General features: G+C 40.1%; 9 protein-coding genes and 2 long non-coding RNA genes across 35 annotated transcripts; 6 read left to right on the forward strand and 5 right to left on the reverse strand.

Annotated features, from left to right (window-relative positions):
• Positions 1-11230: 11230 nt before the first annotated feature.
• Positions 11231-19782, reverse strand: LOC136778839 (RNA-binding protein 25). 2 transcript variants are annotated; one of them, XM_066735978.1, is made up of 11 exons: positions 19558-19782; positions 19197-19335; positions 17331-17655; positions 17054-17248; positions 16858-16973; positions 13601-13815; positions 12425-13488; positions 12123-12338; positions 11880-12052; positions 11658-11804; positions 11231-11588 (listed from the first exon to the last, which is right to left on the reverse strand). In XM_066735978.1, exons 2-11 carry the CDS (start codon positions 19299-19301, stop codon positions 11496-11498), a joined length of 2649 nt encoding a protein of 882 aa, XP_066592075.1. In that variant the 5' UTR covers positions 19302-19335; positions 19558-19782; the 3' UTR covers positions 11231-11495. The 2 variants fall into 2 exon arrangements, with proteins under 2 accessions (XP_066592075.1, XP_066592067.1); XM_066735970.1 differs by having other exon boundaries at positions 11232-11588; positions 17331-17685; positions 19558-19781.
• A 466-nt stretch (positions 19783-20248) lies between these two features.
• LOC136782210 (serine/threonine-protein kinase VRK1-like) lies at positions 20249-25866 on the forward strand. Of its 3 annotated transcripts, none has more exons than XM_066741484.1 (11): positions 20249-20388; positions 21172-21372; positions 21454-21579; positions 21669-21865; positions 21934-22177; positions 22248-22448; positions 22523-22746; positions 22826-23094; positions 23174-23304; positions 23375-23459; positions 24729-25866. In XM_066741484.1, exons 2-11 carry the CDS (start codon positions 21207-21209, stop codon positions 24796-24798), a joined length of 1713 nt encoding a protein of 570 aa, XP_066597581.1. In that variant the 5' UTR covers positions 20249-20388; positions 21172-21206; the 3' UTR covers positions 24799-25866. The 3 variants fall into 3 exon arrangements, with proteins under 3 accessions (XP_066597581.1, XP_066597573.1, XP_066597590.1); XM_066741476.1 differs by having other exon boundaries at positions 23171-23304; positions 24729-25864; XM_066741493.1 differs by having other exon boundaries at positions 23171-23304; positions 25347-25863.
• Positions 25867-26010: 144 nt separating this feature from the next.
• Positions 26011-54152, forward strand: GEFmeso (Guanine nucleotide exchange factor in mesoderm). Of its 4 annotated transcripts, XM_066741347.1 has the most exons (14): positions 38331-38385; positions 46934-48540; positions 48632-48777; positions 48850-49213; positions 49291-49454; positions 49535-49755; positions 49839-49936; positions 50010-50277; positions 50361-50708; positions 50781-50876; positions 50958-51087; positions 51156-51322; positions 51395-51493; positions 51601-54152. In XM_066741347.1, the coding sequence occupies exons 3-14, from the start codon at positions 48759-48761 to the stop codon at positions 53728-53730; spliced, it is 4104 nt and encodes a 1367-aa protein (XP_066597444.1). In that variant the 5' UTR covers positions 38331-38385; positions 46934-48540; positions 48632-48758; the 3' UTR covers positions 53731-54152. The 4 variants fall into 4 exon arrangements, with proteins under 4 accessions (XP_066597436.1, XP_066597444.1, XP_066597452.1 ...); XM_066741339.1 differs by lacking the exons at positions 38331-38385; positions 46934-48540; positions 48632-48777 and adding an exon at positions 26011-26490; XM_066741355.1 differs by lacking the exons at positions 38331-38385; positions 46934-48540; positions 48632-48777 and adding an exon at positions 43880-44230.
• On the reverse strand, positions 26511-33877 carry LOC136782225 (uncharacterized). The gene is made up of 3 exons (XR_010824090.1): positions 33355-33877; positions 28831-29012; positions 26511-28763 (listed from the first exon to the last, which is right to left on the reverse strand). It is a non-coding gene; the product is annotated as an uncharacterized lncRNA (long non-coding RNA).
• A 127-nt stretch (positions 54153-54279) lies between the features above and the next one.
• Positions 54280-64864, reverse strand: hppy (MAP4K3-like protein hppy). Of its 11 annotated transcripts, none has more exons than XM_066741379.1 (19): positions 64637-64864; positions 64515-64572; positions 64286-64441; positions 63981-64213; positions 63656-63919; positions 63297-63587; positions 63153-63220; positions 62664-62747; positions 62078-62116; positions 61403-61456; positions 60985-61055; positions 60556-60702; positions 60132-60307; positions 59664-60052; positions 59315-59592; positions 59148-59231; positions 58981-59073; positions 58783-58909; positions 54280-58708 (listed from the first exon to the last, which is right to left on the reverse strand). In XM_066741379.1, exons 1-19 carry the CDS (start codon positions 64745-64747, stop codon positions 58609-58611), a joined length of 2823 nt encoding a protein of 940 aa, XP_066597476.1. In that variant the 5' UTR covers positions 64748-64864; the 3' UTR covers positions 54280-58608. The 11 variants fall into 11 exon arrangements, with proteins under 11 accessions (XP_066597476.1, XP_066597499.1, XP_066597484.1 ...); XM_066741402.1 differs by having other exon boundaries at positions 64515-64564; positions 64637-64786; XM_066741387.1 differs by lacking the exon at positions 62664-62747.
• LOC136782230 (uncharacterized) lies at positions 59925-60955 on the forward strand. The gene is made up of 3 exons (XR_010824095.1): positions 59925-60054; positions 60145-60249; positions 60495-60955. It is a non-coding gene; the product is annotated as an uncharacterized lncRNA (long non-coding RNA).
• Positions 64865-66101: 1237 nt separating the features above from the next.
• Positions 66102-73359, forward strand: LOC136777587 (irregular chiasm C-roughest protein-like). The gene is made up of 6 exons (XM_066734004.1): positions 66102-67178; positions 67735-67864; positions 69867-70066; positions 70926-71252; positions 71593-72123; positions 72234-73359. Exons 1-6 carry the CDS (start codon positions 66821-66823, stop codon positions 72797-72799), a joined length of 2112 nt encoding a protein of 703 aa, XP_066590101.1. The 5' UTR covers positions 66102-66820; the 3' UTR covers positions 72800-73359.
• A 1012-nt stretch (positions 73360-74371) lies between these two features.
• On the forward strand, positions 74372-76796 carry sau (Golgi phosphoprotein 3 homolog sauron). The gene is made up of 4 exons (XM_066736822.1): positions 74372-75097; positions 75170-75416; positions 75485-75660; positions 75951-76796. The coding sequence occupies exons 1-4, from the start codon at positions 74849-74851 to the stop codon at positions 76197-76199; spliced, it is 921 nt and encodes a 306-aa protein (XP_066592919.1). The 5' UTR covers positions 74372-74848; the 3' UTR covers positions 76200-76796.
• A 1228-nt stretch (positions 76797-78024) lies between these two features.
• On the reverse strand, positions 78025-80468 carry LOC136779270 (damage-control phosphatase ARMT1-like). Of its 3 annotated transcripts, none has more exons than XM_066736808.1 (7): positions 80282-80468; positions 79943-80095; positions 79785-79890; positions 79457-79704; positions 79208-79390; positions 78732-79134; positions 78025-78656 (listed from the first exon to the last, which is right to left on the reverse strand). In XM_066736808.1, exons 2-7 carry the CDS (start codon positions 80044-80046, stop codon positions 78312-78314), a joined length of 1389 nt encoding a protein of 462 aa, XP_066592905.1. In that variant the 5' UTR covers positions 80047-80095; positions 80282-80468; the 3' UTR covers positions 78025-78311. The 3 variants fall into 3 exon arrangements, with proteins under 3 accessions (XP_066592905.1, XP_066592897.1, XP_066592886.1); XM_066736800.1 differs by having other exon boundaries at positions 80171-80326; XM_066736789.1 differs by lacking the exon at positions 80282-80468 and having other exon boundaries at positions 79943-80161.
• A 1912-nt stretch (positions 80469-82380) lies between these two features.
• Positions 82381-86870, forward strand: LOC136777546 (uncharacterized). 6 transcript variants are annotated; one of them, XM_066733959.1, is made up of 8 exons: positions 82381-82868; positions 82937-83871; positions 83984-84178; positions 84228-84437; positions 84506-84657; positions 85497-85571; positions 85926-86748; positions 86809-86870. In XM_066733959.1, the coding sequence occupies exons 3-6, from the start codon at positions 84114-84116 to the stop codon at positions 85505-85507; spliced, it is 438 nt and encodes a 145-aa protein (XP_066590056.1). In that variant the 5' UTR covers positions 82381-82868; positions 82937-83871; positions 83984-84113; the 3' UTR covers positions 85508-85571; positions 85926-86748; positions 86809-86870. The 6 variants fall into 6 exon arrangements, 5 of the variants coding, with proteins under 5 accessions (XP_066590056.1, XP_066590030.1, XP_066590064.1 ...); XM_066733933.1 differs by having other exon boundaries at positions 82381-82696; positions 82792-82868; positions 85497-86748; XM_066733967.1 differs by having other exon boundaries at positions 84240-84437; positions 85497-86748.
• A 3531-nt stretch (positions 86871-90401) lies between these two features.
• On the reverse strand, positions 90402-230704 carry LOC136779337 (lachesin-like). 2 transcript variants are annotated; one of them, XM_066736871.1, is made up of 12 exons: positions 230360-230704; positions 230019-230287; positions 194779-194888; positions 161569-161776; positions 150317-150475; positions 149445-149573; positions 119315-119532; positions 118693-118768; positions 102250-102306; positions 101781-101867; positions 96418-96519; positions 90402-94641 (listed from the first exon to the last, which is right to left on the reverse strand). In XM_066736871.1, the coding sequence occupies exons 1-12, from the start codon at positions 230389-230391 to the stop codon at positions 94568-94570; spliced, it is 1521 nt and encodes a 506-aa protein (XP_066592968.1). In that variant the 5' UTR covers positions 230392-230704; the 3' UTR covers positions 90402-94567. The 2 variants fall into 2 exon arrangements, with proteins under 2 accessions (XP_066592968.1, XP_066592973.1); XM_066736876.1 differs by lacking the exons at positions 90402-94641; positions 96418-96519; positions 101781-101867; positions 102250-102306 and adding an exon at positions 112816-112924.
• Positions 230705-238822: the final 8118 nt, after the last annotated feature.

The raw sequence follows: 238822 nt of genomic DNA on the forward strand, positions 1-238822 counted from the left end.
ACTGACACTATAAAAAAAGTTTAAAGGTCGATTCACACTATGAATCCAATCTTAATACGTTCTCATATTTGTACTCCGATACCAACAAACAATTTAAATTATTACTGTTTTACATGCAACAATATTGTATCGGAGTAAAACCATATCGAGGTTAGATTAATAATGTGAATCGGCCTTAAACCTGATAGGTATACCGCTGCGTGCTTGCAGTGTACGAGTATCAGGGAAACTGTAGGCTATGATTATTAGTTTATAGTATTGTAAATTCGCAAATCAAATTGGGAAGTCATGATTATTCAAAATTGTCGATATACTAAAACTATAAGAGAAATTCAAACCGAATGGGAATAGCTGTTTGCAGTTCACGAGTAATAGGGAAGTATACCTTGCAAGTTATAATATTACCAACTTATAATATAAATTCGCAAATAAAATTGACAATTCGCTATTTTTCAAAAACGTTTAAATTCTGAAACTATAATATCAAAGAAGTTTAAACCGAACGAGTATATACTTGCAGAGCACGGATATCGAGGAAGCTATAGGTCCTATACGAATGCATTTCAATTTCCGCAGATACATCCGCGTCCGTAATTACGCGCATCTGCATAGCCAGCTCGGAGTGCGTGGGCTTTTCGAACGCTGCATCTGCCACGTTCGATCAGACGCTTCTTCAAAGATCAAATCATTTTATGTATGAAAGATTCTTTCATAAAAAAGAAAAAAACATTGTAGGTGTAAATAATTAAAACTTTATTTATTTAATTAACAAATTCCAATGAAATACAGTTAATTAAAATGTCTTTTTTATGAAATGAAAATTGTTGCAATTTTTGAAAATCTCTCCTAGAAAATTCATATTTCTGTAAATTTATCCAACGAAATAACTGAGTATTGCAAAGTCTCTTGCTGATGGGATGCGAGTAATAAGCGTGGGTCAAGAATTGAAGTTGCAGAAAGTGGTACGAGCATAAACGGGCGTGCGCGGTGGATGGTTATATATATAATACAGTTGAAGTCAGTCGGCTAGCTGGCTTTGGGAATAGTGCTGGTAGCAATGGGGTGGATATGGGTACCTATAGGGTTTACGTGCGTACCTTGCACCCTCGTCCAATCTCCTTTATGTCCTCGGAGCTTTCCTTCAACTCTATCGACTTGTCAATCGATATCCATACGATCCCCAATACGTCTGCACCCTCTTATTCAAGACCCCTGACCTTACCCCCCCCCCCCCCCCTCCCCTCATTTTTCGCTTATTCCGAGTCCTCGCGAAACTGCCAGGCCAGGATCCTCGTGAAACCTTTACCATTCTCGCAACAACGTCACGTATCTCCTTCAGGATTTGCAGAGTAAAATTGGCGAATTATTCTTGCAATTTTTGCAACACCTATATGTATATTAAATATGTCTGTCAGAAGTTAAAAGTCAATTTGCAAAATGATAGTAAATGTATTGGATGGTGCATTTTGCAAGTGGAACGTTTCTATTTGTGCTGCTACTATGGAGTGAGAACTGAGAAGGGTACCAGGTCAGGTTAGAATTAGACCATGTAAGGAATGGTTGATGGGCGTCTACGCCAGTCGGAGAACTAGCCGTTTTATGGGACGATGGTTTTACGAGCCCATCTGGCTCGTCCACCGTCCTCTTTCATCCCCTTCCACTGCTCAACCCCTTGAGGAAGGCGTGCACTTGCTTGCGAGGTCCTCAAGAACGAGCTAGTCGAGGCCAAAACCTCCAGCTCCCTCAATTCTTCCTCCCTTTGCCTAAAATGTCCGCAAACTCTAGCAAGAGAGATGTTACGTTTAAATAAACTATTTTCAAATTGGTAGAAAAGGTCAATCGTCTGTTAGAATTGACACGGATTTCACATAAATTATTGTAGCATTTCGATGGAAAAAATAGAAACACTAAAATCAGGTTATAATTTGGTCAAAAATGTACCAAGAATTTTCGTTACAAATTTTAGTGGATCGAATAGGTTATCGTGTGCAATGTGCATAAAATTATTTATGAACGAAAGGAGAATTTAAAAAAAAAACGTTAATTTAGTTAAAAGATTGTAAAACAGTTTATTTGATTGACAGGATATTCTACGACATAGCAATTCACCAGAGAAATCATTGAGTAACCTCGAATGCAGAGCTCCTTCCTCTTTCTTCCTCCTTTATCTTCAAGGACGATTCATTCCACTATTGGAAGTAGTAACAGCCTTCAATCTCTCATAGCTACTCCTAGGTATATCCCAATAGAGCAATTCAATCTTAACTGCTTTTTCTTTTTTTTTCTTTTTTATTATTCAAAAGAAAGAAGAAGGAAGTAAGAGAGTGGCCATCAATGTTCTTGTGACCAAAATGAATTAAATCTCTCTTCCTTACCTGGACACTAGATCTTGATCGATCAACAAGAGGAGGGAATACCTTATCCAAGTAGGATCCTTGTAACATTATAGCATATACTTCAAGGGGACGAAATTGGACAGTAGTAAAACAACACGTGAACTGAATAACAAATTATTAGAGTCAATTGCGATAATAGCAAAACATTATTGGATCTACGTATAGTACCTCGGAAGGGCTTTTTTGAGGCATTTTCCTTTTATAGGAGGAAATTATATTTCTTCCTCTTGGCCAGTAGACTCGATCCCACTGGATCTACAAAAGCAGGAAATATCTTTAAGTAAGATCACTGTAAGATTATATTATACTCTTTAGCTGGACAAAATTGGAGAGTAATAATAAATTATGAATACCAATTGCGATAAAAGTGAAATATTGTTAAATCTAGCTGAATAGGAAAGAATTTTTGCAAAAAGTTAAATTTTTTAAAAGAAATTAGAGTTTAACGTGATTTGACAGGAAAATCCTTTGTTAAGGACGTGTTACCACGTCTGCTACATTTTCACTGCACTTCACTCCTGCAGTTTGCTATTAGCATGTCTTCGTATAGTGCACGTACATACTTCACTTTAATTGGTGGTTCGTTATGGTAGGTACACCATAGTGGCAGCTTCTGCCCAGTTAACATTTCTGCATTGAATGAAGGCGTCGAGCTCTGCCTGGCCACTGTACAGACTCACGGAGCTAATGACCAATATCCGATAATGAAGTATCAATGATGTCCTTGAATGTCAAGGACCATCTTATATACACAATTTCCCAAAGATATTAATTTGTCACAAAACATAAATATTAAATTGATTTTGAACTGATTTAGCAAGGAGTCCACTGACTTTTTAAAACTTTTCAACAGAATTATTGATTAAATTCTATTAGAGTAATGAAGAGGAGGAGGTAGATATCAGTGATATCCTTGAACACCAAAGACCACCTTACACAGTTTCCATAGGTACTAATCTGTCACAAATACAAACATTGAACCAATTTTGAGCTGAGTTAGCAGGAACGTTCATTGACTTTTTGAACTTTTCAACGTGATTGTCGATTAAATTCCTGTAGAGTAGTGAACAGAAAGAGAGAGAGAGAGAGAGAGAGGGGGGGAGACCAAATGAACAGAGAGGTACGACGTATAACACGAAAAGGGCGGCCAGCCACCCCCGCGAGTCTACAGCGTAGACAGTAACGCTACTAATATGCAAATCTTATGATTCGATTTATTCGTCAAGGCCTGATTACCATCCCTGAACTAAGCCAGTTGGTATGAATTTCAGTGAAACGAGTCAACCATATCGAGTCCATTGTATTTTTCTGGAAAACAAAGCAACGTGTGACGTAACTTAATTGTAGCTTGGGAAGGAATTAATTAGCAGATGTAAGATTAAGCGAAGAGAGATGATTGGTGAAAATTGTACGTGATATTAAGGTGCGATGGATAAAGTACGTTGATTAATAGCTGTCTGCTCGTCATTATCTACCGAAGAGCAATGTTATTCGGGCGTTAAAGGACTAAGGGTTTACACAGCTTATTAAACTGAATAAATGTCAAAACTATGAGGAATCATTTATCACGTTGAGTTGTTTGCTTATGCGATGTCCCAATTCTCACTGAATTCGAGCATTTCGTATCGCATTTTCTATAGATATATATATATATATATATATAATATTAATCTGAGATTTGTCTCGTCCGTTTATGAAGGAAACAACCACTGCACTTACCAATAAGGAATATTGTGTACACCGTCTCTCTCAAGACGTCCGCTCACGTTTCGGATAAATTAGATGACCCGAACTTCGTCTTTCACCGTTCCACTTTTATCCGTTGCGTCGCGTCGAGCAAAACGCATTTGCATGACAAACGTTTCCCCTGTTTCTCCGCTCCAATTTCCCGCTGTTCCTCCAAGGGAATTTTCGAAGCCGATAGCTTTATTCGTTATGCATCTTGTGGTAGAAATTATATAATACCTAGACCTACTCTGCCATGGATCGAAAATATACAGCTTTAAATATTTTAAAGAGTATACGAAACAGAAAATTGTTGGGATAACAAGTTGCACTCGTTATTTTTTTGTAGCATAATTATAATAATATTTTTACCTACCCTAACATGAATTTAAAATATATATGTAATGCTTTTAAAAGTTTAAATAATAAAAAATGTTTGGGATAATGAGGTGTATTCGCTATTCTTCTTTTAGCAGAAATTATAACAATACTTATACTATATACCATATACGGACATATCCTAAATATATAGACTTTCAAAAAGTTTAAAACAATATAAAAAATAGAAAATCATTGAGATAACGAGAGTTACTACACGTACAGCTTCGAGGAATGTTTCGCAGCTCGATTAATTCATATTCTTAGCGAATATCTCGTAGGAAACTTGTATCTATAGCATGGCCTCTTGGAATTCAGTAAGCTCCTTCGCGAGATTAATATTGACGGCTTCGATAGGGTAGGAAGGGTAGTCGATGGTATACAAGGAGGAGCAAATTTAATTTTCGTATCCCGAGGGGGTTCAGCCACTGGACCGCCTTTCTTATCTGCATTGGTTACGGACCAATGCGTATCTTCGGTCGGGAATATAATTAAAACTTTACTGCGGTATCTACACAACACCGATATAAATCAACATGGCCGACAAATAATTTAATTCACTGAAAATTATCGGCGTCTCTTCGAGGCTGAAAAATTGAAAGGGAAAGAGGTCAGTTATAACCAATCACAGCAGTTTCCATCCATATTTCATTTGCCCACACTCAAATTCCACCCTATGATTCTCTATAATTACATCTGGTTGGTCTCCAGTTACGAGATGCAATTTGCAGCTTTGCATTATTCGAGTATCCTTGTGTATCTCTTTTCACCACTATATTTAATTCAGCTGTATCTAATCGAGATTGTTTCTATGTGCTAGGTATACCAATACTAGAATTAACCAGATGATCGAGTATCCTTGTACATCCCTTTTCGCAATTACAATTAATGCAGAAATATATAATTATATTCTTTCGATGTGTTGGATATACTAATAAATTAACTAGATGATCGAGGATACTCTATACGATATAAAATTAGAGAAACTTTTTTCGATGTGGGAAGGGTCAATTTATTGATATTTCGAGTAGGTCTGGTGGTGTGTTGACCGATAGTCTGTGAAAAAGTTGGAAGATTTCTCTTTGGCCTGAAGTGACTCGTAAAGAGAAAGTCAATCGCCTAACTCTTTATGTAAAATTGGAAAGGACGAGAAAAGTCTCCAGCCACTCGATATTTGTATATTGCACGATTTGCTAGACGTATTGACATTCGAATGCCAAATTACCTATATATATATATATATATATATCGAACTATAGGAGTGGCCATTTAATTAAGTCAACGTAGATGGCCAGACTAGATTCTCTAATCGCCCCCAAGTACTCTTCCAAGTTTCCCTCGATACCGCACATCATTTCAGATACGGACCAACTATTAAACTACAGTCAAACCAGATGTTTCTCCAATCAATTCTGTTCAGTTTCAATATCTATCAGTTTCTAAGTATATAAACTAGAATTTTATGGAATAAGGATTTAACTGTAATTTTATGTAGTGTATTTATTATATTGCTCTGGGATTTAAAATTTATTTATTTATTTATCTATTTTTTATATTCTAGAACAATCCAGAAATCCGTACCAAGCATTTCTAAAGCACATAATTTCAGATATGGATGAACTATTAAACTAATACAGTCAAATTAGGTATTTCTCCAATCAGGCCTGTTTAATTTCCATATAAATCAATTAGTAAGTATGTAAACTAGAATTTTATGGAGTAAGGATTTAATTGTAATTGTACAAAGAGTATTAATTCTATTGCCAAGGATTTTTATTTGTTTACCTTTTATATTCCAGAATAATCCAGTGGACCGTATCGTCGTACATCGACGTAGCAACGCGAAGGGTTCTGTGAAATGAAGGAAATAGATGAACACTGTATATAGCCACTACCTGTTGCTAGCTTGGACAATACGTAGCGAAAGTTAGATGCCAAATTTAAAGCAACAGTTCACTACCTTTCTCTGTGATTCTAAGGGAAATAGGAGCTTTCATTTCAGGTGCACATGAAACCTCCTGTAAAACTCTTAATTTATTACAATGCTAAAGATAATTAAGTGTCCTTTGAGTATTACTTAAAAGTGAAATTAAATTTTTTTGCTCAGCTTTCCTTCTTCGTGCTATGATAATGATTTGTCAAAGAGTAAGAATGGCCAATGGGAAAGAAGTAGAGGAATAGTCAAAGTGTGATGGGGTAAGCCCCCAGTGTGCCTACGAAGAGAAAGAAACTTTCGAATTCCCCTGAGAGTTACGACTAACGAAACAGCCTTAGTTGTGGCCAGTTGCCATGCAAAAAGTTGTACGAAAAAGTTCCAGCCTTGCAAAAAACGCTGGACAAACTTGAAAATGTGGTCACAATCCTTTGGCGAGCTTTGTGATACGAGTTAAGGGATAGAGAATAGTTCTAACGAAACAACTGATTTTCCAGCAAATTTAATAATCTTTAAATTCTACTAATTATAATAAACATTTATATATAAAATATGGATTAATTTTCATAGAGATAAACAATTATTGGGGAATCTGTAGTATTTCGAGAGAAAATGTTAGGTTTGTGGAACCGCACGATTCTTGGTTGTTTCCACAAAGCGATCATTAGTCTAATGGTCCTTAATGATGCAGTGTGCAGGAAACTTTATAGGCTGGTCGAATATCAAATGTGATTAGTACACTGGGACCTTCTAACTAGGAGCAGATCGAACATTTTACATATCAGGTTCACCTTGAAACGGAGATTAAATAAAGCTGGTAGTGGGGAGAAGGTTGGAGAACCTTGATTATATCGACGAAATTACACAGTGTAATTTTTCCATCCCACCTGAATTCAAGAAAAATATCGACAGACCACTGGGAAAAGTTTATTGTAAAAATTGAATGTCTCCAAAGTTTGTAAATAAAATATTTCAACTAGTTGACACGTGTCGATTGAATTCGTTTTGTTCTCGAGGGCAATTAATAGTTACTACTCTTCGAAAGCAAGCAAATAGGATTTCCATTAAAATTCTATTCCACTAAAAAAGCCCATTAAAATTCCACGCTCCGCCAGGAGTGGAAAGTTTGCTTCTGGGTGATGCGATGCCACGTAAGAAGGTAAGTTACTTGATTTTCCGCTAGTTTTTCTCATTTATAAATTTTCCTCTAAATCTCTGCTCGTCCCTCTCAAAATTTGAAAAATATCCACAGCTATAATAGTTTCCATAACACGATTTTATTAATACTATAAATATCAAGTTTGCTGTATACAAATTTTATAAATTTGGAAGGACGATTAGTCTGGACTCATAGACTGTGCTATGCACCTGAAATGAAAAGCTTGAAAGCATCGTTTTGAATTGGATGTCGAGGACCGATTTTCTCTCCCTCTCTTTCCGTCTTTCTCTTTTTAGATCTAAATTTCTCTCTGCAGCACCGTATCGTTCTCTTCTCTTTCTCTATATAGACTTTACTAATATCGCTAAGTGCATCGTCAGCCGCTTGGAGTTTCAACTCAACTCTGATACGATGTACCTTGGGACTGACTGTTTCCAGCTCCCTCCTTTTTTCACTTTGATCCTCAATCCTTCTCTTCCTTTTAATCCTCCCTATCAACTCACCTATCGCACTTCTTTCACCCCCCCCCCCCCCCATTATTTCTTCAGTACCATGCAATTCACACTTTCCACTGTATTAAAAAAATTTCTAATTACTTCCTCATTCTTGTTATTCAGTTTTCCTAGAAATTATAATAATTTTTTCTGTACCTGTTCACTACCCCCCTCCCTAGAAAACATACACCCTTAAACCATCCTTTAAGTTCTGCCTTTCGCAGGCCTTAACGCACGTACTTTCCATGATTACTCTCGATTTTAGCCTAACATTGAAAAATCGCAGTAGCATAGGCGTGCCTCTCGCAAAGAATGGCAATATAAAATAGTGCATCTGTGGTTTTCGCAGGCAAGGGAAGAAATTTTGCCTGGAGGGAGAAAGGGAAGGTATAAAGGCAAAGTGAGAAGAGAAAAACAGGGGAATTCTCCCTAAATGCTGCAGAGAAGAGAGAAGGGTGAAAACGTGCACTAATGTGTACTCTTGTTTCTCGACCTACGGCCAAATGTGATGGAGGAGGGGGGGACTCGCCCCATTCATGTCCATGTCTTCCGGCGAAAGTCTGCAGGGTGAAAATTCCTGTCGCTCGCGACTTAGCGAACGTTAATAGTCCACTCCTTTCGCGACAAAGCTCGAATCGATCAAGCAAAGAGCTACTCGGCTCGCTGACTCTCGTGAAGGATTCCACTTTTTCCTTTTAAAAATTCGCTGAAGAAATCCTTGATGAAGTATCGATAATGCTCGTTGAAATTGACTGCGGATAATGAGAGAGATCTGGTATTCGTAAGACATCCGAAGGATATCTATATGTTGGTTTTTGCTGTCTGTAGCATTTAAGGATTAGCAGAGTTTACTATGATATTAGCGTATATATAGGGACACGAGAACAAGTTGGAATTGACCAAGTAAAGTGCTACTTAGCTCGCTAATTCTCGTGAAAGATTTTAATCTTTCCTTTTAAAAAATCTTGGAAGAAATTCTTAATTAATTATCGACGATGTTTATTGCAAAAACTGCAATTTGAAAGAAATAGCATTTTAATATATTCGAAATATGTCCACTGTTATCAGCAACTACGAGGATACGAGAATGGACTTGAATCAACTAAACAAAGGGCTACTTAGCTCGCTAATTCTCGTAAAGAACTCCATCGTTTCTTTTAAAAAAATCTCTGAAGAAATCCTTAATAAAGTATGGCCGAATCTCCTTGCAATAAACTGCAAATATGAAAGAGATAGCTTTCGCAAGAGGCTCAAACGGTGTCCATGCTGGTTGCTGCTGTCTGTGGCATTTAAGGATTAGCGAAGTTTAGCATAATATTAGCGAGTACAGGGACAAGAGAACAGCGTTGTTGGATGCGGGATACGAATGGCTCATGGTACGCGAGAGGGTTGCCTGGGTATTATTCATGGATTACCTCACTTGTCTCGGCCACAATCCTACCAAAGCCTCCATTAGAATAATTGCTTCTTCATCTTCGCGCTTACGCCCCCGCCTCACACCTGCAAGAAGCTTCCCCTGCTCCATGCTAAAGTCCAAACAAACTGTAAGCACTCGTGTGGTGCCTTGGTCGCGTCGCCCCAATCATACGCTTAAACCCCTAGAACTGCGTCTTAAGAGAAATTAAACAATAATAAACATTGTATTTTTCTTAGTTTTCTTCCTTTTCCTCGCTTATAGCTTTTGCCTTGGAAAATACGTTCTACCATTTTCCTAATACTCATACATCAAACGAGTTTTCTCGGCCTGGCGTTCATCAGTCTCTGGCACGTAATACGCGTGTGAGGATCTTTCTTCCTTCCCCAAACATCCCCTGTCACTGTAACTTCACGTCAGGCATAAAACCCGGCAACATTAGTTTACATTAGTCTAGCTTCGAATCGTTATTAATTGTTCCAGGAGAGTGACAAATGGTAGGGAGAGGCCATTGTTTCCGTTGCCAAGTAATTTGCTCCATTATACTATTCCGCTTCTGCCCGACTACTAATTATACATATTAATTTCATTTTTCAATAAATTCCAAACGAGCAACGTGGCGTTATTCGTCTCTCAACAGTGTTTCTATAAAACATGATTCAATGGAACATAGTTGAATAGAAGCATCGTGCAATCTTTATGTGTTTAAACGCAGTGTTAGAGTAATGATGCTGAAGGTTTTGTTGTGGGTATGCTTTCCGAGTTTCGTTATCTCTTGATGGAATGGTGAAATACGATAAATTCTCCTTGGAGCTCGTCAGTCCTGTAGGCGGGTTGTATGGAAATACAATCGAGCGTGAAATGCGATTCCAGTTGGCGGCTGCTTTTCATTCGATGATTCTCGTTAAACTCGTTATCCGCGCAGTGGTAAATTGTGCGCGAGCCCATGAGAATAAATTGTCTGAGTTGGATCGACGACGACCAACAAGTGGAGCGAGGCGAAAAAATAAGAGGATGGAGGAGCCAAGCTCCTTTTTCCAACGTGGCGCACGCGTCTTGGATATTTAGTTACCATTGCACTCATTACCGTTTCATCTCCTCGTACCGGAAACGTGCGAAGACTTCTCGAGTGCTTCTCTCGCCAGCCAGTTTTCGATCGTTTATCCTTTTAGCACGTGCCATGTGTAAAATGCAAATACTTTTTCTCTCGCCTTTTAATATATATCCACCAATCAATAATCACGAGAAGACACTTGTATGCTGGATAAAGCTACTGAAAATAAATTCAATCGTTAAAATTATATTTAAGAAATTGGATTATATATTGTTACTCTCATGGTGGAACAAAGCTGGGATCCCATGGATTTTTTTGATAATGTAAGTTTCCTGCTGTGTGTGTGTGTTAAGTGCATAAAAGCTTTCTCAAGCACATGACGCGTAGGCTCAAATTGCAGCAGGAACTTATTGTCAAGTGGATGAATATAAATGCTTCGCCCACTAGACGAAAATCAGACGCACCCTCTTTTCTAACCCTTTTACGGGCTCTTTGTAGCGACTGTATAGCATACTCTTGAGCCCTTGCCGCTTTGGTATTCTTCATAGTGCGTCGGTTCAACGATATTCAAACGATATTACATGAATAATTGATTGAATACGCGAACTTCTATTGAATGTCGCAGGAATCATCGGTGATTGATGCGTTTTAAAGAATCTTCACAGTAATAACTAAACCAAATATTTACTAATACTAATTAATTTACTAATGAAGAAAACTGAATAATTATAAATCGTATTTCCAATTTATATTTAACACTTTATCAGCTAGACATTCATATCACTTATTGATCAAGTCAACATCGTGCATTCACCTAGAGGGGATTCCTATAAATAATACATAAGTAAATCTGAATTGAGATATATAATCTACTCATTAAAATGTAATCACGGATTTTTTATATAAAGTTCAAAATGATCAGTGATTAAATCGACAGTTTATTTATTTAACTAATCCCATCTTTTTTGCTTCCACTTCGTAAATCAGTAACCTCCACATTTTAACAACAAAAACTTCGGCTTCTTCGTCCAATACCTAGAAATAATATTCATTAAGCATATATAGTAATATAATGCGAGTTACAAATTTGTATGATTCTCTTACCATTTGTACATCGTCTAGAATACCCTGAGGAGAGCTGCCAGCCATTACTTTACTACAGATAAAATCGACGAGAGTTGGCTCAGGTTCCCCAATATATTCGATAATTTTTTTATTAATCCATGGTCGTATTCGTTTTTCCATTAATGTCTATCAATAAATTAAATATCAACGGTATATCGTGTATATACTATATCATATAAATTTGAGTAGAACATAACTTACGTTATCTATTACAGCCCAATCGAGCTGGTATCCGAACAAAGCATTTTTGTCTGTAGGTATTTTATCAATAAGAGACTTAATATGCTTCCGTTTTTCTTCTTGACTTTTCGTGCTTTCTTCTTTTCCAGGTTTGGCTGCTTCCTCGGCTTTTTTCTTTTTATCATCTCCATAGTCTATAACAATAAGAATAAAAAAGTTGCAACTCTAGTTTTATCTGGACTAATTATGAGCTATTATACATACCAAGAGGAACCAACTTGCGCTTCTTAGAAAGATTAGTACCATCGTCATCGTCATCATTATTAAATACGTCTTTAACGTCTATACGATTTTTCTTCCTAGACTGATTGGCTTGCTGGTTAGAATTTACCGCACCTGGACTGGCAGGCGTCTTGTTACCAGCTCCGTGATCTGCACCACGAGAGCCTCCTCCGCCCATTGCGAAAGGAACAAAATTACCTAAATTGCAACCATTTTATGAATTGAGTGACGCGAATAAATGGCGCACTTAAAAATATTAACAAATGGTTCTTTCAGCTACTTACTGCCGCTAGTTTTTTCAGGTTCACTAACAAGAGACATTCGTGAATCTTCGTCCAAATTTGATGAAATGGGTTGGCCAGGTGTCATGGACGACTGGTGAGTGGGAGACGAGCGCGAATCCTTTAAACTATCCCTATCTCGTTCATTTTCAGGAGCTTGTTCGTTCTCCTCTACGTCCCGATGATGGTTTTGATGATGTCGATGATGCCTACGATGATGATGATGATGTCTAGGTGGCGTTCTCGACGGGACCTCGTGCTGAGAGGCATCGTCAAATTGCACCTCGTCGTCACTGTCGCTCTCTATTGGCTCGGTTTCTATAGGCGGCATAATTGCATTATCTTTTTTAACTACCTTCTCGTCCTCCTCGTCAATGATCGTTATCACTGGCTTGGGCTTGTACTGCTCCTCCCTCTCGGCTTTGAGCCTTTCAAACTCCGCAGCGGGGTCGGGATGCGAGGAATCTGCATAAAGCTTATCTCGGAGACGTTGAAGTTCCTGGCGCTCGGCGCAACGATCACGCAAATCAGCTTCAGCCTCCACGGCACGCTCTTTGAGTCTACGAAAGACCTCTTTGCCCTTGTAATACTTGGTGTCGTCACGATCATCGTCGTAATCCTCGAGGAACTCTTTGAGACGTTTTGCTTCCCTCTCTCTTGCTTCCCAATTGCCTCTTTTCTTCTCATTATCCTTCTCATACTCCTTCTGCTTCCTACGCTCCCTCGTCTCCCAAGCTCTTAAGCGTTCCTGATAAGCAGCCTCTTTCTCTCTCGCTCTCCTCTCGTTTTTCTTTCTCTCTTTCGCCTCCTCCTCCTCCTCCCTCTCCCGAAGAATTTCCCGTTCAGTTTTCCTCGCTTCCTCCCTCTCTCGCTCTCTTTCTCTCTCCCTATCTCGTTCCCTCTCTCTGTCCCTCTCACGCTCTCGTTCTCTCTCCCTCTCACGATCACGATCTCTCTCGCGATCGCGCTCTCTCTCCCTCTCATGATCCCTGTCCCTGTTGTCCCTGTCCCTCTCGCGATCTCTCTCGTTTCTCGAACGATCGCGCTCGCGCTCTCGCTCCTTGGACCTAAAAAGGAAAAATATTGATTAGCATAAATTTTGTTCTTCCAATTTTAGCAAACTCAGTCCCAGTCTCTCTCTCTCTCTCTCCCTCTCTTTGATATATAATACAATTATACCTTGACTTGGAGCGGCGCTTGTCCCTTCTACTGCTTCCCGTACTGCTACTCCTGGCTTTGTTAGAGATTGGACTATGAGGATCACCATCCTGATCATCCTTACCCGTCGAGTCGTCGTCTCTCCTATCCCTACGCTCTTTTTCACGTTTCTCCCGCTCTTCTTTCTCCACGGCTTCTTTTTTTCGTTTAACTTGGGCTTTCTCCTCTTCCTGCTTCTACAAAACACAAAAAGGAAGAGCCAAGTGAGACACGATTGGCGTAGCATATTTATCAGGCTGTGATAATAGAGAAACTGAAAAACTAGCAATCGTATCTTTCCCCGTCAAAGTAGGATTCGATTAACGTGTGAGGAGGGCGTCTCATAGCTTTTAATCGAAAGTGTTAAAAGAAATGGCAAGGTCGGTGAGAGCCTTGCAAAAATGAAGAGCGTACTGCTGAAGTGTGTTATTGAAAACTATACTGATATCTCATTGAGATCGAGTTGGAAGGAGCGCAATTAAAGCTTTGGTGATAAATGATCGATTACTAGTTGCACAATAATTGAATATTAGACATAAGTATAGATGTTCTTTTCAACGTTGTATACTCACTCCACTGGAACATGCTCGACACAGCAGCATCTTACACGTAATCTCGTAAACATATCAAGTACCTAAGTGCAGGTACAAATTTTGGAAACAAGTGTAAAAATGATTCTTATACCACTACTTAAAACTATTGTACCTTAACGCTAAAAGTCGCTTCGTAGAGGCCACCCAATGTACTTACAACATTGCAAATGTGCCTGTCAAATGAATTGTGGCTAAGACTAGTCTATCTATTTAATAAATCTTAAAAGAGTTATATGTATTATGATTATTTGAAATAAAAGGGGTATAAACATATAGAATTCTTGTCAGTTATGCAATAATTGATAGAAAATATTCATATACCAATCAGAAGCGGAGAGACCTCAGAAGAAGAAGGAAATCCAACGACAACATCTTTCATTTGTATTGCCAAGAAACTGTCACACGTCTGTCAACATTGTTTTCCTCTCTGGTAATACGCGGCAGCTGATGCAGCAAACTGTTGGATATCAAATGCACAATAGTTTGCCCACCCTTATCGTCTGATATTACTCACACGTCTTATAAATAAATTAGTATGATTCATCCTTATTGAATATAAATCAAGCTTGGGCTACCGCTTGGAGATTTAAGAATCTTCACCAATTTCCAGCATTTTCTTTTTCTATTGCAATCTCGGTATGAAGTTTGGACAATTCCTGAAATGCATCATTTTCAATCGATGTCCATGCAGTAGCCCAAAGCTTCAAGCTAATTAGGATAGAGTAATTGAGTGCATGTAAATGTAAATGCACATGTGAGGAGAAAAATAGACTGTTGCAACATGAAGTATCAGTGGTCAAGGGATTCAGGTGGGCAGATGTCTAGCAAAACTACAAGAACCGAATGGTTTTTGTTTGGCTCATGGTTGTGGAATTTACTCACGGTGTGAAGTTGACTTGGTCAGTCAGTGTGGTGGTACCAGAGAATGGAGGAGCGCGCACCTAGGTACTACGTACATGTCTGAGAGACGCTGACAGAAGCTGTTTACACAAAATAAAGACAACAACTGAACAGTCGCCATTGTGATGATATAATTTTTCGTTGTGTATAGCGAAAGTCTCGAACCTACTTAATCACTTTGCCTAAATCAAATGTCCATAGCTAATCTTATTTACACAAGCCAGCATCAAACGTTTCCTGCTCTAATCTCAATTACTTGCCCTTATACGTGCTACTCTCAACATTAATAATTACGATAATCACTGCACTTTATCCCGTAAATACTGCTAATTATAAGCCGTATATGAACATTAAAGGAAACGAGAAAAATAATGATAAACGTAAGATTCATCGATTTTTCTCTCACAAGCTCTATTCATTACCTCTCTGGCTCTAAACGAAGACTACCAGTTTTTTATTTCTTCTCTCAACACTTTTATTCATTTTCTTACTCTAATCTCGAGCAAATGCTACTAAGTAACGAGCAAATAACTATTGTCTGAACGAGACAAGAAAAATTTAGCCATAGAAAGAATAAACTAGTTGTGCCTTGAGATTTTTTTTTTCATTTTTGCAAGCTAAATGTTGAGCAAGAATTCGGATATAGATATACATGTAACTTTTTCTTAATTTGTTTTTTTTTTCATTTGATGTTTTTGTTGGTTGCATATACTCTGACTTACCATCGAGGCTGCAGCTGCCTGCGAAAATACGAGGGATGTGCTGTGATTGACTCCCTTCAGAGCCAATGAGTGAAAGGGTGGTCCCCACACACAGTATTCCTAGGCGTGTGCGTTTGCTGTGTGCGACGCACGTTGCCTGTTATTATAATTATAGCAACGAGTCACGGCTCCCATTGTTTACATCTAACATACCATACACGCACTCCACCAAAAAATTCTCTTAATAACTATCAATCTTTCACTACTACCAATTACCCTCTCTCGTATAATATTATGCATTCACCAGATTGTTAAGATTGTGTTCAAACGTTGAGATTTCCTTAGAACATGGTCCCAATGAAGTTTGACTTGTTCGGAGCTTCTTTACAGTTTGCTCCTGTTTTGATTTTAGCCACTCTTTCAATTTGACTTTTTATTAGGCATTTCTTTTGGTCCATGCTCCACGCAAGCTCAATCTTTGAACTATCCAGTCTTTCAAAACTTTAATTAATACTTTGACTTATTTGCTTTAGCTTCATCATAATCCTCAGCTGAATGTTTCAGAATATTTAAAGTTATAAACTTACTCCAAATCAAAGGATATTCTCTCAACATTTTAAAATGCATTCTGAGAAGTATATAATAATGCAATGAGAAATTTTAAATACTACATTTTTTTTACATCCTGAAAATTTCAGTGAACAAAATGTTTACGAACATGAAATACTTTTTGTGGGTTTAATCAAAAGAATGTCAAGAAATAAAAGTTAGAGGCAGTTATAAATGAATGAATTATAAAAAGCTATTTCGATCATGAATCCGACCGAATCAGATTCAACTTAAAAAATAGTATAAAATGAGTAGAAAAAACTGAAAGAGTACAAAAAACGAGAAAATAATTTGGTTGATTTGATTTCTCTAAAATTCGATCTGTTGCGGTTTTGAACTTATCTTAGAGTGAGTTTTACGATATCAGATTACAGACAGCAGAAAATTGAAAATAAAATAAATAAAAACAGAAGAAAATATTTATAGAAACAATTACCTTCATGACCTCTCTGAATTTGCCAATCTCTCGGGTAATCAAGTCTCGCTTACTCTCTTCGATTTCGGCATCATCCAAGTTTAAAGATTTCGCCACCATTTTCGTTTGATGCTCTTCTGCAAATTGATAAGAAAATTCATTAATTAAAACCACTGGCTTTTTTAAATAAATTATAAAGATATTTAATGAAATTTACCAGGAGGTGCTTGTGCCATTTCTAAATCAGCTGCATGCTCAGTAATAATTTGTTGAATACGAGTAAGGGCATCTGCATCTACAACCCTCATTCCTTCGTCCATATAATCTTCTCCATCATCTCCCTCCACATTTTCACTTGGTGCTTCATCCTGCAAAGGCGACTGGCCACCTTTCAGTTTTTTTCTTCTCTCCGCTTTATTACAAAAAATATATAATAAGTTTATTATAAAATATTGCATATCTAACATTCAATCAATAAATTATAAGTAGTTCACCTTTAAACTGATCCAAAACTACTTTTGCTTTTGCATCCACTTTAACCACCAGCTTTTTTGTACCAATTTCCATATCATGAAGCAATCGAACAGCTCTGAGACCTGCATCTGGACCAGCGTACTCACAGAAACCAAATGCTTGCACTCGTTTCCAGGAGAGAACGTGACCGCAGGCACCCAAAATATGACGTATCATAACATCGGGAGCTCTATCCATGATGTTACCAATAAAAACAGTAACAGAAGGACCAGTTTCTCGTTCTCTTCGACGATTATTGTCATTCCGAGCCTGATTTCTGGCATAGCGTACTGCTGGCGCTGAAGTCTGCATCGCAGATACGGGTGTTGGAATCATCTAAGTTTTATAAATGGTAGGATTCTTAATAATGTTCATGTCTACTCATGCATGCCATAAACTTCCCCTCCCCTTAATTAGGCTCTGATATGCACTCTGTGTTGCTGTATACTGTGAAGCAACAAAGTCACTTAAAGTCTTAACAGTGTGTATAAAGGGTGAGAGAACAAAAATGAATCACCTAAATATCTTAAAACTACAAATTTTAGAAATTAAATTAGTAAACATGTATTTTTAGAGCTTTTAAAAATCAGTGCAACAGCAATGTTGGTTCAACCACAGATAGTATGCTGAAAGGCAAATAAAGGTCACATTTATATCTTCAAATATAGGATACCTTATTTTTTAATAATGTACTCTTGAATGCATTATTTCAATAACTTTCTAAAATACTCTATAAATATACAATTTAATTCAGACATTTACAAGATACTTTCAATTTGATATCACAGATAAAGTAGGGCAAAATACTTTGGTGTATACATATTAATTTTACATATCATTTCAGATAAATTCAAACCTATGTATATTTCAAATTCAAATATCTTATAAATGTTGGTATTGAAGTATGCTTTTATATCATTTTTATGAAATCTTGTGACATAAGCTGAAAGAATACGTTAATAGAAAATTAAGCATCCTATTGAAAAAACTCTAAGTGACCTTGATATTTTTTTAGTCCTCCATCCAAGGTTTTAATAAAGTGAAATATATAAATAAATTAAAGAGCTTTGGAGTAAAACTTGTTAAACTGACCATAAATAAATTTTAGAAATATCAATGATCTTTTTATATATAGCATAGGAAATATAACTGTTTGAATTCTCTTGTCATAAAATATTCTTAAAAACACCACAATATCACTCTTCTTATGATATGAATTTGCAAAAATAATATTTATGAAATACACATTGGATTTATTTAAGTTTGCTCTAAAACTCATTAATTATTAGGGTTATTACTTGATTCAACCCTTTCAGACGTAGTATCCATTCAAGCAGACAAGAAGTTTAATAAATCTTACAAAATTATCTGGTTATCAAAGCATCTGATACCTGATTTAAGGTATTGATATATGTATAAGCTAATAATAAACAAATCAAGCATATTAAAATTGTTTTAAATAGTTTTCATTGCATAAAAAATAAATAAACAAAAATTTTCTGGATTAGAAAATTAAGTAGTTTAAATATTTGAAATAATAGCAATAAGAATCCTCCGAGAAGGATTGCTTACCATCGCCTATTTCAATTCTGGTCTGAAAGAGTTAACTGAAGATTAGAAGAAAATACAATGAATATTTGGAATAATAAACATGAAAACATTCATGCTATTCTTATAACATTTTAATATTTATTATTTACTCCAAATATGTTAAAACCTTTTTGGCTGGATCAAAATAACGAGTTGATAATTATAACTTAAAAGTGAATTTGAAATTTATCAATGTCTTAGAATTTTAAAGATAAACAATCATGCCTCATACAATAAAATGATTTTAATATACTTACATGTGCCATAGGCATTACTCCACCTATAATAGGTGGTGGAGCACCAACCATGTATGGCATGGGTATACCGGGTATCCCCATGGGTGGTTGCCCAGGATATGACATTTCTTATTGTATTGACTAAAATGGCAGTGGCAAACTGAAAATGAAAAAACCAAGTTTCTTAGCAAATAGTAAAATAAACATCTGCTAAACAGAATTAACAATAGTACATGTTATCCTTAATTATAATCTACATTCAAAAACCCAATAGTCCTATTACAATAACATACTTTAGTGTATGTTGTGAAAGATAATCAAGCTGCAAAATGAGACACAAAAATCTTAGTCATATTATTAAAAGTCTGCACTCTTTGCTTACACTGATAACAAAATAGTTTATAATCTTCCACAATGTTTCAATATTTCATGTTATCACTTATTAAAAGTATCTATAAGTAACACGAATTTAGCAAAAATCGTAAGATGGGTAAGATAGCATTAATCCAACGCGTATGAAACAGGGTTACAATCGGTTACTTATATTACAGGGAAGTCAGGGAACAGCCAACAGGAGCTATAAACTTCGTTGTTGTTTGCTGTCCCAGCGTTTGCAGCGTCCTCACGGCAATCCATGAGGTATATCAGAACTAAATTGTGTACGTGTACACAAGTATTAGTATGAAAGTAAAAACTAATAATCACGTCATTTTATGCATTATATTGAATTTTTTATTGCTTCCACTTTGATATATTAAATCGATTAAATGTCACTTTTGATTACTCATTCCCAATGTTTTCATCAGCTGTCACCTATACTCATGTTTGCATGGTCGAGATCGTCGAGATACCCGCCATTGCCCATAGTCCATTGTGCTGTCTATAGGGATTTTAAGTTTTATCCAAACCATAAATCCCCAGGACCAGGATTGTCTGATTGTGTCTGATTGGCTCCATAGATATTTCCGATAGACTAGAACCTGATTGGTCGGATTTATCGTTGTAACTGTCGAAATCGAATCTTCTCTGATGTTTTCTTACGTTTTTAGGAACGCAAAATTCAGCTGTTCGGCGTTTTACTTCATAAAATGGAAGTGTAGAGTTTAAAAGAGTAGGGTATGTTGAAATGCTTATAAAGCCGTTAAAAATACAAAAGGAAATTTGCAGTTTATCTGTACAAGCATTATTTTAAGTCTGTCTTGTGGAGAACAAGGTACATTAATTATAACAAAATTATATTCTTCAATCTTCAATATTATCTGCATTGCATGTCAACGCAAATATTTTAATTCAATTTTATTGCTTTTCTTGTTTTCCTATTTCAATGTCAGTAGCGATAATTAAACGTTCTTGTCTTAATAAATTTTTACAGCAATTCGCCTGTGTAATATACGAGAGCGATTTGTATAAAATTATTTGTTTAAAATAAATGAATTTGTATATTCATTAGGTAACCTTATGAAAATCTATTCAGATATCATAATATTATTTTTATTGACATCTTTCAACTAATGATTCAAGATATGGGATTTTAAAAAAATTTCAACTGTAACAAATATTTTTAGCAATGGTGAACAAATGTTATCAATAACTATAATGTTGCCTAAGTTTTTTTTGTTTTAACATATAAAATATATGCAATGGAGAAAAATAAATATTATGTATTCTATATAACACTAAAAAAATTTTATATTTCAAATGCTTATATATAATATTTAAGCATATATTTATCTACATATATATGTATACATACACAAATGCACATATTTTATGGATAAATAAATATTTTAAACAATTGTTAATTAATAAATATGTAGTGGGTGATAAAATACTGTATAAAAATGTGTAGTTTATATGAAAATAAAAGGCATTTCCAGATATAGTTACTAGATTCTATATTTTTTTAAGTGTGACATATGCAATTCTATATTTCATTGTTTTGCTATAGCTTGTTAGTCAATACTTTAAACAGATTTTATTTTTCATTAATAAATAGGATATTTGGATCCTCATGGATAGTTGAACAAGAAGATGGCACCAAGACGGGCAGAGGAAGTTCCTGTTAAAAGGGTAGCTGCATTAGGATGTAAATTGCCACAGCAGTTACCAGCAGGAGAGATATTGACTGACATTACACAAAAAAAATGGAAACTTGGAGGTGCGATTGGATATGGTGGTTTTGGTGACATATATTTAGGTATGAAATATTTATTGTAATAATAATTATAAATTTTACCTCGTTTGTAAAAACAATTAAATATAAATTAATTGCTTACAGCGTCAGATAATTTGAATACATCTGTTGGTCAAGATGCGAAATATGTGATAAAAATTGAGCCTCATAATAACGGACCATTATTCGTTGAAATGAATTTCTATATAAGGGCAGCTAGGAGAGATATGAGTAAGTTGTATTTATCAATCGATTGAATTTAAGATTTGTATATACATATATATATATATATTGTAATATATTGTTTCCATGTTATTCAGTTGACTCGTGGTGTAAATCACAAGATAAAAGAAGGGTGGGAGTACCCTCGTATGAAGGCTCTGGCTCTCATGTTTACCGAGACCAACGATTTAGGTTCTTGGTCATACCAAGATATGGTATAGACATTGGCAAATTTTTTTTATCGCAAAATAGAAAACTATCAACAAAGCTAGTTAACAATCTAGCCATTCAAATGGTATATTTTTTGTTCATAATTATTGTATTTGTAATAACGACAACAATTCTATTATTGATTTTCTACAGTTGGATGCATTGGAATATATACACAGTCGTGGATATGCTCATGCAGATGTTAAAGGATCAAATATTTTGTTGGCTCTCCAAGGACAGAATGGAGGTAAAGAAAATACAAAAGCTTATTTAGTTGATTACGGATTGGCTTATCGTTTTCGTACTGCATCTGGTATGCACAAGCCATTTGTTCATGATGAAAGAAGAGCCCATGAAGGGACATTAGAGTTTACCTCGCGCGACGCTCATCATGGAAGTAAGGGACTATTTGATTGTATAATTCTAACCCAAGAAATTTGTTATTCTGATTATTGAATTTTTTATAGCACATTCGCGAAGGGGAGATCTGGAAACCTTAGGATACAATATTTTACAATGGTTATGTGGGAGATTGCCATGGGAGAATGAAAATGGTGGAATGTCGTTGACTGCAAATCCCGATGATGTTCATTCACAAAAGGATTTACTGTTTTCAGATGTAACAGCCTTCATTAAAAGCTGTTTCCCTCATAAAAAAAATCCACCAAGTGAGTATAAATATAATTATTTAATTCTTCTCTTTAATAAATTATTAATTTTTTTCTTTTTCATATATTTGTAGCATCACTTGTAGATTACATGAAATACATCGCAGATTTAGGATTTGAGACAAAACCTAATTATTCCTATTTGCGAGGTCTTTTTCAAAATGTCTCTTATCAAGAGACTAATGTTCCTACATTTTTATTCAATATGGATGAATCCAATGAAAATATTTCATGTGCCAAGTCTTACAAACGACCGAATTTGAGAGAAAGAAGACCATGTAGGCCCGTAAACGGCGAAGTAGCTACCATAAAATTTTCAGATAAATTAACTGGGTGAAATTGAACTTTTAGAATAAAATTATTATGATTGCTTTTAGATACGAATTACAAGGAACACGCATCCTATAGTTCCGAAGAAAGAAAAATATTTTAGTTGGGAAGCAGTGCTAGCAAGGCATCCGGATAAACTTGCAAAAGTTAGCATACAGGCCCCACCTTCGCCACTTACACCACCACCTTCACCTCCACCACAATTTTTAGTTCCATCTCCACCATCTCAGCCTACTTATGCAATGCTACACGTACTTCGAAGAATAAAAGAAAAGCAGTCTGGAATGATTAAGCATAGATCAAGTAAATCTTCTGAGTAAGCATACAATTTCTGATTACCTTAAAAGCACTTTTATGAAAATTTAAAATGATTGTATAATTTTTTATGTAAGCAGTGAACTGAAGCCTAAGTGGATGACTCCTGCAATGGAGGAAATAGCTCAACTGAAGAAAAAAGCTCAAGAAGCTAACACAACTAATTCAAATACTACTAGACTTACTCGTTCTAGAGTAGCCTTCTTAAAACGTAAGCATTAGACAAAATTACATTAAGAATAATAATAATAACAAGCAATGAAAAATTTTCACATTTTTAGGAAAAGCTAATGAAAAATCCTTTCCGGAAGAAGAGACTAATTCGGCTTATAGCAGAAGTATTAAAAAAAGGAAATTGTTACCCTCGTAAGTGACATACTATCAATCTCAATCGATAATGTTATTCAAAAACAGTGAACCTGTTAATAGCTTAACAATTATCATTAAGTATTATCTTCCTTAATTTAGCTAGACTTAAAAGCTAATAAATCTTCGATATTCCTAATGAAAGGACAAAAATTTGTTTAAATAATGGTAATACGTAAACATTCATCTCTCGCCAATTTTTGTAAGACTGCTTAAATCATTATAATGTTTCCTTGAAACATTTACTGGAAAAGATATCCGACGAATTATCGTAATATTGGTAGGCTTTTATCTTGCTTTTTATGTAATTAATTTTATTTTTTGAAAGTAATTGATCTATTTTCATCATTAAATTCAGTTTGAAGATCTGAAGTATTATTGTTTTGTATATAGCGATTCGTCGCGCGTAAATATTACTCTCATTTCGTTCATTCAGTTTTTCCGTTAATTTTATAAGTATATCGCTGTAAATATATATAAGAATCTTCATCTTTAGTAGTAAACGTCATCATCAGTGGCACGTTTATTTTAATTTATTCTGCTTTTATTTGATAATTCGTTTAAGTACCTGTATAAGAGCAGTGTTGTTAACGAATTCAAAGATTGCCGTTTAGGTAATAATGATATCGCGTGATCTATAAACTAGAAATAATCCTAAAGGTATATTCACGCGATTCAGCTTGTAGTTAAAAATGTTCTTCACCATCTAACACAGATAGTTTCCAATAAGTAACGTAGGTAAAAGCTATAAGACTTCCATATATTATTATTGCTCCATCGTGTTTTTGTACTTTATCACGCTCGCTCCGCGTCAGACTTTTTTTAATAAACAATTTGTACAAGTGGGGGTCGTTCTAAACCGTCTTGACGTTGAAGAAGGAAGAGAGAGGGAAGTCCGACTAGTTACGTCTACTTTGTAATATCATTCAAAAATCAGCCGCAACGTAAGACTTGTATTTTACTAATATTTGCCAGTTTTTAATTTTTTAATTAAACAGTACAACACTGCACAAGACTTTAAAATAATGAAGTATTGTCAAGTTAGATATATCTTATAGCTAATTTTCAATATGTGATAAACTTACGTTATACGGCTTTTGTAAATACGAACAAAAGAAATGTAGCGAGTAAGATGTGCAATAGGTTTAGAGCATAATCTTGCGTTGGTATGTTACAGTAACTTTGTATATTATTGTTCATTATACAATGCATTATTCATAAAAACTGTAAAGTGAATATATACAATAAATTATTGACACTTTATTCCAGAATTGCTGCCAATCTCAATGTTTACATTAAACAAAAAAAATTATTGAGCCGTTTGAAGAATGCGGTTTAGATATCTACCTGTAAAATATATATATCGTGAAGAAAAGGGTTTCGGGAATAAACGTTGAGGGGTCTTGGACTTAATATTCCGAAATCGCTTTCCATTCATCTGGTGTTGGATGCAACGGGGAAGGCAGTGCCCTTCTAAGAATAGAACTCGGCGATTCCGTCGACGTATTATACGAGCGTATGGCCCCTAATATATGTATAAACTCGTGGATGTATAGGCGCGGTGCGTGTATAGTATACTTACCACGCTCACGAGAAAAAAATAAACTTCACGCGTGGGGTTTGAAGAAGAATGCAAAGTCGCTTATTCGTACTGCCCGCGCTCTCTTCGCGTTATAAGCCAGAAAAGTAAAGGTCAATTATTACCTTACATCGCTTTACCTTATTGTCATTTGCGTTTATATGTATATCCAGAAATGCAATTTGTATGTAACGCTAAACGTAAAAGCGTAATTTGTAAATTTTCCGATTAAACGAGTACTCTTAAAACAATTACAATTTCCTAATACGAACTACATAGTATTGAATAACTGAACAATATTTTCTTAGGTCGTTCGGTGAAAAGAAAAGAACCGAAGTTTAAATGTTGCAATTGGCTGTGCGTTATACGTTTTTCGGTGGACATAAACGAATATAGAGCTCTCGTAGAATCGGTCCAATGTAATTCACAGGCTGTCCGGTGTATGAAAGAGGGAGAAAGAGAAAGAGAGAAGGAGAGAGAAGTCGAAGACAGTCGGTGCATTCAGCCGACTAATACAAAGTGAGCCTGCAACTTAGTTCCCTCTGCGATCTCGTACTGTAATGTTAAATTACTTAGCGCTTCGAAGTAAAAGGAAAATACACTTCAATGCGAGAGAACGAGAATACAAGCTAATTTTATTACGCGGCGCAATTCCTGTACACACGTGCACTCCAACAAAGAAAGTTGTTGATTATTTGTACAAAATTGCGAGTGGAAATAGATGTAATAAAGACAAATTTTATTCTCACATATATTGAAAAGCTTTGTGTTATTGAAGGGCGAAGAAATGTTTAACGTTACGTATGATTAGACCAAACGGTTTGATTCAGCCGTGGGAGAGGAGGGGGGGGGGGGGGTGGGGGTGAGAAGCGTAGCAGGTCAATTCGGCTGGTGTTTCATCGGAAACTCGAACTTGGAGGAGGAGAATTCTTGTTGTATGGGCTAGTGAGAATCGGTGGAGCGTAGAGCCATGGAGCGGCAAACGGTGCACTGCGCGCTCAGTCCGCGTTGCGACCTCGTGCAGAGGGTACGTCGACGTCGCGCGCGTCGCTCTCCTGCCATACTGCTCTACCCCCACCCCCGACTCCACCATTCTAACGCGAACCAACCGCGTGTGATATGTGACGTTGCGTACTAGCTGCCAGCAACGTGCCAATTCTTACTCTCTGTTATCCCGTGTCAAGCTATACTCTACATCCAACTCAATGCAAACAGCGTAGCGTTCGACGTTAGCGTTTGGCGCGAATCATTGCAATAAGATCAACGCCCCAAAGGAGTATCTCAGAATCCGTCGATGGTCCCTCGCAGAAATATTTTGAATGCTGATATGAGGACCGGATCGTTGACTGCCAGTGACAAGGGGATCCTGAACCAATAAATAAACTATGGCTGGCGAAACTGAAACCGCCAATATCGACTCGGACGGATCCGTCAGCTGGGAAGAATTTTTTGGTGAGTTCTCTTTGAGATTTCTGCTGCTCGCGAGGCGTCACTGGTGGTGATATTGTAAAATAGAGCGAGCTGTCAGATGTGTTTAATAGTAATTATTACAAATCGTCTTGTCATTACTGCTGCATGCGGTGTAGTATTGCTAGTGTAATGTATGTAACGTAACCGTTTAAGCTTTATCGTTTTGAAAGAGAATTGCGTCACAAAAGCAAATCGCGTGGAGTATTAACCCTTTGAACTCGGTTGCCTGCCTGTGGGGCCGCATCGTCCTGCGTCCTTGGAGCAACCAAGTGCAAAGCTCGACAAAAAAGTCGATAATGGATTTTAATCTTGCACGAAATCTAGAATAGTAATTGCATGGGTGGAACAATGGCGTGTAGCGTGAATTGTTTGGATTTATTTTTAAATTTCTATTGTTATTCTCCTTTTCACTTTTTTTAAATTAAAGGTATAGAGATTGTAATTGTTGTTATTATTTTTTTTTACTATTTCATCTTTTTAACATCAAGCGTATCGATGATTTTTCTATATACGTTTTTCTTCATTTAAAAAAGGTCATTTGGCGCTAAATGGTAGCTTTAGTGTTAAATCCAGCACTTGGACTGTTACTCATTGTACGTCCTGGATCGTTTGTTAATGAAGTATAAAAATAAGTCTCTATTCAAGAATTCTTTGTATTTGTTTCCACATAATCCATGGTTTTCCTTTGCCAAGAAATACACTTTCAGTTCTCTAAAACTGGCATTCGTCAAGTTTTATTCGTTCAAATGTAAAAAAGCTCGCTAAGATTCTTGAAGTATTTACGTATGGAATGGTATCAAGTGGTAGTAAGGCAAAGAATATAGAAAGCGTTTTTAAGAGTGAATGAATGGTGAATATGTCCACACACTTGTGAAAGTGATGTTGTATCTCGAAACAGACTAGGATTGCAAGATTTTTTTGAGACTGCCATCATATATTATCCGAGGAATCTCGTCTTCTCGGAAAAGTTTGTTTAAAAAAAGAAAAATATATCCCATATCTATATCAGGTTGTTTTTTCCACTCTATCGAGATGAACCGCATTGCAAATGAAATCGTCAAAGCCGTCCCTGACGCACGTTCCAATAAAATTTACAGGCCATGCGGTGCAACGTGTGGCATCGGCCGCAACAAGTGGCCAGCTCGCTGAGACGACGCGGTACACATAACCTAACAAAAAACTGTGCCGGATATGCAGTCATATCGAAACTTGGAGAATATCGATCGCAGCGACAAATCAACGCACCGCAACATATTCGAATCGGTCGAGATCGAACTGTGAGAAAGCACATAAAATTAGCACTTTTTAGACTAGAAATAAAAGAGAGGACGAGAGGAGAGAAAAAATACTGGCTCTACCGGATGCAGCTTAGGTTAAGGAACGGAGTGAGAATACATGTGTGTGATAAATGTGATATGTATGTGTATTGGTGGAATTGGTCGTGTTGTACGAGTGTGTCACGTGCACTGCTCTTTTGTACACGCCCAAAAATCAGGCAGCCAACGCATTTAACTCGGCTCACGACTTTCGGGAACTGGATTTTTATACAACGGGGAGCATTCTTCGACCGTGGCCTCTAGAAAGTAGATTTCCACATATACAACAAATTATTCCACTTTCCAGGAAGCCTTAGAATCTTGTGAATACACACGTGGTTCCTTAATTAGCACACAATTCAATTTAGAATTATTGTATGTATGTATACGTAGCCTCTGAAGGTTTTAAATGAATTTAGGGGATAAGGAAGAGGTTCAGCGTGAGCGACAGCTGGATTTATCTTGATATTTTACTTTGAAATGGACATCTTTCCCGTTCAGCATTCCAACCGGCGAGTGGCACGACGGCTTTTACTATAGTATGCATATAACGTGGGCGTATTATTGGTCCTCCTTACTTATTTCTAATGTTTGACCAGATTTGTCAATATCGAACCTTGGTCGAAAAATCTTCCTCGCGTATTTAAAAAGTTCTCTTTGTGTACTCATTCTTACATACGTTTGTAATTGTACGACTGCATGAAGCTGTTGCTACAGATGCAAAAATTAAAATCATTTCTAACATTTGACCAGATTTACCAACATTGGACCTTAATCGAACATTTCCTTGATATTTACACCGACTTCCAGCTGCACTCGTTTTCACTTGCCTTATAATTTTATTGCGTGAAGCTGTCCCCAATAGTACAAATATCCTCAGGACATCCATAGAACGTTATAAAGATATCATCGTGTTTGGTGGATATGCTATGATGTCTCCTGAAGTTAGCAATTGCAAGAGATTAACATTATCTGTAACATTTGACCATATTTACCAATATCGGACCTTGATCGAACAATTTCTTCGCTATTTAAAACGACTTCCATCTGCATTCTCGTTCTCACTTGCGTTTATAATTTTATTGCGTGAGTGATCGAAATTGCCACCAATAGCACAAATATCCTCGGGACATCCTTAGAACGGTCTGAAGATATCTACGCGTCCAGTAGATATGCCAAAGATGTCTTCTGAAATTAATAGTTGCAAAACATTAATATTATTTCTAACATTTGACCAATTTGCCAATATTGGTCCATGATGGAAAATTCTTCCTCGCGTATTTCAAACAACCTCCCGATGCACTCATTCTTACTTACATTTATTATTGCGTGGGTGTATAGAGTTAACACTTGCAAAAAAAAGAAAATGTTCGAGATAAATTCTACTAAATAGCTATTATAAATCCTAATAAATTGCGCAACCAGCGATAAAACTGAAAATTTATCGATCGGCTTTCGCTAATTCTACAAAGTATGATTAATAACGGACATTTTGCACGAGGATCGAGATTTTGCGGAGATGCAAAGAAAATGGATTTATGTTAATAACTCGTTTGAAAGGTCTAGATAAGCTGGATGATTCTGTAACAATAAAAACCCTTTACATCTTAGAGAGAGCCTATTTGTCTTGGAAAGAAAGTTGTCTCTATATAAATACGTAAGTGCCTTACGTAAGATCTCTCTAACAGCAGATTAAACGATAGTAAAAAATCTAGTTCCAAGGCCTTGGAAGATCAATGAGACACGAGTGGAATGGAAAATGCAGTTTCGTCGGTTTAACTAATGATAAAGTTGAAAAAAGATTAATAAAGATTGGCGATAAAATTATCGTGTTATCGCGCGACGATACTTGTCATCGACATATATATATACATATAAAACGTGCAAAAAAACAGTTTACAGGCGACTATGAATTTTAAAAAACTACGAGCGTATTGTTGGCCGATTTTGAGAAAATATAAAAAGCACGCGCGAGCAATGTTTTGCTTGAAATCTCGCGTATTATCAGCGCGCGAGAGGGGGAAAGCGCGCAAACGTTGTTGAAATACGAAACGTTTGCATTTGCAGGTTAAAATCACGTTGCAGGCTGCAGCACGAAATCCCAATTGCGCAGTTTACATTTGAATGAAAATCAGCGCAGCAGTGAAAAATCAAATACCTCCTTGTATTATTTGTTACTGGCCGACGATTCGTTGACGGAAATTTGTTTTGATTATTGCTGAAATTTGCGCGGCGACGACAGTTTCAGGGAGGTACTCGCCCACGGTTAGGTTAGCATCCTGCTCTAGCGGTGCGTTATCTGGTGGATGAAAATTGTAACAAAGACGGAGTTTTGGGTAGGGGGGAGATACTCCAGCGACTTCTCTCGACACTCGACAGCACAATATTGACTCGACTCTGGTCTCTGGTCGCGTCGCGTGCAGCCAATATGGCCGATAAAACCGGATCCCCGGAGCGAGCTTAGAGTCCCGGGCTGCTGCCATCCCATGTATGCGATACCGATGCCTAATGTCGTTATACTCGTTACCTTACGCGATTCCCTTATAAGTTAGGTTATGGACGGAAACGTGTGTCTCTGGTCCAGGCCAGTCCAGGCTAGTGCCGGTGGCTCCCTCCTCCCTCCTTCGGCCACACTGCAAACCACATAGTGCAGGGCTCACGCAGATCGAGATTAAACTTCGTTTACACACTTTTCTTATTCTAGAAAAACTCAATATGAAATCTCCCGCAAAGGAAACTCGTCACTCTCGACGCGAGTATCACCCTGTACGTTATACGTTGACTTTAGTTTTACTACGCCTTTTTTCCCACTGCTCCATATCCGTCTCTTGTTCGCGAGTACCGGGATCCTCGAGATTCTTTGACGTCACGATCGTGTAAGATTCAGCTGGGGTTGAGTTATAATAGCTATAATTATATTCCTACTGGAAAGTCCACTAAAATAATCGGATGTATAATTGCTGAAAAATTCAGTGAATTAATCAGCGTAAATTACTTTTCTTTTATATAAGAATAATTGGTGTCGAAGGATTCGATATCATCAGAGTGTCGCGCCAAGTAGTAAAACTAATTACACACGAGCAAGACGTTGAATATATTTAACTCGAGATACTCCATTTTTAAATCCGTCTAAAGAACTTAGACGCTTTTTAATATCATAGCTTACATAGAAAATAATCGGTGATTATCGTGACTCGTAAAAGTGTTCAGATTTACATTTATATATATAATCTCTCAAGTACGTGCACAATAATGGAGCGAAGCATATTTAATTGTGAAACGGAGTCGGCTCGCCTGTAATTATAATCCTGGAGACAATGATCGGGGAAGGATTCGTTTGAAAAATGTATGAAGCGTGAATAATTTTTCGTTAAACGAGAGATTTGAGGCAGACTATAGGCAAATAAGACGGGATGCGAGCCGTGAATCACTCGGTCGAGACGAGACTCACAAAGGCCCTGCACGCGTAACGCACGCACAGGCTGTGTGCGGTGTGTGGTGGAGTGTGGAGATCGAAAGACGCACGGATAGGCACGCGTTTAGTTTGGGGTTGGCTCGGGAGGGGGCAGCAAAGAGAAATAAGAAAGGAGCGCCGGGGTATGGCATGGCATGCGCTTCTCCACAGTCCCGGTGTGAACGGACTCGCAAATCACTCGGCGTACTCCCCGCAGCGGTTTCTGCATCAACGAACCCTGGCCCTGCCTGAACTGCGTCGTCGCTACCTCCGTCGTAAATAAACAAACCTAACCAAAAATTTCCTCGAATCGTCCAGAATCGATACAAACTTTTTCAACACTCTCGGAAAGTCCCCACCGTTAAGTGTATTTTCCTGTAGCGTTTTGCAATCAACCAACACAATGTAGTTTACAATTAATTTCGCCGTGGGAGCAATAATTATTTGATCTAGCGATTCCTGCGATAGGAAAATAACGGTACAGTTGTTCAGGCTCGATTGGGAGATCATCGATCAAGCTAATACACGAGTGAGCTAATTTCTCTCCTTCTTTGCTTCCGTTGGATTTAATTCATGCGCGCGGATAAATTATTGGTTCGAACGCGGTTTAACTGTTATGTGCCCGGCCAAAATTTCAGCTTTCTCAGCCCTTTTAAATAGGCTCGCTGCTGCCTTCGACTCCTTTCTCTGTCCGTAGCGCATTGGCGCGCCTTTCCATTGGGCTAGTCGAGTCGGGCTCGGATGCAGCCGAGATCAGCTCAGTTCAGTCGAGTTCAGCTCGGCTCGCAGTTCTTCCCCGCGGCGACCAACGACAGGATCGTGACTCGTGTCGCGATAACTTGGCCATTTTACCGTCTCGACTCGACTCGACTCGACGAGTAGCTAGAAGCGCATTTTTCTCCTTCCGGCGAGTTAGAAGCACCACGCTGGAGTCATCGTGAATTCATCGATCTGTCATCGAGACTCCCGTGGAACTTGAACGACCGAGATTTACGATTCGCTTCGGGTGAGTTGGATAGAATTCAATTACCCAGTATGATCATGGTAATTTATTTAGTATAGCGTATTTATTATGCTCGAGAGTCTGAAATATCATGAAAAATTGTCAATCTTACGCCAGTGCAGGGCGGTATCCTATACGTTATAGCGTATTATACTGCTACCCACGCTTATACACCGAAGCTCAAAGCGATATAAATATAAGTCTCGTGCGTGTTCCTTATTTTCTAAGACACTGTTAACCGCGGTAATAAATTGTCAAATTGACTATATAGTACACAGCCAATCGAGTTTTCTTATATCGTATATTTAATATAGCGGGGTGAGATATAATTATCATGGCGCGTGTTGAGATCGCCATTTCCAAGCGGGGAATGCAGATGGATGAAAATGAGAGCGGCCTGTCGGGCGATATTCTTGGAGCGCGTGAACTTTATGCGATATGCGGCAGGAAAATGTGCGTAGGAGTGCAGGCCGCACGCGCCAGCAAGAGACAGAGTCTCTCCGACGCCTCGCTCGCGGCTAGTCTCGCGCGCGCGAGATCCGCTCAACGCGATAAGATAACACCCACCAATTATATGCACTACGATCAGACTCTTCTTTAATTATTTTTCAATCGTCTCTCTTTCGTGTGAATAAATAAATATTTTCTATTTCAAGCATGTGCAACTATTATATTACATTATTATTATATATATATATATATATATATATATATATATCAAAAAATAAACTAATTTGTAGAATATATAATTGCAAAAGCAATTATCTCAAAAAAATAATATTTTCTGCTATATTTTCACTATTTTGTATACGCAGCACGTCTCATTTTATAGTCCCATTAAAAAAACTATACTGCGTATATTCTGATTAAACATAATTTTCTACGGTAGATATTGAATGTTACAAGAAAACGCCATAAAAATAGTTTTGGAAAAAGTGAAGATGGACACTTTTCTTTCTAGTGCTTTATTCTCAACTTTGTTTCTTGGTGTATTACACTCGACATTTTGTGAACCACGCATATTGATCCATTATAAATATATAAATTGTATATAGTTATGAAATTTTACTTACTTTTCACTTTTGTCTTTTGGTCCATTGCACACTCTCGCTCGGAGGGTTATAAGCAGCCCACCTACTTTTCATGCAATTAGCGAATGCTGTTTATGGGAGGATTTCATGCTGGCCGACTGATCCACTTTTTGCAGCGGGATAAACGCGGGAGCGACGGGAGGACGCCTGGTCGGCCACTCAAACGAGACTCGATTTATCAGTGTCCATATCGCATCGCATCCTCAAAATTCCTGCCCTCCGAAGCCTTATCGTTGGAATTAAAATGTCAGACCTCACCTCGAGGCGAGAAGAAAATTTACGAATTTCTCAAACGCGCGCGTCAAAATAATATTTTAAGGTCCTCTTTATGGCCACGCCGCGGATTCTGCAATTACGATGTTTCGTTATCTCACCCGCACCGTGCGTTTCGTTTCGCTTATAAGGCGTGAAAGCGCAAATGAAACGAAGTTTACTATTTATTCTTATCGCTACAATCGAAATTAAATTATTATCGAGACAGAGATTAAATAATAGAAACGCACAAGTGCCGCCGAACCGTTAATAATACCGTTACGAATGAAAGTCAGAATTATTGAGAAAAAAACGTGTTTACCTCGATCGTTTTATCGTCTTCTTCAAATACACACATAAAGAGTTTCTTTTTAATCAACATTTAACGCGCGTTTTCGTATCAATTACACAATTGGCCGTTGCAAACGTGGGTGAAGCTCCAAGGTAGTCCTTGGTCAATACTTATGCAGCATCCAGATCAATATTAGGTTTATAAAGCGCAATAATCGCGTAATTGAGTTGTACCGGGCACCGATTTCGTATATACATAAATATGTTAATTAGTACTCGGGACTTTTACGAAGCAACGAGGCTTCGATTGCATCGAAGCAAAAGTTTGTCGAGCGAATCACCCTTCTTATCGTGATCGACCAATAGCAGCTTTGGCTTTATTGATCACGCGATAAGATTTTATCTCTCCAAGTTATTTTTAAATCCCATATCTTTCCAGATTCCTCCTAGATTATCTAGACACACGTTATACCGTTTCTCCAGTTTTATATCGATCCACTCAGGTAAGGCTTCCGTTGGGAACGGACAAGCGGGTCAGGAATATCAATGCACGCTAGGTACGCAAGGCCACGCGTGCGAACATTGAAAACTCGCTTGCTTGGCTTTGCGAGCGGTGCGATTATTAATAATTTACAGGAGGTAAGAAGGCTTATTTTTGGAAGGGAAATTAATTAAAGACCATGTCGGGTGCACTGCGTACATATATGGAGGTGAAACAGCTCGTTCACAAAGGACATTCCATTCCGTCTTACGCCGTTCGTTGTGGCTGGCTCGCCGCCACCACTCGCGTACACCACCACCACCGCAACTGGACGCTGGTGCCTGCCTGGTAGCTCCGAGAAACACAGAAGGGCGCTACTCCAAGACTTAAAATGTGACGCGGTCCGTTGCAGCGGTCTATGAGATCCAAGATTGCAGGGCCGTATTTTCGCGCTTAGTCACCCAAGACAGCGCACGGCTGCTTTCTGCATTTGTCACTTGAACCGCATTCACTCGAGCTGCGTGAAATATTCAGCTGTGCGATTTTCTTTTGCTAAAACCAATACGCGAACCTGTACGAGTGCTTGAAGATAAAATGGAGAAAGTAACTTGCGTTGGGAATTTATTTTTATATTTTTTGTGCTCATCGATACTTTATTTTATATTAAAAAAAATATCATTATACTAGGGTTCATTGAACTTGGTTAAAATTTAGATACGTCGAGGGTTTGTAGATTCTACTAAAAATGTTAAATCGAACGGAAGAGGGAAAGCTGTATTATTGTGCAGCGGCTGTGGGTGGCTTTGCAGAGTCAGGAAATACGCGTTTAATTCGCAAAGTATTGTTTATAACAGCGGTGAATTGAGCGAAGGCCGCTTCGTCAGCTTTATTTGTATAGTTTTCTTAAAAAGATTAAGACGCTATTACCGACTGCCACCATAACATTGTCATCGCCGCTGCGTTCAATGTCGAGACAATTACGTAAATTATATGCTTATACTCCATTTATTATTCACCGATCGCGCGCGGATCAGCGTTGGCGCAGCGCGGCATTCAAGTCTCCCGTTGAAATCACCTGCATAGGAAGGATCAAGAATAACATTTCTCGAAACGCTGCAGTGCAATAGTGTGTGTATGCTTAAAAATTATGCTGCTAATATTAAAAAGCGTTTAGCATTTCTTTGAATGAATTTAAATATCGGTTATCTCGTAGGATAAATATACCGGGTGTCTCGTTTATACATAGATTGATTCGAACTGCTTGATGCGAGACTCTACCGAGTTTTTTATATACCAGCATAATTCTCATGCACGTTTTTTCTTTCAAAGCGAATCGTTAGATATCGACACGGACCAATAATAGTTTTCGCGTCATATAGAAGCTATCTTAAGCGGAAAAAATTAAGTCTAGCAGCACTCGCCTGTCAAGATAAGAAGATGCCAGCTGAAGCCCAACTCGACATTTGACCCCGATCCCGAACTCAATCTCTTTTATTTATAAACCTGATCCGATCGTTAAAATCTCGAAGTTAAAAACTGTACTCTAAATATTATTTCTTATATAACACTATATATATATATATATATATATATATATATAATTGAAGCAGTATGTATTCTTTAATTCCAATTGAGTCGATCCGCAAAGGAGAACGGCAGCCAATTGGAGCAATTAGCGTCCGAAAGACAGTTCCACTACTCAAGTTTACTCTCATCATCAATTTGTCCTAGCGGAAGTATTCTGAATGAACGAATGGAATAATTAACGAAGCAGAAGAGAGATATAAAAATTGAGGAACGTCGAGTGCGAGATGACTCGGGCCATCTTCTTCGGGTTTAGATATACGAAATTGTCATGCGCTGTATTATTATAGATGCGTATACACCAGTGGATGACTCGTGTAAATAGACGAATGAGCATATAATTACCGGAACACTCGAAAGTAATTATATATATATAGACGAAGACAGATATTATCTTCACCGAAACGGGCACGACGGTTTAGGCTTCCCGAAGCGCTTCTGGGATCGGCGCAGCTCGCTTAATGAAACAAATTTCATTATCCGTATATATTTTCCTCTGGATTAGGATTGCAAATCCAACGCCGAAGCTAATTAAGGACTCGGTGCAGGGTTCACGCTAATGTCGGATTTTGCATACTTCGGCAGGATCTGTGCATGGGAAAAGATTGATCGAAATGCGACGTGCAGCTCATACCTAATTAACAGCCAGCCAACGATAGAGATATCACAACATACCTTTTCAAACGTCTAATTAAAGCACGAATAATCGTATATTGGGACATTGAAATTTTTAGGGGAATGCAGGGAGCATTCATAGGGTATATATGAGTAATCAGCAATCGCACGGTTCTACGTTAACTCGATAATGCATGTAACACTGCTATCTCGGATCTTGCACGACTGTCTTTCACGGTTTATTGTCTTGATTAAAACCGCTTAGTAGCCGGAGGTGGCTGGACACGCGAAGTAATAATAATTTAGACGATTGATTCATTCCACTGTAGGAAGTAAAATGTGTATATATATATATATTGAAGTTAATCTTATATGTTATATTATATATATATATATATATAGAGAGAGAGAGAGAAAGATTGATATATATAAATTGGTTCTAACTTTCGTAATAGTATTTAAAAATTGCCACTCGATCGTCTTTTTTTCAGACTTGTTTCACTTTCAATAATGCATCAATTAAATTTCACTAATCAGTTTGCGAGACTGCGTTCGTGCGAGGAACGATATGGTACACAGATATGGATTAAAACCAAAATGCGTTTCTATCGTTATTCCGTGAAACCCGTATGGACTCGAACGTGTTTAATTTATTAGCATAGCAGCAGCGATAAATTACGTAAATATCAATTTGTGTGGGTCGCCCTGCGTAATTCCAGCTTGTCAAAGCTTCGAGAAGGAAATTTGAGATTGCAGGTTAGAGCCAAACGTTTCTGTAGGATCCTGCGATTCTCTTCTTCTTCCGTGTGTTAAGATATGATAAGGGACTTATCGCAGAATTGCACTCCTCGATTGGTAAAGTCATTTCGACTGCTATGAAGCATGATTCTGCAAAGCTGAGCATGAAATATGATTTCGAATGGATAGAAAGCCGAATGAAAAATGAGTAATGATCCGCGCGGTGGGTTGATGCTGGCCGCATGGCAAAGCGAACGATGATAAATTTTCATTAACGAAACACGAAAGCTCGATCGATATGGCCATCCCGCGATTTGACTTCTTTTTAAATTTAATATTCAAGTTTCAAGTCATGGAACTATATATCTGTGCCAAACGCACGGCGTGGAAAATTAAATGGGAAATTGAGTCGTTATTTTCTTGGTAGAGAGTAGTATATATAAATATTGTTTGGAAAATAAAGAGTGGATTTAGTTAGAATTTAAAGGAATTTATTTCTTGCGCTGTATTCTAGTAGCACGGTCGATTTTTTAAGGTTTTTTGTAGCAATCCGGCGCGGTCAGATGTTGTTGTCAGTTCAAGTGAGTCGATGACTGCAACGGAAAAGATGAGAGGGGGGGGGGAGGCGTGGAGTAGTGGCGCCATCCATCGTATTTCATGTTCGTCCACTCTCGTGACTCGCCGTCAACGGCAACCGTAACCACGAGCCACTTTCTGCCCGCAGCACGTGCACTCTCACGCTCACTCCCGCGACACATCTCGATAAGCCAATTGAAAAAACCATGCAGGACCCTCGAATCACCATAAATGCGTAAATCGATTCGTTAAATTTGATGTGCAATTGATTTCATCGATAATATAGTGTAACCTTGAATTAATTGAATAATAGTCGGACGTGGTTCAGTGAACCCTGCACGAAATAAGTTTAAAGTTTTTCTCATAGAACTCTCAGATTATCGTTATTGTTAAGAAAACCAGCGTCGCATATTTCAATGTGGAATGGACTGTCTAAAACACTTAGCCAGAAAATTACCGAGAAGTCTTCTGGAACCGTGTGAGACCATTATGAGTGAAAAAAGCACTCGAGAGAAAATATAGTGTATACACAAGTTTCGTGAGTTTTTTCGAGCAAATACGGGTGAATCGAACCAATCCTAACCTGACTGGCCTAGATTCACGGGAAATCTTCCGTGTGTGCACGTATACTTGATGGTTAAAGGCGCCACAACGGATATTTAAAAATAGTCAAGATCAATTCCATGGGGTTTGTGATATAGGCGACCGACTAAAAATATATTACGTCGAGTAAATTTTAATCGCCAGGCCGCGTTCTTTTGGCTCGGTCTGAAAAAGAATTATAGCTTATGGACCCACTCGCGCTTAATCGCATCTAAACACGGAACGTTCCTTATTTACTCTCGAGTATCATATTTCTTCTTGTTTCCTACTGTTTTTCTAATATAGTCTAGATTGATTAAATACAGTAAACGTGCGACAGGGAGCAGTTGTAAATTTGTCTGTCTAGACGTAGGAATGACGGATTAGTTTAATTATACCAAATTGCAAGGAAACTTTATGAATGTTTAATAAGAGTGGTAGGAAGAGGTTCTATTAGTGCAATGTTTGAAATTCGTTTGTAGTGTACATACAAGTCGCGATGCCTGTCGAGAAATGTCTTATGTAGACAAGTGCAGTCTCATTCTGCCACTTGAGAAAGTTCTCGACACTTGACTCGCCTCATGCGTGAAAACCCCACGCCCTTTTTCGACTTTAAAGGCCAGCCAACGATCTTTCGACTACAGCCATCAGGAAAAGTGAAATCTTGCCCGCGCAGACCTTATTATAATAATCGACTGCTGAATTTTGTAGTAATGATTTAACGAAGCTGTAGGGTAGAGTCTTGTATATATATTGATAAATACACGGGGTCCCTATAAGAAAAAGAATAATAACAACTGTGTACCCTTCTTCTTCGAAACAGATTGAGAAGGAGAAAAAAAACCACAACAAAAATAATCTCCAGTATTTGAGAGCTGCCAATTCAATTCTTAGTATTTATATTGAAATTGAAGAGGGCTTAGGAGAATAACATCTGTGTATTCAATTCATCGCAGGATAAGAAGAAACGAAAAAAGAAGACTTCCAGAATTCGGGGACTACTAATTCCAAACTTATCGCATATATACATTGACATTGAAAAGGGCTAGGAGATTATTACAAACGCAAATGCTGCCTCTTTACCGTTGGTCGGATCGACTTTCTCGTTGCGGAATGAAAATGGCGTGTACAACGCGTCCACTTCCAGTCTATATATAGTAGCGAGACGCGCAATGCACAGGTATAATCCTCGACGGGTTCCAGGCAGCCTCCTTCGAAGAATAATGATGTGCATAAACCGGCCAGACAGTTTCCGACGTTTACTTGCACAACAGTGCCTGATGTGTATATGTGTTGCGTTGTGACGTGTTGCAGTGTCATCCAATGAAAACTCGCGAGGAGCCAAACATCGAAAAATTCATTTTCAGGCGAAATTCGTGAGCTTCGAAGGATTCGTGGCACGTAGCAGGAACGATTAAAAATTTGAGTGGTTAGTCGCGTTTTTATGGCAGTCGGGCCTTTGGTGAAAGGAATGCGTCGTCGCCGGCTCGCGCGTTGATCAGCTGCACTTCCGCGCGCGAGAAATAATCGCGCGGTGTGGCATGCAAACCCGGCCGAGGGCGTTGATCGATCTGCCAAGAGAATAGAAAACGGATAGACACCCGATGTCTATATTTATATATATGAAATCTTGTGTACAGCGAATTTAATTGTATATATATATATATTAACGATTGAATTCTTTGGAAACGGTGTGATTAATCGTTGTCCCGAGCAATTATAATATATAGCGATACGATCGAGATAATAAACGACAATTGGTTTGTCTTCGTTTCTTCTTCGGCCTCTGCAAAAGCGCTGTGGCTGCGGCTGCGGTTGCGGTAGTGCGTTTCTCCGATTATCGAATGACGAGCGAACGAAGCGAAGCGTTCACCGAGCCAGTCTATCCGCGAACTTTCACTGTCAAGCAGGTAGGAAGAAACGTCTTCCGATTATTACGCGCAAAGTTTCATCTAAAATTCGTCTAAAAACTGTCTAAACGCATATATAATAATAACACGGTCGTTATACGGGCAGGTCTGTCGAGTATAGAGTCGAATAATAATAAACACAGCTAGGTTATGACAGAGAAAGTGAGCAAAGCAGAGCAGAATTGAACCGAGAGGCCTGCACCATTACTGCGAAATTCTTTTCTCAGGCCGGATAAAACCGTTATTCGCATTACGAATGTTAGCTAGCCTACGAGTTGATTCATTGCGCGAGTATATAAAGAGCGGAATAGCCACGCCGAGCTTGCACTACGTCCAGTCTCTCAGCCAGGATGGAGTTGATCGATCCTTTCAGGTTTTATAGAAATGCGGGAGTCTAAAAGGATCCGCTTAAACGGTACTATCAATTTTCGTCCAATTCACTCGATGAAATTTATTACAAAAATGATTTTGAGTTTAGAGCGGTCAAACTTGCTGTATATGACAGAAGATGGCGCCTCGAGAGTTTTTTATGTGTGTGTGTATGAACTCGTTGAGACTACGGTGTAAATTGATCAGTGTGGAATTTTCAGAATTATTCTACATTGTGGTTTGTTGACACTTTAGGGCTGAATATTCGTTGAATTTTCGGAGAACCTGAAGAACGTCCGAAGGATCTATAAAACAATCTCCAATAGCACAAATATCCTCAGGACATCCTTAGAACGCTTCAAGGATATCTATACATCACACTTACACATACCAAGAACGTCCCTCGAACATCCTGTGCTATCAAGAATACCACTACTTTTAATCCAATTTACACACTGAAATTTATCATAAAAATTATTTCAAAATTAAACTTGCTTCATAAGAGAATGTAATTAGTGTCATACATATATATATATATATATATATATATATACACATACCATCGAGACTACAGGGTGTACCTCTCGATGGAGCTACGTGAATTTCCCACGCATATTTCAAAATAGTTTGTAGAGGCTCCAGGACTATACATCCCATGAACTTTTGGAGAAACGCGAGGTCGTGTCACTAAAACTTATATTACTGATCAGCTGTGTGGAATTTCCAGGCCTGTTTCAACGCGCTTTGCTGAGACTGTAGGACTATTGTGAGATCATATGCCATTCGCGTGGCGCCGTATAGTCGCGACGAGGATCGTGATGCACGCGAATTATGAATAGCCGGGAAAGGTTAAAATCACCAAAGATCCATTTGCTCACGGGAGTATAACGCGCGCGAGTAACGGTTTGCCTTGTATGAAAAAACACGCAGGAATATCTCTCTCTCTCTTGCTCTCGCCAAGCAAGCCACGGATTTAGTGGCACGCTTAATTTATTATGCGCTGATCAATTAGCGTTGCTCGTTTCTACAATCCGAGTGGGAGGTATAATGATACGTGATTATGAATTAATTTATGGCACGCCTGGCATTCGCCAGTCGATCTTTGCGTGGATTTAATCAAAAGCAGTATAAGTTCAAGTTCATCGTAGTGTGATGATTATGAACTTGTACATTATAAGTTATGATGATTACCAGCGCCAATCCTCGAACCTTATCGATATAATAATTGCACTTGGCTGGATTCTTATAGTCAGTTGATTAATTCTTTTTATTCGCTTCGTTATAGTTTCGATTCGATGTGTATAAATGCTGGAAGTTCGTCAGTCGTTCTTGTTTGATCGAAAATAAGTTCAAGTTCTTCGTAATGTGATGATTATATACCAATGCTGATGCTAGGAATTAATTTATATATAATAAAATCTGACTAGATCCTTGTAGTTGGTTAATTAAATCCTTTTAGTCACTTTATTATAATTTCGATTGGATTTGTGAATACTAGAAATTCGTCAGACAATTTTACTTGATTAAAAGCAGAATAAGCTTAGGCTCGTTTTAGTGTGATGATTGTAGAGCTGGTGTACGATAAGTTACGATGATTGCTCGTACCAATCCTTAAAATTAATCAATATAATTAAAATCGATCAGATCCTTGCAGCGAGTTAATTGAGTCTTTTTAGTCCATTTTTTATCATTTCAAATTAATATAAAAATACTACAAATTCGTCAGTGAATTTTACTTGATCATAATCAGTACAAGTTCAAGTTCATCTTAATGCGATGATTATGCAGACAGTATATTATAACTTACTACGATTATAAATACCAATCCTCAAAATCAATCAGTATAATTAAACCCAACCATATCCTTACAACGAGCTAATTAACTCCTTTTAGTCCTTTTTTATGTTTTTGAATCTAAATAAAAATACTAGAAATTCGTGAGTCAATTTTGCTTGATCATAATCAGTACAAGTTCAAGTTCATCTTAATGCGATGATTATGCATGCAGCTAGTATATTATAACTTATTATGATTATCAATACCAATGCTCAAAATTAATCAATATAATTAAAGCGAAGCTGATCCTTACAGCGAGCTAATCAACTCCTTTTAGTCCCTTCTTCATATTTTCGAATCGATATAAGAATAAGAATACTTGGAAATTCTATGAATAAACTGCTGCAGCTCTCGTCTCATGTCCAGTTTCCCGGAGGCTGGCCGAGGAATTCCTGTCTTACCGGTGTGTGGCTTTGCTCGGCTGTTATATAGGCTGGTCGAGCGAGTGACGTGCGGGATATCGCACTATCCAGCCAGGGAGCAACGTGAGTCACCGAGACGAGAGCCGAGAGTGACTGGGCTCAGGGCTGGCTGCCTTGTTGTAATTCATTGCGATGATTTAACCCCCACCGTGCCGCGCGTACCAGCCTTAAGGCTCGCTCACACCGAACCTGAAAAATGCACCTTTTCAAGGTAGAAAGCGAGCGAGCCTTCGAACATTATCTCGTGGAGATAAAACGAAAGAAAATTACTTTCCCTGCTATACAATCATCGCAGATCGCTGATTGGCGATTGTCAGTGCCTGTAAACGTCTCTTTAACAAACAAATCTCCAGCCTAGCATCGATAATTTATTACACTGCTGTAAATAGCGAATTATTAAAACCGATTTTCTCTTTCCGTCCGGAAACCACCTGGGGAACCATGCACGAGTATGGTCAAAGTCGCCGGAACAATGACTGAGAATTCGAGGAACGGAAGAATTTCGCCGAGTTTTTAATTGAATTTAACAAAAGAAGCCTCCCAAGTGTATCCCATTTTTGGTCAGTGAAAAACGTGGGAGGGTTCGAGGTAATAAAGAAGTGAGAGGAACAATGGGTGGCATTAAATTAGACTTTAATTTCGTGTAAATGAAAGCACACCACGTAGAGATCGAGAGAGAGAGAGAGAGAGAGAGAGAGAGAGAGAGAGACTGGAGCGTAGCTCGCACTAGCAGATACGGTGTGAACGAGGCAGGCGAGCAATTCCACTCCATCCCGTTCGGTTCCTGCCTGCCTCACTGGCTGACTGCCTCGCCTCGCCGCTGCATTCAGCGAGTGAGTCCGACTAGCCCGAGCGAGCTCAGTCAGTTTCAACGCAACTCGCGCCTCACTACTCTCATAGCTCTCCACTCTCGGTTCTGTTCTACCTGTTCCTCCGACGGACCAACCGTCAACTACCTGACACGCTCCTCGACAAATACCACGTGCCTGCTATTATATATATATATATATATATATATATATATACGCAAATTGGCCAACATTTCTTCAATCGTGGCCGACTCCACCTGCACCGGCCACGAAAATATCGAGAAAGAGTGTTAAAGTGATCGGATGGAAAATTTGAGTGATAAAAAGAGAGATTCAACTTTTCTACTTCTTGTCCTGGAATCGACGAGCCTTTGATCCAGTTTCAGTCTTCAGGTACAACCAATATTTTCATATATTTTCGTTTACAATCCTCGACTCGATCCAGATACCGATCAATCGAGATTTTTCCAAAGCCAAGGATGGCCGGTGTAGCCGAAGAGCAATTCGCGTGGCTGAATTCTTCGCGAGAATAATAATGGCGAAAGTTTAGCAACTGTGAGGAAAATGGTGCGGAAAGACTTTCTGATTTCACCTGGTAGGTTAATACGCGAATCGCTAATAGCGCAATTAATAAAGTGCAATTAAGAGTCGAGCGCGGACTGAAATGGCTTCACATTAGCCGAGAAGAAAAAACTTAGGAAGTGGGACACGGCGAGTCTCCTTGTTAGATTTACTAGTTACATTGTTTAAGATGACTCACTGCGCTTGCAATTTCTAATATCTCCGCATTCCCTTTTTCTGTATCCTCTCTCTCTCTCTCTCTCTCTCTCTCTCTCTCTTTCTGCACTGCTATATATATACAAAGCAATTTATATACAAAGCAATTACCGATTTCGTTGGAATTCTTTTGGAATTCGCGTCAAAGTTTCGGAGAAACGAGTAATTGGAGGTTTTTTCTCTTATTCATTGAGGATTTTCGAAGCGAGCGTTGCGCAACTTTATTGACGATCCGAGGTTATCGAACAGCGTAAATAACGAACGTACAGTCGCGAGCGCATTATGCGACTCGAGTGGAACGTTGCGCCTGGCATTGGTATGCGCGCCATATTTTTTGAGTGACGTGTTCCCGAGATCGAAGCCTATATAGATGCTAGCTTCCTAGAGCTAAATAATAGGCCACGATGTACACTGTGTTTCCGTGCGGAGAATCGTAAATCATTGTGTGACATTGAACCAGTTAAGAAACTGCGAAAAAAACAATAACGCTATAAAAGCTTCCGCTTACGAAAGGATCGGATCGGCGATTATACCGATCGAGCGATAATCGCGTTTCTTCGCCGGCAAGAATTTAATCAGTCGAATCGAAAGTGCACTGTAAATGCGGATTATTCACTTGTCCACAGTGTTTTTGCCTTTTTTCCAACTGGGGATAATATTATCAAGATAAGAATTCTACTTTTCTGCCATCTCTGCAATTCGTGGAACGAAAACACCAATAAAGCTTCTCCTCGATCGCATAACGCTAAGTTTTATCTGTTTGTCCATATAATCGTTACGTAAGTTCTTTAAGTGGAAAAAGTCAGGTTGATTACGGCACGTACCTACATAGTATTGTTGCTGGAGAGAATTGGTCCTCGATGGGGATAGTCCGCACCTGATGTTATTACCGTAGCAGCGATTCGATAAATTATTGCTGATTATTATCGCAAAGATCGTTACAGCTTTATTAACGAGGGGTTATTTGGAGCATGCGAGATAATTAGCGGTTCGGCCTCAAGCCAATTTGTCCGTGCTTGGACGAAAATATTTTCTTTCGTCTGCTTTCAGTCCGCGCCGTTCCACAGCCGTGTAATCGTTGGAATGCTGTCGGGTGCCAACGCATTTCCGGGTGCATCTCTGCGAGAGCAGATAAGAGATACAAAAGGCCAACTGGAATTTCGTGTACAATATACTGTTTCTTGTTCGAAGGGCATTTGTCCAAAGACTGGATATAAATATTTGGTGTAAAATAAATAATCTCTAAAAGAAAGGTTTTTCTTGGGTAAATAGTCCCAGTTGTATATATACATGAGGTATAATTAATTATATAATTTAGTTTAGATCATTGTCCAAGGTTTTAAATTAGCAAATTTCACTCGCGGAGTTGGGTGGGGGAGTCCCGCGTATCGTGAGTGCATTTCCGGATGCATCTTCGCGAGAATAGATAAGAGATAAAAGGGCGAACTGGAATTTCGTGTACAATGTACTGTTTCATGTTCAAAGGGGGTATTTTTCCAAAGAGCGGATGTAGATATGTGGTATAAAGTAATCTCAAAATGAGAGCTGTTTTCTTGCGTAAATATTCGCAGTTATATATATACATGAAGTATATCTAATTATATAAATTAGTTTAGATCATTGTCCAAAAATAAGCTAATTTGACTCGGGGAGTCGGGTGGGGAAGTCCTGTGAATCGTGAGTGCATTTCTGGATGCATCTTCGCGATAACAGACAAGAGATACAAATAGTGAACTGAAATTTTGTTTGCAAAATATTGTTTCACGTTCGAAGGACATTTTTTCAAATATTGTAGGGTATGAAAATAAGGTTTATAAAATAAATCTTAGAAAGAGAGTTGCTTTTCTCGCGCAGGTAGTCACTTATACACATGGTACAGGTAATTATAAATTCGTTTAGATCGTTGTCCAAGGTTATAAATAAGCAGATTTGACTTGCGGAGTCGGTCGAGAGACTCCCCCGTACCGCGAGTGCATTTCCGGGTGCATCGGGACGGTAGATAAGAAAAGGGAAGTCAGCGAAAGTCTCGTTGGACAGATCGCGTTCCCTTCTGCTCTCGCTGGCCGCCCTCGCGCGAGTTGAAACGAAATAATATCGAGGTCCGTTCGTGGCAGTTCCAGATGCGAACGCGCTGATAACGCGGATAGTTTATGCTCCACTGCGGCCACCGTCGCCATTGGCGCTGTAGTCACGTCTGCACGAGTATGCTGCGTTAGAATTCCTATACGAGGACTTTCGTGCACGATGGAACTGGGTTAATCGCGATTTCGGCGCCAACATCGCTCGATGGATCTTTTTCAGGTATTACTTGATTTATAGGTTAGGTGCGCGGATTTCTATGTTTCTACACGCTACCGGCTACCCCAGCGCCACTTCGTGTCTCACAGCGCCATCTTGTTGCATCGATACGGCATCATACGTCTCTCTTTATGGTGTAACCTCATCTGACCCGTAATCAGCGCAATCTCGTTATCTGTCAAAGCTACCATAAAAACGCGAGGCACTGCTTCCTTAAGTAGTAAAAAGAATTGTTTATAAACGGTTGTAGAACTTTGCTTATGAAAGAAAAGAAGTATACTCTCTCGAACGCTTTGTGAACTCTTGCAGAATTTTAATTACATCTTTTGATAGCATTGAGAATCCAAAACGAACTCATTTTTTGTCTCATTAAGTGGAACTCCAAAAAGATTTTTCTTGATATCTGGGCCTGCATCCTAATAGCGCAAATACCCATACGTCCATTGGACATGCTGAAAGTGTTCTTTGGATATCGTGTGCCATGAAACGAGGACCTAGGATAAAAGTATGCGAACGTATTTGGATACAGGAGTTTCGATTAAATCATTTCCCTTTTCTATTGACTTTTTTCTGAATTATTATGAAAATTTTGTACTTGTCAGTCTTTCGATATCAAGTGGATAACAGTGATAATTAAAAATATCACGTATATTAATAAACAGGGCCAAAGAAAATTGTGCTGTAGAGAAAACTAGTGAGAGTCAAGTGAGTGTGGACCGGCTCCAGAAGTGACTCGTTGAATTTTTACCAAAATTTGACCATAAATCTTTAGAGGTTCGGTAATGCGTGACGCAACAATCCCGGGTCAAAGCTTAACCCGTTTCAAGAAGCTCATCCGGAGCCGGTTTTTCCATTGCTCCTCCCACCCATCGCAATATCTACTCTCGCATCTTAAATATACACTCCGACTCTATTTCATTTCATGTGGAACATTTCTTTCTATACGATTTCATACAAGGTTTCGCATTAATTCATTGTCAAGCCACTTTCTAAATTACGTGACAATTATTTTGTAAACACGAAGACTGGAAACTGTTGATCAGCGATTGTAGTTTACGTCGCAATCGATTTGGGTCATCGGGGATGAGTAGTGCGTGCACTTGAAAGAAATTTTAGATATTCAATCCCGGCCTGAGTGACGATGATAAAAAGTAGTATAAATATATGTATATGTATATCAGTAAAGTGCTGTGTCGACAGAGTTCAGTGTACTTGAGCTACTCAAGCGCGCTGCATGTGTTCGACCTATCGAAACGATAATTTCGTCTCGATCGCAAGTGCAGTGGTATAAAATATCACAATAATAAAATCCAGTCTACCTTGACGAGTGATAATAGTGGATTATAACCTTTGAATTATTGATAGAGAGAAAATAAACAAAGAAGCCCCTTCTTTTCAACCACAGATTTTGAGGTTATGATACATGTTCGAAGCCCAAGTGAGTTAGTCGAGTGTTAAATCATTCGTCAGTATCAGTGACCGTAACTGTGGAATGTCCAGAATATATGTATATCCCCGGTGGAGATGGCACCGAGCCATTTTCCTCGGTCAGAGATTAAAATCGGCATATCTGGAACAGAATAATATTACCTTCGGTTATAGTCTGCCGGAACAATGGACAAAGCGGGGTATAATGTGCTGTGCATGACTGACTGCTCGTTGAGAAATCAGGCAAGTTTTATTAGGGGAATAAAGAAAAATGCTTACGTTCCCTATTAGGTCGATTGCAGTCAAGTGCAGAATGATGAAGAAAGGCTTAGCGCAGATGAAAGCGGTGCTTGATTGGCATCCGGTCGTTCCAATCCGGACGGGCCAAAATAGTTGCATGCAGTTATAATTATAGCTCATGCCTGCCCCATTCGAACGTAATATGCGTGCGCTAGAATAATTTCTCCAAGGCATATTAATCAAAGACTAACGCATTTTGCTTTGATCAGGTACAAGTACGGACCTGGTGCCTCAGCTGTTGGGGATGTTCGACGAGCTGGCACGCCGCAGCAACGTTTATGGGGAGCATGTAGTTCTGCCGAGTACCTGCAGCATACCAGCGGCCCTCCAGAAGCGGTTGAGCCTGGTCCCACTCCCGCATTCCCACAGGAGCTCCATATTCGGTCAGCAGCAGGTCTGCACCGAGGCAACTCGCCACCAACGCAAACACAACATCGACGAATCGACAAACTCGCAAATGCCCAAGGTCAAGGGGGATGGTGAGGAGCTGCACGAGAACCACGAGAAACTCCCGTACAGGAGGAACGACGACGAGGATGATGCTGATAATAACAACAGTCTTTCTCCGCTCAGGTTTGTATACGAAGATTGCTTATCACGACTGATTTCTTTTGGAATTATTGATTACATTTGTCGACCCACTCGTGCAGGTACAACAGGAGATGCAACAGAGCGAATAGCAGACCCCTCTCCGGAAGTTCTATCGCTTCCAGTACGTCATCCAGCGGTTGCAGTAATCAGGGGAATGCTACCACTGCCAATCCCTATTTGGCATCCGTCGAATCGCTGGCCGATACGTGCGCCAGTTCCCAAGGTACGTCACACGAGAGCTCCAGCTAGATGATAAAAACGCAATACATGCTCGAGAGATTTATATATACGATTATTTTTAAGGATCGGGAGACAGCGGAGTGGTAACGGTGAGCGAATCAAGCTGTAGGATCATAACCAATGGACCTAATGGACTGCTGCAAAGAAGGGATAGTATGGATGGGAATTTTTTGTGTCATAGACCACGTTACTGCGATCCCCATAGGAACCCTGTGGAAAGGGTCCTTCTGGAAATTGTCGATACAGAAGCCATCTACGTTGAGCACTTGCGTCAGGTTATTCAGGTAATCCTCGTGTGCTGAATTTGTTTCTCTCAATTTATTTTATCTGGTATAACTATATACAGTAATGTCTATTATAATCTCAGGGCTATCTGATCTTCTGGAGAGGTGACTCGAGTTTTATGCACCAATTGCAACTCGGAGATCTTTTTAGTAATATAGAAGATATTTTCCAATTCAATAGGTAACTTTTCATGTCAATGTAAAAATATCCTATTTGCTAAAAGTAGATTAATTGTGTGTTTATATGGTTTTAGAGAGTTCTTGAGCGAGCTTGATAATTGTGGCCTGGATCCTGTTTCCGTGGCAGACACTTTCATCAAGCATAATTCAGGATTTAAAGTGTACACCGAATATTGCACGAATTATCCAAAGACCGTATCTGTATTGACCGATTTAATGGGTCAAGAAAAAGCTGCCAGTGCTTTCAAGGAGCGACAAGCTGCCCTTGGACATACACTACCCCTTGGTTCTTTTCTCCTGAAACCCGTTCAAAGGATTCTCAAGTACCATTTGCTTCTCGAGGTATAAGAATCAATACCCCCCCCCCCTCCGTCTTTCTCTCTTATTTTTATACCATTACTTATTATTACTATTGTTTTGTTTAGAATTTATCGAAGGAGTATGTGGAAGCGGATTGCTGTTCTCGTGACAACCAATCGAAATCAGAGGGCAGGAGCGCTATCGAAGCTGCCCTGGCAGCGATGACAGGCATTGCACAACATATAAACGCGATGAAAAGGCGACACGAGCACGCGGTCAGAGTTCAGGAAATTCAATCGTTACTGTATGGTTGGCCAGGTCCGGATCTAACCACCAGTGGGGAGCTCGTAGCCGAAGGCAGATTTAGGCTGCGTGGAGCAAAAGCTCCTAGACACGCCTTCTTATTCGACAAGATGCTCCTCCTTACCAAGAAGAAAGAGGATGGACTGCTTGTCTACAAAGCTCACATTATGGTCAGTTATATATTTTCATAATTATAGTCTGGAAAGGGACGTTCGTTCTCATGAATCTCTTCATTCCCTTAGTGCTCTAACTTGATGCTGATAGAAAGTATACCAGGAGACCCTCAGAGCTTCCACGTCATACCTTTTGATAATCCACGCTGCCAGTATACCTTGCAGGTAAATAGCATCCAGCATAATTAATCATTTATTCCCCATCATCTTCTGTTCACCTTTGCTCATCATTGTCTCGCGTTACAGGCTCGTAATCTGGAACAGAAAAGAGAATGGACTTTGCAAATTAAGAGGGTCATGCTGGAAAATTATAACGCGGATATACCTTTGCACGCCAGACAATTAGTCTTGCAGATTGGACAAAGCCAACAAGAAGGTAAGAATAATTAAGGGAGGAAAAGAAAGTGTTTTTACCTAAAATTTTCTATTATTATAAATTTTCAGACGATCTTTCGATCGATCGGAGCTCGATAAAGAAACAACACTCATCCCCACCTGAATATCTGGAAAAACGTAAGCAGGAGAGAGAGAGGAGGAGGTCGGAAACTGGTCTCAGACAAAAATTGAGGAAGGGAGCTCGGAAATCCGACACCAGCACGGCCACCACCGAGGTATGGTAAAGAGAGTCACTGCAAACATTCTATAGCTCAACCCTATTATTATAAAAATTCTCACGCCTTTAGAACTCACCGGCTTCGTCCCGCAAAAGCCAAACCGAGGAATCCGACTGCAAGGAGCAGAATCTCAATAGGAGTTCCGATGGGCGTACTTTAAAAGTCAAGGTAACGTAGTGTACATTACTCGTTGATATAATAAAGATAAAGAAAAATAGAAAAAAACAATAATGGAGAACAGCGATTATTAGAATGATGGAAAATTTATTTGGCAGGATCGCTTTACGAGTTGGAGACGAAAATCTGAGCCAGGTTTTCAGTCTTACGTGTCCTTGAATCAATCGGACGAGGAGCGGGAGGAGGAAGAAGAGGAAGAGGAGGAGGAGGAGGATGAAGAGGAGAGGTTGAAGCCGCCTATGATCGAAGTGGAGAAGGAGAGCCCAACGGGTGGAGAGCTACAGGAAAACAAAGAAACCAATGAGAACGAGCTGGCTCCAACTCGTACCGTCGAGGAGATAGTGGGCCATATTCTGATGCAGAATCAAGAGTTCCAAAAATTGCTGGAGAAACAAAGGAACAATAGCAACTTGAACATCAGACAACAACAGCGTTTCAAGAAAAATAGAATTTCAGCAGACACTTCGGACGACAGCGATTCTGGATTCGTGGCAAACAATCGTTACGGCAGAACTCGAATAACCTGCAGTCGTGAGCAGAGATTGAACAAAGCGAACAATGCCTGGAACTCTTTAACGTCACCTGTTACGAGAGAAAATCACCAGCAAGAGTCATTGCGCTTGCTTTACGATAATTTAAAGAGTTCTTCAGGGAATAAACAGGTTGAGGATTCGAAAAAGGTGAATAGTAGTAGCAACAATAGGGTACACGAGAAACGAGCAATTTTTGAAGCGTTCAAAAGGCAGAGCATAGTAACCGACAGTAAAATAATTAAAACAGCTCTGAGAATCAGGGAGAACTCGAGTTCTGGTAACGAGGAAGCAGTTGAGATAACGTCGGTGGAGAATAATGAGAAGAATGAGGTGACAACAGCTGCGGTTGATGAATCTAAAGGGGACTTCGGTAATTATGATAATCTTCAGCATGTTTGGGATGGACTGCAGCATGGAAAGGAGGACGATGCTGATAGCCCAACTAGACCAGCTGTTTGGTTAACGAAACTTTGCGAGGGTCTGCCAACTCAGCCGCAAAAATGTGGCTCGTTACCCAGAAGCTTTCAGATCAATCCTGATTCTCAGCCTGGTAGCAATGCTCTGACTAAATCGAGATTTCTGCAAAGGGATGGAAAGCCAATGACCGAAAGACCTTTTACGATAGCATCCGACAAACCTGCCGAGATCAACTTGGAGGATATGGAAAGGTACGCCTCGAACTGTCAGCCGGAAGGGAGAATCGCCAAGTTTCCCACTTCCGGATCATCTTCGAGCTCTAATTTCCTCTATCCCCTGGACGACACTATCACGGATGCTCTGGCTGAGATCAGAATTACACCAACTACCACCAATATCCATCCAGATCACAAAATTTACAGCAGAGCTAATCTCTCTGCAGGTAACGCCATTTTTAAGAGCGTCCTTTCGAAAGCTGGTAGCAAACTGAACGGTTTGAGGAATACCATTAGTACGGAAACCCTGGAATGCTCCGAGGAACTTGAAAGAACCAAATATTTTCGGTCGTTGAGTAACGGAAAATTGAAACGAAGAAGCAAATTGAAACATTCCAGGGAATCCTCGGTTTCCGATATGGAAGAACTTTCTAATTGTGCCAATGGTGATCCGAGGAACTCCACTGTTTATTACAAGCAGGGAAGTTCTGGGCTGGGTGCTAGAATCGCTCAATCGGATTACGCTGATCCTTCTGTATTGTTCGGGGAAGCTACCAAGCGTTTGAGGAATCAAGCGAGTAACAAAAAGAGCGTGGAGGACGAGGATCCTTCGGATGCAGAGAGACGTGAGAGCGAAACTGACAGTTTCTATGAGAGGTCTTTCGAGACCATTGAAAATTATGCGGATGCGGACGTCGATGATGCATTCAGGGATTCAGCAATTTTTAGCGACGCGGATGACGTTTTGGTCATTCGAGCGCCGAATCCGAAGGATAGTCAGGTGAGGACAGCTCCTCCCGTAGCCAGAAAACCGGAACTATCAGCACGAATAACGCGAAATGGCAAATGCAAGCCGAGCGTTGCTCAAAAACCCAACCATCTCAAACTGAAATCCTTACGGGTCAATGACTTGCAGGGAAACTTTAAGGGAGAGACTTATCAATGCTCAAGTAATTTAATTCAGGCCGATCGGGAAGAGGAGAGGGACTTCTCGGCTGGCCAGAGTCAACCTGGTTGGGTTAGAAAAATTGTAGGCCAATTGCAGGGTAAAATTGAGTCGTAAGAGTAAAAACTCACCGCCATCTGCGCAGGTGATATTTTATCAGTCCTTCGTGAGAATTTTCCTCCTACTTACCATAATGGCTTTTTATCAATTGTACAAATATATTTTTAAGAGAACTTTTGTTCAACTGTTTTTTTTATAGTTCATACTTGATAAAATTATTTATACGAATAATACATTTTAAAATTTAAACTTTTAATCATCAAATGTATGTATCTTTGTAGCATAAATTGTATGGCTTAGTTCAGCTGGAGTTTAATACTTGTTTCTTGGTATTAAACCAGTCAATGTAATACTTAAAATCAATTTTTTTTTGTACATTCAACGTGTTTTTTTTGACAAAAGTGTATTCTATTTCATGTGTATCATACGATTAATTTTAATGATTTTATAAATTTGCCAATAAATCTCTTCTCAAATTATCTAAATAATTTCTCCTCCACTCATTTACACATTGGATTGAAAGAATGTTGTTTTATATTATATTTGACGTATGTTTTATTATGAGAATTTATATTTACATAAAGTTTGGCTAGTCGTGTTTACAGATACAAGTAAATTATACGTGAACATAAATTAATCTCCGCAATACTGTATTTATAAAAATACTTGAAATGAAGGATATCTTAAACTGATTAACGCATTAGTTATACACATTATATACAATTGCAATAATTCGTTCCATTATTATAACTGATATAATCGCTAGATCTACCAAAAATTTCCGTTATATTTCTTCTTTAGCTTTCAATGTATAATATATAAAGAATAAAATGATCATCTATTCAATCGATAAAGAGTTTCTGTGAGTGATGATGTACTGAATTATTGTAACACTATAGCTTCCCTCTGACTATGTGAGAAACGTACATAAACTTTATACCTGCGTTAAGCGTTAAAAAGAGGGTTTATGTAATATATAATATATCTATACATATATATGTACAGGGTATTTCAGTGATCCTAGATCCAAAGTTATGGATAAACATAAAGTTGAAAACATCAAATTAAAATGAAAAAGAAATTCTATTCAGGGCTAGAAGATTTTCCAATATTTAAATTTCTCTATTGATTTTAAAACGACACTTCCTACCACATGACTATTCCACCTATTATTTTTTAAAGCCTGATCATGAATCACTGAAGCACCATGTATGTATATATTACACAATATGCGTTTATACATTAAGAGATCATTGAATGAATCAGTGCTTTTTTCGTACAACATCTTCTACAGAAGCTCTTTAGGTCTTATTTGCTATTTATGCAACAACAAAGTTAGTCGATCTCTACTTCTCCATGTAAGAATAATATTCTTATCTAAAAATGTTTCTTCACTAAAGCTTTGGTTATTTAACGCGTTATTGACGTATTAAATAAATAGGTTCTTGAGTAACAGCCCAGCCTTTCATCCCTTTTTGTTTCGTCGCTAGAACCTAATAGAATCCTGAATTATCTTATTGACATGTTCAGCTCTCGAGAAGTAATAGTAAATATTTATAATATAATATATATTTATCTCTATATATCTTTCTGTTTTGTCAATGTCGCGCCTTTGCCTCGTTATAAATTTATACCCTTCGTTTTGTCCTAATATATTCTTTTTTCACTTGCAAAATTGAGAATCTCGTTTTACATCACCCCTCTGTTTCGTTAAACATTATATCTGCTGTTCCTGAATACTAACTACTCATCGCTTGTAATTTCTTTCTCACTCGATACAATATGAAGATTTCCATCGAATAGCTAGTATATGTTTAAAATCTAAGTTTGTTAATTTGAACTTTCTACTATTTTTTAGGTAGAGGCAAAGCCAACAATCTGGTCAATGTGGACAGGTACAATTTATCGGTGTACACTAATTGCCCTATTTCTATGAAAATCTAGGATTCTTTCTAACAACTACTGCTTTACCTAGCTTTTAAGTGAAAATTGCAGTAAATTTCGGAAATTTTGACATTTATGATCGTGAACGAAATACAGTAATGTGCCTAGAAGGAAAACATTTTAAATTACTCATAACTCTTTAAATTAATATCGTTTCTTTTCTGTTTTTTACAAGTATGGAATTTTACTTCGTCTAATGTATTTTTCTCTTATGCCTGCACAACTTAATTCTTTTGTTATTATTATATTTGTAATTATGTGAATACATACGTCCGTATTCTAATTAAAATTTGAATAACGCAAAGGAAATTATTTTCCTTACGGAACAAAAAAAAAGTCGTCAGGTAACAGAGTAATGGTTACTATTTATTATTTGAATAATTTATAATCGAATGTTTGTTAAAATCGTATCCAAAGAGAATCTTTACCTATTATAAATAAAGCTAATCGCGTGTCTTTTATCGATTTATCAATTTAATTTTTCTTCTAATCAAATCGATTAATTAATTAAAATTAAAATGTCTTTTTCTTTGAGATAAATTTTCAAAAGTTCAATTTCAATAAAATTTGTATAATTATTTCGTGTTCATTAAAATTTCATTAAAATAGACACCTACTTATATGTATATACATATATTTTTTAAAAATATACTAATAAAATGAATTCTTCGCGAAATTCTGATCTATTTTGAGTTAATCTTGGCTGCTATATTTTCCTACTGATATCATATGAATATTCTCTACCCGTAAATCGTAAATAATAATTATCCCAGGGCCAAACAGAATGTCACAAATGACGATGAAATCGCTAATTCAGCTAATTCTATTCAGTGAAATTTGAACAATTATTATTATTATAAAATCTGTTAACATTATATTAGTATAATGCTAGCATTTAAAACATCTATTGTTTTACGCTTAATAAAAGTACAGGGAAGACATGGCCTTTCTAAATATTTTAAATCTTTTTCTTGCTACGTCTATTTCATTTAAAGTAATTTAATATCAGCTTTTTATACAAGAAAAAACGTCAGTGGAATTTAAGATTAAATCACGACGAGATATTTGATTGAATGTTCCATTTGGTGTTTGATTGTGAGATTAACGATTGTTATTTGCAAACGCTTTCTCAGATTTTTATAAAATATACTTAAGAGTTTAATCTCATATGTGAGTCATTAGCAATTATTTATCTCGCTACAGTCTATTTTTCTAACAACTCGTGACAAAGCGAATTTATGCGAGTGCGCAGAAAATATTGCATAAGTTGGTAAATATTACTTTCTCTTTATAAGTCAGTAAAATGTATTGAAGTAATTTACGAGTATTTCGTTGCTAGTTATAAACTATTGAAGATAAATTATATGCTGAAAACTTTATAGTGTAAAATACATTTACATTACAAGGGAAAAAGCGTTATGCGATTTTCATCCATACCAAATATGTTTGGATTTAGCGTTTCAGTTTTAATTTAACAAAAGAAATTTCTATCGGTTCAATTTTATAACTGAATAATGGAATAAATGTTCATAATAATATAATACTTTCTTCAATTACCTATTCCATTAAAAGAAAAAGTCAATATACTGTAACAGAATCTTTCCAAACTTACGATATTCAATTTATTCTAACGATTATTATCGCTTCTTCTCAATTTGTATTAAAAATTATTATATTAGCTTTGGTTTAAAAGTTTTCAATTTTCCTAATGAAAGCAGGAAAGAGCCTGATTCTTATAGTTTTCTTAAATTAAATAAATATTATTGTTTCTGTGTATTTGTGTATATGAGCGCGCGTATGTGTGCGTGTGTTATTATGTGAGCATGATGAATATATCATGTACTAAAGATTACGATTATTCATAATAAAATACTTATAATGACGCATTAATCCATCGCCCTTTCCCTGTACAGAGTTTAATAAGAAAGTCTATTGCAAATGAGAAATTATTTCTCCCAGTCTTCAAAAACTGATCACATAATACACCCATAATCATTCTTATTCCCCTCGTTAGCTTACAATATTTTTTCACTCCTCGAGCTAATAAACTTATAGAATGTAATAATTTCTAAAAATAAAAATACGCGTTGTGTTGACAAATTCCGTTATTCATATAATGGAATAAACGTCAATTGTCTCATCACTCGCTTGATTAAAAGCAATATTCAAATAATTGATTATTATTTATATAAGAAAAGATTTGCATGACTCGGAAATAATTAAATTTCCCACAAACTTTGTCAAAAGCGAGTGTTTGATGCAAATTGGCTACATTAGGCACTAAAGTACCCTTCATCAAATATAGTGGCAATATTCACAATATAGTCTTTATACTACAATCTTCTATTTTACACATTCGAACAAAGTATTAAATTGCCGGATAAAATTTCTCTCATGAAAATAGCTGAAGTCTCGGTCCAACAACATCATTTCTCGTTTGCTGTTGAACTCTCCACGAATAAAAATACCCAGCTGGCCGACGAAGCAGTCTTGTATCAAATAACTGCTCGCGTGATATTCAACATATCACTAATCAATGAAAAATACATAAGAATTCCAAAGATGCTCAAACCGAATATTGAGAATCTGAATATTAATTTACAAGCAACTAATTTACAATAACTACACTGTATATACACATGTATTTTACTTTTCTCGACCAAATGGGGACGCATCAAGCACGGCTTCCTTTAATACTCCGTTTTATCCCTCCAATTTTCGTGGGAAAACTTGTTTATTTCAAAAATAATTTCGATTCCTCTTTAACAAATAAACAGTCCATTTAACATTGACTGTATTTATAACAATGATCAACATAGTATGAAAATGTGTTATGCGAATATTTACGAGGAAAATTAAATATTCTTTCTCTTTACAAACCTCGACCACTGCGTCCAATACTGCCATTTCTTTTTAGATACGATCGTAAGTCAATCGCATCTTTTGTGCAATACATGTTTTGTATTTACAAGCTAAAATGGGTCATGATATTTAATAGCTGGCTTCGTGACCAGCGAGTATATATAAATCTGCCCCCTCAGATTTTGTCAGTGTGCCAGTATGGACCAGATGACTTTCCAGCATCACAACTCTGATAAATCAAAAATATCATTAACAATAATTTCTGTAAAAATTTAGTATAACATGTACAATATAGATACATACTTATCTGAACCTAGCAGCCTGTAAGTTCTACTTGGATCACTAATTTCTTGCGTGACTTCGCCATTCTTCAAACTCCTACCCTGCATACCGTGTTTATGGAATGCAAGTACGCTATCCGGCAAGCAAACTATCAAAAGAAACGCAATTAATAACATGTAACCATTATATGTTTTTCTGTTTTTTTATAATAAAGCTTACTAATGGATTCAATTTGAAAATTGAACTGTAACTCGGATATTTGTTTTTTGCTTGTCCTTGGCTTCCCTTGTAATGTAACTACTTTTACTACATCTATAATGGGATAAAAAAGAGATGGATAATTAAAAATGGTTGAATACTTTAAAAAAAATAAAAAATAAGCTTACTTTCATAACACACGAGAAATGCATCCTTTTCAAGTTGAGTTACATTTATAACGTTAAGATTTTCTCGCCTTGGTATCACAGTAGCTACACAAAAAAGAAAACAGTTATATAATAAAAATACAAAGCCTTAATTATCAAGAATTGTAAATATTCCACTTTAAAATTACCTGAGCCGTCTATGTCCTCCAATTCGTCGCTGTGAAACCAGCTAGCCCCTGAATTCATATTGATTAGATCCAATTTCAATCTATTTTGCTGATATGGTTGTTTGACTGACACGCAGACTATTGGATATTCCATTTCCGGTGTGATAACCATCTCGAAAACATTCAAAGGCGACGGTAGAGCACATTCGAAATGCTTCAGTAACATAAATTTATTCAAAGGGTCGTACCACTGCATTAAAAATATTCCTGTTGGCATAGCACCACACAGGTATTTATACCTGCGAAAATAAGATTAAATAGATTAGCTATTAAATAATCTTTCACTGTATATTTTATTCTATTTGCTCACCCATTGTACGGATTTCTCCCGACACAGCATTTGGTACAGCCTTTAGTATCTGGTACTTTCGTAGTGAGCGCAAATTTTCTAGGTACCAATCGCTCCGGAATTTTATTCATGTGTAACGAAAATCGATGCGTTTGCTTACTTTGCATCGCCAATAAATCATGCCTATATAATTGAGGTGTTTTTCCCGAAAGAGACATCAGAACATCCTTTATAACATACATCCATATTGTACGTCTCGGGTATAATTGGTCTATCGCGGTTTCGTGAAGTTCATTCAAGTTCAAATTGTAAATGCCTTCTTCAGCAGCAATCAATAAATGCTGATCCCTTGTGTCAGGATGTATCCAACTTGCTGTACAATGTATTCTGAGTGGACAGCCATTGAAAACCTGTAAGAAAAACAAAATTATTACCTTTAACTTTAGAATCCTATAAATCGTAACTGAGCATAGACAAAATGTAACATACTTTGGAAAAACAGGCTCCCATGTGAACTTTTGGTGTGGGTGGTAAGCCGTTACTGATTGGTCTAGGGGGAGTGTGTCGTTTCCTGTCCCTTCTTCGTGGAGGTACTGGCGGTGTGTCCGTAAGTAAATCGGGACTAATATCTTCTCCATCTACGTCCCCTGAAACCTCATTGTCTCCTATAACGATGGCACATTAATTAAAATCACAATAGAAAATATGTCAGTCCATTATAAGTAAATATAGAATTGATTTAAATTAGATAAAACGGTGATGGGCTTCGAAAGAGATTTTTTCATTAATATTCAATATTCCATTCATTCTAACAGGAAGTGAATTATTCATCCATTCGTGTATTTGTTGCAGGATTTTCTTGCAGGTGCGAGGATATTTGAGCATGCTCTAAATTCAAGATGCGTGCTCCTACCATTAGCTTGAGAGGATTCATCTCTACGGCCACTATCTGAGTGCGAACGTTGACGCTGTCCATTGATAGCTGGCAATGACTGGGTACCGCTCACCAGACTGTACAACTCATCCACAGAGCTATGACGCCTGGGACTTGCTTGCGATCCTATATATATACACCCAATTCTACCTTTTACACTATGACCTCATCCTAATTATATAGATTACTTGCACGGTTTAAAAACCCCTATACGTTTTCCCTTACAGCAAATATCGTTAACCGTGAATAAATCTAATTCACTATCAGTGTACTTTACCAATATTAATTGCAAAATGTTTAAATAAACATTCCTACTTCAATTCTTAAGCTTCAATACATATCTTACATGCGAAAATTGTTGTTTTTTATATACACATTTCGAATGTACAATATAGAAAGTATGCATACCAGATAAATTGTTGAAGTATCCATGGTGAATCTCACAGTCGTTTGACGATTCTCCCAAAGGCAATGTAGATCTGTAAAATAAATCATTCGGAGTAATTAATTTAACTGAAAAGAGGCTTTCTGCTTCTAATAACATTGTGATTTACAATTATGAAAAAAAATTAAAAGTAAATAAACTCATTATTAGATTATTAAGCTCTTTTAAGCAATCGTTAATAGAAAAGGTATGCAATTTTCTTCTGACGCAAGAAAAAAGCACAATGCATAAATGCAATAAAGCTCATTTTGAAAGATTGAAATGAATGTTCTTGGGAATTATACCTTTCTGACATAATTAAAATTAAATTTATGTCAAAATAAAAATTAAGGTGTCTACAATATAAAGAAATCAATTTACATCAATTTTATATTTACTTACTGCAGGGAGTATAGCTGGTCGCAATGCCCATCAACCAACGACATTGCATTTCCCCTGCACACATGAAACTACAGTCATATACTGTCTATAAAAATGCTAATATAATCTGTGATAATTACAAATGATTTTTCGTTTTTATTAATGATGTTATTTTTGCTTTACACATTATTAATCTCTTAGTGACTTCGAGTTTTTAAACAACATATATGTGTATATTTTTCCAGAGGGTTAACATGGTTTTTCTTTACTGGAAATTGTAAGATTATAGGACAAGAATTGTATAATACATGGATTCTATGTAATAATATTCAATTTGACTATATGAATAATTCCACCACCAACACGTAATGCAACGCGATTAGCACATTCAATGACATTTCCATGCAAAAATTTGTTTTAATAAAGAAAAATTAATTAGATGCTCAAGGCTCATGTAAGCTAAACTAAACTCAGGCTTTATGTAGGAATTAAAACTATTGTTTTTTCCATAAAAGCAAGATGCAGCTTATGAGTGAAATTAATCATTTTATAAAAACTTGTGTAACTACAAAAAGGTTTTACTATAAATTGTTTAAAAAACAAAATTAACCGTTGTACACTATTAATTAGAACGTTTTATTAGGAATCGTTAAGGCAAGGTGCAAGGTGCAAGGGAAAAGGGTTACCTGCCAATACCTTAGCAACAACTCCTCATCAATGTACTGCAATAGACTCCTGTTGGGAGAAATTGTTACAATTACAAAATGATCGGAAAAAATTATGGTTACAAACAAAAAGTATGGTTACTAATAAATTAAGTTCTGGTTAAAATTATGAGGAGAATTGTTATAATGGCTATTTAATATTAAACTCTCCAAAAATACATTTCTTAGATAATTACTCGTTACTGAAATGAAAATAAAATTATACTTACTATGTTTAAAAAACAAAATTAATGTTTTAAAAACCTTTCCATATTTATTTGTAGTTCCTAACATGCAATTTTAACATATGTATACGAAAACGTAAATCCACCATGCATGTCATTTCTCTAGTTGTACCAAAGCTTTTCAGCATTGACTTTTACATTATTGTTATAATATATTTTTATAGGACAAAACACAACCAACCGACTATTATAACAGTGTGATAATATGAAAATAAGGTGCAAGAATTTCTAACACATATTACCATTTTTGTTAAGTGTTAAACAGAATTGCTTTAATTATTTTCTTATTTCGAAGTGACAATCTCACACGAAATGCTAGATGTTAGTTATTACCTTAAACTCATATGAAATATTTCTGTGCCTGTTTTGCTTCGACGTTTCTCTTTACTATTTGTAGTAAGCTTTGGTCCAAGAGTACTGACAGAAAAAAAAGTGATTCATGGCTGGGAAAAGCAATGTTTCTTTAAGAAATTCCTAAACATCATTACCACAATGTCTTATTTCAAAAAACCTAATTTTTATATTTATATGAGCGTGTAAACGATTTAAATATTCTGTGCAACTTTGGAGTGCAGATCCAAAGTCATGCCATTTGCTGGAATTTCGACATAATGCAAAGCAGAAGCGACATGCTATGTGCAATTTTGATATTATCATTAGTAACAGCTGAGACAATTCTTGTACTATATACCACGTCAGATTACTCCCATTAAGCTTTTTGAAAAACAACATATTTTCCTTGTAAAATAATAATCTTGTTCCCTTTCTTACGCTCTTTTGGTTAATTAAAGAAAAAAAGGAAAAAAAAAACAAACAACTTACTTTTCTTGAACATCTTCAAACGCAGTACCAATCCCACAGTCTGGATGTACGTCACAATTATGAACCACCTATTAACATTAAGAATGGTAATCAATGTATTCAATAGGTTGAACAACACATCTACACAAGAACCATTGAAAGTACCTTAACATTGTTCATAATATCCATGATATCCCAAGCTGGATTACTATCCACTGCAGGTGTTCCTCTCTGCAGTGTTCCTTCATCCAAATTGATTTGATCATCACTGTCTAGCTGCGATATTGAACTTGGTCTGGATCTTGCAGTATGACGCGATGCAATCCTCTGCGGAACGTTTGGTACTGCGCCATCCTCGTCTGGTTCTAAATCAGTAAACATATGACTAGGATTTGATACTTTTTGCAATAGCTCCAAGGCTAATCTCTTGCTCAAATCCCCTTGAAAAAATGCGTGCTGTAACAATGCATAAATTTATTATTATTTATCATATTACAAGAATTTGAGAATTATAAATGTAATACTTGTAGTAGTTTTTCTGCTGTAGGCCTCAGTTTTGGTTTCTTGGTAAGAGCTACTTTAACAAAATTATGAAATGTGGAGCTCCACTTGTCACGCTCCTTTAATGTAGGAGGCTTAAATCCAGGCTTGGTCATTAAGAATAAAGCTCTCATTGGATGCAAATCAAACATAGGAGGTTGTAATTCTGCTAATTCTATTGCTGTTATTCCACATGCCCAAATATCACATAATTGATTATAACCTCCCTTCTTTTCTACTGCTGCCACCTAAAATTTTGAAATACATTCATTTACACAATCAGATTATTATATAGTAAATCAATTATACCTCTGGAGCCATCCAATAAGGAGTACCAATAAAACTTTTTCTTTTATTAATAGTTGCAGTAATTTGCGCAGAAACTCCAAAATCAGCTAATTTAACATCTCCAGCTTCTGTTAATAATATATTGGCACCCTTGATATCTCTGTGCATTTTTCCCATACCATGTAAGTATGCTAGTCCAAGAAGCGTCTCCTTACACATATAAGCAATTTGTGGCTCCGACAATGGTCCAGTTACTAAAAATGAAATATTATGCAATGAGTATTCTCTCTCTGTCTATCAAAAGATATAAGAATAGCTCTGCTCACTATGATATATATCTTGTAAGGAGCCACCCCCGCAGTACTCCATGCAAATCCACAATTTGTCTCGCCTTAAATAGCTGCCATAGTAAGCTATGATATTAGGGTGCCTGCAGTCCTTCATCATTAAAATTTCCTGTTGAATGATGGCAAAATCGTCACCTAAAAGCAAGAGATATATAGTAAAAAGCAAGCAATTAACATTTATAAAAATACCCATGAAAGTGAGACTCACCAGGATCCAATTTGATAACCTTAATAGCAGCAAGGTCATTCATAGAAAGTCTTTTCGCCTGTGAAGATGATGGATTACATGAAAATTGAGGGATGGCAAATAATTAAATTTAAATTACATACTTTATAAACATCTCCATAGGTTCCACTGCCTATCCTTTGAATTAGCTCATACTCGTCCTGTGGATTTCTCCTGCTAATATCACTGGACAGAGCATTCGCGTTCACTGCCATACCGAGCTGCAGGTTATTTAACACTAAAACCTAAAAATATTAATTAATATCTATAAAATAACGGTAATGTCAAAGTGTTGGAACACATTTATCCATTATAATGTCAGTTTTGTGGAAACGTCGCCATTGTTCACAACACAATACTCCTGAAGTTGCAGCGAACAGTGGAAACGAGATATATCGATTCGAGGAATCGAGAGCTAACTGGGTTAATTCGATTTTTTAAGCGCTAATAAATATCTGTAATTGATTGATAGGCAGAAAGAAAGATTCTTTTATCAGCAACTACTTTGAACACTGCAGAGCTTTTTATATTAGGCTTGAGAAAGCGATGTTATTCGAGTCGAGGGGAATAATAAAATATACGATACACATTGTATCATAACAATTTTAATATATAGAACGAGTTGTGCGTATCTATCGTCATATGTATATGTATACTAAACGTACGAGCAACGAACTAAACGCTCTTAAAATAAAGGATGATCGAATAACGCATGAGTCATTCTATCTTTAAAGTTAAGAGCGAATGATGGCATACGCGGTCTGGTCTGATGCACATAGCTGCGAGAGGAGAGCGCCACACTACACAGTAAACACGAGCCTCCATTCATTATTTACAAAGAGATCAACAGACTCGTTGAGAGAGCCTCACATATCTTACTTCGAGTACTGTACGTATACGAATAAATAAACACGCAGCACGGAGATTGAATGACCCTAGCTCTTATTTACTTACTATTAGCATTCTTTTGGAACACGACTTGGAGAGTAATTGCGAGGGAAAAAAATAGATTTTCCTGCGTACTATCCCACACTCGCTCCCCTCGAATTTCGCATAAGCGCAGGGGAGTGAATTTTTTCTTGAGAAAAACTGTTGTCTCGTTGTGCGTAGGAAAGGAAAACTGCTATAAAATTGCATAGTGGCCTATAGAGAGGGGCTGGCCGGAGAAATGGATGAGAAAATATTAAAGGAGAAGGAGTCGTCCCTTCGGGTGGTGGAAAAGGGGAAATAATATACATATAGTGTAAAGAGCGTATATCGGAGAGCAAGAGCAGATGGGCGGGCAAAGCGGGCAAAGCTTGGCGTAGCGTGGCATAATGATAACACGCTCGAATAATAAGGAATAGCAGGCATAGCAGCGGAGGAGACAGGGTTGGATACGCACGCGTGGGTCCGGCCGCGTTTGGTTTGGTTTCGTTTGGGGCTCGTCTTCCGCTTACAGTCCTACGGTGGTCGGTGACTACGGTGAGCCGTGAGGCCGGTGACGGTGAGCGCCCACCGCGCAGCCAGCTCTGTGCTCAGTTGCCTACTTGCCTCGGTTCCACCGTGTGCCTCCAGTGGCCTCCACCATTCTGCTGCGGCTGCTACTCGACTATGTGCTATTAGTCGGTGAGCTAGCTTAGCTCGATAGTCCGCTGCTTCGAAAGGATAACTCTTTTGGAATTCTTATCGTTTTAAGAGGCATCGTAAAATATATAGTGGTGCCACTAATTTACCTGTATATATATATATATATATATATTCTTTACCAACGGTGGCGCCTCACGTGGGGGTGGACTTTACAACCTTTTCAAATCCACTACTTTTTGCTATATATATACACAGTTTTGCTCACAACAGTCACTTCCAGTGTTGTTTCATCCTAGAGAGTGCGTTTCGCTTGATTATATTACAACTACGAGCTATCAAAGTGAAAGTTTTCGTCGAACGAACGAACATTCCATTGAACCTCGCGATGACAGTGCGCGGAATTTAACGACTGCAGACGCGCGCGCGCGCGATATTACGTACGGAACACAAAAGAATTGTTGTCAGTGAGATATCGCGTGAAAGTCAGCTCCACTGTTTTTCTTTATGCTTTATTATTCCAGAATCTCGTCGAGGATATATAAACAGGAGAGAATAGGCAAAAACCACGTGTTTTGAGTTGAGTTTCAGGTTGAGTGTTTGTTGTGTGCGGGCACATGAGTGGCGTTGAAATCACCTGCAATGTCATGTCCTCTGCAGTAATAATTCGTGCAGGAATTTTTCAAAGGAAGGCGCAGCCTGTCTATCGATTATAATCGATCATGTTTGGAATAGTTTTGTGTATAATTTTGCTGGTGGTTGGAGGTGGGAGGGGGGAGCAGAGATTTTCGGAGACTCCTCCTGAGCACCAGGAGGTGTCTTCCGGGGACGACTTGCAGCTGCGTTGCAGGGTCCAAGATAAGAGAGGCCACTGTATTTGGCAGAAGGACCGGAAACCGGTGGGCATGCATCCGGATAAATATGAATGGGCGGCCAGTCATCGCGAGAATGACTGTACCTTGCTGATCAGGCGGGCCTCTCTAGATTTCGATGACGGTTTCTGGGAATGCCAGGTGACCCCTGGTGATTTCACCAGGCAGGACGCTCTTACTTCTCTTCCTTCACGATTACTGGTCAGGGGTAAGCGTATATACGTATTGCGAAAGAAAAATTAGCGTTAACGATCCTACTCGTGTCGCTTGCTTATCTCGAGTCATTACCAAATGCATTCTTAATTATGCTAATTCGTTTAAAAGGAATTCTTTCCTTTCTTACCACGTCTCTATCCACTATATATTTCGTAAATTCTATTCTGTACTATAAATCGCGGCTCGCGCGCGTTCTTGCCACAAAACAAACGTTCCGTTCTACTTTCTTCTGTGTAGCTATTATAGCTTCGCAATCGCAACACCTTCCTACTTGCCTTGGAATTTTTTCCTTCTGCTCCTCCCTTCCTTGGCCGTGTACTCAAACTTCCTAAGAGGTTTACTCCGTGGTTTCTAATCTACCTTTAATTTGTCCTAGATGATAATAATAATAATAATAATAAAGAGGAAACAGAGTATTTCTCTTTAATTCGAAAATTTGGTCTCTCTTTGCACGCCTGGGCAGCTTTGCATGTACGACACAGTCGCTTGGCTTAAGATTTTAGAAAGCATAGCGTATACACGTTTTGCTGGAAAAAATTGATTTTCAGTGAAGCCCAGGAAGCCACGCTTGGAGTTCGGGGGGACCATTTTAAATAGCGCCCTAACACTTAGGGAGGGACAGGAAGTGACCATTTCCTGCGTTTCGAGATATGGAAACCCACCCGCCGTCATAAAGTGGTAGGTGAATGATATAGGTGTATGTACACAACACACACATGTATGTATAACAAGTATTAGAAGAATTTAGAATTAGATTGAGATTCAGCGAACCGTGAAGCTAAAAAGACGATACTGCGCATTGGCAGGCAGGGCCCTTTGCTGCATAAACGCTCGTTACGGCCTCTTGACTCCCGCTCAGCTATACGATTTTCATGTTTTTAAATCACGTGCTGCAACTGCTTTTCCGCGAAACAAAAAGCAAAGCGAAGCAATTGGAATACGGGACGAAACAAAGGAATTTTATCCATTGGAGCAACAATGTTTATATTTTTAATCTTTTTTTTTGCTTATGAAGCGAGTAAACGTTTTTTCTTATTACAAGCCTGTTTGGTCTCCTTGTTTTTGAGCTGCAACTGTTTTCCTAGAAATTAACTAGAATGTAGAAGAAAATAAGAGATTTTTAATTTATCGGAGCAACAATACCAACATTTTTTATATTCTTGTGTAGCTAATATTTGTTTTTGGCCAAAGAGCTTTAATAGTTTTCATATATTTAACCTGCAATTATCTCTCTAGATAACAAATCTAATAAAAAACCAAATAAAGGTATTTATTTTATCGGAGCAACGATATCAACATTTTTAAATTTTCTTACATATAATTATTACCCATTTTTGGCCAAATAGCCTATATATAGTTATCATATTTTCAAACTACAACCGCTCTCTAAAAATCAACCAAACAATGGAGAAGAAAATAAATGAATTTAATCCATCGAAGAGCAGGGATATCGACCTTTTTTAATTTTCTTCCTTTCGCAACTGTAATAAGAAAAAGCAAAAGAGGAGAAAAGAAAGGAATTTGCTGTAGTGGAGCAAGGATACCCTGCACATTTTAAACGTTCTCCCCCACCCAGCTATATAAACGTCTATTTTTGCCAGCTAGCCAATGGCCGCTTTCTTATAGCAACGTTGCAGTAAACGCGATATAATGGAACTTGTCCGAGGAACGCAGAGATCTTATTAGTAGAAAACGTGGTCAAGATTCAAGCCTCGCTGTTTCTTTCTTATTATTATGCAGAACGTGCGCGCGCGCGCGCGCGCGCTGCTGAGAAGCACAAGATGTATATCTCTCGCGGGGGGTGCCGCAGCGCGCAGGCTCGTTGGAGCCTTTCGGTTTAGCCAGATATTTCGTACAGCCGGAAACGCCGTTCTCCAGGAATATCAATGAGGCGAGGCGAGGCGAGGCGAGCAAAGAATCAGCATTTCCAAGAAGCGGACTGCGATTGTTATGGAAGCTCGTAAAAAGGCAAATTTACTCTTACGAAAAAGAGTAATTTTTCGTGAAGTAGCTGCAGCGTCCTTGAACGGAATAATTCAGTGGAGGAGTGGAGTTTTCTATGGCTGGAAAAATTCATGGGGTTTAGCCCCCCGCGGTCAGTTGGCGCGCGATCCTCGACCAATGGGAAGGAATGAGAGAAAGAATGAGAAAAAGAGAATGCTGGCCATTCTTTTACGAGCAATAATGGGCGTGCGCGCTCCGATGATTCTTCGTTTCTCTCCTTCCGAAGCGCGTATACCCGTTCGCTCTCACCATGTAATTATGCAGATTATAGCTATGGAAGCGAAGAAACTAGCCGCGAGCATAATGGTCTCCTGCATGTGAATCACTCGAAGCGAGAGGAATTAGCGAATTCTAATCGATCTCTTGCGGAAAGTTATATATATATATGTACTATATATAGCTGTGCTGCTTTTATTTCATTTTATTCCAGTGGGAAAATGTGTAAAGCGGCGGCTAGTCGCTGCCGCATGCAATGGATTAGAAAGTCCTGCAGCTTTATACGTATATATATATATATATATATATATATATAGGTACCTAAATGAGCAATCGAATCCACGCCCCGTGCGACTGAATTTTTTCCCACGCGAGATACAATACGTAGTAATATGCCGACTATACAAACTATTATTGCAGCTTATTTACGCAATGTGCTTCAAGCAGAGTGCTTTTTCAGGTTTATCGGCGACAGGGAAACCGAGGCCATGAGAGAGCAAACCAACGCAACGGAAGTGGACAGTCCGAAAACCTGGGCGGCCTACAGTTTATTGCGGGTTCGTGGTCAGCGAGAGGACCATGGCAAACCAATACGGTGTTTAGCTTTGCATCCGTCTAATTCCGAACCTTCGACGGCCCAATCTCTTCTGGATATTCAGTGTAAGTGTATTTGTACACTGAGGAAATGGATTTTGGATTTTAAATGTATTTTGTGGTTAATGGTGTCGTTGAGATAGGTATTTGTAGTTTTTGTGAGGAATTGATGGAGTGGAAATTAATTATTTGAAATTAATCCAAGTTAATTAGTTTACTCATGCATAAACTCGTTAATAACGAGTCGACAGTTGTGATATTAATTAGGTTTTGTCGTGAATAGCGCTATTGAGATACTTGCTAAGTTTTAATTAGTGACTGCATGATTAATTAAGAAAAATTATTTTAATCTAATCATATTTCATTCATTAAATTTAAACTCATTAACCCTTTCGGTCCCGATGGGACAATACGTCCGAAACTAAGTTCAAAGGTCTCCACTGGGAAATGAGTACACGCAAGACAGCTTGCATTGTGATCCACAATGGGACGTTATATTTCAAACTCCTAAAATGATGTCAGTTGGTCAAAGTTTTCCAAAAGAGGAATGTTTCAAATACACTTGTGACAAATGTGTTAAAAATACTAATAATAACATTTTTAAAAATATAAAATAAATCAGATCCAAATTGGTTAATATTTAATATGAAATAACTGTTCATATCAAATAAATATCCATTACTATCTAGTATCTGGTAAATACTATATATAGTAATATTTATTTGAATAAAAAATTTTCTTTTTTACGCATCCACTTTAAAGTATTTACCTATATATAATTATTATATGTAACGTATATTATAATGATAAAAAATATGGTGAGAGAATTTCTCATTTTCTATGGCATCCAAAAAATGTATATATATAATTAGTACTGCGAGGTATATATACTATAATAACTGTAGCATTGGTGAAAACTTTTCAGATTCGCCGGAGGTGAGGATCGAAACGAGTCCTCGTCTGGACGCAAAGGGAACGCCAGCATTGGAGGACTCGTCGAGTTTCGTCAGCCTTAGGTGCCTCTCCGACGCGAATCCTCCGGCTACGATCAAGTGGTTCAAGGATTCCGTTCCCATAACGGCCAGCAGCAACGTCGCTCCTCTGGAGAACCGCGCTCAGCCGAATAACACTTTATCGGGATCGGAGCTCCGTTTCGAACCCGTGAAAAGGGAACACGTTGGACTTTACTCCTGCAAGGCGATCAACGTCATTGGCGAGAGTCCACCGGCAAACTACATCCTTGACGTACAATGTAAGTTATTTGAGTTTAGCCCCTGAAAGAATTTCAACTTGAGGTCAAAACAGTATCGGAATATTAAAAATCTTTGGCACTATAAAATTAATTAGAATAATATATTATATTACTAGTTAGATCGACACTAATTAAGTTAATAAAATTTGAATTTCATCTCGCAAAAGAAGCAATATATATTCTATTTCTCCATTGCAATTTTATTTTTACAAGGTAAGAATTCAGGAAATAGTGCATAAAATATGACCTTTGACCCCTATCAGTGCAAGAGTTAATTTTAGACTTTCACGCGAGAATTAGTATAACCACGTGTTTGTATCGATAATCGATTATGTTAAAGATGGTCCAGTGCAGCTCGTGCCGAGCAACAAGCGGGACCAGGAGAACGGAAGTGCGGTGCAGACGCAGCAGGTAGAGGAGACCGCGTTGCTGGGGACGGAGTTGGAGGCGTTCGTGTGCGAGGATTTCGAGGGTAACCCGGAGCCACAGTACCGATGGGTCCACATCCGTCCAGGCGGGGTGACGGAAATGATCGAGAACCGCGCGGTCAGGAGGAAAGAGGGGCGGGAGGGGGAGGGGGGACGGAGGCTCAGATTGGAGAACGTAATGTGGTCGGACGAGGGGGAATATCGATGCGTGGCATACAACGTGATCAATGGAGTGAGGAGGGAGCACCCGAGCGAGGCTCGCTACGTCCTTCACGTAACTGGACCACCGGAGATCCAGCTGAGACCATCCGCTGGAGAAAAAGGCTTCTACGAGTCGATCGGTTGGTCCGGCGAAGCTGTGCACCGGCTGAAATCTCGCTTCTGCTCGCGACCACCTCCGAGACTGGTCGCGTGGCAGTGGGGCAACACACATATAAGTGCCGGTGAGTTTATTGTGGTGTTTATAGCTATATATATATATATATATATATAATAGTATACGGTAGTTATATATATAAATATATAATACTCTGTTTACACTGGTGTAATTCAGGTGAAAGTATCGACTCGAAGTACGAGGCCCTACCGCTGGAACCCATAATCGAGAATAAGATGCTAACAAATTGCTACTGGGCGAAACTCGAGATCAAGGATCTCCTGAGGGAAGACGGCAGGATGTACACGTTGGTGGTGGAGAGCGAGAAGGGCAGGGATTCGACGAATATCAAATTGACCGTGCGAGATCCGACCGAGATGAGAGTGATCGCGGCCGCGGCGGCGGTTGGCATGCTTTTTCTACTGCTGCTCATCTCCATAGGCGTCTATTCTTTACTGAGGGTCAAGCACCGTAGGTACTTGACGGGGAGAGGGGGGGAGGAGGAGGAAGAGGAGGGCAGCATCGCCGCGGACGCTTTCTACAACAATCCGGCGATGGACCGTCAAAAATCGGCCAATCCCCCAGTCCACAAAAGTTTCGCGAGGAAATCGAATCCCGAGGGGGGCCTCGCTGCGGTAATGTACGATTACGACCGCATCACGAAACAGTCGAGGGCCATGAGCCCAGAAGCCTTGAAAGTCAGAAGAGCTCCAGCCGTGCTCCAGCCACCCACGATCGTCTGAGTCATCTCACGGATAATCGCTCGCTCGCTGCGCGGCGCGGCCACCCTAGCTGAGCTGCCTTCTTAACACACATAACGAGTCTGGATTCCTCAGATAGGCCAGCCGCAGCACCAACGAAAGACTGCCTTCATCGAAATCGACCTTAGTATATTTCAATGTCTAATTCTTTTCTCTATATTTATCTCCCTCACTCAAACTCACTTAAGGCGATTCCTCTGCTACTCCGTCGATAAGATTTTTTTTCTTCCATTAAAATAATAAGGGACCAGCACGATTCACCCTCCCACACACACACACACACACGGACGGGAGTCCCTCGACTGAACTGCTCCGTAATCACTTTAAAGTTTTCATTACCATCGATTTATTAATTCATGCCGTTGCGACAATTTATTTATTACTGTTTCCATTTGTTATGTATTGTGAATCATCACACTGCAAAAGACATTATCTCTTATTATAGTTTATAAGCAAATGCGCGAATTCTTCGCGCTAACGTCATCCAAAAATTATTTCTACCACTTATTGTTAGTCGATATATGTTATGTAATTTAATACAATTTATTAGCTTAATTATATGCGTTTTTTTTCGTATATATATATATATATATATATATATATAGTTAATAAAATTTTAACGAGTGTTTTTAATTTAAGTGTAAGTACTTTGCTATTTTAGGAAAATTTTTAATGAATTTAAGTTGTATAGTATGTAGTATATATTTTAATTATTGTACGTCGGGTTAAATACATTCTCATGATTAATTGTTGTATTTTGCTGTTCCTTTTTTTCTATTCGCTCTGATGGTATGTGACCAACGGTTACTAGGGCAGAAGCGCGAAATTTGAATTTTATGCCTGCCGCTTGTCTTCTGCTGCAGAGAGAATTTTCTTATTTGCGGAGCTGGTATATCTGTAGTCGATAAATATTACTTAAGCCAGTAACAGCATCATTTTATTAAATGTAATAGTGTTTGTTTTTTGACCATATGCAAAGTTTTTATTCAGTTGTAATCATAATTATTACACCTAGATAATATTTTATCCGCACACCAATAGTAGATTTTAAAATTTATCTACATCATAAATATTATACTATTTATTGCATACAAATTTCCTTTATTATATACATATTTTTACTTTTTCTTAATAATTGTGCATTGTTTGCACTCAAACGTAATGATAATAGAGTGAGAGAACGTGTGGCTGTTATACGAAAAATATAACTTCATAACTTACAAAAATCAAAGTTAGGCAGCGTTGATAATGAGCGATGATTGTAAATTGTAATGCAGTCGATACACGTTTATAGTTTACACATTCTTATTTCGTTATTAATTATTGCATTGGAGTGGTGTGCATGACGATTTTGATAATATGCTGTTTCTTTTCTTACACGACGTTTAAACAAATAGGCGGGAAAATGGGAAAATGGTGGGACCAATGAAATATAGGTGCACTTTCACCACGTGATTCTGCTCTAGCTTTTTCTCTTTTTCACGTACGCTCTTCCGAATTAAAGTTAGCTCTCTACATTAGAATATACAATTCACGGAAATAAGCGGTAAAACGAGTGACGTCCTACAGTCCACTGTACTGACTCCTACTCCGACCCGACTGCCGAAGAGAAAATTTGGCGATTGTAGCGACTGCGGTCTGCGACTGGCAAATGGCAATCGGCGAGAAAACAGTCGAATAAAAACGGGAGCCCTAGGGAAGAGCCATCGGGAAAAGTGACAGACGGAAGTGGAGTAACGAAAGTTTCAGGGAAGAAGGCATATCTCTTTTCTCTTGAAATTCACGAGAGAGTGCCACGAGCGCAACCAACGGGGAGATAAAAAAGCAAAGCACTGCGAGTGTGCGTGTGAGAGAGAGGGGACTGGTCAGGCCATCTTGAAAAAGATATGTCGTGTCTGGAGAAACGTCAACAAAATTCTGTTTATTATTTCACCCATGCCGTCTCTGTATTTTGAGCCTGTCTGATTCGTGTTTTTGTGAGAGAGATTGACAAATTATAAGAAAATAGGAGAACGTCAGTGAGCTGTCAGGATGAATCGCAGTGATGGGCTGGTACAGAGGCGCCGAGTGGTTAACAGCAGCAGCAGTGGTAGTGGATTTGGCCAGGACTCGACAGAGCTTAGCAGTCACGGTGACAAGGCTTCGGCACATGGACTAGACAGTGATGGTTCTTCACAGAAAGATCTTAATTGTAATCCCACCGTTGACGATGACTCCGACAAAGAAACTCGTCTTACACTTATGGAAGAAGTCCTTCTGCTTGGTTTAAAGGATAAAGAGGTTCGTGTTTTAACTTTTAATATCACCCGTATACATATCATAACTCACTGTATAAAATGTACCCATTGTCAGGGTTATACTTCCTTCTGGAATGACTGTATAAGCTCAGGTTTGCGTGGCTGTATATTAGCAGAGTTAGGATTCCGTGGAAGAGTAGAATTGGAGAAAGCAGGGATGCGTAAGAAAGGTCTTCTTTCAAGAAAGCTACTATTGAAGAACGATGCTCCTACTGGAGATGTGCTTTTAGATGAAGCTTTAAAACATTTAAAGGACACGGATCCTCCAGAAACTGTTCCAAGTTGGATTGAATATTTGAGTGGTATGTTTTTGTATAGGTGGACTGCTATTTCTCATTAATCTAATCTTATTTGCTTTTATAAATCTTAGGTGAAACATGGAACCCATTAAAAATACGTTATCAACTTAAAAATGTTAGAGAAAGATTAGCCAAAAATCTTGTCGAGAAGGGAGTTTTAACAACAGAAAAACAAAATTTTTTGTTGTTCGATATGACTACTCATCCTCTTACTGATAATGTGGCTAAAAGTCGTCTTGTTAAAAAGGTGATTTGTTTTTAATTACACATACAGAAGCTCATTTAAATGATTTCCCCTCATCCAATTTTTGAATAACACATGTCCTACAACGGTTTAATTTATACAAGTAATATCTTATCTCCACCCACATATATATATATGTATGTATGTATATCTTACATAGTCTATATAGATAAGATATATTTAGTAGTACTGAACATATATTTATTATGTGCCTAGTTGTACAAGTCCACAAGTGTTTGGCTAAAGACTGATAAAAAAAATTAATTTTTTCCACTCCAAATTTTTTTTTATAGATACAAGAAGCTGTATTAGGCCGCTGGGTTAATGACGCAGGCCGTATGGATAGGCGGATCCTTGCGCTAGTAATTTTAGCTCATGCAGCGGATGTACTGGAAAATGCATTTGCACCATTATCCGACGATGATTATGAAATAGCGATGAGACGAGTACGGACCCTTTTAGATCTTGACTTTGAAGCGGAAGCTGCCAAACCAAATGCAAACCCGGTACTTTGGGCAGTTTTTGCAGCATTCACCAAGTAACACTGTATCTATACATTATGAACTTTAAGAGAAACTATTAAGGGAGCATTACTGCAAGAGACAGGATGAGATATTCTATCAGTTTGCTGTAATCTCTAAAAACTAGTATTGTAACTACAATCATTGCATAATTGTTCAGATTAAATCTGTGAACAATCCAACATGTTTCAGAGAAGACATTAGACACTACCATTAATATGACTTTATTAAGCCATTTGAGTTATGAAAGGAAAGAAAAATGAAAAAGGTCTTGTGATACAGTGCCATGCTTGAGAAAGCTTTATGCATTATTACTCAACAGTGACAAACAATTTCAATTTCTGGCGACTATATTATGCATAGGTACCATGAAAAATCCTTAAAGTATCATTGTTTGATGCCAGTAAAGTACACTAAAACTTTACAAGAATACTGAATAGCGTAATATGTACTTTTCCTCTACCCTTTATACAGTATTTTAAATTTTTAAGAATTTTTCTTATAATCTTCAGCTGTATTAAATATACAACAGCGTTAGATTTTTTTACAACCACTATTCACTTTTACATCCCGTTAACAAATTTCGATGATTTTTGCGTGTCCTCTTTCAATTTAAATTCGAATTCTGAGCACTTACCGTTCGTTTAAAAAGGGATCAACTTACGATACTTTTGTAACTAAGAATGTGGACATCTCTGAGCTGGTTAGTATGTATATGAAAGTATCATTGGTAAAACATTACGACCGTTTTAATTATTGAATGATATTGTGTTATATTGTATATACATACATAATATATTAAATATTTTAGTTTTCAATTTTACTTTATTTTTTTGCATTATACAGCTAAAAGTGCAATTCTCTTCAGGAAAATTCTATGTTCCCTAATTTTTTATCTTATAACGAGATTATACGATTCTCTTGTAAAAAGAAAATCAATGTTTCTTTGCAAAAAGACTTGGTTTGAAATATTTTTATTTCTGTTGTACAATAAGTTTCCATTTGTAATAAGCGATATAGTCAATAAAAATTATAATTTTCTACTTAATCATTAATCTAAATGATCATTACGGTATATTAAAACTTGCTGGTCAAGTGTAATACGCATGTGTGGGCATTTATTATCGTAAATTTTAATTATACATAGGTACAAAAGGCAGAAGATTATTTCTTACATCTGAGGAATTGGCACAATTCGATCGGTATATTTAATGACTAAACATTGTATGCTGTACTGCCACTTTTTCTGTGATTGGTTTATTAAATTATACTACTTTTTCATGTTTTGAATAGGTCGAGAATCTTAAAGGAGACATAATTAAATTTTAATGGTTCTTATCTAGAATGTGAACACATAAATAATGTAGACTTTTTTATTGTAACGAACATTACAAAATGTAGAAATTTACTCCATACTTTTAAAATATAACTTGAGCTCCTGTTAGAATTTTCAGTTCTCACTTTTATAAAAAAAAATTGCATTACAATTTATGAATGGATAGTTGTGCACAAAACGGTTTTTCGTAGGACTGATGAAATTGTGTGCTAAAGTAAATAAAAGGAGAATGTGGAATAGTGTATAAAAATTAATAATGTAAACTTTATAAATGCTATCGGCAAGCTGTAAGTATTAGAAAATAGGAAATATAACTGACAAGTGATAAGTGGGTGAGAAATGAGGTTTCAATAAATTATCGTTTCGTATCGCTTAATATAGATTGTAGCCAATACTTGTACAAACATTTCTAGAGAAACAGAATATTACTCGGTATGTAATAATAATTAATGGTTAAAACTATAAGCTGATCTGTATTATTAAGTGTATAAAAATAAAAATTCAAGTTAGTACAATTTAAGGATCCTAAAGAATTCTTATTTATTTTTCACAAGAGAAGCTTACAGTAATATTCTTGTATAAAACTAAGATTTGTGCATACTGTGAATTTTACTGTAACATAGATGTTACAAAAAGATGCACACTGATATGTTGCAGAAATGGTTCATCTTATAAGACTTATTAATAAAGTTATAAGTCATATACTAAATCAATATGGCACAATGAAGATATGTACAATGACTCTTTTAAAAGTTTAATTTTTTATACATTAAATTTTATCTGACATTTATCGTTCTTTAGCATTGACAAGATTCATTAGTATTAAACTCAATTAGTCCGTACTGACCAGTAACCAGCCAATTTTCATCTTTGGCGCTTATTTCTTCAGCTAATCTCGGTCTTAATCCGGCAACAACATCAGACTTTATTGTTCTAAGACTTAAGATGTTTGTAGGATTGAAGTCCCTAAGTGCTTGGATAAAAGGCGTAGTGTATTCCCAGTTTATATCGCTTAATAATTTTCTATAATTTAAATCGCCTTTAAAAATAACTAGTTTTGCATCTGAGAGTTTAGCATATAACACCTTATCTTTTTCTTTCATTTCTGAAAAGTCATAAGGCTCTGTCCAATAAAGTTCCTCCTAAAATTATGAAACAACATTCAACAGAAATCGTATAAATTCGTTAAACAGTATTTAATACAAGTAAAATATTACCTCAATGGTCCATTTATTATCCCTCACATAATCTTTTATTAAATTACCAAACGATTGTAATTCGGGTACATCCGATGTGCATAAAGCGTCAATCGTCCAATGAATGTCACTTTTAGTGGCATCACTGACGTACCAAGGATACTTTTTCACGTAAAATCGGACTTTATCTGCCAAGTTATGTTTAATAATAAATGCTGCTAAAGAAAAATCAGTGAATAGTTCATAGCCTGCATTATCCAAAACTATATCAATAAAGTTATTATCAGCTGTAACTTCTTTGGTTAAGCATTTCCAGCCATAAACCGTATTATCTACTAATATATCTTTATCTAAAGATTTTAATAGATCTACTGGATCACCAGTTTGGTTGCTTGCAGCTCCTGCACTCAATGATAAGTCACACCTAAAGTAAAATGTATAATAATTTAAACAACATCCAAAAAGTATTACAAAATTTATTACATGTTAAAACATACTTGTTTCCCCATAAATTTAATTTCACTAATTTAATAAACGTATCCTTCATATTTGCTTCAGAGAGCTCATCAGAGTTTAATGTATTCATCACATATTTAGTAAGAGAAGTAATACTATCTAAAGAATTTGTAAATCCATCTTTCTTCTGCTCTTCAAATGGATCATATTGCTTTAGTGTTTTTCTGCCAAATCAAAACAAATCATAGCGTCTTTCAAGCTCGTATCACATTACTTTATTAAACACTTACGTTAAAAGAAAGAGTTGTGCCAATCTTCTGTACATATAACACTCACAATACAGCCAGATTGTATTAAACCAAGTTGGCGACCCACCCTCAATTTTGACCCTTTCCAGTAAATAAGAATTCCATACTTCAACATCATCATTAGGAACATCTACCGAGACTTGCAAAGGTTCTATGTTCTTATTAGTAGCAATTTCATTTTTTAATTTACTTATGGCTCCTATCACATCTTTAATTTCATTTGCAGCATCCTAAAATAAATTCTTTTGTAATACTTACTCTACTTGCAAAAATTAAATTACTAAGAAAGTATGTGAATTCTGAAGCATACCAATCCATAGGTAGCAACTATAGATTCCTTATTCCTACTCAAAGTATCAATAACTTTTGTCAAAATTATGGGTAGTCTGTCTTTAATGGTGACATAGGCGAAACTCCTGCAAACAGAATGTTAAATAACAGCAATCCTCATGGTTTTAGGTTACAAACTTTTTATAAATCCCGGAAAGTCGTTCTCCTACGGGAGTTGGGATATCCTGAAGATCCCGGATATCAACCGAAGAGGACTTTTGCTTCATTATTTGTCTTGTCATTAAAGCAATTGATACTCCTGATAGGATTCCAAAGCAAATGCTGGGACATCTGTAAGAAGCAAGAAAATCAGTGATCGCCATGATGATACTTTTCTATAATTATGCAATGCTTTGACGCAATTACTCAATATACTACTCGATTTCTTCATCTACTGATAGGCATATTATTGTGATATCCTGCAATGTTTTACTGCTCTTTGCTACTTCCAATCAAACACGAACTAACGTCACTCACCAATAATATCAACAGAAAAAGGTTAACAGCAGGCAAGCCAACACGGACAACATAACACTCAAGTCTCAACAGCTGATTATTGCCAGGGCACGTTCAGAATTACGCTATTTTGCACTGTATGTAATGTATGTCGCGGTCGCGTGGAGATCGGAGGTGTGCTGACTGCTGGTGTGAGCGCCGAGCGGTCTGGGACGATGACATTTTACTTTACCCACCCATTACCGCAATTTTTTGTCTACAGAGTTCACAGCACTGAGAGCACAAAGAGTGTTATTCAAGATAGGATCCATTCTATTGTATTTTAAAAGATTATTCAATTATAAATTAAGAAATGTTCAAATTCACAATATAAACACACCGCGCGCACTACGCACTGGCGTTTTTCACGAATTTTTCACTTATTTCGCTGTATTTTGATTGATCGTTGAATTAAAAACTATAAGAAAAGCACGAATATAGATCAGAAACACACTGCACGCACTGGGCACTGACGATATTCACGTTTTTTTTACTTATTACACTGTAATTTAAGACATTATTTGATGATAAATTGATAAAAGTTCGAATGTGGATCACAAACACACCGTGCGCACCACGCACTGACGTTTTTCACGAATTTTTCACTTACTTCGCTGTATTTTGGGAGATTCTTGGATTTAGAATGGAGAGGAGCACGAATTTCGCTGAATTTGTCGAAGAATAGCGTGGAGGGTGCAGCGGGGCGCGCGAGAAGTGAGAAAAGTGAAAAATGCCCGGTCGGCCCCGGTCGCCGTTGGAAAATTCGAAAGGCCGTCAAACGGCCGCCGCCGACGGCCTTTCGAATTTTCCAACGGCGACCGGGGCCGACCGGGCATTTTTCACTTTTCTCACTTCTCGCGCGCCCCGCTGCACCCTCCACGCTATTCTTCGACAAATTCAGCGAAATTCGTGCTCCTCTCCATTCTAAATCCAAGAATCTCCCAAAATACAGCGAAGTAAGTGAAAAATTCGTGAAAAACGTCAGTGCGTGGTGCGCACGGTGTGTTTATATTGTGAATTTGAACATTTCTTAATTTATAATTGAATAATCTTTTAAAATACAATAGAATGGATCCTATCTTGAATAATACTCTTTGTGCTCTCAGTGCTGTGAACTCTGTAGACAAAAAATTGCGGTAATGGGTGGGTAAAGTGTCGCCGTCCCGTATTCTCGAGCCGCCTCGCTTTAGCGCGCTTTCCGTAGTCTCGTGTTCCACATTTCTCACTTTGGCACAACGCCACCAGATGGCCGCCTTGCGGAGCGTTCTCGCTGGTGAAAAGTTGCCCGCATGGTATTTAAGTGCGCGAGCCGCGCGAAGTCAATGAATTCACTTGGAAAAAAATGAATATTCCCATGAAACCTTTATTTACCAGACCGTAAATTAGCCAGAGGCTATGTATAGAGAGAAAACAAAAAGCTAATAGCCGCTAAATCAAATATTTTGTTAGGAAAAGGGTTTGCATCAAGAAGTGGATTTTTTCGAATGACAGTGATTTGAAATTGCTGTACAGTTCTCGCGTCCATTTATCGCACACCGAAGACTTCCGAATTCATTCAAAGTACTTTACGTGCTATTGTAACAGCGTGTGTGAATCGTTCAGGATGGTCCACAATGCACACACGTTACATGGTCGAGGAATCTATCTGCGTAACTGTGCTATTTGCTCCTGTGCTCCAAGAGACATGCTGAAGATCTAAAATACCCACGAGTTCGCATCACTCCCTGACATGACTGTGCGCGCACACAACGGATATCACACCGACCAGGCGACCACCCTTTCGCCTTCAAGGTTCCAGCAATTCTCCAAAGATAGCGCACAATTGTCGCTCACAATTCACGTCCCAAGAAAAGCTGCAGATTTATTTGATAAATTGAATAAGAGATTTTTGTTCTACATCTGTATCAAGATTCATATCCTTTTTAAATTATACCGAATCTCTCAGTTATTCCAGCGGTCAGCAAAGACAGTAATTTCCTTGAGCCCTTGAATTTATTCGTACCATATCAGCTGAAATAAAGTAATAGAAAATTATAGCTCAAATTATCTCCCATCCTCGATCGACGCGATTAAATAAAATCACATTTTAACAGAAAAAGAAAACATTGCGAGCCCTGGTGGCATAAATACGAATTAATCGCTACCGAATTAAACCGAACATAACACACGCAAGTATCATATACATTACAAACTCATTCTGTCCAGTTACAAACAGTGGTCATTCGATAAAAAAAAATAGCACAATTCGCATAAAACACGAAGAAAACTGTTTTCGCATCCGCAATTAGAACGAGTTCGGTGCTTCTAAGTTGGGTTTAATTCGCTGGAATTGGAAGTGCGAAGAGGCGGCTTTTCTGGTTGGTGAAAGTCGTGGAAATTTTACGAGGGAGAAAAAGGGTAAGAGAGAAGTTGGAAAGACAAACGTTGAAGTTTGGAAGAATCGCCGGTACGACTCGGTCGTACCGAGAATATCTAGTTAGAACGACTTATAGGTTAGAGTATATCGTAGCGGCTACTTTGGGAGGAACGATGAGATTCCCGTAATCTCAGCTAGGCTGCAGCACTCTTGGTTCGTATTAATAAACAGAGTATCCTTGTATTTTCTTTCACCACGGGGGAATTAATTAAATTGTATAGGAACAGAGGCCTCGACTAACAAATTAATTATTGTGGCAGCAAGGGCGCCGGCGCCGGCGCGCCGAAGGGCAGGCTTTAATTAAAACAACAGCGTAAGGTGATGTAGCGGAATAATGTTGTTCCAGTAACGCACTGACAGCCCTAGAGTAATAGAGTAACACTGATTTGTTCGAGCATTATGCTGTATGTAGCTGGTACTCGCTGTGAATCGTTCCATCCATCCATCTCTCTCTCTCTCTCTCTCTCTCTCTCTCTCTCTCTCTTGCGTATATTCATTACAATTCCACCATGGTAGCTGAAAACTTTCGGCGTCCTATATATATATTTCGAACGGATCCTTGCGAAATCAAGTCAATGCAGGCAGACAATATGATATTAATTATAATTTACTGCTATTCAGAAAGTTTCCCTCTCGCTTTATTGAGCTCTTTCACAGTATAATCCTATATCATTTACATTCTTTGTATCTAGCGCGATAACACTGCGCCCGGCCATTCTTTTTCTTCGTATAATCTAATTTATCAACGTCAGCTGAGAATGTAATATTAGCCGAGCCGAAAGATTCTCGTTCAATGAAGATTTTACGGCGAGGCGGCGGGCATTAAATTATTTTTTAGCGGAATCGATCGAGCATGGTTCTTGATAGATTAATCTTTGCGTTCAGCGATATAGAGGTTATATAGGGGGCTATATGTGTGTGCGATGGAATTAACCGTAAGCGGTTTTAATAAATCGTAAAAAGGAGGGAAAACTGGATAACGGAGAGTCACCTGGCCGCACCTGCCCTGCTTACCGTCTCCTTCTTCATTTGGAAAATTGCTGCACCAGCCATGTGGTTCGCGTATTTACGACAGTGCTCCTCGCGTGTATCCTGCTCGTAAAGCAGTTGCACCATCGACCAAATGCTACATTTTCCCTCTACACGTATCTGCTGTGTACGTATGCTCTACTCGTCTATTATATATATATATATATGTACATGCACGAGAGAAGAAAATAAAGGGATTTGATAATCAGTTGGCACTTAATTGAATTGTTTTGTTGCAGGGTTTAATAAGTTCTGGCGAGGAAAAACCTTGAAAGTTGTGCCGCGCGGCGAGTCTTCAGCAGCGCAAAGTTTATTAAAGTCCCAGGCACCTGTAGCTGAATTATCGCCGTAGTTTGCTATTTTACACCAATGGGAAAAAGTGTCGTCGAGCGCCCGCAACGTATTATAAACTTACCGAGAGAAGTAATTCAGAGGTATACATATTATAAGGGGGTATGGCACTTTTTATCTTTTCCCCATAAGCCTAAATTGCAGGGCGCTCTGCCTGGGATTAGGAAAGTTAAGTTCGTTAAGTATGCCCTGGGCCGTGTCTTATCGGAGACGAGCGGCTCTGATCCTCCTCCATTTAGCGTGCCATGGCATAACAATTACCCTATTATTTCTGAGCCTACGCGTTGCGTCCTACCCGTCCACCGCAACCGTAAAACTCTACCTTTACGAATTTTATCCCAGGTAGAGATTTGCATTTTTCTTTCAAACTTTGCGATAGCTACGTTGTATTAATGTTTGATTTTCTGTAGGGAAGGAACTCGTCGACGTTTAACCTTTGTTTTAGGCAATTTGTTGCCAGCTGCTGCAATGGAGAAAAACTTGATGCTTTATTTAAAAAACGCAAGGATCTTGATTTTTGACAGCAAGTGTAAAGTCTATCTTTATACGAATTTTTTCCCAGGTAGAGATTTGCATTTTTTTTTAATTTTGCGATACTTACGTTGCACTATTAATGTTTGATTTTGTGTAGGGAAGGAATTCGTTAACTATTAACCTTTGCTATAGTGAACTTATTGCATAGAAAAAAAGTTGAATACTTCGTTATTTAAAAAAAGCAAGGGTCTTTGTACAATGGACAGTTTGATGTTGATTGAAATTCCAAACGTAATTTTTAACACCTGTGCCAATGGTTTTGATTCACGAACAATATTTCTGAGTATAAGCGATGTATCTTGATTTTTTTTTACCATGAGTGTAAACTCTACCTGTACGAGTATTATCTTAGATAGAGATTTGCATTTTTCTTAAAAATTTTACAGTAGATATCTTATATTAATCTGTGATTTCATGTAGTGGAAGATATCTTTGACGATTACCCTTTATTATAGCAACCTTATTGCAAGTTGCTAAAAATAGAGAAAAAGAATAAAATAATTTTTTATTTAAAATTCACAAGAGTCTCGTTACATGGGCAGGTTAAAGTGGCTACATTGATGTTAATTGAAATTCCAAACGTAATTTTCAACACCTGCACCAATGGTTTCGATTCACTAAAAAACATTTCCAAATCTGAGCGATGTATCTTAATTTTCAATCACGAATGTAAACCTTGCATTTCCCCTTTAAATTATACAAAAAATACATCATAATTCTTGATTTCCTAAAATGGAGAAATTTATCGACTGTATTAAGCTCGATCATAACTACCCTACTACAAACTTGAGCAAAAATACAAAAACTACTATATCTCTCTTTAATTATTCATACTGGAACACACTAAACGCAAGTTTCTTTTTTCAGGGACAGGTTAAATTGGCTGTTTGGTGCTAATTGGAATTCCAACCGTAATTTGTAACACCTGCAGCAGTGGTTTAGGTCGGTGAAAAATAATTCACAATCTCAACATGATTTCTAGTTGAGGTTATAATCACAAACAGTTTATATGCAAGACGGATTCCTCCCTGGTCGACCTGCATTAGCCTCGCGCAGCAGCCAGCACGCAACGGATGGACGTTTCAGCTTGGAGATACGTGAGATTCCAGCGCAGTTATAGACAATGCGTTTGGCTGGCCAGTGGCCATATCCGCCTGCAATAAGGCTAACTCATTATTGCGCCCCTCGCGAGCTTAACATAATTCCAGCCTAGAAATACGTCACAGCTGGGATTTATTATTCCGCCATATTGTATGCGATATTACAGCCTTTCTAACTTTGACATTTTATTTCTAGGACGAAGTTTTTGCTGGCGGCTACAAACTGGAGGACTGGACTCTCGTAATATTTTACGAGTTCGCGTAAGGACTGGCAGAGGACACTCTTTCGCTTCGTCAAACTTTCGATGTAATTTGACAAAGTAGTTGACCCCAATTGGCGATTATAACCTGCACATTAACGCACAATTACGTAACCGGATACACCGAATCCCTGATCGATTGGTTCGTTCGGGAGTCCAGCGCCAGCTTGAACCACCGAGGCCATCACCTGGGGATTCCGGACGCCCACGAGTGGATAACTTTTCCCCAGCTAACTGCATCGTGCCTCGCTAACTTTTGCCCTCGTCAAATCCCACGCTAAACGGAACTTTCGGCCATCTTGAAGATTTTTCCGCCTCTCGCCACACAATCAAGAGATAACGAATCTCTCTGAAGGGACTGTGAGATTATATCGGTATCGTTTCATTGCCACGTACCTCGTATATGATATACGAGGCTTCTGTTCCCTGTATAATCCTCTTTAGCTCTTATCTTATTGTACAGAGAGGAAGGTTTCTTTGCATCAATGCGAGGATTATTTTAAATAAATATATATATAGATTCCAATACAGAGATATAAACCTAATATTGTAATGAGAATAAGGTATTTTATTGAGGCAAATAATACCCTGATGGACAATTCATTTATTTTATTCAAATTATAGATCAATTATTTGATTTAATTGGTTTATATTATACTTTCCATTAGTTAATTACTTTTTATTAATTATGTAACAAGTTATGTTAATCTTGAAGAAAGAAGACTGATCAACGTAGGATTTGGTAATACCTATAATCATGTAAGGGAGCCTATAATAAAATTTGCCAATGGTTTGTCCAAACTGGAGGTTTTCTTTCAGATGGAAAAGGAAAAATGAGAAAGCCTGGTGCTCGGAGAAGCTTTATGTTACGAGGGAGTTTGGGGCTGAGCTTTGTCTATCCGCCTTTCCATTAAGCACCCTTAGCACAGGATCCTTCCGAGTTTAATACCGAGAAGCATCCACGTACCATGGCCCACGGTGCAGAGCTTGAAAGGGATGCTTGAATTAATAACGCCGTCGAACTCGCGAGAACTTCTCGCTGCAGTCGGTCGGTATGCTTATTCGTTTAAAGGAACGCGACTGGTAAGGGGACTGGTAACTGGCAGCTGGAAAACTTTATTCGCGTCGATGCGGTTAGGTATAGGATTGTATGTATGTGCTATATCTGTACTATTGCTTTTTTCAAAGATTTTGCGAAAATGTCGTTACAGGCTGAGAGGTGGCAACACTGTATTTTTTTTATTGTACAACGTAAATTTATATGTAATATATCATGGATGTAATGTAACATAGTATATAGTAAATATATACAGGATGTTTCAATTTAAACGCTTTAGGTTATTATCTGGGAAAGTATAGAAAATACGGAAATATATTTCGGATAAAAATTGTTTGACTTTGTGGAAGATACAAGATGGTTCCCTTGATTAGTCCTTGTAATGTTATTTGAACAAGTTGGAGTTCACCTTGACTTTTTTAAATGTAACACCAGTTATACTGATTTTTGTAGCTTATCTCCAGAACTTTTCAAAACATTATAATATTATTGTGTTACGTATTGATAACGTATAATGTTTCAACCCAAACAACATCGATAGGCAATTTTAAATTGAAGTATTTCGTAAAATACTGGATGAAATAAATTAATCTGGTATCTTAGAAAGCTAATAGATAAAATTACAAAGATAATCATAAATATATATAGAGTACTCCACTACAAAAATGAAAAGAGCGTCCGCATTCTGTTTAAATGACATTACAAGGTTAAACCATGAGAACCACATTACATTCCTCACAAAGTCAATCAAATTTTCTCCGAAGCATTTTTCTATACACACTGTTCAAGATAATCGCCTGGGGCTTTTAAAACGTGACACCCTGTATATATATATATATATATATATATATATATATAATATCGTAGAGAGAAGATCACTAGAAACGAAGAGAATAGAGAGTGTGAAATAGGGCTGAAACTCTAGAGGTGGATAGTGTGGCTAGTGAATGGCCACCGCGGGCTATGGACCGTATTATGAAGTAACGCAAAGGGAAGCAGCAAAACCGAGGCAAGCCAGCAGCCAGTAGCAGCACCATGGGCTGAATTTAATTCATAATCCGTTACAATGGCCGTCTGCTGCCTCATCAAGCTTCCACGAGTCCTTTTTCTTCGGCCCCGAGAGGATCTTGTAAAACAGCCTCGTGCTCTCCTCAGCTGCTCCTCCGCACCACTGCGCAACTTGCACCAAACTTGGATATTAAACAGAAAGTTCCTCCACAGGACCAATTCGTGTGGTCATCGAATAATTCATCGATCAGTCGATATATGACATTTTTGCAAAATTAAAAATCACTATTATTGTACCATCAAGACCGACCAAGTGCTCCGATCTACCGGATGAACGAATATTCCAGCAGCATATTCGGTGGAACGCGCGCAACAGGCTCCAAGATAATGAAATTAGTCGGCTGTTTCATTGGGATGAATCAACGTTGAAATAACAGCAGGTGTAATCAGTACTCGACTCGTAATTGGTCGACTTTTCATTAGCCAAGCGAAACTCCGCCGATTTCGCAGAATGCGAGAAACCGGATAATCGGCTATTCTCGCGTTGGTATATGTGTGTGTGTGTGTGTGTATGCTACATATATGTATATATATATATATATATATATATATAAGTCCTGCGTAGAGGAAACTCTAAATTAAAACAAAGAGAATAACAGAAATTACTCAATCGACGAATGTAAATTTTAATTTGATTCCTCCGGGTTTTCATGTTTCTCAAATTGAGTTCTCCAATTTATAATTCGCCTTTAGTAAATTCTCGCAGCACCGGCCGCGGATATGAATTCGCCGGATGAATTATTCGAGCGTCCCGTAAAATTTTCGTGCAGGCGCATTTGCCTACGTCAAAGGCGCTTAAATTCGATATAATATGCAGTCGTAAATTGTGTCATCGTAAAATGGCCGGCACTCATAAACTTGGACCATCGACGTGTTGCTGCAGCCGGCCGGGATATTCGCCTCTTCATTTTTTAACCTCCCATGCTCCCAATATTCTAACATAATACTGTATATACTCGGTATAATGGCACTTTGCGTGTGTGTGTGTAATAAGGAACATTTGGTTGTTTACCTAAGAAAAATCCGTACAAGTTCATTTGCGATCCTTTCAAGCGTATACGTATTGTAGGTGTGTGTGTGTGTGCGTGTGTCTGGAGGTTCCCGTGGTTTTGAACTTGTAACAGTGCGTCAATCAGCGTTAGTTAATGCCACATGCCAGGGAGAAAGCGTGTGCGGCTATTTAGACGATGGAAATGGTTATACGATCCGGCAAGTGGGTCGCTATCTCCGATCGGCGGATTAAACCGCAGACCGATGATATGCTTGCATACGGGTGAGATAGGTATACGCCAAGTTCAACAACGGATATCACCACAAAATATTTCGTTAGTTATTCACGCTAATACTGCAGCCAGGCTATTGCTGGGCCCGAGTTGCGCCGCGCGCGCCACCGCATGCTAAACGCTGGATTAATTTCGATCCAGCGTTGCAAGACGGGACTTCTTGATCTGTACATCCGGTTTCCGGTTGGCATCTTCGAGATACTCGTCTTTTAAATCGAAGCTTCGTTGTAATATTGGTTGTTTTGGAATTGACTCGAATCGACAATAATAGGCCCGTAATTAAGGTTAGTACAAGTGGCTCCCTCTTTTGTTGGAACGATATAATGCTCTGCGATAAAAAATATTGTACAACCGGAAGCTTTACGAAAGAACGATTTACGGCGCGATGATGACGGTGAGATTGGTCGCGATATATTTTTTTTATAGAATTTGCAAGAAATTGTAGATTAGTTATTTATGTTAATATTGCAGTTGAGGTTATTGCAGAGCCAGCGTTGTGCCGGGCCACCGCTTAAACGCTGGATTAATTTCGATGCCGAGTTGCAAGACGGGACTTCTCGATCTGTCCATCCGGTTTCCGGTTGGCGCCTTCTTCGAGGTACTCTTCTTGTAAATCGACGCTTAGCTGCAATAGTGCTCGTTTGGGAATAGCCTAGATTCGACAATACCAGGCCCGTAATTAATGTTAATCTAACTCTCTCTGGCTCCCCCTTTTGGCGAAGAGTTAACGCTGTGTGGTAAAAAATATTGTACACCTGGAAACCGGAGCACTGCGGAAGCTTTACGAGAGAACAATTTACGGCGCGATGATGCCGATGAGATTGGTCGCGATGATATTTTTTTTTGCAGAATTTGCAAGAACTGGTAGAGATATGGAAATTAAAGTTAGAGTCGTTGCTGTGTGTGTGTATGTGTGTATACCGTAATAATACGTTATACTTACCTTACTGCGTCGTCAGAATTTTAAGGTACAATCAGAAGACAATTTTATTACATATGTCGAGTTTACTCGTATGAATCCCTCATCTGGTTTCTTTTCTTGTAAATAACAACATTCAACTCAACGGCGCAAAGCATAATAGTATAATAATAATATATCATATAACATACAATATATATTTGTATATATATTTATATATAATGATATAGTATCATTACTCAATAGTCCCTCTTATTTCATATACATTATATTTATATATAATATATTTATATCTCGTGTTATGTATACATATATACCTTTCGCGTTAATTCGTTTCCTTATACGTTTAACGACTAGACGGCGAAATACGTCAATTCGTTATTAAACATATAGTGTAGGCTAAGGTCAAAATATCCTCGCTAAGGTTTTATTTTATTTTTTTTATTAGCCCTGTGTGTCTCTTTGCTCGTTATCGGAAAATAACCGGCCGGACGTGCGGTTGACTTCACACCGTTCCGCCATCTTCCTCGTCGAAACGAAAACTTCGCCACCTGAGCTTTTCGTTACTAAAATTGAGCGATAAAAAATTGTTCCTCGACGACAAGAAGTGACGGAACACCGTGAAAGAAAGGCAGCTTCCTGCCGGTAGCATTTTCCTACCTTATTCTATACGATCCGTACATCCTTACGCACTAATATATTTACAGTATACGCCCCACTTTTCCACAGGTCGATAATATAGATTCCTAGACTGCGTCGTGTCTCCTCCTCTCGTTTTTCAAGTACAAATTATTTGGCTTTTCTAAATATAATCTGCTTGAAGGATTAGCTCGTATTAATAATTCTGCGACTTATTATATGTATATTTAATGAGTGGCAAAATGCAGCTTTGAACACCTTCACGCTCGGGCTCCTAATTATGAATATCGTTCGTTTGATCTTTTTTTAGGTTAGGGTGGAGAGATTGAGATTTTGATTGAAGTGAGAATATGGAAGGAGAGGTTATCTATGTACAGAAAAGCGAGCTAGACTGAGCCCGAACTAAGAAAATCCTTCAGAGCTGCAAATTTTTGCTTCGATCGAGCTGCTTTATTTGCCTATTGCTCGAACGGTACACAGAAGCGTCTCGAGTGTTTCTTTTCGCAGGAACAGCGTTCTCTCGCTCCGAGTTGAACGCACGCGCACGCGCAGGAGTGCGCGCGCGTCGACTTTGTACAGGTTAGAATGAAGTGAGGTTATGTCTTGCTACTTTTTACAAGTTTTCAATTGAGACGCGCCGTTTCGTTTCAAGGACGAATGTCAGCATGAGCAATTGTCAGGGATTGGCGAAAAATAGACTCGAAATCATAGGCGATCGCTCTACAAGATCGTATAAAGAGAAATAGCGAGGTTAGGTAGCTATAGTTGGAGGATTTCAGTGACGTGACAATTTTGGCAGTCGTGGGATTTCGCAGGGTGGATTTGATAGATTTCAGGAGGCAATTAAAGCGGGCCTCTTGATAAGTCCGAATAATCCCTGAGCCGGTCGTTTCCGTTCTTTAATCCTTCGCGGGCATTAACCCCTTAGAGCGAGCGCCACAGCGGGTGGCGGCGGCGCGAACCTGTTGCTTTAAACAAGATGTACGCTGAATAATGGATATTCCTAAGTAGTTCGAAGTCCGCTTAAACCACGGCCCACTGTGTACGGATTCAGGGATAAATTTCAAAGCTGCTAATTAGCATGTGATTGAATTACTCCTGCCAGCTATTCCCACTTTCGTCCTTCTCCTTCCCATAATTAATCCAATCACTATAGTACCGAGATACGAAACTTTTAGAAAACACTCAGCCTTAGCATCGGTAAGAAGTTTAGATTACTTCTCTCTCTCGCGCGGTCCAATAATTATAATTAGTCCTTTAATCCTTTGTATATTTTAATAGAAAATAACGTTAGCCTCGAGAACGCTTCGATTTACCGTTTAAATTCGGTTTTTGCGCAATTAGTGATAGTGGATCCTCCCTGCTATATATATAGGTAAGCTAACGCTTGCTCGTTTCAAGTTGTTTGCACGCAGCATTTGCGATAAAATTGTAACTGCTGCGTGGTTAAATTTTAATCGCATTATCAACAAATAAATCATACGGGCGTGTTAAATACTGCGGGTCGTGAATAATTTTGATAATTACGTCACAAGTTTTGTGGCAAATCATAATATAACGAATGAATTAATAATACCAGGATTATGCAAATAACCTACGATCGTAAAAATATTTTCACGACAATGCGACTATAATCAGATTTTTGGTCGGGCAGAAAAATTCATTTTATCGTGCATGCTGCTATATATATAGTAGTGGCTTTTAGATAACCGTTCTTGAGCAAGTTTCGCCAAGACAATCATCGCCGTTGGAATTATAGCGCGATTTACGCGGTGTGTCTCGAGTGAATCGAACGGAACTAAGAAAGCAATGTAATTAAGGCTATAGGCTCTCGTCGGATTAATTAATAATCGTACAATCTAAAAATAAAAATGGTAACATTCTCATATATGACACAAGTGTACACTTAATATTTACCAGGATCATCTCGGGAAGCTTATAATACTTAATTAAAACGAATGAGAGTTGAATATAATTAATATTACGAAATTAGTATGCAGTTAGAGGAGACAGCGTTTAGTTAACGAGGATGCATTATTTTCGTGCGTGTTTATTATTTCGTAAAAGAAGGAAACGGGAGAATTTCTCGAGCAGAGCGGCGGCGTAGACTTTAAAGGCGAGTCGACTAAATGAGTGGTAAAATAGGAGTTACACGTGTTTCGAGGATGTCATCCAAGAGGGTAAAGTCCCTTCGCGCTCGTTAATGTGCCTCGCGGACCGTTTTTAATTACGTTTTACAAAGTCTCGGCTGATGCACGCCAGAATTAATCTTCATGCGCCTCTCTTCGCGCGAAAACCAGCATTAAATAATTTGCAAAACGCCGCACGGACTCTCCCGTGAATTCCATTTAGCTTCGCTCAAAATCAGCGAACCTAAATTTCTCCCAATTAATTAACGAATCGGAATCCACCGAAAAAACTCACCAGGAAGAATTTTTACGAGACGTTATCGTCTATCGACGATCGCGTCTCGCGTTGTAAGATTTAATTGACGAATCGTAGTAACTACATATATATATATATATATATATATATATATATGTAATATCTACACCAACTAACTCGCTGTGCAATTAATCACCGAAATTTCGTTAAATATTCGTTAAATAATTAGGGGCCGTTACAGCAATTACCTGTTCTTTCAGCGCGCTGAACACGAGGAATCTCGGCGAACAGAGTCGTCGAACGAGGGAGGTGAGAAAACGGATTGAAATAATGGTGCGAGGGAAGCTAGTGATAAAAACCGTCGCGTGGTCAGACGCTGATGTTGCGCAATAAAATTAAGGAAATAGGGAGGGGGGGAGGGCAGTCAAAAGATCCATACTCTCCAGTTTTTTGGCCAAGTATTCGGGGAGTGCGACTCGATGGGTTGTGGACTGCGGGACGCAAATAATAATAATAATATTCGACGCTTTAATATTCCTACCGAGCGAACGTAGTCAGAGACATTTTCCCCGGGACTGCGCACTTTTTTTCGCGAGCCTCTTCATGCGAGAGAGCGTCCTACCGGCGAATCTGACGTTTTAATCTCAAGTATCCAGATGGGATCTGCGATTTCGCATTTATAAGAAACCGTCGAGAGCTCGAGGAAAAAGCAGCTCGGAGGCTAAGGGAGGAGGAAAACCTCCCTAACCTCACCCTCCACCCCCCCTTTTCCTCATCACCCTTCCCAGAATCGATCGATCCTCCGCAGCCGATAATTTTAGGTACCCTGCACACACACACACACGCACACACACACACACCCCCTACATATCCTGAAAGAACGCAATTAAGAAATGAGTTTTCTTTGTATAAATAAACTGACGTGCAAACAACTTCGGTTCTGAACGGTATGTATCGAGGATCATCGACGCTGCAGCTCGCGGTATTATACAATGCCTCTTACAATATTTTACATCGAAAGCGATAGTCGTTGCACTTTGTGATTCTTTTCCCCCCAGCACAATTCACACAATATTTCAACTCTCGTCCCTCGCGTACATTGGCATGCTCAGTCTTTTAATAAGTTGTTGCTTTCTTGCTCCTGTCCGCCGCGTGTGGCACAAGCTCCGACATTTTTTTTTCTTTAATTAAGTCACATGGATCACTCCGGTTGGTTAATTCTTCCGCTTATCGAATTATCGTCGCCAGGATAAGGCTGAGCACCAGCAGGGCTTCCGTTGTTGGTATACTCGCGGCCAAAGCTGAAAGAGAAACAGAGAACTACCGTGAGTTGCATAGCATAATACAAACATCGATGTGGATCAATTAGCGTTCCGAGAGATAATTAATGGTTCAATAATCAGTGGGTATATTATTAAGTTATTCGGACAATGGGGCGTTGAGTGATATACCGATAAGATTGAGGGGAGAGGGATTGGGGGAGGGATGGGGTACATTTGTACAGTTTTGTATTTACTGAATATATATATATATATATATATATATATATATATATAACACACGTTAATTAACAAAGTCAGAAGTGGAGACGTAGAAATGCTGGTGGCTCCATGAATTGTGCACGAAGTTCTTGATTGCTATCGGAGCCGCTCGGTGGTTCGAGCATCGAAAGAATTCCAGTTAGGGGATGAAACTCACCCCCCACTTTCTTTTTAAAGGGGGAGGAAGTCGGTTTATTCTTCCGACTGGCCTGGCGGCGCGGCTATTACTCGCTTCGGGAGAAATGTATTCTTCGCGTTCTTCCTGTGGCCTCACTCATCTCTAATTACGAATCAGAAACAAGCCGGTCGACCTCGAATCTTCCACCCCCCTCCCCTCGCCTGCCCGACTCTTCACGAGAACCCTCTCTCTCGGTTCCTGCGTCTGGTCCTACTCCAGACCTCTCTGAATTCCCTCGGGAGTTCCTCGCTTCGCTACTTTTGTCTGATCCCCTTCCCCATCCCCGAAGCTCCACGCTTTTTTACTCCACGGTTTCTTTCTCGCAACTCGACTTTTCAACGAATAGATAATTTATGAAGCAACCCTCTGTTTTTAAAGAAATCCGTTTTGTTAGCTTTCGGAGAGCTTTTATTTTTTCCCTCCTCCCCCCTCCCTTCGCCGCTTGAAAAAACCCGCGCCTAGCAAAATATATATAGCGTATAGCTTAATTTTAATAAAGCCTATAGCTATATGCAGCATCTTGGATTTTGTCACCCTTGCTTCTCTCCGCCGTCAAATTACCTCGCGCCATTTCGAACTATCGCGAGATTTCGTCCCCGTCGCGCACCGCACCGCCGAGGAAACGGATTTTCGCACTTTGCCATTATGCAAATTCCTTTTAAAAGAAACCGATGGTGAGCGCGCTATCGGCGAGGGTGGTTGAAGGGGTTGGGAGAAAAAAGGAAAGCTGGAAGAGTCGAGATATCCGATAACGCTGGAGGCCTAACGGAAATTCTAAAAAGGTGCCTGCCCCTGGAACGAGTTGCGAGCGCCGCGCACCGTCGCCTCGTCATTTAAATAGCGTTTGTTCAAATACCCTGTATATATGTATATGCATGTATGGGATACACATACACACACGCGCAAAAATAAGCCTCGACTTTACGTTGATCCCCAGGGATTTGTTTTTTCTTCCGCCACTGATTTCACTCGAATTCACCGGAATCCCCCCCCCCCTCTCTCTTTTTTATTTCCTACTCCCCCCCAAATAACAATATTATAAAAAATCTGCCACGGATCATTTCAACACTAAGATCCTTTCTCGTGCACTCGATGAGATTTCGATGACAGCGACTAATACTCTTTATTCCCTCGTTAGCCGAGCAGTTTTTGAAATTACAGGAATTTATTCGGGCACAGCTGCGATAAATCGATGAGCGATCGATTCCCGCGGGGCTTCGCCCATGTAAATGACTCTCTCACGGAGGCGGCGGCGCTGGTGAATCGTTTTTATAACGAAATAATGACCAGCCTCGCTGGCAAATCTATGAATCGTCATTATTTCGTTCATTCGCTAACGCGTAACGTTAATTGCTTACCGTTATCCGCCGGCCAATTATTGTAGTTCCTCTTCCTGTCCACGTCGTTCGATTTCTGCTCCGATTTTCCAATCTCGTTGAGATTCGACTGGAATTTCGTTCCTGCAACAATTCAAGGGTCGTTGTATCAGACAAGGTTCCTATGTATGTAATTTTTTAATTCTTTTTTTCATAATTTCCGTCTTTCTCCTTGTTTTTTTTTTATCAGTTTCTCCGGGACCAGGTGCGAGGGAGACGCCTGATAGAGGGACGTATAGGGCTCTAGGAGGAGCAAAGTGGCTGGCAAAGGCGGTAACTAGTATGCAAACTCCGGGTAAACACAATTCCCTTATCCCGGATAGTCCCGTCCGTTGTGTTACGGGAAACAGCAAGCGGTGGCGGCGGCCAGTCAGTAACGATGGCATCCTGAAATTTCAGGAAAACCGTCCTAGGTCAACGAATTTCGTGCCAAGCAAATTTCCCGGTCAACTACTAGCCAGCCGTTTAATTCTCATATACCAACAGGAACTTAATACATACTATCTGTTGAGGAAAATGGGTCACCTGGTTTATTACGTAGGAAATTTTTGTAACGCTTCTGAACCAGTTAAGAAACATTTGTATATACATATATATAGTACATGGAAGGTACTGCATATACCGTGGAATTATCGCAGAATTATATATACACACACACACACACACATATATACATAGTACATCTTAGACCACGGTCGCATTGGATGAAGCTTGCAGCACAGTAATAGGATAGGCTTGTTGACAAAAGATGTTGACCAAGACCACCTAATACCTATATAGAGAGCCGTGAATATTGGCTGCCAGCTATTGAGAGTTTTGGTGCTCCTACAAGAAGACGGCCATTAGAGTGTTAAGCTGGCAGAGGCGCAAGGTCTCCCGGAGAACACGGTCTTGGCACAATAGCCCATTTCGACAAGGTAATGGTCGATCATCCTGGACTATACTGTACATATATACACCACACTATACGAAACTTACCACAGCTCTGCCATTTGGTTTGTGTGCATGCGTGTACATGTGCTATATAATGCAGAGCCAAACCTACTTGATATACAAGCCATGGGTGGAATGTATAGGCCAGACAGACGTATGCAAATCTTCGGCAAACATTAGCAGTGACAGTGTACTTGGTGCCTGTGTACCTATACACACACTGGGCGTCATTCAATGAGCGTGTGCTTGCTGTGTTTGGGTGAACAAACAGGTATGTACATTCACCCCCTCGATCTACAGCGACCTCTAACGAGAAGTAATTTCACACGCGGTGAGAGCATTCTCCCACATAGAGATTCATTGTATTTTTAATCCACTTGCCACGTTCTCTCATTCTCGTTTACTATTTTCTGTCTATGGAGCGTGTACGTAGTGTGTAAAGTGTTGATGGTGCTGGAATTAATTTTTTTCTTCGTCGTAAATTGCGAATATTATATATATGTATATAGTGGAGTATAAATATAGATTTTATTGAAATTAAGGTTATAGCAGGGAGGGGGGGGGGGGAGGAGGAGGAGGAGGAGGAGGAGGATAGATAGCCCAGTGTAATTCAGGTAGAGCGTTCCGAGATTGGTTTAAGCGCGTGCCTACATATGGTTAACAAGACTCGTATGCTATCGTGCGCGTACACGTGTGGTCCTTTATACCGAGGGGGTTGAAAAGCCCGGAGGAGTTGGGGCTTGAAGCTAAACTCGGCACAACAACGCTGGCCCTGTGGGATACAGACTGCCTTAGGTCTATCCAGGTGACTGTGTGCGCTTTCACGCGTATGCACAATCTCTTTAACACCCCCATCTCCCCACACACACGCACGCACACATCCCTTAAACGTTTCGTCAATCGCAATTTAATCAACGCCACTAATTTTCTTCTCGCTCTCTCATATTTTATAAATATATATATATATATATATAACATTGCACCTGTAATTTGACCGATTTTTTCATTGGACCAAAATTGCGATTATTACAGCATTGGATGAAAGCTCACTCGGAGTAAAATTGTTTTATAATAATAACGAACGTTATCACGATGTGATTGCTTCCGGAAGTTAATTAATTTGGCAAGTCGCGTTGTAGCTTTATTCGCAATCACCGAATGATTGCCAGTTCGCATTCAAGTAATTCGTATACGTACGCGTGTAACTCGCGCAATGGTATTTTCAGGCGGGGGTTGCTGCTGTTGGTTCCAAGTATTTAGCTAAATATAATTCGCGAGGAGCATTCCGCATTCTGTATCTTCCCTCTCCTCGATGTTGGAACAAGGGAATAAAAAGTTCAATTGCTCCACTGCAATATTATGCTGGCCAGCAGGGCATTTGTTTTGTTTCAAATATTTGCCACTGGCTTAAATACCGGAACAATATTATTCTGACGTATTAAAGCGGAATGATCGCTCGCCGCAGCGTTTAATTATTGTACGAACAAGATCCGACATAAAAGCGATTCTATTGTTTTTAATACTCTCGCATAATACGCTAATCATCGCGTTACGTATCGTTACAATGGAATATCGTTCTTTCTTGTACCTCGTTATTCGATCATTTGCAACATTTACTGCATATATATATATATATAATAAACAGTATTTCCAATTTGCCAGAGCTCTCCCAAAATAGTTATTCCGTCGCGTTCTCAATTCGGGTTATACGTAGCCTTATAATTTTCCTCGGATCTCGTTCCCGTCCGCTCTCCATCTTCCTTGTCCCAGTCGCACCCTCTTTCACTGATTTCATGCATTTACCGCGACGCTGCGACGACGACTCTTCCCCCACCCCCAGCCCCCCTCCTCCGCCCTCCTCATTCATCTTCCGTTCTTTTCGCTACTTCCGGCCACCCCTGACTCGACAAATGTATAGTACAACACGCCTGCGAAGTGCGAGTGTACCCAAACGTGCAGCAGGCGTAACTCGTAAGCGTGCATAAGTAATGTCTTGCTAAGCCAGCCGGGGTAAAGCGAACGCGTTATTCGAATGGCGGCGCCCCAATTCCTCCGCACAATTCGCCAGTTAAATCTCCGTTGCGGTGTAACGACTGGAAGCTTCTTCCCGCATTGTCCCACTGGATATACATTCTTTCGACTTTTTCCAGCGGCTAATTGTAAAGAAAACCCCCGTCGGGATTACGCCACGCGAGGGTTAAGCCGCCCTTTTTCAACGAGATGCTTATTAACCCGAGGCATCGGCGTTTTCGATCGCTTTCTTCGCTCTTATAATCCTATTAATAAACTGACGCAATCAGGCGGACCAGGAATTTCTTGATTCGGAGAAATTAATTTGGTGGAATAAGTGCGGGAGGGTGGAGGGAAATTAAAGGGTGGGTGGGGGTAAAATAGGGAAAGGTTTGGAGAAGAATGGATGAAAGGGGCGGGGGGTGAAGGAAACATTAATGCCACCCCGCAAACCGCAGATGTTGCGCCAATTACATGCCTTCTCCCCTCCAGCAGATTTCCAGATTCTCCGCACGCAGCCACCGGAGGGAAAGAGCGGGACATGACATACCATAAGCCGTATTCCGACTATAACGACCCTAACGCTCCCCTGCTGCAGTCGTGTTTCATCAAGCTACTCGATCTATCGTGCTAAATCTTCGCTCTTTGGATTTATTTTTATGGATCTTGAATTATCCTTCAAGAGTGGAATTTTATACCGGGGGGAGGGGTTGTTGGAGGGAAAAAGCGAGACACGACGAGCCACGAGCTGTATTATGATTGTAACGATACTGCAACTCTCCCCTGTTGCAATCGTGTTTCGCAAAGCTACTCGATTTATCCTGGCAAATCTTCAGGCTTTGGTCATGTTTTTATGTTACTTGAATTAATCCTGAAGAGCAGAGTTTTTATAAATATTCCATGCACTTTGGAGTACATATCGCAGAGGGTGAAAAGAACCAGAGGCGAAACACCATAATCTTTATTCTTACTGCGATGATTCCAACTCTGCCCCTTGATGCAATCGTGATTCATCAATCTACACTATTTATCGAGGCGAATGTACGCTCGTTTGGTGCGTCTTTGTGTAACTTGAATTAACCTTGAAGAATACAGTTTTTATGAATATTTTATAGAACTTTGTGAATGTAATAGAGGGTGGGAGGGTAAAAGGAGTGAGACACAACAAACCATAAGCCATATTTTGCTTGTAACAACCCACTACACTCCCCTTCTACAGTCGTGTTTCATAAAACTGCACGATCTATCGTGGCAAATGTTCAGTCTTTGGCCATATTTTTATGTAACTTGAATTAACCTTGAAGAGTGGAGTTTTTATAAATATTCTATGGGGTTTGGAGAATATCGTAGGGGGTTGGAAGAAGAAAGGATGGCTGAAGTAGCGTGGGAGTGAGGTGTGGTACAGGTTGTAGGAGTAGTGGAGACGAGAAGGGTTGGGGAGGAGAGGGAAGGGAAGAGAAGAGGGCAAAGACGGTGAACGTCGAGTGCGGCTGATATTATTCTTGGGTCTTCCTCGCCGCCGCGCCGGAGCATTATTAGTTCTAGCGTGTTAGCATACATGAAATATTGATGTTACACAGGGCCCCAACCTGGAATCTTCTCTTTCCCCTAACATAGCTACGCTCTGCGTGCTCTGTCTTGTACTACTACCTTGTACCTTTATGTATATATATATATATATATACTCGCTCCTTTTCTCATTTCGAGCAACTTTATTCCACCAAACTAGGAAGTTTATTGCAAAGACTCGATAATTCGTGGAATTCGCGAGCTTCGTGGTCCAAGAATTTCGGGAATGTCGCCCAGCTCATTTTTCTTGATTCAGCCACAGACTTTACCGCATTATTGCGTCTTAGCAATATTTTCGCAGCATTTCCGGCGTAGGTACTCATTCGCAACCCACGCCGCGCCACGCCACGTGACGTCTGAGTGATCGATGCGTTCCTCGAAAAAAGATCAAGATTGAAGAGAAACGCGCGCTGGATCCATAGAACTTTCTGTCATTTACATACATCTCCGTTGGAATGGAAATTCCGGCGCTTCCTCCAGGGCTAATTCCATCGCTGTTTTTGCGGGAATATTAAGGTAGAGGATATTAAAGTTCTGCTCGTACCACGAATCTCCACATGCGGTGCGTCTCGCTGATGAAATTATACCAAGAGTATTCATCGCGAAAATCCCAATCGAAAACTCCTTCCCCCACCTCATCTTTTTTTTGTTCCTTCTTCTTTTTCATCGGACCAATGAGTTTCAAGCTGTCGATTGGCAAACTTTACCGATCAATCACCTAATACCATAATGTGTAAGGTGTATACTACACGCGAGCCACGCCCAACCAATTGATTATTAACTATATATATATATATATATATATATATATATATATAAAGAGATAAACTTACCACTCTTGGCATTCTTCTCATTGTGGATCGTCAGAGAGCTGGGATTCCCGTAAACGGAATTATTCATCTCCGTCGCGGTATCCCAATCTGCAGAAAAAGAAGAGAAAAAATGTACTGGAGGCTACGTTCAAAATTATACCGTCAGCCATCGATATTATGGCGTTTAATCAAACGTAATATACTCGGTTAATTAAGTCGGCAAACACAGTATCGTTCTCCAGATGCATCGGAAATTTATGAAACAAATATAACCTACTCCATATCAGTCCCGTATAATGGCGTTACCATTGAAAATTGTAAACCAGTCAAAGTTCTGATATTAAAATCAATAAAATTCCCTCGCGGAGTTATTTTTGGCAGGATAATTGGAAAAACTGTGGATAGTCTACCGAAAAACGGCTGTACGTGACAATTTAATAGACTTGGTGGTTTTTTCCGGGGGAGTTCGGAGGTGGTTTTACGATCTTACCTTTTCTGGGCGGCTCGGTGGTGGGTGGACTGGGGCTGGTGCTCGGTGGAGGAGACACTGAAACGAAAGAAATAAGTTTTTATTTTTAATTAAAGTTTCTTCCTCGCTGTTAGGCGCGTGTGCGCAGCCAAGATGGGATAGAGCGGCTTCGGGATGAGAGGGCTGAAGGAGTGGGGGGGAGCGTTATGGATCGCGCCACCTGTTACTAACTTCACCCTCAAACGTATTAGCCACCGTGGTGGTCCCGGCCAGACTGGCCAAACTCTACATCATATTTTACCCTCATCCAACCCTCCCCCACCCCCCCCCTCCCTCTACCCTTTGCCCTCTTGCCCCAAAGGAAGAGCCGCTATACTTGAATAATTATTCCTAATTTCGTCATTCGTCCTGGCGGACCTGTCCGCGCCTGGATTTACTACTAGCCACAGCTGACTGCGATGATCCGTTAAACAGACTACTCCTACACAACTTCTGCAACCAAACTTAATTTACCATTCCGCTTTGACAAAGATACGATTGTAGCGGAAGAAACGGGAATGTTCCATGCTTATTCTTCGTCCACCGCAATATTGCTATTATTTTCTAGTTTATGCTAATAAAACAGTCCTTGAATCCTGGAAGAGATTTAATTTCGTGCCAGTGGCTTGAAAGAGCACAGATATTTCTCTTATTTATTTATTTCGCACATTTCGAGGATACGCTCTGGTATAGAGACGGATAGATTCGGAGGGACGTATGTGGTATCCGCACCGTATGTACTGCTCCATATCGCAAAGAATTCATTGTCATTCGTTGTGAAAGCTTGAGCGATTACTCGCAGGTGGGATAGAGGAGAGTAGGATGTATATCGGATAAAATAGAATGAAATGATAAAGTACGTGTCTGCGTGAATGTGTTTACACGCTCGGCCGGAGCAGAAATATGTAAATGCTGCTTTTATCGAGAAGCATCTGTAAGATTAAATGATCTGCAAATATGTATCCTGTTAGCTGTCATCCTTATTCCTATTATTTCCCTACTCCCCCCCCCCCCCCTCCCCTACTCTTATATATCAAGCAAATTCTTTTTTAATTTCTCAAGGCTGCAGCAGTCACGCGATATCCCGCGAAAGCTTCGTCATACTCCTGCGTTATTATCTCATTCGAGAAATGTTTATAAGTATACTTGCACTGGAAGAGTAAGCAATCAGTGTTTTTTCCTCCAAGATGGAAACTTGCCAAGGTTTCTCTTTTTCGATTTGTCGAATAAATTATAACGTCCGGAGTCTGTTTTCGCGAAATTCCGTAATTAGAATTGACATAGGGTGCAATATTTAATGTGCAAGACTGAAGTGGAGAACTTGGGACGGAGCGGTCCAGCGAAAGTAGGACGAGGCTATTAAACTAATTGAGGCATCCTAAGATTTTAACGGGTTCATTTACCATGTCATTTTCGACATTTCCAACTGGTACACCGTATAAGATTTATTCCAGTCTAGAAATCAATGTGCACTGCTGTCTTTCTCCTCTCGATATTCCTCCAGGCAAAATGCTGTTTGCATCGTGGGAGACTGACGCGTTAAAGACACGAGGCTTATTAATTGCTGCTAGCGAAAGACTCGATGCATCGAGAAGTCTGCTGGGCCAATCATCAATCAGCTCGGCCAAGTTAAATGAGCGGGACAACTGGCTTTAATATCTCCCGGGAGAAATAAAAGTTGGCTCGATAAATCAAAAGTGAAAAGTGGCCGTCCAACTCCCTCATGCCCCCTCCCCCCACCTCCATTTCACCCCCACCCCTCTTTACCACCCACTAGCAACGAATGCTAAACGAAAACCGACTGGTTTCCACGATTTTTCCTGGACAAATTTACAAACGTTCTCGAATCCTGCGCCCCTTCCTCGTTAAAGTCCTCTTCTTCCTGCTGTTATTATTATTATTATTTAATTACTAAATTCCCCTCCCCCCTTCCGATAGGTTGCTCCCACCACGACCTCCACGGAGCTCTGTCAGCATTATCTTCCCTCGCGCCTTGTTTTATTCCCCATCATTTTTTATCAAAGCGCCAACCAACTCTTCTCTTATTTTAATCTTGCAGCTTTCCATCTTTCTCAAAACTCGGGCCGCTAATGCCTCTGGCAGCGGCGACTTGCAAGAGTGATAAATGAATTTTCATCTCTCTCCTCACCCCCTCTCCTATTCATATCTATGAGGCGGAAGGACGAGCCGCGACGCGGCTGGAATTGGATAATCTTCCAGTAATAAGTATGGAGAACCTGCAAATTGGTCGATCGACTCTCGTACTTCGCGAATTCTTCAGGAATTTTCGTGCAAATTTTCTCCAAAAATAAGTAAATAAAATAAAGAAAACAAAAAACATACACAGATACACCCTTCGACAATCCCAGGTAGTTGTTTTGGTACCAAAAGGGGTTGGTTTTCGAATGATCTCTTCGCGTGGGTATCGGTCGAGTGGGGGGGGGGGGGGATGAATTGATAAGCGTCGCTTTACAGTCTCGAGGGGTAGAGCGAGAAAGATCTTGATGGAAGGTCGTCCGAGACAAGCGATACGTCAAGGAGTGTTTAGCAGAGTGGGGTTTGAGGCGTGAGGATGGCTCGAAATCAAAGAGCTAGGAAGTGGAAGGGGAATGAGGACCGGAGGTGAGACAACGAGAGAGCCCCAGGGCCATCGCCATGAGCCAGGGCCGCTGACGGCTCGTAAGATTGATTGGAGTTACGGGATGGAAAATTAACGGTCTGGCCCGGCTGGTCCGGGATGCTGGAAAGGTGCAGGAAGGCGACGAGGGCTGCGTGACAGCAGCCGCATACTAATTCTCCACCCTCACCCCCCCCCCCTTCTTCCGATGAATCTCTCGCAGAAGGACCCTCCTCCTCCCCCCCCCCCCCCTCCTTCCCCAAGTGTGCCCAGGAAATCGAGTCGAAGAGTTTTGCAACTTGATCTCGACGACGATTGGCGATAATCGAGCTTTTATGGGGACGTGGTGCAGGGGTCGTGTATTACGCAAGGTGGCCAACCCTTGATTGCACCAAACGTCCGCGAATATCTACGCATTGATACGTCAGCAGGTAGTCCGGCAGGAGTAATTACGTACGATGACTGCAGGGACACCGACAAAAGCTCCTCACCGGCCCATTGTTTCAAGAAATTGGGTTAGCGATCGAGGCTGCCCGCGAGGCTGCCAATTTCCTTCGGCCAAATTAGTTTCTGTCGACCCTGCATGTTAATCCCTCATTGCTTATAGAATTCCCCTCATTAATGGTTTTCACTCCCCTAAAAACCAGGATCATTGCACTTTTCCACATTTATCATCGTCCGCGCGAACCATCATTTCCCTGCTTCTATATATAGCAACGTGGGAAAAAGTTTTAATTAAATCTATTATAATAACCATTGTAGTAATTATTAATTTCTCTTGGAAAAGTGGAAGCTAGTCTCTGGACTCTTCAGAGACCTTCCTCGAGGACTAGCTTTCCTGGAATCATTGAATTATCGCGGAACAATTGATCGTCGGTTGTCTCTGCGCGAGGAGTAAACACTTTGGCGAGTAAAACTGAAATTTGAAGAACGGTGTATAGAAAAGTGTATAGGAAAGACAGCGTTGGGTGAAAGTTGCAGGAGGAATAAATCGATAGTTCGAAGGGGCATCGCAACGTTGATGGACGATGAATTTTGTTTGGATTAGTTTGAAGAAATATCATCAGGATGTTCGATGATATATCACGGCTATATTCGTTTCCACGATTGTCACTTCCGTTGCGTGATTTCGTCGCTTCTGTATAAATATACTCGCTGACGTTTTATCGTTTATCTTCTATGGCTCCGTCTGGCTATTACTAGGGTATATCTACTGACATCTATTAATATCACAGCGATACCAGGATTCGACCCACGAGTTAAATTCACCCGTGGAGAGAGAAAGGCACGACGACTCTGCCGGAAAAAGAATTTGGTCTGATGAATTATCGATTTTACTACTTAACACTGAACACAGAACAGCCAGCAGGCTGCAGGTATACTATTTATGATCGCGAAAAGTTTCCTTCCGTTCACAGTTACTTAGGAGCGCGACTTCCGGCTGTTCTCAAGCAAGTTTCTGCGGGCATTTCACGAACAGATAGCGTTAGGACATAGGTACAGGAATCATATAGCTTTTGGAAGAAGGGGTTCTTGTCGGGAGCAGATGACGTGGGTCGAAAGGTCGAGGAATTCAGGTAGATGGGATCTGTCGCTCAAACTCTTTATGCCTGGTTATTTTGAATCGTATCAGGACGATTTTTCGTCCCGGCTGACGTTCCATGACATCTCACGGGTCTACCAATTACAGGGGAATATTGCCCAGACCCGGACACTGCGTGGGACGAGCGCGAGATTCACTTATGGAAATCTCGAATCGTGCTAGATAACCCGTGGTCTTCGTACGTAGGGAGGGGATAGTTTTGCACGGTTCTAGACACTGTGCGAAAGGAGCACGAGATTCTCTCGTTTCACTCGTGGAAATCTCGAAACGTGCTAGAGATAACGCGTGGCGATTGGATTGAGGGGGGGGGGGGGAGTATTGTCTGCACTAGGATGATGCGTGAGACGCGCGTGTGATTTACTTGTTTCACTTGTAGAAAGCTTGAAACGCGCTATACGACTCTTGGCTATAAAATCGAAGAGGGGGGGAGTAGTATTTTTGTTTAGAAAAAATAATAGAATACAGGAGGGGTGACGTCACGTGTTATCGTCGATTCCGTCATCCGGAACAAATGACGCGTTCTGGAATATTTAGCACGCGTATCGAAACTGCACTAAAGACGACGAAGGATGTGACGTGACGATAAAATAACACACGAAGACACCGCGTGGAGTTTCCAACTTACCCCAGCCATTTTACAGAACACTAAAAAGTAATACTGTGTCATTAAAACTGAAACATGCTACAAGCGTAAAACTCGACGTTCTGATGCTTCGAGTAATATTATAAAGCAGCTGCTTCCTTAATAAATCATCTGCAAATGATTCAACGGTCACGGGAATTAATTCGTGCGGCTGAAAATGAGAGAGGAGATTTAAGGGTGAAAACACTTGATAGGGATGTAGGTCAATCACTGGGACGGCCAGGCGTTTTTATTTCCTCTTCTCTCCTGCTGCAGGTTTCACGAGATGGGATCGATGCTGCGAGAATGGAAAATTACTGCTTTACAAAGGGTGTATCGATTTATGATGAATTAGCTATGGCAAGTATGTGGATATCACACGATATCCATTCATCAGCCTCTCCTTCTAGTAACGAGAATGCATATTCAATTTGACAAACTTTCCGATTGGAAAACTTGCCGCGTGATTTATTATTGCAATTTTTTTTCTACTTGCTCGCTGATAAAAAAGATAGTGAAAGAGTGAGAGAGAGAGAGAGAGAGAGAGAGAGAGATTCCTCATTATCGGGAACCGTAACTTTTCCCTTATCGTCCTCCTCTCCAAGTAGAATACTGCAATTACAGCCATTACACGCTCCAGGAATTATTTGCGACCACAGATCGATATGCGATGCATTGATAAATATTTGCGATAATTAAAATTTGCCGAAAGTCATCGTTAATGTATACGCACGCACACATATGCATATATATGTTCATCTTCCCGCGAGAATAATTCAGTGCAGGAATTATTATTTCAGAAAACTCGTGTATTATGCGGAACATCAAGAGAGATAAAAGCGACTGCGAAGAATCGATACAAGTATATATATATATATATATATGTATACACACTATAGAGAGAGAGGCGAGGGGGTACGGAGAATATTCGCAGGAGTTTAGCGAGATTTTGTTTAGCGCGATTCGAAGCAACGAGTGATTCGCAAGCAAGAAGAGCGTCGAAAGTTTGTCCAATACAGGGAGAGTCCCCAGCGACGATTTTCACTGCAGGGCCGATAAGCTTTGTCGGATGTTCGTCTAATTAAAATACGAGGGAGGGGAAAGGGGTAGAGAGAGAGAGAGAGAGAGAGAGAGAAAGCACTATTTGCGGTATGGGGATGGATTTCTTTTCTCCAATTCAGAATCCAAACATGTTCCACCGGCTGATCGGCGACGTCTAATTAAAAGCGTCGGTCCGGCCGATTCCTGACGTTTATTGGCGCGAGTACTCAATCACAGGGGGAGGGAGGGGAGGAGGGTGTCGAGTTGGTAGAGGGTTGGAAGGATCGACTGGGGGGTGGATAAGTCGGCTTGGCACGCATCCTCCTCCCTCGGGACATTGGCGTACGTTTCACGGAGGTTTTGCTGGTCTGGGTAGGGAAGACTCGCTTGTATAATTCATGGTACCATCCACGCTGGTCGGTCGGTCAGGTCTTCACGTAGGGGAGACACCCTCCCCTCGAAATCCTCTTCTTTACCCCCGCAGCATCTCAATGCTGACCGACCACCGGATTAGACCCAGGAAATTGCCAAACTTCGACTCGACTCGACTCGACTCTCTGGAAAAGTCCAGCTTGGCTCAACCCTCGCGACTCCCCCCCCCCCAACTCCCTACTTTTTTTCTCTTTACTTCCTGAAACCGGATGCTCCTTAAACTAATACCGTGCAACTTGTGCCGTCCCCTCTCCTGCACGCGCTCGCTAATCTCGTTCTCTCTTCACAATGGCAGAAAAAAAACGATAACCGAAGGTATTTAAAGAGCCGAGGACAAATTTATTGCAAATTTAACTAAGATCTATTTAAAACTATTTCATTCAATTGCTGGTATTACCGAAATTCCGAACAAATTAAACCATTTGATGTCGATTAATCTTGGTTGCACGAATGAACAATGGGAAACTAATTATGCATTAACTGAGAGGGGGTGGGGAGGATATGGTCGCAGTAGAATTGGAAACCTTTGATTAGCTCATAATTAAGAAGCTATTGTAATTTTAATTGCATTAGCGCGAACGAGCAAAAAGTCATAATTGACTAGAAAGCCTTAATTAGTGGTTTCCCATTAAATAAATTCATTATTAATTGTAGAGACGCAAACGCGAATCGCCTATTACTGCTCATAGATATAATTAAATTTCCATCGTTGTATATATGCGATATGGGTAAAGCGTAGCTGTACCATTTGATATAACAATCCATTTTGATTTGTCCTCTTTTCCGCCTGTACAGAAATTAATACACGCTTTTTTCATTTTCTTGCTTTTACAGAGCGCAGGGGATATTGGAGTACTTCAAAGTAGTTGCTGGCTATTTATCGGGCAAACCGCCAAAAGAAAACACAAAGTCCCCGGTCGCGTCTAGAAAGTTGGTGCGAATGAATCTGGCGAGTTGCAAGCATAATAAAGCATTTTCGCGCATCCCTGCTGCTGACCTGGCAGCTGCGAGAAACTCGAAGCTTCTCGAAACGCGTTGCGCCATATAGGTACGTGCTACAAAGAAATGGACACAGAAGCGAGAACTGTCTTTCGCTCTTTCGTCTCTCTTTTCAGCGTCGTTGTCATTTCTTTTCCTGCTTCCTATCGGCGGGGCGCGGTGCGGCGGAAAAACCGATTTACCAGCAAAGCTACTCGCATGCAGACCAATCGTGAATGCGCGAAAGCGTGGGAGTTCCGTCGCGGAAGTCGTGAATTCCATCAATCCCCGCTACTGAGAAATTGCATCTGCCTTTTAGGGCACCTTCAATCTCTCTCGCAGATACTGCGCGAGTCAATCTCTCGATCCAGCGAGCCCGCGAAAGCCTTGCGGGTGTCACAATGTTTTGTTAAAGCTGACATATTCAGATACATCTGCTCAAACTACCGAATACCAAAAGTTTATGAAAAGTCTCATCTCTCGCTCCAAGGAAAACTTACGCCTTCCACAAATCCATTCCATTTCCCAACGGCTCAATTTCATTCCCTGTACCACTTTGTGCGTCAACTAGAAAACACATCATCCTGTTTAACGCTGAAATCTAATATCGATGTATTTACCGATCGAGCAGCTTCTCGCTATCCCCTTAAAGTTTCCTTATTTTTTTCTTTATGTACTTGGTCTTTCGTGATGCTTCGATAGAGGCTTTGAGTTTTTTACTTTGATTTTATTGTGGTATTTTTTGTTGTTACAGAGGACGGTTCATTGAATTAATATCATAATGGGAAATCAGAAGTGCGGGAGATGCTCGGTTGATAAATATAACATTTTTTCCAAATATAGTATAGAGAGGAAGCACATCCTTTCTTCGATTTATCATGGTCATCGATGCTTTCTTATTTCTTTCAAGATTTTTAATTATAATTATGGTATATTTACCGACAGAGCAGCTTTGCCCTATCCCCTTAAGGTTGCATATTTTATTTTTCTATACACTTGATATTTCGTGCGCTTTGATAGCAGAGATTGTCCGATTCACTTTGCTATGCTTTTAGTGTACTACATTACGTTATACTGAACACATTTCATTATATCAATAGTATAATAGGGTGAATCGTAAAACGAGAGCTCGATCGGTACATTCGAAATTCTCTCTGACTATAGTATATAGAGGAGAAACTCGCTCTTTCATCCATGCTCCTTTATATATTTTTCGATGTTTTTACCGACCGAGCAGCTTCGCTATCCCCTTAAGCCTCATTATTTCTCTCTCTATTTACTTGATTTCGTGAGTTGTCGATAGAGATTGTCCGATTTAACTTTGTTACGCTTGTACTGCTACATTACGTTACTGAGAACGTTTCATTATATCAATAGTATAATGGGGAATCAGAAAGGGAGCTCGGTCGGTACATTTGAATTTCTCTCTGGCTGTATGGAGAGGAGACACTCGCTCCCTCCGAGATATCTTGGGCATCGATGCTCTCTTATATTTTTCGACGTTTTTTGTTCGGAAGGTCCTCCGCTGCGGTAGGGAGTTTCCCATCCAAATACATATAAGCTCCTTATGCCACAACAATGCCCGGCTTATTGGTCTGCAGCTGCCAGTTGTTATAGCGAGCATAGTTTGCCTTTCAAACCGCAACTTCGATATCTTGACTAATGCACATTATACTCAATAGATTGCCCACATTTATAGCCGCATTTACCGAATTTCGAGCAAACTGGACTCCCGCTAATAAAGCCTGTTTTACCGACGGAGCCTATCTTTTTTTTTTCTCGTCGTTCATAAATATATATGTACAGTCAGAGGCAGATCAAAGCTCCGATTAAGTCACGCGAAATGCTTGCAAGGTCCTCGTGCAATGATCCTGACAAAATTCTCTTCTTATCAGTACGTTTCCTCGAGAGTATTCCTTTAAATGTTGCTCATGCGATAAAAAAAACTTGGGCTCGAAAGAGGATTCGGTGATAAAGATCGATATATTTGAGTTTTTTTCTCTCGCTCTGTAGAGATGCTTTTTACACTCGCCAGGAGATACTTGATATTCTCAATCCGCGACCAGACTGCCTGAATACTGAAAATACATTCAGCCTGTATCGACGTTCTTCCCCTGTGACGAACAAAAATTTCTGTCGAACGCGTCGTGAATTCTTACCCTGTTTTGGATTACAACGAATATTACATTTCCTTATCTCAGGAACAAGCCTTCCTTTATCATGCTTAATGGACGAGCTGCGACTGGAATAGCAAAATCCATCGCCCGATGGAAATAATCTTCGACCAATCATATTGCTTCCTTATACCTATATATACCAACGAAATAATATTTCTTTAAACAAATCGTCACTGTTTACGTCTCAACGTCTCATTGGCCATATTTGTTAATTATTTCAATCTCAAAAGCTTTTCTCCGCTGTACGAGAAAGTGAGTTTTTTTCTTTCTGACGAAATAATTCTCAACGAGGTGTGTTAGCACGGAGCTCCGGGAGCGGGAAGAATGGTAAAAGTGGAAGTCTGAGAAAAGTTCCCCTTTTTAATTCAACGGAAATCTTTCCAATTGCGACGAGTGTGCTCATTTCGGGGACGTTAGCCTTTAGCAGTAATGAATTGAAGCGTTTAGCGAACAGCATCCGGCAATGTAGCAGCTCCACCAAAAGGGATAGGAGAGGGGCAGAGGAAATAATGAACGTCACTCATTAACTTTTGTCCCCAGGCTTATCCCCTTACCATTTCCATTTGACAAACTAACGAGTTTTTCTTTTTCCCTCCGCCCCCCTCCTGTCTCTACTCTGATTTTCGCAAGAATTTCCAGCGACCCACACGCACTTGATTATCCCCCCCCCCCCCTCCCTTTTAAATTCTTAAGCACAAAAACAGCTGGAAGATAAAAAAGAAGCTACTACATGCACGGAACACGCGGTTGGAAATAATTGAAAACGATGCTAAATTAGCCATTAAACAGGGATTAATCCAACGATAACATATATATATATATCGTCCAAGGTTAAACCAATGGAGTTATTGGACTGGAGGAATCTCGGTTGATTTATATGTATTTTTCAAATTCCAGCCTGGGGGCGCATCGATAACAATTTCGCGAATTCCTTGGTCTCGCGGTATAAATAATTTATCGAAACGCGGATCACCAACGCGTAGAAGGAGGAAACTTTGAAAGAAACCTCGGGGGCTTTTCCACTCGCGAAACTTTTACGAGCGCCACGATGACGCCCAGGATTTTTGCGTCCGAGCTTGCGGCTGACCCGTTTCTTGTCCTCCAGCCTCCATATCGATTCATAATTAAATTGATCGTGGAGAACTTTGAGACGACTTCATATCACGCAGCTTCTTGAAACTTCCGGCCTGAAACATTCAAGAACCCTGAGCCGATTCGCTCATTTATCAACCAATTCAATGAATTGGAGAGAAAAAAAAATCAGCGACAAAAAGACAAAGAAAGAGCGAAACAAACAAAGAAAAAACAAAGGAAAAAAGGGAACAAGTCTGAGAGAAATTGAAGGAAGCGTAAAAAGTTACAAGAGAATCTTACAATACCGTGCTAAAAGAAAGCACGTTTAACCAATAAAAGCAGTGGAAAAGCACAATGCTGCTTTGTAAACGCTAACTAAGCTATGGAAGGATGCCAATTAAATCTTGAGTTTATTCAAGGCTGCTCTATATAAGTTGAAACTACTTTATCTCCAGCTATTGTACGTCTTTATGGGTTAAAAATAGCTGATCCTTGGTAAAATGCTTTAAGAAGCAATTAAATCTTATTATCTTATTATTTCTCTAAGCTCCACCCCCTCCCATATATATAGATATACACATCTATATATAGTCGGTTGTAGTAAACTCATTATCCGTACCGCACCTTGGACCCGTAATTTTATCCGGCGATAAACTTTCATCTCGCCATTACCAATCCCATCTAATTAACGCAATTGAATTTTGCTTATCTTCGGTAATAATGTTATTACTAGTGATATTATTGTTATTATTCTTGTAGCGACGCCGAGTGGTGCGATGAGTCGAAGATTTTCAGTGACACACAACTGTATATATATATATATATATAATAGCTAGCAGCTGGGTGGAAATTGTTCTTCGTGGGACTATACTTGCATAATTGAGAAAGCTTTATTGTAAAAGGTGAGCCGAGTGTCAATTACGCAGGGGACATTTGCATTGTCTTTAGAGTTTAGCGGCCAGCGTGGCATAGCTCTCTATATGTGTGTGTGTGTGTGTGTGTGTGTTGGGCTACCATGCGTAATTAACTCGGGCCCTCGTTCCATATATGTGCATCCATTATGATTCCAATGCCTAACGCGGCCTACGTAAGTGGAGCATAAGTGTTAAACCCAATGCCACGAAATTATAGGTAGTAAATTACGCTGCTGGAAATGGAGAATCATACAGAAATTAATTACAATTTCTCCGCTACGCTCGATATATCCCCCTTGATGCGCAAAGTCGAGTCATGTGTTGCAGAACGTTGAAATTTCTCCAATCAAGAAATTTGCATCGAGTTTTGCAGATTTTTCAAGCATGGTGGAATTTATTTTACGACTGCTGGACGGTTCCGACGATTTTCCAGCACTAGATTATAACAGTCTCGTTCGGGATGAGGATGTAATTTGGATTTTTCTTGGTGGAAAGTTTAGGTGACGTCAAATGCACGACTAGCGAGTTTGCGAAAGTCTGATCAATTCATAATTAAGGCGAACGAGCTGTGGTCGAGAAGTTCGATAGGGCGTGATGAGAAGCGTACAAGATTCTTGAAGGGTAGTGCTACAGAACTGTGCTTATCCTGGCTTATTTAAAAATTCATTAACGAAATTCAGTACAAGCGGGGAAAAATCTCGGCAAACTCCATTCTGTAACGAGACTTTAGGATGAATTTCTAAATCTCACGTAACCCTCCTCGGATAAAGATGCACGGGGAAATTGCCTCCTCGAGTGGGTATGGATAGCCAAGGGAAAAGTTGGATAGAATTGATTGTAATTGAGAATAATGGTAAATGTGATCGCGAGCCAGAAATGAAATTACAGCCCTTGGCAAATTACTGGCTGATAAATATCGATTAAAATATCTCTCGAAAAAAATTGTGAAAACTCCACGTAGACCTGACATTAGTAATTGAAATCGTATAGAGAGGGGGGCTTTCAGGATGAATCGAATGATGAAGGTGTTTCCTTGACAAATTACTGGGTAATAAACACCGGTGTGCACCTATCTCGATTTCCATGCATAATTGATATGCCCCATTCGACGAGGGTGCACCAAATTTGATTTAGGTGGAGTTTACACATGTCACCAAGACAACAGTGTAATTATTAACGATATAGTAGTACAGTGCACTGCTGTTTCATTAACCTGTACCATTATCCAGTCATTTGTATAGTGGTAATTAAACTAAATGCCCAAGAAATTCGTGGAATAAAAATAATTCCAGCAATCAAACTGAGAATTAACATTCTGGAAAACAGGTAGGTGTCATTGCAGCGCACCTGTACGAACGTCATCGTTGCGACAATATTTTAATAGAGAGAGAAAATAAGATCGAGATAAATCCAAGCGAGGAAACGAGAGAAGCGTGCCCCGTGGAGGGGATGAAATGAAATAACTTGAAGCACAGGAGAATGAATGAAGAAAATGATGAAAAATGGATAGAGAGGAGGGGTGGAGCGGAGGAAGTGGGTAAGCGAGGAGGGGTGGTTTCTTGGGGTTTGGGACTGGATATCAAGAAACAAGGGTACTTTTACCCTTAGGCTGTCCTTAATAATAAATTCATATCTCTACGACCTCCTGCTTGAAAGCACCCCAACCCACTTGGTACCGGGGTGGCCTCCTCCCCTTGGAAGAAAGAGGCACACGGAGGGGGGGGGGGGGGGGAAGTATCCTCAGTCAGACTACAAATCTCTTTTTTATGCCGCTTAATAAAACTCGCCTGACATATCTCTGACTGCTACCACTTAATTTTGGAAGCTTCTTCCATCGGCCTCCCCCTTTCCTATATAGCCTGTCCTGCGCAGCTTTTCCCACTATTTTTCTTCTTCTCCTTCCAGCTAAGGCCAATCACGTGCCGACTCGGACACCGACCAGGCTTATCCCGTCCCGTCCTACGGGACTCACGGGAATTTGAATTCCTCGCGAGCGTCGCTTCGGATTTGACTTTAGATCAGACGTGATCGAGACGATTAAATCGAGACTACTCTTTCCGAATTCTTATCCTGAATTTTATTCGTGAAAAATACAAATGTTTATCTCACCTTTTTTTTCTATACTGCTCCTCCTTTTTTTTATAATGAAATAAAACTATCCAGCCTGGTACGGATTGATTGGTTTCAAAAGAGCGCGGTTTAATTTTCTACTTAAATTTGATGGATAAATTGTAGCTTGTCGATGCCAAAAGTTGGATATAAAAGGATATGGAGGGTCTGCTCTTTGGATGGAATTAAGATGAAAAGTTTCCGTACCTATATCTTTCAGAGTCAATAGTATATATATATGTATACATATATATACCTAAGCGTTAATACAAGCATTTAATTTATAAGCCAATAGCGAATACACCGGGTCGAGAGTAAGAAATTAATTATTAGCAAAGAAAAGCGCATGAGCTATCGAGATAAAGCTTTGATGTTCCGAGACGTGAGCTTTTTAATAATCAATCTCACTCCCGGTGTAAACGGTGCTTGCCCGGTATTATTTTTCTAAGCAAATTACTGTATTTCGCGTGCAATAATAATTAGCAAATGGTCTGGACAGATCGATAAGATTGATCAGAAATAAAAGATAGATGGATTATTAACGAGCTTTTCCGATTCGCGTATCAGCGCGTTCACCGAGCTGTTTATTTATGATTAAACGTCACGAATTGGCCAACGAATACCAGCAGATTAAATTTATCAACGCGTTATTAACTGGGTTTTTGTTGGGATGGCTCGCGTACGCCATTTGATTTAGTGGATTTCACAGAGGAGAAAAGCCCGGGCTTATATAGCTCAATAAACAAGAGATTCCGGGCGTAACTCCGCCAAGTTTGCTCGGAGTAAAGCTCCCTTTTCTCCTTTTCAGTTTGCGACAGTGTCGTTTTCTGATCGACACGTTGCCTCACAATGAACAGCTCCGGCTGACAGTCACGTGCGCATCCCCCACCCCCCAACCCCTACACCACACTGTCTCCCCAAACATAATAGTAACTTTTTGCCAAAAAATCTTTAGTTGTCCCAGCGAGAAATCTTCTTGGACGAGAGATTTGCAGGGGAATAAATTCTCTTGGATTTTCAAAGACCAAATTTATCATTTATTATTACTGCCAAAATCTTGAACCTCTTGTACACACATATATGTATACGTATAGTCGAGGGGGAATCTTTGAAGCATTGGCTATACACAGTCGAGGAGCTTATTAATGGTCGTGAACAGTGTATTTGCCTCGGAGCTTTTACCTGGTGACTAATTGCGCGCGCACTAACAAACCACCCCCTACCCCTTCTACCCTCACGCGAATATACATAATTCAAAATTAGTGCCGGTGCAACGGTGCGGTGAATCATCCATTGGAAATATATCGAGCTGGTATCGATTATCCTTTTAAGGACTATAACAGCAATTTTGCCCTTCCGAGCTTGCAAGCTCTCAAAAATCAACTCGGCTATTCCACGAAATATACGCGTGCTATCAATCTCAGTTTCGCAGTGTTTGGTAATAATTAATTCTGTTCGCCTATATTGATCAGTTTCTCTGCTTTTTATTACGGTACAGCCTGATTTTCGTTTTATTCGCCAGACATCTGCATCTCGTCTTTCTTTTAGATTGGCCTCGATATCAAAACGCTTTTCCGATATTCTCCAAGTGGCTCGAATATTTTATAATCAATCCGAAGCAGTGTACGTTTCTAGCAAGAAACACGTCATCTTCCTTTGTCACTCCCCTCCCCTATACACACACACACACACACACACTCTGTATCAAAGGGAAAACTCGAGGCTAACAATTATTCATTGCGCGAGTTAGCCAATTTTTTTACCCACTCGTGGTAATCCGGTGGAATTTGATCCTTAATACAAGGCGTATTAGAAATCACGAGTACAGGAGGAACCCTTTTAAACCTCGGGGGCTTTTCCCTTATTGGAGAATAGCCGGGGGTGACGCTTCCCTTTTTCCGCGGTAGCCTTTTATGCTAAACGCCAGCTTCATTTGAATGTCGCTAATGCGAAAAACTGATGCATGCTAATGGAGAGACTCAGCCCGTCTCTTGGCGGCTCGAAGCTGTTACCATCCCCCTCCCCCCCAACTTCCCCTACCCTTCAACACTCGCATCCTACTCTTTCCAGAGTCCCACCCCCCCCCCCCCAACTCCTACCCCTCAAACACACACGAGATTCTTTCTCGTTCAAACTCTTTATTAACTCTCCTATCCCCTTTCTTTCTCCTTCATTCTTCTAAGCTATTTCTCTTTGCAGAAAAATCCTCCTCGCCTCTCATTTTATATCCTTTGTACATAGAAAAATCTTTCTCTCCGATGCTACTTCTCGTTTTTACGCTTCTTACATGCGAGTCTCTCCCTCTTGTGCTCTCTCTCCCTCTCTCTCCACTTCTCTCCTTTTTTTATTCCTTTCTTTCTTTCTCGCTTTCTCTTTCCACAAGCTAGCGTAGGTACACGTGACCTCTCCCTGAGTGTATACACTACGCCAAGCATCCCTCCATGTCATATGCATACGTTATGAGCGTGGAATCGTACCTTCTACCAGGTCTTATCTCCCACGTACTCGGTGTCTCCAAAATCTGATATAAAGATTTCTGATAAGGGGTAGCGTTGGAAAACATTCCTCTTAAATCTTACTATACATATACAAGCTACTCTAATATTCGTGTACTACGTTAGAAGTAATATTTTAAAAAATCCAAATTTACTTAATTTCTTTCAGCATTTCAACTCGTTCAGTGTTTGCTCAAATTTATTCTATCTGGTTTTTCTCGGGTCACCCGGTATGCAGTCTAGGCACGAATACGAGTGCACGCTCACACGTACAGTGAAACGCACAGGAAACAGGAAGGATCCGTCATTAGCTCGGCAAACGTACTTGCGGATGGTTTAAAGGGTAAATAAGGCTAAACTTACTATATAGTCGAATGGAGCCGTCGGTTTCCCCTCGTGGATTTTTCGCGACGCACTTGTAGCTGCCGTAATCCTCATTCTGAAAGGAGAAAATGAAGAAATGAACGATGGTGAGCGGAAGTTGAATCGAAAAAGCTGCCGATCGATCTTTCTTTGTTTCTATAACTGTGTGTACATATATAGTGTGCACGGTACAGTATACTTATTTTACGCAACCTTGGTGGGAATAAAGTTTTCGAGCCACACAATTCCAGGGTATCACCTGTTGACTCAGGCGGAGGCTAATGTTTACTGCTTAATTCTGGCTCGGAATGATGGAAAAGTATAGTTTCGGCCTCGGTAACTTTTCTAGGCAGTTTTAGCCCCCCCCCCTCCCCCCTCCCTTTCACCGTTATCCTCACGATAAAATTCCCATTCGTTTCTATGTATATACTATAGTTATATCCATGCAGTAGAAAATTCTACTCGGTGCGTTTTCCTCAGCCAAGTTTTATCAATCGAATTTTGTAGGTACTCAAGGTATTTGAAAATGACGAAGTAAAAGCATAAAGAGAAGGGGGGAGGGGGGGGATGCAATTCAGCATCGAATAATAAAAGTGAATTTTCTTGATAAATATTGACTCACCTGAATATCGTTGATGGTGAGACTCATGTGAGTTTTGTATGCTGGTTTTTCAGGGATGGACGTGGTCTTGTATTTGCTGTTCTCGTGAATCATCAGGCCATCCTCTCTGGTCCAGTAGTTCAAGGATGTCGGGTGAGCCTCGGTGTGGCACTCCAGCGTGACGGAATATCCTAGGGGAGAGCCGACCAATTGGTGGGGAATCCAGAGCATCGGAGGAACTGCAACACGAGTGATCGATTGGCTCATAAATGTTCCAATTACTGGCAGTGCATGCTCTCTTCCTGCCCTCCTCTATAAATCTCACCCCAAATCTCAACAAACCCTTGGTCTCTTTTAAATGACACGTGTTAAATGACAGCTGTGTCTTTCAGCTGTTACCTTATTGTACCATTGTTTTCTTGTAATATATGCTTGTGCATTATACACACATATACATATATAAATATACATATGGAGATTGTACAATTTTAGAAAAAGCAGCTCCGCTGTTTCACACGAGGAAAAAAAGCAAATTAGCCAAGTTTGACATATTCTCTCGTCGAGATAGCAAAAGTTGGCCTGGCATTCTATCGGGACAGGGGCTAAACATATTACGCTAAGAAAGGGAAGAGGAGGGAGAGGGGGTTTTGCTTCAATAAAAAAGTAATCCCATTTCGATGAACGGCCTCTCAAACTGGCGTCGTGGGTCGCGATAACGCAGGAGCACTTCAATTTAACTTAAACCTCGTAAGAATAAACCTAACCCACCTACTTGGCGGTTTGGAGTTTCGTACGAAGGGTAAGCAAGTGCGGGGTTGGGGGACTCTCGACCCACCACCAGAGACGTCTGGCCTTGCACAACGAGTCTTGAAATTTTAATAGAATCAAACCGAACGTGTTCGCAGCTCGCACCCAATTTAAGGCATCGAACTATATAGATTCCAATTGTTCTCGTCTGATATAATTATCGTGCTTGGCGAATGTTGCAAAATTTCTGGTTTCCAACGGATTGATTATTTTTCAAAGTTACCGAGAGTACTGCAACTACTAAATACTGAGTTTATTCAATACTGCGAGTACAAGATTATATCAATAGATTCCAATTGTTTTCTTCTTAAATTATTATTAATTTATAAGATAACGTTGAAAAATGTCAAGTTTCCAACGAATTGAATATTTTTCAAAGCAATGAGTGTATCACAGAAAACTAGGTTCGTTTCATACTGAACACAGCAAGTAAATTATTCTAGCGAGATTATACCAATTGACTCCAATTATTCTCATCTTAAATAATGATTAATTTTAGAAAAACGTTGAAAAATTTCAAGTTTCCACCAAAGTGAATATTTTTCAAAGTAATCAAGTGTACTACAGGCTGCTGAGTTTATTTGATACCGCGGTGTTTAAAGCGCAGCAAGTATATATGATTATTCGTGCGAGATACGTCAGTTTTCTTGGCGTCCCGCTTGAGCTATACTTGCGCATGCAGATCTAATTAGATACAGCGATAGGGTGGAAAGGCGGAATCCTCCTTTAACGCGATTCTAGACTAGAATTCTCCGCGGAGGTGCAAAGATGCGCGTTGACTCCTGGAGAAACCACCGGAAGGGACTTTCAGTCATTTACATCTACGTGCTTTAAAGTCAACCGAGTCGTCTTGAATGCAACATTAGCCACTCGTAAATCCAGCCAATCTCTCTTCCTTCCTTTCACTATACCTACTCCTTTTCTATCCTTCGTGAAATCCACTCTGACCTTTATATACTATATATATTTATCTTATTTCACTTGTCTCATTTACTATCCTGCAAAACATATTCCTCCCAAGCTTTAGAGCTCTGCGTTATACTATACTGCAAATCTCAATATAATTTTCCAGGAAACTCAATTTTATATTCCACTTCGATAAAGTCCATGTCACAGTAATTATAACCAAAGGAGTCTGTCATTATTATTAGACAGTCGGACCAAGAAATATTTTATCAAATCTCTCAATAATTCCTTCGAAACTTTAGAGTTCTACCTTATATACGTACCCCGAATCTCAATACAATTTTCAAGTATAAATGCAGTTTGATTCTCAACTTTGAACAAAGTTTATTGCACGATAATTATACAAAAAAATCTCTGTTGATTATTATTATTATAAGAATGTTACGAAATATTTTCTCAAATCTTTCAATAGTATAGGCTGGTCGCGTATTCTACTTCCAGATTTATTTGATTTATACGCAAGGACAGTATTTCCTTTTCCCATGAAAGTCCCATAGGTACGTGGTGCGGTGAGTAGAAATTGAAATATGCGAGCCTATACTGTAGCGTAGTATATATCTAGGAGCGTATAGGATTCGCCAAGTTAAACTATTGATGGCTTTTCCACGATCTGCCCGTATAATTTAAGGACGATTCGCGGCTGCAGGTTAAAAATTTATTCACCAGACGACATTCCTTTTGCAATATCAGAAATCGAATTGATAATCCAGTCTGCGCGCAGAGGCGTCCCCCCCCCCCCTTCCCTTCCCTTTCCCTAACTCACTCTGTCTCTCTCCCTCGACAGCGTGGTACTACGAGGGACGAGTTTTAGCAGTTTTACCAGCTCGCCTGACTCTTCATTCGAACGATCGAGATTGGTTTGTTCTCCTTTCTTTGAAGGGCTTTGGTAAACGGGGACTCGATTAAATTCGATTCTCCCCCCACCCCCTCGTCTAGTCCTACCAGATGACCATGGAGACTTCCGCTTAATTCCCCACCTTTTTCCCTCTTTTTCCTTTTCTTTATCTTTTTCTTCATTTTCACCTTTTCCTTCCCCCTTTCTTTCTCGTTTTCTCCCGCGCATTTCCGCGCCGTAATCCGTTAACGCCTTTGCTACGATGGATGCTGAGCGATGAGCAATTGGACTTTCTTTCGTATTCATTAAACTGTCCCATTCGGGAGAGGCTTCTGAAAAATTGATTAATTCCCTATGGCGTTTAATCCGAGTCAACATTAATTTCCACCAATCCCAACAACATAACGTTCAAATAGTGTTCCATGTAAAGCTCATCAATTATATCAGCAGTGCAGCGTATGATGGTTTCTAGAGAATCAGTTTTTTAACAATATTTCGTGTCAAGACAGCATATTCTAAATAATATTTCATGTAAAGCTCGATTATTATATATAAGCAGTACCTGCAAAACATATATCAGTTCTTGGAGAGCAATTTTGTTTCAATTGTGTGTCAAGACAGTGTATTCTAATTAATATTTCATGTAAAACTCGGTTGTCATATAAGCAGTGCAGCGTACACTAGTTCTTGGAGAACGACTTTGTTTTAATTTTTTGTCAAGACGGAATATTCCAAATAATATTTTACGTAAAGCTAGATTGTTATAACAGCAGTGCAGTGTACAATGGTTCTTGGAAAACGCGATTTTGTTTTATTTTTTGTCAAGACACAATATTCCAAATAATATTCTACGTAAAACTCATCAATTATATCAACAGTGCAGAATATACAGTGTCCTGATAAATGAATTTTTATTTTTGCAAATATTACTATAGGCAAGGTACCATATATATATATATTACGACGTGCATCGAACGCACTGCTGGTATATATAGGTACGGCTGGCTAGGACGAAAGCAAGCAAGAAGCCAGTCTTTGCAATAAGGATTTCCCCTCACTCTCAGCGACGGAATGTTTTGCATTTTAAGAAGGTGTCGGATATCCTTTGCGCCATCCGAGGACAGCCCCTTCGTCTCCAGGGTGAAGGGCCGACCCAGGACCGAAGAGAAAGTGCGAGGGAGACAAGATCCTTTCTCTGAAATCTAAAGTAATTCACGATCCTGTATTACGTGCTAGTAGAGAACCTCCTTCCCGTTGATCCAGGACACCTCCCCTGGCGCTTTTGCCAAATCGTGTCAAACTGGCCTAAAACTCACTCTCCTCTTTTCTTTACCCACCCCTATATACATATATATACCTGCGTATAACGCCATAATAAATCTCCTTCTAATTTTCATCCCACAGCCACTGCTCTGCAATTCTCCTCGCGCGGAGGAATGTACGTTTTATCGCGCTTGGTTTCGTTAATTTCAATTCGTTCTACTGAATTCTTTCGCGAAAGGAACTTTCCGCCGGAGATTCCATCTCGTCGCGAGGTATTCGATTGGGATAAATTTGATAAAAAAAAAGGGGGAAAAAATTAAAGAAAAAGGAAGAAGAGAAACCGGATAGAATTTGTAGTGGCATATATATATATATATATATATAGCGATGAGGGATTCGGACGGAGAGCGATTCGCCGCGAGCGACGAAAGGTTTAAATATTAACACGAACCTTGGTGAAATGTAAACGACAGCTGGTTAGATTGTGGAGAACAATGTACGAGCTGCGAGGCGAGACGCGGCGGAAGCTAATTCAGCTGGAAGTTAAACAGCGTTGAAGCTACGCCGTCGGCTCGACGAAGCACCCGGCCGAACGCTTGCTTGCTGCTGGTCTTATTAAATTCATCGCGCCCTGGCCCATGCACAACGCAAATGTGCTTTGTCTACAAAAAAGGATTTCTGCTTAGCACAACGTCCCTCCTGTGGATAATAAAGATGCAGCCTTGATAAAAAATTTTAAAAGCCAGGTCGACTTCAGGATTTAATAAATATTCCGCGTTGCAGAGGATTATTCGCCAAGTATGGATCATGCATCACGCAGCTTCTGTTGGAACTATCGCTGCGATCATATATATATATATATGTATATACCTGGCAAAAGCCATGTCGGCGCTGATCGATGCCTCGAGTCGAGATCGAAGTAACTCGCGGTAAGTTGCGCGGTATTACGACGTTACTGCCAGCTGTCGTTAGCCGAGATGCTTCCAACCAGTCAAGTTTCATCGCGTCGATAACTAAGTTCGCGAAAGCTTCCCAAGGAAAATCACTGCTATCGCATATTCATGCAAGATACACAGCAATTTCATCGACAAGTGTATATAATCATACTGTATATCGTTAATTACTAATTAATTTTCGACTAGCTGCGCGATACTTTACGTGTAACAGCTGCCAAAGGGTAGGAACCTGATGTATATATATATGTTTTTTTTACTAGACATATTTCGTATTTAGAATAATCATTGATAGAAGTAATCTTGAAATTTATATTTTACATATTACAGTAAGACAATCGAGAAGAAAATTGTAATTTAATTCATATCTCGTCTCTGTATGCTTGAGAAAATTTCTGGATCGTTCTCCAGTGACGTCACAGATCCAGTTCTAACGACGAGAATCATCGTATCGTGGCTAATAGGAGCATTGGCCACAGCAAACTTGAACAAATTTTATACTCACTGCACTTATATACTTCGAGCTGCTAACGTATATATAGTAGGTGTATAGTTATAATACCATAGTAGGTATATCCGGGTGAAATTGAGACAAGCCCAAGTTCTCCCGTTGATCCTCGTCAAATCGCTAACAAATAGGGATGGGACAGACGAGTCATCAATGCTCGGAACACAAAGGAGCCTAGTTTAGCTGTAATCGATACAAGCGGATCAGCTTTTCAAGGCGCATCTGAATTATATCCTGACGCGAGGCTTTGTAATCGACTCCCCACTAATTATCGACTTGTCGAACTTGTACAAGTTTATCGAATAGCTAAGTTAGCAATAGTAAACACACGTCTGCCGCACTCGACTCGATATCTCTCCCTAATCGAGTATTAGTTTCGCTGATAATAATAAGAATCGTCCTGCAATTTCATAATAGAGAAAGCCTCGTTATTTTCGTCATTTTCAAAGCTTCTTTTTGTATTATTATTCCTGTGTACCTATATATATATATAATACGTCTATGGGTTTCGGTCGGTGTCACCAGCCGCACTTCCGCTTTGTCAGCCAGTGGCGAATCTTCCTTTGCATGCTAGATCGTCCGTTTGACATTCGAGAGTACCGCGAATACCAGTGTGGAATTATCGTAAATCGAGCCACCTCGAACCAACACCTTCCACAGGATTCTCGCGGCGAGGGACATGGATCTATAGTCGATTCAACCGAATCTTTAACGTTGAAGTATTTTTTTTCAATTATTGTTAATCGAACTACGCAAGTCTCGAAAATTTCTTTTTTTTTCATTTATAATTCTGCTCATGATTATACATTTCTTTTTTCAAATCATGATAAATTAGATATAGTTGTTATTACAAACTTGATAAGATTTCTTTATCAATGACGATATATATTGCTTGATAACAAACAGTGTAGACCACCGAAAATATCTTTGCTTCCAAATTAATTATACTCAGCTCCCGATTATACATTTCTTTTATTCGATCGTGATAAGGTAGCTATAGGTATATAACTGCAGAGATATCGATTAGTATAATTACAAACGTGATAGGAGTTCTCGTGGCCAATTAACACGGGCTTTATTGGCCATGCCATAAATCGCAAGCGGAATTTATCGAAGAAAAGCAGCAGCGAGAGTGGGTATACCTATTTCCAAATCTTCATCGATCGTTTTAATATATAAGGCAGAGGAATCAACGTTGGCTGCTGGCTCGTTCGTTGGAAATTCCTCTCCTCGTATTAGATTTCCCGGTAACCGCATTGAGTAGCCTGGTCAACTCGCGTGAATTAACCTGAATATAAGGGTCAAATGCTTTAATCTCCACGGCCGAGCACTTGCTCAACTACGCTTCCCAGATATATAATGAATAAGCTTCCTGCTTTTATCGTCAATTACCATCAAAGGATCCTACTTGCTTAATTAAGCCATTTACATACAGGGAATTCTCTCGCTTCTCGGGACGAACTAACAATCCAATGCTATATATATATATATATATATATAATATAAATATATTATATGTATATAAAATGTAGATAATAGATAAATAAAGAGAAATTATCAACTATTTATTTATATATTCATTTATTTATAGTCGAATAAGCCATCTCGATCGCTTCTATGCAGAAATTCAGATCAAATCGATCGCAGAGCTCTACATACAGTAGTTTGAGGCTTTCGTGCAGGATTCTCTTTGGGGAGTGGGGAAAAGTTGGAAGGACAATCGAACCCATTTGGCGGGATGTGTTCGCAGGACTAACTTGGCGGAATCCTTGGAGGCTGGATCCTTTGATCCTGTCTTCGTAGAGGGCGCCGAGTACAAACCGAATCGGCGATGCGATTCCTTATCCCGAATACTTTGCCGCAGGATAGTATCGCGAAGTTGCGCGCGCGTTTCCCCCCCTGCAGTGTGAATCAGCATGAGAGGGCTTCAAGGGTGTGCAGGGCTTGTCACTTCGTGATCCGGAATGGCGAAAGTGCAGCCAACCGAACTTGGTCCTATTCAACTCCGTCCCCTCTTACGTAGGACCCTTTGCGAAATCCCATACATTGAGAGATACCTGCAGTATACTTCTACGACTACGACTTAACCACAGATGCTTTGAACCTTTATTATATGCAACAAATATGGAGGTTGTGAAATTACTCATTATTTTGGGGAAAGATTTTATTTATTTTCTTGCATGTGGTGGAGTTAAAAGAGGTCAATAATTCTTCATCTTGTAATTACAACCCTTTGCTAAATCGTGCATCGCGATAGCACCTGTAGTATGTGTCTACAACGATTTAATCATAAACGATTTGGTTCTTTTTTATATATAATAAATATGGAGGATATAAAATGACTAATTATTTTTATGAAAGTTTTTATTTTTTTTTTGTAGGTGGTAGGGAGTGAAGGAAGGTCAACTCTTCATCCCCTCTAATTACGACCCTTTGCTAAATTGTGCATGGTGAGAGACACCTGTAATACATGTCTGCAACGACAATCACAGATGTTTCGATTCTTTATTATATACATAACAAATATGGAGGATATAAAATGACTAATGATTTCGGTGAAAGTTTATAATTTACTTTCTTGCAGGTGGTGGAGCTAAGGGAAGTCAACTCCCTATCCTATAATTACGACCCTTTGCTAAATCGTGCATTATGAGAGATAACCTGCAGTATGTACTACAACGCCTTAACCACAGATGCTTCGATCCTTTATTACATACAATAAATAAGAAGGATATAAAATGACTAATTGTTTTAATAAAAGTTTTTATTTATTTTCTTGTCCGTAGTGTAGTTAAGAAGACAAGGTCAACATCATCCTCCCTTAAGAAAGATCCTTAGCAAAATCTCATGCCCTGTGAGATACATACAGGATACTTCAACAACGACTAAACCATAGAAGCTTTTATCCTTCATTAAACAACGAATATGAAGGATATAAAATGACCAATTATTTCAGTGAAAGTTCTTAATTTATTTTCTTACAGGTTGTGGTGGAGTGAAGGAAGGAAGGAAGGAAGGAAGGAAGGAAGGAAGGAAGGAAGGAAGGAAGGAGGAAGAAATTTGAGAGAGTCTGCTGGTTGAAATGGATGAAGGGGGGGGGGGCTTGTAACGAGATACACGGGTAGATAAAGCCGACAGAGAATGGTAAATTAAGTTAAGAGCTGAAACCGCCGTTGTGCCAAGTACATATGGAGGTCGGAGGAGGAGGAGGGGGGAGGGGGGAGGGGCTAGGGCAAAGGTGCTCCAAACATTAAACTCATCTGACCTAAACAAGTTTCGAAACGGTTTATTCATGGCTGCCAGTTGATCCATAGTAGTTCCCTCGCTCGGTCTTCCTCCCCCTATCGACCTCTCTCTCTCTCCCTCCGACTTTCACGATCACCAAAGGCATCTGTGCTCACCCTCGAGCAAGAAACGCTCGCCAAGAAATTTGGCAAAAAACCGATAAACGTTTCTTATCGCTCTATACCGACAATATGTATTAATATTACTGAAAAATTTCTGCAATTTTGCTCGACAAAGTTTTCTTCGCGCCATATATATGTATATATATATATATATAGAAGCGTGCCAATAAAGCGTAAAAGAAGCGGCAGCAGGACTAACGCGGAGACCGCTGGCAAAACTGTCGCGCGGCGCTGCGCGGGGCCGTTGCGGTGATAAATCGATTTCGCGTGAAACGAACCGTGAAAAATGCCGGGCAGTCGCACGTGGAAAATGTGTTTCGGCTGATAGCGTTCGTATGCGCGTACCACTCACCCCCATTCGGTCCTCGTTACCGCCACTTAATACAGTTAACCCTTGTACGATCGATTAATTCCACCATTTTTCCAAAATACCACTTCCTTCCACCACCCTTTATATATATATATATATATATACAATTTCTCGAATAATTCATTTATCCACTCGAAATCCTATTAACGACTCCAAAAACATTCAATAATTTCTGTCGATATAAATTTGCCATCTTCCTGCTATTTACTCGCTGACCCTGATTGGATCAGGGAGCGCTTGGATTGAATCAACGTGTCTGTAGGGTAAAAAAAAGGGGGAAAAAAAAGAAAAATTAATTTCGGGAAATAATTTATTTATCCGGTGCACGGGTACAGATGCCGTGTGGCAAATGGCTACGGGACTTTGCGCTGAGTGCCGGACGATCGATTAAAGACAAGAGAGACTTTTTCTCGTCTGCCGCGGGCGGAAAATCGAGTCAGGAGGTTTGAGGGGGGGGGGGGGGGAGTGTACCAGACGAGAGAGGGATGGATAGAAGAAGCCTCTAACGGAGTTAACGAAAAGGTACCTAAGGAGAAAATCCTCGAGGGATTCGAGGAGGCCGCAGGCAGAGAGGCAGAAGAGAAAGCTGGCAATGGGAGAAAGGAACGCTGAACCGGAAAGGGATGGTGGCAGAAAGGTAATGAGGGAGGGATAGCTTGCTGGCACGTTTCTAGCTCCTACCACTGGACTCTTGAACAGGTTAGAAGAACCAACGAACGCTGGATTTATAAAAGTTCCGAGCTACTGCAACTTTTACACCCTGCGCCAAAGCCAACTATGCTAGCTTGAAATCTATTCCAGTAGTAATATCAATGATAAGTCAGACGTAGGGTAAAATTTACGTTAAGCCAAACAAAGCTGATATCGAAGGGTCCAGCAATGTTCTCCGGTCGATTTTAAGGTTGAGGGGAAATATTGAAAGTATATATATATATATAGAAGAAATAGGAGGTTATCGGAGAGAGCAGTCAAAGCAAGGTTTTGGTATTTTCGCCAGTTCTGAGAAGAGGTGCAAGAGCAGAGGCATTGTCGCATTAACATTCCTTTCGTGTGAAGAGGGTGCAGAGCGGTTAGGGTGGGATTTGATTATGGAGGGTCGCTAGAGGTCCTTCGCATCGTGTCGAGAGGGTTTCACTCGCCAGGGGGTGGGATCTAAAAACGACAGGGATGCACGAATTAAAAGTACTTTTCTATAAATTCTACTGTAGTATTTCTGTTTATACTACTTCTTTTTTATTCCCTGTATCGCTTCAATGCTAAATTAGGAGGATATCGCTACGCGGATGCTGTGTTATGTTTATACGCCTTGGGAGGTGAGTATGTAGCACTGCGGAAGTTCGCCAAGCGTGCCACGAAAAGCGCATCCTTCAAGCCTGGCGTTATTATCGCCCTGCAAATTCTTAAGCATGAAAAGTAGGTAGTAGGTAAGGTATAAGAAGGAAGAAGGAAGGAAGTTGCCTATTTACAATCCTGGACAGGTGGAGCGCACGTTCGAGATCTCCATTGAGATGGGCAAGGGGCGACTTTCCGTTAATCATCGTGAAAATAACAGCCACACGAGTGGCTTTCGTCCTGTACTTTCTGCCTCTTGGCATTAGTATGCGGCCTGGGCAGAGATAGTGAGTCACGAAAAATGGCGCATTAATCTGTTACATTAGCTATGACAGTGAGAAAGCGAGACTTGAGTAGCCCCGAGCTCGAGCGAACGGCCAACTCGGCTATTTGTTACGTAGCAAAGCGGCCAAGCGACCTGAAAAATACACCAATCCACCGACGTACCGTCCTCAAGATTCCTCCGACAACCCATTCCGAAGACTTAAATCGAGCGATCTCGCAACAGCTGCTACTCTTTTCTCCAATAGCTATACTCCAGTGTATCGACGATTGTTCTAAGGAGACTGTATAGTGTCTTCGATTGGTTGTAGAAATTCTTGCAAATTTGAGTAATTTATACTCGTCAAGTTCGACGTTGCTAAATGTTCTCAATAACGACTTTTACAGGGTGAAAAATGTTGATAAAATTTCACTAAGCACGAGCACGAAGGGGATGGCAATTTATATAATATACCAAACGCTTTTGAAAGTTTTATGTTTGCGTTAATATATTTGAAGAATAAAAGCACGAATCGTTGGGAAGGTATATGGGAAACATTACGAGTATTATAATATTTATTTTATGTTCAAAAAATTGTTCATTGCGAAATAATCTCGATGATGACTTTTACAGCCCGGTGAAAAGTGTTAATAAAACGTCGATAAGCATGAGTAAGAAACGATCGCTTGTCTGGGGCTTGAAATTGGTAGGAGATGCTTCAGAGAAATGGTCGATGATCGTTCGGTTGGCTCTTTTGGTCGAACGGAAGGACAAATCGTTGGGGGAGTAGGTGGAATTCCACGCGGACTCCCCGCACCCCCTCCCCGTTGAAACGACGCAGGATCGAGTTACGCTCGCTGCTGCATCGAATTTCTAGCTCCAATGTCAACATTTAACTATGCTCGGTCTCATCACGTGATCCCCTACGAGATTCGCACACGTGCTTCACGCGTCCGGAACAAATCTCAGCGTCATCGCGTTTAATTTTATATTCATGAATTCCCTCTGGTCATGCTTGATTCCACAGGATTAAAACTCAATTTTTTCTCACTGAATTCGAAAAGAATACAGCTGTTATAGTATGCAAATATATGTGTGTGTGTGTGTGTGAAATATACAATTTTATTGAGATAGTACATAGGAGCCTATTTCTGGAATTCCTTAATTTGCTTGGAGCGGATGGTATACGTGTAGGTTCGAATGAAAGTGTCGATGGAGATAGAAAAGCTTTGTATAATCGAATATGTTGAACGTGTAGCAAGTTTGTTTTGTATTGGAAGCTTTCGTGCAGGAAATTGAGAGATAGACATCTGTCGTCGCGTCGGTGGCCATTATGCAAGTCGATTGAATTTTCAGTCTTAAAACGTACAGCTCGAATTAAAGCACTCGCCTGCTCCTGCAGATCTTTCCTACTTTTCAGATAAATTCCTTCCCCATAGTATTTACGTGCATCGGTTTATCCTTACAGCTGATCTTATAGCTCCTCCATTCTTGCCAAACACCTTCTCATTCTCGACTACCTCATACCCATTTATCAGACCCAGCCAGCTTATTCGTGACCAGGAAGCCATTTCACGATTTTCAGAGATCCACACGCGGTTATAATAAACCCAACTGCGCAGCAACCAAAATAATATAGGGAGCATCCGTATAGGTATATAGAGTGAAATATGCATATAATAAGGGAAACAAGAAAAATCAAATCTTGAAAATCGAACGTGATAAATTATTCGATAGAAGATATTTCTCGCCATTTTGGTCCATTTTGGTGAAGCTCCGAATGGGCCAATTGTTTTTAGTTTTGAGGCTATAAATTTTGGATATTCCACCGGGGAGGGAAATCCTACTCATAAAAACATTTCGCAAAGCGCTCCTTTTATTACCAGTCGTAGCATTCGAGGCTGGCAATCGCATTATGTTAAGGAGACCGCGTATGTTTACGAAATGTGGCATTTGTGTGGGTGGCTTGAACTTCGATCACGCATAATGGCGTCGTTGCAAAAATTTCTACTCACCGACGCGACGAATGAAAACGGTCGATCCTTGCGCAGGCCTCTCCTGCTATTTTCACTTTTGGCAAAAGTTTGGAAAAAAGTTGCAAGTAGTAAGTATAGCTGATATAACGTACAAGTATGCCAAATGTCTGTACGTTCTACTTAAATATATACTAAAAGCAATTAGCTCGTGAAATTTGATAAGAGTCGACATTGATGGTAATCAGATATCATTATTGGCTGACTGCAGAAGACGCATAATGAATTGCTGTATGATATCTGCAACATTGATAAATTCACGGATTTCGTTGCGCATAAAACTCACTCGTGACATAAATCATTGCTTGATTGGCAGATTTCAGTCAAGCTTATCGGACTATTTGAAATAATTAATATGCGTCCTGTTATAATACCAGGCCGAATTTACCCAATGAAACTGCACAAACAAAAACATTCTGCGAAGAATCGTATAATGGAACGAGCAGCATGTATGCAAGATTAGCTCTCCTTGTTTTTTTCTCCAGTATGAAAATAGCAAGTATTTAATTATATCAACGAGTCTGATTATAACTGCTTTATGCTACACAAATCCACGTAGGACAATACGTCTCTGGCATTACGAGGTTGGCTTTATTAAAAAGCTGAAAGAGTCGGATAATTTTTCGTTTGTAACGCGATATCGGGCACGGAATACGATACTGAATAACTTCTTGCATCCTCTGTGTTTTTTATAATAATTCTTCAGTAATATTTTACGTGGAAAAAGTTTGGACCGGATGATGTAGCGATTTTTCAAGATGCTCCGGAAGAATTAAAGAGGAAGTTTTGCGTAATATTAGTAATAATATACATATTGTACAATATGTATATATAGGTAAGGTACATACGCATATATACCCATAGATGGCTGTATACCTATAGGTTTCGTGTAAACACGATATTTCTGTACTTCCTGCTTCCACTTCCTCCGTTTCGTGCAGTTTTTTAAGCTGCTGAATTAATGCAGCTGCTATAAAGCGCACTCCTACAGCCGTTCGAGTTTACGTTCGCCCTCTCCGGGGCTACAAAACTGAACGCCGATACGTTTGGAGAATGGAAAAGTTTACTCGCGAGACAAGATAGCTATCTTAGCCCGTAAGAAAGGCTTAAAAGACCTTTCACGCCCACTTGTATTTTTCCCATCAAAAATTTCCCATCCAAAATCTCATGCAGGAATTTCCACAGATTTATTTGCAATTAACAGTATTTATAGAGTAAACATACCCGCGAATAAACAAGTAGGTATGTCGAGTGTGCGTTCGAACGAGGAATGAAAAATTGAATTAATTAGAGAAAATTGGGGAAATTAGTGCTTGGATTTGGGAGAGATTACATTCGAATGGTAAAAATTCGCGGCTGCACTCTATATGTATAGTGTGGGACACGACGAAACGAGAGCGCTAACGAAACAGCCTACTGAAAAGCCGAATTTCGTTTTTTTACACGGTGCACTCGATAATTTCGAGTCAGTGAAACGTTCGATCGTGAAAATCCGTTGACGTCCGACTAATATTATTCGTTTACCACTTGAAATATTTTCGATAAATTTCCGCGTCCACTCGTGGACCGGTACTGCAGGTTTATTTTTTACACTGGTTCGAATGCGATACTCTTGTATACTTTTTTTCCTGATCCGTATAATTCACGGTTGTACTACTAGTTTTTCGGTTAAATCTTCCTATACTGGAAATAGAATCTAGTGAATTTGCAAAAACGTACAAGTGCATTGGCCAGCAACATGGCTTATGTGGGTGGTAAAAATAATAATTAAATTAAGAGACGAGTGTGTAGAGAGGGATGAGTAAGTCAACCAGCCACTCTATTCGCTCTGTGCACTCGAACACTAATATAATGAAGCGAGAGTGTGTAATAGTGCATGTGAATGTTACTGGTGCTGCCTGTCGGTAGATTTTTTTATTTTTGATGGAAATGTTTCGTACACGTATACAGTTAGATATTCTCACTTGCATATCACAGTGTAGGTGTAGACGGATCGAATGGCTCCCAAGGAAAAATAGTCTTGTATACCTTATATTTTCTTGATTCATATATTTTACGGTTGTATTACTAGATTTTGATTAAATCTTTCTACTAGAAATAGAATCTAGTGAATTTGCAAAAACGTACAAGTGCATTGACCAGCAAGATGGCTCTTATGGGAGTGATAAAAATAATAATTAAATTAAGAGACGAGTGTGTAGAGAGAGATGAGTAAGTCAACCAGCCACTCTATTCGCTTTGTGCATTCGAACACTACTATAACAAAGCGATAGTGTGCAATAGTGCATGTGCATATTACTAGCGCTGTTTATCGGTAAATTTTTTCATTTTTGATGGAAATTGTTCGTATACTTATACAGTTATATATTCTCACTTGAATATCACAGTGTAGGTGTGCACGGATCGAACAGCTCCCAAGGAAAAATAGTCTTGTATACCTTTTCTTGACTCGTATATTTTATACGGTTGTACTACTTGTTTTTCGATTAAATCTTTCTACCCGAAATAAAATCAGTGAATTTTCAAGAGCATTTAACAACAATAACCAGCAAAGGAATGGCTTATATAGGGCTGGTAAAAATAATGACGAAATTAAGCGATGAGTGGGGAAGGGAGGGGGTAACCTAAGAAACCATCCTACAGCTCCCAAGGGAAAGATTCAGTACGAGAGCTTAAGTAGCTTTTATTTGAGAGGTTATGCGTGCTACGCAATATGCTTACGTAAAACGAAAAGGCCGGTGTAGCAGTATGCATATAAACAGTTATATCCCTGTCCCGTGACGTTATGCCAGAACCATCTTCGAATACAAAATCCAGGCCAACCCCCTCGCGAATCCCCATGGCCCATACGTATCTTGAAATTCTCGAATGGCCACCGCGTGTCACCACAAGAAAGAATGATCTCCTTTTGATATTCAGACAACACACTCTTTCCCGAAAACAATGAAATCGCCTAGTATATATATATATATATATATATATATACACACTCTCCTATGAAAATCTCAAAAAGCATATGGTATCAAAAATAAATTTGATTCCCAAGAGTCCTTAATCTCTATTTTTCCCCTGTAACTTGTAGGATGACTGGAATCGCGATGTTTTGAGAGAGAGAGTTAGAGTTAGAGCTAGAAAAAGAGAGAAAAGCTCCTCGTGCTTTCTCATTTATGCGGGAAGAAGGGCGGCTAGGAATGGTGCGAAGGGTGCCAGGCAGGATGCACGAACGAATCTGCAATCTTTGGTAGTGTTGGAGGAAGGATTTCGTATTCGAAGATCGTTCCGCTGAAATGGCACGTGAGCATGGGTGTCGCCGATATACGGCTTTAAATACGTGCAGCCAGGCAGCCGTGTGTTTCCCGCTGTGTGTTTACGCGACGGAACCGACCGGGGAAAAACTTGAAATTCCGCGTCACAGTCGGAAGTAATACCCGCTTACCTTTTTACGAAAGGAGACCTTTGACGAAAAAGCAATAGCGACCAAACGAATATGCATTGCCGAATGGCTGACGAAAAGCCCCGCGGAAACTCGCAACCTGCTAAATTCAACCAGAGAACCACCCCCTCCCCCATCCCCCTTACCGCAACTCTCCAACCCCTTTATCTGCCGCGATTGATATATTTATATTGAAATTAATCGGGCCAACAACCACGTTTTATATATAGCAAGAATTTTTCCATCCCCCCTCTCGTGGGAATATTAATCAGTACACTATATATCTATTGGCAATATCGTGCAATTTTAATGAGATATATTGCTGTTTTTAATCGTAGATCGCGTTTGATAAGTATCTGGGAACGAGATAAAGGTCAAATAGGTCGAGCGAGGTATTCTGATTCGGGTTATATAGGCGAGCAAATTAGGCTAGGTTTTATTATTTAGGTGTTCTAAGTTTGCTTCAAGAGGGAGAGAGAGGTGTTGGAAATATTTATGAGCCCTGGCAGGCTTCGTTCCGCGAAAACGACAGGGTGAGCTGGGAGAATAGCGTGGTAGTTGCGAGGAAGAAGTACGCAAGACTAGAACTCGATGATCTATGAAATTAGAAAAGGTGGCCGTCGAGCTATCAGTCATCGTATTATCGCAGGATTAGTGCAGGTCATGCAATAACAGTGATTTTTGGTTATTACTCGTTCCTGTATTTAAAATTTATATATATATATATATATCGTGTAATATACTTTCTTACCAACCAACCCCGGCCTCTGAAACTTTTCTTACGAGAAAATCGTAGTCGTGGCAAAAAGTGTGAAATAAAGTTATCGCATAGAATCGTTTATGACGTCACTTATCGTGATTTTCAACTGGATTTATCCGTTATTATATATCTGGATGTTCAGCTGCTGCAAGTGGCTAAGAGATTCTTAAATTGCCAGGGACTGGTCTTACCAAGCTTATTCACTCTTATTTCTACCCTCTCCCCATTATTTATTCATCGTACAGCACGCTACCTTTTTATTTCCGGTCGCCAGGATGGAAGTCAAGTGGCTGTAAGAGGTTTCTCAGACAGCATCATGCGGGAATTATCCGAGATGATCCAGCGAATGTCCCGACTCGTCTTGGAAAAATCGAGATGCTGCGGAAGAGAGGAAAAGAAAGAGCGAGCGCGTGGAAATCGTCTGATGTAATTTTATTCCGGCGACTTTCAGCTTTGCGGTTGGCCCCAGAAATTTGTAGCCGTCCCTCCCAAAGGAGATTTCATTAACCCTCTTTAATCTCCCGATCACGGAGGCAACATCAAAGCTCTCCTCGCGATAAATTAGTTTCCCGCCCCCCCCCCCCTCCACTCTCGGTTTCAGCTAGCACAATATTTCTCCGATTCCCGCTAAAATCATTATTTATATCGTCGAGCTGCAGCGTTCTCGCTGCTCCTCGCGAGAATCTTCCCAAATCTATCTGTTTTTTTTTGTTTTTTGCTTCTATGTTTTGGTTTCTATTTTTTTCCTCGTGAAATATACTTCATTTTAATCGGATTTCCCGGAATTTTATTTATTATAGACCAGCCCCCTATTTGCCTGTTAACGCGTTCTATCGGCTTCAAACCCGCAGGCTATTTTTAATCAAGTTTGCAATTTGGCTTTCGCTATATACGTGGATTTTTGTTAGCATTTGTAGAAATTGGCGAGAGTGCGACTTTGGCAATTAAGAGTTTCATGGCAGCTTAAATGTTTCCCCGCTGCGCGTTAAACGATCGTCTGGAAGAACTGTTACGCATATCTATCCTTCACGATTATTTAGAACGTAAATCTCCCTGACGATGCAGCTGAGACTTTACAAGGAAATGGTAATAAAGTTAAAAAAGTACTGTTTGGAGAGTTGCTTTTAGTTTACGGAAGGAGGGTTCAAATTTGGCAAATTACGTGGTAAGGAGAATCGAGGAATAGGTATATGAACACAAGATTTGGTGCTTGATTGGTCTCTCGTATAATATAGAATGGAGAAAAAACTATATTTATCTTCGTATAATTATAAAAGATATCGATCAGTCGCATAATAGCTTTACGAATCCAAATACAATGTACCTTCATAAAGACCTTGTGAAAAATTTCACATCTCTTATATACGTTCGCCAAAATAAATGCAGTATTTCCGCCACGTCCCAAAGTTTATTGAACAACACACACACACACTGTATTGTTTATTTATAATTCAGTCGACTCCTCGATGAGTCGTGAATCCAACAATCCTGACACGTAATCCTTTTTGCGATTAGGTTCGGTAAGTCCTGGTGCTACAAAATTTAAAAGGACTCGTGACACTCTGATCATTAAATTTAGTTTGAAACAGTCACTTTCAGGATACAGTCTTTTGCTAAATTTAACAGTACAGATTTTTGTCTATACATAATATATAAATGTGTACATACTTTTTATAAATGTAGGGAAAACAGAATTTGCGTTTATTTCGATTCTCTACAGGTTAGGCTAGGTCTGGTGAGATAGGGGGTAGTGGAAAATCTTCTCGCGACCTCTTATCAAATTTGCCGAGTTCTAAGACCGTCCAGGGGAAGGAAGGGGGATAGCGGGGTGCTCAAAGTCCAGGGCTGGCCTGGAAGAAACGCGGTCTGAGGGAACTTTTCACAGTCTTGTCACGTACTCGTTCTTGCAAGAACGTCCTGTCTACCTTCGCCAGGACGTGGACGAATGAATCAAAAGGTTACGCGACACTATAATTATCAGGCTACACGTGAACTTCGTTCCTCCCAAAGCAAATCAGCGAGAAGCAAAGGTTAGCCCGTTAATCAACCTCCACTCTTCCACTTGGTAATTATCACCGAACCTTTTTCTTCCTATCATCTAACGTCGGGAGTCGCCCAATAGATAAATAAACCGACCAAAAACTCTCCGCGTTTCTCACGAATCTACGAGCACTCGTAACAATATTAATTTTCTCTCGTATCGCACGATTATCAATCGCACGTGCATAATGTTCAAGACAAAAGCGAAATTACCTTGCAGATTCGTCGAATAGAGAAATAAATCTACCAAAAATTGTCTACGTGTCTGAAAAAATCTGCGAGTACACACCCTTAAGAATTTTCATTTTCCTTTGTATTACACAATTATCGATCAAGCGTATGCATATTTCTCGCGATAAAAATGAAATTACGTTGCAAACTGCGTTTGCGTCGTGATAAAAAGACGATTGCGAGTCGTTCCAGCCGGTTTTCCTGGACGTGGCCGTTGATTCATTCGAGCTGGCCCTCCGAGCAACCCTCCCCCCTCCCCCATTCCTCCCCCTCTCAACCCTCCAGGAAGATACAAGACATCGCCGCGAGAAAGCTACGTGAGTCGACTCCGAAAGGACTATTCGCAGCGGAGCTGGCTGCTTTTTACACGCGATGATAGCGAACACGCCATGCCGCCAAAGACTTTGAATTCACGCGTCATCCCATGGGGAAACGAAATTTCCCCTGCCTGGAGTTGCTATAAAAAATGCCGCTGCGACTCGTTACTGCCAAAACCGGCGTTATTCCCGTTAATTTCTCCATCAGACATGCATCGATATTTTTAACGAAACTGGGCAATATTCCATTGCTGTTTATAACGTTTATGTGAAATTATTATTATTATAATTATTATATTATATTATATTATGATTGTTGTATAATAGTACGGTAGCTTTTGTTTGCATCTGTATATATATATGTTACCGCAAGCCCCGAGCTGTACAATAGAGATTTCGATTATGTCTATCCAGGAGTGGATGTGGCTCTAGGCATGAGTTTAATTTAACAAATCAATTACGAGTTTCAATGGTCGATATCTTAATCGAGCTCTGCCCTAATGATGTTACATTGACAAACGCATGAAATTGTAATTATCGAAGCATTGAAAAAGAGAGCATTAAAAGCCTGCAGCAGCTCCATTTTCCGTCTGCATTTCCATTGGGCGAAAATAATTTTTCTCGTTACAGCCAGCAACCAGATTAATCCCATTCGAACCTGATTTTGTTATTCGGCATGAAAATAGCCACCGATGAAAATACAAGGCACGATCTTCCACTTTATACATCGTTTTTAAATTAATGACAATTGATTCAATAACGCTTAGCAATTATTATCATTCTCCATATTTCCCGTGCAGCTCATTCTCTATAAATTATTCCAATACAGCGCATTGCAATACGAATTTCTCATTTCACTCGAAGGCCTCGACAGATTTTTTCCTCGTATTTGCGTAAAAATGCAGCAATAACTATGTTTTTATTAAAAAAAATATGAATTTCCAGTCGCTACATAGTTGCGCCACTTATGATATACAAATATCGTTGTATTTACCGATGTATTTTTGAATGGCATCGTCAAATGGTACTTGCAGATTGGCTATAATACGTTTGCTCATCGAATATAATATAATAATAACAGAGAATTATTAATTTCCCTGATCAGCGATCGCGTTTTTCACTGACATTTATCGAATCAGTTCGTGCAATCGTGTAACTCGAATTATACAATCGACGCGAATGAACACTCAAGGATCATTTTATACGCGTTAATATGTGCAGCAAAATGAGAATTCCTGTTAGAAAAAAAAATCACGGGAAATGCTGTGTTTGATGGAATATTAATTAGAAAAAAGAAAGAGTTCAGAGTCGAATGATTAACGATCGAGTTTTTCACTGACGTTTATCGAATTAAAAAACTTTAGTTATCCGTGCTGGGTTGTCTCTCTCCCGCAGTCCGGCGAATGAACTATAACACGCTGTAATTGCATATGGAGTGGACATACGGGCTGACGTATTGCCGGAGAGTGTATTGCGACGATGTTGCTCCACGAGTGCGACTGTGCAGGGGTAGTCAGCTGACACGCACGGACACGCACACCACCTTGCTTCAGGGGACCACTGCGAATACACTGGAACGGATAGGGATACACGTACACGAGCTACAATAATCATGTGATAACGCAATCCGCACGTGCTTCCCGTCGTCGCTGGCCAACGACGTTTCTAATTATACCTGACTATATATATATATATATATATAGAAACCTGTACGAATTTAACTCGTTATAATCCCTTTACCACCACCCACCCCCTCTTTTTTCACTAATTTTAACGCATTTTTTTAATGTTATTATAATTTTAATTCCATCGAGCTTTTATCATTGAATTGATTTTAAAACAATTGCTGCTTTCGAACAAAGCCACGCAAGCTTTGTTGGTAGTGATTCTGCAGGATAATTTCGAGTAGGAAAGTGCGAATTGCACTAGTGACACGATTGTTATGGCTGGCCATTGGTCGACCAGTACTACTGGTGTTGCCAGTGCAAACTCTACAATGCGCTCTACGTGGCAATACGTCAAGCCACATGTCTGATCCACGCGTTCCCACATACTAGGGACACTTGGGAAGCCCACCATTGCGGGGAATTCAGAATCATTCGGGAATTAAGAGGCTTTGAGAAAGAGTGGAAATTTGAAGGTGGAAAAATTAAAGTGTGATTCAACAGTGTTTTTAATTAGCTGTACGAACGTTCTTTGGGATTTGGTGAAATTGAATTGAAAAGGACAACGTGCTAATTACTTATCCACGCGTTTTCACATAATAGGGACACTTGGGAATCCCATCACTGCAAGGAATTCAGCAGAGACTTTGAGAAAGTGTGGAAATTCGAAGATGGAAAAGTCAAAGAGTGATATAACAGTGTTTTAAATAAGCTGACAAACTTTCTTTGAGATTTAATAATACTACGTTAAAAACGAAAACGCGTCGATTACTTTCTCGAGCGTTTTTCTGCACATTAAGGACACTTGATAAACTCATCACTGCAGGGAATTCATATAATCATTCGGAAATTACTTTGAGAAATCTGGGAAATTCGAAGATAGAAATTCCAAGTCTGATTTGACAGGGGTTTGTTTAATTAGCTGTATAAACCTTGCGCGAGGTTTTGGTAATATCAAATTAAAAAGAAGAAAACGTGTCAACTATTTATTAGAACGATCGTTGCAGCCTCCGTTCTATCCGGCCGTGCACGGCAGTTTTATAACGCGTCCACGTGCTAATGAACAGTTATTTGACGCTGTAGTAACGCGGCCTACTTTCCCTGCGCGCGGTTAAAATAATTCTTATAGCTTTGCAAATAGGCAAGCATGGTGCATACAGTCCACAGCCGATTTTTCTTCATTCCACGCTGACATTCGTTTATATGAAACCTCGCGAATTCTCGGTTTCGCGCTAAGCACGACGAGTTGCCAGCAGCAACGAAATTTAAATCTTGCACAGCGTGGACATTAACGAGCCGCGAGTCAAAGCAAAGGCAGAAAGGTTTGGCAAGAAATGGAAAGGAATTGGATAAAGGGGAGCATACACACACACACACACACACACGAGGGAAGATCTTATTGCAATGGTTTCGTTAAATAGCCCCAGCTGTGGTTCTTTTTAAATGCTGGACCGGCGCGCATGAGTTCTGCGGGCGTTGAATTTTTATGAGCTTGCGTACTGAGAATTAACTATACATATATATATACACCCCCAGTTTCCTCGTTTATCCATTTACTCTTTCCGCAAAGTTAAACTTCCGCTGAATAACGTTTATCGACTGGCGTCTGATCAATATTAAAATTTATTACTCAATCCCTCCTCGATTATTGAGTCGTACTACTGGATGTTGGAAAATCTTACTGAAGATTTCTCATTAGGGCTGGAAATTCGGAAAATTCTCCGATTTTGCGGCATCACGCGGCGGCCAGATAGATATTACTAAAACCGAAATCCCATAATGAAAGTTGACGAGGTCACCTGGCACTTTGCCAAGATTGCCATAAGCTGCCAGTAAGTTCTTCGACATTCCACGAAAATGAGTGTTTCACGCCTTTTTCGCATTCTGGAAGCGCAGTTTTAATACTGCCTCATCACTATTTCGTGTATATACTATACACTGAGAATAATTTCTCGACCGTTGCTAAACCAATAAAAAATTTTTAATTACAATAACGTTGGGCATAATTTATCGATGCAACGAATAATTCATTGTATCAATAAATTTTATTCACTGTTATACAGCGAAAAATTGTTCATCGCTCGAACAGTGGCTGAAAAATTCCCTTCTGTGTAAAATCAATTTAATTATATGATAATAATGTTTTGTATATACACGAGGGCGCTGTGCTTTAATAATGTATTAAATGTGTATATGAATATAGTATTATTGCAGTGGTGAAAGGACGCATGCGCTCCACAGACCATCCTTTGCGGTGCGGTGGCGGGACGAGCGACGGACGGCTGGCAAAAAGGTGCAGAATAAATAAAAGAATAAATAAAAATGAGAAGACACGTGTCTCACAAATCACGGCTCCAGTCCTGACGAGTCCCGTGGGACATTCCAGCCATCTCATGTCGAGCTTTCGGGATTATTCTGCATGTGTTCAGGCAATGTGCACCTCGCACTCCATGTACCCAACCCCCATTTCAACCACGAGCTTTCCTCCATCCGTTTTCTCCCCGTCTCGTATTCTTTCATCCCACTGCGCCAGCACACGCTCACGCCCAGACTCTCTCCTTTTATCGCGCTCTCGAGCTTTTGCGTTTTTCACAGCTTTTTTTTCCCACGCTCCTCATTCTCGAGTAATTTTCACCACAAATTTCCCATTCGCACTCCCACACCGGTTATCGGTAAATCGTTCCATTTTTCATTATACAGTAGTATAATACGCACATAGCCAGCCGTTCATTATTAAGTGATCAAGCTCAATCATTCATACTCCGCCTAATTCTTCACTCTCTCTTTCTCACTCCCTCTCCCTCCGAGGGTTAACTTCTTTCGACTGGCAATTTTTTCTCAACGATACCAGGGGGATCCCGCTTGCTTGGCTTGCGAAAACTTCCAGCCAAGATTCAAACTTAGTCGTACGATTGAATAATAGAACGAACGAGAATTCCTCGCAAGAGATATTTGAGTGGATCGACTAATTTGCAACTGCGGTGGAGCTGCAGCTCTAATTGCTTATTCCCTGTGTTATGGCTATACATTGTACGGAGAAAAAAGAAGGAAGGGTAAAGAAAACATTTGTACAAAAATTCACTACTGGAAAATATTTTCCTTGTTTCGTTTCTTCTTTTTTTTTCTTTTCATACTGAAATCGCAGCACTAATTCTCTCAGGGAGATAGAATAGGGGGGCGGGGCGGGGGTGGGAAAGTAAAGAGAAGAAGCGCAGGAGGAAAGTTGGCAAAAGTAGAGATGATTCTTGTAATTTGGGGGAAAACTCGAGTTGAATCCGTATTGACAAATGAGCCGTGGCGCAATAACGCGAGCACCGAGTCGACAAATATTGGAGAATCTCGTGTTCCTTTTAATTAATTATGGCGACCGCGCTGTGGAGCCAGCCGGAAGTTGGCCACGCTGACAGATTAAACAGCCGAAGGAGAAAGGCAAAGAGGACAAAGAAATATTTTATTAGTGCTTTCGCCGTGAGAGAGCTTGCGTCTTGAGGGAGTCTCGCGGTTCGCGGGGAGCTACTGGGGATTATTAATTACCCACTTGCTCTTTTAATTACTCCGCGCTAAACTCGCCAATGCGAATAATAACTTTCTTAACGTCTCAATGCGGAAAAAGGCAGAAACCCCGAATTTTTCTCCATAACGATAATTCGTTAAAATTATATTTCACCAACGGTTCGTCCCATATAACGTACTGCGCACAATACTACACACATACATAAAAAATCTCGAGACATTATAAATTTTTACCAAGCTTCCAGCTCCTACATATTCCAGTTTTACTATGTTTCATTCTTAACTTGGGATATAAGATTCGGGATCGCGCGTTCCACCGCACAAATTTGACTTTGAAAGTTATATAATCATTCATGGGAGTGGCTCCTCGTGCAAGAGTAAGGAATGAATTTGTAATACGTTGAGTTGGCTCGGAATTACAATGCAGAGATATACCGGAAGGCTAATTAGGCACGAGTTTCTGCTGGATCTCGTTGAAAAGAAAGGAGAAAAGAAATGGGAGGGAAAAGGGGGAAACAATAAAACGACAAATTGTACATATATATATATATATATATACATAAATACATTCACAGACTGTAACAGAGAAAATAGGAAAGTGAAAGAAATCGAAAGTGGAATTTTTGCATTTGTTTGTCGCGAGGTGCAAAAGGGGGATGGTGGGAAATTTATTGGGTAAACAGGAGATTTATGGTAGAGTTTATGGTGACAGGCGATTTAAAAGGCTAGTAGCGAAACAAATACTAAGAAGAGCAGTGTGCATAAGAGTGATAACGGTGAACGTGAGGAGTATTCGCGCGAGTTTCCCCTGCAATTCTTCGCGCGATTCGCTCCATAGTGCGGCGAGACACGTTAATGAGTTTTTCGAGGGAGGCGACGACAGCGAGACGATCGACGTACGCGACGACAGCACTGAATTAGGCGTGAATCTCTAAAAAAAAAAAAAAAAAAAGAGAAAAAAAAGGGAAGAAAATAAGGATCGCAGGGATTGCTCAGCCATGCTAGATCGATGTTCTAGTTTTAAATTTAAATAAATGCCAGCTACTCGATAAGGGCTCCTCTCGATTTCCCGACCACCCCGCCCCTCAATCTTCGCAGCAATCCTTCTTCCTGCGAGCTTTCAGCTCTCCTTACTCGCTAAGCTGCGCACGAGACGAGCTTGCAAATACGCGAGATCCACATTGAAAAATCCCTGCTTGATTTCTCTTTCATTTTTTCGCAACCCGAGTATAAGTTTTTCAATTTTTTTGCGGCCAACTTATTATTTTCCACTCGAGCGACAAAGGTCGTCCGCTTCGACCGTGAGATGACCGGAGAGGTGCGAGCCGCTCTCTCATTATCATTTTATCGGATTTATCGCGTTCGAGCTTCGCGCGTCTGAGACTTATTTTTTTCTCGCGTGGCAGGGCTCGTTCTTATCGACCGTGAAACGAGCGTAAGAGTGAAACTGTTTGTTATTATTATTATTCTATTAGATATATAGCGCTCGATACGGAGAAAACGCTTTTGTTAATGCGCCGCTTTGAAATTCGTGATAAATTAGAGGCAGCTTGCGCGTTACCGCTAATTTGCGCGCGACCGGGGAAAACTTTTATTTCATCCCGTCGAGCTGCTGCTGCTGCTCTGTGTGTGTTTTCTTTTTCTTTTTTTTTTTGCCTTTTCTTTTTTGCCGCGCTCCGCAAAATTCTGTGCCGCGGGATAACATTCCGACGTGGTGCGAGAAACGTGTTTGCCCTGGCAGAGTGCGCGTGAGATACCCTGCGTGTGGTTTTCCACTTGTATATATTATTATCTGGGAAATATTCATCCTTTTCCAGATAATTCGAGACGCGTTAAAATACTCTTTTCCTTGTTTTTCTTTTCTTTTTTTTTCAGTCGTCCTCGCTTAAACGCAGCAATTTTCTTTTATATTCTGTGCTACCCCTTCATTACAATTTTCACCTTTATTCCTTTCCCTATCAAGCAAATACAATCTGTCTTTTTCCAATAATCCCAGTCTGTCCTGTATTCATGATTTTCAGGCACGATTAATAACGCAAACCTTTGGCGCTCTATTTGATTTAAAAACGACGTGTATACCGGAATGAATCGCCGCCGCTGCGGTAAAAGGGGAGTGCGAAAAAGTAGTTTTCACCCCTCGCGTCCCCACCCTTCATCAAGCCGGGAGGGTAGGTTCGGTGAAGCCGAAGGTGCCGTAGTCACGTATAAGCAGTGACTCAGGATCCTCCTGCCTCCTCTGGCATTCCCGGATCCACCGGCAATCTGTTATTAAAATCAGCAACGAGAAAAATCCGTGCCGTATCTTTCGGAGTCGTGAAAGAGAGAGAGAGAGAGAGAGAGAGAGAGAGAAGGAAAGAGTGTAGGAGGGGGGTGAAGGAAAAGCACGCTACACTGGACAGGCGTGTCACGGGAAAAATTAAGCCACCTGCAAACTCCAGTGTGAAATTAGCGGTCAGTCGTGTTTGCTGCCACCGAGTTTTCCTCTTTCACACCCCCCCCCCCCCCTTCCACATTATTTTCCGCAACCCGGAACACCCTTATACTCTTTTTAAACAATTTATCGCAACTCCCCTCTTAAGCTTCCTCTTGTTTTTCTAATTTTCTCTCCAATTTCCGCGAAACTTTTCTCCAAAGAATCGTGATTAATCATAAACTCTCGTATCAGCCAAAGGGACAGGCAGATTTTCCAGGTTTACCTCTGGATAAACCGAAATCAATGAATTCAAATGCCGTTGTAATATCGGCGCGCGAGCGGTGTACGTTCCGAGCTGAATTCCAATTTCCTCGGTGTCGGACGGACAATTAAATTACAATCGGCAAACACGATAAGCACGACTTGCTAAATGTGAATGGATGTGCCGCAAATTTGTCAAAAGTCAAAATCTCCGTTCGAGCGTTCACTCGAGCTTCAGAGTGCTGCTATAAAAATTTTCCTTGCGTCCTTGTACAAGGTGTGCGATTTAAGGTGGCCAAACAGGGAGATTTAGAGAGAGGAGGGGGTTTAAAGACCAAAATCTCAATAAAATGTTTTCCTATCGCCCTTGGATTAGGAGTAATTGATCGATGAAATCGTTTAACTGAGCGAGTCTCTGATTGGTCGAGATTGGAGGGGACCAATCATTGGGCCAATGGGACACTCATCTTCGGTTCGACTTGATTGTGTATGAACTGTATCAAGAGGAGCACTAAACGCAAGTAGTATGAAAAAAACAAGTCAAACATAAACACACCGGAGCGCTACATTGCGAAACATTTAAACTTGCACAAATTGTTCTCAATTATTTTACAATTATTATTAATGAATTGTAAATATTATTACGATGAAAATGAGTCCAAACATGACATGAATATGATTATTTTTGGTACATCGAATTTTTAATTAGCTTATTCAATTAATTACAAAAATAATCGTAATCATACCGTTTTTTGCCTCTTTTTATAATAATAAAGTAGTTTAACACAATTTGCGCAAGTTTAAATTTTTCTTAGCTGAAAGTTCAGGTGGTTTTACGTCTGGCTTGTTTTTTTTCGTTCGGCGTTCTACGTTCAGCGTACTCATCTATTAGTACAGAATATATGTATACAAGTTGAGACGAGGATGCGTGTCCCATTGGATCTGTTCGGGCCCAACGCGAGTGGTCCCCTCCAATCTGAGCCAATCAGAGACTCGCCCAGTAAAATGATTTCATCGATCAATTACTCCTAAATTAAGGGCGATAGAAAAAAAACTTATTAAGATTTTAGTCTTCAAACCTCCCCCTCTTTCTAAATTTTCCCACTTCTCCACCTTAAATCAAACACCCTGTATATATATATATATATATATATCCCGTGAAAATATCCGATTCTATTTCGCGTTACTAATATATCTATATACATATATAGGCTATAAGCACGTGTATAAAGATTAATTAAACTCCAGGACAGATTACACTCATCGTGACACCCCTCGACCCGATGACGTAACAAGTTTACGGGACGAAAAAACGGGCGAAGCTTTTCACACCGGTTATTCGTCGACGTGACGTCATAATAGTATAATAATAACCGAAAAAAAGGATTTCTATTTTTTCATTAAAGTCATAAAAATGTGAAAAATTTCAATGGATTCTCGTATATATACCGTAGGAAAATTCAGTGGAAAATTCATTTAATGGTGGATTAATTAGGGTGAATATTACATAAAAATATATATAGTATATATTCGAACATTATTCCACTCTGGCGCGAAACGGGATGGGTAATGGTAGTTTTTAGCGGAACGAAGAAACTGACCGGTTCGAATTGAAAAATCATGGACGTCGTATCAAAGTTCCATCATGAATCTTGATATTGCTCGGCCATGGTGGATTCGATAGGGTCTCAAAGGAAAAAAAAGATCCCCTTCCGGCCACATTTTGCGGATTCGGCCGCCGCTGCAGCTTTTTTGCTTCTCACCCGATCACGCGGCTAATGCACAGAGCGAGCGGAAATTCGTTCGATCGCATTTTCACTTCAAAGCTCGGCCGTTGACAAAAGGACCAGCTAGTCCCCCCTTCTATACCCCCTCGTCAACCAGTAATGAGATTAAAAGACGCGTAAAAGCCGGAGGAGAAGCGCTTTGAAAAAAATGGCCAATCCTATGGCTACCTCAAAATTCGCTCGATAATAATTGTAACGCGCTCCTCTAGCTATCGAAATATAATAAAGTGGGTGAAATGAAAAATTAAAGCGGCTATTCCGCGGCTAAATTCGAGCGTATAGAAATTGATCTAGGAATTAATGTGAAAAATTGCGAGATAAACGGGACGAGTAAATATTGAAGCAAAACACTGCATTGGGAGGGGATGGGGGTAAATATTGGGTTTAAAAATAGTCATAAAAAGGCCATTGAGCGAAATCGGCCGGGTTAATCATTTTGACAGTTGCGTTGATTGTTCGAGTGGGGAAGGGGGGAGAGTGAGGGTAAAAAATTTACGAGTGATAAATGGTAAACAGGTGATAAATTATTTCCGAGGATTGTGTCGATTATGTAGTGGGTTGAAGGGGGTAGGAAAATGATGACGTATATGTTTTATGGTAGGTTAAGGGAGCAAGGAGCTGGAGTGAGAGGGGTGGTAGAGGAAGAGGAAGGATATATGTATAAAAGCACGACACATACTAATACAAGTTTTCACCCCTAGCATTGGCCTATTGTCAAGTTACTTTTTTCACCATACGTCACCTTCATTCATACCCTCCCCTCTCTTTTACCGCATTTCTATATCTCTCAACCTCCTATTGTCTTCGAAACCTCGTCCAAAGGTTTCTCCCTGCTCTTCGAACAATTGAAGCAGCATTAAAGACTTTTATGCACCTCTTATTTGCAAATCTGTTATTATTTTAACAAAAAGAAAGTTGAGATTTTTTTTTATTCTTTTAATACGCGTCTTAATGCATTTGATTGGTTAGATTTATAATTAATGCAACTTTACTCACAGTCCACGGAGACTTTGATCTGTTTGCTGACAGTTGGTGGAACACCATTACTGGCGATGCACAAGTAAGCACCCATATCGAGCCTGGAAATTTTGGCCATTTCCAACGTCTCCCCCTCCCACTCCAGCACTGAAATTCCAAGGAAAATTCGTTGACAAGGAACGACACGAGAATTGTTATTTAATCCAACCGTGACGAGATTAGCAACTATATCGAACATCTTATCTCTGTTTATGAAAAGTTTTGGAGAAAATTCAGAAAGCGAGTTTGGCCAATTACGGGCAATCAGCGAGCACTGGCTGCCCCGGGTTGCACGGAACGGTGCGAGAAAGAAAACTCGAATTTGGTTACGTTAAAATTAGATTTAATCGTTCTCTGCATTTGGCAAGCTTACCTCGAGTCAAAGCTTTCAAAAATCAGCGGCATAATTAATGGGATTAGCCGTTCTATCTGTCTCGCGAAACTTTTTAACTAGTGGAATGTCAACGGTTCGATATATCAACGCGAAAAATTGTCAATCAATTGACGAAGCTCGACAAATTTACTCGTTTTATTTTCTGACGCCTCGCATTGTTCGCGTGCATGGTACACCGCTTGCAGGAACTTAGCGTGCAACATTGTGCCAACAATGCCAGCGAAACGCGAAGCTTGCACCAATTATATACATGCATAGAAAGAAACAAACAAAACACGAGACACGATTACTAATAGAGATAAAATTTAATTGAATCGATTATTAATTGTTAAAAAACTCGATGCAAAAGTATGGAATTCAATATTTATTTATTAAATAGAGAGCAATTTGCACATCGCGCTGGTCGAGAGAATTTATTGCAATATTCATTATTATACGAAGGGATGATCGAACTCACCGGTGAGGCTTTTGTTGATGGATATTTTGGATCCGTCGTCCCGTTTCCAGCGGATTGTCGGGGTTGGACTGCCGTTGGCTTTGCACGTGAGACTCACGTTGGCTCCTTCACGCACGATCGCATCTGACGAGCTTTGCGCGTCGTCGATATTTGGCGGCACTGAAACACGCGAGAGAGAAAACAATTTAATATAAAAGGACACTCTACTTCGTGCTCGTCCATATAGTATACAACGCACACACACACACACACACACACACATCTATATACGTTCATTCGGAGAGAAAAAGATAAGGGGCAAGTGTGGAGGGGATGAGAGAATGCAGCGTTGCAATTGGGAAATTTGCATGACAGAGAAAGTGGACCTTACGTGCAGGAGAGGAGAGGCAGGCCTCCATCGATAAGAAAAGCAGCTCGAAAGGACGTCTGAAAAGGATCGAGAGAATTCCCAATTGATATGCGTAGGCGTTAGCATTCTTTTCAATGTAAATTCACTTCCAACGAGAAGAATCGTAAAATTAGCTCCTACTCGGAAAAACATGGAAATTCATCTCATAGGAAATTGAAGTTTAGTGTTTACCAGCTGTGAAAAGTTTACCTCTCCTTGTACTACAAAATTACTTTGCTAATATTATAGTATCGTAGTCTAATTTATTACAACTACGTACTGCTGTATTTGTGTATGAGGGTGTGTATATATTTGTTACTCGTTACTTCTCCTCGGTATATACATATATATATATATATATATACATTTACGTGAAATTATGATTAGAGGGGCGTCAGCTAATAATTCCGCGATCCCCGAAATTAACGAAGAAATATTATGCTTGACAGTGGATAATCGAAACGGCATTAGTCGGAATTCAGAAGAGAAGCCAAAATGCCAGCAGAGAAGACAGGTCAAAAGAATGGAAGTCGATTTGACATTCGTAGCCGATCGCATTCCTTTTCATGCAAATCTAGCCCGGACAGAAAAAGCTCAATGCCAGAATTCATGAAATTGGACACGAAGATTTACTCCCTAAATAAATAATATCCCTGCAAAGTCAATTTCCAATAAGGCGTTCGACTAAATCAAAGATTTGATCCATGTAATATTTGTACAAAAGGGGAAAATGGAGTCATATATATGTATATATGTAAAACATTTAAACGTCCTCTAATTATTTATCACTTTCATTTTTCATTTTACGACGTAGCTCCTGTCGATAAAGGATTTGCCACTGAATAGTATCCCCTGCATATAATTCAATAACAGAAATTGATTTGCCATGTTTTCTTCAATGGCTTTATCGAATCGAAACACTAAAATTCATTTAACAATACCGCGACTACACACTGCTGCCTCTACGTGTATTATACTGTAGAGTTACGTGCGATTATTTCAACCAATGTTTAATTAATGTAACTCAAATCGACATGATCCGATTCAACATTTTATCTAATACGCGAATCATGGATTCTGTCCTTTCTGCTGAATGGAAAGCGATTTAGAATTAACAATATATATGCGAATAATTTAATTAACAACATGTATAGGTGTATGATTATTATTAATTAACGAGTCAACCCATTGATTTCTTGCGATATCGAGCCAATAATGATTAACGATAAAATTCAAAAGAGATCCTTTTTTACGTCACTCACTGTCAGATATTTCGAGGGATTTAAATGAGGAAATTAAGCTAGTTATACGGATACTCTGAATGAGAGCGGGAGAATGCGTGCGTGCGAGGGTATGTGTGTGTGTGTGTTATCGACATTTCGTCAAGCATTATCTAAATAGGTAATATGGACTTTGACCAAGCGGCACATAAGGACTGTACAGACGACTCACGTCACTTTTTCATCAGCGGATGAAAGTTAATATGGCAGACTCTGCCCATAAGCGATAGAATAATTAATCGCAAAGAAATATCAATGGAAGCTCAAGCTATAGACGTAATATGATTTTCCCTGATCATGATAAAAACCGTCTAGACAATATCTCATGAATTATTATCAATCATGAACACACACTTTTATTATTTTCTCCAATAAAACCAATTAAAAAAACAATACTACTATTATATTCGTAATCCTTAATGAATTTTTCCTCTCAAATTTTTGCTTCTCTCCCCCCCCCCCCCCCCTCCACCACCGCTGCAAAATGAAACACAGCGAGGGAATTTTTATTCTCTTTACCCGACTCCCATATCAGTTTTAATGGTGTAATCGATACCTTTACACCTTTGATTTGATGGCTAAGGGGTAGTTCTGTACGAAGAATAACGTGGGGCTTTGAAATATAGGAATAAAGGACTCGGTCAACAAATTTCTGCCTGGCAATACGATTTCTGCGAGAGAGTACTTTTGAGTAGGAAGAATTTAGCGACGAGGGAAGGTCGAGGGTTGTACGAAGGAATAAAAAATAGAATAAAGCTTATATATATATATATACAAAGGAATAAGACACGGCCAATGCCACCCACTGCATTGTAATCTCTCTCTTTTTTTTTCAACAGAGAGAATTTAAGGGTAAAATTTTATTCGCGCAGATTTTTTGCACTAGGTCTATATGCTTTTGTATAAAGGGGGTGGGTTGTGCGAATGGAACGAATGGCGGAGGTATGTCAATAATTGTGTTGAAATACCGTTGGCCAGTATTGGTCGAGGGAAACTCATCGGAGTTATCGGTGATATGCCGTCCGCGTCGAGGAGGTCCGATGCGATCCGATCGGGGGGATAAATCTCGCGGGTGATTCCGATTCGAGTGTGGAATGTGTTAAAGCACCCAACTCGACGCCATATCTCCGCAGCATTTCTCCGGAAATCCAACGGCGTCGTTGCGGTTTGCTCGAAAATTCGACGATTCGTCCTCCCCGGCTTACGACCCTCCCGCCCGATCTTTACCCGATGCATTTTACCACCCTCCACGCTTTTTTCACCCTCGATACCATCCGACCAACCACGTAAATCTCTCGCCAATTTTCCACTACCGCCAAAAATCCCCGTTAGCCACGGCAAACATTCCCATCCGGGACTGAGCGAAAGCTCGCAGTAGAAAAATAACGAACATTACAGACCATTTAGATAAGTAAAACGAATCGACTGATTTAAAAATATCAAATCAAACGAGCATTCTATTATTTTAGACAACTCGAACAATAAACCAGATTGCACCTGGATATAATAATGTGGAACATCATATTTTCGTCCATTCGTTTTTCAATTAATCCACTATGAAAATATAACATGGTATGTTATTTGAATTTTCTTATTTTCACTGTTTCTTCGTGAAACTTGTGGATTTATATATCGTCGAGACAATGTTAAGAATAGTAAATATATCTGGTTGCATTTAATAATTTATCTTCCGGTTCTTTTTGATTTGACACATTTCTTATTGACCATTTACATAAGGAAAACGAATCGACTGATTTGAAAATATCAAATGAGATCAACTTTTTATCATTTTAGACCATTCGCGCGGACGATGTGAACGAGTTGCACGTGGAGATAATAATAATATTCGAAATATCATATTCCGATCGATTCGTTTTTTAGTTCATTTAGTATACCAAAATGTAACCTCGAATTATTTTAATTTCAAAGTGAGAATAGTTATTTTCAGTGTTTCTTCGTAAAACTTGTAACTGTACTGTCGAGACACTGTTAAAGAAGGCAAATATATCTTCACACATTCGATAATTTATCTTCTCGTTCTTTCTGATTTGTCACAATTATGCATGGCAGATCATTTATATACATAAGTAACCCAAATCAACTGATTCAAAAATATCAAATGAAACAAACGTTCTATATTTTTAGAAAACTTGGACAATAAACGAATTGTACGAGTAGATAATAATAATGCGAAACATATTTCGATTGATTCATTTTTTCAATTAGTCGAGGGCAAAAATACAACGAGCATTTTTATCCATAACACATTGGACTATTTGACTTTCACAGTGAAATTTGTTATTTCCACTGTTTCTTCGTGAAATTTATTAGAAAGGTCAACTCTCCTGCGTGCGTTCAATAGTTTACCCACTGGCTCTTTTCGATTCGATGCAATTTCATCGTTGAGACGCCGCGTCGGTTTAGCAGTTTACCGGAAACTGACGAAACAGTCTCTGCTGCTGAAGTACGCAGTAACAGGGAAATTATTGTCGAGTCGAGAAAGAGCTTCTTGGGATGCTTGGAAGGGTCGATAGATTCCCCGCCGAGGCTGTAACATTTCTTTCGCGAGTCAGGCCTCTTATCAGCAGTGATTACGAGTTTTTAACGGGGATTTCCTTTTTCCTGTCCTATCTACCTGCTCTGTCCTTAAATCCATCTTCGAACGTTTACCCGGGTAACTGGATTCCCCTTTTTTCACCTCGCAAAGAAATCCCATCGATCGATTCCGTTCGATTCGAGTCATTCGATACTTTCGATTAAAAAACAAATACTTTCTCTCTCTCTCTTTTTATATATAGGCTTCTAAAACTCGACAAAACTACAAATCAATTCTAATGAATTAAAAGACGTTAATTTATCAACGATCAAACACGAAAAACTGAGAATAGCAGTGAAAAATAATAAATGATTAAAAACTGTCCTATGTGAACGCAGGAAGCACAGGTACACACCCACACATACATACGTGCGTATAAAATAACGTTGAAAAATACACGAAAAGAATGAATCAGATGCTGCTGGGGGAAAAAAGCCTTCTCTGATTTCAGATCGCAATATGAAAATAGTCTAGTGCGCTTGACAGCGGATATTCCAAACATGATTCGGAATGTTCAATTTTAATGGGTCGTGTCACGAACAGGCGAGACTTAACCAACTATTTGAATGAAAAAATTCAAGTAGAAAGAGAAGTTGGCGAATGCCTCTTGCTAAAAGAGTATCCGCGTACAATGCGCGAAGATGACGGAAACCGAAGGGTATTGAAAACTGGTGAAAGGGGAGAAAAGGGGTGAGCTGAGAAATCATGGAGGAAGATTCTGTAATGGAGAGCTACTTAGCAGGAATTTCAATTGGAGTGGCGGGTGGAGCTGGATTGGATTTGATGAAATTAATATATACTGTACACTATGTATTTATCAGGGAGTACAGGATAACGAGGCAATCGAAGCTTGATATTCCACAGCACCAAAGTCACGAGGGATGTTTCCATATATCGGCCAGCAGCAGTGGTAGAAGCACCAGCAGCAGCACCAGCAACACAGGCACGTTGGCATTGGGGATAATTTGCATATCCTATCGAGATAGGATTTCGTTTCGGACCAGCAGGCGAGACCCAGGGGACTCTGCGACGTTACATTTTTTCTCCCATTCGCGTACACACCAATGTGGATAATGGTATACCTATATGTATAATATATATATATATGTATATATGTTCAACAAAAAACTCACTGAATAAAAAGTATCTCCCTTCATGGTGGAAAGCAAGTCAGGATTAGAGGAGCGTCGGGTTAGTCGTGGCTTTGGAATTGGATTTTCAAAATTCTGTGGGATCTTCTAAGCACGTGTAGGGACATCGATGCGTGGAATAGAAGAGGGATTGCAGGATTGCAGTCGAAACAAGTATATGCGAAGGGGAAGAAAACGGTGTAGCTGCGAAACGGTCCAGGTTGGAGCTTTTGGTGGCAAGAAGCTCAGGTTTTTGTCGAAAGGCTCACAGCTCCATTACGTATATGCGTTGGGGTAACAGTGTTGGTGCTGCTTCTGCGGGTTGAGTGTGTGTGTGTGTGTGAAGGGGTTCGTTTTACATATTCATACACAGAGAGCTGCAGCCACGAATATCAAAACTTCTCCTTTACATTTCAGCAAATTCACACTCGATAGTATAGTGTATGTATATATATATATATATATATATATATATAGTTATGTGTATCCAATCTGGTAAGGAGTATTCGTTGGTTACGTTACGTAAATGGCCATCGGGGAGAAAATGGGTTTAATATGTGCTGGACTGTGGCTTGGCGAATGACGGCATTGTGACGTCAGTATTCAATCTACGCCCTACGAGCAATTTGGCATCGCCGCCTGTTACCCCCACCACGACGGGTGTCTATCCCGTTATAGTAACATTGCGGCCGGGGACGTGGAATGTCGGTAAACACCTGCGGTAATTCGTAGGATTACTGATGGTCGCTACAAGCTAACGCACTTGGCGTAATTGCCCTTAAACGGCCGCACCCCGAACTACCCCCACCCCTTTTCATCCCCTTCGCGATTATTTTAAGATGGAGAATGGTTATGGCAGAAACCACCTCGAATCCAATTCCCAGTTTTTCAAGGTCGGTTCTAGGTTTTTGGATATAGCGTATATATTTTATACTGTGTGACTGAGGATAAACCTATACCATTTCTCCTCCCCATAATTCCCTTCTTGTTTATTTTAAGACGGAGAACTGTTATCATACAGAAATAGCCTCGAATCTCGAGGCTCCTGTCCACTCAAGGTCGATCGTCGATCTTTAAATAGTACATACACACATGTACATATAGTATATACTACTACTGAAGATGCACATATTCTGTATGTAGTAATGCTAAAACGGTTACTTCAATTATATTATTCCCGGTTCATACTACTTGATTTTCATTACGGCGAAGCATCTCGAAATTGTCGTCTATTTATTTTATCCAGGGCTCGAGGCAAGACAATTAAGCCGAAGCTAATAATTACGATGTAAAGGGCCGTCGTGTCGACAGTGCCTGGTACATTAAAACACTCGACGAGTCTTCGTTTCCGGCACGTATGGAGCTGCACGAATAAGGTGTCTTTGCGTATAGGTGAGAGAGAGAGAGAGAGAGAGAGAGAGAGAGAGAGAGAGAGAGAGAGAGGTCTCTTGAAGCGCGCTACCTTCCAGCCTTATGTCAACAAAGGGCCAAGTTTGTAATTTTATTACAAGGCTCGTGCGCACGCCCCGAGCTTCACGACACGTGAAAAGCTCCCGCGCGAGATTAGCCCCGGAGCTTGGCTAAGCTGCTTTCCGTCGAAATTCAACTAAAACACTTGCCATTCGTGTCATTAAAGTCACCGAAACGCCACCAGTAGCTATAACGAACTCTCACTAGCGATTCTTCAAAGAGGAGAAAATTATTAGCGTCAAATTTGAGTATCGTTAGATTCTCCACAATTTCTAGCTTGATTGGTTCATTAATTATAGTTTATGAGTTATGTATAGCTATAGCTTGTTCCAGTACGAATGCTATATGTGGAGAAAAATAAGTAGTATGTAATAGCATAAATCAGACAAGTAGTTACTTCCAGGTAAAGTCAGACTTGGCTCGCGTAACTTAAATTCAGAATAAGTTAACGTACAACTATTGGCAAAAATTGGAATTTTGCTCAATATTCGGTGATTCTTCAAAGCAGAGAATATATTATTAGTGAGAATTTTCTGTACCGTAAGACTATCGCAAATATGTAACTTAATTAATTGATCTGATGTAGCATACATGAGCTGCTATATATATATATATATATATATTTAATCCGAGCCGATACTACATGTGGAAATAAAGAAGTAGTAGGTAATAATATAAACCCGGCAAGGGGTTACTCCCAGCTGGAGCCAGCCTTGGCTCGTGTAACTCGAGTTAAGGACAAGTTAACGCACAACAGCGGGCCAACACTGGCGTTCCGCTTGAATAATGCATCGACGGTCTGTACGCGACTGCTAAACCCCTTCCAAACCCAGCCAGGATGCAGGATTCTCCTACGCTGTTCAATCTGCGCTTGTTCAACAATTCGGTAACATCCCGCATTAGCATTAATACGGAATATCGCTCGACACCTGTGTAATTCATAGAAACTCGCTCGCCGCGCGATCTCCGGAACGGAATTTCTTGTTTCTCTGTGGAGATTTTCCATTTTCCTTTTCAAATAAGAATATTTACCTCCCGCAGGCTGGATAAAACGGCAATTCTCGCTAAAAGCGACGGATCTCCTTTCGATAGTCCGTGCTGCTGCGGCCAAATCTACATCCGCGCTCGGCGTCCTTCGTAATTGGCCAGTCTGGCGGGGTGGGGGAGCTATAGGGAACACTATAAGGGAAAAGAGAGGGGGATAAGGGAGAGAGTACAGGGGAAAAAGTAAATTCGAGACGCTCCCAGCCAGCCCATCCACTCCGGTGATTCGAGTAAATATGTAGCCACTCAAGAAAGTAGCGGCTCTTTATTCGACTTCCCTCTTCTTCTTCTTCTTTCTTCAACCACCTCCACCCCGCCCCTCCCCCCTACATCCCTCCTCTCATTTTCCATTTCTTTTTTTTCTGTGTAGGTACTGGCAACGGGGGCGGTGGCGCAATATTGCCATTAGAAAATCATAGCTGCGCTATGCAATTATGCGAATGCCAACGACAGAAAACTCCGATGGGATTACTATATATATATATATATATATATAATACAATGCTGGCTGGTTACACGTGCGAATAAGAGTACAACGATAATTTGTAGGAAATCTTTTCAGGACGAGACACCAAGGCCCTCGCGTGTGCACGCTTACAGTTTAAAGGAATGCCAGATTTATCGAGCAAATTGAGATTTGTTCACGAGCGTCGAAGAAAGCGCCTCTCAAACTTTATCATCGAATCGCCGAGGCGAATCATCCGAGCTTCCCGATTTCACGACCCTCGTAAACATCGCTGCTCCCTCTGAAAACCTACCCTAACACCTTATTTTTCCTCTAAGAAAACTTATTCCGAAGTTGTGCCTGAAAAATTTTCACGATTACTCCTATAAATAGGTGAACCCTGCAATGACCTGCAAAGTTGCACTCGACTCGTCTCGTGTAAAAGCGAAAGCTTCCGACGATTATACGCGGCTGAGGAATATTTCGTCCATCGACGCGCAGTGCTTTCTTCTCGTCCCTTTAATTTTGGATCCGAAAGTGTGAAATGCAAATTACTAATTAACCCTTCTCACCCCCACCACTTGGAGCCCGGTAATGCCGAGTGTCGTGAGAAACGACAACGCCGCCCCCAATAAACTACAATTAAAAGTTCTAACGGTATTATTCAATCAGTGAGACAAAGAGTGTGGGAGTGGGGGGAGGGGGAGGGGGGATTTCTTTACATTATTATTCGAAAGTGGAACTATATTTTTACCGCGCTTCGTTTCCGTTTTTACATCCCAACCCTTCTACGGAAACATATCAAAACATCATCGTAGGGCTTATAGAGCATTACTTCCACTCGAATATTTATTTTGCTTTACTTCAATTACCCTCAGCATTTATTCACGTTCGCGTTCAACAACTTCATCCAGCAGTGTTTTTACAAAGCTTTCAGCGGTAATAATAAAACAAAAAACAGCAAAAAAATACACAAATTGTTCCTTTGTATTACTCGCGAAATAATTTCTCTGTGCTCGACGACCAATTATTATCGCGAGTATATACTATATACGCTGTTGTTGGGTAATAGCGGAAGTGAGCCGCCATTTTTCAATACTCGTCATTGTTATTATACATACGCATTTCCACCTAATTCGATGTCGCGTTTATTTCCGCATTTTTACCATGGAAATGACGCTAGAGTCTCCTTTCAGGTTCATCTTTGATCGGTAACAAACAAAAATGTAAAATAATGGAAAGTTTAATAAAAATAAGCAACGACACTCTCAGAAATTTTTATATTTATCTCGCGGAAGTACGGGAATCGGGGTGAGATTCGGTATTGCGAACGAAGATGAAACTAAAAAAAAAGGTTTGCAAAGAGGGAGTTGGATCGGTGAGACAGAGTAATAATAATTTAATCTACAGAGTAATTTCAGGATTTTTGCTATGAGAATAACCTTCGACTTTTTTTTCCAACTTTATCTCTGATGAATAAAAAATATAATAAAATATTAGAACGTCTAATAAAAAATAATAGCACTGTAATACGAACGTCGGTGTTTATCCTACCAGAGTACGAGAATCAGGGTTAAATTCGGTACAGGCGACGAAGATGAAAGTGGAAGAGTAAGGTTTGGAAAGAGGGAATTGGTTCGACCAGACAGAAAATAACAATAATTTATTTCAGCCTCTCCACCACGACAAAATAACTTTGCAGCTTTTTTCGAGATTCATCTTTGATCGATAAGGAAAAAAAGAGGAAATATTAGGAAGTTTAATAAAAAATAATGGCACTGTTGGAAAGTTCGACGTTTATCTCAACGAAGTACGACGATAATCAGGGCGAGATTCCGTATTACGAACGGAAGATGAAAGTGAAAGAAGGGTTTGGAAAGAGGGAGTGTTGAATTGGCGAGAGAGACAGGGCAATAATAATTTAATCTGAAGAGAAAGGTATCTATTCTGGTTGTGGAGTGGTGGTAGTGGAGGGGGAGGATTCGCAGCATCCGAGAGAGAACATATTAATATCTGGAGTTTTGACGTCTCGACGGAGAACTGGAAAAGGGTGGGGGTTGATAAGTGGTGGGACGGGGTTGCGAGCAATGCAATGGGCGAGGGGTGCCAGGGGCTCAAAGGGACCGAAGGAGTAATCAGAGGGCTAGATTAATTGTTTCCATGGAACTCTTGCCCTCCGTTTCACAAATACACGCAAGACTTCTGCCGGTACTCTCGCGGCACTTGGTGATAATACCGACGCGACCCGACACAATGGCAACCTGCCATAACTCTCGGCTGAACCATCCAGAACCCCACACTCCTTTCACCATATATATATATATATATATATGTATATAGCTATAGGAACTCTATATACTCTGTCATCCTATAGATATATATCTCATTCACGCGCGAATCTCCACGCGGGCACGCGATCAGTTACATAATTTATATAGCAACAAACAAATTGTGCAACATTGTCGTATTAATTTTATTTCATTCCGAGGGTTTCTCGTAGAATGCATATTTATTTACAGTGGGGAGATATTTGTTCTATATAAATATGAAAACTCTATACACACACATTTCTCGTACACGTGAATCTCCAGGCAAACGCGATCAGTTACATAATTTAGCAATAAACAAGTTGCAGCATTTCGGTTCAAACGAAATCTTTCATCTAGTTTCAAGGATCTCTCGTAAAATTCAGTAATAATTTACAGTGCGATGATATCTATTCTGTGTAAATGTAAGAACTCTGTACACGCTACCACGATATAGATATATACATCGCACACACGTGAATCTCGAAGTAAGCACGATCAGTTGTATAATTAAGCAATAAACAATTAGTAAGGCTTTCGTTCAAACGCCAACTTTCACTTAATTTCAAGGATGTTTCGTAAAATTGACTCACCTACAACGTGAAGATATCCATACTGCGTTTTGGCAGTAGCTGTATTAATCTGGCACATGTATTTTCCCTTGTCGTCCTCGTGCACATCGTTGATATGTAGGTACCAGGTCCTATGCTTATCGTGCGACACCGATATCCTTGGATTCCTCGTAATCACGTGATTCTGCACAGTAAGAATGGCACTCTTCTCGTAGAGCATCCAAGCCACCTGCGAAGAAAAAATCATGCAAATTTATATTCCCATCCGTGTAAAATTGTGGTTTAAAAAGCTGTTGAGAATTACACGTGGCAAGGCGAATTTCCATGAAAGTGAAATCAATCATGGAAGGGTTGGAAGGGGTGCTGGAGCGAGTCAAGTCAGAATGCAATCGTGCAGGAGTTGCGGGAGAAGGAAAATGATGTATGGTATCTTCGAAGAACGAATGATATACAGTGGCGAAAGCTTATGGATATTCATAGATAGAATGGATCCTCGACATTTACGAAGAAAGGCTAAAAACAATAAAACACAATGGAGCACTCCCTAAACGAAGGATTTGCCATAAATTTGAAAAATAGAAATATCGCGGAGATTTAAGAAATATGAGATTTGGGAAATATTTGACAAGTTTTGCAAGATCGTGGAGAGACGAGAATAGTGCATAGGCAGGGTGTCTCGGAGCAGAGCAAAGAATGATATATTTATAGGAACGATATTGTGTGCTGGGGGCTTATGGATATTCATACACTATAAGAAGGATGGATCGTTCTGGTTTGTCGCGAAGGAACGTTGGCCCAGCTGATGAAAAACTAAGGTTCACCGACCCCCCCCCCCCCCCCCCTCTGTTTGCTAGTCCAGAAAATGAACCCTGAAATTAGCGCTCGCGCAGGATTAATTAAAAGCTGCGTGCGTTAAAGGTTCGCTCGGTTCTCCATGAAAGAGCCGGCTCTTTAGGGGGCATAAAAAAAGAGCTGGACTAATCGAGCGCGACTAATATTTGTATTGTGAAATCACAATATACCGGAGAACATGGTATAATGGATCGGACGAAAGAGGATTAAAGATATGTAATTCGGGACTGGCATAATAAAAACGCGGGGATCTTCAGCTCACAGAGGCTGATCCAATAATAATCCAAGGCCGAGTCGCAGGGTCCTGCTGGAAAATGACGGGAAATGCTGAAGAGCCGAGTCGCGTTCAGCTTCTTCGAGCTCTCGAAGGGAAATTTGAGAAAATTTTCTTCATCACGGAAATGTAGGAAAATAAAAGCTGATAATATTGTGCAATAAAAAGTTTATCAGATTTTTATGTCGAGATACAATAATAGAATTCCAAGAGTGTCCGTGCGAGTTATCGGGATGGTTTTCCCATCCCGTGCTTCTTTGCATGAGGACGGAGTCCTGGAAAGTCTCGGCGCATCCTGCGGGAACTGCATTGTGACCACATCGAGCGGAAGCAAAAGCTCCGCGCCTTATTTCTCCCGAGACTGCCCCACCCCCTCCATCCAAAGTGGTAGGGGAAATATCGCGTTTGTTTCTTTGTACCTCGTCTTCGTTTATCTTCTCCCATCGAATCGATCCTGCCTACTTTTTCTTTTTCACCCGGCTATTCAGCTGCTTTCCACGCTCTCTCGACCTGCAATTTTCCTTCTTTTTTCTTCCTTTTAGAATTCGAGAATAACGAAGGAACAGCTGAATGGGTTTATTAATCAGAATCGCGTGGTAATCGTTGAACAGTGTATATATATATATATATATATATATATATATATATATATAGTAACCTTGAAACAAAGTTCATCGCACCCTTTGCCTTTGGTTTTGGCAGGCTGTGTTGCCAAGTGTTCCACAGGTTCCCCTTCGACAATATTATTATCGTCATGGTCGATGTTGCACACACTCTGGTATCGAGTATAATAGTAAATGAGCAAAAATGTATAGTTTTTCTTACGAATATATTACCCACAATCGTTGTATTTAATTCGATAAATAAATACAACGATTGATAAACCACGAGTCAAGGTCATCCAGATTAATATTTATGAGAAAACACAAAGGAGAGCATTTCACATTACACGGTAGCAATTTCATCTCGGCGGATATATTCCAGTAACGAGCGATTGACCTTTGAGTAGCTTGCCAAGTACTCCACAGGTTTTCCCTTGATGATTTCACGCCAAGCTCGGGATACGGGAGCGTGCTCCCAGGGGAATTCGTGGCCGTTACACTAGAAAATCAGCGGCCTCTCTATCATTGGATAAGCGAGAGCGGACCGATGAAAATCCGAGATGGGAAAAAAGCAATTGGATGAATCAAAAGTGCCACGTATCTTCCGTACGAGATTCTCGGTGTTCCTCGATCGCACTGGTGTGCGAGGAGCCAAAACATATTTCGCGCGAAGCGAGGAAGAGGAGAGAAATGGGGGAATAAAATAAAATCAATACGAAGGGAAGAAGAAATAATTCAGGAGTAAATAAGGAAAAGTGAGGAAGACGCATACGGTTGTCTGTGAAAAGGCGATCGAAGGACGTGAAAACGTCTTGGCGCGATAAATAAGCAGCGCGGAGGATAATCCATTGGCAAAAGGAGTACTCGCTGTAAACATGTAATAGCCATTATTCGGATTTTATCGACAAACAAAACGGCCGCGAGAGCGGAAATAAGTTTCAGGGAGACACCCCGACCATTGGAGCTTTATCGACATACGGGAGGACCTAAGGTGGTGTGCTATATATAGTATATACTATCTGTATTGGAGTTGAAGTGTGTGTGTGTGTGTGTGAGAGAGAGAGAGAAAAGGGTACGAGGTGCCCTAAGAGTTTGCTGCCGACGAACGAAGCATTGATTCCTCGAGAGGAGAGTTACAGCTTTGTTTACTACGGGAGTAGCGCCGACCAGTCTGGCCTGGGCTCGACTCACCCCCACCCCCCTCCCCCCAAACGACGACTAACCCGACCCGCGAGACCTATGGCCGCGTCAAGATCAACCCCTTCCCAAATCCTTCGCCACGCAAACATATCTACCCCACCGACGTGTCCTCCTCCAAAGACCAGAAGTGCCTCCGACTTCAACCCCTCTATCAAGCCCAAATACACTCCTAAGCACAACCTTCTCCTCCAGAAAATTACATCGTGAAAAAAACCAATCTAAACAGCTGATTACTTTCTCGAGATATTTTACGAAAGAAAATCGATAATATGGAAATTCGTGCGATGTCTTTAGCGATTCCAATGTCGTTCCAAGGTCACTGGAAATGATCATTCCGGACAATCGATGCGTGGACGAAGAGAGAGAATTTTGGCGTTATATAGTTTTATAAATCGATAGGATCGTTTTACAATTGTTTGGAATACAGAAATTTGCGTTAATTTTTTTGGCCGTTTTAATGTCGTTTCAAGGTCACTGGAAATGATCATTAATCCGAACAATGGACGGATCCTGAAGCGAAACAAATTTTCGTATCACTTAGCTTTGATGTCGCCGCGTGTACGAGCGCCATAACCGGTTGTAATGGATTTAGCGCGAGCGAGCGAGTTACATCCTTTCGCATACACAAACACACACACAACCTAGACGCACACGGATACAGCGAAGAAGTTGGAAAGGGTAGGTTAGAAGGAAGTGCCGGGCTGGCGTGGCGGTACTACTACGAGCCTCCTCACTTCATAACACTCAGCTATAGTATAATCTTCCAGGGATAATCTGTACTCTCTATCAGACAATATCCTCTTACGCCAGTTGCACGGTTCACCTGATCCTTACAGGATCTTAAACTGGCGCCACCAATAAACTTTGAGACTCTCGGTGGAGACCCACAGTTTTCAGCCACACGATTGGTCCATCGGCGAGTCCTTTGAAAATCAGCCAAGTAAGGAGTAAATGACCTCTGTACAGAGTTATGGTCAAGGTCCATTAATTAATTATTGCACCAATGGCCCATGTATATCGAGCTATTCTAGAGGATTGATGTTGAGCCAAGTTAATCGGGATGATAAGCTTTGGGATTTTCATTAGCGAGCGATCATTCCGGTGCGGAGTTTGGATTTTCCGTTTGAGGATTTCGCTAATCGTGAGGATCTTCATCATGGAACTTGAAGTGAAGCCAAGCGTCACTTCGCCGCTCCCATCTTGGATGCTTCTCCATCGTGTGGGAAGTTGGAGAACAATCCAGCTAAACGTATTACAACCACTTAGCCCACAAGCTGTCGAGCCCTGTAGCCTAGACGTCCGCTTAATTGGCATACGACGACGCCTTCGCCTCCCCTAAGCGACTATATAGGCAAACCGGAAGTGAGCAACCCACGATGAGCTAAAAGCACGAGGAAACTTCCTGGCAAAGACACTTCCGGCGCGTATCGAGCCACACGCCAGCGTTGTTATTAACGCGTATTGTTCCTTCGTTAAAACGATTGTTCCAATTGTCGTACGTGTCGAATGTTAGATGTATATATATATATATATATATATATATATATATAAACTGTATAATTAATTTGTGTATTACGTGGGTGGATTTAGAGATACGTGAGAGTATAATTTGTGCCAGGTACCAGCAGTGTTTCTTTATGTATATATATATATATATATATATATGGTATACAATTAATTTGTACAGCACGTTGAGAGGTTTAGTGACACACAATGATTGTGGGAATATAATTCGTGGAGTTCTGTTTCACACAGGCCATATTTTTCCAGTCCGCGTCGAAAGAGGATTCATGGGAGGGAGCTGCGAACGGCCCTGGCGAGGATTCCGAGGATTAAAGCGCGAAATGAACGACGACGCGACGAAGGAACGAGCCTGTTTTCTCGACCAAAAAAGGACCAACCAGACGCGGAGCACTTAGCGGATGATTTTTAAATCCAATTAGTCCGGTTCGGGAAAGGGGTCGTCGAGGCTCTCCAGGGCTTCATAGGATTTTCTTCCTAAAAATATGAAGGATGCAGTTATCTCCTATAACATGCGTGTATGTGTCCAGAAAATACGGATCTGGTTGCAATTTTTGGCAGACATTGATTCTCTCCAAACACTGGACTCGACTCAACGGTCCAGAGTCGATCGCCAGATAACAATTTACCAAAAGACTCGAGTACGAACCTGAAGAGTGCAATTCTTGTTGCAAATTTGTGCAAAGTTGATTGATTCTTTGCAAATACCCTGCTTAAGCTCGTCTCCTTCCAACGTTAACCCAGAGTAAAACAGGTAGCATATCTGGAGGCAACGAACGTGACTCGTGCGACGTGTAGAAATGCGCAAGTGGAGGAGGTACGTGTTTGCCCCCCCCCCCCTCCTATCGTAGGTAGAGGATAGGACCGTGAATTTCTAATTGAAAGTGGCGTACATCGGTGTGTGCGGCGCAATTCCCACGCGTTGTGACAATGAAACGAGACGGTTGATTCGCCGGCGTGCGAGCGCCATGTGCATGCGTCCGCGTGTGCATCTAGCTTACAAATATTTAATAGAAACTTCGATATCGAAGGTATTATTATGTCCAACGCGCTACCGCCCCGCGAAACCTTGGAGAACGGGCAGGAGGACTCTCGTTCTATGCTTGATTAGAACGCGAAAGTTGGAAAGCTTGCCAAGCCCACCTCGTCATCATCTCTCTGTCGTTAATTGACAATGGTAATGAACATCTCACTTACTGCTATTGCCGTCGCGTCGACATTAAAGCCTCTGAATATTCATACGAATGCCCCAATTGCTTCGAGACTGCGTCAAGACAATTCCTGCACAATTACAGCTCCGGCTTATTTCGTCGTTCCTCGTTTTTACGAATTTGCAAAATATTCCTGTGATGATGAGTATGAAACGTGTGTGTGTGTGTGTGTGTGTGTGTGTGTGTAATTGAGTGATGTTTGGCTTTCCATGGAAGTTCATTGCTCGATGCTAATGAAATCGGATGAATTTTGTTCATGAAGGTGGATCACCGAGCCACGAACTGTTCGTAAATCCACTATTGCACTTGAAAAGCCCGTAACTCACGATCGGATCACACGAATGATACATTATGGCCCGGCATACTGATCCACCCACCTTCCAGCAACTCGACTGTCGATAAAGGATACACCCGCTTCACATCAAGGAAAATATGTGGACCACGGAGAAGAATATTCTACTTTGCCAGATAAACTTCAATTACCATCAAGTTTGCATTACGCTTTTATAGACGGCATCTTTCAGCAATCGATCTGTCCAATAGATCGCTTATTACGAGAAAATATCCATCATTCGATAACTCATAAAGATCTATATATATTTTGATGTGTGCAATACATGCATGGACTAAAATTGAAAAATACACTGTAGAATCAATAATTCTCTCATTATTCTTATATAAACAGATTGTACAGTTTAATATAATTAAAAAGCTAAATTCATCTTGATCGAGCTTATCAGGATGTATTTCACAATGAGTAGAAGAGATAAGTGGCTGTGATACATAGTGTACTATATCTACACAGTATATGAATTAAAATTACAAAAAATACTTTTTTATCATGTCATTTCGAAAATACTTCAAATGTATATTTCAATATAACCAAAAAGAGATATTTTATTTGATCAGACTATTCAGGACATTGTTGACAAGAAGCAAAAGAAGTAAGACACTTGTGATGCATATTGTACTGTATTTGGTATAAGAGCTAAAATTAGAAAACACACTACTGCAATCGATAATTTCTTCACCATCCTAATTTCAACCGAATATATATATATAGTTTAATATAATCAAAAAGAGCAATCCAACTTGGTCAAGCTTATCAAGACGTATATATATATATATATATAGTTTACAAGAGCGAGAGAGAGAGAGAGAGAAAGAGAGATAAGATACTCGCTGACGCACGTATACAGAGAGAAAGTTGGGGAAGAGCAACTCGCGAGAAATCAGGGTGATCTTTGGGGTGGAGGCACGAAGCCAATAAGGCTGGAATCGTCGGTTTCCGGACTGGCGCGTCTCGAGCGTTCGGGAGCACACGCAAGGAGTGCAACTCGCCCCATTACAATCCCGCCGGAGCAGCTGAGGATCCCTTGGAGAAAGGGGTTACCCGGGGGGAAGGGTGGGAAGGGGAAGCTTAGGGGGGGGGGGGGAACGTTTTGCTAAAGCTCGCGTTGTTTAGTTTAGTTCCGCAGCATCTGTTACGGCGAAGAACGTGGTCTGACGACGAGGGTTGAGGAGTTTCAGCTGTGGTAGCGGATGCTAGCCAGAAAGCAGGATGGGTCTGGCCCTGGGGGGTGTAAGGCAGGAACGAAGCGTCTGCTCGAGACAAGGAAGCAGGAGGACAGGGATACGGAAGAGTCACCATGGGATATCTTGATGGGATAAATAGAAATTCGCCCCTTTTATATCTCCTCCAATATGAAACTGGATCGTTACACGCTGTTGTAAGGGAGCATGAATTATTGCACTTGTAATTGTGTACTTACGGGGGAGGGTGGAGGGGATGAGGGAATAAAATTGGTGAAAATTTTCGTTGGAAAGCGAGCGTTATGGGTGGGGAGGAGTGACGAGGGTGTTTACAAGTTGGTCGGTGTCGTTAAAGGAGTGGTGCTGTCTGCAGTGATTAGGGTTTGACAAGAAGTCAAGAAGCTTGGTCCACGGCCCACCCCATCCCACCCCGATCCTGAGATGGATTTAATTTTCTATCGTTGGGAGAAGCTGGCGTGCATTGCTTTTATCACCTTGATGATCGGGGGATGATTTTATTGGCAATCTCGTATGCCATGTGAGTACGGGGGTGGTTTAATGAGCCAGTCGACCGCCCTATCCTGTTCCAAGGACCATCAACGACCTGGAAGCTTCCTGGCAACCCCTTTTCTCTCTCCTTGTCCTCCCTCGTCGTCCCTGCAGACTGGTATCTACCACCACCACCCCTGCAACCCCCCACTAACCACCTCAGCTACCGAACGGCGAACGGCTTCGGTTCTGCACTCTCCACCCTCACAATTACGTCGTGCGTGCCTCGACTGGGAGAACAAGCCGCAACCCCTCCTTCCTAACTTCACCCTTTACTCATCCTCTTTTCTTGCCCCAGCTTCTTTTCGACCTAACTAACCTCTTCTCTTCCTTCCACCTTCGTTTACTATCTTACTTTTCCACTTTTATCACATTGTTTCTTTAAATTCTTCCTCCCTTCCTCTCTTTTCTACATTTTCTTTTCACCACCCTTCCTCGTCCATAAACTTGGGCACACTCTTAACTCTGCAAATTCCCCGATCCCCCTCGATCTACGATACCTACTGTTATTATTCCTTTTAATTTTAATCCTTGTGCCTTCAGCCTTTGACATACGTATATATATATACACACACACAAGAACTTCGTCGCGAAGCAACGCTGAATAAACTTGCCGCATTTTAGGGCAGATAATAGCCGGGACTCTTATCAATTTACTTTGAAATTCTCGTTGAGAGCAGCAGAGCTTTGTGAACTTTTGGACGTATGGTTACTTACTCCGAGCAGCTACCTGCTTATAACACTTTACTACGTGTAATAAATTTTGCAAAATTGAGAAATTCCCTGTCTTATTTTGGGTGCTTGACTTTTTATTAAAAGCCTCGGAATACCTAATAAATCTAGCCAAGCCCGGGAGTAGTTAGGGATTTTAAATCTTCGCAGCGATCATCAACCATTGGCTCGCGTGTACGAACGCCGCGGCGGGAAAATGAAAAGGAATTAAAAGAGTGAAAACGATGATGAAATAGAAAATTTATATAATCGAGGCAAGTAGCGAGGGCGTCGTTTAAGATTGCAAGAGGAGTTATCTGAAAATCATCTAGAAGGGACGGGGTGATATTTCGAATCGAAGTTGCAATGGGAGAAAAAGCCTGGTGGGTAGAGGGAGTTCGGAACAAAAGTTTCCTTAATTCTGTCCGAGAGTTGGTAGGTGAGGGTGGTACGTGCTGAGTTATCCTATGGCGGAGGAGTCTTGCAGGACAGGACAGACATTTGCGGCTTCCTAGAAGAACACCAATTTTCTAAAACGTCAAAACTCCGTCTTTGACAACTGAGAAACGAGCGTCCGGAGGGTATACGCCTATAAGAATTGACGTGTTCCGCGAGGATTCGTGCGACGTTCCTACAAAGATATCGATATCTATTGGATTATAAATGAAGAATAATGTAAAAGATATAAAAATATAGCAAGACTGTTCTTGGAGTATGTGTGGGAGAGGGATAGTGGGATGGAGGGTGGGGGTGGCAGAAAAGAGAGAGAGAGTTAAAAAGTACAGAAATGCCTTAATTACTCGAAACCGGTGCTGCAGGTAGTTGTAAAATGAATTGGGGATGTGAAAAGTTTATGTCGGGAAACGAGGCAACAAACAGTTCGTTTCCTGGCCGAGACCTAACGAGTAGTGAGGGCGCTCGGCGTTTCTTACGATGAAAAACAAAGGGTTGCTCCAATGGTGGAAAACTTCGTTGCGGGGAGTTTCGAGAAATTTCGCGGTACGTGCCGAGATATATCCCGCGGGTTCTCCCAGGGAAGGACGCCAATTCCCGGGGACGTCGGCGTGACAGATGAAAAATGAGCGGCAAGGGGTTGCCACAGGCTTGATCCAGAAAGACTAGACGGAATATAAGGGGGTGCTGCACACGGAATAATTCAGCTGCTTCACCGCGTATGATTCTTTTCGACTCTGAGTGCTGCTGTGGGAAAAGAATCTTACATGGGGTACTCTACTTCTTTTTTTCAGGAGAGGGCCGATCCTAGGGGATGAAGATATCGACCGGCCGTTGCTGACTACTTCTAATCCCCGCTTTTATTTATGTAATAACTTTTATTAATAATTATAAACTAGAATAAACATTATTTTTAGGGTTATAGAGAGTATAGCGTTAGTTTTCTATTTCTGGAAAGGAGGACAATTTTGGGGGATGAAAACATAGATCGAATCTCTTTGTTTGGATCGTCTGATCTCCGCTTTTATTTATGTAATTAGGTTGTATTAATAATTACAAACTAGAATAAAACATTCTTTTCAGGCTTATAGAGGGTATAGTGCTAGTTTTCTTTTTCTGGAAAGGAGGACAATTTTAGGGGATGAAAATATAGCTCGAATCTTCCGTTCTGAGAATCGTCTGATTTCCACTTTTATCTACGTAATAATTTTTATCGATCATTATAAACTAGTGCAGAATATTATTTTCAAGGTTGCAAACGGTACCATATAGTTAATTTTAGAAAGAAGAGCATTCCTGAGGGATGAAAACCTCAACGGAACGCTCCTACCTCGTCTCAATCCGTTCCCCGATCTATAGAATAATTTTCACGAATGAGTACTTGCAAACTAGTGTATAGAATACTATTTTCAGGGATACAGGTATAGGATAAAACAAACGGGACCGACAGGTTAGAGCGGACAGGCCTAGCAATACTGCAAGTAAACCGGGCGAGGCGTTGAGGTATTTATATTGGCTTCTCACGGCGTGACAGTGATCTACTGGGAATTCGACCCTCTGTCCTCTCTCTACTTTTTTTTTCTTTTTTCTATTCCTACCCTAGTCCCTCCCTTCCCCTTTCTTCTTTATCGTTCTCAGTCCCACCCTCCTTTCACTTTCCTTCAACTCGGCAATACCGCCCTACCCATTGTTTTTCCCATACCCAGAACGAGCTTACTTTGACGTCGAACTAATAAAAGCTGATCCCACGCGGACATTAAGCCACCTTCACGGTCCGCAAAGAGAATTGGAGATGGCGTCACGTCCAATCTCTAATAATCCAATTATAAAAGTCTCTCCTTGCCGAAGAAATTCATCAGGGCTCCACCCCCTCCCCCCACTCATCCCCCTCTTTCCACTGTGCTCCAATATAGCTCCTCCTTTCAATGCCATCCATACAGCTATTTGCCAATCGAACCTATTTCTCACAGGAAGAATGTTTTGACATCGCGCCATGGAATATCCCGAATTAACGAGTATCCCGATGGACAATGCAACTTGTTTTCGCTGAAATGCTTCCTGCCCCGGATTTACAGCATTCCGAACTTTATTTATTAACGAATGCTTCGGTGGTTATAATGCTTGGCACGGATTAATCGATCAAGCCCTGCGCGAACATTCGATAGAATTCTCTTTAATTATTCGCTATATCTATATTTATATATGTGCAATAATTGTCCTAATTTTGCTCATTTCTCCTCGAGAGAAAAGGGCACGTTGATGGAGATTAAAAATTTATCTGAGCCATTCGATGAGTATAGATGAAAGGGGGAGGGGGTGGTTGTAAGGTATATATACTACGCTGTACTATATACTGTTTACCACGTGTTTTCGTACGGTCGAGCCAGACTATTCATTTAATTTGGCGCAGCGCGTGGCTCGAGCCAGCCGCGTGCCAGCTGCGAGAGAGGGAGGGGGAGGGGGAGGCAGAAGGGATTAAAACGGAGCTGTATAGCGAGGGCCGGAATATAGTCCACCATAAAAATGTCCGATGGAAACGCAATTAAAAAATTACTGGCGCGCTCGCCTGTTTTTCGGCTGGTCCAACTTTTTGTCGCGTCAGCCCTGGGGGACCACTCTCTCTCTCTCTCTCTCTCTCGCGCGCGCGCTCGCGCTCTACCCGTTTATCCCGATGATTGTCGTCGTGCCTTTTTTTACGTCAGCGCTCAAATAGGCGCCCAAAATGAACAGCGAGAGGCGCGATCACAATAAAAGCCGTACAGCTGTAAATGTTGTAGATCCGATAAAACGTAATTCGAGCAAAGCGCCAAATCCTGCTGCTTTATCGACGCCGACCCCAAGTTTATAGGGAGAGGATCAGGAAAAATCATCGAGAGGATAATGAAAAAATAGATTAATTTTGAATGGCGGGCGACATTTGTGATTTATGTGGGAGAAGAATAAAAAGAAGCTTTATTAAATCCATGAAAAAATTTAAAGCACTACGATGAATATGGGTGCTGGCTAGTGGAGTATCCGTGAATTTTATCAGACAATTTTTTGTAAGCAGTCCGAAGAGCGTGGCCTACGCCATTAGGATCGGCCAGCCGACCTATTTATTTGATTTTTCTCCACCGATTTTCTCGAAAGCTGCCGCGCGCTACTAGTGTATGCGGGGCTGGTCGAGAGTGGCTGGCAAGCGGAAAGCTTTGGCTGGGCATTTGGGTTAGTACTGGGGGGTTGTTCGGGTAGTACAGGATGTCGCGCACAACTTTACCAATATTCCAGGCAGCGTCGGCGGTCGAAGGACAAGCATAACGCCAGAACTTGGCCAGAAAGTTCAAAGAGGATGTTTCGAGAGGGGGAATGGGGGCGAAATAAATCAAAAATCATTTTTAGCATTCTCATATTATTGATTCGTACTACTGTGGATTACTCGAGAAGCGAGAGGATCGGCTATAACGACGGGTCTTGCTAAATTTTCGGCTTTCCCTCGTTCAGTGATGAATTTACGCGATCGGACAGATATGAAAAGACTCTGGCTTGCTGCTGTTGGGTTGTTTTCGTCCCGTAAACTTTCCATCCCCCCTCCCACAACTGGATAGGGATGCAAACAGCGTGTAGCTGTGTGCAACGAGATTTATGAAAAGATTACACAGTGGAAAGGAGTAGTGATTTATGCATGGCGAAATTCGTGTAGGCGCCACAGCAGACAATCAATAAAATAAATAAATAACGCGTTCGTGTATAAATACATACATATATATATATATATATATATATAAACAATGATCTAATGTAAGGATAAACTAGCACGAATATTAATTACGGTGAAAGAGAATTAAGAAGAGAAAGAAATATACATATACATATATGTGTGTGTGTGTGTAAGAGCTAGTGCATGTAACTTTGACTCGCGTTGTTTTTCAGCCTGGGATCGTCCTAATACGAGCGGAAGTTACCAGGATGAGAGATGTGCTCGGAATGAAAGTTAGCGGGGGGTGCGGGGTTGTCAGGGTCGGGAAAGGCCAGAATGTCGGCCGCAACTTTTCCAATATCCATCAGGAGAACGCAAAAATGCGGGAGAGCGAGAAGGACACGTGCGCCCACGGCGAATGCTAAATTTACACGTCCGACGTGATTGTCCCGGCGTTTATAGCTGCAAATGTTTATTCGATTTAATTCATGGGTGTCTCGAGCGAATCCCCTCGACTTTCTTTCCGCCGGCGTGCGGCGTGACCGGCAAAACAAATATGGCGCTTTTAATTTGCCCGGCTGCTGCTTTTTACGAGCGCCATGCGGTAAATTTTACACTCCCCACCCCCCTCCTACCGGCTCTTGCTCTACTCTTTTACCCCCTCCCTTACTTCCGCTCTATTTATCAGCCCCCCCCCCCCCCCCACCCCTCGAATCATCGCACTGCACCGATTCGTATACTCGTGATCGACAGTACCGCTGTTGACCATCTTTGCAATTTTTTATCCTCCTCTCTCAAAAAAGAAAATTGCAACCAAGGTAAATCTAGAACAGTCTCCAGGTATGGTGCCTCTGGTGACCTTTTAAATCCCCTCCCCCCCCCCCCCCCATCACCTTAAATCATCACACTGAACCGATTTGTACCCGTGACCGACATTAGCGTGGTCGACCAGCGATTTTGCAATTTTTCATCCTCTCCTCGAGGAAAATTGCGATCAAAGTGATACTAGGAAAGTCTTCGGGTTATCGTGACTGGCGAGCTTTTAAAGTTTAATCCCCCCTCCCTTACTTCCGCTCTATTTATCAACCGCCCCTCGAATCATCTCGCTGCAGCGATTCGTACTCGTGACCGAGAGCAGCGCTATTGGCCACCGATTTTGCCATTTTTTATCATCGCGTTGGGGTAAATTGCGATCAAGGTGATCGTAGAAAAGTCTGCAGGTTATCGTGCCCGGCGAGCTTTTAAATATTCATGCCGCGTTTTCCGGGTTTGGGTCGAGGACGCGCCATATCCGGCTTGCATGGGTCGTCGAACGAATATGGCCGAAACGTATAATGGCCATTAGGCGCTGGCCAGCCGCTATTTATTCGTCATTAAACCCCATCGTCCTGCATGGATAACAGGCGCGATTAAAACATTCTGCTCTGTGTGTTAAGGTAACGGGAACCCTCTGTAACTGACTCCGCGCAGCCTCGCAGCCAACGCGATGAAAAGCTCGCACAAGCATCAATTTTCCTTTCACTTTTACCCATCCCACTCGAATGAAATTAAAAATTACTCCGATCGAACAATCATTCCTTTTACAGTTTATAAATTAACAAACCGGTCATCGAAATTTTTTGCACCATTCATTATTACATAAACATCAAAAATATCAACCTTTCTACACAAGACTTTCCAAAAATTTATTTGTATTTGCGCTGAGAGAATTCTTGCAGAAAAATTGAAATTTATTACACTCACAGAATTAAATAAATTGCTGTACTCTAACCCTGAAGTGTCTTAAATACTTCGTGTATAAATAAATATCGTCCCTTTAAGGTATAAGTGTCGTCGAATATAACATATATATATACAGGACTAAAAGCTGGTGCGCGGACACAGTTTTGCTTGGACCAGATAAAGCACGTAGGAAAGAACAAAGTGAAAGCTAAGAGCGTACGTATTTAGGATCGATGGTACGCCACGGTCACAGTAATTTATCGCATCTCCAACCCCCTTGAAATCCGTCACAGTAGCGTACAGTACTGCTTTCTCCTACACGCGAATTTCGATTACTTTGGAGTAGGTACAGAGGAGACTGCAGCTTCCTTCGGCCATTCGACATGGCCCTGCGTCTTATATATACATACATTATATATATACTTACACGAAAGCTATAGTGGAAAATCCCGTGTCATCCCTTTCCATTATAGCAGTAGTTATACTCCTCCCTTTTCCACATTCTCTTTCATTTCGTCTCTTATTTACCTATATTTATCCACTCACCCCCTCCCCCCTCCTCCCCCACCTAGACCAATCGCTCATCTTCCATCTCTTTGCACAGACCCGACTCTCGAATCTTTCTTTGTTTATCCTAGCTCGCCGGGTCCCCCTCCCCTTTCTATCCCAACCAGCATCGTTTTCCTGTGTACCTTTTGGCTATTATCGATACGTCCGTTTTATACAGCACCTTTCCTATTAAAGCCAAATATCGGAAATCCCCAGGATTCGCATTCAAGCAAGACACGATCAGACAAATATTTTCGTGGTAAACAGCGCACGCTCGCCAATAGCCTTGAGATTTTTCATTATCAATGCCTTATCCGCATTGCATCCAGCTGAAACGTAAACAGCAGGAAATTACCTACGTTATAGGATCGAAATCGTATAGATGGAATGGTTGCGGGACGAGCGGAGAATAATAAGAGAGTGGGACGGAATATTGTATGGAAAGAGTGTGCTATATATAGATATATAATATTTTATATCTTGTATATATATATATATATATATATATATATAGTAGTACAGAGAGAATATTTTTGTTTCAAATGGACATTAGCATGAATCTTCGTGAAATTTTATCAATTGTAAAATCAGCATGGACGATATATCGGCAAGTGGAAAAAGCCCGTTCCGGCAATCCACCACGTACGCCATTCCACCCGACGCGACGTGATTGCACGCCATGCCACGCCGTTAAGGACAAAAAATTCCCCTTTCCGGCCATTCGCGGATTCGCGCAATTATCGCGCCGACCGGAAATTGAATCACGTGCCCAGCACCGAAGCTGGTGCTAAACGTCAACATTTCATGATAATTGGTACGAGTGAATTTTTAAGTCTATATATATATATATATATATATAAAGCAGGAGGAATTGTGTATATTTCGGGAACGAAGATCCTTCGAGAGACGAGTGAATTTTTAAGTCGATATGTATATATATATAGAGAGAGAGAGAGAAGCGAAAATATATATATTTCAGGAGCGAAGAGATTCTGCGAACATTCGCGTTTATCGACTGTTCGCCTTCTCGTGCAGCTCTCAACGCGTCGCATCGCGTCGAGCAAAACATACTAGCTTAGTTTGCCAAACTCCTGAGGCCACCGCAGAAACCGCCGAATCTCACTCGACCACCGAGGAGAGGACCCTCTGTATCAACACCGACCACCAACAATCAGGAACTCTGATTGACTTTTGCAAATGCTACAGCTATACCCTTATATTCAGACGTTGATTTCATTTCACTTCCTGCTGTATATTATTTCATCACGGTATATTTTATATATTATCTGCTATATGCAACGGTATAATATTTATTTGTTAATTTTGTGAAAATAAAAATTTGGGGTATATAACAATATAAGGATCAAATTCAGTCGCATATTTTGTTTTTAAAAATGAATCAATAAAACAATTGAGAATGGTAAAGGTATACTCTTGTATTTAGACGTTGACTTCATTTCACGTCTCGCTGTATATTATTTCTTCACGGCATATTTTATATATTGCGTGCTATGGCTATAGTATAATATAGTTATTTATTAATTTTAATTGATAAAAATAAGAATTTGAGGTATATAACAATAATTATTAATTTCACTCGCACATTTTGTTTTTAAAAATGATTGAATAAATTTACAATTGAAAATGGTACAGTTATACTATTGTATCCAGACTTTGATTCAATTTCACGTTGTGCAGTATATTATTTCATCAAGGCATATTTTATAAATTATGTATTATAATATAATAGCTATTTATTATTCTTAGTTGACGAAAAAAGAATTTCACAGTATACCACGTCCGAAGTATCAAATTCACTCGCAAACTTTGTTTTCAAAAATGATTCAATAAATTTTCAATTGCAAATAGTGTAGTTATATACCCTTGTATTCAGACGTTAATTCCATTTCACGTCGTGCTGTATGTTATTTCATCATGATATATTTTACAAATTACATGTTAATACAATAGTTATTTATTATTCTTAGTTGATAAAAAAAGAATTTCACAGTGTATCACTGAAGGGATTGAATTCACTCGCACACTTTGTCCTCAGCCATGATTGAACAAATTCACAAATGGAATTGAAAGAAAATTCGCAAATAAAGGGATTGCCACATAGTTTGGAAAAAGAAGCTTCAGCAAATTCCAATTAATTTTCCCACTGGTTGGTTTAGATGCACGAAATATTTCTCGTTGCTAATTCACCAGGGACGAAAATTCCAGGAGGTTTTCTTACGAGCAACGGATTCATATCGATAAGCTCGGATGTTCGGCGGAAAAAATGCAATAATTGCAAAAAGTTTTCCTCTCTATTTTTTGCAGAAAAATACTTAAAAGCTCTAGCGACGATCAATTTTTCAGACTAGTGAAAATTACCATTGCTAGATGTAATCTGGGATTTTCTACTCGGTCAAAATTGCACGAAGGAAGCTTCGAGCATTAAGCTTGCAAAAGGCAAAATTCATTAAACGTATCTTAATGAAAATTCAAGGATGAGCTTTTATTAATTGATTGAAGTTGTTAAACACGCTCAAAGTTTATTAAAGCAGCTTGTCAAACTGTTACGTGTTTACGATCCCTTATTCATTAGGGTTTGCGAGTGAAAGTTTCGTGAATTCATCAGGTACGAGGTGGAGGTGGTAAAGGGATACAGCGATGAGCGAAGCTTTTCAAGCTAGACGACAAAATCTTTCGAATGCAGAGCTAACAATAGCGGTCAAACGGTAAAAAAGCACGAGCTTTCGATCGGGGGCTCTTTTTAGCATTTTTTTTTTTTTTTTTTTTTGGCAGATCGAACGGAGGCTCGGCGGTCGTCGAAACATTTTTCCATGGGCGGAGATCCCGTAGGATGAGGACTGAAAGCTTTTTAATGACCGAGAAAAACGCTAGATCGAGCCTGTATCACGCGAATCGAGCTTTTTTCGCCTCAAGTTCGTTCCCGATCGACTTATAATCACCCGTGGCCACTGGGCAGCCATTGGCTTTGGGAAAGCCCGAAATTATTCGCAGGAAAAATACTGGTTTGGATATCCTGAGCAATTACTGGCAAAAAAAAGGATTTGATCCCAATTAAAGGTGGGAGTGGACGGTATAACAGTTTCCAATCGCGGAGAGCACACGAACACACTGACGAGGCCGCGGGCAGGCATTGGATGGGGAAGGTGGAAATTTAATGCGGGGTCATTTTGGGAGTGTGTGCATGTGGTGGGGAGGAATTGGAATGACTCGCCTAGGGCTAACGCAATCAGCATTCCCGGTTTAATGAGCCCAGTGTATCCCCCACCCCTCAATCTCTCACCTTATCACTCTCCAAAACTCACGGAGTAGCAGCTCCCATTTGGTATCTCTTTCGAAATTACCCCCGAATATTCGCCCCTTCTAATTATACCCCTAATCCCCCTCTGCATACCCGACTCTCCCTTTCTTCGCTTCCAAAAACTCTCTTTATCGTTTCACTCGTTTCACACTGCGGTACACGTCTCTCACCCCTCTCTCTCTCTCTCTCTCTCTCTTTTCGCTTTTTACCTTCACAACCACTTTTTTCACAGCTCCACAGCTTTCGACTAATTTGCTCTTCCTCTCGGTACAGAGATTGCTGTTATACGTATGCTTGTCCTTTTCAAAGAGACCCGGTAGTGTCTGCCTGTACAACCTGGACTGGTATGCTATATACATACACATATATATCCCAAAAAAATGTCAAAGTACTGCAAAGTGTATCCTTGTGTATATATCACAGCTAATCGAGCCAGGCAAGAGCAAAAAAGGCTTTTGAATGTCCCAGGTACATCCCACGTCGATCCGCTTAATCGTTTAACGCTGTAGCGTTGTCGCGACTACGAGATGGAGCACCCACCCTCGAGAGTATCGCAGTTCGGAGTTCTGGCCAGAAAATTTGATCCAACCAGGAGGGAGAGGGGGGGGGGGTTGGCTGTTAAAATACGATGATGGAGATCCTGTTGAGAGATCGCTGCTGAGAATTGCGGGGGGGGGGGAGGGGGGGGATGCGTGGATAGATTAGGAGGGGTAGTGTACCAGAGGAAAAGGGGTGGGTCGGAGGGGGGGGGGGGGTAAGAATTAAGGGACCCCAGGGGTATCCGAGAAAGCGTGGATTGACTGACGAGATAAAGGAAAAGGAAGGGCAAAGGGAGAAAAACAAGAAGAGAAGAGCAAACGCACGTGAGGTGGCACGGAGGAATTGCAGCCGTGGCGAGGGTAGTGAATTAAAGCGGTTCCGTTCCGTCCTGCCTAACGAAGTCAACACAACGGACGGATGAGGACCGCCGTAACAAGCGTAATCTTATATAAGACGAGAGGTCAATTGTAGGCAGCCATCACCGATCGAGACTGGGATGCTTCTTCCTGGCCTCTCTCAAACCTCGGAACAAGAATTATTCCTCCACTCTTTTTCCTATCCTCCTCTCGCCATTAAAATGATAAAATAATGTTTGCCAAGGTAAGTGCCACTAAAGTCTTACCTTCGGTCCACTCCCTCCTGTTACCTACCTTCTTTTAATTCCACTTTCTCCACTTTTCCTATTTCATACACTCTTCTCCATCCACTTCCTTATTCCTCTTCCTTCCACCCTCCTTTCGACGTTATATATATATATATATATATACTTTCATTCTTCGCTTCGAAAAACCAGAGGAAAAAATGTTTAACCTTACTCTCAGATTTGTCCTTCTTGTATCCTTTTTCCAGATTATTATCCCACGCGCTGGTCCCCCTCCATCCGCGCGACTTATGTCCCAGCTTACGAGCCAGCTTTTCAGAGACTCTTGTCTAACCACTCGGATGACGCTTCCTTCGACTCTCGCTAATTTGCGAAGCTTCCAATCGATTCACGACCACGAAGCTCGGTTTCTTCTCGAGGGTTCTCCATTGAAAATAGGTTATTATTTTTGCTATTATGCACTTATCGCTTTCCTTTGCAAACTGGAGGTATATATTTAAACAGTCCGATGAAAAATGTAGAGGATACTTGTGTATTTAGTGGTACACTCGACACGTACCTATATATATAGTCGTCATCAGGTTCTCGTGGCTTTTAATTTCAATTACTACTTTTTCATTGCAGCCCATCTTCTCTTCCCTATCGACACTTCTGCACCTACCCCACTCCCCGACCCTCCTCACCTGTCCGAGAAGCTCTCCTTTCTAGTCTGAAGAAATCCATCATCCTTCAGTAAGGATTTTTAATAAAACTTTCACGATCCCTTTTGCCTGCTCTCCGCGCCGGTGTGCTTAATATTTCATCCCATCTCTCGTGATCATCCACGGGTCCCGCTGATTTGCCTTCCCTTCCCACCCCGCCTCCCCCCCCCCCCTCTCCCTATCCAGCCTTGTATCAGTCTGCGCAACTTTCTCCCCCCACCACCCCCCCCCCCTCCCCCTCTTCAACCTTCCCAACCAAGCAACTCTCACCCTCGCAGACCTCCAAACGAATCGATTCTGTTCCACATTAATAACAAAAGTAACCCGAAGCAAACGCCAATTCCAATCCATGGCCGTTACAATTTTATAACAAGCCACTATCCTGTTATAATTAGCTGTGTACATGAAATTCAACTGGTATAATTAAAAAAGTATGTGTATAGCTCGAGATATATAAAATTATATAACAAACTACGCCGTTAATTTTCATCCAGCATACGCTGTTATGCATTTGATTAATATTTATTATAGAGGAAATCTTTAATATAATTAATGAGGAGATTTATTTATGAAGCAACGCTCAGCTCGATTTAATTGCACTATTGTGCAAATAATTTCAGCTCGCATGCCTCAAGCACGTGGTTGCGTGTATATGGATATATTAAAATCAGGATACGCTTGTTCCTGTGGGATGACTGTCGTTTGCCGGGTTTATCACGGACAGAAATCGTTTTATGACCAGCGTAAAAGCTATTGCTAGTGGCGTTTGCATTCAGTTTTTTGTTTTTATTATTTTTTCTTCGTCTCAATTCTACGTGGTGTCAGTTTCACCAATTTCCTTGACTTTGCGAATTCTCTGCACAGAGATTAAAATGGATATGCAAAATATAGATTTCGAATATATAGCTGCACAGTTATAATGTGTATTTAGTAGTCGGAGTTTCATTGGGTTTGCATTTTTTTCTAGCGAATCCAGTAATATCGAGAGTTCAAAAAGTGCTTTATTCAATTCTCGTCTATTCAGGGTTTCTGGCTTAGCTGAAAATTATGTATATATAGGTATATATTATATATGCACACATAGAGAGGAAGCATCGTACTGTATTTGTTGAAAGTCAAAGCTTCGCACTTTCGCGAATTCTTTTTGTCAATGAGCTTAGCCTGGCAATAAGGGCCAGCCTGAAGCCTTTCGGCCATTATCCCTCGTATTTCGAATAGCCTTTAAGCGGGCAATAGCTGGGCTTGAAAGCTATACGCGCTACCCCTTTCTCACTCTCCAGCAAACCGTTTTTATTTTCCAGATGTTATCCTGCCAATTGTCATCGCAGACTCCATTTTTTAATTGTAATCTCGACCTTTATCATTTTGTTTCCCGTCGAACGACGTAATAACCCTGCGAATCCTAATTTCTCATCCTCTATACTCGCTTCTGCAAGTGTGCAAAAAACCAACGAGAGAGGAACGAGCGAGGCTTTACGCGTCGATCGTGAATAAATCAACCAACTAGAGAAAATCTTCATTTTCTTTTCTATCTTGCTTGATTTTTTTCGTCCACTTTTTATGTGTCTTTTTTTTGTCAAAATCCTTGGAAAGGAATTAAAGGTTACTTGGATGCAAACTGGTAGGATTGCAGGACGCTACAAGCTTAGGAGGGAGCGAAATAATTTAAGGGAACGAGAGTTGGCAGAGCGCACTCTACGGATTAATTAAAAGCTCGCATAATTCAACGTTTCAGCACCGAAAGCATCATTCGATCTGGACAAATAAGTCATGAGAAAGCAAGGCTGGAATTGAATGATTTACGGTGGTGAAAAATAGCGTAGAAGAAAATATGCTTGGACCTGTAGTATTATGCATGAATGGAGAGCTTCTTCGACACTGGGGCGCATCAATATGCGACTTTATCACTTGCATTTTCATAATTAACAAAATCATCATTCTATCCAGACAAAAATAAGTTTCAAATTTAATGATCTACGGTGATGGAAAGTCTTGTAGAAGGAAATATGCTTGCGTTATACGCGGACGAAAAGCTTCTTGATCACTGCGGCGCTTCAATGATCGACTTTATCACTTGCAATTTCATAATCAACAAAATCATCATTCGACCTGGACAAAAATAAGTCACGAGAAAACGATAAGTCTCGAACTGAATGATCGAGAATGGTGAAAAATATGATAGAAGGAAATGTGCTTGCGTTATATACGCGGACGAAAAGCTTCTTGATCACTGAGGCGCTTCGTTACGCGACTTTATCACTCGCAATTTCGTAATTCGAGCATTTTGCTTGATTGCATTCGCGATTCAATTATCGTCGGTCCTCTCACGAACGGATCGATATCCGGACATGCAAACGAGGCAGATCGCTCGTCTGGAAAACAAATGGCGACCACGAGTAGTGGGAAGAGAACGAGGAGCTTCCCGCCTGCATACCCGAAAAAGACAATACGACTCGACCGGATGAAGATTCACCGGCCATTCTTTATCTTCATTTGTATCCTAGCGGTTTCATTTCCGTCCGCCGCAAGTGTCGCCCGCACGACAAACACCATTTCCTATTTCCAAATCTACAAATCTCAATCTAAATCTGACAATGTAATCATAATGGACACTTTGTACGCTATAGAAAAAATTACTAGTTGCGTTCTTGCCTCGGTATAGGTATATAGTCATTACGTAATATATATATATATATATATATATATATATATATATAATCGAATAGTCATATAAAGTGCTGGAATTTTTTTAACGCAACATTTCAGATAAATTTATTCTTGCAATTTCCAAAGCATTCTTCCAGAGTAATACATTATTTTAATTTTTACGATATTATTGTACAGAGCACCTTTAAACTATGTAATATATATATAATTCGAATAATAATAAATGGTTCCAGTTCTTTCAGCATTATTCAGGAGAAATTATTCTTAAAAATTCCAGAGCACAATTCTCCACCAGCAACACATCATTGAATTTTTCGAAAATAATTTTACAATTTACTGCTCACACTGCATGATATATAATTCAAAAAATGATCAAAGGTCCGGATTTTTTATAGCACCATTCGTGATAAATCTATTCTTAAAAATTCCAGAGCATTCTCCACGAGAAACGCACGATAATACAACGCGTCAAGCGCGTGACTGGTCCGCGCTTGGAGGCCGATTTGCTACGGCTCCGGGGGGAGGCTTTGCTTTATGGAGGGATATGTATAATCCCTTTTCTTTTCACGTTTTCAGAAGGTACAAATTAATTATTAGCCTGTATTTTTTACTTTGACTTTATTTAACAAATTTCTTATGTGTCTGCTTGAATAATGATTAATTGTGTGATCGACTGATGCTGGATCGATACTGATTTTTACTCAATATACCCCCTCTTCTCTCCTCCTTAAAGTGTCTCGTACAATGTCGTACGAGTCTCTAGGTCACATGATCGAATTGGCCCAAACATCGGGGAAGATAATGAGGAAAGATTTCGAATATTGAATTTAGTCTTCGTGACGGATTCAAATTTGTCTGAATTTAAGATCTTATTTACTCATTTGTACGATGGTTGGCCAAGTATTCTCGAGCATGTATTTTAGTTCGCAATACAATGCGTGATAAATAATAAAAAAAATGTTGAAGTTTCGGATTTTTTATAGCACCATTCGTGAGAAATCTATTCTTAAAAAATCCAGAGCATTCTCCACGAGAGAGGCGCGATAATACAAGGCGCGAAGCGCGTGACTGGTCCGCGCTCGGAGGCCGATTTTCCACGGTTCCGAGGGAAGGCTTTGCTTTATAGAGGGGTGGACTGTACCGAGAACGGGAAGTCGAGCGACAATCGCTCGAACGCGGATTACACGCGACGTTACAGAGAAATTTTCGCCGCACGAGAAAGCGCTGCGGGGTTGAAACAATTTGGGGATTCGCACCACTAAAATTTCACGAGCTCCAATTTCCGTTGATCGGGAGACGGGGGGTCATGGAGGGGGAGGGGGCCTCTCTCTCCAACACATAGGTGCAGGCAAAACGGAGGCGAGGGGTGGCGCGCTGCTTTTTCGGAGCCCATCCGAAATCAACGGCCGGGAAAATGAACGCCATCTCTTCAGGAAAACCTCCCGTCGACCTCCCCGAAGCAACGCGCAGCTTGCAAAAAGCTGCAAGCTCCTCGAGCGACGACGTCTCCGGTTTATCAGATTTTTGCTTCTTCCTTTACGAATTTCCAACAAATTTATCGCGTGATTAAAACCAATGGATTTTCCCAACGAGCTATAGCTATATAGATATGTCGGATCGATCAAACTCGTCCGAAGACAAATTTCACGATTTTCGTGTTTATATTTATTTCCCTTTTTTGGGTGGCACAAGAGGGGACCGGAAACGAACGGGATAAAATGTACGTTAAACTCGTGATTATTGTTTTATGATTATTGCGCGAATAATGCAAAGCTGACGGAGTAGGAAACGTCGGGAAATTCTCGCTTTTGTCCGGTTTTGCAACGTTAAAATCGCGCGGTGGGTGTAAAATTCATCGCGGACCGCTACCCACTCTGTCCCTGCGGATGTAAATTTTATACTCCCGGATGTTACGTTATCATCGGCTTTGAATTACCCGAGCTATTACGACGACGATAACACGCTGCCTGGCATTTTGTTTGTTTTTTTGCCTTTTCTTTATTGCTAACCCACTTTCCGAGTTTCGTTACTCCCCCTTGGAAATTTTCTCTGAAAAGCGAACGGAAAATTCTACAGAATTTTGGAAGGGGAGGGGGAAGTGGATCAGTAAAAAAAATTAAATCTATTTCTAATATTGAATTGGATTCGCGAGAAAGTAAATTGTGTTCTTAATATATACCAGTCATATTATATTCCTTTAAGGAGATAAATTTTCAAGCGAAAAGTAAAATTTGTAACGGACAACGCGTGGACCGGAAAACTCAGCCAAGAGAAGGATACGCGGCATGGAAAATTATCACCGGCAATAATAATAGCTCGAATTCTGTAGCGGGTCATGCATGCGAGATATTCCGATTGTTAACGTTTTCATTTTTAGAAATAAAGGTAGAACAAAATGGCGCTCGGTGGACAAGTCAGGGGGTAGGGAGAAATGATTAATCGAGCCGCGCTATTTGAAGCACGCGCAAGGCGAACAGGAATTTTCTAAAGTGCATCCTGCAAATGTATCGTTTGGAGATAGCATTAAATACACGTGTACGCGTAAAATTTCAACGAATTTCTTTTTGGTAAATATAGAAATCGGAGTAAGACGCAAAGTGGTACGGTACACATGCGCATATACACGTATATAGAGAGACACAAAAATTCATAGTATAGTATAGAAAGGGAGAAGCAGGATAGGGGCACTGGGGTGAAAGGGGATGTCTGGGGATAAAAGGTTGGGAGATTAACGCATCGATTAGTTCGAACACGACGAAACACTCTTCGGCACTTTGGCACCACGTGTGTGAAAGTCTGCTCGCTCTTTTTATTATTCTCTTATTCTCTCCAGCCCCTCTATCAATCTCTACCTTTCTCTCTCGTTTGCAGGGATGAGAAATTCACACAGGACACCGTGTTACTCCACTGAATTTTCTTGAAAAGGGATCTTCGTGGAGAAATAGAATCCCAATTTCGAACTGGCTTTGGATCGTTTGGGTTTAAGACAAAAGGTCGTTGTTGCAGTGAAACGACAGCAACAGTGTGAATGTAACAGTGTGTTGGTTATTAAAGGTGTGCAAAAGAAATCTCATTGACAAATATCGGTCGATACAATAATTTTATTCTGTATTACTCTCTTACAATATCTAACTTTTATATCAATTTCTATCTTTCTCTCTGGTTTACAATGATGAAAAATTGACAGAGGAGACCGTGTTACTCTACTGAATATTTTTTAAGAAAGCCTAAGACTAATAACTATACAGGATGCTTCGGAATGAATTTTGGAACACCCTGTATGTACAAGAGCCTTGAGTTATTCAGTTTTAAGAAAAAAGATCGTTCTCCAATCGAACATCAGGAAGAATGCAATGATAATCGTGCAGTGAATAGTGCGAGGGGTGGTAATGGCATTAGGGGTGCGTGGGAGGAAAGCTCATCGACACATCGGCCGATGCAATAATGTTACTGCACCGACCATTCAGCATGAGCTCCACGACGGAGGAAGTATTTATTTGGGTCAGTAAAAACAAAACCTCCCTCGAATCGCCATGATTGAAGTCCCGTGATTGATTCCCCCAAGCGCCCTCCTGTTTTTCCAGAGTGCCATTCCTGGTATGCCTACGTGCGGAGGGATACTACGCTTAATCGACTGTTAAACACACGAAAACTGACCATTAAAATCAATAAACTCGCCCGATTTATTAACGATTTAATCCCTACCTGCCAACGACTCTAACAGTAGCGAGAATTCATCTGATTTTATAGTTAACCCATTATCCTTGGAATGAAATTTTGGAACATTTCGAGAACCTTTTATTTATTTAACACGTGTATTTATATAAGTATAAAAAAATTCTGGATAAATATACCACGTTTGATCGACTGTTAAACGCACGAAAAGTAACCATTAACATCAGTAAAATTGTCCCATTTATTAATGATTCAATCTCTCTGTAAACGATTTTAATTGAAGCGAAAATTCGTCTGATTTTATATATAGTCGACTTGCATACCATATCCTTCGAATGAAAGTTAGGAAAATCAAGAGAATCGTTTATTTATTAAACAGATACAGATACATTTTTAAGTAAAGAAGATGAAAATTTTCTTGATATACATGAATGTGAAAGAAATGCTACGTTTAATCGACTATTCAACACACGAAAATTGACCACTAAAATCAATATATCCTTCTAATTTTATATATAGTTGATCTGTGTATACCATGATTATTAATCGAATGAAATTTCGGAAATCTGAAGAATCGTTTGTTTATTTAATACATATATCTATATATGTATAGAGGAAAAAAGGTAGAAGATGAAGAAGAAGGATTTATTATAGGATTTGCATGTTGGTTCGTGGGGGGTGGGAGGATCTGGCATCGAACTCTTATTCCCTCTCGAACAACGGATTCCATTACCATCTAGTTCCAAGTCGCGTTCGTTCTCTTCACGCCCTTTCATCTTCTCGACCGCAGCTCTGGCACATCGCGATTATACTATATATTCGAATCCAGCCTGAGTGTCGTAAAAGTCTCTCGAATCAATAAATGTTTTCTCAGGAGAGTATTTCTTGGTATGACTCGATCTGTAAAAAACCAAGTTAATTTAGCTATTAAAGAATTTTAAGCTTGTCCACGTGTATAGAGTGAAATTTCATTTTGCTCGCGAACGCTTAGGTAGAAGAAGAGTAGAGTAGAGTCGAGACACAAGAGGAAGAGAGAGAGAGGAGAAGAGAGGAATAGGACAGAGGGGGACGAGTAGCGATTACTCTTCAGAGAAAACTAAGTATTTGATCTTCTCTCGCGATGAGATCTTGGTTTTCCTACGTTATTCTCGCTTTAACACGCTGTTTACCTGCAGTTTCTTACGCTTTCTTTCCCTCATCACTGCAGCGCTTACTTATCATCTCACTTTCAAATATAGAAAATACTGTATAAAATATACTCGGTTTTTCAAGAGAATCTATATATATATATGTACATATAGCAATGAAAATAGAAACAAAATTATATATGTGAGAGAAATTGATCCGGTATGGTCCTCTTGAAATGTGTAAAAGTGGAAAGGTTGCTCTGAAGGGGAGAGGCGATTTAGAATATTAACAAAAATAATTTATTCAAGAAACAAAAAGATTAAAACAATATTGTTTAACAAAATGTTAGTAACAAAGATACGCTCGTAGCCCACAAGTGGAGTAACAAAACTAAACTTAAATGGAACGAACACGCCATACGTAGAGAAAAATACTCCGAAGAGCCAAAAAAAACGGTAGAAACTATAAAAATCACCGGGAGCAAAAAGAGAACAAAAGCTCATTGAGTTTCCCAAAAATGTGCCAAAGTACCAAAATACTATCCCAATTCTCAAAAATCCCAAGTCCCTATCGCAAAAGGAGCAAAGCTCGGGCCCCCAGGAATGAACGTTTCGCACCTGAGAGTCCCAGACAACGGCACTCGAAAGGCGCAGGGGGAAGGAACTCTTCCGGATTTAACAAGAGTCTCTTAGGGATGGGAATGATATAGGATAAGCGAACTAGGAATTCTACTGAGTCGTAGGTAGGTTGGAGGTGGAGGTTGTTATGCTGGTCTAGTATCACTAGGTTATCTAGAATAATCAAAATGTCAGGCACTGGGCCTGGTTTGAACAACCAAGTTGATACTTGATACTACTGGCGCTGGGCGCACTTAAAGGTGCGAGTATACGGCGCGTGATGCGTGTGAAACGGATTCATCATGCATGGCATGACTTGATTGCGCTTTCTGTACTTTTCGTTAAATGTGTATACTTCATGTGACGTATAATATATATTTTTGATGAAAAGCATAAGCAACACAAACAAACCTATAGTTTGCGTTATGCTTTTACTGCACTCTCTGCGCGTCCACTGCAAGTGCACGCCAAAAACTTTAATTTTATAATGCGTTAATGTCCGATGTCACAACTCACAAGCCTTATTTAAATTAAATCGAGCTATTTATACTATATTGTACGTGACATATAGTATAATTTCTCGGTTTAATTTCAAGAAGGCTTGTAACAGCAGGCCTAAACGTCCGCGATACGCCTGTGGCCTGTATTATTTTACGTGCTGTGTACCCGCACCTCAAGTACTACGCGGCAGCAACATTAGCAGCGAGAACGCTGCGCGCCGCAGCCACCTAGCGGCGATGAGTAGAGGTAGCGAGAGAAGAAAGAGATGGAGAGTGCGCCGGAGTGAGACGGCCCGAGAGTCTCCGACCGCACACTTCCACTCACCTCCGATCTCCAACAATATAAGCGTGAAAAAATTACTATTCCAGCTATAGTGGATGGGAATTCATGTGAAATTCATCGAGTTATAATTTGATTTTAGTCGGGACGAGGATCAAAAGACAATGATCAAAAGATTTCTCAATTGAGATTGAGGAAGATTCGACTTTTCTTATATCAGACTTTGCTATGTAGGGGAAAGGGGGGGGGTGGACCAACCATTAGATATTCGTTTTAACATTTCAGAGATGAAGTAGTTCCAACCTCATAGAATATACGTAGTTAAATTGAGAACTTGTCCAAGAGGTTCGTTAGCCAAATCTGCTTGCTGCTTCCTATATATATACATACATACATAGATATATATAACTGCTCTTTATCTTTTTTAGCGAAAAATTGCAGTTTCCCAGTGGCATACGAAATGCCCCGAGTTGTCAGTGAAACTGGCTTTGCAAGTCTGCTTTTTTCGCGTGGATTGAACCGGTAAAATAGATGACTCGACGATAAGCTTGAGAGTCTAGTCCGGTCTGGTTGTCCGGCCGCGTAGAATCTATCGTGGAATCGATCGTTCGTTCTCGAAACTGTCGTGACGACGAGGGTTTGTGAATCTCACCCTCCAAACTCCTCTCTATAGGTGCATCCTCGTCAGGCGAGTGTGTGCGCGAGCTGAACGCGTACACGTGTAGAAGGGAGTCTACTGGGAAGCAGCAAAACCGCAAACACGCGGTTTCCCGGGGCCAAACCTCAAACCAAAGCGCCAACACTATGGTTGCGAGGCTAAGTATAGAGCTTATGCATATAGCTAAGCTGTAAAGACTGGGAACCTAAAAGGAATCGCGTCGTCCTCTTCAAGATATCTTAAAAATATTAATTCTCTCTCTTACATATACACACAGGTATATATATATATATATTCTTATGATTGAAGTGGATTTAAGAGGATGGTAAAGGACAAATTATTTTCTTTCCTACGAAGTGAGAATACTTACTATGTATATATGAAACAATATGCTTAAATAAGCGTTATCACCAGAGCGCACTGTAATCTATGGTTGCTTGGTGAAGTTTCTTTTTTTATCAGCACGGTCGCAGGTTTATATTCGTCGATTCCGGAAATTTCCATATCCGGAATAAATCCCTTTACCAGGCTTCCACTATAGTAATATATATAGGTATGTATATACACACACAGGAGCGACTACGGACCGACCTAACCCAGGAAATCTGTAAAGGATACTGGAACATTGTGTACACATGCAGAAGCGTTAAGATTCTGTCGATTCGTCGATATTATTCGTCGGTTAACCGGAAATAGCAAGAGATGTCCGATAACAAAATGTAGTTCGATCACTCGTCCTTTTTCACGTGAGCCAAGCAGCTACGACTTCTGTTGGCAAAGATTCCCTTTGATTTTATTTCCTCGTGTCTCCCCCCCCCCCCCCTTCTGCCCCTATTTTCTTTTTTATTATGACCCTCTTCCCCACTGGATGCCTTCTCAAGGATATCGATGCGTTTTCTATATGGCTTGTCCCGCGGTTGGGCTTTCAAGTCCGACTGCTTCAACAAGAGAGAGCTTCTTTCTTCGAATTGAATGATATGTTGCAACCTCCGTTTTAATACACATATATTTGCCTAAATTATAAATACGCTTCTCTATTTTCTTGCTTTTTAAGATTTCCCTTGTCCGATGCCTCGTGAAGGATATCGATCCATCCACACGATTTTCTCTTTCTCAAGGACATCGATGCATCCATACGATTATCCAATAGTTGGACTTTCGAGCAAAACTACTCCTCAGCAAGAAAAAGCTCTTTTCCCAACCGCATCGACATGTTACAAGCTCCTTTTTAATAAATATATTCGCCTAAATTATAAACGCCCCACTCCCCATATTTTCTTTCCGTTTACGATCCTCTTCCCTACCGGATGTCTTCTCAAAGATATCGATGCGACCCTCGACCGTCCCTTAGTTGAACTTTCAAGTCGAACCATTCCTCTACAAAAGAAAATCCTTTCCTTCGAGCTGATTGATATATACTACAATTTTCTAACTATAAACCACACCTCGTTCATAATACATATATATTCGTCTGAAATATAAATAACGCCTGTGCCGATGGAAATCCAATATCCAATGGAAAGATTATAACTCTGGTAATTTTCACGAAGCGTCGATATAAGCGCGAATAGAAGGTATTTATTAAAGCTCGTCCTTCGCTTTGTCCAACTGAAGATTTTCTATATATATATATATATATATATACATCCATTTCTTGAAACGGTTGTCCGCAGTGATAATAGATAGCCCTTCCAAGTCATAATAGGGGTTATTTTCGTTAGAGATACACGGTAGGATTTAATCTTAGAGGATTATTACGTGGTAGAAGTGAGAAGAAAGGAGATGGGAGAAAAGGGACTGTCGGGCAAAGGTGTTGGGTGATTTTATATCGTTGTCGAAGCGTTGCCAAGCTTTCCTCTTACGAGACGCCCTTCTTCCAAGGTTAAAGCTGGTTAAAGCTACCCCTTGACGCCCCTTAACGCCCCTTAACACCGTTTAGTGCCCTTTCGACCCCAGAAAAAGCCGTTTAGTTCCTCGACATATCAAGAGAGCTACTTTACAAGCCCGTAAAGCAATGCTCGTATCTATATGTATACTGAATACAAATAAATCCTCCCTCCTCCTCTATATATCTACTATATACGCTATATAGAATATTACTTCACGCACCTAAATCTCAAATTTATCTTACACACTGTACAACCGGTCATGAAATTTTTCCTGAAAATTTCACTCGACTACGATTACAGGTTCTTCAATTTAAGATTCGTAAAAGGACGGAGGTGCTTTTGACGTGACTGTGAATTGGCGATTGACCAGAACTCCCCCCCCCCCCCTTCATATATATATATATATATATATATGTATACTCGCGTGTAAAATATCAGTCGGACCAGACTGATCACTGGAACCACTCGACTTCCGTTTCCTCATCAGGCAAAAATTTACCAAATCCTATACTATATACACACATATATATATAGTAAATTTATTATTGATTCCTCGATAAAAAGTTTACTAGAGATTTATTGGTAGACAAATTAATCTAGCGGAAAACTAAATTTGAAGGATAAATTTATCGGATTTCTAAGGTCGATTTCGTCGTAAGAACGGATTGAACGTGGTAGATTAGGCATAAGATAGCAGTGGCCTCAAATAGCTGAAGAGTTAAATTGGCATTTTCCGTTCGGTGGCTTTATATTGATTAGTCGATGCACGGGGCAAAATACAAACGTTAATATTCCGGGAGCAGCGTGGCATGGAGTCTTGGCAAATATAATTAGAGTGAAATAGCTGCTGCTGTTGGCTTCCACGAGTCATATGTGAATAAATATTTATCCATCGAGTGTTTACCGAGTGCGTACATAATAAATCAGCCAGGCAACAAGAACGCCGAGGGATGCACGCACACTCAAAGCGCAATTAAATTTATTCCGTTCGACGATGACAGCGGTACATATATGTATATATATAGCAGGTAGCACAACAGGAGGAGGAATTTCGCGAAAAGGGCTATCGAGATATGGGGGAGTGCCCGCTCAAGGTACACAATCAGCTGTTCGCGTGGCATTCGCCAATTTCCTTTGACATTTCGTACAATGGATACCACGAGTACTTATACGAAATATAGATAATAAAGTTGTTTGGTAAAGGAGGGGGGGGGAGAGCTTTCTGCACGATCGAAGCAAATGATTTATTAGCAGACTGCTATATATATTATATATATACATAATTATATATATATATAAATATATATCTCCACTTTCAAGATTCAGATTGGAAAGCCAAAGGCGGGGGGTTTCCGGCCGAGATTTCAGATTTAATGAGGTCCTCCATTGATGAATTGCATTCGTCAAAGGCCGGTAAGGGTAACGACGAGCCTCGCTGATCCAACGGGGTGGGCGTGCGGGCGCTTCCACTCACAAAGCTGCCGTGTGTGCAGCCGAGAGCTGCTTGCAAGCTTCCCAAGCATCCGCCACTTACTTCACAAACGACTCGAGTCCGCAGTGTTGCGCCCTGCACACAGCACCCCCCCCCCTACCTTCCATACCAAATGGAAGAGACGCGAAAGCTCCATTACGACAGGAAAAATTCCCTCCCGACAAACATAATACTGTAGCTATACCAAGCAAATACTCTACTACATGCATAAATTCACCGGCGCTCCCTTCGAACGGATTTGCTTCTCAACGATGATGAAGCAAGCGAGCGCTGTGTGCGATGCTTGATACACTTTTTAAGGCGAGACTCACCTTGAAGGATCCCAAATCCTTGACGCTGCACGCCAACTTCACGCTTCTCCCGGCAGGCACGGTGATATTTCCTATTTCGTCGAGAAATTCTGGATCGGGAATGCTAGTCACTGAAATCGAGAAGCAAAAGATAATACGTTTATTTCAATGTGTAATGTCGAAGTGCTTATAGATAGAAGCGTCAAGGGTTTATGCTTTATGTATATATATATATATAGTGTTTGATAAGTTAGTGTCAAGAGGAAAAAACTTAATGTCAGGACTGATTGGGAGTAGAGAAATTTTTAGAAAATTTTTCTACTTTAGTCAATATTTAGGAATTAAACTGTAGTAACTTTTTTAATAATTAAAAATTCAAGTTAAAAAAGTTACTAACTTCTCATAGTGTATATATAGTGTACCACTAGAGCACGTGGCTGTTTCCTACGAACGCGATTCCCGCGCGTTGATTTTGCAACGCTAATGCGATGCGTACTGGAAAATAGTATGATGTTGCAAGGACGAGAGGAGGGGTGTAGGATGGAATTCCCGAGGGAATTCGATCACGACTCGACTCGTCGCGTCGGGACGCTCGGTTACTTTCAGCACCGGCGTATGCGTCGCAGCGCCCGCGCCCCCAACGAGGGGCCGGAGGTGGATTTGAAAAATTGCATTTTGTATTCAATAACTAAGCTGTCACACCGACTGCTCCGCTCTGCTCTGCTCTGCTTCTATAACCCAAAGCGCATCCGCCGCGCCGCGCACGCATTTCTGGATCGATCGGTTCCCGAAGGAGCTAACACGAGACTACATCCAACCTATTCCACTTCCCTTCAGAGCTCACGAAACTCCCGAGTTCCCGTGTACTGTCACTGAAATATCTATTAGGTCTACAGCATTTTCCATATACATGTGTTGTCATAGTAATGCGATAGTATAGGCGAAGGTGATATTTATATTTTTATTAATTACTTGCTAATTTTATATTTTTTTCTTATATTGGTCAAGGTTACAAGAATTATCTTGATAAGTTTGATTTTGAAAATTTTCGAGCTCCTATGCACTGTCAGTGAAATATCTATTAAGTTTATATTAGTATTTTCCATATACATGTGTTGTCATAACAATGCGATAGTATAGGCGAATGTGATATTTATATTTTTATTAATTACTTGCTAATTTTATGTTTTTGTTATATTGGTCAAGGTTACAAGGATTATTTTGAAGTTTGATTTTGAAAATTTTCGAGTTCCTTTGTACTGTCACTGTCACTGAAGTATCTATTGACTGTCTAGCAAATTCCATGTGTGTTAAAATAGCAATTCGATAGTGAACAATAATGTAAAATTTACATTTTTATCAATATTACTCGCTAATTTTACATTTCTATTATATTTGTCAACGTTACAACTATTATCTCGAGGCATGATTCGATAAAAACTTTGATAATTCAATATCTGTCTTTCCGTTCGCCAACAGCTAATTTCTACGTTATCACCGTGTCTCCGTATTGCTTCTTATTTTCATATCGTGGAAAAAAAAATTCCTAGCAATTTGGTATTACAATCTCATTATGCCAGAGCCAATACGCATTTACACCCACTCATGCATATTTTACAATTACGAAAATACGAGAGAGCTGCTCGAAGAGGGAGAAAGAGAGTAAGGGTTCCTCTGTGTAAGCACCGTCATTAGCGGAATCGAATTTAAAGTTGAAAGTGGAAAAGGAAAATCACTGTCGCGTATCTTGGCGCAAAACCAATTATTATTACATCTTTCCTTTCTTCCTTCTCGTATACTTTTCTATTTTCAGATTAGATGCAAAAGTTTCTGTAATTTTAAATCTTATCCTTTGCGTCTTAAAGGTAACCACGCTATGCTGTGCACAATGTATATATATACACTTAAAATATATATTTAAATACATATACATGTGAGTATATGTGTGTATATATATATATATAGCTATGAGAGGAAAGTAGAAATATCCAACGATCCTTGATGCAACTAGTGTATCGTCTTAGGGAGTCACTTGAAATCCTTTCTTGGAAACTCGGGGAGGATCCTATATGCAGTGGCGAGTTTTAACGGTGATTCCAAGTGACTGGCAAGCGAACGCTGTGGCCCCTTTCCGTTACTAGCAAATTCTCTTTGGGACTCTGCCCATCGACTCCGCATAGACCAGCCAAGAGATCTGCCAGTAGCAGGAGAGACCGTATGTGCAGCCACATTTCCAGCTCGTCAACTAAACCAATTCTCCATCCCCTCTCCCTCTCCACCCTTAAAATCACCCTTATGAATTATTTTCAAAGCTATCCTCTCTCTGAATCATTTTTGTACATCTTACCAATTTGCAAAATTTCCCTCTATTTTATATATAAACTTGATATCAGATGTACTTTTATAAAACATATAAATATATATATATACCTACATGAAAAGAACAAATGAGATAAACTACCGATTAATTTTTAGGTAACTAGTACCAGCACGTGTATAATGACGTATTTTAATACATTCGAAATATTCTCGTTAATTGGAGAAAAGGTAGAATTATATATATCTTATTCACATTGAAAAATTCCCTTTTAATTAATGTAAGGTCTGCGTTTGTAAAATATATAGATAACCAGTCGAGTTCGAGTGAAATAAATTGTTGATTAATTTTTAGGCAGCTATTACCAGCGTGTATAATGATGGATTTTGAGATACTCATCGAAAAATGCTCGTTAATTGGAGAGCATGCGAGAAGAGTTGGCAGAAACATGAAAACCTGCACACCGCTGTCGGTGGTGTCTGGTAAAACGCGCGTTCCTCAGGCTTTATCGCACGCAGTTTTCCACAAGTACCTGCACGAAGAAGAAGAGGCTTTTGCACGAGGCTTTTGCAAAGTGATTAAAGAGTGCCGGATCTCTTCATTAAGGCCCGAGCAAAGTGCAATTTTTAATTGATACCTACCACAGGTCACCACTCGCGCGACATCCCGCTAAGAAATCCGATGCAATTATCGCTTTATGAGGTCAGCCAAAGAGCTTTCAGAGCTTTCGCTAAAAATCATCCCAGCTTTCCTATGTCGAAATCTTCTTCCAGCTTTTTTCTCCACTTTTACCCCTCCACGCCTTTCGAGCCTCGCACTTGTTACACTCGTTATCGTTACATCCTGCCACGAGGGTTCCTCAATTTATCAAATTATCGTTCGAGGGAAATGAATTACTTTTTACGTTGCTTTCCCACCAACGACGATTCGTTAATTTGTTTGATAAACATCTGGAATCTTCCCCCCCCCCTTTTTACTACTTTCTATATCGATGATTCTTTGCACTAAAAAAGTGAGGTTAACTATATTATTATTTCAGAGCTTGTGCAAAAAATGTTATCCTGGTTTAGATATGCAGTGATTTTCTGTCAGTTATTTTCTTCATCTTTCAAAAGCCTCGCACTTGTTACACTCGTTATTGTTACATCCTGCCTCGAGGATTTCTGAATTTATCAAATTATCAGTCGAGGAAAATGGACTACTTTTTACGTTGCTTTACCACTGGCGACGATTCGTTAATTCGTTTAAAAAACACGTGTAAGTCTCTCCCCCCTCCCCGCCCTTTACCACTTCCTACATCGATAATTCTCTTTACTAAAAAAAGCAGGATTAACCATATTATTATTTCAGGGTTTTAAAAATAATCCTAGATTAGTTGTGTCAAAATCCACTTTCAGCTTTTTTTCTCCACTTTTACTCCTCCACGCCTTTCAAATCTCGTATTTGTATACTCGTTATCGTTACATCTCGCAACAAGGATATTCCCCTATTTATGAAATTATCGTTCTACAGAGATGGATGACTTTTCGTATGGCTTTATCACTAGCAACCATTCGTTCATTTGTTTTATATACACATACAAACAGAGGGGGGAGGGGGGGGGGGGAGTATACTTCTTCTCTTTCCATTATAATGTGCTTGTAAACGTGCTGACCATCGAGGACTCGCACGAAAAAAATTGAACAATGACCATATTCTAATACCAATATAATGGATTCTAAAATACGTTTAGGAAAATTTTGGCTCGAGTAGAGGTTCTTGCGAGCATCGTGAGTAAATCTTCGGCTTATCTCGAGATTGTTTTACTGGCCGCAGCAAGCACTCTGGACGGGGGGCCAAACTGCAAAATAATGGATGATCGTCATTTTTTGCTCTATCGAAACGAAGAGAAAGAGGGGAGAAAAAAAACTGGTGATATAATTGAATGAGGGAAAAGTGCTGACAATTTTTTTCTACGCGATAACTTTAACGTTAACGGAGCAGGAGGAGGATGGAGAGGGTATTTTCGGCGTGGATGGTAAAAAGGATAACGAATGGTGCAGGCGACTCTGAGTGTCCTGAAAGTATCCAGGTATACCGTACTACGCTACAGCCGCGTGTACCGGAGAGTACGAGCTGTTCGCAGTGATATTTTCGCCAGGATACTTTTATTGGCTCGATACAGACGAAGCGGAAAATTGACATAAACTGTTGCTCTCGCCTGTACACCTACTTCGCACTTCCACCGGCTAAAAAGCTGCTCTGTCTCTAGCTTCGACACACACACACACACATATACACAGTTGCAGGAAGTAGGTGTGTTAGAGCCCCCCTTTGGCGAACCCACAACGACTAAGAGAAGCTCGCACTCGAGATAAGAGAGTCTTTGAGATTTACAGGATGGTCCCAGCACCTTGATGGCCCCTTGCTAGAACTCTTCACGTACCTTGGCTAAAACCTTTTGGCCAAGCTCAGCCAAGTCGAACGATCTGCATTATCTCTAAATCATCCCTGCCGAATCACTTGTTCCCCTGCCAAACTCCCCACGACACTTGACATGTGCTGATAAAATCGCCAACGATCCCAACCATTTAATGAAAATCCATCGATCCTCTTGAATTACCCACTGCAACAATTTCCGTAAATCATTCGTAACGAATGATAATACGCTTGTTATATATTCTCCCTTTGCAAATTTACGCGTAATTCTTCTTGACGATATTTTTACTTTTAAGTGTACATATATAGATATGTATTTTACCGATGCGATCAGTTTTAATGCTCTTTCGACGAAGACTCTTTTCGGTTTTAGAGTAGATTCGTAGAACGTTCTTAAATCGTTTTGAAATTGTATAAATTTATACGGAATGTGTACCTTTATAAACAAGAGTTACCAGCTTTAAAAAATATTACCACTAAATAACCCTTTCTAGAAAATTTGTCTCTAGGTTAATCGTCAGTTTTTCGAGAGAACATAACGTTTCCCGTAGAGGAACGGTATAAACTGAAGAGTTTTCGCAATGCAGAAGAGTTTTTAGTCCGCGGGAAGAAGAGATCTGATCGTGAATTTTGTGGTTTGCGTCGAGAGTGGGGGGCAGTGGTTTTACTAGTAAGGGGAAGGAGGTTGGGGGGGGGGGGTTGAGAAATGTCGAGAAGATCGAATCGGGACCGGTTAAAGGGGAGACAGTAAAAGATCCAAAGTGGCTCGTGGCAATAGGGCCGAATTGTTTTTGGATTATCGCATTTTCATTAAATGGAGAGATCGCAATCGGTCGATGCAGATTTAGCGTTCATCAGAAATGCATGAACTCCACGGACCATTGATGCAGCGAGCGGAAAAACCAGTCTTTCTTTCGCGAGGTGGCCAGCACCGCTGCAGGCACACACCACCACCTCGTCTCGCGTCCCGTCTCCCGGAGCGAGACCCACGCTGTACAGCTGTAAAGCCCGAGCTTAATCCCAAAGATAAGAAAACTTAGCATTGTGTGGGTTCCTTTATATACGAAAACCCATAACCCCCTTTCCTAGCGCAGCTCACCCACGACATACAGAATTTCATTTCCACTTAAAACAGCTCCAAATCTGTTTCTTAAGAAAGGCATAAAGAAAAAAGGGAATAAAAAAAAGCAAAGAAAATAATCCCCTGGCAAGCTAAAACAAGATAAAAAATAGTAGAAATTCAGAGTTTATGCGTTCTGTTTAGATATGCGCGCGGGGTGCGGGATGAAAGTTTATACGAAACAGAGCTTTCTACTTGTACGGATGTATGACTAGCACCTGGAAGCAGGCTTTATCTTGATTCCGGAGTGTATTTTCCGTCGATGCGTTTTTCTCTCCTTTTCCTCCCCCCCCCCCCCCCCCTCCCCAAGTACCCCTCTTTTACCATGCTACGGCCACGGAATGCGCTATTCGCCGCTTGAGAAAGTGTGCGTGCGTGGAAAGGAGCGACTATACTTTTCCTTCGATTTTTCAATACCTCTTTCTCCTTTTTGGTTCGGTCTCCCGGAGGCTCCCGAGGGATCCGGAGGGTTGCAACAACCCGCCCGGAATGCATACCGCGCTGGGTTTATGAGCGAAAAACTGCGCCCAGCCAAGGAGCCGCCGACGATTCTCGCGGCGGCGTCCGGAATTGAACTGCCGTTCTGCACTTAACTTTTTCATAGCCCGAGCGGGGAGATCCCCCCTCCGCTCCAACAAACCGAATGCCATTTTCGCCGAATCTCATGGAATCTTCGCTTTACCGCGCGCGCGGCTCGAATCTATTTTATTTTACCCCCCCCCCCCCTTACTATATATAGATTTATGCAAGACAGTCTAGCACGGTGCGTCCTTGCTTCCTCGACTTTTAAACTGTGCGCAGTCGAATTTTGTAGTTTCGTCACACGGTTCGCTGCGAACCTGCTAAGATTCGGTATCGACGAACGAGAGATAAGCGTGCAGTGTAGTTCTTTATTGAGTTCTAGTCGAGAAACTAGGGTCCTTCGGTAGCTTCGGAGGTACGATGAGAAAAAATGTTTTGCTACGAATAAATATAAATGCGTGCATTGAAAAATGAACTCGGTTTTAATGAGTTGTCGAATCGAGAAGAAATTTGTACGAATAGATTCAATTTGATCTATTAAACTCATCGATATTAAATATTGGTTATGATCAATTACATATCCAGTGTACTTGTTAATAAAAAATTTATTTGAAAATCAAATATTTTTTTTCTCAGTCTAATACCCAAGGGAAGAAAGTAAGCACGGTCACTCCCACCCCTCCTAGTGTACTATATATATATATATATATATAAATTTATACCAAGCGTTCTCCTAAAATATTCTCGCTTTCTAACCCTATAAAAATTGTAAAATCCATCACGGTTGACTAAAACTAGCTAAGATTAATTATTGACAAATGACAGAAGCAGCGCGTTCCATCGTCAAGTTCGAGCCCTTATCGAGAGTCCTGAAGCAGCTTAAGCGATAATACCGAAGAAGAGGGGGGGGAAGAAAGTAAGCATAGTCCTGCTGGTAGACCGATCATGGGAAAATAGTGGCTAGATAAAGCGTACAAGTTTTTCCAGGCCTCCGTCGATCTGTCGAACGACGACGACGACGACGACGACATTGACGACGTATGGTCAAGATTAAGTATATATATAGTTTGAAGAATGAAACGCTGTATTAGTATTGGTGCTCACAATCTTCTTGGGAAATTCTTCTACTCGGTGTCGGTAAGGTAGGTACCTATAACACTCGAGGCTTTATATATATATATATATATATACAGCAGCCCTGAACAGGTTGCGGCTGGAATAGGGCGATAAAGCGCAAATGGCGGCAATGTTTCTGGCTTAGGAGAGAAGAAGAAGCGGCCAGGCCGCCCGCAGCGCGCGAGCTTAATCTGACCTTGAAGTCCCGGTAATTCGTACCTCGGCCTCGCTCTGGGCTGATTCGCAGGTGAATACGGGGAATAACATTGGTTTATCGGAGCTTCAAAATCGCCCTCTTTTTTCTTCCCGCCATGGCGCGCCAGCGAGCCCTTATCCATGTATAGCCGAGCGTCAGGGGCTGCTTTTTTCATTTCTTTTTCTTCCTCCTAAATCCTAAATCGATTATCCGCTGCGCAGGCCTTGTTATTCCAGATAACGCTATTTATCAATCATAGCTGCTAGGTGTAGGTAGCAAAAAGAGGATGGACCCTCGTCTGTACGTTATATATATATATATATATGGTATAAGGAATTATAGTCTTATTATATCTATTTCCTGCTGCAGTTTTTAGGTCCATCGCATTACGGTATACATATATATATATATATATATATGCATATGGGAGAGAAAATTTTTGCTTCCAGTGCTGCAGGAGATAATTCGAGCAATCGCGAATCATCTTCGCAGACTGGTGTAGCTCTGCTCGAAGAATTTTATTATCCGGGGACGGCTTATAACTTGGCCTTATCTCCTTGAAAATCAGGAGCGTTCCGTCCGTGCGTTAAGCGAGGCCATTATAGTCGAACCGCGACCCTCCCCCCCTCGCCACGCTTTCTTTCCATCCGACATCTCGCAGACTTGCTCTTATTTTCTACCTTATCGGCTCGGATCTCTCATAAATTTCTCGGAAAACGCGATTAAGCGGGCCCGGCCCGGGACTACTACCAGGAGCCCCCTACAATCCCTTGCAACCCCCCCCCCCCCCCCCCACCCAGGAGCCGCGCGACCCTTCCAATCTAAGTATTCAAATGAGAGAACCGACTTTGCCCCCCCCCCCCTCCTCCCCCTCTCCCTACACCTTACCACCCCTATGGAACGCGTACAGTACAGCAGCTTTTTTACACCCAACGCGACTCGACATTCCAAGTCCACTGCACGATGCGGAAAAAGGGTAAGAGACGTTTATACAGTATCCCCAGGAACCAATACTACATTCCGTGCTGCGTTGCCATCTTTTACCAAGCATTCAGCAAAATCTGGATATTTTGCTTTACCATGTGTGACGTCATCGTTTTACAGAATAAATATTGTAATTAATTATTTCATACAGTTAAATATAATCGGCAAATTTTTTACGTTTAATGCTATTCGTCATTCCAAGGTCACTGCACTGTGCGGAAGAAGGGTAAGAGACGTTTGTACAGTATTCTGAAAAAGCGGTGTAATAAATTTCCTACTACGTTGCCATCTTTTACCAAGCATTAAGCAAAATCTAGGTATTGTACTCTACCATGTATGACGTCATCATTTTATAGGATAAATAGTCATTATTTACAAAGTTAATCATAATCGGCAAATTTCTTCGAACCAACACGATTCGACGTTCCAATCTCACAGTGCAATGCGAAACAAGTTTAAATGTCCTTCTTCGCTAAATTACAAACTTAAAAATATTTCTTTCTCACTGCACAGTATCTCCAAACACCAGTATAGAATTCTACGCTGTTAGAATTTTGTACAAAGCAAAATCAGGATACCGTCTATCACCACGTGTGACGTCATCGTTTTACCAGATAATTAGCAGTTAATTTTTTGTCGCAGTTATAATCTAGCGCAGCGACGTATTTCGTCGCGACGACTCCGGCAAAGTCCAATTATACCACTGTGCGAGGAACGGAGACATTTCTACCTCGTGCAAGTTCATTTAGATAAGATCCTGGTGGCATCGATTCCATCTATCGTATACGGCTGGCCAAAACAAACTTCTGTTTCTTTCTCCCTTTCTCCCGTCTCTCTGGAACTCGGTCGATAAAAACGAGTGCTGCTGCAATCGCGAACGCGTAATATTACGCGAGAAGGGCCCTCCGGCTTTATCTGCCGGAGAAATAAATGGCGTCTGGAAGCTGCGAGGACAAAAATAGAGAAATACTCCGCTTTAATCGTACGATGAAATTACGCTCGATCGGAGCTGCGCTCTCTGGAACTTCCTGAAAATCCCCCCCCCCCCCTGGGTTATCGACCGAGCGTAGTCGGAGAAAAAATCCCTCGCCTTATTCTCCCGTTGGATTCTTCCTATTTTTTTTTTCTGCGATATTATTGACGCCTCGCTGTGTCCCTTTTGATTCTCCTGCGTGAAAGGCTCGCGAGTATTTCCGATCGCGTTAAGATAATGCTGAGGCATGAAGTCGAGGGAGAAACGGACCGAGCAAACTTCTCGCTGCTATATACCTTCAAAGAAAATTTAATTCTTTGGGATGTCGTAGCGTAAATCCCCACGGGGATTCCCAAAGTCAGGCGGAGCAAAAGATCGAGCAAATGCGGAATGAGAATATCGGATTTACCTACTGGCTCCGCGCTCATACCTTTTCCTTTGCATCTCTCGATGCGTGCTTTCATGGACCAGTGTCCTCTACCACGTACATATATATATATATATATATGTATGTGTGTGTGTGAAAAACAGCCTTCCGCCCTTTACAGCACTCAGTCATAACCACCTTTATCGATGCGCCATTGTTCGTAGCAATGACTGAAAAAGAAAGGAGTGTGAGGGGATAGTAGGGGGGAGGAGGGGAGGGGTAGTGGTGAAAAGACGACGAATAACAAGCAAGCCCTAAAAAGATGATTTTCCGTAACTATAAGAGCGCAGAGTGATGTTTTAGATTTTTCAGGGGCTCGGAAAAATACGTGGACGTAAATTTTCCAGGGATATCCACTCCCCCCTCCCCAAACAGCTTGTCTCTCATGCATGTAAATTACGAGTCGGAGGAGAGTCGACAAGGGGTTATGGCGAATGCCATAAAGCAACCGCCGCCGCACCGTCTGGTGGCCAGACACACGTCCTACGTTCGTATAGCACATGCGCTATACGTATGTACATACGTGGTACATATATACGCCGGGAGGAAAATCCGAGTGAGAAAGAAACAATCGCCGGGGGCAAGTGACAATAACTCGTTTAAGTCAGACGGTAACTCTCGAACGTTACTACTTGTGCTCCTCCGCTCCTTTACGTGGAGCCAGCCACGCGTTTCTCGCCACGTCGAAGAGGATCGAGCTCTGCTGCACGTGGATAATAATAACTGTGACTATACATGTGTGTATATACATATATATATATACGCATACATAAAGGCGGACAGGAAATTAAAATCGATCAGCTGGCCGTGCGAATACGCAAAGCTTTCACTGCTTCTTCTTCGCGTAATTTCGATCCCATAACTGATCTAACTATAGAAATGTCTGCGAATATTCTCGGTAAAATTCTACTTTCCACACACACACACACACACACATGTATATATACTTTCGAATGCAGGCAGCAACCAATTTATCGAGTTGATCGACGCAATTTCAAGCGCATCGTATGAAAAAATGCTAAAAGACTTTTCTACTTGGAATTCCACGAAGAATACCCTGTATGATTTATCATCCCTCCTGGGACGGTTCGTATATATATAGCCCGAAACGTGCAGGACCTCGTTCTTGACTTTTCATTCGCTTCGCGTCTATGTAGTACCCTTTGAAGATTAGCTCATTCTAAATCACCTTTTCTCCATACAACTCTCGTCTAGGGCTTCATAACGTCTTTCTGCCATAGAGGACAGGTATATTCTTTTTTTTCCTTCTCCTTCTTCTTTTTTTTCATATATATATATATATATATATAAACCCGGTAGTAGAAATTTATGCGAGGGGAATCCCAGGGCAATAGAGCGGAGTGCAACCTACCAGGCTGGACAGAAATGAATAGGTGGGCTCGGTCCTGGGTACTTTACAAATATGTGACCAGAAAACACAGCAGTGAGATCTCTCCCCCAGACTCCGACCGAGCCAACTGGTCTTGTTACCAAGTTCCTAGGATGCTCCTTCACCCACGTCATCCGTCTTTGTCTCCTCCTTCCCTTTCCTTTTGCTTACCTTTCCCATATCTTTCCTCCCTTTCTTATAACCGGCCACCACTACCACCAGACTGCTCTACCCCCCCCCCCCCTCTCCTCTCACCAAACGATCACGTACGGTTCTCTTCCCTCGCGCGGTTTCCCTTTGCCACCTTAAATGTCTCCTTCTCGCTCCCCCCCACCCCCCCCCTCCACCCCACTCTTCTTGCACGACTGCCTCGTTTTCTCATTTTCCATCGTTCGCGCCTTAATTTCGCCGAGGGGACTGATCTCCGCTCATCCCATTCTACGTGGAATCAAATTTACCTCCCTCAACTGCTTCGCTTCCTGCAATTCTTCCGGATAAAAGAAATGCAGCTTCTCGTAATATATATATAGCTTTTTTCCTCCAGCTTGATTTCCTCTAATGTTATTTAAAGTTTCCTTTATTGTCAGCTGTAACAGCGAGAATCGAGGGGTTCGGGCCGATCGAGATAAAGCTCTCGAGGAATTCTTAAGTACCCACTCTCTCTCGTGTAGAGAGAAGAGAGCATTGCTCTATATCCTCTGGCGAATGCATGGTCGGTCGGTCGAGCTATCTCTCTGCTCTGTGCGCCGGGGAGAAGGCTATACGTAGGGAGAGAGATTGGTTTATGTGTGTGTGTGTGGGAGGGAAAAAGCTCGCCTCTTCTTCTCACATTCTCGTTCGATTGAATTTTTGTTCCTGCGCGATCCCGCAATTACAGTTACAGAACGAGAAATGTTTCCCTATGCACATTGTCACGATGATTCGGATGCCCTGCATTTTTTATCATCCCGTGAATTCGGTCATACTGCCAGCTATCCATCCAATATCGTCCAATTGCAGGGAATATCGAGCGCGGTTAACCGCACGCGAGCTTTCTAGGAATCGGTCAAATCGGCGTAAAGCTCCTCCCATCCCATGTCCATCCACGATTCGTCACTTGAAATTGATATGACCGATTATTTCGATCGTAAAAAAATAACATTTCCCGCACAAAACAGCGGCCGCCCCACTTTTTCTCAAATTTATAACCTAACCGCGTTTACGTGCCCGGAAAACAATTTTATTATTTTTTCACTCACCCCCTCTCCCCCTCGCTCCCCGCCCCGCACCTCCACCAACGTTCCATCGCCAACACGACGCGAAGCAATTTTACCTTCTGTATTTTTACACCTAAAATTTATTCCTCAATTGCATTTTTTCCTTCTAATTGAATTCTCCACGGAGGTACTATAGCGAATTAAATTTAGTTACTGCGACGAAATATACTATCCGCTGGATTCTAATTAACAAAACAAATGGAGGGGGGGGGGAGTGAAAGATATATATATATATATATAAGAGAAAAAGGGGGATACAACCAAAGGGGGGAGGGGGGAGGAAGAGAAATGGTATTTATCGGGGATCCTGTCGAATTCCATCGGTGTTCCAAAGCTATAATTCGGTGAGAAGCCGGTCGCGGAACGGAAAACCCTGAAAATTCTCTCTACTCCATAGCGTGGCTGTCAATCAGCTTGCTCTCGGACAGATCGGACGTGACGAAAGAATTTTTCCGTTTTTTTATTTCCTTTTTTTGGTTTCTTTTTGTTTTCGTTTGTTTGTTTTTTTTTTTTGCCAATCCGCGACGTTTCTCCAAAACAGTGCGTCGCTTGTTTTTGGCAGCCACTCGAAAGCGCGCGCGGGACAAAAACGGAAGTGGATTGGGTGGCGGACAAATTGTTACCGGATAGGAGTCCCGGGCTAGCGAAAAACAAACAACGTAATCGATAGAACACATTGCGAGTATTTTATTTCCATGTCTCTGAGCGAAGTATCGCGTGAAAAGATTATTATTTTAACTCGACGCGATTTCAGTGGTTAATGACGATCGGTTCGAGGGATGATGGGAGATACGGACGGAGTAAGGTTGTTTACATGTCTTTGCGAAGTACCGCGTGAAAAGATTGTAATTTTGATCAAACACGATTTGGGTACAATTATGATCGGTTCAAGGTCGTTGAGAATACACGGTTATCTCCGGAGTACTTGGAAGGTTATCGTATACGAAAATATTATTATTTCAATGAAACGTGATTTTATTGATGATGGGTTCAAGGTCGGAAAAAAGATGCTGTTACTCTTCCACGTCTACGATGAATCGTGCGAAAATACTCTTATCTTAATTAATAATGATTGGTTCAAGGTCGTTAAGAATATACGGTTATTTCCATATTTCTGAAGTATCGTGTGAAAATATTAATAATTATAATTAAACACGATTTTAATATCATAATGTGATCGGTTCGTAGCTAAAGAAGATGCGGATATAGGAAGATATAACGTATATAGATGCTTGTTCGCGCGTGCGCCTTATAACATCGCGTGGCGATCGGCTGCGCCAATTTGCGACAACTAATCTAAATTTAAATTGCCTCGAACAAAACTAATCTGGTGGTCAGCACAGCGCATCCCTCCTGTCCGTTCCTCCCATCATATACGATCCGCTCCCTGTAATAATCCATCCAGCCTCGTCATAAGCCTCCAAACGCAAGCGCAGCCGTTGAGAAAAATTAATACCCGGTGGCGCTTTATGCCAACTAAGAATCAAGGAATACAGCGATGTACAGATTATTTATGTATGTAAATATCGTTGCGGATAAATTCCAGGTATCTCGATCGTAACATACGTGTATTTTTGGTCATTTTAGGTCATTCAACACGAGTGTGGCCATTGAAAAAAAATTATATCGAAAATTTCATGCTAAGAATCGCGGAATACATCCACGTGTAATTTATTTATACAAACATTGTTGCGGATGAATTCCAATTGTCTTAGCCATAATAGACGTATATTTTCAGCCAATCAACCCGGGCCTCCGCAGCGCCACAGCAAACGTCGAGATTAATATTCGATGATTGAAGCCAATTAAGAATCGCGAAATACCTGAACGTTTAGTTTATTTACGTAAATATTGTAATGAATTTCAAATATGTCCGGCATAATAAACGTGTATTTCCGGTCTATCAAATTTCATTAACGCAACCGCGGATGTTGAGAAAAATTAATTTTTCATTTTTGGGCCACTGAGAATCATTAAAAATATCTCAATATTTTTAGTTTATTTAAGGAATTATTACAACGAACTTCGAGTCTCCTCTTGCTCGTAATAGCCGTGAATGTGGGGGGGGGGGGGGGGGCAATCGTCCTTTCGTAATTAAAACAGTTTTGAGAAAAATTAAAATCGAACATTTTGCGCCAACTAAAAAAGTCGTCGAAAAAAATAACTCAATACGTGCGGTTTATTTACACAGATATTGTGACGGATAAATTCCAGGTGCGATGATCATAATAGGCGTGTATTTTTGACCAATCGGCGCGATCGCATTTCTGACAATGGAGAAAATATTTTTCGCGCGAAATTCGCATTTCGGTTCGCGTGACGAAAATTCAGCTTCGCCGAGTGGATTATAATCGTTGCGTTGCCGGCATATTCCGCATACTTGGAAAAATTCCTTCGACAGGGGTCTGGCTGGCTTGACGCATGGCTTGCAAGCTTCTCCCAGTGTACCACCACCACCCTCGCGACTCCGTGGTGCAAGCTTTTATTCACTGCCATACAGCGTGCAGTCAAAAAAGAATCAGCCCGATCGATTCTCGATCAAGAAAAAGACTTGTTTAAAAAACCCAAATTTTCTAATAATTAACTAAAAAATTGTATTTCTTCGTATATAAGAGACATTAATACTCTATAATAATATACATACATATAATACAGTGAAAAAATAACCTTTGGATTCAAATCAATATTTGTCTGTAATATTGATGCCTATATGACATATATATATATATATATATATTGTTAGTTAAATATTTACGCGATATGAATGAAATTTAATTAAATGGACCAGAATTGGTTTAATTGAAATAATATTGATTTATAAATAAATCAATTAAAACTCATTTTAATCGACACAATTACAATAAATATTTATTGGAATCAAAAGATTTTTTCTCATTTTTATCAGAAGCGAGAAAAGAAGAAATTCTCGAGAGAGTATTGGTTTTAATCGAAAACTCGCAGGGTGATCGTAGTGTTTTAGGGGGCAAAGGACACCGCGCCTTCCCAAGAAACTTGTAAACCTGAGAAAGCAATATTGGTCGAACGAAAGTGGTGCAGCAGGGAATTGCTGAGCCGGCCACAATTCATTACGAAAATCGATGTGGCTGTGATTGCAGGAGATGAGATGGTCACCCATTGTCTCTATATGTGTGTCTCGGTTCGATGGTTACATCAACAAATTTGCCTTGACCTACCTAGAAAATTCACGAGCATTACACAATGCTAATAGATCCTTTCAATGTGAAAAGTAATGATTTTTCCTTATGTATGTGTGTGTTTCTGTTCAAAGTGACTTTGATAAATTTTGTATAATCTATAAAAATTTTAAGAGCTTTTAAAAATAAATCTTTTGAATAGAATAAATAATGATTCAGTGTCTTTATACAATATATATCTTAGTCCAACACTGACCTAGAAAAAAATTTGTTTTAACATATAATAATAATCCTAAACAATATACACTATTAAGCACTTTTAATAAAAAATTATTTCTTCTTCGATATTCCTCTCACTCCAACAATAATAACCTTAAAAAATTTGCCTCAATAAGAAAAAGTCCTGAACAATACACACTACTAATTTCGTTGAATAAAAAATGATTATTTCGTCTACGACATTTCTCCCAATCCAACAATAACAACCTCGGCAAATTATCCTTAAAATACAAAAAAAATCCTAAACAAACCACTACCAAAACCCTCGAATAAAAAATGATTATTTCGTCTTCGATATCTCTCCAATTGTCGCAATAATAACCTCGACAAATTTGCCTTGGCCCATCAGGAAAATTCGCAAGCATTCAACCAATAAATCCTTTAAATGGAAGAAATGATTATTTCGTGTCTCTGTGTGTGTTTACTCGTGGCAAAGGGGTGTATAAACAGGCGTGTTCGGTAGTATCGGGCTAGGTGACATAGCTCGTAAATCTCGCGCATCCGAGGCCAACGGTGGACGCGGCGGACGCTTATGTAGAGAGAGAGAGAGAGAGAGAGAGAGAGGGAGAGAGCGATACAACAGCAGCCACCAGCTGGGGGGGAATTTGAGTCGAGGGGGTTGGGCAACTCCATAGAATCGTGGATGAAACGTGCAGCTCGCAGGCCGACACAATGCGATCTCGTTCGGTGCCACGTTAAAAGCCCCCGCTGACATCGATTCTTACCTTTCAGCCAATTATCAGCGGCGTGTCGTCGCCAATGGCTTTTGTCTTCCGTTCCCCACCACTCCCCCTCCCCTCCCCCCCTCCTCCTCTCTTCCCACCGCAGAACACTTGCCCGAACCAATTCGATTTGTTAGATTTGTCTCCGCAAGCTTCCGAACACCCACGATAAATCCTCCCCGAAAATCCAACTCTCTGACAAATTTATATCTTTTTTCCACCCCCTCCCCCCTTACTATTTTTTCACTCCAGATACTGGAAAATGCAGATATCTCGACTTTAAACCCGATAGGCCGTCTTTTGACATTTCCTCGACACTTTTTTCGCCGCATTCGTGTATTGCATTTTTTATTAGCTGGCTGGAATCCAGAAAAAACTGCAGCTAGCTCGTATAGCTTTTTGAGAGCGCGTCGATCGGATGATGCAGTGGGGTAGGGGAGGGAGAAGAGAAGGAGGACGCGCGCAGTGTGTTGGTGAAAACGCCGGCACCGGGAACAATCTGTACTCTTATCGTCCGATGTTGGAGCGACTCAGTTCCAGGAAACAGATCACTGTAGTTTTGCAGTATTATTCTCGGAACGTTGGGATTTATCAGATTTCGCAAACTCTCTCGCGATAGCTCGCCCAGGATATTTCAATCCGAGCCTAAATTCTATTCGAGCGGAGCTGCGGTGGTGCGCGATGTAACGTGAGATTTCGAAGGAAACAAAAAATACCTTATATACATATATATATATATAGAAAGAGAGAACACGCCACAAATAATAATACAATAATTGTCCCTTCCCGAGTGCCACGTGACTCCAACCAGCAAACTTTCCCAATAAAGAATCCACTATACATATATGGTGGTCCAGCCGAAAGCTATCGGCCCGTGATATTGCGTGCTCGCACGACGTAAAATCAATATATTCCCGCGGAAAGGTATATGTATATGCAAAAATGCTCTTTTTACGAAATTCGCCGTAGACCGATGCAATAAAAATATGTAGATTCGCCAATTTTTCGCAAACATCAAAACGTATAAACGCTCGCGGATCTTCGTTATTCGCGCCAATGCTGTGGATTAACTAAAATCTCTTTACACACACGTAGAAAATATTTTTATACGTATATATAGGATTTTGTTTGCGGAAAGGGAGGGGATAAATAAGGTGTATACAGATGTATAGAAATAAGCGTAACGAGCGCCTTATTCTTTTTTAAGGGTGCGGGAACAGCAAAAGGGGAGCGCCGCCAGCTTTTCCATCTGGGGTGTCAGAAAGGGGAATTTACGTCAATTTGCAAAAACTCCTGCTGCGAGAGAGCCGTAATACTAGCTTATTATCCTCGTAAAGCGAGGCTTTCTCTCCCCACCGCTGTACCTTCTTGTTTTACACAGCGCGATACGTATATATACTAGGTGGAGGGGGAGGGGGGGGGGGGGAGGGAGTATTAGTAGTGGGACACGACAGGACGCGCGACGCCAGAAACAAACGCGCGACGTGGAAGCTGGGGGCTTTCGCCCTTTCGCCCATCCCCGTCGAGAATGTCCCAGTTCTGCAACGGGGAGTAATTCCAAAGCCATAATGCGACTGGCTGACCGACTAACAACTGTATACAGTACAACGAGCTATGGTAATATCCTTTGTGGGGGGGGGGGGGGACTTTAGGGGGACACCACTTGCCACGGGCCAATTTCACCCCAACAATATCGTTCGCGATATACACTCGCTGTGCGTGTCGTCGTTGCAATTCTTCCACGTGTAATTATGTATATATATATATATATATGTGTGTGTGTGTTCGCGACCTTCATCGACCAAGTCATCGAAATTTTCTATGGAACACCTGAAAATCACTCGGTATAATACCCATGCAAATGGTCATTTTATCATCGGTCGATCCAGCACTCGCGATTACAGCGAGGAAGAAAGTTTGGAACGACCCTCCCTCGGGATGAGTTATCGCGTTATTAAATATATAATAATAATAGTTGCAGATAAATCCGCTGTAAAAAGCGAGTGCTGCATGCACGAGTCGTTAATTAGGCGAGGATCATATCCTGTCGTATCACATCACACTGCACAGAGGTCCTGAAATACTTTTGTCTCACCTCCGGACCGACACAAAAACGCGTTTATGTAAGGATCAAGCGCGACACTTTTGCAGCCATCCACACGGAACTCTCGTAAAATGCAAATAATATTAGTATCCCTTTATGCGATCCCCCTTAAATTCGAGAAGCAAAATTTACGATCATCCGAAACTCTCCTACTTAACTGCCTTGAAAACAAAGTAATTAATCTGTGGAGATTTAACGCTATTGTTGTCATAGAGACGATTGGGTATTGGTGGTACGCGGGATTAATCGTTGGGTTTTTTTCGTTGTTTTTTTTTTTTTTTTTTCGATCGATCGCAGCAGGGAAGCAATGTAATTGGGTAAATTTTTGATTGGTTATAGCTTTTTAATTGGTGAGTCACACGCGTCAAGGAGATGAGATGAGAAAAGGGAAGAATCGGGCGCGGAGAAACATAAAGGACTTTGGCATTCCGCGGCTTTACGACCGAGTCTTCTTGTTACGACCGCGTAAAGATGCCGCCGTGCGTTTTTATTAAATTCTGTCCCGCAGTCCGAGTTATAAATGCTCCAACCCCTTCGGCGACATTTTTAAGTGTCGCCGCGCCACTTCCGATCCTCATCGCGACACTTGCTTTATTACCGACCGACGGACCTCGCTCGATCTTTGATCCTGCGATAAAAGATGACGAGAGAGTTGTTATTCTTTGGTGCTTGATTTTTTATTAATTAGTAGAAATATATATGATCCTGGAAAGCGTGGAATAATTTTGACAAGAGGTCTTTTAACTGTGGATGGACGTTCGTGGATTCCTGAGGAAAAGGAATGTTATCAACCGAAGGATTTAACTCGATCATTGATACTGATGAGAAAAGATGACGAGAGAGTTGTTGTTGTTTACTGCTTGAATTTTATTAATTAGTAGAAATATATGTGATCCTGGAAAGCGTGGAATAATTTTGACAAGAGGTCTTTTAACTGTGGATGGACGTTCGTGGATTCCTGAAGAAAAGGAATATTAACTCGATCTTTGATCCTGCAGACGATAAGGATCGTCAGATCTCGTTATCGTATGTTATTTAATTTTCATTTCAATACACGCATATATACCAAAAAATATAGACTAATTTCGACGAAGAAGGTCCTTCTTTCACGAATGGATGTGCATGGGATACCGAAGAAAAATAAAGCTGATATTAAACTAAAAAGCAGAGTTGTTCCTGAAGAAGGAATATTACCCCAACTGACCGATCAAACTATGTAATCCTGCAGACGAATCAAACCCTCAAAACTCATCATTGCCTGTTATTTAATTTTCATTTCAATACACACACATATACCACAAAGTATAGATTAATTTCGACGAAGAAGGTCCTTCTACCACAAATGGATATGCGCGGGATACCGAAGAAAAATGAAGCTGATATTAACCTGCAAGCAGAGTTCCTGAAGAAGGAAGCGACACGCCCTCGCCTCGCTTATAAATCATTTTATCTTCGTACGCGGCGCTGCTACAAGGAAAAATGTCTCGCACGGAGAAATGAAGGACATCCTACCTCGTTTTCATTTAGCGCGATCTCTGTGTTCTTTCCGGTGCCCATGCAATATCGCGTCTTCCAATATCCATTAAAACGACCGGCGAGCCTGCAATTAAGGCGATCCTTCAGCTTATACTCGACCGAAAACACAAAATACCGAATGGATATCTCTATGTGTGTGTGTGTGTGTGTGTATATATATATATATATATTCCTAAATTATTATTCCACTATAGAGATAAATTTACCAAAGAAGTGTTCACTCGTTCGATATAATACGAAAACCAATAAAATAGTATTATTATTATAAATTGGAACAGTGTCAATTAAATATTTACCTGACACGAATGAAATTTAATGAAACGAATTAAATTTGATTAATAGGTCATAAATCGTTTTTAATTGGAGCAGTAATTGTTAAAAACTAGATATATCGAGTTGAGAAATATTGCAATAAATGTTTACTCCAATCAAATAATTTCTTTCTCATTAAGAAGTTACTAAAATTCTCCAAATGATCGGATGCCCCTCCTTTTCCCAAACAACCTTGTGTGTTCGCAAAAATCTCATCAGCATTGTTGTTAAAGCTTTCTTATAAAGGTTTACACTAGAATTTCAGTATTCTCAAGCGTATAATAGTACTGCTATACATTCATTATTATAGCTATTTCGTTTTCGATAGCAAGCTTGGCGCAAGAGCACACGTGTACTACAGCCAATCAGCCGAACATAAAAGGACTCCTCTCCCCTCCCCCTCCATATACACGCAGACCTGCTAGACACCAACACGTTTTGCTCCAGTCACCACCACTAATGGGATTAGCGGCCCACAAAACCTATCGATACATCATTCGCTAGTGGTGTAGATTTCGAAATAATTGTCTGAAGCAAGCAGTTAAATATTTTCATTGAAACTCTATTAATACAAGGTGTTTCGAACCTTTCGATCACACTGGGATGCATTATAGAAGGACGTGCGAGTTATCAGAAGAATATTTGCGAAATAATTAATTGTTCAAAGAAACAAATTTCCTGAAAATTTTAAAAAACTCTACACACACCACACACTAAAATAATTTATGTATCAACGAGTATTATCAACACAAACGATCAATCCTCCAATATTCCTTTGCAAATCCCCAAAATGAAGCTCTCGCTCATTAATATAACACACATCATCAATCTACCATAAGAAAACTAGCTGGAGCGACTTTTTTCAAGACAAGTTACGCAAACTTTCCGGCAGAGCAGCGACACGTAGGAAATCCGTGCTATCATTAGTATTCTCCATCGGTAACAACACTCGGGGATGCATGAAATTTATGTCCGCGCGCGACTTACACGATTGCCGAGCGAACGCAGCAGCGCGCGCTCGGTGCCTGCTCTGCCCTGCCAATGATTTCCCCAGAGTCTCTAAGCAACACTTTTTTTCCAACGCCAAATTACAGAGTTTTACCGGTGTAACGTGAATTAAGAACTTTTAGTTTCCTTCATAACCGTCCAATCATGGGCCACTCTCGAGCCTCTCATAATCGCCATTTACCACGACACGCCCGCTCGTTCCATCCTTAATTCCACCGTTAAAAACTTTTACCGCGCGTTTCTCTCACTTGAGATTATTTCGATCGGTGATTGGTGCAAGAAATAATTTATCGCCTTTACGGCTAATATAACTCGAGCTCGCGATTCTCCCATTGTGCAATAACGAATAAAATAAACGTTGCAACGGGGCGGTACTGTATGGCAACTTTCAGAAATCACCGTAACTTTTCTTTCAACGCTGTCCAAAGTTGCGAAAGAGGGGGGAGGGGGGGGGGGGCAAAATACACGCCAAATGGAACGTTACCCTACACGTTCTTCTCTCTCATATAATGCACAGGGTGTTTCGCTTAATTCCACCTAAAAATTGTAAATAAAAATTCATGTAACCTTCGTAACCATAAAATGCAATTTTTTACACAAAATATTTATAAACTATAATAAAAATAACTATAGAGGAAAAATTCATGTCTTTTATATTTACGAAAATCAATAAACTTTTATATGTTCCCTGTATACATATACTAACAATTAATAATAAAATTTACTCGTAGCTATATATATATATATATATATATATATATCTACATACACTAGAGAGAGTTAAGGGGTGCTTGGCTTCACAGGTCATAATGTTATAGACGTGTATGGTGATCGGTTCGGGAGATCGGGGGAAATAGCCCTATAGAGGGTATTACGCTGATGCTGAGGGAAGAGGATGAGACAGGCAGATTACCTAATCACGGGTAACCCGTAAAGCAATCAAATTCTCCATGGTGTTCTATCCGTGTGCATCGTGGCTGTGTTCCGTGGGGGACGAGGGCCGTAAGCAGCGGACGCTGCCGTTAAATTCGATTTAAACCATTAATGCGGTATTGTCCCGAATAATAACCTATATCTTACCCCTGCTGCCTGGCTGCCTGCTGCAGGCCTCGATCGCTCTTTTTCCGCAATATCACCCTCCTAGAAACGAGCCAGAATTTTCGTCACGTCTCATGGAAAATCATTAATGAAACATTGTCAGCAAACTTTCATCTATACGGCCTTTTATCTTCTTTCGAGTGTGCTATTCTCCTACGAATGACCCCTTGCTGCCACCTAAGGAAATTTAACTGTGTACCTCTATATATATATATGTGTGTGTGTGTGTTATATATAGTACATGGTTTAGTCGCGATTTGCTTAATCCCATTGTACAGAGCTTCTTAAATTCGAGACTAATGACGCATTGTCATGCACCTTTATGCTGTATATAACGATCCTTTTCATTAGGGCTTGATTTTGCTGCTGAACGAGCTTTCGCGAGCAGCAGATGCTCAACAGACAGTTTTAACGAATCTCTGGAATAACAACGAGGAGAATCATCTTTGTAATTAATGGAAAGATAAAATTCTTGGGGTTTTCTTTATATTTTGTGAAGGGGATCACGTATGAATTGCTGTGCATTTGTGTTAGGAGATTTGGTACAGAGTCTGGTGAGACAAGTAGTAAAAGTATTTGTTAACTGATGAAAAATGTGAACTGTGAGATTCATATTATGTAATGTCATTGATATACATTTTTACTATTATAGCAAAGCAAAAATACGTTTTATTATTTACACGCTAATTTTGCCACTGAATAAGCTTTTGCAAGCATCTGTTGCGCAGCAGACAGTTTTAATGAATCTCGGAATTAACAAAGAGGCGAATCATCGTTGTAATTAATGAAAAGATAAGAATCTGGATTTCCCCTGTATATTATGTGAGGGGGATAACGTATAAATTGCTGTGCATTTGTATCAGAAGACTCGGTGTGGGGTCTGGAGACGAGTAGTAAAAGTAAATAATAATTAACAAAATATATAAACTGTCATCAATGTCATGTATAATATCATCGATATACATTACTATAATAAATCAATCATTTTTGTTATTTATTTACTGAATTTTCTTACTCGACATAATAAACAATTTCAACAAATCTCTAAAATAACATTCAATCGAATCATCTTTGCAATCAGTGAGAAGAAAGAAAAATCTAGGTTTCCTCTTATACTTTATAAGGCGAGTAACTCATAAAGTGTATTCTCTGTCGCAGCTTACTTTTAATCGGTCATTCAGGAGCAACGTGCAACGAAACTGCGAAACGTTAACGCGGCTTAAATACGGTCAAAGCTACTAATTCCACGACTTAATGGCCCAATAAAATGCTAACATTGTAAATCATATGTTAAGGGGGGGTATGTAACTTTCTCAGTCGTATTATACCTATGTATACACATATAGCTATACTAAATCAGAAAGCGCGTTTATGGTGAGATATAGCCGCAATAACTGCTACTTGCCACGAGATCCTTCATTTGTCATATCTACACGCAGGAATCGGTAAGCAATAGCAAACCGCATCCAACTGATAAAGCGACGTTTATGATCGCGTGCTCCAATCAGATACACTGTGTACGAGAGCGAGCCTATTAGAAATAGTATATTATCTTATCATCTTATACGGATGATCCAAGACTTACTTGACAAATGCATTAAGCTCCTAGGACGATTCACTAATTAATGCATTAAAGCACGAATTTTCGCAGGGAAGAAAATCTATGCGAGGTCGAGACAAGTTTTTCATTTTACAGAAATTACATGAAATGCTTGACAAAATTACCACTATTACTGCACACGGATTCATTAAACACGCACTGAATTTTCAGCACGTACCACTACATTTACCATAAGGTTTACAACCAAACATCCTGCACGTGCACTGTGACACCTGGCGAGACTGCAAGGTCATTTAATCGTTTCTAAACTGTTAAATTAATCGACATATGTAATTGTCTTTCCCTACATTCCGAAAGTCCGATTGTTTTCGCGGAAAAAAGAATTAATTAAACGAGCGACCGTGGTAAATTAAAACAATAAATAGTGTGTGTACCGTACGTAGTAGTATACCCATCCCATTCCATGTATCTATTATACTCTCGATGGCCTATAAATTTATCTCATCAACACTGTGGGATACTCGTGCATGTAAAGAATTGTGATACTTTTCTGAGATATTTTCCGTGTTGAGGATTTTGGGATAATATTGTTTGGTTAACTTGAATACTTATTTTCCTAGCTTCCCTTTTTGACTTAGGTATATTCACATGGTCATCAGAAAAAAATGTATACATCCCCAATTAATGATTTCTCCAAATGATTAATAGAAGATTTGACAAATTTTGTTATTCTTTTTAAAAAATTTCTACATTAATAACATTATGATAATTTTGTTTCGATAACTCGACTTATCTCCCTCCAGTTTCCTCCTTCACACGGTATACATACAAATATGCGCACAGCTATCAGAAAGAAAATGCATACAATTCCTATTATTAATTCCTCACGAGGATTACAAGAATATTGGAAAAATCGCGTTATTCTTCTAAGAAAATTTCTGCATTAACATCTTCATGATAATATTGTTTCGATGTTTCGATATAATTCAACTTATCTTCCCTCACACAGAGTATACATACAAATAACCACACAGTGATCAGAAAAAAATATATACATCTTAAATTATTAATTCCTCACGACGAATACAATAAGATTGGAAAAATCGTGTTATTCTCCTAAGAAAATTTCTACGTTATCATCACCATGATGATATTGTTTCCATGTTTCGATAACTCGACTTATCTCCCCTAACTTCCCCCCTTCACATACTATACATACAACTAACCACACAACGATCAGAAAAAAATACATACATCTTAAATAATTAATTCCTCATGAGAATTACAAGAAGATTGGAAAAATGTGTTATTCTTCTAGAAAAATTTCTACATCATCATCATCATCGCATGATAACACTGTCCCGATGTTCCGATAACTCGACTTATCTCCTCCAATCTCTCCCTTCACATACTGTACATACAAACAACCACACAGCGATCAGAAAAAAATACATACATCTTAAGTAATTAATTCCCCGCGAGAATTCCAGGAGGAAAGAAGGAGAGTCTCCGGGATGTTGAGATTTGAAGAAAATTGCGGAGAGAAGAAAAGGCATCGGGGGCGAGGGAATGATCGCGGGGATAGTTTGCGATTGGCGAAGGGTCAGCGCGGTGGTGCGGACCGGACGAATAACAATGGCCACATCCGTGTATGCATTTCCGGTCGGTGAGCACCTTCCGCGGTGGTGAATTACGCGCTTGAATAAATAGAGAGGGTAGGAAGCACACAGGCCGCCATTCCATTCCGAGGAGAATATTATGAAGCGGGACAAGACCGAGGATGGATGTACATATAAGCCGGACTAATGGAATTCAAATGTACCGCACGGTAAAGGAAGGAATAAGGATTAGCCTTTCCTGTAAAGTGTAACGAACGAAACCTACTGGTCCTATGTCGCGTCTGGAAACATTATTATCCTATCTTTTGTAGTACGTAGATATACAGAGTGGCTCGGGGCTACCCTCCGGACAAATCTAATGACGCCGCAAAGAAGAGACGAGGAAAAAAAAAACATAAATTTTCGTTCGCGTAAAAGAATTTTAATACTGTGTACACTGGGTATAATTAAAAGTGTCGCGCGTGGCTCAATGGACAAATGGCTCTATACTAATCATTCTAATGGGCTGGCTGGCTGGCTCTGGAAGGCGATGTTTGCGTGTTTGCCCCGTACACACGGGTCAATGTGGTGCGTTCAAAGAATCGGATCTGCTCTCCTCTTGTCTCTTCACCCTCCCCCCTCCTCCCTATACAGGATTCCTCGCTGAACACACTGTATAATGGTTTCTTGATTCTATCGGTGTCCTTGATAAAAATGCAAAGGTAAGTAAATTTATATATATATATATAGCTTGGAATATGTGTATGCGTATTTATAGTCGTGGATTGAGAAATTATTAAATGTGATAATGTGCAAAAATAAGTATTTAGTTTTCTATTTTCCACGCCTATGGTTTTGCCCTTTAACCCCTTTTTCATAAAACGACTCATAAGCCTATACTTCTCCAGCCTATCAGTGATACGAACAAAGATGCAAATCTAAATAAATAATTTCTCTCGAACAATATATAATCCTAGATATAATCCTATATGAAGAAATTATTAAATATGATAATGCAAAAATACGTGTTTATTTTTCTATTTTCCACGCCTATGAATTCACCCTTTCAACCCCTTTTTCATAAAACGACTCCCACTTCTTATCAGTGACACCGACAAAGATAAAAATGCAAAAAAGGAGTTCCTCTGAAACTATACACAATCACGCATTAAAAAGCTAATAAATATGATAATGCAAGAATAAGCGTTTATTTTCCCTTTGCCACGCGTGTGCGGTTTTGTCCCTCGGTTCGAGTAAAGCTTATCGAGTGCTGCCCCTTCCGGCGTCCCTGTTTGCTCGCGCGATATTGGAAATCCGAAAATGCGAATTAAAGTCAGCCGAGTGTCCCGCCAGCAGCATCCAGCTTGTCAATGGGATATAAGAAACGCGCAGAAATTGGACAGGGCTCGTGAATACATATATGTATAACCTAACCTCGATCCTTTCGCTGGGTAGGTAGTGGAGGAAAAGGGTATATACGTATATGTGTTATATAGCAGTGCAGTATACGTGCATAGTATAGACTAGAGTGAAGAGAGGTGCTTTTACTATTGGACACGTAGCACGTACCTCGCGCGGCACCACTTCAGTCCTGCAGATAGGAACGCTCTTCCACTTACTAATGGCCGACGCTTCCTCAAACTCAATGCAGGCAAATCCCCTGCAAAATCCCCCCCCCCCCCCTCCGGATTCACCAGACTCTCCCCTCCACTGCCAAACTTTGCTTTTGCCTCTCCTTCAACCTCCAATTATTTTTTCATCTATACCAGAATCCGGACCTTGCACCAACCACCACCCACCGTGGCTGCCCAGCTACTCGAAGCTATTTCGGCTGTTTCGAGAATTTCTCGGCTAATCCGAAACATTCGACTGGGCAGGCTGCAGCCTGCTGCTACTGGAGGTACACGCCAATTTCGAGATTCGCGGCTTATCGTTTTTTTTCCTCCACCATTCGACTCTATTGCTACGCGTCTTGTAATTGAAAAATATTTCCTGTAAAGTTAGGTGTAAGTATGATGTAAACTTGGGAGTTGGTTTTTGGGATATATATATATATAGCTATGTGCATTGAAGTGGGAGAGATTAGTAGGATTGTAGTTTGTAACGTGGTTCATTGTTCAGTTTTTGTCAATAATTTCTTTTTTAATTCGTGAAAGTAGCTTTTACGTAATGGATTAAAAACGTCTTGTTGGTAAAATATTTTCATTCGATTTGACTCTGTTGGTGTGTTGTAATTGAATAATACCGCGTGTAGAAAGGTGTAAGTGTGATGTAGAGTGGAGACGAAGTATGCAAATTGTGCTTTGTAGCGGATTATTGTTTAGTATTTGTCAACAAGGTATTTTGCAATTTTGAAAATAGCTTTTACGTAATTCGACAAAAACGTGTTGCTTTTACAGTTTTTGGGACAATATTTTTTTTAACTTTTCCATTCTAGGAGATAAGATGAGTCTTGTAATTGAAATATACTGTATTGTAAAAAATTGTTACGATGACATAAATTCAAAATATATTTTATAGCGAAGATAGCTACACACCCTGAGGTAAGAGATCAATCAAGCGGTGCTTTATAACAGATCATTATTTCGAGCTCGTCGATAACCAATTTTGCAATTAATGAAAAACTGTTACATAATTAGACAAGAAACGTCTTGTTTGAAAAATTCTTGAGAAAATATTTTTTTTTGCCTTCTTTATTCGACTAAATAAGGTACATCTTGTAATTGAGGAATAATGTATTATAAAAAGTATAACGATGTCATAAACTCAAGATGTATTTTATAGTGAAAACAGCTACAACCCCCAGATAAAAGATCAATCAAATGATACTTTACAGCAGATCATTATTTCGTACTCGTCGATAGTTAATGTTGCAATTAATGAAAAGCTGTTACATAATTAAACAAGAAACGTTTTGCCTGTAAAGTTCTTGGGAAAATATTTTTTTTGTCTCCTCCAATTCGACTAAATAAGGTACATCTTATACTTGAAGAGAATGGTGTATTACAAAAACTATTACGATGACGTACAAACTCAAGATATATTTTATAGCGAAAATAGTTATACAAACACCCCAAAATAAGAAATCAATCACAAACGATACTTTACAGCAGATCATTGTTTCGTACTGGTCGATAGCTAATTTTGCAATTAATGAAAAGCTGTTACGTAATTGGATAAGAAACGTCTTGCTTAAAGTATGTCGGAGAATACACAGTCTCGATGGGTAAAGTGGGCACTCGAGCGAATCTCCTCGCTGGGCGCAGCTTTGGATTTGGGTTAACGAGGGAGAGTTCTTGGTTAGGACCCTCCGATCGTTTTTAAAGCGCGATAATATCATACATCCCCCCCCCCCTACTTCTCTCAAGAATCAAAATGAAAATTCAAGAAAATCTTGATATCCAATTTACAGTTATTCTCATTCGCCTCTCTACATGTAATATTCATTAGAGTTTCCTTACGTTTTCACCAATAAATGTATTATTTATAAAACTGTCTCGTAGTTCCTCGTTGAATTTTACAATTTTCCACAATTTCCACTTATTGGAGTAAAATCAAGCATCGGTATATCGATATTTTTATTCGACGTGCACACTCGTAAGGTATAGAATAGCCAGGTTTATATACATTACGAGTCTTTCGAGTTTCGAGCATGGCACTTTTGCATAAGAATTTAATAAGAGCACCACCAAGTAACAAGCAATTATAAAAAATACATACGCTTGGTACATTATTACTCGAGGAGTTCCATAAAATTTTCATCCTTCCAATAGAAAATCCATAACCCCCACCGCATCAATTATTTACAACATAAAAATATAAATTTTGCAAAACAAAAATTTCAAGAAACACTCGCAGTACGAAAAATAATTCCCCAGCGTAAAACTGAAAAAGCACTTTCTCCATATATTACAAACCACATACCAAAGCTGACAAGAGCCATTAACGTTCGAATATGAAATAGCAAAAAATCGAAAGAAAACGCAATTGTTTCACAGCAGTATTATTATAATAGCTCGACGGAATAAAAGGTAAAGGAAGGAAGGAAGGAAGGAAGGAAGCAGGAAGGGAAGAAAAACAGCACAGAGCAGTTCGCTTTGATCCAGATTGTATAGTAGACTATTCTCGCGTTAACTACGTTACTCGCCATCCAGCGTAAACCGTGCAGCAATATAAGCAACAAATTTCTGCGCTACAGCCGACCTGCAATCGCAGATTTTCCCTCTCATCCGCGCATAATACAGATTGCACGACGGGGAAAAATTACCGCGTTGAAATACAGCACACACACACACACACACACACACACACGCGCGCGGTGATCGGCAATAGAGGAAGTAGAAGGGTGAAGGGGGAGAGGGGGGGGGGGGGGGGAGGAGAGCGGAGAATAAATGTTTGAAAGTTTTTTCTGCATTGCAGTCGCGCGGAGGAGACAAAGGAATATTTTCATCCGTTTAAATGATCGTAATTGGCTGGCGTACTTTTTTGCAGGTACGTATATGAAGCGTTTTCGAGTGTGTTAAAGCATTATCGTGTGTGAACTGCACTGTGCTCTTAACGGTATGTTATACACCCATATATATATATATATATATAGCCATGAAGAAGTATATAGAGAACACGAAGGGGGGATTTGGCAGCGTATACCCACGGGATTCCCTGCTCATGCATTTTATATTTCGTCGGACTTTGATTCGTAGACGGGCCACGTGAGCAACGAGAGTAATCCTTGATCTTTGATCGGGAATTATCTTTGATCATGCTGGCTCGGTAATCTTTCGCCTTCGTACATACCATGTATAGGTGCGTGCGCTATATATGTGTGTGTGTGTGTGTGAGATATGGGAGGAACGGAGCTCTCTCGCAAGTCTCGCCCGCGGCAAAGGGGGTAACGAGATTATATGCTAATGAGGATAAAAATATTGATGACAAAAGCAGGATACATCCCTTGGTACGGGATGCATATGTATGAGCATATTTTTCGGTCAGCGTCACGAGTCGCACGATGAGAGTATAGCCGGGTCATTATTGTCAGCCGCATGTCCATTTTGCGCGCGGCTTCATGCATAACGCAAAGACCTCTCTCTACGTGCTGATCAGCCCATGCGTCATGTCCGCGATTATTATTTTTCTCCTTCTCGCGCAAAAAATCACCTACGCCGTGAAAGAAAGAATTTTATTATCGCCAGCTATGTAACACGAGAACGAAAACTACAGAATTCCAGGAGTTATTTTGCTCGAGTGCACTCTCCTAAGGTATATATACCGTGGGGTATATATAGACGAGTGTATTTTAGGCGCGCAAGCTGCATCCAATTTGAGATGGCGAATCGGCCGCAAACGCACTGCTGTACTTCGATGTGGTGTGTACAAAGGTTTTTGTCCTGTTGAATTTGTAGAAATTATTGTTCTTTAATTGGCGGCTACTCGCGAGGAATGTTTTGCAACTTTTTTGGGGGGAATTTTGCACTTTGAATAATTTTGCAAATTGTAAATAGTTTTTTTTATTGTAACGAGAAACGTTTATGGTTGCGATTTTTGTTTAGGTTGGAGGAACTTGGTGTATCCTATTTAAGGAGGCGAATCGATTGCGAAAATTATTTGTTGATTGACGTAACTCGTAAGGGGTATTTTGGATCTTTTATAGTATTTTACACTGAATAATTTTGCGAACGGTAAACATTTGTATTTTTATTACTGTATAACAGAAAATGTTTATGGGTTGCAAAATTTTGCCCAGATTAAAGGAGCTTACTGCATCCTATATAAGGTGTCGAATCGACTGCAAAAATGTACAAATGTAATTTAACGAGGTTTAATAAATGTAATTATTGAGTAGAATTTGCAAAAATTATTCGCAAAACTCGCGAGTGATATTTTGAACTTTTATAGCGTTTGTTACACTTAGAATAATTTTGCAAACAGTAAACATTGTTTGTAATTATAACAAAAAATGTTTATCAGTTTGAAAAATTTTCTGAAATTAAAGCAGCAAACTGTATTCGATTGAAAGTGGCGAATCGGCTGCAAACGTATATACAAATATCGTTTAACGTCGTGTAATAAATGTATTTACCGATTAGAAATTGTAGAAATTATTCGTTAATTGGCATAACTCACGAGCGACGACGTTGGATATTAGATCATGTATTGGTACAGTATTATTAGATTTAGGCAGCCGCGCTTACAACTGTCGCTATAGTCGGTACAGATAATTAGGGTTGGGACCCCACGCGAAACAGATGGCAGCCCTTGGGCTACGAGATAATTCGGGGTAGGGCTATACAGATATTCCGATTCCTTCCTCTTCTTCAATAATTGCAGGCTGGAATTAGATAAGCGCTGAATTTTATTCCGGATGAATTATACACAGGGTGTTACAATATTCGCGCTCCGCTGTGAAAGGGGAGCATTCTTGGTCCTATTTTAAGAAAATTCTTCATCAGACACTTTTCTTGGAAATGGCAATTTTTTTTACTTTTTCACTTGTTAAGGGCGAGGCGTAAAATGACTCTTTGTTAAAGTTATGGGATTTATTTTTTGTACTATTAATAGTATACGCAGGGCTCTCGCTTATTTTGGAACTTGATTGTTTTGTTGTTTTCACACTATTTTACGTAGGTTTACATTTTCTTTGTTAAGAGTAAACGAAATTATTGTCGTACTTATTGCCACGCAATGTGTGCAAGGAATTAATAATAAACTGACATATTTTCATTCACGATAAAATTATAAAGTCGATGCATTTTAAGCTGTTAATTGTTTGGTCAACTAATTGATTGACAGAAATTGTTAGGAATTTTTCTTTGAAAGCAAATTAAATTCAAAGCATTTTTTTTTCAAGTTTACTTTCCTTTGTTGCATTTTAAACTGAAGAAACAAACCGAAGTTTCTTCTTAATAGATTAATTAGTCGAGTGATTAATAACTTAAATATAGCTACTTAACAGTTTTATCGTTGGTGAACCACATAGTCTTCCATGCATGGTTGCAGGATCCATTAAAAGATAATAATTGTTTTATTACTAATTTCAAGCAGAGTACGACCTTGTAAGTGTACTAGAAAATCGTTTATTCTTAGTAAAGAGGGTCGAAAGTACACACAAAGGGTGTGAGAAGAAGAAAATTATGATATTTAGCATTGAGTGGGAATCGTGCGTATGCTGTTAAAAATATGAAAATTAATCCCTGCATTTTCAAAAGCATCAGGAGAACGGGCACGACCAACCAAATGAACGCGTTGAAGGATATTTGCTGGTTTTAAAGTGAAATTATTGGACGAGTATCTGTTAATGTTTTTTATTACAAGGACGCATCGTTGTCAACGTCATATGCCGAGTGCGAGATGTCAAAGGCGCCTTTTTCCGTAACCCACTTAGTAAATTAAAAACCTTAATAACTAAAAAATTAACAATTTTTCAGAAAAGTACTGGAGGAAGTATAGTCTTAAAATAGGATCAGGAATTCATCTATTATCGTGATACAAAAAAGACTGTAGCACCCTGTATAAAGTATACACAATTGTGGACAATGCATGATTTTGCCAAGAATTGGAAATAACGAAATAATAAAGCGATATGCTCTAGCTGGCATGAATGCATATAGTTTATACATCCATATAATAGGCTTTGCTCTCAATTTTGGCAATCCAATTGTTTTTACGATCGGTCTTCTCGCGAAGCGGCAGGTCCGCGGAGGATACGACAGATAGAAAGATTATTATGATCCAGCGAATGCGAATTTTATACGTCACAGTCATTCGATTCGCGTAAGCAGATTAAGTACCTTAATAACTCAAAAATGATCTCGGTTAATTTAACTTTAAACTAAATTCGGAAGCCACGCCCCCTCCCTTTTATAATAATACAAAAACGACTGTAGCACCCTGTATACCGTGTATACACAATTACAGACTATGGATGATTTTGCCAAGAATTGGAATTAAATAACAAAACGATATGCTCTAGCTGGCACGAGTGCACACGGTATATATATAACAATATTATAGGCTTTGTCTCTCAATTTTGGCAATCCAATTGTTTTTACGATCGCTCTTCTCGAAGCGGCAGATCCACGGAGGATCCAGGATACGGAAAGAGAATCATAATCCAACGAATGTGAATTTTATACTTCGAAGTCACGCGTTTCGCGTAAACAAATTAAAAACCTTAAATAATAACACAAAAATTATCCCAATCAATTTATTCCTAATTCAAATTCATAGATACTCCCCCTTTTTACAATAGTACAAAAACCACAGTAGCACCCTGTACATAAGATACACACAATTACAGACTATGCACGATTTTGCCAAGAGTTGGAAATAACAGAGCGATATGCTCTAGCTGGCACGCATGCATATAGCACATATAACAACATTATAGGCTTTGCCTCTGAATTTTGGCAATCCAATTGTTTTTACGATCGGTCTTCTCGAAGCGGCAGGTCCGCGGAGGATCCGGGAGACGGAGAGAGAGCATTATCATCCGGTGAATGCGAATTTTATACGTCGCGGTCATTCAATTCGCGTGTTACTGCCCTACGCAATCTCTTAAGGGGATAGATGGATAGATAGGCAGACAGAGATAGCGAAACGTCCTGTGGGAGTACGAAGGATCCGCTATCTGATGGCATAGAATAAAATGGCTACCGCATATATACTCGTCGATTGGCCGGAGCAATGAATTATCGCAAAACGTTTTTCTACAATTTCCCACTTACTCGAATATAGCTATGGAATCTCACAGATCCCATATCCGCAACCGTGCACACTCGAAAATATTTATCGCCCCGGGGCTGCTTTATCGTCACGCGGACTCGATGAATTATGTATGTGACAAAGGAGTGAGCTGTATCATCGACGAAGCGTAATTTTGACGTTAATATCGCTGCGGCTATACTACTAGCATCCCTATATATAAACGTATATATATATATGTATATATAAATCCACACAGCATCGATGACCCTGGATATATACCGGAAGAATAAAATTCTTCGCTCGATGAAGCAAGCCCCGAATTTCATCAAATATCGATTTGGTGGATTCTATAATTATCATCGTTAATTAATTGCCAGGAAAAAAACGGTCCTTTCGATAAAGCTGGCCGCGCGAATAAAACCGATATATAATATAATGCGAAACGTGTGCGTTAAACTATAATTCCAACCTGTGGTGAAAGCCGCGTGGGCAGATCTGGCGTCCTGGATGAGAGCGAGATAGCCAAGTACCAGAGGAATGCCTATTCTTCGAAGGATTAGCAAGTTTTGGAAAATCCAGCTCGCCTTTCTCGGCGGCGGCCTCGATCGTCCTTCGACGACCTTTTCCTCGTAGCACTCGCAGAGAAACGCGGAATCATCCGCGGTCAGCCTCTCCGCTCGACCTTCCAACTGATTCTCCATTGACGTCAGGACGTTGACGCTGTCAACCGTTGTACTGCTATAAGACATTATACATATATATATACGAAGTTAACCAGAAACGTTAATAACACTCGCGATCGATCTCTACTTCACAATCGTAACCGTCCTACCACGCGTCATAGCTCCCAGAAAATATGTACCAACTTCTACATATATATATATATATATATATATATATATATATAGGAATTAAGAGAGTTTCATCACATTTTTGTGGATTTTTCAGCTTAGGAATTCTCGCGTTTTCGACGTATATCGGGAGTTTTGTTCGGTTCGTCGTACGAGAAGGTTTCTGCGACGGAATTACTCGAGGTGCGCGCTCGGCTAGCCCGGCGTCGACTGACGGCGTCGTCGGCACTCGACCGACACTCGGGCGGGCGGTGGGGCACTCGGGGCTTCGGCGGCGTGGCGACGCGAAGTGGCGAGACGAGTGGGCGACCGAGGGCCGAGGCGCGACTGACGGTGCAGTGTGCCTCCGCCTGACGCCTGTGTGTGCCCCGTGTGCATCTAGGCGCTAGCTAGCCCCGTCGTGAGGCCGGTGGGCCGCCGGTGGCGGCGCCGCCGCCAGTGCCGGCTCGCGTGAAACGCGCACGGCGCATCTCACCCCCTCCCCCCTCCTCTCACCCTCCTCCAGAGAAATCTTCACCCCCCTCGTGCCAGGCCAATCGGTGCTTACGAGTCGCCGCCCCGAGGACGAGATGGGCGGCGCCACTCCGAATTAAGATTTTCAACTTTTCTTATACTCGCGGCTCTCTTCTTCTGCTTCCTCCTCTGATTCTTCTTCTTCTTCTTCTTCTTCTTCCTCTTCTTCCTCTTCTTCCAGTCTTTTATTCTTCTTCGCCCCACTTCCTCCTCCCCCCCCCCCCCCTGCAAGTACGGCAAGCACGAAGCTTTCCGTTTCTTTTTTCCGCCTCGTTCTATCTTCCTTTCTTTTGTCTCATTAGTGGCCGCGATTTTATTTCAATAAAACACGTTTGCCAGGAAGTTTGCAGAGAAATTAGTTGCGGAAATAATTTGCGTTTATTCGAAAGTTAGCCGTTGTATTTTTGCGCTCGCGGGAATCCTTTTGTGGAACGGTCCTCCTTAAATATTTCACTGGGCTAAGAAAGTAGGTATCTCTTGCTTGGGGTTTATTGGAGAGGAACACCGGGGGGATGAAGAATGCACTCAGGAAGCTTTACGCAAGTTTCCAGCTTTCCTGATTTGACGGGCATCTCTCTGCTGGCCCAGGATAGCCCGGAAGGTCCTATTCGAATTTACAAGATCCGCGATGTTCATCCCGCAGGGCGCCATTCATACCGAATCCTTATTGGATAAGCCCCAGCAGCATTTCTGCTTATCAGGCTTAATTAAGGCTTTATTCCTCCATCGTTAACCGAAAACTCGCATCTCCATTCTTCCAAATCTGCACTAGTGGAGGTACTATACCATCTGCTATATCTTTTACTAAAACTTCCAGTGTCGTAATAAGTCGATGGTATATATATATATATATCAGCCTCACCTCGAAGCTCTCGATTAAAAAAATTCTTCTGATATTTATTTTACTTATACCCATATTCTCCATCTCGACCAATGTACAATAAGTCTTATACCATCCGCTGTGTCTGTTATTAAAAATTCCAGTGTCATAATAAGTCTACGTTATTCTAGGAAAAAATTATTTCACTGAAATAAATCATGCCTTGAACGATCTCATTTAAATTATTTGCTTGATATTAATGCACTTTGAATTAATAATGAGTTTATAATTTCATTTTAATCAAATGTTTGTGTTTTATTTCGATTAGTTATTTATCACAATTAAGTTAATTACTTCATTGGGAGTATCCAGTGCAAGATTCATCAAAATCAAGTAATTTTTTCTACGCAGTATCACACCGATACGCATACACGTAACAATTCTCGATGAAAAAACATCTTCTGACATCTATTTCAACTAAATTCATATACTCCATCTCAATAAGCGAATCGAAATTATTCGCTTGATATTGATAAACTTGAAGTTAAATTGATCAAATTTCACATAAATCAAATGTTTTTTTAATTCAACCAGCTATTTACTAAAATTAGGTTAATACTTTCATTAGAACTAATCGATACAAGATTGATTAAAATCAAGAAATTCTTTCTACGCAATATCACCCCTATTACACATCACAATTTTCCCAATGAAAAAACATCTTCCGACATTTATGCCCACCTAAATTCATATTCCACCTCGATAATTGAAATATGACATGTAGTACAGTAGAGAGACAATAAACGTTACTTTATTCCAGTGATAAGAGAAATTTAAAGTTTGAGGAGTACAGGCGCTAAGAAGATTTTCACAGGACAAAGAAGGCTGGGAATAAGTTGGAGATGGTGAATTGTCATTCTACGAGATCGGGTCGACGCAATTACATTGCGATTGTCTCCTCGCTTGAATAGTCAGTCGCTTGTATTGAATCTTAATTGGCTGAATAACCAAAGATTCCTGCGCGAATTGTTTGCCACTTGTCTACTCGAGATACTGCAGTCAGCCGAGGCATTTTGGCAAACTAGCCCGAGGAAATACTTATTATTACGTTGAAACAATATGAATTCAACATCCAACCAGACTATTTTCAAAGTTGCTGGGGAAAAGGCGAAAAGCCGCTAGCGTCGAATGCGTGCATTTGTCATGCTATTATTTTTTTTTTTTCACCTCCGAAATATCCTCTCCGAAAGACTACAATACTCCGCCGTGCGTGCTCTATCTCGCCGTTTCCGGTTCTCCGTCGTTTTCAGTTTCATCACATTCGTGGAAAACTGACGATAGGCATCGTCGATACTCCTGGCCAGGCCGCAGGAGCGCGAAGAGCCACCTTTTTCAGCTTTTATCCCATTGGCAAACAGATTTCATTCAATCTCTTTTTGCGTAGCGCTTATGCCCTTGCTACGGAAAAACAAATCCAGCTAGTCCCCTCGTAAATCTACCGCAGCAATTATTATTGCAGTACTACCATGTGTTTATAAGATAATCGAAATTTAGCAAAACGAATTTTGCTCGGTCTCTTTTTACGTGGTACTTATTATATATACGTATATAGATATGAAAAAATAAACCTGGCTGGTCCTTGAATGTATCCATGCAACAATTATTATTTGCAGTGGTATCATGTATTTTTACAACATAATCGAAATTTAGCAAACAAATTTTACTCATTTTTTTATTATTAGATAATATAGTTATTCCATAACTGTATTACGAGAAAATAAACCTTGACTAGTCTTCTCATAAATCTATGCTGCAATTATTATATTGTTGCAAAATAAAGAAATTACATGCAATTTATATACACATATATATATAACAAATGAATTTCATTGAAATTTTTTAAAAGTAAAACTTATGTGCCTTAGTTACAAAAAAACAATTCCAGCTCGTCCTCTCGTAAATCCACTGCAGTAATTATTATTCCAGTGGCACAAAGAAACGAATTACCATGCAAAAATTATTATTACAGTAAAACAAAAAAATGAACTATCATATGGTAATTATTATTGTAGTGTTACACAGAAATGTATATAAAATAATCGATATTTGACAAATAAATTTCACTTAATCCCCTTTTACGTAGCACTTATATGCCCTAGCTACGAAAAAACACACAATTTCAGTTGGTCCTCTCGTAAATCCACCGCTGTAATTATTATTACAGTAGTACAAAGAAATGAACTGCAATGTACATATATATATAAGATAATCGAGATTTATTGTTGTACGCATTTTAATCAGACGGAGATTGAAAAAACATTTGCAAAAATAGTGGAGTTGCAGATGAAAATACTATATGTATAGTATATGGTTAAAAAGGTATTCATTGCATTCAGACTGGTTTGTTTCCAATTTGCTTTCAGTTTTCACGTTATTTCTGCGAGGGCGAGCACATCGAGCAGCAATATCGTCGCGTTACTCGATCGCGTTGCATCGGTCCTGTAACCCCCGTCAGATGTTTTCTACAGTTTTATAAACGTTATGAATTTCTTGTTTATACAGACGCATTGAGTGCCATGTGCTGCTGGTAAAAATAAAAAAAATCCATTAGAGAAGTAAGTAAAAGTCTATTATCGAATTGTATTATAGTTTATTTGCATTGTCTATATACATTTTTGTCAAAATGTTTGGGATGGAAGATTTGGTTGGGTAGATTGAAGGATGCAGCTGGTAAATCGACACACTCGTGCAAAATATGTGTATACGTGTAAATTTGTTGTTCTATGGGAGTGGAGTAAATATTAGGTTTAGTGATTGATAGGCCTAAGTAACTTAGCAAACTTTATCATATAAACACATTAATTATATAAAAATGTATTATAGTTTATTTGCATACAATTATTTTATATTTTTAGGATACAAGAGCTTTATGGATAAATTGGTAGGTGTAGCAGGAAAATTGATACACTCGTGCAACATATCTGTTCATGTAAAGTTATCTTGCTATTAAAATAGGATGTATATTCAATTTAGTATTTAACAGAGCAAAGAAACATAATATACCAAAGTATACAAACACACTAATTATGCCAATTTATCGTATAATTTATTTTCATTATTTATTCAATTATTTTATCATTTTTTGAGGCTGGAAGAGTTTGATGGTTAAATTGGTATATAGGTGCAGCAGGTAAATTGGCACACTCGTGCAAAATGTGTATACGTGTAAAGTGTTCGTGCTATGGAGATAGGGTGTATGTTGAGTTTAGGTTTGGATGGGCCTAAGAAACGTGGTGTGCTATAGTACACTATATATATATATATATATATAGACATGATGGGATGCAGGCAGTGTCGTCAGCAGAATACCAAAGTCTACCCCAGCTCCATATGCGCGACGGAGCTTATTTTTCGCGCCAAGCTTTACCATCGCCTCGAATTCTATAGAGAATGTTCCTATACGGAAAAAATCGAGTTAATAGAGAGACGTGGTATAGTATAGCTGTGGTGCGGGTTAGTTTCCTGGTCGGATATTAGCTGTCACGCGGCTCAGTGGACGCGACACGACGCGACACGACACGACACGATACGACACTAGACGTATAGGAAGGTAACTCCGTATCTACGAGCATTGCCAAGATTCTCACGCACACGTTTCATATCTTATTATATATATATATATTTATATATACAGAAAACTCGAGGATCGTTTTTCTTGAACGAATCCTCCGCTTTCCTTAATTCTCGTCGACTCTTCGCGAACTGAGAGAAGAATCATTTGATTCGAAGAATATTTGTTTAATTGAATTAATTATTTGCATTTGAAACAAGAGTGGAAATAAGTGACGCTTTATGCAAGTAGATTTTTTTTTATTAGAGGAATTTTTATCGTAACGTTTTTACTCTCTTATCCAGTATTTTTTTTTTTTTTTTTCTGTATAGCAGCCAATTGCCACTCTTGACAAGCCTGAGACAACTTTGGTCCAAGCGATACCAAAACACTCTGTACTCTTATCTTAAAAGGGAATCTTGTGAAATTGACGATATATTGAATTTATTGACGGATGAAACGATTAAGAATTTTACTTAGTCTTGTAATTTTTCCATTAAAAGGTTTGAGAGTGAAAAAAATTGTAACATCAAATTTCTGTCATCCGTCCTTTAATTAATTTTCAACTGTTTATTGATTTTATAGGTTCATCCACGGATAAAATTTAGATATTTTATTAAACTGCTTCATATTTTATTTTTGTAAATAATTTATATCAATGCTGTAACGTTCGCAAATTTTATCCCACGTTTATCTTTCGTCAACAGGTTCAACAAACTTGTATGAAATTATTTTTTATTAAAACAATTCGTCTTATATACTTGCAAACTTGATAAATACTTGATAGGAGTTACGAGAGATTTATTCATTTCCTTATACACGAAAAGAAAAAAGAAACACTTTATTTTGGGTCCTTAGATGATTCCATTTCACACGAAACTTAGCACGCATCTCTTGGAGGATATATTTAGTATACCTACATGTCAATGCGAGTACCGAATCGCCTATATATATATATATATACGAGGGAGGAGTAAAACTTTGTCACACGGGCTTATGCATACAGTGGAAATTCGCAAAGGCTTAGCATAAGTACGATTACATAAGGTAAATGAAAACAGCTACTTAAGGCGAGTAGGTGCTTGTATTAGCATAAGATTCTGCGAGGCTTAAGACGCACCAGCCAAGGGATAGCGATGGGATTTAACCGAAGCTGCCTTGTGGTTTAAGCGTACGTATATACGACCACGAAGTATAGCAAGAAACGACATCCAAAGCCTAAATATGGCTCTTCAAGGTTGAAGAAAAAAGTCCCAACTCATCCTCGGACAAGAAGAAGAATTTTCCTGTCCCCCTCCCAATCGTATACAGAAAGTCTCCGCAAGACCAGCGATGAGGCAATCAAGCGCGCGGATATAAAAGATCACGTACAACTAGCTTGCTGCCTCTGTGTATCCTTGGACCATCCTGACCCCGACCACACGTACGCGCTAAAATCATACCTGAAGCCATTCCTGGCCAGCACACCACGAATTATCCCTATAGATAACCAGTATACAGCTGAGTCACCAGCAGGTGTCCGGAGCGGTTATCACCGAGTTGAGTCACGAAATCGTACCGCGGGCAAGGCAATTTTTGAAGGACGAGACGACGAGTTTGCAGACTCGACATTCTCCCGAAAACCCTGCAAATTTTTCCCTCTTTGTGTTCTCCACCTTTTCTCGGGGCAGGAGGGGGGGAGGGGGATTATTGGCTAGGCCAACACCGGTAAAGGCCTCCGCCACCCCGCAGCTTCTCGTCTTTCCTCCGCAGCTCGATTGGAACAGTCAATACAGTTTTAATCAGTACATCGGCCATCGCAACGTATCATTCACGGGCGAAGTAAGTTTGCCGCCGAATCCCAGCCGAAGATTCACGCCCCAATCAACGGGCAGTATTTACGAGAGGAGCCACGACTCCGCTCGTTTTTCACGGGGAAAGAGCCACTCGATCGCCTGCCATCCTCCGCGCAGAAAGGACCCGCGCTACCATTTTCAGACGCCTCCTCGATATTCTCCGGAATTGCCTGAATTTCTCCGCGCTGCCCTCGTGAAGAGCCGAAAAACTGGGGGAGATTAAAAAGGAGCCAACTATTCCAATAAAGCACACCGGTGCGTTATATAATTCTGTAAAGTGTAATTAAAATTTGTGCAGCAAGAAATATAATGAGGAAATCGATGAAAAAGCCGAAGAACGGATTCCTCGACAGCTATGGGAGAAGTTAAATGGGCCGGTAAAATTGTAGCTGCCTTCTCTTCGAACTAGCGCAATAAAGTAGCGTAAAAAGAACGCGTGGTATAAAGTATACCTGTGCCTGTAACCTCCCAGACTTCAAGATTAATCTATCCTTTAGCCGTTTGATACTTATATATATATATATATATAAAGTATACTGTATATGAGATTGTTTATCATCTTGTTCCCGCGAACTATCTTGGTCCAAGTTTTCCAGAAACGTTTCTCTTTATTTCTTAATTTGCGAAATAATATAATCCAGCGACAGAGTGATAAATCGGAATTTCAACACAAGTATATACATAAAAGTGCAAACGAGAAAAATAAGGATCTTTTATTACATAGAAAATTCGCATATACATACCACATTGTGCACGAGATTCTTTATTATCTTCTCCACGGGCTACCTCGGTCTGCAAGTTTTGAAGAAACGTTTCTCTTTGTTTCTTAATTCGCCGAATATGATATAATTCATCGACAAAGTGGTATAAATCAGAAATTTCATCCGTTCCAATATTTATTGCAACGCTTGTAATATCAGTGTTCAATGCAGTTATATATACATATAAACAAGAAAGAAGAATAATCATTCGTTATGTGGAATATACGTGGAAAATAGCTGATCAATTATCCCCTTCTATTTTACTTAGTTACAATCGCCAGCGATTCTTCACAGAGTTACGGTATTAGTTGGAAATTTGAGTGGACGTCATTGTTCCAGATTCCCTTTTGTTACTGCTGCATGGTGCTTGCATATCTATATCTATATATATATATATATATTATATATGTACCTACACGTGCGCCAATTGCCTCTTTATAGAGGGAATTGGTGAAGGGGGAAGGGGGGGGGGGGCGAAATAAGAGAGAGAGAGAGAGAAATTCTCTCTCGCAGAAGGGAGTCAGGGGGGGGGGGGGAGACCAGCCGAACAGCTTGCTCCTAGCAATCCTGGCTGTCGGGAGTAGTCAGTCGGGTCGGGAGTCATCTAGATGGGGATCGAGGTCCTGCCTGGCTCCGCTCGCTCTCTGCTCGCCTGTCTGCTTGCCTGCCTGCGCCTGACTCTTTCATATTTAAAGTGTATGTATTTTCGTCGATGGTTTAGTTATTGACAAGCCAGCGAGGGAATCGGTTGGCCCAGAAGGGACAATATCTTTCCCGGAACAGGCAAGGAAGCATCATTTCCGGTGGCTTCTTCGATGAAGAAATCTGCCAGTCAGACTAGCTTATGGCTTATACTTACGACTTGCTTCATGCCTCTCTACAC

The sequence above is a fragment of the Prorops nasuta genome, unplaced genomic scaffold, assembly GCF_024137725.1.
Source record: "Prorops nasuta isolate Cenicafe-Biocafe unplaced genomic scaffold, Cenicafe_Pnas_1.2 PNAS00002, whole genome shotgun sequence".
Lineage (NCBI taxonomy): Eukaryota > Metazoa > Arthropoda > Insecta > Hymenoptera > Bethylidae > Prorops > Prorops nasuta.

Coding starts and splice junctions, on each gene's coding strand:
- LOC136778839 (XM_066735970.1), bottom strand. CDS start 19,301: ATGTCATATCCTGGGCAACCACCCATGGGGATACCCGGTATACCCATG. Junction 12,053..12,122: donor GCGCAAGTTGGTTCCTCTTG/GTATGTATAATA, acceptor TTATTGTTATAG/ACTATGGAGATGATAAAAAG. Junction 11,805..11,879: donor ATTGGGCTGTAATAGATAAC/GTAAGTTATGTT, acceptor ATTTATTGATAG/ACATTAATGGAAAAACGAAT.
- LOC136782210 (XM_066741476.1), top strand. CDS start 21,207: ATGGCACCAAGACGGGCAGAGGAAGTTCCTGTTAAAAGGGTAGCTGCA. Junction 21,373..21,453: donor TTTTGGTGACATATATTTAG/GTATGAAATATT, acceptor AATTGCTTACAG/CGTCAGATAATTTGAATACA. Junction 21,580..21,668: donor GGCAGCTAGGAGAGATATGA/GTAAGTTGTATT, acceptor CATGTTATTCAG/TTGACTCGTGGTGTAAATCA.
- GEFmeso (XM_066741339.1), top strand. CDS start 26,424: ATGGCTGGCGAAACTGAAACCGCCAATATCGACTCGGACGGATCCGTC. Junction 50,877..50,957: donor GCTGCCAGTATACCTTGCAG/GTAAATAGCATC, acceptor CTCGCGTTACAG/GCTCGTAATCTGGAACAGAA. Junction 51,494..51,600: donor GGCGTACTTTAAAAGTCAAG/GTAACGTAGTGT, acceptor TTTATTTGGCAG/GATCGCTTTACGAGTTGGAG.
- hppy (XM_066741379.1), bottom strand. CDS start 64,747: ATGGCAGTGAACGCGAATGCTCTGTCCAGTGATATTAGCAGGAGAAAT. Junction 64,214..64,285: donor CTTACAAGATATATATCATA/GTGAGCAGAGCT, acceptor TTTCATTTTTAG/TAACTGGACCATTGTCGGAG. Junction 61,457..62,077: donor GATGAGGAGTTGTTGCTAAG/GTATTGGCAGGT, acceptor TCATGTGTGCAG/GGGAAATGCAATGTCGTTGG.
- LOC136777587 (XM_066734004.1), top strand. CDS start 66,821: ATGTTTGGAATAGTTTTGTGTATAATTTTGCTGGTGGTTGGAGGTGGG. Junction 67,179..67,734: donor TTCACGATTACTGGTCAGGG/GTAAGCGTATAT, acceptor ATTGATTTTCAG/TGAAGCCCAGGAAGCCACGC. Junction 70,067..70,925: donor ATCTCTTCTGGATATTCAGT/GTAAGTGTATTT, acceptor AAAACTTTTCAG/ATTCGCCGGAGGTGAGGATC.
- sau (XM_066736822.1), top strand. CDS start 74,849: ATGAATCGCAGTGATGGGCTGGTACAGAGGCGCCGAGTGGTTAACAGC. Junction 75,417..75,484: donor TTGGATTGAATATTTGAGTG/GTATGTTTTTGT, acceptor TATAAATCTTAG/GTGAAACATGGAACCCATTA. Junction 75,661..75,950: donor AAAGTCGTCTTGTTAAAAAG/GTGATTTGTTTT, acceptor TTTTTTTTATAG/ATACAAGAAGCTGTATTAGG.
- LOC136779270 (XM_066736789.1), bottom strand. CDS start 80,127: ATGGCGATCACTGATTTTCTTGCTTCTTACAGATGTCCCAGCATTTGC. Junction 79,891..79,942: donor CTTTCCGGGATTTATAAAAA/GTTTGTAACCTA, acceptor TTCTGTTTGCAG/GAGTTTCGCCTATGTCACCA. Junction 78,657..78,731: donor ATAATAAATGGACCATTGAG/GTAATATTTTAC, acceptor TCATAATTTTAG/GAGGAACTTTATTGGACAGA.
- LOC136777546 (XM_066733959.1), top strand. CDS start 84,114: ATGGGAAAAAGTGTCGTCGAGCGCCCGCAACGTATTATAAACTTACCG. Junction 84,179..84,227: donor CCGAGAGAAGTAATTCAGAG/GTATACATATTA, acceptor TTTCCCCATAAG/CCTAAATTGCAGGGCGCTCT. Junction 84,438..84,505: donor CTTTACGAATTTTATCCCAG/GTAGAGATTTGC, acceptor GATTTTCTGTAG/GGAAGGAACTCGTCGACGTT.
- LOC136779337 (XM_066736871.1), bottom strand. CDS start 230,391: ATGACGCGTGGTAGGACGGTTACGATTGTGAA. Junction 161,777..194,778: donor AGGATTTGGGATCCTTCAAG/GTGAGTCTCGCC, acceptor TTTTCTTCGCAG/GTGGCTTGGATGCTCTACGA. Junction 102,307..118,692: donor CGGCTCCATTCGACTATATA/GTAAGTTTAGCC, acceptor CTTTCGTTTCAG/TGTCTCCTCCACCGAGCACC.